This window comes from Somniosus microcephalus, chromosome 2 (genome assembly GCF_052327205.1).
Source record: "Somniosus microcephalus isolate GS21.2 chromosome 2, FLI_Smic_1.0, whole genome shotgun sequence".
Classification (NCBI taxonomy): domain Eukaryota; kingdom Metazoa; phylum Chordata; class Chondrichthyes; order Squaliformes; family Somniosidae; genus Somniosus; species Somniosus microcephalus.
The window spans coordinates 29,513,541-29,739,844 of NC_140988.1; the positions used below are offsets into that span (position 1 = coordinate 29,513,541).

General features: G+C 43.1%; 1 protein-coding gene, 2 long non-coding RNA genes and 1 pseudogene across 11 annotated transcripts; 1 reads left to right on the forward strand and 3 right to left on the reverse strand.

Moving 5' to 3' along the window:
* Positions 1–50,166: 50,166 nt before the first annotated feature.
* On the reverse strand, positions 50,167–60,352 carry LOC147122638 (uncharacterized). Its single transcript, XR_015081048.1, has 2 exons — positions 60,169–60,352; positions 50,167–54,170 (listed from the first exon to the last, which is right to left on the reverse strand). It is a non-coding gene; the product is annotated as an uncharacterized LOC147122638 (long non-coding RNA).
* kiaa0232 (KIAA0232 ortholog) lies at positions 59,661–187,391 on the forward strand. Of its 9 annotated transcripts, XM_086008275.1 has the most exons (11): positions 60,565–60,653; positions 133,022–133,523; positions 135,962–136,099; positions 137,120–137,170; positions 152,658–152,727; positions 157,765–157,849; positions 158,188–161,482; positions 171,449–171,557; positions 181,035–181,129; positions 183,556–183,677; positions 184,904–184,990. In XM_086008275.1, the coding sequence occupies exons 2-10, from the start codon at positions 133,293–133,295 to the stop codon at positions 183,646–183,648; spliced, it is 4,167 nt and encodes a 1,388-aa protein (XP_085864401.1). In that variant the 5' UTR covers positions 60,565–60,653; positions 133,022–133,292; the 3' UTR covers positions 183,649–183,677; positions 184,904–184,990. The 9 variants fall into 9 exon arrangements, with proteins under 9 accessions (XP_085864374.1, XP_085864401.1, XP_085864347.1 ...); XM_086008248.1 differs by lacking the exons at positions 60,565–60,653; positions 183,556–183,677 and adding an exon at positions 59,661–59,683 and having other exon boundaries at positions 184,904–187,391; XM_086008221.1 differs by lacking the exon at positions 183,556–183,677 and having other exon boundaries at positions 184,904–187,391.
* LOC147122640 (actin, cytoplasmic-like) lies at positions 95,922–98,280 on the reverse strand (annotated as a pseudogene).
* Positions 187,392–188,961: 1,570 nt separating the features above from the next.
* Positions 188,962–196,352, reverse strand: LOC147122641 (uncharacterized). Its single transcript, XR_015081050.1, has 2 exons — positions 195,533–196,352; positions 188,962–190,444 (listed from the first exon to the last, which is right to left on the reverse strand). It is a non-coding gene; the product is annotated as an uncharacterized LOC147122641 (long non-coding RNA).
* Positions 196,353–226,304: the final 29,952 nt, after the last annotated feature.

Genomic DNA, 226,304 nt, shown 5'->3' on the forward strand with positions numbered 1-226,304 from the left:
TGATAACATTTTATTTTTCTATTTTATAAAACTCTTACACCTGACAGATCGCAAGTTCCAGGTTTTAGCACATCCCTAAATCCGGAACTTGCGCGGCCCCCACGTGCACGTGCGCACCTCGTACGCACCCGCAGGGGTCGTAAATTATGGCCCAATGAGTTTGCAGCATTAGCATCACAGCAGTTATGCAGATGTCTGCAGCTCAGATTATTCCAGCCACTCAGGATGTAGCAAATTCAATGCAAAGGGGAAAAAAAAATCTTCCAAGCAATCAGGTCTTTATGGGTTCAGAGGCTCTGTCTTCCATGGTGGTCCTTAGAATACATGCATAGTATGCACTTTAATACTTGACCAATTCATTGCTCTTTTTTAATTCCTAAAAATGCTGGCTCTTTCTGGGGTATGATTCTATGGGCACTTGAGTACCTCACCCAAGGAGCCATTCTATATGCGTGAGCCTAGGTCAAAATTGTCACCAAGTTATTCATTTGGGGGGGTACTTTTGAAGTACGGTCACTGTTGTAATGTAGGAAACGCAGCAGCCAATTTGCACACAGCAAGGTCAAACAAACAGCAATTTGATAATGACCAGATAATCTGTTTTAGTGATGTTGATTGAGGGATAAATATTGGCCAGGACAGCAGGGATAACTCCCCTGCTCTTCTTCAAAATAGTGCCATGGGATCTTTTATATCCACCTGAAAGAGCAGACGGGGCCTCAGTTTAATGTCTCATCCGAAAGACGACACCTCCGACAGTGCAGCACTCCCTCAGCACTGCACTGGAGTGTCAGCTTAGATTTTTGTGCTCGAGTCACTGGTGTGGGACTTGAACCCACAACCTCCTGACTCAGAGGCGAGGGCGCTACACCACTGAGCCACAGCTGACATCAGGAGTCATTACCCTCCCTAGACCAGGGGCACTAAGACCATTTCAAACATCAGCAGTGACCAAGGGTCAAATCAGTGTGGCTCAATTCCACGATGGGCAGTAAATTTACCAACTTACGCAACAGAGATTTTAGCCTATTGAACAACTTGGGTCTAATGTCCAATTGAAATGTCAGTTTTCTGTTAGACTATGTCTAGTACTGGGCCCCTGAATCTCTCAATGGCTAGAAATATATGAGTTTCTGTTAGGGTTATCTTTCCATGCATCTTGTGTACGTGATTAATTATTTTATTCGACGTATTGGCGCAGGTTGCAAAAGAATATAGTAACAAAGATAATAAATCAGCATGTCTTGTTCTATTTTAAGGTAATAATAATGACTAGTTCCCAGGTAGCTGAATCAGTGGACAAGCACAGCATGTGCATGCTTCCAATAACAAACGACGAGCTTGCGAAAAGGCAGTAAAAATGCCTCTTGCCCTGGGCAGGATTAGTTCTGCGCTCCACCTGTTATTCTGTTCAGAGGTTAAAGCACTACTTCGCGCATTTTGAGTATATTCAAGGCTGAGATCGATAGATCTTTGGACTCTCGGGGAATCAAGGGATATGGAGATCGGGCAGGGAAGTGGAGTTGAGGTCTAAGATCAGCCATGATCTTATTGAATGGCGGAGCAGGCTCGAGGGGCCATACGGCCTACTCCTATTTCTTATGTTCTTATTTGCCAACATAGTTGAACTGTAGCTACGTAGCTTGCAGATAGAAACCATCAATACTCTCGGGGGATAAACTGAAGCTGCAACATAAAATGATTGTTCCACTGCACACTGCTATTGGGGCAAACTGTTGAAAGACTTGGTTGCATTAAGCTCTGAAACACTCCTGTTGTTGCTCCCCCTTTGCAATGACTTACTCCCACTTTTGTGCCAAGACTTGTACCTCTTTCAAACTTGTCATTGTTTTCCTTCTGAGCAGCAACTCCAACTCATGCTCATTGCCCAGATAGGGTGATTCACCCTGGCAGAATGACTCATACCCACAGTATCATTGTAGTTTTATATGGTTTGCAATTCAGAAATAAACTAAAGCTTCTATCACCTAATTGGCAATGCATAACATTGCATAGATTACAATGTTTAAAATCATGATGTAATGAGTCATGTTTAGGTGGCAAAAACTCATGAAACCCACTTACTGAACGAAATATGTTCCCTTCCAGAATGCTGTACTGTGATCTATAGGGGGATAAATTCAGTTGGTAGCACCTCCCGTTAGCGCCTTAAGAGGGCGCAAACCAACTAGTGCCCGGGCGCTGCACTGCCCACGCCTCCCGCAAAATTCAGCGGGAGGTTAGTGGTGGCACTAACCGGTAGCACCCTGCGGCGCTGGCGATGATGTCATTGTTGTGCGCAGTGCCCCGCTCATGCCCTGGCCACGATCTTCGGGAGCGCCCCCTGATTTACCGCCGGACGCTATGTCCGACGGGGTCAGGAGGGTGTACCTGCGGCCGGGGAGGTGCAATTTAAAGGCGAGGTGCGGGGAGGCCATTTTTGTTGTTGGCCGCCTGCCAGCACCTGCATGCGCTCCCGTCCCCGGCCGCCTGAACCCACCCCCGCGGAGTGCCGGCTGTGCTCCAAGAGCCCGGCACTTCTCTTGGGTGCCGGGCTCTTTTGCTTGCACTCCCGATCCCCGGGGGCCTAGCTGGACCCCAGGTCGCGCTGCACAAGGCCCCTCCCCTTTAAGAAGGGGAGGAAGGCCTGCAATACCACGGCGTGACGTGCCGCAGCGTGTGGCGCTGCGGCACATAACGCCGCAATATTGACTCACAGCGCCCCAAGAGGGATACAGGGCGCTTCCGGTAGTGCCCCACTTCCCTCTTGGGGCGCAACCACTCAATTTCCAGTGCGGGTGCGCTAATTTTTCCAGGGCGCTACTTTTAGCGGCGAAGTTAGCGCCTCAATTGGGGCGCTACTCAATTTTTAGCCCATTGTCTTTTAGTTAGAGATCCTAATATTCAAATTTGTCACCATTTACAACCTGTTGTTGGTGAGGATAATTTACTGGATTTGAACGGATACTTCAATTTGAACTATCAACTTAGATGCGCGGGTTTAACCAACATCGACCTTTAATCCTAAAATAGAACAAAAATGACCAATTTAAGATTTCACACACATTCAGCAGTAGGATTTGAGCGCCCTCTGCTGGCATGGCTACAGAAACAGAATTGATTGACGTTCTGAATGGAGAGGTGCAAATGAGATTATCCGCCTGAAAACAAACACATTTAATCTAACATCTGCAGATGTAACATCGGTACTTGTTCTACCACTCCCCTTTCTTCCAGTCAAGTGAAAACCATTTAATTTAGATTACACATTTTACTATGTTTTTATAGCCCAAATTGCCCAAAAACTTTATTTCAAAAATCGAGTGGATCATAGCACATTAGAATTTAATAATATTTTGAACAGTTTATTTTGGGACGTGCAAGAGATTAGCAACAGAAAATGAGAATGAATGAATTTGAGATTACTGAAAAAAATACGACAGAAATCAGTTTATTCGCTCAGTTATGAACTGATTATAGTTAGACTTGCTGTGCCTTTACATGGTGCTTACTTTGACTTTAAACTTGTTGGGTGCTTTAATGAAAGTGCCAATGGCACCAACATGAGAATTGATCGTTTTTTCGCTTCTCTTATTGCCTTATTTTGCAGAGTATGAAGAATCAAAATGCAGCTGGAGCACTGATGAAGAATTCAATGGCAATGATAACTCACAAATTGATTTCTAAGGCCTTATCATTCTGGTGGCTGCAGTCACCTCCACCTGCCACAATTACTTTATCAAAAATAATTGACTGGAATCTGAATAAACAATACAAATTACAAATGTAATTGTAACAGTTTTTCTACGAAGTAATGTTATTTCAGGTCTATAACAAAATACTGAAGGAAGCAGAAAGCAATTTATCCTTTCCAACTCCGCACAGCCCGCTTCTATTTCCTTCCCAAAATCCACAAACAGGACTGCCCTGGTAGCCCCGTCGTTTCAGCCTGTTCTCGCCCCACGGAACTTATTTTTTCCTGTCTCAACTCTATTTTTTCTTCCCTTGTCCAGTCTCTTCTGACCTACGTCTGCGACTCTTCCGACGCCCTCCGCCACTTCAACAGTTCCCTGGCCCTGACCGCTCCCTCCACGATACCCTGGTCCACACTTCAATCACCCCCCCAACACCAGCTCCCCTTCTCACGACATGTCCCGTGCAAGCGCAGGAGATGCAACACCTGCCCTTTTACCTTCCCCCCCTTTCCAGGGCCCCCATACACTCCTTCCAGGTGAAACAGCGATTTACTTGTACTTCTTGTAATTTAGTATCCTGTATTCGCTGCTCACGATGCGGTCTCCTCCACATTGGGGAGACCAAACGCAGATTGGGTGCTCAGTTTGCGGAACACCTCCGTTCAGTCTGCAAGCGTGACCCCGAGCTTCTGGTCGCTCATCATTTTAATTCTCTGTCCCACTCTGACCTCGGCCTCCTACACTGTTCCAATGAAGCTCAACGGGAGCTCGAGGAACAGCATCTCATCTTTCAGTTAGGCACTTTACAGCCTTCTGGACTAAACACTGAGTTCAACAATTTCAGACCATAACCTCTGCTCTCATTTTTTCGTACAGCCGGTGCGGATAATGATTCTGCTGCTGCCATTACACCTCCTCTAGACCCATCTTTTGTTTCCCCCTTTTTGCCTTGGCCCATCATCCCTTTTGTCATTTATTCACACCTGGCTTCCACCCCACCACAGACCTTTCCTTTTGTTCTTTCCTACGCTCCCACCCCTTCCCTGCACTAGTACTTGCTGGGAAATCTGTTAGATCTACAACATTTTCCAGTTCTGACGAAAGGTCATTGACCTGAAACGTTAACTCTGTTTCTCTCTCCACAGATGCTGCCTGACCTGCTGAGTATTTCCAGCATTTCTTGTTTATATTTCAGATTTCCAGCATCCGCAGTATTTAGCCTTTGTTTTGTGTTCAATGACTTCAGTCACCGCTCCCACTTTCCCGGACAGCGAGTGCTGGTAATGGTTCTGCTGGAACCATTTACACCACCTCTGATTTGAAGCCATCTTTTGTTTCCTTTCTTGCCCCATTACCACCCACTTTTGTCTTGTCCCATCATCCCTTTTGTCATTTAATCACTCCTACCCTCCACCCTTTGTTCTTTCCTGCACAGCCCCCCACACCCCGCCCCCCCTTTTCCCTGGCTCTGTACTTTCGTATAAACTGTTAAATCTTTAACTTCTTCTAGTTCTGATGAAGGGTCATCGACCTGAAACGTTAACTGTGATTTCGCTCTCCGCAGATGCTGCCTGACCTGCTGAGTATTTCCAGCATTTTCTGTTTTTATTTCAGGTTGTTTCAGGCCTCATTAGCATGCGGCCAGAAAGCTGCGAGTGCTGAGCGGGTGCTCCAAGGCAGCTCACTGCTCGGGGAGGGCAGATCATTGACCAGGTCCCGCGTTGGGCCAGCCAAGTGGCAGACTTGGGTGTGGAGGCAATCCCAAAGGAGGCAGGCCGGGACTGGCAGAGAGCCTGAATATTTTTGTGGAGCCGAGGAACACTGCTTTTTAAAAAATTAATTTCCCAGCTTAACTGGGACGGGTGGCCGATGAAAGTCAGCCCCTTGATATTCTCCCAGGCCTCTGCCACTAGGTCTAGGATGACTTGTCTGCTTTTTGTCGCTTCCCTGTAAGTGGGTCAGGGGGAGTGCCTGGGGTTCAGCTTGCCTGGTAGGACAGCTGAAGTCAAAAACTTGCTACTGTTGAAAAGTGTAACAGTCTGCAATCACTGGTGATTATTAGACTTCTAATTGGACGCTTGCATTTATGTTTTTGTATACAAAGGCCCTTTGAAAACCCAAATTGTAAAGCTAAAGATTTCCCTCTCTTGCCAGTACATCGATTATATAAAGGTGTACATGCAAAAAAAACAGTAGTAACTGTAGTGTATGCACTTTGCAGAAGGAACTATATTCTGCAGCCCCTGTATACTGCAGTACCAGTAGTGACCACCCCTGTATATAAGCCTGTGTAGTAACTTTTGCATAGTAGTTCCAGTTTGTCTCCACTCAGTAAAGACCTGTTATAACCAACTCCTGCAGTCCGTGTCTCAATTACACACGGACATAATAGTAACAGCTGGGGAAGGCAATAGTTTAAGAACTTAAGTAGGCAGAAATGAGAAAATGCAGGTTCAGGCCTTTCCACTCACTACCATTTAGGTCCTCATTTGGGACCCACACAGACCATTTTCATCCCTGTTTCATCCCGCCCGAGACTCCGGGCTCGATTTTCCAGGTAGTTAACAGGCAGAAAAAGGGATTAGTGCCATTTTACCTTCACAGGTGAAGGCTTCCCGACCTCGGAGAACCCGCCGCGCTGGAGGAGATCTGCGGTGGTCGGAGGCACCTGGAAGTAAGGTGTAGAGGTGAGTGATGGGTGCAAGTGTGGAGTGGTACGTATGCAAGGTGAGTGATAAGTTTAAAAAAGTGTTCACTTACCTTTTTTTACTTCTGTAGCCTTTAGCCGTGCTGGATCGGGAGAGCGGACATCCACCTCGTCAATTGCAGGTAATGGCTGATGGACCCTCCAATGCATCAGACATCTGAAATTTACTTTTTTTTAACAATGTTTTTTCAGTCCTCACCACAAAAACGAATCAAACTCAAGAGAATGTCAGTGTTTGACAGCTTCACAGAGTTGTCAAACGCTGTCATTTCTTCTTTCAAGAAGTCTTGACAGAAATCACGTCTGACGTTGATCTGTCAGTGACTTCTTGCCTAATTGGCTTGCTGAGCCTGCCGGGCGGGCTTAACAAGCTCAATCAGGGGAAAATCCCTCTGAATGGTCAGGCGAGGATGGAGACGGGACATTGACACGACAAGCAGCAGTCCCGCCTCCATTGACAAAATCCAGCCCTCCATGTTCCTCTACTCCCTGTTCAATCAGAATCATAGAAGAGAACCATAGAATTATACAGCACAGGAGGCCGCCATTTGGCCCATTGAGTTTGCGCTGGCTCTTTCAAAGAGCTTTCCACTTAGTCCCATTCCCTGACTCGTTCCTCAAATCCCTGAAATTCTTTTCTCTTGTCATTTATCTTTTCTAATGCTTCAACTAAGTCTACATTCACCTTGTTAGGTGGCAGGGTGTTCCATAAGTTAGCAGTTGTAAAGGAACCTCACTTCTCCAGTTGACTAAAGGTCAGTATTATTTACAGAGCAGATTTTAACAGGAGACTGGAAACCTTGCTGGATATAGGGGGGTAGATTTTCACCTTTACTGCCTATTACATTAAGCATCATCTGGGTGGAGTGCAGAAAGGAAAACTGGGGGGCGGGGGTTTGGTGGAATGGCATACCTTTTACAGAACCTTTCTTTATTTTAAATGGAAGGAAAATCAGGCGGGTTCTGTTAGGGACATGCAATCCTCCCGGCTAGATTTTCCTCTCCACATGTCACCCAGGGAGTGATTAATGCCTATGCAATTAAGATGAAAATCTACCACTATATGTCCATATACATGCACTTGCCAGCAGGGGGCAGCGGATAGTTTGGAGCAGTGAGATCTGTGAACAATATTCACCTCTTTAACCAAGGGGCACTGAGTTTAATTGTAATATCCATAGGGTGATATCAGCTAACTCAGCACAAACTGGGCATTGCACTTCACTGAACCATGGGAAGTATCCCCATTCTTCAACTTCATCTTCCACCTCCGATGTCCTCCCTCATTTGGAATAGTGTGGTCGATCAAAGCAAGCCGTAGTCTTGTCGATATGTAAATATTTGACCAAAAGGTGAACTTTCCACATAACTTATTGCTTGTCCCTTACATGAGATGCTTTCCCAATATGAGATGTGATACCGAGTAACCCAGTGGAAAAACTCACTTTTTTACAGTGTGGTAGATGTAAAGATGAACTCATTCAGACAACAACAGCCTTATTTGTCAGTTCTAACGTAGCTGGTAACTGTTGGACTGCTTTCTTGTTCCTCATACTTCACAAAACCAGTATGAGCTGTTGAGACATCATACTTACGATTCCAGTATGAGAACTGAGACATCATACTTACGATTCCAGCATGAGAACTGAGACATCATACTTACGATTCCAGTATGAGCTGTCGCACAGTGGTTCACTCACATCTCTTATACCATTCTTTACCTTTGATCACTACATTCCATTTCTGGGTTGACATCCTGCAGGATACTTGCGTCCGTGGGTGTGGGTGCCCCCCCCCCTCGTATAGGTTGTGGGAGCCCGTAAAAAAAACCTCCCGCCATAGGACTAACCACCCTAATGGCTGGTACGAAGATGGTTACGGTCACGGAAGGCGCGTTAATCGCGGCCAGAAATCCTTCCACCACTTCATACAGTTCCCCAAAGGGAACAGTGTGAAGACACGTACGACGACGACTACATTCCATACATACCACCAATAAATCATATTACATCAAAGATGCATATAAATGATAACAGAATAACATAAATCCAACAAACATGCACTTAACTCTTCTCAATCGCTCCAAATTATTTTATTACCATAAACACAAGTGATCTGATCTCTGACCAGATAGGAACAGCAGTTCAGCCCTCTGATCTGTGGAGATACAGTTGCCTTAAACCCCTTTATACAATTTACAACACATGCTCAGCAGAAAACTGTTTTAACTCATCCTGTGCTGATCCCACAAACTGCCCAGAAAGAACATTGAGGTACTCAGGTAGTGTAAACCCTCGTTCCCACAGTAACCACAGCCCTGAAGTAAGTAAAAGTTTACTGTTAAACAATAAAGGTTACCAATTCCTGTGGAGGCCACTTGGAGGGGGATCTGTGTTGAGATGGAGCTTCAGCCTGTCCTTTAGGGCGGGCACCTGCACCATTCACAGCAATGTTGGGGCCCCTGCCTTGGGTGTGGCAGAGGGATTTTGCAGCAGTATAAGCAGGTTCAGGGGACTATGCTGGCAAAGTGAAGAAAGCAGATAGTTTCTCATTCGGCTGGTTTTCATAATTGATCATTCAGCGATCGATTGCATTGCCAAAACTGGCATTATAACATTGAAATCCCTCGAAGCCCACAGCAGTGCTGGATGGCAGGGGTGCAAGGGTGTCCCTTGTACCCAGGGCTGCTAGGATGCAAATGATGGAAAATACACTGTATGATGTATTATGCCTTATTTGTAGGTCATCATAATATGCCCGTCCAGACGTGGGCAGGCGTATTATGTGCCCACCCCCACTTCCAGCAGAACTTTTACGGTCGCTTAACCCTGCCCCAAATCCTACCCTCACCCAAACAAATTACAGCTTTTTTGCACCAGCACACCCCTGGAATTTCAGTGCTCAATACTTTTGCATGTCAGGTTGAAGCAGACCGAATAGTTTGGCAGAGTGCATGATATGATACATGAAGAGCAGGCTTGATGGGGCATTGGCCTTTTCTGGTTTCACACTTTCTTCTGTTATGGCCATGATACTGTAAACATTTTAACCCTTTCAGTTCTGCAGTGGCATTTCTGCACCAAAACAAAAACAATCTAACTAGCCTGGTCCCACTCCGCTGCCGTAACTTCACCGCAACAGTAGTGGAAGCTCCTGTTACGCCCGTAAACAGGGTTTCAGCCACATTTCCGGTGAGGTTATGGCGCCAGAGGGGGGAACCAGTTCTGAGGATATTCCTGGTTCTGAGTATTCTTGATTATTGCATGAATATTGTGTACCGAGAATTCAATTTTGTAATATGCCGCGTTAGAAATTTATATAAATCTATTTTTGCAGAAGCTACTGTATATGGAAGGACTATGAGGTGAGGCACACTGATTGTTATTTTTAGAACTCATTTTTAAAGTTGGCTGATAGAAATGTTAATGCTTACATTTTCTCTAAGTTGTTGAAAAACAAAAACGGTTACTAAATAAACCAAAATGATTATGTGCAAGCCCTCTAATTAAAAATGACACGACTCACTGTAGACACTCTAAGTGATGATGTCACAATTGCTAACTATGTGTTACCAGGAACATTAGAGTTCTCTGTTGTAAGAGGATCAAAGATTAATAACGCAAGATTAGTACCTTGATTTTTATTAATATCTATAAGATGAACCCTATTGTTAGGACTATAAATAAGGTGTTTCAATCCATCCATCACTGAATAAATGTGGAAAAACTCAGACGGAAGTAAAAAGTAAGAAAGCACCCACTATTCCTTTTATAGAAATAAAAAGAAAATTGCGAATGCTGGAAATCCAAAACAGAATGAGAAAATTAGAAAGAGAAAGACAGGTTAAGGCTTTGAGTGGTACCATTCATACAAGTTTTGCTGTCCCTATGTCACTTTTTTGTGTTGTGAGTCACATGGAGTATCCTGGCTCTTTGGATAATGGATGCAAATGGTATGTTGGCCTTCGTAACGAGAGGATTCGAGTACAGGAACAAGGATGTCTTGCTGCAGTTGTACAGGGCCTTGGTGAGACCACACCTTGAGCATTGTGTGCAGTTTTGGTCGCCTTATCTGAGGAAGGATGTTCTTGCCATGGAGGGAGTGCAGCGAAAATTCACTGGACTGATACCTGGGATGGCAGGAATGAGGTATGAGGAGAGTTTGGGTCGATTGGGCTTATACTCGCTGGAGTTTAGAAGAACGAGAGGGGATCTCATTGAAACTTATAAAATTCTAACAGGACTAGGCAGACTAGATGCAGGAAGGATGTTCCCGATGGCGGGGGAGTTCAGAACCAGGGGTCACAGTCTAAAGATTACGGGTAAGCCATTTAGGACAGAGATGAGGAGGAATTTCTTCACCCAGAGAGTGGTGAACCTGTGGAATTCTCTACCACAGAAGGCAGTTGAGGCCAATTCATTAAATATATTCAAGAAGGAGTTAGATATATTTCTTAAGGCTAAAGGGATCAAGAGATATGGGGAGAAAGCAGGGACAGGGTACTGAGTTTGGATGATCAGCCATGATCTCATTAAATGGCAGAGCAGGCTCGAGGGGCCGAATGGCCTACTTCTGCTCCTATCTTCTATGTTTCTATAAATGAATATGATGAGTTGCTTAACCAGTGAGGAAAACTCCAATGACATTATTAATTTAAATCAGATGATTACAGACAATGTCAGGAAGATTATTCATTTCAAAAATAGAAAATTGCCAATTATAATTAATTGTTTTCTTAATGTAAGTTAAGAAAAAAAATCAGCCTTGTCCTTTGAGATCAAGAGATCTTCCATTCCACAGCATAACTTAGTTCTTAATCTCCTAAATTAATTGATGTAAAGAACATTAGACAAGATTGAAGATCGTTTGATAACACCACTTAGATCTTGTTGCAGTAATTCAGTGCTAGGATCAAATTACATCACGCTCATAGTTCACCATTTAAAAATCAGGCTTCAGAAATGGACCATTCCATCAAGTCTCTCAACTGGGACCTGACAGAACTCATCCACAGAAATTAACCATGATGTACGAACATTGGAATTGTGCATTACTCTGCCTTCATAAATATGTCTTCAATTAACTTAGTTTAATAAAATTTAATCTTACAATCATGTTTAAGAGTTCAAGGTCCCAAATTTACTTGGGTCCCAATCTTGGCATAATTGTCTGAATCGTGCCCAATGGTGGCCTCCAACATTAACCCTATCGGAGTTTGCAGGTTTACTGAGAGGTCACACAATCTGCACAGTTCAGGTGGGTGTGAGCACCACTTGTGCTTGCACCCACCTGAAGTACTTGTGTCAGCTGTGGCTCAGTGGGTAGCACACGTCGCCTCTGAGTCAGAAGGTTGTGGGTTCAAGTCCCACTGCCAGGGACTTGAGCACATAAAGCTAGGCTGACACTCCAATGCAGTGCTGAGGGAGTGCTGCACTGTCAGAGGTGCCGTCTTTCGGATGAGATGTTAAACCGAGGCCCTGTCTGCTCTCTCAGGTGGACGTAAAAGATCCCATGGCACTATTTTGAAGAGGAACAGGGGAGTTATCTCTGGTGTCCTGGCCAATATTTATCCCTCAACTAACAAAACAAAAACAGATTATCTGGTCATTATCACATTGTTATTTGTGGGACCATGCTGTGCACAAATTGGCTACTGCGTTTCCCACATTACAACAGTGACTGTACTTCATTGGCTGTAAAGCACTTTGAGATGTCCAGTGGTTGTGAAAGGTGTTGTATAAATGCAAGTCTTTCTCTACTTCAGGCACATCTCTAGTGCCCACCTACCTCATGCTGCCAGATACTCTGGCCTAATTCCACCCTGGCGGGAGGGAGGTTGCTCAGATACCTCCCGGGCTCCGATCAGTCCAAGAAAGAACGCCTAGCCATGAATTATTTTAAAATTTTAAAGTAGGAATACTTAATAAATGTTTCATTTCAGTGTTCACAAAAGAAAAGGATACTGGAGAGGAGGTAAATCCTGAATTGGTTAAAAGCCAGGTGACAGGTTAATTACAAGAAAGGAAATTATTAGAGAAGTTAGTTAAACTAAAGAAGGATAAAGTGTTTTGACCCGACGGGACATAACCAAGAATCCTGAGGGAAATGGAGGAAGAAATAGCGGAGGCCCTAGAGATTATATTATTGACAGTGTATATGTGCTGCAGGACTGGAGAATGAGCAATGTAATATCCATTTTGAAAAAGAGAGGCAGAGCTAACCCAGGTAATTACAGGCCAGTTTGTTTAACATCTGTGGTAGTGAAAATTTTAGAAGCAGCCAACATGTATTTCAGAAGGAAGATCAATCTTGACAAACCGGATAGGGTTCTTTGTGGAGGTGATGATATGATGGATAGGGAAATGCAGTGGATGTGGTGTACTTAAGAAAGCCTTTGGCAAGGTACCACACAGGAGGCTATTGGAGAAGATTAAGGGGTATGGAACTCAGGGAAGAATGGAAATTGGATTAAAAAGTTGTAAATAAAGTAGGAGTAAGGACAATTGTGGTTGGAAGCGGATAGCGGTATCCCACAGAGATCTGTTCTGGGACTGCTTCTGTTCATTGTGTACGTTAATGATTTGGATATAGGGTTAGAGGGAGTGCTGTCTAAATTTGCAGAGGATACTAAAATAGGAGGCATAGTAAATATGTCTGAAAAAACTCAAAGGAAGCTGTAGGGGGATATTGATAATATGAAAGAATGAGTAAAAAAGTAGCAAATGGAATCCAATGACAGCAAGTGTGAGGTGGTACATTTTGGTTAAAAAAAAATATGCAACAATTATACATTGTCTGGTTGGTTGATATGGAAGAGCAGAGGGATTTGAGGGTTATGGTTCACAAGACATTAAAAGCAGCACCTGAAGTGGATAAGACCATAAAAAGCTAATGGAATATTCTGTGTTATGGAAAAGATCTGGAATACAGCAGTCGAGATGTAATAAAAACAGAAAATGCTGGAAATACTGAGCAGGTCAGGCAGCATCTGTGGAGAGAGAAACAGAGTTAACGTTTCAGGCTGATGACCTTTCATCAGAGTTCTGACAAAAGGTCATCGACCTGAAACATTAACTCTTTCTCTCTCCGCAGATGCTGTCGGACCTGCTGAGTGTTTCCAGCGTTTTCTGTTCTTATTTCGGATTTCCAGCATCCGCAGCCTTTTGCTTTTGTTGCAGTCAAGATGTAATGGTGAATCCATTTAAAACCTTAGTAAGACCACCATTTAAATACTGTGTGCAGTTTTGGGAGAAATATTGAGACAATATAAAGGATACAGTGCAGATTCACTAGGATGTTGCTTGGTGTGAGTAAATACAAACACAAGTAAATAAAGAGCGCGGTCAAAGAGGGGCCCAAACTCACTGAGCAGCGGAGGTAGAGCAGACCTAACCGGGGACCGGAGCAGAGAGAAAAAAAATACATCAAGGAGTGACGTCACAGGACAGCAGGTAGGTGCTTGGTTGGTGAGTATTTCAGCGATTTGTTTGTCTCTAAGCTAATGCAGTGTTTTAAACTAAGAGCTGGGGAACAATAACTAATATTTTATTAAATTATTAACTTAACTAGTTAAACTAATTAATTAATATAGCTCTAAATAATCACTTGATTAAAAACTTTAACTAATTTAATTAAGCATAGAAATAAAAAATTCTAGAGATGGAAGGCTATGTATCGGGATTGAAGTATGTGGGAGTTTGTCGACAGTGAGACTGTCCCAGATTCCCACATCTTCATGAAATGTCTCTGCTTTCAGTCACTCCGGCTCAGAGTCATTGAGCTGGAGTGAGAGTTAGAGACAATCTGAAACATAAGGGAGGGGCAGGAATTTCTGGACAGTTTTATCCAGAATACAGTCACACCCCAGAGGAAAGCACAGTTTCAGGAAGGGGAGGGTGTGACTGCTAGGGAGATGGGTAGCGAGGATTTAGAAGAGGTTGAGAAGGAGGTCCCACAGACACTGGTCCTGTCCAACGGGTACGATGTACTCATTACCTGTGAGGGCAAGGAGAAAGACTGCGGGAAGGACAGCCACAATGCAGACCAAGGCACCGTGGCTCAGAAGGCTGTCCAAGGCAGGGCAGAAGAGCAGAATAGAAATGTGATGGTGATAGGGGACTCTATAATTAGGTGGATATATAGCATCGTCTGCAGCCAAGAATGAGAATCCCGAAGGGTGTGTTGCCTAGGTTAAGGGATATCTCAAGGCGACTGGAGAGGAATTTGGAAAGGGAGGGGGTAAATCCAGTTGTGGTCCATGTCGGAACAAACAACATAGGTAAGAACAGGGAAGAGATTCTGCTGAAGGAGTAGCAGAAGTTAGGAGCTAAATTAAAAAGCAGGACCTCAAGGGTAATAATCTCTGGATTATTGACCGAGCCACATGCAAATTGGCATAGAAGCAGTCAGATCAGGAGAATTAACACGTGGCTAAAGGGCTGGTGTGGGAAAGAGGGGTTCCTTTTCATGGGACACTGGCACCAGTACTGGGACAGGAAAGAGCTGTACCGATGGGACGGGCTCCACCTGAACCGGGATGGGACCTTTGTCCCAGCAAAATGGGTAAATAGGGAGGTGGCAAGGGCTTTAAACTAGTAAGATGGGGGGAGGGATCTACAAGAAATGAAACCAGCCTAAATATAAACAAAACAGGAAAGGAGAGCATCGGAAAGAGTAAAGTAAGGGAATAAATGGAGTATTAGAACAGGAGCATAAAAAGATGGTTAACAATAAAGTGAAAGGAACAGTTGTTAAAATTAAGATAAACTGTCTGTACAGCAATGCACACAGTGTCCGTAATAAAACAGTGAAGCTGGAGGCAATCATGCATTGTGAGGAATTAGACATAGTAGGGATTACTGAGACATGGCTACAGAAAAATCAGGACTGGAATTAAACATTGCTGGGTATAACATATTTAGAAAAGATCGAGAGGGGAAAAAGGGGAGGTGGAGTAGCTGTACTTATTAGGGATAACATAATGGCAGAAGAAAAAGTGACGCAGCTATTAGCAAGACAAAAATAGAATCCATATGGATAGAGATAAAAAATAATAAAGGATAAATCACACTAATAGGGGTAGTCCACAGGCCACCTAATAGTGGAAGGGAGGTGGAGGAAGAAATATGCAAACAAATTAGGGAAATGAGTAAAAAAATAGAATAATCATCATGGGGGATTTCAACTACCCCAATATTAATTGGACAGAAGAGGTAGGTAAAGGGGATAAGGGAATGGAGTTCCTACAATGTGTACTGGACTCCATTCTAGCCCAATATGTAACAAGCACCACAAGGGAGGATACACTATTGGATCTAGTAATGGGGAATGAACCAGAGCAGATAAGAGAAGTAAAAGTAGGGGAACATCTAGGCAATAGTGACAATGGGCCATATATTCCGATCCCTATGGGTGTGTACGCACCCGTAGGGATATCGGAAATGCTAGTTTCTGGCATGCCAAGCGCACGAGCTGAAAACCGGCATTTCCGATCTGTCAAGAATGCTCTTGACAAATTGGATGCCTGCCTCTGTGGGCGGATAGTTCCGCTTTCTGGAGAACCTCCGCCCGCAGAAAACCCTTAGAAATCTTACGCCTGGTAAAAGATTTGAAAAAAGGAAAAATAATTTTTTTCCCCCTACTCATTTATCATTTAAAAATACTTTTTTTTAAAAAGTTTATTTTTAGCCCTGTAAAAAACTTCAATTATTTTTTTCAAAAAATTTAATTTGTTTAAAATATTTAATTTATTGTAATTTCAACTCATTTTAAAAATGTGATTTAAAAAAAAAAATGTATTTAATGTTTTAGTGTTTTTGGGGTGATCTCCATTCATATATTTGACTGGTCTGTCTGTCAAGTGTATGAAGGGAGGTTCCCTTCTCCTATTGGCTCCCCATGGCCCACGTGATCCCAGGGACGCTTGCAAACTGCATGCCCCTCTGGGATACGTGGGCCCTGCACATTTCAAGTTGGAGAGGTCCAGGAACGGAAGTATAAGCACCTCGGGAGCCCTCAGGTAAGTCTGTAGATTTTTTCCAGATCGGAGGCCGGAAAATACGGCCAAATAAAATACGCTTTAAAATAATAATTGAGAAGGGCATAAGCATGACGAAGACCAGGGTAATAGATTGGAAAAAAGCTGATTTTGAAGGACTGAGAATAGAACTTGGGAAAATAAAATGGTCAACAATATTGGCAAACAATGACATAGAACAGCAATGGGAAACATTTAAAATGGCATTCAACAGAGTCCAGGAAAAATATATTCCGCTAAAAAACAAGAACAAGCTAAACATTAATGAGACACCATGGATGAATAAAGCCATAAGGGAAAAACTGAGGGCAAGGAAAGCGGCATACATTAAGTACATGGACAGCAGGGGAGAGCATAATAAGGGAAAATACGAAGAGATTAGGAGAGAAGTCAAAAAAACAATTAGGAAGGCAAAGAGGAACTATGAAATTAAATTATCAAGGAACATAAAACAAAATAGTAAAATATTATTAAAAAATGAAGGTCAGGATGGGAACAGGGCCACTAAGAATGGATAGGATAATATCACAGGCAGTGATAGGGAGATGGAAGAAATATTAAATAATTACTTTGCCTCAGTATTTACCAGGAGATAGAACAGGTGGATATGACATTGGATCATGAGATTAGTAATGAAATAACTGCATTTAAAATAAAGAGGAGATATATTAAATAAACTTATCAAACTCAGAGGAAAAAAATTCCTGGTCTGGATGGATTACATCTGTGCATTTTAAAAGAATCTAGGGAAGAGGTAGCAGAGGCATTACTACACATATTTAATAATTCATTAGAAAAAGGTGTAGTGCCAGAGGAGTGGTGGATAGCTAACATAATACCTAGATTTAAGAAGGGAGATAGAACATGTAAAGGGAACTATATACCAGTCAGCTTAATATCGGTGGTAGGAAAAATAATGGAATCCCTACTAAAGGAGAAAATAGAACATCTAGAAGCCAAAAATATAATAATGAATAGTCAGCATGGATTTCAAAAGGGAAAGTCTTGCTTGACCACCCTCATTGAATTTTTTGAAGATGTAACAAAGAGAATAGACAAGGGTAATGCAGTAGATATAATTTATCTAGATTTTCAAAAGGCCTTTGATAAAGTACCCCATAATAGACAAATGAATAAGATCAGTGAATGCAGAGTCAGGGGACAAGTAGCAGAATGGATAGCTAGCTGGCTCCAAGACAGAAAGCAGAGAGTAAAGGGTAAGTATTCGCAGTGGCAGAAGGTGGGTAGTAGTGTTCCACAAGAATCAGTGCTGGGACCACTGTTGTTCACAATTTATATTAACAATTTAGACTTTGGAATCAAAAACCCAATTTCTAAATTTGCGGATGACACCAAATTGGGGGGTTTATTCATACTGAGGAGGACTGCAACAAATTACAGGAAGACATTAATAAACTTGCAAAATGGGCATATAATTGGCAAATTAAATTCAACACAGATAAATGTGAGCTATTATATTTTGGTAGGAAGAATATGGAGGTCACTTATTATTTGGAGGGTGCGAGTCTGAGTGGGGTAGAGGAGCAAAGGGATCTCGGAGTACAAATACACAAATCACTAAAAGAAGCGACAAGTTAACAAGGCCAAAAAAAAGCAAACCAGGCACGAGGGTTTATTTCTAGAGGGATAGAATTGAAAAGTAGTGAAGTTATGCTAAACTTGTATCGAACCTTGGTTAGACCACACTTAAGAGTACTGCGTACAATTCTGGTCGCCATATTATAAAAAGGATATAGAGGCACTGGAGAGAGTGCAGAGAAGATTTACAAGGATGATGCCAGAAATGCGAGAGTATACCTATCAGGAAAGGATGAACAGGCTGGATTTCTTTTCTCTTGAAAAAAGGCTGATGGGTGACCTAACTGAGGTCTTTAAAATTATGAAAGGTTTTGATAGAGTAGATACAGAGAGAATGTTTCCACTTGTGGGGAAGAGCATAACTAGAGGCCATCAATATAAGCTAGTCACTAAGAAATCCAATAGGGAATTCAGAAGAAACTTCTTTGCCCAGAGGGTGGTGAGAATGTGGAACTCGCTCCCACAGGGAGTGGTTGAAGCGAATAGTATCGATGCATTTAAGGGGAGACTAGACAAGCATTTGAGGGAGAAGGGAATAGAGGGTTATGCTGACAGAATTGGATTAGGAAAGACGGGAGGAGGCTCGAGTGGAGCATAAACGCCGGCATGGACTGATTGGACCGAATGGCCTGTTTCTGTGCTGCATATCCTATGTAAAGAAAGACTTGAAATGTTGGTGCTGTTTTCATTAGAACAAAGGTGAATACAAGGTGATTAGATAGAGGTGTTAATTCTTATTGATGTTTTCACAGCGGAATCTGATCTGTGTTTAACCTGAAGAAGAGGTCTGAGCTTAATGGGTACCATTTTTTATCAAAAGATGTTTGGCAAATCTTTTTTTTCTTTGCAAAAAACAATTCATCATAATACTTGCACAAGATCTGATCACGACACAAACAACATAGCTCCTCTGGGTCTTCTACTTCCCCAAACACAGCAACATTACTAGATTTAAATCATGAAGACAGCCCTTTTAAAATCTGTACCAGAACCTGGTGATGGAAGTCATTTTTAATTAATATATACAAATAAAATTATTTCTGGCACTTTCACTCTTGCACCCAGCAGACAGAGGTAATCAATGTAGAATTATCCCTAGTTGAAAGTATTGACATATCCTTCAAATAAAATATAAAGATTTCTTACTACATTATATTTAAATATAAAGTTGATTTTTGTTTGAAAGACGCCAACTTATTATTTGAATACATAAAACATGGAATCACACTAGTTTATTAATGCAAATGTATTGTATATGCATTCTAATTTTCTGAAACTTAAGAAAATCCACTCCCTGAAGTAAAAGCAATCTTCACAGAGGGTGGTAACAAGAAGCCAGTGACAGCTTCTACGGGTTGGCTTTCAGTAGCTAATTATATCTCGTCTGACTGACAGTAGTTGGCAGCATATACTGTAATTAAAATGACATTTTAATTACGCTCGTGTGATGAGAATGCCTTAAATATTTAAACCAGACATTGACAGAATTCCAGAAATAGGACTGGGATTTCTACAAGTAATTATCTGCTTGTAAATAGTGCATTTGTCCTCTGTCGAAAATAGTATAGTATGGGAGGGTCAAAGCTACAGTTGCATCTCGTAATTAAACCACAGTCCTCAAGAAATACTTTGTAAAGAAGGTGCAAATGTTTGTTGCATTAGCAAGCTACAACAGAGTGGTAAAAATGGGTTGTTGCTGGCAATGACATTCCTCTGTCTGTTATTTTAATGGAAACATTAACCTGTTTATTTTAAATGGGTTAATGCTTCCACTATCATTTCTGTGAAATGACAGTGGAGGCAGAGGGTATGGCTGAGGTACTAAGTGAGTACTTTGCATCTGTCTTCACCAAGGAAGAGGATGCTGCCATAGACATAGTAAAGGAGGAGGTAGAGGAGATACTGGATGGGATAAGGATTGATAAAGACGAGGTACGAGAAAGGCTGACTGTGCTTAAAGTAAATAAGTCACCAGGATCGGATGGGATGCATCCTAGGATGCTGAGGGAAGTGAAGGAAGAAATCGTGGAGGTACTGGCCATAATCTTCCAATTCTCCTTAGAAATGGGGTGGTGCCAGAGGACTGGAGAATTGCAAATGTTACACCCTTGTTCAAAAAAGGGTGTAAAGATAAACCCAGCAACTACAGGCCAGACAGTTTAACCTCGGTAGTGGGGAAGCTTTTAGAAACAATAATCAGGGACAAAATTAACAGTCACTTGGACAAGTGTGGATTAATTAAGGAAAGCCAGCATGGATTTGTTAAAGGCAAATCGTATTTAACCAACTTGGTCGAGTTTTTTTGATGAGGTAACAGAGAGGGTTGATGAGGGCAATGCGGTTGACGTAGTGTACATGGATTTCCAAAAGGCGTTCAACAAAGTGCCACATAATAGGCTTGTCAGCAAAGTTGAAGCCCATGGAATAAAGGGGACAGTGGCAGCATGGATACAAAATTGGCTAAGAGACAGGAAGCAGAGCAGTGGTGAATGGTTGTTTTTCGGACTGGAGGAAGGTATACAGTGGTGTTCCCTAGGGGTTGGTACGAGGACCATTGCTTTTCTTGATGTATATTAATGACTTGGATGTGGGTGTACAGGGCACAATTTCAAAATTTGCAGATGACACAAAACTTGGAAGTATAGTGAACAGTTAGGAGGATAGTGATAGACAGGTTGGTGGAATGGGCAGACACATGGCAGATGAAATTTAATGCAGAAAACTGTGAAGCGATACATTTCGGTAGAAAGAATGAGAGGAAATATAAACTAAAGGGTACAATCCTAAAGGGGGTGCATGAACAGAGAGACCTGGGGGTGTATGTGCACAAATCGTTGAAGGTGGCAGGGCAGGTTGAGAAAGCAGTTAAAAAAGCTTACAGGATCCTGGGCTTCATGAATAGAGGTATAGAGTACAAAAGCGTAGAAATTATGATGAACCTGTATAAAACACTGGTTTGTCCTCAACTGGAGTATTGTGTCCAATTCTGGGCGCAGCACTTCAGGAAAGATGTGAAGGTCTTGGAGAGGGTGCAGAAAAGATTTACGAGAATGATTCCAGGGATGAGGGACTTCAGTTACGTGGATAGACTGGAGAAGCTGGGGTTGTTCTCCTTACAGCAGAGAAGATTGAGAGGAGATTTGATAGAGGTGTTCAAAATCATGAGGGGTCTGGACAGAATAGATAGAGAGAAACTGTTCCCATTGGCGGAAGGGTCGAGAACCAGAGAACACAGATTTAAGGTGATTGGCAAAAGAACCAAAGGCAACATGAGGAAAAACCTTTTTTACTCAGCAAGTCATTAGGATCTGGAATGCAATGCCTGAAAGGGTGGTGGAGGCAGACTCAATCACAGCTTTCAAAAGGGAGTTGGATAAGTACCTGAAAGAAAAACATTTGCAGGGCTACAGGGAAAGGGCGGGGGAGTGGGACTAGCTGAGGTGCTCTTGCAGTGAGCTGGCACGGGCTCGATGGGCCGAATGGCCTTCTTCTGTGCTGTAATCATTTTATGATTCTATAACTATTTCACAGGTTAAAATAGTGAATAAAGGAATGTGAAATAAACATGATGCTAATATTGTCAACAGTAATTTTTGGTTTAAGTGAGTTCATAATCTTGCCTGTAATGACAGTGGAGGGTCTTGAGTGGAAGAGGGATTTTTCCGCAGGGAGTGAAGGGAATGATGTGATGTCATCTTAAAATTGCATTGGTGAGGCTTTGAAGCTATTTACTTCAAAGTGGGAATGTTGTTTAAAAAAAGACTTGAGAAGAAGAGGAAATAAAAATAAAAATTGGGCTATCATCATCAACCCAGATTTTGCATTAAGAATAATGGTGAGGCTATCAGCGCTTACCGTTATTATGGAGTAAACTTCTGGCATCTGCATATGCGCAGTTAAATGCAAAAATCAGGAAGTTGCTGTTCGATTTGTCCTGCTCCACCACAAGCTTCGCCATACTGGTATCTTGCCGAGAGACTCGGCATTGAAATCCATATAAGGACATTAATTTGTGGTACCCACTAAACACGCCAGAAAAAGTTAGGGCTGGTGCATTCAAATGTAAGTGAATTTTTAATGGCGTGATAAGTCTTAATCTGCAAACAACCTCTCTGGCACTGAAAATTTAATTTGACAAGTATGGAGACTTATTCCCTCTGAATTTAATTATTGTTGATATAAAAAAAATAATTAATTTTTTCAACTTTTTCTTTTTGTCCGTTTTATATATCTCCCCTTCATTCCCATCTTTCTTTCCCTCTATTTTACTTTCTGTACATGATTTTTATAATTCATACTTCTTGTTTTAGGCTTTGTATGTCTCAGTGAGATTCTTCAATGTGATTGGTTGAAGAGATATGCTGTTGCTTGTCCTGCTCGCACACGCCACAGATCCCCTATAGAGGGTGCCCCGCTGACAATTATCTCCAGGAACCATACGTTGCTGCTCAAAAGCCCGCAAAAAGTCTGTGGGCAGCTGTAAGCGTGAATGGTGAGTGCTGTTCATTCGCCACTGACCGCAAAATCCAGGCCATAATGTCTGCTACATCTAGATGTGTACATGTGTGCACTGGATGACATCACTTCCAACACCACCAAATTATTTCAATTTATCTAAACTGGCTCAGTCTAGATTGAGGAAAGACCTATAACCAGCACAAAATGTTTATGCTAGCTCGGTCACTAACTGTGGTAGAAAGATCCTTACAGGTTTATTGGTAATTGTGGTGATTATTCTTTATGTTTAGTAAGAAGTATTGTAATTGGTTGTTTGTTTCCTGCCTTGAGATATATGCTGTAAACTCATTGGTAGTTGATGTCATGTGATTTGTGGTGGCCATCTTAAATTCGGTTCTCTACAGCCTTGGTTGGGACTGGGTGTTGAAAGATGTGCTACTGGATTTTTAAAGTTAATAAAGCCTAGATTAGAAAGGCAAATCTACTCTTTATTTCAGTAATCATGGCTGGGGGGGTTGGGGGAGGTGGGGTGGCAGGGGGAGAAATTTTAAACTTTGCTGTCTGGGCAGTAACCTGTCAGAGCGAATTGCCTACTCGTTGTAGAACCTGCCTGATTTTCATTCCATTGAAGCCAATTATCCACATGCTTTCTTAACGACAAAGGGTCATCAGCCTGAAACGTTAACTCTGTTTCTCTCTCCGCAGATACTGCCTGACCTGCTGCGTATTTCCAGCATTTTCTGTTTTTATTTTGCTTTCTTAAATCCTAATTTTAGATTTTTTTTTAAATGGAGCTCCCATTTGGAAAGTAGCTGAACAGTTGTCAGTCTATGCATTTCCCTCTGAGATTCTTCACCAAGCTTACAGTGAAGTACTAACATGCAATGCAAGATAGAATTGTAAAATGAATGACATCTGCTGTTCATCATTTAACCACAACCACTCTCAGATGATTCCACTCTATATTCAACTTCCTTCAGAGTTGTACAGCTACCACCTCTTAACTTGACCATGATCAAATCTTCTATTTTTTTTTGGAATAATTGAGAAGCCAAGCTGAAGGAACAAGTCCGATAGTGCAGACCATTATGAAAAGAATAAAGAAGATAAGTTAAAAACTAGTGATTAGGTGATACCAAGTTTGAGTTTTAAAATTTTGAAAACAATAGTAGGAAGCACAGACTGAGGGAGGCAAAGATATCGAGTTTTGAAATCCTGGGAAATAATTATTTGGAGTAATAAGTCTTGATTCTAAAATGGTGATTGCTGATAGCTGAAAGAAAGACTTGCATTTATACAGCGCCTTTCATGACCACCGGATGCCTCAAAGCATTTTACAACCAATGAAGTACTTTTGGAGTGCAATCACTGTTGTGATGTAGGAAACGCAGTAGCCAATTTGCACACAGCAAGCTTCCACAAACAGATAATCTGTTCTTGTTATGCTGATTGAGGGATAAATATTGGCCAGGACACGAGGGATAACTCCCCTGCTCTTCTTCGAAATAATGCCTTGGAATCTTTTATGTCCACCTGAGAGAGAGCAGAGTTTAACGTCTCATCCGAAAGACGGCACCTCCGACAGTGTTAGGAGTGTCAGCCTAGATTTTTGTGCTCAAGTCCCTGGAGTAAGACTTGAACCCACAACCTTCTGACTCAGAGGCGAGAGTGCTACCCACTGAGCCACAGCAGACACTCTAAAGAAGGACTAAAGGTGGAACCAACAAAGTTAAGAGGTGGTAACTGTTAGGTGAACTTGAGCGACATGAAGAAACAACGTCTTTGAGGGAAAAAAAACAAGGTTTACATTGCTGGGTTTAATTGCACGGGGGGGGGGGGGGGGGGGAAGATTAACGAGGTGTTGATTCAGCTATTGCACTACGAGGGGTCTGGAAACTGTGAGCAACGAGAGTGTGCTGTTTGAAGGAAGTTGAATTTAGAATGAAATCGTCAGTGAGAGTGGTTGTGGTTGAATGATGAACAGCAGACTTCATTTATTTGAAGAAGGAACAGACTAGAGCGAGGACAGAACCTTGAAGAACTTCTGACGCAATAGAAAAAGGCCAGAGCCATCAATGACAGCACAGATGGAGCGTGATTTGAAAGGAAACAGGATAACTATGAAAAAAGTTTTGTGGAAGTCACGTGATAAGGTAGTACAGGTTACATACACTACAACTAAGAGGATACCTTAAGGTGAAGGACTACTTTTAACAGCTCCTGTACATTGTAATACCGGTAGTGACCACACCGGTATATAAACCCTGTGGAGTAATATGTATCTCAGTTCCCACTCTGACCCTCAATCACTAAAGACCTGTTTAGTTACTCTCTGTTGTCTGTGTCGTGTTATTCATAATAACTGCACTTGTAAACACAGACTCAACAATAGTAACTTGTTTGGAAATGCACAGTGCCAGACATGGCCAATGACTTGAGAGATATCCAAGGCAGTGACAGATGATTCATCAAAACATTCAAAAGCAGAGTTCCACTGGCAACAACATAGTTAAGTGACGTAGGCATAAAAGATTATTCACAAGTGGAATAATCATGCTGAGAACTACACTGGTGAGTATTGATTTGGCCAGAACCTCAATGTGATGGAGAATGTGAGAGTTAGCTGGAGTTTCTATAATTTTACAACGTACCAATGAAAAGGCAATAGGATGAGAGGGATCAATTTTCTCAACAAAAGAAATTTCCAATGAGAAGGAAAGGTGGTTTGGGAATAAGAGATTAAAGGAGACATTTTAGGACCGGGTTAACAGTGGGGGATGCCATCAGGATCAGAGCTCTGGGGCTGGCTATCCATCCTCATAATGGAAGGTTGGGGGTAATTATCTACACTGGGTGGGCTCTCATTAGGAACCCTGCTACAAAGAGGAAGCCTGCCACTGGTAAAGAGGAAAATGTGGGCAGTGCAACAGCCAGAGAGAGGAGGCACTTAAAAGGCAGGAGCCCTGAAGGTATGTTGAATTAAAACATTTTTAGGTCTCAGACTGAGAGAAGAGAGGGAGAGCTGGCCACGACTGGGCCATCTCCCTCCAAAAGGAGCACCAGTGGCTCTTCTGACAATGCCCCAGGGAATACTGCTACCCCTCTCCTGGGAGTCCTTGGGGTCAGCAAAAGACAGGGAAATCTACTGAGTTGCCAGGCCCCGCTGTCATTTACATACAGCAATGGGGGAGGGAGGGGGGGGGGGGGATGGGCAGCCTTTCTTACTGGAGCAGCGGGAGAAAAATCCAGTTTGGGGTCAGGTTGTAGCGGTAGGCCTCCCCAGCCAAATTCTCTTGATTTTCCTCTGTTACATAGTGGAGGAAAATCCAGCTCCTAATCTCACACATGAGAAATGGGCATTTGGGCAGGATACTAGATAACAACTGGTGCCAATGGAACTGCACCTCAGCATAACTCAGAGGAAGTGAGGACTACAGTAGAACTATGGGTAGTGGGAAGCCAAAGCAGAGTGAGACTAGTGTCTCAGGATGGTCTCTCATTACTTCTGCTAAACTGAATCCAGGCTAAATCCAGCAAATTGTACTGCAGATTCTGCAACTTTCAAGTTAAGTTGATGCAATATGTGCAGTATAACCAGCTTGTAAATATTCTGGCGAGCCTTGATGGTGACATTCCACCTTTAAATACTCAAATACAATGACTTACTATACGTATTTGAGATTCATTATAAGAACCTAAGAAATAGGAGCAGGAGTAGGCCATTTGGCCCCTCGAGCCTGCTCCGCCATTTGATATCATGGCTGATCTTCTACCTCATCTCCACTTTCCTGCACTATCCCCATATCCCTTGATTCCCTTAATATCCAAAAATCTATTGATCTCTGTCTTGAATGTACTCAACGACTGAGCCTCCACAGCCCTCTGGGGTAGAGAATTCCAAAGATTCACCATCCGCTGAGTGAAGAAATTTCTCCTAATCTCAGTCCTAAATGGCCGGCCCCTTATTCGGAGACTGTGACCCCTGGTTCTAGACTCCCCAGGCAGGGGAAACATCCTCCCTGCAACTACCCTGTCAAGCCCTGTAAGAATGTTGTATATTTCAATGAGACCACCTCTCATTCTTCTCATCTCTAGAGAACATAGGCCTAGTCTACTCAATTTTTCCTCATAGGACAATCCCCCCCATCCCAGGAACCAGTCTGGTGAATTTTTGTTGCACTCCCTCTATCAAAAGTATATCCTTCCTTAGGTAAGGAAACCAACACTGTACACAATACTCCAGGTGTGGTCTCACCAGAGCCCTATATAATTGCAGCAAGACGCCTTGACTCTTATACTCAAATCCTCTTGTAATAAAGGCCAGCATATCATTTGCTTTCCTAATTGCTTGCTGTACCTGCATGTTAACTTGCAGTCCCATTCATTTCTCCAGTACTTGTTTTACTAATACTAATTTCTTTCAATTCCTCATTCTCACTAGACCCTTGGTTCTCCACTATTTCCGGCAAGTTTTTTGTGTCTTCTTCCGTGAAGACGCAAAGTATTTGCTTAATTTCTCTGCCATTTCCTTATTCCCCATTATAATTTCTCTCGTTTTAGCCTGTAAGGGACCCACATTTACTTCCGTCAATCTTTTCCTTTTTACATATCTATAGCTTTTACTGTCTGTTTTTATGTCTCTCGCTAGTTTACTATTCTCATATTCTATTTTCTCTTTCTTTGTCAATATCTTGGTCCTCCTTTGCTGAATTCTAAATTCCTCCCTATCCCCAGGCTTACTACTCTTTTTGGCAACATTATAAGCCTCTTCCTTTAATCTAATATCTTTAATTTCTCTTGTTAGCCACGGTTGGACCATTTTTCCCGTGGTTTTTTATTCCTTAAGGGAATGTATGTTCGTTGCGAATTATGAATTATTTCTTTAAATGTTTGCCATTGTTTTTCTACCGTCAAATCTTTCAATCTAGTTTCCCAACCTACCTTAGCCAACTCGCCTCTCATACCTACGTAGTTTGCATTGTTCAGGTTTATGACCCTAGTTTCGGACTTAACTAAATCACACTCAAATGCAACATAAAATTCTCTCATATTATGATCACTGCTTCCCAGAGACTCCTTTACTACCAGGTTATTAATTAACCCTGTCTCATTGCACAGTGCTAGATCTAAAATAACCATTTCCCTCGTAGGTTCCTTGACATACTGATCTAGAAAACTATCGAATGCATTTCATGAACTCTTCCTCTGCACTATTTCTGCAAATTTGGTTTGCCCATTCTATATGAAAGTTAAAGTCCCCATGATTACTGTATTATCCTTGTTACATGCCTCTCTAATTTCCTGACTTATACTCTGCCTGACACTACAACCAATGTTAGGGGCCCAATAGACTACTCCCACTAGTGTTTTCTGCCCCTTGTTGTTTCTTGGCTCCATCCAAACTGATTCTACATTTTGTTTTCCGAGCCAAGATCCTTTCTCGCTGCTATCTTCACCCCTTCCTTTATTATCAGGGCTACTCCTTTTCCATTCTGCCTGTCTCTTCTAAAAGTCAAATATCCTGGAATATTTAGTTCCCAACCTTGGTCACTCTACAACCACATCTCTGTAATGGCTATTAAATCAAACCCATTTCTTTCTATCCGCACTATTTATTTATTTATTTTGTTGTGAATGCTTCATGCATTCAGATATAGCACCTTTAGCTTTAACTTTTTTCTATTTTTCCCCGATGTCACTTAAACCCCTTAAATTATTAATCTTTCTGTCCCTTCCTGACCCACTCTGCTTATCTTTACCCAGATCACTGCTCTGCTCTACAGACTTGACATTTCTCTTACTGCTGTTGAATTTACCCTTTCCTGAATCCTCCCACCCCCCCGCTTCAGTAGTTTAAAGCCCTATCTACCGCCCTAGTTATTCGAGTCATCAGGACACTGGTCCCAGCCTGGTTTAAGTGGAGCCCGTCCCGACGGAACAGCTCCCTCTTTCTCCAGTACTGGTGCCAGTGCCCCATGAATTGAAACCGCTGCCTCCCACACTACTCTGAGCCACGTATTTAACTCTCTAATCTGTCTGTCCCTATGCCAATTTGCGCATGGCTCAGGTAACAATCCAGAGGTTATTACCTGTGAAGTTCTGGGTTTTAATTTCAACCCTAGCTCCTCAAACTCTCTCAGCAGAACCTCATTCCTAGTTCTACCTATGTCGGTGATTCCTACATGGACCACGGCAACTGGATCCTCCCCCTCCCAGTTCTTCTCCAGCTGTGAGGAGACATCCTTTACTCTGGCACCAGGCAGGCAACACAACCTTCAGAACTCCATGTTGCGGCTGCAGAGTGCAGTATCTATCCCTCTGACTATACTGTCACCTACCACCACCACATTCCTTTTCACTCCCCCCACTTGAATGGCCTCCTACACCATGGTCAGTTTGCTCATCCACCCAGCAGTCCTTGTTCTCATCCCCATGAATACCGGTTAGTCAAAGTCAAGGGCCGAGGCTCCTACATCACTACATACTGGGTCCCCATACCTTCCTAACTCGCGGCCACACCCTCCTGTCCCTGGCCATTGACGAACTCTAAAGTACTACTTAATCCAAGGGGTGTGACCGCCTCCTGAAACAAAGTGTCCAGGTAACTCTCCCCCTCCCTGATGCCCTGCAACGTCTGCACCTCAGACTCCAGCTCAACAACTCTGAGCCGAAGTTCCTTGAGCTGCAGACACTTACCGCAGATGTGGTTGCTTGGGATCTCGCTGGTCTCCACAAACTCCCACATGCTGCAGTTATGGCACACCACCTGACCTGCCATGTCTATCTAACCTTATTTATTTTATTAGTTAATTATTATTTTGTCAATCAATTATTTTAGTTTTATTAATTAATTGGTTTATCTAGTTTAAGTTACTAACTTACTAATCTTAATAAAAAATATTTTTCAAAATGTTTTTTCCCTCTATTTTGTAGCGTTTCCCATCTAAACAGTTGTCATCTATTCCTGTGAAATGTTTTTCCTCTAGATTTAATTAAATTGGTGAATAATTCATCCCTGTAAAATCTGTTGTGAAACAAAAGTAAATGTTAATTGATTGTAATGACAGGCAGAGTCTGGAATGACATGTTCATGACAACATTCACTGCATGAGATTATGTACTGTGCTTCTTGTTTCAACTCCACAAATCAACACGAAAGCACAAGATACATTGAGGGCTATTTTAACCGAACCAGCCCGGCGGGATACCGACAGGATTGGGGGGTCGGCCGCTCATTTTACACCCCGCCTGATTTTACTTTCCATTAATCCCAATTTTATTTTCTAATGTGATGTATTTGGCCAAGACCAGTCTTTGCTGTATTTAATATGTGCATATAAATCTGCAATTTTCCCTCATTGATTCAATCGGAAAGAAACTTTCCCCCCGCCACCCCACCACCCTCAATATGTTCAAATAGCATTAGCACTAAGGGGGGCGGGGGGGAAGGTGTCATGGAAACTAATTTGATTTGAAGCAACTCCATCCCCATTTTCTATACATATGGACTTGACTTCATCCCAGTTGTTTATTGCATACTGTTTAGCTGCTTTTTGACCAAAACACTTCTGGGTGATCAATTGAATTTGATGCTCGGTAGTTCACCGCTTATGGTAATCAGCTACTATCCACCTAGAGAAACACCAAAGCGCACTCTCAGATATGGTCCTATCTTTCATGATATACTTAATGCGATGTCGACACTATATAATATAGCATATACATTATACATGTCAAAGTGGATACAAGTACTATATACACTTTGCACAATGTGTCACATTTTTCCATTTCTAGGAACATTTTTATTACTATAGTGAAATTTATAACACAGTCAAGCCACCTCAGTGTAAGTGAGAATGAATTTGTAAACAGTTAAACTCGCTAAACTTTGATACCATACCAAAAATATGATGTATTAACATAGAATAATCTGTTCACATGAAATGTTTACATACATTTAGCAACGTCAAACTTATTAACATCAAGAACAATAGAAAATGTGAACAGGTGTTTCTTCTATCAATATCTAACAAAACTAAACCAATCCAAAAACATTTTATTTTCCTAAGCCTTTTCTTATGGGTTAATAATTAGCTGTTCATCCTAACAATACTTCAACCAACTGTTTTCAGTTAATTACTGTGCATCCAGGAGTGGGTAACATTGAATTTGATTCTCGGGTATAACTACATAAAATTTCTAATTACTGAATTGCTGTTAACTACACTCTAACTCATCATAGCAAGATTAGAGACTAAACTGATGAGTATTGCAACATGGAGCAAGCTTCTGTTTACTATGATAACACAGAACAATGTGCTCATACATCGAGTCAGATGCCACAGCAAATAAAAGGTTTACTCCCATTCATTGCATGATTAGATTTTCACCATCTTGGTAGCAGTAAGCCAGGGTTTATGTGGGAGGAATCGGTCCAGTTAGGAAGGAGCCCTCTTTGTACTGGGCTCCTTGATTCTTCTGCCAAAATGGTGCAAATAAAACCAACCCTGAGCCTTTGTTAATGCAATGCAAAGTACAACAATTGTTGAAGACTGTGGACTCTTGTCCTTGATATGATGAACAGTTTAGGCGGGAAATGTTGTTTAGGCTGGTTTTGCTGTTAACAGCCCTTTGCGGGCCTCTTGATGTCCAATTTTCCTCTACACTCAGCTGACTCCAACCTGCAGAGAATGTTTCTGCACAACATTGAAATTTGAACACAACAATTTTTGTACCTGACCACAACTAGTTTATGATCTTAGTCGTAGCTCCACTGCTTGGAACAGTTATAAAATTGTGCCCTAAATCTTTAGCGAGTTGCTGTATTGGCTGTTTCTTTACAATAGAACTTTTGTTCTCAAAGAATGTTGTTGTCAAAATGAAGCACATAAATGTATAATTTCATTAAAAGAACTGCCACAGCTTTATTGGTTATATAAAAATATCAATAGAAGTAAAATTCAAATTCAAAAAATTAATTTCAGCACATTCGTGCATTAATGTACACTGTCAAAGAACAGCAAGAAATAAAAATAGAAACTGCTGGAAATGCACAGGCGGTTGGTCAACATCTGAAAGCAAACATTTTTTGTGCAACCCTTCATAACATATGGCGGGGGAGGGGGTGGCAGGCATGGATTTTAACTCTACCCGCATGCCAGGAACTAGGCTGGTGGGGAGTTAATATGCCCAGTGTTCCTTGCCCGCCAGAAAGTTGCATGGATCTTGCCTTTTCCGATTTTAACGGATGCTGCTTAGGCAGGCGCCTATGCCGCCACCCGAAGCCAGCGGGGTCCTAATTCACACATGCTAATCATTGTCTGGCAGCAATTTTAACTTCACCATGAGCGGGAAAGCCACCGTGGTTTTCCCACCAGGTGAAGGGGAAATCGGGAAACTGAAGAGGCCTTTCCGGTCCATTTTTTACTTTTCTTTCTAGAGCCAGGAGGAGCAGTAGTGCACCGACATGTGCAGAGGTCAACCATTCATCAGGGGGGGGGGTGGGGGGAATAATGTGCATTTAAAAGGGGAACATGAAGGTAGATTTTAAGCTTCGATCACCCCAAAAATAAATGGAATTGGGATTGAGACGTGACCAGACATTTGTCATACTAGATCTCTGCCCATAATGTGCTTTCAGTTGAGTTTACAGCAGGCGGGAGATTCATTATGATAACATGGTGGAAGTGACGCCTTGTAGATATTGATGCTATTTTCTGGCCTTTATGCCAGAAGTGGCACAAAGAGCTAGCACAGGCACGATGGGCTGGATGGCCTTCATATGTGTTGTATGATTCTATGGAGTACACTCCCTCATAATTTTGCCTGTATAAATTGGGAGGTGAATTTCTGCAGGCGTTCGCTTGTTCATCCGGCATAACTTTGGCAGCAGTCACAGAAACCTTGGAAAAATGGCGTCAACAGTATTCACGCCATTTATCTGGGTTTTCACGACTCTTCTGCCAAAGTTATGGTGAACAAGCAGGATAACCCCTGCAGAAATTCGCACCCTGGATGCCCAGGGTTACCGGGCTTGTGCCCTTGGAAAGTTATCTAAAGTGTAGCATGCGTGCTTTCCAATTGATTTTTCAGCTATTTTTGTGGTGGCACAGGTTTTAGGTCATCCTTTTTTTTGTTTCACACCTACCCTATTGGAATGCCTCTGTACCAACGGCTAGTATTCTGACAGTCGGTATCAAAAAATGGGTCCTGCCCGCCTGTTTCCCATGCATTTTTCAGTGGATGGGGCCAGTGGCAGTAGAAGTGCCCAGCTCAAACAGGTGAGGGTGTGGGGGGCCTTCATTAAAATATTAATTTGTGGGTATGTCAGTCCTGCATGCTGTTTATGTAGTTCTGACATGCAGGACCTTGGATGTAAATAGGTATCTGTGGGTTGCTAGGTGGCGCAGTAAATATCCTGGACATCACGGAAGACAGTAATATAAAATTGAGTGTATTTTAGCAATATTTTTTCTTTTTTTGTGTTTTTAGGATCTCATGACCATTTGTACCAATTTTCCTCTAGCGTCATTGCTGGTACCAGTGAGTTTCTCAAGTGGAATCTCCCTATCTGACTTATTTGGAAGAGGAGGGTGGTGTACAGAAGGAAATCAGGCAGGCCAGGCTGCATGAGAGATGCTTTCTGCCCACTCACCAATATCCACATTTGCAGACAGAGGCAAACATGCCTCACTTTGCAGAAGATTAGTGCTGATGGAGGTTATTCTTCCCAAAAGAAACTAGAACAGCAAACCAATTGGCATCAAGATATGTCAATGCCTGGCTAATTAGTGTTGAGCACCAATGTTCCCTGTAAGCTGCACGGGTGCGCGGCCGCACAGCAATCTGTGAAGGTACCACGCAGGCTGCTCACAAGCTGTCCCGTTGAAGATACCACACTGCAAATTTAAAGGAAACGTGCATTTAAATAAACAGGCCACCCACCCACAGTAATATTTAGAGGGAGCATTGTTGGGCACTTCTTTGAAAGCACCCCAATCACAATATATCATGTTTCCCACATTACAAGGGACTACACTTCCAAAAGTACTTCATTGGCTGTAAAGCGCTTCGAGACGTCCAGTGGTCGTGAAAGGCGCTATATAAATGCAAGTCTTTTTCATCTGCTGCTGAAACTCTCATCCATGCTTTTTCTACCTCTAGACTGGACGATTCCAATGCTCTCCTGGCCGGCCTCCATTCTTCCACCCTCCATAAACAGGAGTTCATCTAAAACTCTACTGCACGTATTGTAACTCGCACCAAGTCCCACTCACCCATCACCACTGTGCTTGCTAACCTAAATTGGCTCCCCGTCCACCGGCGCCTCAATTTTAAAATTCTCATCATGTTCAAATCCCTGCATGGCCTTGCTCTTCCCCAGCTCTGTAACCTCCTCCAGCCCTACAACCCTCCCAAGAACTCTGCATTCCTTCAATTCTGGTCTTTTGGCATTCCTCCACTTCCTTCGTCCCACTAGTGGCGGCCGTGCCTTCAGCCATCTAGGCCCTAAGCTCTGGAATTCCCTCCCCAAACTTAACTGCCTCTCCACCAATGTTCCCTCTAACCTGCGGCCTAAGTGCACAGTCCATTTAAATTTGCTGCACGGTATCTTCCAGCGGCAGGAGCTGGTGAGCGCCCACGCTGGTGAGGGGAACATTGCTCGCTACCTCTCTCTCCTCCTTTAAGACACTGCTTAAAACCTACCTCTTTGACCAAGCGATTGGTCACCTGTCCTAATGTCGTCTTCTTTGCCTCGGTGTTAATTTTTCTCCAATTACACTCCTGTGAAGTAGCTTGAGACGTTTTACTATGTTAAAAGCGCTACATAAATGCAAGTTGTTGTTTTAGTAGTATTGCATGCAAGACGACAAAAACTAGCACTGATAATTGGCTATGCTTGTTATGATGCCAACCGTGCCCTGGAACATCTACCTGGCAATAACTAGGGGAACTCTATCATCTAGGTCAGTAAAGAAGCAGATGCACTACTGTGTCATCTTCTGCATGGGCACCTTCAGCTATCATGCAGCAATCAGCTGTGGTGTGGAACTTGTAGGCATGTTGTAATGTTGGCCTGTGGGGATAGTGCCATGAAGTGGCACAGAGGGCACCCCTCCATTGCAACCACCTAGTGCATTACCCTCCACATCAGCAGCATCAAACAGGAGGTTGGGCTGCTTTGTTACTTGTCTGCAGACTTATGCCTGCACCTTCGGTTTCCTTTCCCTTCATTTTTGTCTGCCTGCTAATCCCTTGACCAACCTGCCTTGGGAAAGGCCATTAATGGATAATGAATTGGGCTGTCTTTTGAGGCTTTCCAAGGTTTTTGACAATTTCTGTTTTGATTTTGCGACACTCCCCTTTAATTATCCCCATCCCTTTAAATTTGACTTCACAGGGTACTAATGCCTCTGCACCACAAACTGTAGGCAGGACTGATCAAGACTGCGTGTGAACACAATGGCCTTTTTCAGCCTTTGAAATGACCAGATCACTTGATTTGTTACAAGTGAACTGTTTATGCGTGAGGTCTCTTGGCAGAGCAGTTATCATGCTATAGTTCAGAATTAATCTCCACTAATAGCTCACGGACCCAAAGAAAGTTTGCACCTGTCTTAGTTTTAGGACAAAGCTATTGCATGATCACCTCTATCTTGGCCTTATCCAGTTACTGCTTCTCTTTCATTGCCCCCAACCCACCTCAAAGCCACCCCTCCCCCCACACCCCCAACAAAAAACGTGATCCAGGTACAGCACCTCATTCCTGCCAATGTGGCATTTTTCACATTTGATGAATAAACCTTTTTCTAAATGGGTTACAGCAATAACATAGAAGTTAGGAGCAGGAGTAGGCCATTCGGCCCCTCGAGCCTGCTCCGCCATTCAATGAGATCATGGCTGATCATCCAAATTCAATACCCTGTCCCTGCCTTCACCCCATATCCCTTTAGCCTTAAGAAATATATCTAACTCTTTCTTGAATATATTTAATGAATTGGCCTCCACTGCCTTCTGTGGTAGGGAATTCCACAGGTTCACCACTCTCTGGGTGAAGAAATTCCTCCTCATATCTGTCCTAAATGGCTTACCCCTTATCCTTAAACTGTGACCCCTGGTTCTGGACTCCCCCGCCATCGGGAACATCCTTCCTGCATCTAGTCTGTCTAGTCCTGTCAGAATTTTATAAGTTTCAATGAGGTCCCCTCATTCTTCTAAACTCCAGCGAGTACAAGCCCAATCGACCCAATCTCTCCTCATACGTCATTCCTGCCATCCCAGGTATCAGCCTGGTGAATCTTCGCTGCACTCCCTCCAAAGCAAGAACATCCTTCCTCAGATAAGGCGACCAAAACTGCACACAATACTCAAGGTGTGGTCTCACCAAGGCCCTGTATAACTGCAGCAAGACATCCTTGTTCCTGTATTTGAACCCTCTCACTACGAAGGCCAACATACCATTTGCCTTCTAAACCGCCTGCTGCACCTGCATGCTTACCTTCAGTGACTGGTGCACAAGGACACCCAGGTCTCGTTGCACTTCCCCTTCTCCCAATCTATTGCCGTTCAGATAATAATCTGCCTTCCTGTGTTTGCCACCAAAGTGGATAACCTCGCATTTATCCACATTATACTGCATCTGCCATACTTCTGCCCAGGCACCCAACCTGTCCAAATCATACTGGAGTTTCTCGGCATCCTCCTCACAGCACACATGCCCACCCAGCTTTGTGTCGTCTGCAAACTTGGAGATATTACATCTAGTTCCCTCGCCTAAATCATTTATATGTATTGTGAATAGCTGGGCTCCTAGGACCGATCCCTGCGGTACCCTACTAGTCACTGCCTGCCACTCGGAAAAAGACCCGTTTATTCCAACTCTTTGCTTCCTGTCTGCCAACCAGTTCTCTATCCAAGTCAGTACCTTGCCCCCAATCCCAGGTGCCTTAACTTTACACACTAATCTCTTAGGCGGGACCTTATCGAAAGCCTTCTGAAAGTCCAAATACACCACATCCACTGGTTCTCCCTTATCTATTCTACCAGTTACATCCTCAAAAAATTCCAGTAGATTAGTCAAGCACGATTTAACTTTTGTAAATCCATGTTGACTTTGTCCGATCCTGTCACTGTTTTCCAAGTGCTCTGCTATTACATCTTTTAGAATGGACTCTAGCATATGGACATAACAACTTGCATTTATATACCACCTTTAACAAAAAAAATGGATGCAAAGCCAAATAAGATATTAGGAGATAAAAACAGAAAATGCTCCGCATGTCAGGCAGCATCTGTGGAGAGAGAAACAGAGTTAACGTTTCAGGTCGATGACCCTTCGTCAGAACTGGAAAAAGCTGGTGATGGAACAGGTTTTTAAGCAAGTGTAGGGGCAGGGAGAGGGGGGAGGGGAGGAAAGAACAAAAGGGAAGGTCTGTGATAGGATGGAAGGCAGGAGAGATTAAGAGACAAAAGGGATGATGGTGCAAGGCAAAAGGAGATGGTAATGGGATAAGTTAAGAAACAAAAGATGGCTCTAGATGAAGTGTAAATGGCGATGGCAGAATGAAAGACAGCTGCCATGTGAGAGAAAGAAAAATGGAAAAAAAGATAGGGGCAGAGGTTATGGTCTGAAATTGTTGAACTCGATGTTGAGTCCAGAAGGCTGTAAAATGCCTAATCAAAAGATGAGGTGCTGTTCCTCAAGCTTACGTTGAGTTTCATTGGAACAGTGCAAGAGGCCAAGGACGGTGAGGTCTGAGTGGGAGTGGAGCGGAGAATTAAAGTGACAGGCGACTGGAAGCTCGGGGTCACGCTTACGGACCGAGCGGACTAAGATATTGGGAGAGGTGGCCAAAAGTTTTATCAAAAGGGGTGAGTTTTCAGGAGGATCTTAAAGGAGGAGAAGGAGGTGGAGGGCTTTAGGGAGGGAATTTCAGAATGCAGGGCCGAGGCAGCTGAAGGCATGGCTGCCAATAGTGGGGCAAAGGGAGGGAGGGATGCATAAGAGGCCAGAGTCAGTGGAATGGAGAGTTTGAGGTTCTGGAAGGGGTTTAAACAGAAGTATGAAAATCTTAAATTTGAGGTATTGGGGAATGAGGAGCCAATGTAAGACAGTGAGGAAAGACTGATCATTCCCAATTCGCGAATCGAATCAGATAGAATCTGCCATCATTTCGAATGTGGCTCACGGCAGGCCCGTAAATTCGGATAGTCCTATAGATATAATAAATATGGAGTCCCTTTGGGCCTTAATGCTTTACAAGACCTGCCTCCATGTGCAGCCCAATATACACATCACCTACTGACAGTGTATTTAGTTTTCATTAGTGTATACAGAATCATGCAATCTTGTCATTTTTGGTATAAAACACCAAGGGCAATGCCCATAGGCTATTCAAAAGATGTATTATATAACATATTTTGCACTTCATCTCATCTGCTGTTGAAACCCTCATCCATGCCTTTGTTACCTCTGGACTTGAATATTCCAATGCACTCCTGGCTGGCCATCCCCGTTCTGCCCTACGTAAACTTGTCATCCAAAACTCGACTGCCTGTGTTCCGTTCATTCTTCACCCCTGTGCTCGCTGACCTACGCTGGCTCCCAGTTAAGCAATGCCTCGATTTTAAAATTCTCATCCTTGTTTTCAAATCCTTCCGAGGCCAGATTCCCTCCCTAGCTTTGTAATCTCCTCCAGCCCCACAACCCCCATTGAGATATCTACGCTCCTCTAATTCTGGTCTCTTGAGTATCCCTGATTTTAAATCGCTCAACCATTAGCGGCCGTGCCTTCAGCTGCACAGGCCCCAAGCTCTGGAATTCCCTCCCTAAACCTCTCCTCCTCTCTTTCCTCCTTTAAGACGTGCTTCTTCAAAGCCTACCTCTTTGACCAAGCCGTTGGTCATTAGCCCTAATTTCTCCTCTGTGGTTGTGTCAAATTTTGTTTTATAACAGGCCCTTGAAGCGCCTTGGGACTTTTTACTACGTTGAAAGCACTATATAAATACAAGTAGTTGTTGTTCTTATTCAATGTATTCCCTAACACTATAGAGTGCTGGATAACTGGATATGGGCATTACTAACTGCAGTGGTGAACCGGTGTTCACTTCTTAGAAAGCTGCTGTGAGTACCCTATTTGCCAGGCAAACAGTGGCTGCAGGTGTTGCAACAACCTGACAGCCTACAATGGCTGCTTCAGGAACTGAGTATCTGCATTAAAACTTGCCTCCCAGAAACTAAGGATTCCCTGAGCTACCTCCTCAAAGTGAGTAAGAGGACTGAGCTTGAGAAGTGATTCTCTAATTCTTGCCTCGGCTTTTCCTCCAAGTAGTCGAAGAGATGAGAGATTGAATTTGCCAGAACATACAAGGATATCCATGTATTAGCAAGCAGCCCATAATAGATGTGATTAAATTAACATGCAGATACATTAAGTGGAAGGATTTGTCAAGGGAAAAAGCATTTAGGGATATGAAGAAAGTGGCACTTACAGGGGAAGTGTGTTGCTGCAAAGTCTACTCTACGGCATAATGGCATTCATAGTACTGTAACATTGTGAGAGTGGAAGGTAACTCGCGGTGCCATACATGTTTATTAGACTACAGTAATATAAGATTCTGATGGGCTATCCTGCCTTGGTAAACTTTTGAGGTCATGAAACATTTTTATGGAACTGCGCTAGGCCCACTGAATGGTGCAGTGAGAATTGATGTTTAATGCCAGGCACCCTGAGCAGCTGGACTTGAGACTCACCATCCACCAGTCTTCTGCAATAAGATATTTGAAGCACCAACCACAAATTGGGGCATTGTGTGGATGCAATAATTTGACAGACATCCTTTTGTTACTATAACTTGATGATTTTTTCTTGCTGCCAGAAACAGCTATGCTTCTTTAATTGGCCTGCAGATTCCAGTCAATTATTGACCAAATTCCCAATGAGCTGTTATTGACAACGGGAGCCTACTCACAAAATGTAAATTAAGTTGACCCTGGAATCCTAGTTAGGGTTAGCACACTAATAATGCACTGCCTAACATCAGCTCAGAAAGAGGCCCCAGCTGCAAAATCAGGTCGATAATAATCTCTTGTTGACTGTGAGTAAATAGACCACGGCATGGTACAGGCGTTCGGGAAGGTCTTCGGTTTAATTCCTAGACAATGCTGAGTTAGCTGATCTTAGACATGGCAGCAATAGAGCGCTACAACAGGCCTCAGTGTTTTACGCCAAAGGAGGAAGAAAAAAAAAGCCAGTGCTCCTACTTCTGATCACTATCCAGTGATCGCTGATGGAAATATACATTGGGACATCAGATGGGGATTAGATTGCACATGATGACCATCATGGTACAACAGCTTGAGGATATTCATTGCTCTGGCTTACACATCATCATCATCTACCTGGGCAAGTGCCATAAAACTGATAATACCAGTAGAAGTGTATTCCATTGTAAGTCACCAGCTTCAGCAGAAAGGGCAGAAGGGTGGTTTGAAAAAAAAGGGGAGAAGAAAATGCACAAGTTTCCAAATGACAGTTACCATCAACAAGAGAACAGAAAAGGTTTAATCTGCCCACTAAAAATTCCATAAGGCATTCACTGGGTGTTGACCCAATTCACGTACAAACCGGGGTCAAGCAAGGCTGTGTCGTTGCACCAACGCTCTTCTCGATCTTCCTTGCTGCAATGCTCCATCTCACCCTCAGCAAGCTCCCCACTGGAGAGGAGCTAATTTACAGAACAAATGGGAAACTGTTCAACCTCCGTCGCCTCCAGTCCAGATCCAAGGTCGTCCCATCCTGTCGTCGAATTACAGTATGCAGACGACGCTTGCGTCTGCGCTCACTCGGAGGTTGAACTCCAAACCATCATCAACACCTTCACCGAAGCGTACGAGAGCATGGGCCTTACACTAAACATCCGTAAGTCAAAGGTCCTCTACCAACCTGCCCCCGCCACACAGTACTGCCCCCCGATTATCAAAATCCACGACAAGGCCTTGGACAACGTGGACCACTTTCCATACCTCGGGAGCCTACTGTCAACAAGGGCAGACGTCGATGACCAAGTCCAACATCGCCTTCAGTGTAGCCTTCGGTCACCTGAGGAAGAGAGTGTTTGAAGACCAGGACCTCAAACCCGGCACTAAGCTCATGGTCTACAGAGCAGCAGTGATATCCGCCCTGCTGTATGCCTCCGAGACATGGACCATGTACAGTAGGCACCTCAAAGCACCAACGCTGCCTCCACAAGATCCTGCAAATCTATTGGCAGGATAGGCGCACCAACGTCAGTGTTCTTGCTCAGGCCAACATCCCCAGCGTCGAAGCTTTGACCACTTTCGATCAGCTCCGATGGGACGGGCCACATTGTCCGCATGCCCGATACGAGACTCCCAAAACAAGCGCTCTACTCGGAGCTCAGACACGGCAAGAGAGCCCCAGGTGGGCAGAGGAAACGCTTCAAGGACACCCTCAAAGCCTCCTTGAAAAAGTGCAACATCCCCACCGACACCTGGGAATCCCTGGCCCAAGACCGCACAAAGTGGAGGAGAAGCATCCGGGAAGGCGCCGAACACCTCGAGTCTCTTCGCCGGGAGCAAGCAGAAGCCAAGCGCAGGCAGCGCAAGGAGCGCACGTCAACCCAAGCACCCCACCCACCCGCCCCTTCAACCACCGTCTGCCCCACCTGTGATAGAGACTGCAGGTCCCGCATTTGACTCATCAGTCACCTGCGAAGTCATTTTTAATGTGGAAGCAAGTCATCCTCGGTTCCGAGGGACTGCCTAAGGAGAAGAGAGAAGATCCAGTGAGGCTAATGAAATTATAATGGCCCGGATTTTGCAATAGGAGTAAGGGCGAGGCTATTATTCATTATGGAATAAATCGGACCTCAACTTCCCGCATCCGCACGTGCAGTTAGACATGGAAATCAGGAAGTTGTTGTCCGATTTGCCTTGCTTCTCAACAAGCTTTGCTACACAGTACCTCACCGAGAGACTCGGCATTGGAATACATGCAAGAGTGTGAAGTTGCGATACTTACCCACTAGTGACCGACCGTTAGGGCTGGTGCATTCAGGTGTAATTGAATTTTTAACTGTGTTAAGCAATGTTTCCCTTTACGCTGTGCGGCCGCACTGCATTCTGCAGCTCCCGCACAGCCAGCTCACCGGCTTTCAAATAGGAAAAACCATGCCTGTGCGGTATTTTGAATGGGTCGCGCAGCCCCTTGAAGGGAACACCGGTGATAAGTCTTAATTACTGCCAACCTCTCTGGCCCATAAAATTTATTGTTACAATTGTTGAATCTCATTCCTTCAGAATTTAATTCTTGTTGGAGATTTAAACATTTTTTTTCCCCCCTTTTATCTCTCTCTTAATCCCATATTTCTTTTCCTCACTTTATTTTTCATTCGGTACAGGATTTTACATTGAATTAAATATTCTAATTTATACTCCCAGATTTAGACTCTGCATGTCTCAGTGAGGATTCTTCAACCTGATTGGTTGAAGAGACACGCTGTTGCTTTCCCTGCTCACACAATCCACAGATCCCCTGTAGCGGGCACCCCTCTGAAAAGGATATCGTAAGTTGCCACGCAAAAAGCCCAGAAAACGTCTGTGGGCAGCTGTAAGCGTGATAAACGGTGAGCGCCGTTCCTTCGCAGCTGACCGCAGAATCCTGGCCATAACTTCCACTTGTGCAGAAAAATACAGCGGGGTCAATTATTGCGTTCTACCAAAGTGCATGGCTATTTTCAACGAACATATGTGGCAGCTATACATGCACAAAGTATACATAGATACATAGAAGATAGGAGCAGGAGTAGGCCATTCGGCCCTTCGTGCCTGCTCCGCCATTCGATGAGATCATGGCTGATCCTTTAATTCAGTATCCCGTCCCCGCCTTCTCTCCGTAACCCTTAACCCCTTTTGCCCGTAGAAATATATCTAATTCCCTCTTAAATATATTTAATGAGCTGGCGTACACTGCCCTCTGTGGCAATGAGTTCCACAGGTTCACCACTCTCTGAGTGAAGAAATTCCCCCTCATCTCTGTCCTAAATGGTTTAGCCCTTATCCTTAAATTATGTCCTCTAGTTCTGTTCTCACCCGCCAAGGGAAACATTCCTTCTGCATCCAGTCTGTCTAGACCTGTCAGAATTTTATACACTTCTATGAGGTCCCCTCTCAATCTTCTAAACTCCAGTGTGTACATCCCTAAACTACATAGTCTCTCCTCATAGGTCATTCCCGCCATTCCTGGTATCAGCCTGGTGAATCGCCGCTGCACCCCCTCCATGGCAAGAACATCCTTCCTCAGATGAGGCGACCAAAACTGTACACAGTACTCGAGGTGTGGTCTCACCAGTGCCCTGTACAGCTGCAGCAAGGTATCCCTGTTCCTGTATTCTAACCCTTTTGCTATGAAGGCCAGCATACCGTTTGCCTTCTTGACCGCCTGTTGCACCTGCATGCTCGCCTTCAGTGACTGGTGTACAAGAACACCCAGGTCTCTCTGTACTTCCCCCTCTCCCAATCTATTGCCATTTAAATAATAATTTGCCCTCCCGTTCCTGCACCCAAGGTGGATAACTTCGCACTTGTCCACATTATAGTGCATCTGCCATTTATCCGCCCAATCGCCCAGTCTGTCCAAATCGCTCTGGAGCTTCCTGGTCTCTTCCTCTGAGCCCACCCCCCCTCCTAGTTTAGTGTCGTCTGCAAATTTGGAAATGCTGCATCCGACTCCCTGATCCAGGTCATTAATGTAAATTGTGAACAGCTGGGGGCCCAGGACAGATCCCTGTGGTACCCCACTTGTTACTGCCTGCCATTCAGAAAATGAGCCGTTTATTCCAACTCTCTGTTTTCTATCTGACAGCCAGTTCCCTATCCACGCCAAAACTTTCCCCTTTATCCCATGAGCCTCAATTTTCCATGCTAATCTTTTATGTGGGACCTTATCGAAGGCCTTTTGGAAGTCCAGGTACACCACATCTACTGGCTCTCCCCCATCTATTCTACCAGTTACTCCCTCAAAAAATTCCAATAGATTAGTCAAGCACGATTTACCCTTTGTAAATCCATGTTGACTCTGTCCTATCCTGTCCCCATTTGCTAAGTGCTCCGCTATTTCATCCTTAATGATGGACTCCAGCATTTTGCCCACAACTGATGTAAGGCTTACAGGTCTGTAATTACCTGCTTTTTCCCTACCCCCCTTTTTGAATAGTGGGGTAACGTTAGCTACCCTCCAATCCAATTCTTAGAATCATACAATTATACAGCACAGGAGGCGGCCATTTGGCCCATCAACTCTTTGCAAGAACCATCCAATTAGTCCCACACCCCTGCTCTTTGCCCATAACCCTAATTTTTCTCTTTTGAAGAATATATCCAATTCCCTTTTGAATGCTTCCAACACCCTTTCAGACGGTGCATTCCATATCATAGCTCACTGCGTAAAAACATTTCTCCTCATTTCCCCCGTGATTCTTTTGCTTTTACTCTATCAAAAGCCTTTATTAAATCTCTCCTTAACCTGCTCTGCTCTAAGCAGAGCAGAGCTTCTCTAGTCTCTCCATGTAACTGGTCCATCATCCCTGTTACCATTCTAGTGAATCTCCACTGTACCCTCTCAAAGGCCTTAACATCCTTCCTAAATTGTGGTGCCCAGAATTGGACACAATACTCCAGCTAAGGCCTAACCAGTGATTTATGAAGGTTCAGCATAACTCCCTTGCTTTTGTACTCTATTCCTCTATTTATAAGCTAGGATGCTATCTGTTTTTTTAAATAATCTTATCAACTTGTCCCGTCACCTTCATTTGTGTATATGAACCCCCAGGCCGCTGTTCCTGCAACCCCTCTAAAATTGTACCATTTTGTTTAGATTGCCTCTCCTCATTCTTCCTTCCAAAATACATCACTTCACACCTCGTCATTAAATTTCAGCTGCCATGTGCCTGCCCATTACACCAGTCTATGTCCTCCTGAAGTTAACATTTCCAAGTTTTGTCTCATCTGCAAACTTTGAAATTATGCCCCCTATACCAAAGTCCAGATCATCAATATATATCAAAAAGAGCAGTGGTTCTAATACCGACCCTGGGGAACACCAATATATACTTCCCTCAAGTCTGAAAACAACCATTCACCACTACGGTCTGCTTTCTGTCTCTTAGCCAATTTTGTATCCACGCTGCCACTTCCCCTTTAATCCCATGGACTTCAATTTTGCTAACAAGTCTATTATGTGGTACTTCATCAAACACCTTTTGAAAGTCCATATACATAACATCAACTGCACTGCCCTCCGTTACTTCATTAAATAACCCAATCAAGTTTGTCAGACATGATTTGCCTTTAACAAATCTATGCTGGTTCCAATTTATTAACAGATTTTTCTACATGACAATTAATTTTGTTCTAGATTATGGTCTCTAGATATTTCACTGACGTTAGGCTGACTGGCCTATAGTTACCATGTTTATCCCTCTCTTTTTTTAAACAGGAGTATAATTCTTAGTGCATACAATTACCTAAGGCTTTGTAACTGATCTCATTTATAGACACACACACACACAAATTGTTCTAAATCAGCTCTATTACAAAGATTATTCTCATAAAAAGGAGCAAGAACATCACATTCGTTCTCATTAAGAATGGCAGGAGAGAGAGATTTGTAGTGCTCATTGTAGCATAATCCCTAATGGATCACCTGCTCACCCTTTTATGTGGTTATTAAATCCCTTGGGTTGATGAACTGTTTGAAGAAAGGGATTAAAAAGGTTACTGTGAATCTGCCATCTGTTAGGTATATTTCCTAATTATCAGTCGCATAATGTGACAAACATTTGCATTTTGAAATATGAATGATTGATGCATCTGGAGTTGTTAAAATCATACAACATTCTATAATAATCTACACTTTTTTGTACAATTATTAATAATGGCACATTTGCAAATAATTTATGCCTCAAATTGGACTCCTGTTAACTTAAAGTTTTCTCCTAGTAACAATTTGGCCGATAATGTCTCCTTATATATGGAATCTTAATCATTGGATTCGGGTAGGTTAGAAAAAATATTAGAAGTAATTTAGAGATAAGCTTATACATGACGTTCAATCAGAAGATGCCAAGCTCTTCATGTAATGTTCACTTGATGACACTAACATCGTCTTCTGAAACAGTGCGACAGGCATCCAATTTGAAACTAGATTTAGAGATGAATAAGCAGAAAAATGACAAATTATGTATTATTATTTAATTCATCGTGATTTTGGGAGGTACGGTAATTAGCACAGTGCCTTGCATTTTGGGATGCTCTTTTGTATCCACGATTCTCTAAATGGTGAATATTGTTATCTCAGCTGTGCCATCAGATGGAAGTGCTGAATGGAGGCCAATTTCTTCCCTACAGGGAGGGGAAATCAGGGAGCCAATTACTTGGGATCACCCTCCCATATATCTAATAGCTGGACATCTTACATCCGGTTACATTGGTGTGCGCAGATTTCCACCCCATTCTCTTGGGCCTAGGCTGTTCAGAAAAGCAGAAAAAATGCTTTATCCCAATTTCTTTTATAATTGTAAATACGCATGTGCTAAGTATTATAATGTAATATACTTAAATTAAAATGAAAATTGCAAGTCATTGAATGTTTCTTTTCAATATTTTCATTATCTATAATAGAAGTTTTCCATATAACAAGCACATTAACTTTACTTCCTGTGTCACAACCTTTCAGCCACACATTTATGTCATGCCTGTCTATGTTTATCAATTGGTCAACGGTCACACATCTTTTATTTATAAATATATAAAAGCTTGCAGGCCTACCAAAACGAGGTGGCGGTACTGCATCTCCCAATCACATCACCTAGATCTGCCACCATTTTGTTTTTCTAACCTGCTCCCACCACCAGACTTTGGGGTTTACCCTGTCTACCACCCAACCCTTCCCCCTGCCTGCCTGCGGCCACTCGATTTAAATTGTGGGCCAGTGCCTACTCGCTCTCTGCCCACTCCGTTTCCTGCCCTCAGTTGTAGTACCCAGGCCTCAAACATAGCACTTTGAGCCTACCTGTCTTTGTAGCCACCTGATTCTGATTTCAGGACTTGGTCGGCCTGCCTGCCCATTTTCTTGTCCTTGGTATTACTGTTTCTCAGTTCAGTGTTGAGAAATAGGCTTTTAGATTTTTTTTTTTTTTTTTTTTTTAAAAAACATTGCTGCAAACGGGTCATACAACAAAGTTCACTATGGTTGAACTGTGGGCATGCTCACGGGGCAAAACAGTGCACCACTAACTCAGTGAGCAACTCCACAGGAGATCTGATAGTAATACATTAAAAGTCTTACCTGCTTCCTGTGTCACATTTACTTCCTGTAACACTGTCCCCATGACACTTTGTTGAGATCACCCCTATTGAAACAGAACAATTTACCCTCCAACTCACCATGACCAATGCCACAGTAGATCTGATGAATCAAAGTTTTGAGAACTGTACACATGGCTGAGTACTCGCGTTACAAAGAATGATACCCAAAAAAGTTGTACTTACGTTAAAACTCTAATGAGTATCAGCTAAAACCAGAATACATATCAATTTCATTTAAATAGTTCTGATTAAATATTATCTAGGACTCTTTTATAATAGAGATGCTAGACACACTCAAAAACATAACAAATTTTCATCATGTAATAAATTTGGAGCTGTAATTACAAAGATTTTGACTTGGAGTTTTGCCTGCCCTGGAGACTCACCTCTGATCTGACATTTTCCAGAGTCAGGGCAATTTAAATATTGTCATGGGCACCTGGCGGGATTTCCGCCTTCATCAGGAGCCTACCTGACAGTCACAAAATGGACGCAGCAGGCCTCGGGCACCTGCAGCAGCGTAGTGTACCCAGTCATCTCCGGAGCTGGCCACGTATTTGCATTTTATTTTTTTTTAATTATTTTTTTTACATTGACATAAATTAATTTCAATCTATGCAAATGGCTGCCCATTGCGTGTGATTAGAGTACATCCACCCATATTAGGGCAGGCATATTTTACATCCTCTCACTTCTGATGAAAAATCAGAGCTCAGAATTTCCAAACCATGCCAGCTGGAGTTATGCCAGAAAGCCAGTGCATCTCATGGAAAATCATGCCCTTTAGGTATATAACACTTGGTTGAAACCTTAAATGTTTTAATGGGATAAATGAGATGAAGCACAGCTGATTTTTCAAAACTGAAAATGGATATGAAGTTTTTTTTTAATTACCTAAAATTGAAATGATAAAACACAACAAAAAACTTTCCTCAAGAAGATTTATACAAAATATTCAATGAAAAATACATACACACATACAAAATCATATGGAAAATGTTGGTATAGAGGCAAGCACCATTATCGATATATCTATTGTGAGGGGCTCAGTTTAAAGAGCAATTGGGGAAACACAGAGCTCGAGTGAATGGAGGTGCCGACTGACACAGCACAGAGGTACCTCCATTCCTAGGGGCAGACACTGACATTCAGCAGCCATTTATCTTCGTTCTTTCTTGTGCTGTGAGACTGCTCATTCAAAAAGCAGTTGGATGACTCTTAATTTCTTCCAACTCAACACGGAGAAGCCATTGTTTTTGGCCCCTGCCACAAGCCCCACTCCCTTGGCACTGATGCCATCCCTCTCCCGAGCCATATTCGCAGGCTGAACCAGGCAGTTTACAACTGCAGTACAGTATCCTGTTCATCCCCAATATTCTCTCCATCACAAAGGGCATTTGCTTCCATTTCCACAACATCAAAAGCCTCCAACTTTACCTCAGTCTTTCAGCCACTGAAACCCTTATACATGCCTTCATCACCTCCAAACTCAACTATGCCAACGCTTTCCTTAGGGGCCTCCAATTATTCATCTTCCACAAATACCAGTTGTCCAAAACTCTGCTCTGTACTAAGTCCTGCTTGGCCATCACTCCAGTCCTTGCTGACCTACATTAGCTTCTTGGCCGGTAGCACCTTAACTTTAAAATCATCATTTTTAAATCCCTCCATGGCCTTACCCATCTCGTCATCATGCCCTCCGCCAGTCTTGCGTCCCTCCTAAACTCTGATCTTCTGACATCTTCCAATCTCTTGTGTCCCATCATTGGTAGCAGAGCCTTCAGCAGCATGGGTCCTACTCTATGGAAATCCTTTCCTAAACATATTAAGTGTCTCCACCTCTCTTTCAAAACTTCCTCAAAACCCATCTTTTTGACCAAACTTTGTCTTTCTTTATAATTTTTCCTTTTATTTCCTTTCCCCGCACCCCCCCCCCTTGAAGAGCCTTGAGACTTTTAAACAAAAAACCATTAATTAATAGCATTATATAAATGGAAGTTGTTGTTATGGATTTTTTAAAGCTGTTCCACTTGCAATATGGGACATCCCCTGATTTGGGTGAAAATTGGATAATTAGTACCCAACTCGTGCACAGGTCCAAGCATCCAAGGCACTTCTGAGTCATGTTATCAAGCTCTGTGCATATTGGGCATTCCGTATCCTCAGCATCCTGTCATGCATAGCATTGTTAGGGACACCAACTTTCCCATTATTGACCCCATAGTATTTTCTATTTAGTCTTTTAATAATGTTATAGATTTTGGCTTGTATTGCCCATTGATGGTGTCACATGAAAGGGAATGCTACACAAGTGTCTACTCTCAGGCTGCCTCTAAAGAATAGTTCTGAAACATGAAACAGCACAACAAGAGTTGACTTGGGAAACACCATTGGGCATTTCCTTTTCTGACATTTACGATTGGGGCAGTTCAATATATTTCTCCTTCAAAGACCCGGTTTCATCCTGCTTGCTGTTGGATGTCTGCGCAATAGGGCTTTTTCTGCAACACTGTTGCAAAAAAAGTAAATGCAAAGGTGATTTTTAAAAAGTGTCAGGATTATCCCCCTTTAACTGCTGCTTTTAAAATTCAAAAAATCTTAACTTATCTAGACATTATTTTATTTTCAGAACATTTCTTTGGTATAGTGCAAACAATTGCCAGATATGCATAGTTTTGTACTATATTCATTTGACCAGTAACAATTTTGGCTGAGATTTCAAAAACTCATTTCATTTTGGCTTCTCACAGTCAACATATGGAGGAGGCTTTCATATTTTAAGGCTGGATGTGAATCCAGGTCCCAAAGATGAAAATAGAAGCATTTTAATCCATGCATCAACCAATTTTCAAGTTGAAGTATGTAGAACTTACAACAGAAATCCATCTCATGCCCCAAGGATTTAGGAAACAATAACAAGCTGATTCTTCAATGATCTTCACTAATACTTTGCCAGAGAAAACACTGATGTTTAATGATGTCATATAAATAGCCCTATTGTCTGGAACAATCAGTAACAATGACATTCAAATGGCATCGCATGCATAAAGACAACTGTGCACATGCACAGGACCTGAGGCAACGATACTGATATTCAGTAACTACATCACAGTGTCAATGTGTCTGCTAGCTGGAGTTAAGCATAGGGCTTTAGTAGTAAATTAATTTTATAAGTGTCACAAGACCACGAACAACTAATAGAGGAATACATCATCACTAACCATGACATGTAATTTATATACTCCGTAACTGAGGCGGTCTACAAATCACAGTATCAGCTACATTCAGGGGGGTTTATTTATTTAATCCCAAATGTAATATTAGCTTTAAAACAATTAGAACAAACATCACAAAATATAACAATTAAGATTATTATTCATCTGTCACCAAGACTGCTTTCTTGTAGTGAATTTGATGAGAGTGGGAATTCACTGGTAAGTCGTGTTAGATGGAGACACTCCAACACTTAAGGGAGGGGGAGGAATGTCTGGATAGTTTTCTCAGTGTACAGTCACACCTCAGAGGAAAGCACAGGTGCAGGAAGGAGAGAGAGAGTGGCTGTCCGTCAGCAGGGTAGGGGAAATCGGGACTAATGACACAGGGAAGGAAAGGGAGGATATTCTGCTGAGGGCATATAAGAAGTTATGAGCTAAATTAAAGAGAAACTCAAAAAGGTGGTATTTTCAGCATTACTACCCAAACCACGTACTAATTGGCATAGGGACAAACAGATCAGGAAGGTGAACACATGGCTGAAGGAGTGGATCCATTTCATGGGGCACTAGTATTGGAACAGGACGGAGCTGTACTGCTGGGCTGCACCTGAAACCCAGCTGGGACCAAGGTCCTAGCAGAAAAGATAAATAGGGTGGTAAAAAGGACTTTAAACTAATAAGTGGGGGGGGGGGGCTTAGGCAGGAACAAGAGTAAAAATGATAGTTTAAAGATAAAAAAGGGATAAGAGCAGAGTTCAGGTCAGAAACAGTGATATAGAAGCTCCAGGTGAAGGGAATACTAAAATAACTAATGTAGTTACAACAGGAGTGACAAATAGGAAATGTTACGTTGAACAGTGCGAGAAAGGCAGCATCAGGGCAGAAGGACAGATTAGGGTCTCTTGCCCAAATAAGAGTTTTATATACAGGTTGAGCATCCCGAAACCGGCAACCTCTGGACCAAGGCCGAACCAGTTTTCGTGTTTTTCCGGACTTCGGAACGTGTTTCTGATGTCTGAAGTCCGGAAACGCCCGAGCCCAGGCTGCGATATTTCCGGACTTCGGACATCAGAAACACGTTCGAAGTTTGGAAATACCTGGGCCCAGGTTGCGATATTGCCGGTTTTTGGTAAGCCTCCCTCCGGGTGTCCAGATTCCGGAACATTTTACGGATTCAAGACGACCCTGCCACCAATCGTCCCGGAGTCCGGAACTCCGGATTTTGGACACTCAACCTGTACTAACAAACGGAGTAAGAGAAACAGAGTGAATTAGAGGCTCAAATACAGCTTAGAGTGTATGAGGGCAAAATAACAATGGTATAAGGGAACCTAAAAATAAGTCAAGGGGAGAAATTTTGTGGATTTAATACAAGTAAGAAAATGGTAATGGAGAAAACAATGAGACTTAAGATAGACAAATCTGCAGGACCTGATGATTTGCACATCAGGTTATTAAAAGAAATAGGGGAAGAAATTGCAGATGAGTCAGTCATAATTTTCCAAAGCTCTCTAGGATTGAAGATGGATTGGAAAATTGCAAATGTCATTCTATTATTTAAGCGGGGGAAGAAAGGAGAAGCCAGATATGTACAGACCTGTCAGTTTAACATCAGTTCTGGGGAAGTTACTGGAATCTATCATCAGGCACTTGGTCAAGTATCAGCTGATCAGAAAGTCAGCAAGGATTTGTGATGGGTAGGTCATGTCTCACTAATTGAATTTTCAATTATGGGGACATAATTGGCATGGTGGATAGGGTAGTGTCTATGGATGTTGTCTATATGGATTTACAGAAGGCTTTCAATAAAGTTTTACACGAGAAATTATCAAAAATGAAAGTACACAGAACTGGAGGTAACTTTGTGACATGGATTGCTAATTGGTTGGTAGGTAGGAGACAGAGGTTAGGGATAAAGGGAACATTCTCTGATTGGCAGGATGTGACAAGTGGTGTTGTCAAGGGATCTGTACATGGGCCTCAACTTTTTACCATATATATTAATGACTTGGATAAAGGACTTAGGAGTTGTATATCCAAGTTTGCTGATGTTACCAAGTTAGGAGGCATAGTAAATTGTGTGGATAGGAGCAGGAAGTTATAAGGGGACATAGACAGGTTACGTGAGTGGGAAAAACTATGGCAGATGGAGTTTAATGCGGGGAAGTAAGAAGTCATCCACTTTGGTTCTAAGAAAGACAAATCATAATACTTTCTTCATGAGGAGAGACTAGGACCTATGGAGAAGCCATGTACACAAATCACAAAGTTAGAGCACAGGTACTAAAAGCAATCAAAAAGGCCAATAGGAGGTTGCCCTTTATCTCAAGGAGGTTGGAATACAAAAGTGAGGAAGTGATGCTTCAGTTGCACGGAGCCTTGGTCAGACCCCATATGGAGTACTGCATTGTGTTGGGCACCGAACCTCAGAAATATATATATTGGTGTTGGAAGAGTGCAGTGCAGGTTCACCAGAATGATACTGGGGCTTAAAGGGTTACAATACTGGAAAGTGTGAGGTTATGCACTTTGGCAGGAAAAATCGTAGAGCAAGTTATTATCTTAACGGCAAGAAACTGGAAAGTACTGAAGTACAAAGGGATCTGGGGGGTCCTGGTGCACGAAACTCAAAAGGTTAGTATGCAGGTGCAGCAAGTGATTAAGAAGGCCAATGGAATGTTGGCTTTCATTGCTAGGGGGATAGAATATAAAAATAGGAAGGTATTGCTTCAGTTGTACAAGGTATAGGCGAGACCGCACCTGGAATACTGCGTACAGTTTTGGTGTCCATACTTAAGAAAGGACATACTTGCTCTCGAGTCAGTACAAAGAAGGTTCACTCGGTTAATCCCGGGGATGAGGGGATGAACATATGAGGAGAGGTTGAGTAGATTGGGACTCTACTCATTGGAGTTCAGAAGAATGAGAGGCGATCTTATTGAAATATAAGATTGTGAAGGGGTTGGATCGGGTGGATGTGGGGAAGATGTTCCCGATGATGGGTGAAACTAGAACTAGGGGGCATAGTCTTAGAATAAGGGGCTGCTCTTTCAAAACTGAGATGAGGAGGAACTACTTCACTCAGAGGGTGGTAGGTCCATGGAATATGCTGCCCCAAAAAGCTGTAGAAGCTACATCATTACATAAATTTAAAACAGAGAGAGTTTCCGAGAAGTAAAGGGAATTAAGGGTTACGGGGAGCGGGCAGGAATTTGGACATGAGTCTAGGTTCGGATCGGTCATGGCCCTGTGGGTAGCAGAGCGGGCCCAGGGGCCGTGTAGCCTGATCCTGCTCCTATTTCGTGTGTCTAATTCTGTTAGATGCAGGAGATGGTTCTGTGATAGTGGATTGGCAGTTAGGATCAGATCAGCCATGATCTTATTGAATGGCGGAGCAGGCTCGAGGGGCCGATTGGCCTACTCCTGCTCCTATTTCTTATGTTCTTATTATGAGGACAGGTTGCATAAGCTTGGTTTGTATTCCCCTGAGTTTAGAAGGTTGAGGGGTGATTTAATCAAGGTGTTTAAAATGATAAAGGGATTTGATAGAGAGAAATTATTTCTGCTGGTGAGGGAAGCCAAAACAAGGGAGCATAATCTTAAAATTAGAGCTAGGCAAGTTAAGAGTGAAATTAGGAAACATTTTTGACAAAGTGTGGTGGAAATCTGGAACTCTATTCCCCAAAACATTGTGGATTCTAGATCAATTGAAATTTTCAAGACTAAGATCACCATAGTTTTGTTAGGTTAGGGTATTATGGGACATGGAGCTAACGGCAGGTAAATGAAGTTGAGGTACAGATAAGCCATGATCTAATACAATGGCAGAGTAAGCTCAAGGGGCTGAATGGACAATTCCTGTTCCGATGTTCGCAAAGCATAAAATTATCCATTGCATAATTGTATAATTTACTTTTTCAGCACTCAGCTTAAAAGAATGCAATCTAAAATCACTAATATTATAAAACATACAAAAAGTAGGACATGATAAAACTGGCTGGTCCATCAAGCCTGTTCAAACAGTCATGATATCACTCTCAGTGCACTCTCCGACTTGTAGTGATGTTATCTCCTGGAAGAGGGAAAAAAAAGATGTTTTTAAAAATCAGGCCAATTCATAGAAAGAAAAGTTTGGGAATTTTTTCCCCCCGACCCTTACAGGCAATCAAAAGCTCCCTTCTTTTTGTACACAATGATATTAGCCACAGTAAAGAACTCTTCCAGCTCATTTTTGAACTGTTACGAATCTGCACTCGCCACATGAGCCTGTAACTTGTTCAAAGTGTCGCTACCCTTTGCATAAAGAAAAAGCTCCTGACATTTAACCTACTCCTATGCTTGCATAGCTTATACACATAACCCCTTGTTTTCCCTAATCTATCTAGTTCAAATAGTCTGTTCTGACAGATAAGAGTCTAGTCCCTAGAACAAAAGTAAAACAGTCTAGGGCCCTTCATCAATTTGAATTCTTCAACTAAATCTCCCAAAGCATACTCTTTTCTAGAGTAAAAAGACCCAGCTCTCTAAGCCGATTATAAAAAGGGCTTTTAGAAAATGGGATAATTCTAGTGGCCCTCCGATGAACATTTTTTCTAAGGCCTCTAATATCACCAAACATGTGAGGGGACAAAAAACGAACACAATATTCCAGATGAGGCCTAACTAAAGTCTTGTACAAGGACACTATAGTTCTTTGAGTTTTATACCGAATTGTCCACACTATACATCCTAGTACTCTATTTGCCTTCACAATAGATTCCTATGGACACTAGTAACTGGTCTGCATGCAGAACACTTCCATAAAAACAATCCTCTGAGAAAGCAACCGATTCCCTATTCAATCTAGTATCTACCTCATCAGACTCTAACTTAATAAAAGTAATCGATTATGCGGCATCTTGTCAAAAGCTTTTTGAAAGTCCAAGTAAATAATGTCGATAAGGCTCCTCAAAAAATTCACCCAGGTTGGTGAAACATTTGGTGACTCTCTTTTCCAGATAATTCCACTATTAACATAAAATACTGACAATATATAAATTAATAGATACTTTCATTATTATTTTTCAAAAAGAATAACAGTTGCTGTGCCCATTTCTGGTTCTCCTGCCAGACCCACCATCTTAAAATAACCATAGCTTAGAAAACAATGAGTGCAAGTTTCTTCCACCTGCAGTCTGACCGAATTGCTTTGGCACAACTGCAGGTCACTACTTTCAACCAAATAACAGCATGGAGAAAATTGAACCAAGTTGAGAGCATAACCAATTGTGAAAAATTTGAAATAAGAGTATCCTGAAGATTAAAAGCCTATTTAAAAACTATTTTTCTTTGCTATTCTACCTTTATTTGCAGCAGCCAATTCAGATTATACTACAAAATTAGAAAAACTATTTAAGTTTTAAAAAATTTTAGAAAAAAAATCCCTTTTAGTCTTTGTTAGGAAAAATAAAGAGAAAAACCAAAGAGGAAAGAGCTACAGTAATTTCAATAAAAGTAATTAATGATTTAGTCTATCTTTTCCTCATAATACTAGATATTAGAGGTTTCTAGAAAATATCAAATAATGCCTATGTACAGTAACTTTCATGCTTTGAATATGAAGATATAAAGAATGCATAATGAGAAACCATGTGACACTATTTAAATTTCACAAACAGGCTGACCCGATGAGTAACTTGCACTCAGACATTAGTCATGGGTAGCATCATGCGCAGATACGGATTATGTTCAATAGTTCATCACATACTCTGTTACTACCACCGCTTAGATAAATAATTAAAATGATACAATGCAAAAGCAATATATTAATTTTAAATACAAATTGTATTGATGCACAAATCACAGAGTGGTTTCGGTAACATCTATGACAGGGCCTTCATGAAATAGTAAAAACATATCTCCCAAAGAAAACTTTATTGTAGTTATGGTACAGTAATTAAAGTTATTAGTAGGATTAGCAACTCAACCTTATGTGCAAATCAATCTTTTCTGCCACTATCAAAGTCTTAAAAAGTACAACAGAAAATGCTGGAAACAGCCAGCAGGGCCAGGCAGCATCCGTGGAGAGAGAAACAGAGTTAACGTTTCAGGTCAAGCCGGTTACAAACACACCGAAAGGCGGCACGGCCACCACCCCCTCTTTCTCTGTACAGGAACAAGGATGTCTTGCGACAGTTGTACAGGGCCTTGGCGAGACCGCAACTTGAGTACTGTGTGCAGTTTTGGTCGCCTTATCTGAGGAAGGAGTGCAGCAAAGCTTCACCAGGCTGATACCTGGGATGGCAGGAATGACGTACGAGGAGAGATTGTGTCGATTGGGCTTATACTCACTGGAGTTTAGAAGATTGAGAGGGGATCTCATCGAAACCTATAAAATTCTGTCAGGCCTGGACAGACTAGATGCTGGAAGGATGTTCCCGATGGTCGGGGAGTCCAGAACCAGGGGTCACAGTCTAACATCTAGTATTATGAAGAAAATTCTAGGGAATGTGGCCGGCCAAGTGGAAAAAGTGCTAGTAGGTGAGCACTTTGGTGACAGTGACCATAATATGGTAAGATTTAAGGTGGTCATGGAAAAGGACAGGGATGGGCCGGAAATAAAGGTTCTAAATTGGGGGAAGGCCGATTTTAATAGGATAAGGCAGGATCTGGCCAAAATGGACTGGGATCAGCTACTTGTAGGAAAATCCGCATCGGAGCAATGGGAGGCTTTCAGAAGGGAGATTGAGATCATACAATGGCAACATGTTCCCGTAAAGGTCAAGAGTGGTTCCAAAAACCACAGGGAACCTTGGATGTCAGGGGATATACGAGAATGGATTAGGAAAAAAAGGAGGGCTTTTGGTAGATACAAAAGGCTAAAGACGGAGGAAGCCCTAGAGGAGTACAAAAAGTGCAGGGGGATACTTAAAAAAGAAATTAGGAGATCAAGGAGGGGCCATGAAATAACACTGGCGAGCAAAATAAAGGAAAATCCTAAGATGTTTTATAAGTATATTAAGGGTAAGAGGATAACTAGGGAAAAAATAGGGCCCATTAGGGACAAAAGTGGCAATCTGTGTGTGGAGCCGGAAGATGTAGGAGGGGTTCTAAATGAATTTTTTGCATCTGTCTTCACTATGGAGAAGGACGATGTAGACATAGAAATAGGGCGGGGGGACTGTGATATGCTCGAACATATTAACATCGAGAGGGAGGAGGTATTGGCGGTTTTAGCTGACCTAAAAATGGATAAATCCCCAGGCCCGGATGAAATGTATCCCAGGCTGCTGTGTGAGGCAAAGGAAGAGATTGCGGGGGCTCTAACACACATATTCAGGACCTCTCTGGCCACAGGGGATGTGCCAGAGGACTGGAGAACCGCTAATGTAGTACCATTATTCAAGAAGGGTAGTAGGGAAAAACCGGGGAACTACAGGCCAGTGAGCCTAACATCAGTGGTAGGAAAATTATTGGAAAAAATTCTGAGGGACAAAATTTGTCTCCACTTGGAGAGGCAAGGATTAATCAGGGATAGTCAACATGGCTTTGTCAAGGGAAGATCATGTCTGACTAATTTGATTGAATTTTTTGAGGGGGTGACTAGGTGTGTGGATGAGGGTAACGCAGTGGATGTGGTATACATGGATTTCAGTAAGGCCTTCGATAAAGTCCCGCACAGGAGACTGGTCAAGGTGGTAAGAGCCCATGGAATCCAGGGTGCCTTGGCACATTGGATACAAAACTGGCTTAGTGGCAGAAGGCAGAGGGTGATGGTCGAAGGTTGTTTTTGTGACTGGAAGCCTGTGGCCAGTGGGGTACCACAGGGATCGGTGCTGGGTCCCTTGCTGTTTGTGGTCTACATTAATGACTTGGATATGAATGTAAAAGGTATGATCAGTAAGTTCGCGGATGATACAAAAATTGGTAGGGTGGTAAATAGCGAGGAGGGTAGCCTCAGTCTGCAGGACGATATAGATGGGTTGGTCAGATGGGCAGAACAGTGGCAAATGGAATTTAACCCGGAAAAGTGCGAGGTGATGCACTTTGGGGGGACTAACAAGGCAAGGGAATACACAATGAATGGAAAGACCCTAGGCAAGACGGAGGGTCAGAGGGATCTGGGTGTGCAAGTACACAGATCCCTGAAGGCGGCGGAACAGGTGGATAAGGTGGTAAAAAAGGCATATGGGATACTTGCCTTCATTAGCCGAGGCATTGAATATAAGAGCAAGGAGGTTATGATGGAGCTGTATAAAACACTGGTTAGGCCACAGCTGGAATACTGTGTGCAGTTCTGGTCGCCACACTACAGGAAGGATGTGATTGCGTTAGAGAGGGTGCAGAGGAGGTTCACCAGGATGTTACCAGGGTTGGAGCGCTTCAGCTATGAAGAGAGACTGGGCAGATTGGGTTTGTTTTCCTTGGAGCAGAGGAGGCTGAGGGGGGACATGATTGAGGTGTACAAAATTATGAGGGGCATAGATAGGATGGATGCCGAGGAGCTTTTTCCCTTAGTAGAGGGGTCAATAACTAGGGGGCATAGATTCAAGGTAAAGGGCGGGAGGTTTAGAGGGGATTTGAGAAAGAACTTTTTCACCCAGAGGGTGGTTGGAGTCTGGAACTCACTGCCTGAAAGGGTTGTGGAGGCAGAAACCCTCACAACATTTAAGAAGCATTTGGATGAGCACTTGAAATGCCATAGCATACAAGGCTACGGACCAAATGCTGGAATATGGGATTAGATTTAACAGGGCTTGATGGCCGGCGCGGACACGATGGGCCTCTATCCGTGCTGTATTACTCTATGACTCTATGATAAGGGGTAGGACATTTAGGACTGAAATGAGGAGGAATTTCTTCACCCAGAGAGTGGTGAACCTGTGGAATTCTCTGCCACAGAGGGCAGTAGAGGCCAGTTCATTAAATATATTCAAGAAAGAGTTGGATATATTTCTTAAGGCTAAAGGGATCAAGGGATATGGGGAGAAGGCAGGGACAGGGTACTGAATTTGAATGATCAGCCATGATCTCAGTGAATGGCGGAGCAGGCTCTAAGGGCCTACTCCTGCTCCTATCTTCTATGTTTCCTCCTCAAACCCTCGTCCCTCACGGCAGCAAGCGTGTCAAAAACCATGAGAGAGAGACACACACACAGGAGAAGAGCTGCTGCCCACCACTCGGGCTGGATACGTTAACTCCGTTTCTCTCTCCACGGATGCTGCCCTGGCCCTGCCGAGCGTTTCCAGCGTTTTCTGTTGTCATTTCGGATTTCCAGCATCCGCAGCCTTTTGCTTTTGCTTTAAAAAGTACAATCTGGTGCAGTTGTTATGTAGAAAAATATAACTATGTATTTAACCCATGTGGTAAACAGCTGTCATCTCGTGTGTGCTGAATTTACTCTCCCCCTAAAGAGATAACAATTTGACAGGAACTCATTTCCCAGAAACCACTAGCAGTTTAAAAAACATCAGAGCCGGTGTCCAGTGGCACTGAGCTCAACAGTTGCAGCCATAGAAACTCACCCAATAACTGCCGATTTTATAGTGCCCACTTAGCACAAGAAAAAAAAGACTGCCATACTGGGACAAAACTCCAGCACTAAAGGTAAGCCCATGTACACACACACCCGCCTGCACCACACGCCGTACGACTCGGGACACTAAATAAACCGTTCTCAAATATAATAGTCACGGGTGTAAGAGACCTGTGCAACTCAAACCAGACTTGCGCCACTTATTAAGACTGGCAATCGCCCGCCTTGGTTTAAAATGCCACTCTTCATAAACACAGCTCCGTGTACTTAAACAGATTTGCTATTTTCCTCGGTCTTTGCGAGGAGTTATTCTTGACGCTTATTTTCGCGCGAGGACTCAATATGCTAATACCGTTTAACAACTACTCTCAACTAACTACTTTATCCTATAGCCACGGCTATATTTCATTTACATCGAAAAAATGTACGCCAGAGCCATCGGAACAAGATAGAAATGATGTGAAAAACCTCCCGCTCGCTCGCGCGTATCTTTTTACTCTCTCTCTGTTTTGAAGAAGATTTATTTTATCCTCTGGGATACAAAAAAGTCACTCACAACGAGTCCTGCACGAACGACTCCCCTGAATACGTCCTCTGGCAACCTTAAACCCAACTCAGCTGAGCTCAGCGGCCCCGCGCGAAGCCTCCAGCTTTTCTGACAACGGCCGCCGCCGGCTCACTGCGCAGCGGCGCGGAAGGATTGGCGCGTGCGACCTACATCGTCCGCGCCCCCCTCGAGTCTAACGCGCTGAATGACGTGATCGGCGGAGTGATCGTCCTTTTTGATCAGAGAGGGGGGGCGGGGTGTGCTGCGGCCTGTCGCCTGACGACGTTCTTCCCTTGGCGACGGGGGCCTGGCGCTGTGTGGCTGCGGGCTCGCGGAGGGAGGGGGAGAAGAGTTAGACGTTAATCGAATCACAGGCGAGCGAGAAAAAAAAGGGAGGTCGATCCCGCTGCTGCTGCTGCTGAGCGCCGGATAGAGCGATCGGGGCCGCGCCTCCTCCTCCTTCTCCTGTTCCTCCTGCTGCGGGGAGGAATCAGGTAAGAAACATTTAGTGTAATAAAATATCATTAACAAATGGACGCGACGGCCGAGCCCGGTGATCTCTGAAGCTGCGTTTCCCTCCCAACCCGAGTGGCGGGCGGCAGCTCTTCTCCGTGTGTGTGTGTCTCTCTCTCTTTGCCGCCGTGAGGGACGAGGGTTTTGAGGAGGAGAAAGAGGGGGCGGCGGCCGTTGCTAGCCGGCCGTGCCACATTTTGGTGTTTGGTAACCGGTTTGTTCCCCCGGTGCCGGGCGAGTGTGTGTGTGTGTGTGTGTGTGTGTTTTTTTTTAAATGTCAGCCGGCGGCCTCGAGCTGCGTCAGAATGGGGAACGGTTTAAAAAATTCAAAAAATAACAATCGTTTTGTTCAGAGTGACAGGTCCATGAGCATTTTGATTTCATCTCTCCCTGTCGTTGGTTACTGGGCACCTATTATGGACGCCGCCTTCCCTATATACGTGTAAATCGTCAGTAAGTAATCTGGTTTTTGAATTAAGGGCAAGTGCGTATGTTTCATTTCTCTCTCTCTCTCTCTCCCTCCCCGCCCGGTGTTTGTCCTTAAACCGATGGGCCTCTGAATTAATGGCTAATTACAACCTGACTTGATACCCTGCCTAACTATTGTGACGTCGGAGGATTGACGGCGGCTTCGGCCAGTGGGAAAGTGGGCCGGGTCCGCCGGCCCTGGACGTCAGCGCGCCGATGGCGAGTTCCGACCAATGGGGGGCCGGGGGGCGATCCTTTGGTTGGTCAGGTTAGGTGGAGTGGTCACAGGGAAGAAGCGGGAGGGGTTGGGGGGAAGAGTGCCAGGTCGATTGCAATCGCTTTAATTCATCCCAAGCACATCCCGATTAGAAGACACCTGCTCTTCCTTCCCCCTATAAATGCAGCGTGTGTGTGTGTGAGCTGTATATTAATAATGCGCCAGGACGGGGTTTTAAATTCTGCGGTTTGTGGAATAAGTTGAGCAAAAGGTCAAGTTCAAAAATGGGTTGAATGATTTTTTTGGGACATTAATTTGTAAGCATTTTTCACGATCTGTTTGGTTTTAAACGGTATTCAACATCCAGTGCGTTTTCCAGCTTGTTAACGTTCATTTTCTATACACAAGGATACTACACCGGTTGGAATGGCCCTTCCTATTCTGTATCTCATTTTGTTTCTGTGCCTCGGGATTATTTATTCATATATTCAGCCCAATTTGAGGCTAAGGATTACCGATAAAACCGAATTTCGTTTTTCCGGTCGATGCTTTAGGGGGTGGGCGAGGTTATTAACGTGAAGTGTCTGTCGGGTCGGATTGAGGCTGTGGTTTTGGGTCCATCTAGTTGCAGGGTCCGCTGATTAGGTTTGTCGCCGTTCTGAAAAGAGCGAGATTTTTGTGTATATTAAATAGTGCGAGTTGTCCGGTGTAGAATTCAGATCCTAGTTTTTTTCACAATTTCTCTATCAGGAACTGGTGACGAGAGTTCGTTATGATTTTTTTTACAATGAAATGTACGTTCTTCCATTTTTCACCTTCACACTGTCATTATTTTGTCACCCCAGCTTTAAAAGTGGTCGTGAACCCCGTGTATACCAGTAAAAAGTGCCTCCTCCTTATCTAGCATTTTCGGGTTTTACATGCACAACCCTGTGATTCAGGTTAAAAAGGCCAGAGCCGTGGTCATGTTATAATTTTTTTAAGCCTCCATAAATCCTATTTAATGCAGATCATGATCCTTGTTTATTTTTACTCTGTAATCCCGGGAGTCCCCAGATTAATTTTATGTTGATATATCAGAATTCTCAAATAGAACGTTTAGGTTTAACTATCCGATCAGTTTGTGTTACTTAGTGTACTTTCGAGTTTCTAAAGTGATTAGATTGTTGCAAACGTCAATATAGCTTCTTTGACTTTTTGTAAATTTAAAATCATGTCGTCATGGTTTGGAGGTTTAGTGGTAACCAACAATCTGAGTCTTATCTAGGTAAATTGTTAATGTTCAGTCAAAAAAATCATCTGTACAATTAGCTCGTTTTATGTGCTTACATGTGTGTGCTAGTCCATATATGAATGTTATATATGGAAGTAAGCCCTACCTTATCAGTCATCATAGCTATAAACATGCTTGGATATGGGGCATGGTTGACAGAATTATAGAAACTATGTAAAACCACTCGCTGCAGAGTGACAGAAGGCTTGTTGCTAAGTTGCAGCTACGTATCGCAAAGCGATGATTGTGACATGTCTTTTCTGTTTCGATGTGATAACACTTCTCCTTTGGCATCAGTACATTTTTATTATAAAATAATCAAGCTCAGTTGTGAGAACCTAAAACATAGATATCGGAGTGCTGACAACACTTGCACTTACTTGGCGAGTATCTGGTGTTTTTAATTCTAAATTCTGTTGAAATAAAATTTGAATATCAGTTTATGGAGTTGGTTGGAAGAATTTTTCTACTTGCTTGCCTTATTTTAAATTTTGAAATAATCCAGTATGTAATAAAATATTATAAATGGTCCTCCAAGGATGATTTTTCATACTGATTTTAGTTATAAATTCTCCTGATTCAGAGAATAATTTTATGATTTTTGCGGAAAACAGTAATGCAGGAAAGAACACAAAAGTAGTGACTGGAATTCATAACTGCTTGAAGTGTTGCATAATTTAGCTTCTGTATTGCAGTATTGGAGCAGAAGTTTAATTGCAGCATAAATTAAAACCTACAGTGTGGAATTGTGTTTAGCGGATGACCTATTGCACGGCATGTTTCTTCGTTTGTAATTTAGAATTTGCTGGTACTGTAATAAATGCTAGGTTTTGATTGCGCTACTTAGTTACCCAAAGTACATTTCTATATACAGCGTCATTTTGGGATCAGCACTTCAGCTGCCGGGAAGTCTGTGCAACTCCGTCAATTATGCTGCAGAGCATGCTCTGGAATCGTTCACTTGTGAATTTTCTGGATAATTTGTTAAAATGACATTACTGGTGATCATTTAGATATACCAGTTCATAAAGTTGTATTGCTGCATATTAAGTGAACATGTTACCCACAGTCTATTTTGCCAGTTGGTTAACTTGGTGACTCCTATGTATAAAAAGCATCTGTTTCCTTTAGAAAAATAACTTAATTGGAGACAAGTATGATATTCTTTGATCACACCTGAAACCTTAGTGTGTTCTTGGACTTGTGATGCAAAATGCAGAAAATATTTCCTCTTGGCCTGTGTTAGTTGACTTTGTTTTGAAGCATTCTTAGGGGGGTATTTATCATTGTAATTTCTGTGAGCAGAAGGGAAATCAATGTTCTTATTTTAGCTGGGGGGAAGGGGTAGACAAGACGATTCCTTTATGGAAACATTTGTCGAGTACCAGTTTATTCCCGACATGTTCACTGTTTGGAAACTATTCAATTTAAAAAAAAAAAAAAACTTACTGCGTATGTTTCTGTCCTGGAATATTTCAGTGTATTGCAATTTATTTGTAATCCTAATTTTATTAGACCTATTAAAACAACATATTTATTTCAAACAAAATGCTAATATGCACAGTTATGATCTGCTTCCTTAATGGTCAGTGGGTTGTGGGTAAAGATTAAACGATTGTAGTTTGAAGTTACAATGCAGGAATGATGTATAGATGGAGCTGATTGTCACAGTGATGTTTGACAAGGCACAATTGATCCCTAATTTGAAAATTTCAGTTTTCAAATTTAGTCTCAAACCCATCAAGGGAAGCTGAAAAGTCCATGCAGCATATTATCCTATAACAGTATATATAGGATATTCCGTCTTATTTTGATTTGAACTTTAGGCTATCTCAGTTTTTCAACATTTTATTGTATATCCAGGTGCTACATTTTATCTTATTACTGAGAGCAATCAAAATGAATGATGATGGCCTACAGTGCAAGTCATGGCCAAAGTTGAAAGGAGTAAAAGAGAGATGAGCTAAATCAGGAAGTAGTGAATATGTGATGCCTGGCTTGATTTTTGAAGCCTGAATGTTGTAAAAGGAAGGAAAAACTCAAGGAGCTAAGTAAATCCACAGTTTTGAGGTTCTGAGAAAGAACAAGTTCAAGTAAGAGACTGTAAAACAGCAAAGAAGGGAAGGAATTTCTATGATATCTAGGATTTCTCTCGTGCCCAATATGTTTTTAGTTCAATGAAGGAGGTGATGCTTTATCTAGTTCTAAGAAATTAAGTGGAGCAAGTAGGCAATGCAAGAGTGGGGAAACATCGAGAAAACAGCTGCTAAAATGTAATTAGGTTTGAAATAAAAATTAAAAAGGAAAAGGAACAGATAAAGATACTTCACTGGGGGGAGCAGATTTCAATCATTATAAGAAAGGAATTAACCTAGATAAATTGCAAAAAAAAAGGCAGATAAGGTGGTGGACAATTAATGTGAAACTTTGAAATGGGAGATGATTAGGGTATAAGCAACACATGTACTCAAGAGAAAGGGGTGCATCAAAAGCTGGAATTCCTTGGATAAATAGAGAAAATTGAAATGAGACTTAGAGGTATATGACATCTAGAGCTAATAAAATAGAGGAAAATCAAGAAGTATATGAAACTATGAAGGAAAGCAAAAAAAAACAAAGGCAAAGTGGGGGGATGAAGAAAGACTAGCAAGGAACTGAAAAGGAAAATGGAAAAGAATTTTATAAACACACAAAGTAAAAGTTGTTAGAGAAAAGGTAGAGCTGGTTAGAAATGTAAAAGGAAACCTCCGAGGTTGAAGGAATGGTGGCGATACTAGGTGAGTACATTGCTTTTTTTTTTACAGACGAGTATGATGCTGGGAATGAAAGGGTACAAGAGGAGGAGATAGAACAATTAGACGGGTTAACTATAAATAAGGAAATAGTGCTGAAAATGTTAGTGGAATTCTAAGTGGAAAAACCACTGAACCTTGATCTGTATCCTCGAAAGTGGAAGGAAGTCAGAGAGGAAATAGCAGAGGCTCTGACCACAGTCTTTAAAGCTTTCTTAGGTATGGATGCCATGCCAAAGGATTGCAGGGTTGCCAGTGTAACACCTCAGCTAGGGAAAGGGATGCATGAGGTCACTATAGACCAGTAGGGTAAGTTTCAAGAGGCCATAATCGAGGATAAAATTAATTCTCACTTAGCAAGGCATGAGTTAATTGAGGACAAACGGCACATATTTATAAAACGCAAATTGTGTCTGACAATTTTAATACAGTTCTTGCAGAAGTAATGGCGTGTGTTAATAAAGAAAATGCAGTGGATATTGTGCAAGTGGATTTTGTAAAGATGTTTGATGAGTTGTTGCTTGGGAAACTTGTAAAAATTAAGGTACATCTCTCTGCATTTCCCTCCAGAATATGAATTCACTTGCATACAAGGGCCTTATTGTGGATGATTGCAATGACGACAGTGTGGATTTGACTGAAACTTGACTCATGGGTAGCGACATCTCTCCCCTTACTGAAACCTCTGCACCTGGCTATACTTTCCACCACTGCATACACACGAACTGCTCGGGTGGCGGCGTGGCCTTTCTCATCAAATCAAACCTTGTTTTTTCCCCCTACTCCCTTTGGCATAGTTTCCTCCTTTGAGCACCTCGCCACCTTCCACGCTCCCGACTCCTTTAAATTCCTCATTTTGTACTACTCCCCCAAGGCCTATCCAAGTTTCTCCCTGAGATATATCCTCCCTCATTTCCTCCATTAGCTTCTGCACTGAATGACTTCTCATCCTCAGTAATTTGAATCTCATCTCGGCTCTCCTTAATTCATTGCCTACTTGTCCTCCCTGAATACGCCTCTTATTCATATCCACTCTCTTGACCTTGCAATCTCCCATGACTCCTCGACACCCATGGTCTTGATCATTGGCAAGGCCATCTCCAACCACTTTCTTGTATTCCTCACCTCCACATTCCTCGACCTCCTTCCATCCCACTTCCTGCTGCATTCGTGCTTGGGAAAAAAATCTTTCTCTGCACTTTCAAACTCTCAACTGCTTAGTCCATTTGCTACGATACTTCTGCAGTTGTCAATTTGCTCAACCACTTCCTCACCCCTACTTTTTGATATCCTTGTCCCCAGCAAAGTGTTTACTCTCCCATCCTGGTCATTCTCCCCTGGTACTTGACTATTCCAACACACTCCTGGTCAGCTTCCCACATTCTACCCTCCGTAAACTTGGAAGTCATCCAAAACTCTGCCCGTGTCCTAACTCACACCAAGTCCCCTTCAATCATCCCTGTGCTTGCTGACCTATGTTGGCTCCTGGTTAAGCAACGCCTCGATTTATATTAAAAAAATTCTCCTCTTTGTTCACAAATCCCTCCATGGCCTCGCCCCTATCTCTCTAATCTCCTTCAGCCCCACAACCCTCCGAGATATCTGCGCTCCTCTAGTTCTGGCCACTTGACCATCCCCGATTTTAATCGTTCCACCATTAGCGGCTGTGCCTTCAGCTGCCAAGGCCCTAAGCTCTGAAATTCCCTCCCTAAACCTCTCTACCTCTCTCTCCTCCTTTAAGACACTCCTTAAAACCCACCCCTTTGACCAAGCTTTTTGTCATCTGCCCTAATATCTCCTTATGTGGCTCGGTGTTAAATTTTGTTTAATAACGCTTCTCTGAAGCGCCTTGGGACATTTTACTATGCAATATAAATGCAAGTTGTTATTGGTACGGCCCCCAACTAAGTTCCCTCAAGTCCAAGTGCCATAGATTTCAGCAGTTCTGGTGCACAACTGGTTTAGCCATTGAGCACCAGATCTGGTTGGATCACATCAAACCTGTAGCTTAACCAAAACTCGGCTGGCCATATTCAATCCCGCACCAAGTCCCACTCACCCAATCATTCCTATCCATTGGCTCCCAGTCTCCCAAAGTCTCAAATTTAAAATTCTGATACTCATATTTAAATCCCTTCATGGCCGTGCTGCTCCCTAACTCCGTAACCTCCTCCAGCCCATGTCGGCCATGAAGAGGGTACAGAAGAGATTTACTACGGTGATGCTGGGAATGAGCAGTGTTAGTTTTGAGGATAAATTAGAGAAACATGGCCTGTTTTTACTAGAACAGCAAAGGAAGATTAATAGGTGATCTGATGGCGGTGTTCAAAGTTGAGGTAAATAGGAAAAGCTGTCCCTACTGGTCAGTGAATTGGTGATAGAAGAGCATAAATTTAACTTCCGCACTAAAAGAATGAAGGGAAAGGTTCAGAGATTTTTTTCTTATGCAGAGGATTGTGAGGACATGGCATGGTCTACCAGAAGTAATAGCATAAGTAGAAGTTTTCGTAGTTTTTTTTAACGAAAGTGGATAAATGTTGGAAAAAGGAAAAAAATTAAAGGGGTATGGGGAAAGGATAAAAGCCTGTGGATAGCTCTTTCGGCATGCCAGTGCTGTGGTGATGGACTGAATGGTCTCCTCCTGTGCCCTAGAATTCTGGGCATTTAGGTTGCAAGAGTTTGTGCTTTAGTGTTCTTATTTGGTGTTTTGAACAACAACAACTTGCATTTATATAGCACCTTTAATGCAGGAAAACATTCTAAGGTCCTTCACAGGAGTATACTCTGACATAAATTGGCACTGAGCAAAAGGAGAAAATATTAGGAGGAGTGACTAAATGCTTTTTGTGGAGGATCTGAAAGGAGGCGAGCGAGGTGGAGAGGCTGAGACATTGAGGGAAGTAATTCCAGAGCTTGGAGCCTAGACGGAGGAAGGAACAGCTGCTAATGGTGAGGCGAAGGGAGTGGGGGGGATGCACAAGAGGCTGGGAGGGATTGAGAAAGTGGTGGGGAGGTAGAACTGGGTGCTGTAAGTGTACATGTGAAACCTGACGTGTTTCCGGATGATGTCGCCGCGAGGCAGCATGTCAATGAGAAACGGGAGGGGACCAAGTGTAGATCCTTGGGGGATTCCAGAGGTAATGGTGTACAGGTGGGGGAAGAAACCAGAAAGGATAGTTCCGAGGAGCATTAATCAAACTAGTGTCAGCTTTGGCTCATAGGCTTAAAGAGCTGGGTCTGTATACTTTAGAGAAGCATAGACTCTGGGGTAATTTAATAGTTTAAAAAATAATGAAGGGACTAGATTGTTTTTACATGGACAAATTATTTAGGTCAGGGAGGATTAGGGGTCATTCTTACAAGTTACTTAAAGACAGAACTAGGTTGGATGTTAGGCGGTTCTTTTCCCAGAGAATAATAGACCAGTGGAACGGGTAGCTGGCTCCTGCAGTGAATGCTGATTTACTGTGTAACTTCAAGAAAGAGTTGGACTGGTTTGTGGCTGCGGCAGAGATCATGACATAATATGTCAGGGTCAATATAATTTCCACTAGTTTTGATTGCTTCAAGGGGTTGGAGAGGAATTTTTCAGATTTTGGCCCCCTAATTGGCTGAGGTTTTTAATCTTGATTTGTCATTCATGGGGGTGTCATGGTTTCGGGTGGGAGTGTCTGTATTGTATCAATGGTATCGGACAGATTAGATAGGTTAGTTTTTTTTTCTGTCAGATATTTTCTTGTCTCTGAGTCAGAAGGTTGTGTATTCAAGCCCCACTCCAGAGACTTGAGCACATAATCTAGCCTGACACTTCAGTGCAGTACTTGAGGGAATGCTTCATTGTCAGAGGTGCCACCTTTCGGATGAAGCATAGAAACATAGAAGATAGGAGCAGGAGTAGGCCAGTCGGCCCCTCGAGCCTGCTCCACCATTCAATGAGATCATGGCTGATCATCCAAATTCAGTACCTTGTCCCTGCCTTCTCCCCATATCCCTTGATCCCTTTAGCTTTAAGAAATATATCCAACTCCTTCTTGAATATATTTAATGAACTGGCCTCCATCGCCCTCTGTGGCAGAGAATTCCACAGGTTCACCACTCTCTGGGTGAAGAAATTCCTCCTCATCTCAGTCCTAAATGGCTTACCCCTTATCCTTAGACTATGACCCCTGGTTCTGGACTCCCCGGCCATCGGAAACATCCTGCATCTAGTCTGTCCAGGCCTGACAGAATTTTATAGGTTTCAATGAGATCCCCTCTCAATCTTCTAAACTCCAGTGAGCATAAGCCCAATCGACACAATCTCTCCTCATACGTCATTCCTGCCATCCCAGGTATCAGCTTGGTGAATCTTCGCTGCACTCCTTCCATGGCAAGAACGTCCTTCCTCAGATAAGGCAACCAAAACTGCACACAATACTCAAAGGTGTGGTCTCACCAAGGCCCTGTACAATTGCAACAAGACATCCTTGTTCCTGTACTCGAACCCTCTTGCTATGAAGGTCAACATACCATTTGCCTTCTTAACCGCCTGCTGCACTGCATGCTTACCTTCAGCGACTGGTGCACAAGAACACCCAGGTCTCTTTGCACTTCCCCATCTCCCAATCTATTGCCATTCAAATAATAAACTGCCTTCCTGTTTTTGCCACCAAAGTGGATAACCTCACATTTATCCACATTATAGTGCATTTGCCATGTTTCTGCCCAATCACCCAACCTGTCCAAATCGTACTGGAGTTTCACGACATCCTCCTCCTCAGCATACCCACCCACCCACCCAGCTTTGTGTCGTCTGCAAATTTGGAGATATTACATCCAATTCCCTCGTCCAGATCATTAATATATATTGTGAACAGCTGGGGTACCCAACTAGTCACTGCCTGCCACTGCATAAACCAAAGCCTTGTCTGCCTTCTCGGCTAGATGTTAAAGATGCAATGGCGCTATTAAAAGAAGAGTAGGAAGTTCTACTGGTGTCCTGGCCAAAATATATCCCTCAACTAATATCACAAAAACAGATTATATGGTTATTTGTCTCATTGTTTTCTGTGGAACCTTGCCCTGCGCAGATTAGCTGCTGCATTTGCCTACATTACAATAGTGCCAACACTTCAAAAGTACATAGTTGGTAGTGAAGTGTTTTGGTTCATATTGAGGACATGAAAGGGGCTATATAAAAGCAAGTTCTTGTCTATGATAAGATGTTCCATCACTCGTGCCTATAGGGCTGAAGACATCAGTAGGGCATGGGAGAATGTCTGCAGGTCAATAAAATAAAATTATGAATGAGAAACTGCTATTTATCCTTTGCACTAAAACTGCACCAATTAAACCATTATTTCTCTTTACAAACACTTGCATTTATTCAGAAGCGATTATAAAGCTACCAATCATCATTTGGCAACTACCACAAAAGCAACAGAATAAATTGCTCATTTTTTTCTCGACCTTTTCTTGACCAGCTACTTTGCTTCTTTGTATACCTAAAATGTTTATACTGTAGGAATTCGTGAATTCCCGACGAAATTACTAAGAGCGAGGCAATCAGCTAATCAAAACGATGTTTAATGCAAACTGGTGGAGGTAACATTCAAAAACACAGGAGAACTCAAACACTGGTCTTTGCTTAAAGCTGGCTCCACGAGGACTGAGGGGAGGCTCCTCAGTCTGACGCCATGACGTTTCCTGCCGTTGGGCACGTCACGTGACCCACGTGATGACATCATCGCGCTTGGTCTTAACCCTTTAGAGACCGCACTGTTAACATACAGCAGACGAATACAGATACCGATTGACTTTGTTACAGGCAATTATGTACAACAATATAAGAACCCCTTGGTGGCTCTGCCACATGCGCCCCCCCAGAATTGTCCTTAACAACAGCAGTCAATCGAAGAGGAGGTCGGACAAGCCTGTTCGAACGCCTCCTATATTCCCGGAATCGCCATCGCGGCCGTGGGGCAAACTTCAGGTTCGGTCTTCCCGTCGCGCGGTTGGTGCTGGTGTTTCTTCATTGCTTTAGGCTTGAACCCGCAGGGAGGACGGCAGCTTCGGGCCGAAACGGGCGTGGTAATAACACCAGCCGGATGGTGGAGGCGTCAGGGCGGGGCCTTTCTGGGAGGGAGGCCTCGAGGCAGCGCAGTATTGTTGCATGACGGCGTAAATTTTGTCAGCCTCGGCCGCGAGCGCCACACAATCCGCAGTTTCCAACCTCACGAGGGCTGCCTGCACCTGCTCGGGCAATTGGCTCAGGAACAATTCCCGAAATAGTAAACACTGCGGTTCTGAACCAAGGAGCGTGAGCATCTGGCTCATTAACTCCGACGGCTTGGAGTCGCCTAACCCGGGCAGCGTGAGTAACCGCCGTGCGCGTTCCGACTTTGTGAGGCCGAATATCTGGATAAGCCGCGCCTTAAGGGTGTCATACTTGCTGTCGGCCGGGGGATTTTCCAGCAGGCTGATGATCCTCGAAGCCGTGGAGCTGTCGAGTGCGGAGACCACGTAGAGGTAATGGGTCTGATCCTGCACTATGTTCCGGAGCTTGAACTGAGCCTCCGCTTGCACAAACCAGGAGGCCGCCTGTTGTTCCCAGAACTGAGGGCGCTTCAAAGCCACTGCGTTGGCCTCCATCATGTCACTGCGTCTCGCTTCCTCCGCGAAGATCGTCCGTGAAGAATCGGGGTCATCACTAGGAATTCGTGATTTCCTGACAAAATGACTAAGAGCGAGGCAATCAGCTAACCAAAACGATGTTTAATGCAAACTGGTGGAGGTAACATTCAAAAACACAGGAGAACTCAAACACTGGTCTTTGCTTAAAGCTGGCTCCATGAGGACTGAGGGGAGGCTCCTCAGTCTGACGTCATGACGTTTCCCGCTGTTGGGAACGTCACGTGACCCACGTGATGACGTCATCGCGCTTGGTCTTAACCCTTTAGAGACCGCACTGTTAACATGCAGCAAACGAATACAGATACCGATTGACTTTGTTACAGGCAATTATGTACAACAATATAAGAACCCCTTGGTGGCTCTGTCACAATACCGTACCATAACAAACATACATCATGTAAATAATTTGCAACAAATATTCTTTCAATTCACTCATTGAATTGCCCATCTTTTAAAAATTGCCCAGTATATTTTATTCACAGGCCTGCTGATTCAGGTTTGATTCTTGAGCTTTGCTTATTTTCTTCAATTTGCTTCTACTCATCTTTCCTTCCGAATATGTTTCAGTATTCAGCAGGTGTGTAAGCTGAGCACCCAGCGATCTCTGTGGGCCATCCAGATTCTAAATAAATGTATTACCTGTGTGTATTTCACTCTTTAAAGTGGTGCTGGGAACCTGTTTGCCAGTTATTTGTCCCATCCAGATGTAGGTGCGTGATGTGTGTAAAAACTGCCTGTTAACCAATTCCACTCAACTGCTTGAGTGTCGACAACAACAGAAGAGGAACCCAGTCCCCGCACACACACTCCAAGCAAACTGATCTGTTCAGCTCTTTAAAAACTTCAACTTTCAGTTCTCTTTAATCTCGGACACCCCAGTCTAGCCTTTTTTTTGTTTGGAGATGCTGTTCAGTGGCAATCCTTTTCAGGAAGATGCAGGATTCAGTCGCATTTGTAAAGTTATGTTTGTCAAGAGTCTATTTGATACACTGTGTCCAGTTTTGGTCCCCTCACATGGTGGGTGATATTAAATCTTTGGAGAGGGTGCAGAGGAGGGCCACGAGACTAATTCCCAGTTTAAAGCATTTTAGTTATCAAGATCGGCTAAAAGATTTGGGACTGTAGACTTTAAATAAGCATAGACTTTGAGGTGATCTGATTGAGGTTTATAAGATAATGAATGGAATAGACTGTGTTCCAGTTGACGGTTTGTTTCAAATAAATAGGTTAGGGAGGACAAGGGGTCACAAATTTAAGTTGTATAAGGCCAGATCTAGGTTCGATGTCAGGAGGTGGTTCTTTTCCCAGAGAATAGTGGCCCTTGGGAACAGGCTGCCGTCTTGTGCGGTGGATGCTGAATTCTTTCAAGTGAGAGCTGGAGTTGTTTCTGACTGGGGCAGAGATCACATCTTACAGAAGGTCGGTACTGCAGGGAATTCAAGGCCAGAGTGGTGATCTGGACTAGTTTCGATCGCCTAAATGGGTCGGAGAGGAATTTCCCAGATTTTTTTCCCCAAATTGGCCTGGGTTTTTAATTTTTTTTGCCTCTTCCAGGAGATCACATGGTTTTGGGCGAGGTGAAGTGTATATATTGTGATACACAATGGAAAGGAGGGGGAGGAATTTCTGAAATGTGTTCAGGAGAATTTCCATGACCAGTATGTTCTTGGCCCAACTAGGAAGGCGGCATTGCTGGATCTGGTGCTGGGGAATGAGGTGGGCCAGGCCTGTGGGAGAACACTTGGGTACGACTGATCATCGTATCATAAGATGTAGATTAGCAATGGAGAGGAGCAAGGAACAATCTAGAGTGGAACTTCTAAACTGGAATAGGGCTAACTTCAATGGGATGCGAAAGGGTCTAGCCAGGGTAAAATGGAACCAAAGACTGACAGGAAAAACTGTAATGAAACAATGGGTGATCTTTAAGGAGATGTTCCAAGTACAGGCGAGGTACATTCCAGCAAGAGGAAAGGGTAAGGGGACCAAAGCAAGGGCTCCTTTGATGACGAGGGAGACAGAGAAGATGATGAAACAAAAAAGAGGGTGTATGATGCATGTCAGGTGAATTCTTCAAGTGAGAACCAGACCAAATACAGTAAGTGATAGGGGAAATGAAGATGAAAATAAGATTGGCAAAGAGAGAATATGAGAGTAGAATGGCGGTTAACATAAAAGGGAACCCAAAAATCTCCTAACGGCATGTAAACAGTAAGCAGGCAGTAAGAGGTGGGGTGGGGCCTATTAGGGACAAAGAAGGTGAAATATGCTTAGAAGGTGCAGGGCAAGGCTAGAATACTCAATGAGTACTTTGTATCGGTGTTTACTAAGGAGGTGGATGCTGACAAAATATCGATAGAAGTGGAAAAGGAAAAGTGGCAATGGAAGGGGTGAAAATTGATAGGATGTACTAGAAAGGCTGGGTATGCTTCGAGTGGATAAGTTGCCTGGTCCAGATGGTTTGCATCCCAGGTTGCTAAGGGAATTGGGGGAGGAGCTAGCGGAAGGGCATGCCACAATTTTCCAATCTTCCCTAGATGCGGCAGAGGTGCCTGAGGATTGGCAAGTGGCAAATGTGACACCTTTGTTCAAGAAAGGGTGTAAGGACAATCCTAGTAACTACAGGCCGGTCAGTTTAACAACAGTGGTGGGTAAAGTTTTAGAAACAATTATCAAGGAAAAAATTAACGGGCACTTGAAAGGTTTAAGCTAATTAAGGAGAGCTAACACGGATTTGTAAAAGGCAGATCATGTTTGACTAATTGAATTGAATTTTTTGATGAAGTAACGGAGGATTGATGAAGGGAATGCAATGGATGTTGTCTACATGGATTTTAGGAAGGCGTTTGACAAATACCACATAGAAGGCTGATTAACAAAATGGAGGCTCATGGAATAGGTGGGTCAGTGGCAGCTTGGATAAGGAATTGGCTTTAGGACAGAAAACAGCGAGTTGTGGTAAATGGCTGTTTTTCAGACTGGAGGATGGTAGACAGTGTTATTCCCCAAGGGTCAGTGCTGGGGCCACTGCTTTTTTTGATTTTATATATATAAATGACCTGAATATTGGAATACAGAGTAGAATTTGCCGATGACACCAAACTTGGGGGTGTGGCATACAGTGAGGATGATATCAATCGACTGCAACAGGACATAGAAAGGCTAGCAGACAAGTGGCAGATGGAATTTAATTTAATAGAGATGTGTGAGGTGATGCATTTTGGCAGAAGGAACAGGGAGAAGCAATATACAGTTAATGGCACAGTTTTAAAGAGTGTGCAGGGACTGAGGGACCTGGGAGTTAATGTGCATAGGTCCCTGAAGGTGGCAGGACATATTGAGAGAGTGGTTAGCAAAGCATATGGGATCTTGGGCTTCATAAATAGAGGTATTGAGTACAAAAGTAGAGAAGTTATGCTGAACCTTTATAAAGCGCTGGTTAGGCCACAACTGGAGTATTGCGTCCAGTTCTGGTCATCACACTTTAGGAAGGATGTGAAATCCTTTGAGAGGCTGCAGAGTGGATTTACCAGAATGGTTCCGGGGATGGGGAATCTTAGCTACAAGGACAAGTTGGAGAAGCTGGATTTGTTTTCATTAGAGCAAAGGAGGTTGAGGGGGTGATTTGATAGAGGTGTACAAGATTATGATGGGTTTTGATAGGCTAGATGGGAAAAGACTGTTCCCACTAGTTGATGGTGCATGGACTAGGGGACACAGATTTAAGGTTTTGGGCAAGAGATAGTGGGGACGTGAGGAAAATTTTTTTCACACAGTGAGTGGTGTAAGGACCTGGAATTCGCTGCCGACGGAAGTGGTGGAAGCGGAGATGCTCAATATTTTCAAGGGGAGACTGGATAGGTACTTGAGGGAAATAAACTTGCAAGGCTACGGGGATAGAGCGGGGGAATGGGACTGACTGGATTGCTCTACAGAGAGCCAGCATGGACTCAATGGGCAAATGATCTCCTTCTGTGCCGTATGACTCTATGACAAGGTATCGCAATTGTATGAGACAGGCTCGATGGACCAGAGGGTCTCTACCTGTCCGCCATTGTTCGTATGTTTGTAGAAAATACCGTACTAATGTGTTGCTCAGGAAAAGATTCATCTTCAGTCTCCAGTCAAAGATTATTCACCCTTTTCAAATCATTTCAATTGTATAGTATGGAATACAGTATGCAACATTCTAGTTAATGAGCGAAGTAAAATTTATGATCAAGACTTGGCTCCACCCCACAAGAAGGTTTCTCTGTCTGAATTTAGAGGCAGCATTCCTGGAATGTCATGAATATCCTTGTCTTTCACACATTATATGATTTTCAAACTCAACTTTCTCTCTCTCGGTCTGATAATGGGGGTATTCTAGTCAAATACATATACCTATTTTTTTTAGTAACCTGAGAGAGCATCTATATTGTAACATAGGTTGTGTGTTACCTGATATAATACTCCTGTCATTATAATAGTGTAGCCTCTGTATCAATGTGTGCAACCTCACAGGAGATCCACTAATAATAAAGACGAGAACGGTTGTGATGGGAAGAGAGAGAAAACTTGGAGGATGTAGCTAAGAGCGGGATTTCCATTTCGATGACCTGTTGGTAGAGTTCCTTCTCCCAATCTATAATATATTATTATAAAGTATGTATGTCATGTGCTCCCTATTTGGACATCCCCATTCTGTGTCACAGCCATGCTGGCAGCTATGCATTTCTACCGCTCGGCAGAGCTTCAGAAGCTGCAGATCCCCATATATATATATAACATTACTAATGCATCTGCGGGAAATGTTCTTGTTCCCACTGGAAAGCTGGACTATGAGAGTAATACTTAGTCTTGAATGGTAGGTAGGCTTTAGAGAGAGTTAAGAAATTTTGGTGGAAAAACAACCGTGTTGAGACAAAATATGAAGCAGAGGTTATTGGAGGCAGGTTTATCAATTGTAAGTTGTTAAGATTTTATATCTTTAAAAAAAAAAGCTGTAATTAAATCTTAGTCCCACCTGGATCTAGACTTGCATGGTGCTGGAATGTAAAATGCCACTTCTGCAGCAGAGACCAGTGCCTGCTTGCCATCTGGCTAGAGCCCCATCTGGGCTCTCGGCAACAATGGAGTGCGAGGATCACTCTTGCTATTCTCTTCCATGAACACTGCAGAGGAAACTCGCTATGTAGAAGAATGTAATTGCTTTGTTGGAGGTGGATTCCAACTAGTAGCTGGAAGTCAATGAGGTGAGGTTGGGGAATAACGAAGGAACCAGGAGAAGTTAATGTCTATGTTTTGTCTGAAGTTAGTGTGACCTGGTGCTGAAAATAGAATAATTCATTGTCTGAGAGGCAACTGTAAATGCAGAATAATTATGTAGCTTTGACTGATTTTGTGGGAGATGTACATAGAGAGTGTGACAGATACAGAGACCAAGTATGGATGACTTGAAGGAGATAGAGAAAAGAGACTTGCATAGAGAGGGATTGATGAAAAGTGAGAGTTAGTGAAACACAATGATGAATGTGTGAGCTATGCAGAGAAAGAGCAAGACAAATAATTAGAAGGGAGATGAGTAGACAGTTTAGAAACCTAATTTTTTTTGTTAATGAGCAACAATATGGGAGTTGAATATATTTTAATAATTGTGTTTTATGTGACCATTGGAATGCATGTAATAGTCCTTCTCGACATGTCTGTAGCCTTTGACACGGTTGACCACTCCATCCTTCTCAACGCCTCTCCACCATCATCCAGCTGGGTGGGACTGCACTCACCTGGTTCCATTCTTATCTATCTAATCGTAGCCAGAGAATCACCTGCAACGGCTTCTCTTCCTGCTCCCGCATCGTTACCTCTGGTGTTCCCCAAGGATCTATCCTTGGCCTCCTCCTATTTCTCATCTACATGTTGCCCCTTGGCAACATCATCCGAAAACACAGCGTCAGTTTCCACATGTACACTGATGACACCCAGCTCTACCTCACTACCACTTCTCTCGACCCCTCCACGGTCTCTAAATTGTCAGACTGCTTGTCCGACATCCAGTTCTGGAGGAGCAGAAATTTTCTTCATTAAATATTGGGAAGACCGAAGTCATTGTTTTCCATCCCCGCCACAAACTCCATTCCCCAGCCACTGACTTCATCCCTCTCGCTAACATCTGTCTGAGGCTGAACCACACCTTGGTGTCATATTTGACCCTGAAATGAGCTTCCGATCACATATCTGCAGCAAAACTAAGACGGCCTATTTCCAGCTCGATAACATCACCCATTTCCTCCCTTGCCTCGGCTTATACGCTGCTGAAACCCTCATTCATGCCTTTGTTACCTCTAGACTTGATTATTCCAATGCACTCCTGGCTGGCCTCTCTCATTCTACCCTACATAAACTTGAGGTGATCCAAAACTCAGCTGCCGGTGTCCTAACTTGCATCAAGTCCCATTCACCCATCACCCCTGTGCTCGCTGACCTACGTTGGCTCCCGGTTAAGCCACGCCTCGATTTAAAAATTCTCATCCTTGTTTTCAAATCCCTCCATGGCCCCGCCCCTCACTATCTCTGTAATCTCCTGCAGCCCCACAACCCCCCGAGATATCTGCACTCCTCAAATACTGCCCTCTTGAGCATCCCTGATTATAATCGCTCAACCTTTGGTGGCCGTGCATTCTGTTGTCTAGGCCCTAAACTCTGGAATTCCCTCCCTAAACCTCTCCGCCTCTCTACATCTCTTTTTCCTCCTTTTAAGATGCTCCTTAAAACCTACCTCTTTGACATAGCGTTTGGTCGCCTGCCCTAATTTCTCCTTGTGCGGCTCGGTGTCAAATTGTTTGTTTTATAATACTCCTGTGAAGCGCCTTGGGATGATTTACTACGTTAAAGGTGCTATATAAATACAAGTTGTTGTTGTTGTAGTCCAGAATGCATTCAATAATCCACCATTGGACCACTCCTGCTATCATTTGAAATTTGTTACATTTTGTAGTTGTAGTCTAGCATCTACTTCTACTGTTGCTTTAAAAAAAAAAAAAAATCAGTTGAACATGATAGTGTATTGTACTTTCTGGGTGTGATTGATTGATTATTTCTCTGTCCAGTGTATTTATTTTATACTAAAGTAATACTTTGTCCACCTGTTTGTAGTGTGTGGAATGTATTGGAAAATTAACTGGCTGAAAACAAAATAGCCTGTGATGATGAGCTCCAGTAACATTTTGTAGGTAATTTGGTATCGACATGCCTCACTTGCATCTGTTGGTCAAACATGTGAAACAGCTATTGTAATTCATTGTTGAATCAAGGCTTAAGAAACTTACTTGTGATTTTTTTTAAAATTCGTTTATGGGATGTGGGCGTCGCTGGCAAAGCCAGCATTTATTGCCCATCCGTAATTGCTCTTGAGAAGGTGGTGGTGAGCCGCCGCCTTGAACTGCCGCAGTCTGTGTGGTGAAGGTACTCCCACAGTGCTGTTACGTAGGGAGTTCCAGGATTTTGACCCAGTGATGATGAAGGATCGGCGATATACTTCTAAGTCAGGATGGTGTGTGACTTGGAGGGGAACTTGGAGGTGGTGGTGTTCCCATGCGCTTGCAGCCCTTGTTCTTCTAGGTGGAAGAGGTCGGTTTGGGAGGTGCTGCCGAAGAAGCCTTGGCGAGTTGCTGCAGTGCATCTTGTAGATGGTACACGCTGCAGCCATGGTACGCAGGTGGTGGATGGGGTGCCAATCAAGCGGGCTGCTTTGTCCTGGATGGTGTCAAGCTTCTTGAGTGTTGTTGGAGCTGCACTCATCCAGGCAAGTGGAGAATATTCCATCATACTTCTTACTTGTGCCTTGTAGATGGTGGAAAGGCTTTGGGGAGTCAGGAGGTGAGACACTCACCGCAGAATACACATCTGACCTGCTCTTGTTGCCACAGTATTTATGTGGCTGGTCCAGTTAAATTTCTGGTCAATAGTGACCCCCAGGAGGTTGATGGTGGGGGATTCGGCGATGGTAATGCCGTTGAATGTCAAGGGGAGGTGGTTAGACTCTCACTTGTTGGAGATAGTCATTGCCTGGCACTTGTGTGGCGTGAATGTTAGCTGCCACTTATCAGCCCAAGCCTGAACGTCGTCCAGGTCTTGTTGCATGCGGGCATGGACTGCTTCATTATCTGAGGAGTTGTGAATGGCACTGAACACTACAGTCATCAGCGAACATCCCCATTTCTGACCTTATGTTGGAGGGAAGGCCATTGCTGAAGATGGTTGGGCCTAGGACACTGCCCTAAGGAACTCCTGCAGCGATGTCCTGGGGCTGTGATGATTGACCTTCAACCACCACAACCATCTTTCTTTGTGCTAGGTATGACTCCAGCCAGTGGAGTGTTTTTCCCCCCGATTCCCATTGACTTCAGTTTTACTAGGACTCCTTGATGCCACACTCGGTCAAATGCTGCCTTGATGTCAAGGGCAGTCACTCTCGCCTCTGGAATTCGGCTCCCTTGTCCATGTTTGGTCCAAGGCTAGGTTATAGTCCAACAGCTTTATTTGAAATCACAAGCTTTCGGAGCGCTGCTCTTTCGTCAGGTGAAGTGAAGAGATGCATATTGGCACAGCATATATAGTCAGAGAACACTGCCAGATGATTACAGGTAATCTTTCTAACTGCCCTTTATCGCACCTCGGCAGAGAGATAATCACAGCAATCCAAGGTGTGGATGGTGTCCAAACAGGTCAGTCAGGAAAACCTTACATCAAAGAACAATGAGGTGGGGTCACAAGGGGTCAAATGTTGCAGATGCTGGGGTCTGTATGAAAAACAAAAAACAATTTATAAAAAAAAAAAAAAAAAAAAAATTGTTTTTGTTTTTCATACAGACCCCAGCATCTGCAACATGTGACCCCACCTCATTGTTCTTTTGATGTAAGGTTTCCCTGACTGACCTGTTTGGACACCATCCACACCTTGGATTGCTGTGATTATCTCTCTGCCGAGGTGCGATAAAGGGCAGTTAGAAAAATTACCTGCAATCATCTGGCAGTGTTCTCTGACTATATATGCAGTGTCTATATGCATCTCTTCACTTCACCTGATGAAGGAGCAGCGCTCCGAAAGCTTGTGATTTCAAATAAAGCTGTTGGACTATAAACTGGTGTTGTGTGACTTCTCACAATTGTCCACCCCAGTCCAACACCGGCATGTCCACATCATTGTCCAAGGCTGTAATGAGGTCGGGAGCTGAATGGTCTTGACGGAACCCAAACTGGGCATCAGTGAGCAGGTTATTGGTGAGTAAGTGCCGCTTGATAGCACTGTCGATGACCTTCCATCACTTTGCTGATGATTGAGAGTCAACTGATGGGGCGGTAATTGGCCGGGTTGGATTTGTCCTGCTTTTTGTGGACAGGACATACCTGGGCAGTTTTTCACATTGTCGGATAGATGCCAGTGTTGTAGCTGTACTGGAACAGCTTGGCTAGAGGTGCGGCTAGTTCTGGAGCACGAGACTTCAGCACGATGTTGTCGGGGCCTATAGCCTTTGCTGTATCCAGTGCGCTCAGCCGTTTCTTGATCTCCCATGGAGTGAATCGAATTGACTGAAGACTGGCTTCTGTGATGGTGGGAACCTCAGGAGTAGGCCGATATGTATCATCCACTCAATACTTCTGGCTGAAGCTGGTTGCAAACGCTTCAGCCTTGTCTTTTGCACTCGCGTGCTGGGCTCCACCATCATTGAGGATGGGGATATTCATGGAGCCTCCTCCTCCCGTTAGTTGTTTAGTGGTCCACCACCATTCATGATTAACTGGTGACACGTGTCCTGGTGAAACCTGCATTGCATAGAATTATCATCTTGATCATCTAAAACTCGCATCAGAGTTGAATTAATATTGTGATTGTTAACAAGAATCCTGTTTTTCATATACTGAGCTCACTGTTACGAATACATGTGTAATTGTCATGGTTCATTCAATAAATTAAGTCAGTTCACTTTAATGCCACCATGTTCTTATAAACACGATACGGCCTAAAAGTTGTGTTAATTCACAAAATAAATGGGAGTCTGGGTGTTGCGGTGTATATAGGCAATTAGCTTTTAACTCTGGGGCCTGGTTCTGTATTTAGCTTGGAAGGAATAAATCTAAGTCTCCACACTGCACCAGTTATAATCTGTGTGAAATTAGTTTGTGCAGTCTCCATCTCAATTCTAGTGGCTGTGGAGCCCAGAGCATAGAACTATACAGGTTCTCAATCTTGATTGAGATACAAGAATGCCTGGTGTGGGAAATGGAAACAGATTCATCCTGGTGCAGTAAGGAGTTTTCTTCAGAACTTGGACTGAGGCACCTTGTTAAGGTAGTGTAAAGAAAATGTTACATCTGGTTCTCCTGTACCCCATGGTTGGTGTCAGTTTCACGTGCCAAAAATGGAAAACTTCCACTTTCCCAACATGGACATTTCTCTCCTTGTTTAGCATTAGTACCACTCAAAACAAGTTATAAATTCACAAAATTGCAACAGAAAAGCAGGTTTCCACTGATATGGTTCTTGCCTTAAATGTTGCTCTTGGACGATACTTTAATTCCTAATTTACATTAGTGACTTAGATTCAGAAACTCTAAGCAGATTGGTCAGATTTGCAGTGGTGAATGGGGCTGCAAGGTTGCTGTAGTGCAGTTAAACTGTGGCAGGACAAGGGGCAAAGTCAGGAATGGTGGGAAATTCTTATAAGCGTGATCCACATTTGGAATGGACTGGAGGTAAAAAGTTTGTAATTATTTGAGACAATTGGATGCTGTGATGGGGTGACTAGGTTTTTTTGGATGGATGAGCAAAAATGGGCTAAATACCTTCCACTCTCTTTATCTTGTGATCTAGAATATTGGTGTGTGGTCTGCTGGCAATGTCTGTTAATGTGTATTTAAACTTGCATTCCTAAAATAGCCTTTGCCACAGTGTGAAAGGAAGTTTTTAATTGCAATATTAGTAGAACAGATTTCAAAATTGTGTATAATGGCTATACTGAATTTTTAGCAAGTTTGAAAGAGAGAATGGTTATCTAAATGTGATGCCACTGAAGGCAACAGTCTTGGTTTAAGAATGTGGATTGTAAATTAGATAGATATTCTGGAGCCTGGCGTCATTTACCTTTTTTGGGAGAGTAACTTTGGAAACGGTCAATGATAGAGTGAATTGTAAATAATTTGTGAAAGGTACAAGCTTGTTGGACAAACAGCCTTTTCTGTTTCCATGTGTTGTGTTACAATGTAAGGTGGCTGTGCCTTGTGGTCAAATTGGGTTTTTATTATTATTCTGCATAAAACATGCTGCAGCATTCACTACAAATTTCATATAACCATAAAGAAATGGCAAATAATTTGACCATTAATATTTAAAAAGCTGTCTATAATTTAAATGTTGGCTGTTCTATTCCTATTTTAAATGGTTTAATCACTCCTGTCCACGTGGTCGTAGTTTACCATACTTAGTACAATTAGGTCTACATTGTCGCAGTGATTGCCACGAGCATCATTGGACAACTGTTTTGAAGATGAGCATATGGTCAAGATAGATATTTGATTGCACTGACCACCGTAAGACTAGACGTACATGCGCTGGGTCTATAGACTACTGATAATTCAAAGTTGTTTCTTTGCACAAAAAATGAATTAAGCAACATAAATAGCACAACAAAGTGGAAATTTAGTACTAAAAACAGCTTTATAATTCAAAGTTGCTTCATTCAAATGATCTTAAGAGGAGGAGGCTACATTGGAAGATTTGGCATCAACAAAGTACATACACAAATTTGCTCATTTTTCTGCATATGGCATCCTAAAGAGACACTAAACCACATTCTTATCTGGAAAAATTACACAAGGGCTGACCTCCCTTTAAAATATTTTATTACATATTTCTCGTCTCTTCCCTCTCGCGTGCCGGTAACTCTGGAGTCCCCCAAGGATCTATCCTTGGCCCCCTTCTATTTCTCATCTACATGCTGCCTCTCGGCGACATCATACGAAAACACAACGTCAGGTTCCATATGTACGTGGATGACACTCTGCTCTGTCTCCTCACCACCTCTGATGACCCCTCCACTGTCTCTTTGTCACACTGCTTATCCGACATTCAGTATTAGACGAGCAGAAATTTCTCCAACTAAATATTGGGAAGACCGAAGCCATTGTCTTTGATCTCCACTGTTCCCTGGCCACCAATTCTATCCATCTCCCCAGCAACTGTCTGACGCTGAGCCAGACCGTTCGCAACCTTGGTGTTGTGTTTTATCCCGAGATGAGCTGCTGACCAAATATCCGCTCCATCACCATGACCGCCTACTTCCACCTCCGTAACGATGCCCAACTCGGACCCTTCCTCAGCCCATCTGCTGCTGAAACCCTCATCTATGCCTTTGTTACCTCTCGACTTGACTATTCCAATGCTTTCTTGGCCAGCTTCCATCTTCCACCCTACATAAACTTGTGCTTGACGACCTACATTGATTCCCAATCCGGCAACTCCTCAATTTTAAAATTCTCATCCTTGTTTTCAAATCCCTCCATGGTCTCGCCCCTCCCTATTTCTGAAATCTCCTCCAGCCCTACAAGCCTTTGAGATCTCTGCGCTTCTTCAATTCTGGCATCTTGTGCATCCCTGATTTTAATTGCTCCACCATTGGCGGCCATACTTTCAGCTACCTTGGCCCTAAGCTCTGGAATTCTCTCCCTAAACACCTCTCCCTTTCTACCTCTCTCTCCTTTTAAGAAGCTCCTGAAAACCACCTTCTTTAACCAAGCTTTTGGTCATCGATCCTGATATCTCCTTCAGTGCCTCGGTGTCAAATTTTGATTGATGGTGCTCCTATGAAGCACCGTGGGAACTTTTACTATGTTAAAGATGCTATATAAATGCAAGTTGTTGTTGTTTTTGTACAACATTTTGTACACAGAGGTTTCATTTTGACCAGCAAGCACAATTGCTCTGCAGTGTGAAAGGTCCTAGAGTGTCAGTTCATTTTTACCAGCTTTGAGTTACTGTTTGCTTGAATGAAAGTACTTCCGAAAGACTCTTCTGGGATCTACCCTTAAAATTTCTTGACTATGCTGGATGTTGGAAAAAATTCTTCTGATTCAAGGTTTCTGCCATTTTGATTTGGTTTGAAAATCTTCTGTTACAACCACTATCTCCATCAGTTTTAAACACTGCAATGTAGTCAAAGTACTGTGCGGGATGGCCACTACCTTAACCGAAGATACTTGTGAAGTATGACGCCACAGCTGCAACAGTTTGGGCATTTCAGCTCACCAGATGGTGCTGGTTCCATAAGCTACAGCACGTAACTCATTAAGAAGTCCCATCCAATGCAACTGACACCAACCAGTTCTGATCTATACCACAGTGAGCCACCTCAATCTACCGCTGATGCTTCTTCACTGACTGACTATTGAATGGTTGAGCCTCAACTGGAGTATTGTGTCCAATTCTGGGCCCCGCACTTTAGGAAGGATGTGAAGGCCTTCGAGAGGGTGCAGAAAAGATTTACGAGAATGATTCCAGGGATGAGGGACTTCAGTTACGTGGATAGACTGGAGAAGCTGGGGTTGTTCTCCTTAGAGCAGAGAAGATTGAGAGGAGATTTGATAGAGGTGTTCAAAATCATGAGGGGTCTGGACAGAGTAGATAGAGAGAAACTGTTCCCATTGGCAGAAGGGTCGAGAACTAGAGGACCCAGATTTAAGGCGATTGGCAAAAGAACCAAAGGCGACAAAAGAAAAAACTTTTTTACTCAGCGAGTGGTTAGGATCTGGAATGCACTGCCTGAAAGGGTGGTGGAGACGGACTCAATCACGGCTTTCAAAAGGGAATTGGATAAGTACCTGAAAGAAAAGAATTTGCAGGGCTCCGGGGAAAGGTCGGGGGAGTGGGACAAGCTGAGGTGCTCTTACAAGGAGCCGGCATGGGCTGAATGGCCTTTCGTGCTGTAACCATTCTATGATTCTAATTGGTGCCCTAGATAAATACAACACCAACTCCAGAGGTACAGGCGGACTCCTTTATAGCATGCATTACCTAGTACTAATTGATCCAGTTGTAGACCCATAAGAGGAATGCTAGTGGTCATCATTCTGGTACCCCAATTCTTCAATTAATGAATATCATAAGAGGTCAAAGACGAGAAAAAGTTTGAAGCTCATCTCTCTCTGGTAATCCAATTAGACCAACATTATCTTAAATGGCTGCAATGTCTTTGAATCTACTACTTTACTTGGTATCACGCTCTTAAGTAAAGAATTATTTACTCATTACCTTAAACTTGTGTCCTTTGGCTCTACTGGCCTCATATGGCTCTACTGGCCTCATATACCTTGAAGTAGTATTCGAGGTTCACAGTATCTATAATGGCCCAGAAATTCGTGTCGGGGGGCTTCCCGCGGGTGCAAGCCCCCGACCTACACTTAACTAGCGCGCCGGCAGTTGAGGCCTGGGCCTGCGTGTATTTCCTCTCTGTGGCCCGGTCCAGCTCCCAGCGCGCTGTGCTTGCGTGATCCAGCGGATTGGGAAAATAGATTAAAGGGTAAGACGATACATGATCAGTGGTGTACATTTAAGGAGTTATTTTACAACTTCCAAAAAAAATATATTCCACTGAGAAGAAAAGGGTGTAAAAGAAAAGACAGCCATCCGTGGCTAAGTAAAGAAATTAAGGATAGTATTCGACTAAAAACAAGGGCATATAAGGTAGCCAAATCTAGTGGGAGGATAGAGGATTGGGAAAACTTTAAAAGACAGCAAAAAATAACAAAAAGATTGATTAAGAAAGGGAAGATAGATTATGAAAGTAAATTAGCAAAAAATATAAAAACAGATAGTAAGAGTTTTTATAGTTATATAAAAAGAAAAAGTGTGGCTAAAGTAAATGTTGGTCCCTTAGAGGATGAGACCGGGAAATTAATGGTGGGAAATATGGAGATGGCAAAAACACTGAATGAATATTTTATATCAGTCTTTACAGTAGAAAACACTAAGAATATCCCAACACTGGACAAACAGGGGACTAAAGGGGGGGAGGAGCTAAACACGATCAAAATCACTAAGGAAGTGGTACTCGGTAAAATAATGGGACTCAAGGCGGATAAATCACCTGGACCTGATGGCTTACATCCTAGGGTCTTGAGGGAAGTGGCGGTAGGAATTGTGGATGCATTGGTAATAATTTTCCAAAACTCCCTGGACTCGGCAAAGGTCCCGGCAGACTGGAAAACTGCTAATGTAACACCCTTATTTAAAAAGGGCAGTAGACAGAAGGCTGGAAACTATAGACCGGTTAGCCTAACATCTGTGGTAGGTAAAATTTTGGAGTCCATTATTAAGGAGACAGTAACAGGACATTTGGATAATCATAATTTAATAGGACAAAGTCAGCATGGTTTTATGAAGGGGAAGTCATGTTTGACAAATTTGCTGGAGTTCTTTGAGGAAGTAACATATAGGGTGGATAAAGGGGAACCAGTGGACGTAGTGTATTTAGACTTCCAAAAGGCATTTGACAAGGTGCCACACAAAAGATTATTGCTTAAGATAAAAAATCACGGGATTGGGGGTAATATTCTGGCATGGATAGAGGATTGGCTATCCAACAGAAGGCAGAGAGTTGGGATAAATGGTTCATTCTCAGACTGGCAATCAGTAACTAGTGGTGTTCCGCAGGGGTCAGTGCTGGGTCCCCAACTCTTTACAATCTATATTAACGATTTGGAGGAGGGGACCGAGTGTAACATATCAAAGTTTGCAGATGATACTAAGATGGGAGGGAAAGTAGTGAGTGAGGAGGACATAAAAAACCTGCAAGGGGACATCGACAGGCTAAGTAAGTGGGCAGAGATTTGGCAGATGGAATACAATACTGGAAAGTGTGAGGTTATGCACTTTGGCAGGAAAAATCATAAAGCAAGTTATTATCTTAATGGCAAGAAACTGGAAAGTACTGAAGTACAAAGGGATCTGGGGGTCCTGGTGCACAAAACTCAAAAGGTTAGTATGCAGGTGCAGCAAGTGATTAAGAAGGCCAATGGAATGTTGGCTTTCATTGCTAGGGGGATAGAATATAAAAATAGGGAGGTATTGCTTCAGTTGTACAAGGTATTGGTGAGACCGCACCTGGAATACTGCGTACAGTTTTGGTGTCCATACTTAAGAAAGGACATACTTGCTCTCGAGTCAGTACAAAGAAGGTACACTCGGTTAATCCCGGGGATGAGGGGATGGACATATGAGGAGAGGTTGAGTAGATTGGGACTCTACTCATTGGAGTTCAGAAGAATGAGAGGCGATCTTATTGAAACATATAAGATTGTGAAGGGGTTGGATCGGGTGGATGCGGGGAAGATGTTCCCGATGATGGGTGAAACTAGAACTAGGGGGCATAGTCTTAGAATAAGGGGCTGCTCTTTCAAAACTGAGATGAGGAGGAACTACTTCACTCAGAGGGTGGTAGGTCCATGGAATATGTTGCCCCAAAAAGCTGTAGAAGCTACATCATTACATAAATTTAAAACAGAAATAGACAGTTTCCTAGAAGTAAAGGGAATTAAGGGTTACGGGGAGCGGGCAGGAATTTGGACATGAGTCTAGGTTCGGATCGGTCATGGCCCTGTGGGTAGCGGAGTGGGCCCAGGGGCCGTGTAGCCTGATCCTGCTCCTATTTCGTGTGTCTAATTCTGTTCGATTCAGGAGATGGTTCTGTGATAGTGGATTGGCGGTTAGGATCAGATCAGCCATGATCTTATTGAATGGCGGAGCAGGCTCGAGGGGCCGATTGGCCTACTCCTATTTCTTATGTACTTAGTGCGATGCGTCGGCTGGGATCACGTGAGCACTGGTTGCCCATATTTTAAACAATAATTTAAATTTTTGAAAAATATAATTTTATAAAAATATCGGGGCTAAAAATACACTTACCTTACTGTAAAGTATTTAAAAATAATAAACCTGTGGAAAAAATGTTCTAATTTTAATTAATTGACCACTTACCTTTTAAAATGAAGTCCTTACGTCTGGTTTTTTAATGTGTAAAATGTAGAGGCCTTCACGCACGGGCAAACCTGTAAAAAAAGAGGAAGTTCAACGCGCACGCGCAGACTCCTGCGCGCACGCGTTCGACCTCTGAACCCCTTGGTTCAGAGGATCGGAAATGCCGGTTTCCCGCGCATGCGTAGTGCATGCAAGAAACCGGCACTTCCATCGGGTCCACGCGTGAGTACTCCGTCCGTACTCACGCATTGGGACCTGAATTTCTGGGCCATTATTTAATTCTTTATAAACCTTGCTATTCTCTTTCCCCCAACCTCACCTTTACCAATAAAAGCTGCAACAGGTGTGTGATCAGTACGACTGCCGTTTTCCTCTTAGCCGGGCACACGTGTGCACAGAACACACAAAGCCTCTGTTTTGAAAAACATTCACTGTAAATTTTACCAAACTTGCAATTCAGATTGTGGCTTTGTTTTTCCCAAATTATTTTGAAAAATAACCAAATAGATTTTGTTAAAGACTGTGAGAGTAGCATTCTCATTTGGCTAGCTGAAATACTACTGATGCAGTCTAGGAAATTATATACACTGCACATGATTTGACTGGAGGATTCCCCTTTTCTTACACTGTCACTGCTCTGGACAAAAGTCCAAATCCCAGGCTTTTGGGAGAGTAAGCGAGCTTCAAATAAAAACTTTAACGATGGCAGTAAAAGGCACAAAATATAATTCAGTGGATAAATGCAACCATGTTATTGTGAAATATGTAATTTTTTGTATTTTTGTTTGAAACCTTATTTTGGACAAATAATTTTCAGTTACTGAGGGGGGAAAAAAACTGGGGAGGGCTAAATTTCAGAAAGCATTTTGAGTGTTTTGATTAATCAAACTGATGGTGAAATATTTCCATAATTAGGTAAAGTTTTGCTGTTACAAATGTTCATTTATGGATTTTCAATGTTAAACGTTGATACAAAAATAGTGACAAAATTGTGACACAGAAAGAAAGGAAGGTTTGCAAACAAAGTGTGCACCACAAGCAAGAATTTTAATGGTCTTTAGGGATAAAACTTGTTGACCTACACCTGAGATCCAGATCCCAAAGCGCTGCACAGGAGTGTTGTAAGACACAAAAATTTGACACCGAGCCACATAAGGAGAAATTAGGGCAGGTGACCAGAAGCTTGGTCAAAGAGGTAGGTTTTTAAGGAGCACCTTAAAGGAGGAAAGAGATGTAGAGGGGCGGTGAGGTTTAGGCAGGGAATTCCAGAGTTTAGGGCCGAGGCAACAGAATGCACGGCCACCAATGGTTGAGCGATTATAATCAGTGATGCTCAAAGAGGACAGAATTAGAGGAGTGCAGATATCTCAGGTGCTGGGGGGAGCTGAAGGAGATTACAGAAATAGGGAGGGGCGAGGCCATGGATTGATTTGAAAACAAGGATGACAATTTTGAAATCGAGGCGTTGTTTAACTGGGAGCCCATGTAGGCCAGTGAGCACAGGGGTGATGGGTGAACGGGACTTGGTGCGAGTTAGGACACGGGCAGCCGAGTTTTGGATCACCAAGTTTGCGAAGGGTAGAATGTGGGAAGACAGCCAGGAGTGTGTTGGAATAGTCAAGTCTCGAAGTAACAAAGGCATGATTGAGGGGCTGAGCAGCAGATGAGCTGAGGCAAGGGCGGAGACGGGCGATGTAACAGAGGTGGAAATAGGTGATCTTTGTTATGCTGCGGATATGTGGTCGGAAGCTCATTTCAGGGTCAAATATGACACTAAGGTTGCAAACAGTGTGGTTCAGCCTCAGACAGATGTTTGGGAGAGGGATGGAGTCAGTGGTGAGAGTCAAACGGAGTTTGTGGCGGGGACCGAAAACAATGGCTTCGGTCTTCCCAATATTTAATTGGAGAAAGTTTCTGCTCATCCAGAACTGAATGTCGTACAAGCAGTCTGACAATTTAGAGACCATGGAGGGGTCGAGAGAAGTGGTTGTGAGGTAGAGCTGGGTGTCATCAACGTACATGTGGAAACTGACAGAGTTTTCGGATGATGTCACCAATGGGGCAGCATGTAAATGAGAAATAGGGGGCCAAGGATAGATCCTTGGGGGACACCAGAGGTAACGATGCGGGAGCAGGAAGAGAAGCCGTTGCAGGTGATTCTCTGGCTACGATTGGATAGATAAGAATGGAACCAGGCAAGTACAGTCCCACCCAGCTGGACGATGGTGGAGAGGCGTTGGAGAAGGATGGAGTGGTCAACCGTGTCAAAGGCTGCAGACAAGTCAAGAAGGACGAGGAGGAAGAGATCCAGCTCTTTGCATCTTTATATGGTTGCCTTTCAAACCTTTCATGATCATTTAGCAGAACATCCTTTGGTGTTGGACAATAAAATTTATCCCCCCTTTCGAATTTCTTTATCCGTGTTCTCAAAGACTGCCCTTTTGCTGCAGTGAGATCCAAGCATAAGTCTAGTCATCAAGCAGCCTGGTCTGATTTGGTATACTGATTAGAACACAGCAGGGTAAACCCACAATGGATGTCATCCATTTTATTTAAGTAAAGAATTTGTGACCTATTCCTTACATTTTTTCTCTCTCTCTCTCTTTCTCCCCCCCCCCCCCCTTTTCTATGTCTCCCAATTAGAAAGGTGACTGCACTTTGTATAAGTCCATAGGGCTCTGGCATGATGTGTAGTTAGACAGTGTTTTGGTACTGTCACTTAAGCTATTTGTTCTATGATAACAAACTAATTTGTAGGGGGCTTGTGGTGCATTTTTTCCAATTAGCTGGAGCATCCACTGTAGCAGCTGAATGGAGTAATCCACACACTTTTTTACCAGACACTACTGTTTGGACTAGGAAACCATGAAAAATATTTTATATGGCAGAACTGTCCTACCATGGAGTCTCTCTTCCCCAATAAAGACCTCTGTCTTCTTCATCCTGAGGCAGGAGTAATGAAAACTAAGTTGTCTGTGTAGCGATTTATACAGAGCATCAGCATCAAAACGGGGGGATTGAAGGTAGTAATTAGAACAAAAATAATTGTGCATTTATTTAACACCTTTTAACATAGTAAAATGTCCCAAGACACTTCACAGGAATGTCCCAAGACACTTCACAGGAATGTCCCAAGACACTTCACAGGAATGTCCCAAGACACTTCACAGGAATGTAATCCGACAAAAAAAAATTGACACTGAGCCAAAGAAGGTGGCATTAGGACAGGTAACGAAATGGTTTTAAGGAGCAAGAGACAGACGTTGAAGGAGGGAATTCTAGATAGCTGAAAGGAGGGTCGCGAATGTAAGTTTGGGGTATTGGTGGACAGGGAGCCAATGTAGGCCAGCGAGCACAGGGGTAATTGGTGAACGGGACTTGGTGCGAGTTAGATACAGGCAGCAGAGTTTTGGATCAGCTCAAGTTTATAGAGGGTGGAGACCAGCTAGGAGAGCATTGGAATTGACGAGTCTGGAGGTAACAAGAATATGGATGATAGTTTTAGCAGCAGATGGGCTGAGGCAGGGACGGAGGCGGTTGATATTAGAGGTGGAAGTAGCAGGTCTTAGTGAAGGAGAGGATATGGGGCCGGAAGCTCCACTCGGTCCAATACGTTGCTAAGATTGCGAACAGTTTGCTTCAGCCTCGGGCAGTGGCCAGGGAGGGGGCTGTAATCGGTGGCTAGGGAATGGAGCCAATGGTCTTCCCAATGTTTAATTGGAAGGCATTTCTGCTCATCCAGTACTGGATGTCTGTGTTGTCAGGCTGCTTATCCGACATTTGAGGGGTCAAGAGAGGTGCTGGTGAAGTAGAGCTGCGTGTCGTCGGCATACATGTGGAAATTGATAATAATAGAAAACGCTGGAAAAACTCAGCAGGCCAGGCAGCATCCGTGGAGAGAGAAACAGAGTTAACGTTTCAGGCCGAAGACCTTTTCGTCAGAACGGGAAAAAAGCAGGAAATGGAACGCAAGTTTAGGGGCTGGGAAAAGGGGGAGGGGATGAAAGAACAAAAGGGAAGGTCAGTGATAGGAGAGATTAAGAGACATTGAGAGATATTCAAGGCAAGAGGAGGTGGTATTGGAACAGGTTAAGGAACAAAGGATGGCTCTAGATGTGGTGTGAATTGCGCTATGTGGAAATTGATGGTGTTTTTGGATTTTGTCGCTGAGGGGCAGCATATAGATGAGAAATAGGAGGAGGCCAAGGATAGATCCTTCTCCAGAAGTAACAGAGCGGGAAGAGAAGCCATTGCAGTAGATTCTCTGGATAGGTAAGAATGGAAACGGGCGAGGGCAGCCCCACTCAGTTGGATAACAGAGGAGAGGCATTGGAGAAGGATGATGTGGTCAACTGTGCCAAAGGCTGCAGACAATGAAAGGTTGAGAAGAGATGGTGCACCATGGTCACTGTCACATAGGATGTCATTTGTGACTTGTGTTTGGGTCGTTTCAGTGCTGTGGCAGGAGTGGAAATCTGATTTGGAGAGGTTCAAACTTGGAGTTGTGGGAAAGATGGGTATTGATTTGGGAGGCAACAACATGTTCAAGGACTTTGGAGAGGAAAATGAGGTTGGAGATGGGGTGTTGGTATGCAAGGACAAGAGTGGTCAACGGTGGTTTTTTGAAATGCTAAAACGGATGTAATAGGGATAACGGAAACGTGGTTAAAGTGTGTGCAGGATTGGCAGTTAAATATTACAGGCTATGCTGTGTTTAAAAAAGATAGAGAAAGAAGAGGTAGTAGTGGGGTAGCTGTGTTAATCAGAAATAACATCATGGCAGTAGCAAGAAAGGACATAATTAGCTAAGAAAAGAGATAGAAACAGAATCCATATGGATTGAGATAAAGGATAGGAAGGGATTGGTCAAACTATTAGGATATACTACAGACCACCAAATGGTGGAAAGGAAGTGGAGGGAGAAATATGTAGGCAAATTGATGAAATAAGTGAACAACACAGAATCATAATCATGGGGGATTTCAACTACCTCAAAATAAACTGGCAGGGAGAAGGAGTGAAAGGGGGAGCATGGGATGGAGTTTTTACAGTGTGTACAAGACTCCTTTCTGACCCAGTGCTCAACAAGGTAGGAAGTACTGCTAGACCTAGTAATGGGAACGGAACAGGATCAGATAAGCGAAGTAAGCATGGGAAACATCTGAGGAGTAGTGATCTCAATATACTAAGTTTGACGATAATGATTGAGAGATATCGATAGTACAGAGACCAAAGTAATAGATTTTGGGGGAAAAAAGCAAACTCTGAGGGAATGAGGGGGGAGGTAAACCGGAGAAAAATATTAAGAGGCGGAACAACAGTATACAATAATTAAAGGAGAGATATATAGAGCTCAGGAGACATTTATTTAATTAAAAATAAGTGTAAACTGACCAAGAATGAGATGCCATGGATAAATAAAGATGATAATATTGAATTTGAAGAAAAAGGCACTGCACAAGTACATAAACAATAAAGGAGAAAAGGGAATATGATGAGCTTCGGAAAGAGGTACAAAAAACAATTAGGAAGATTAAGAGGAAATATAAAATGAAAATATCCAAGAATATAAAAGAAATAGTAAAGTATTCTATCCTTGCTTGTCTAGGCATACAGTAACATAAATAGCTAAAAGTAGCAACGCAAGTTGATAAAGCCATAAAGATTGCAAACAAAGTACAGGAAACTTTGTGATATCCGGCACCGATGGGACCGAGCTGTTGCCGTCCCATCAAAACTGCCGGACAAACCAGCGCTAATGTTAAAACATACGGAGCTTTTGAGCTCCGTATCTAGCAACAAACCCTGTTGCTTAACAGCTTCTAAACAGTCGGCCGTAGCTTGCAAGCGTCTCTGTAGCTAAGCAACAGCTTTAGCTAGACCTTGCAGAGCCTGACTGGTGGGGGGGAAAAAAAGCAACGAAAAGAAAAAAAACTTACTGAACCGACTCCTGAATTTTGCTGGTGGATCGAGCATTCCGGACAGTTAACCTCCGGATAAACCGAAGTTTCCTGTATTGGGGTTCGAGGGCAATAGAATACAAAAGCAGGAAGTTGACGTTAAATTTATATAAAACCAGAAAAGACTTGCAAGGATGTTACCAGAATTGAGAGGATGAAACTATCACAAAAGATTAAGCAGGCTGGGGCTCTTTTCTCATGACAGCATACAAAGGTCTTTAAAATTATGACTGGGTTCGATAGGGTAGATGTGGAGAATATTTCCACATGTGGGTGAGTCTAGAACAAGGGGACATAAATCTAAGATAACCACTAACCGATCAAATGAAGAAATTGGAAGGAATTTCTTCACACATTGGTGAAAATGTGGAACTGGCTGTCACGTGGAGTAATGCAGATAGCATTGGCACATGTATGCATCAAGCCTCCCCTTATATGAGGTAGAAGGGAGTTGCGCGATATGGGGGCTAAGTTGGAAGAGGCTCGTGTGGAGCATAAACACTGGCACAGATCAGTTGGGCCAAATGGCCTGCTTCTGTGCTTTAGATTCTATGTAAGATTTCAGCCACCTAAACCCTACGCTTTGGAATGCCCTCCCTAAACCTGTTTGCCTTTCCACCTCTCTTCTCCTTTAAGACCTGCCTTTCAACCCGTCTTTGCCCATACTTTTTGGTCACCCATCCTAATATCTCCTATGGCTCAATATTGCTTTTTGTCTGATTTAAGCTCCTGCAAAGTATTTTGGGATATTTTTCTTCATTTAAAGGAACTATATAAATGCAAGTTGTTGAGATTCATTTTGTGCCCCTGAAGGAGGACATTATGGACAGTATATCAAGGAAAACAACAAATACTGGGACACATGGTTAGGTTTAATAAAGAAGGTACTGTATTATACAATTCTATTCTGGACATCCAAAGATGGGCCAGACTTTTACTTCAATGTACAGTATTTCGGAGCACCATCTTATTGTTTAGTGATGCCACAAGATTGCAGTGATATGAGGAAATTGTGAAAATTTATAGAACCTACATTCAGCTTGGACTTGGTACCACCAAAAATTATCTGGGGGCTGAAATAACTGACAGAAAGAAAGGCAAACAGCAATGTCTCTTCACCTAACTCTTTCTGACCCAGAAGTTTTCAGAATTTCTTACATTTAACAAGAATGTATTGATTTGGGTCAGAAGTTTTTATACTTTACAAACAATTTAAAAAAAATTATATTTGTTTACCTGTTCTTTCTTAAACAAAGACTGAAAAGTGCGACCTTTAGTTTTATCTAATTCATATTACAACAATAATTTAACTAAATAAATAATCGGTTTAAATTTAAGTCTTCCAGCAGTACTAGTAATTTTAATGCTGGCAATTGTGATCTTGTAGGTTGGCTTATTTAAATGTGTGTTTATACTGCAAGTTTATCATTTAATGCTAAATGATTTCAACTTCACGTTGATGGTAAACTGGCAACATAATCTGGAGTCAAGGGCAGATCTAATTCTAGAGGGATGTGGAGGAAAACTCTCTGGAAAGGGCAATCTTGCACTGATTCGGTTTAACACCACATGGAGTGTAAATCCAGTGCGGCATCAAATCTGGTTTGCAAAGTCCTTTGGGCTGGGGCTGTTGGACCTCCTGGACACTTTGTAAACTACAAGAACAGTCTGATTGTGTTTATAAGTAAACTCAATTCCTTAAGTTTGACCATCAAACAAAATTGGTGTGGGTTTTGGACTATTTTTATTAAAGTATTTGATCTTGTGCAGTCAAAATTTAATCAAACAGTCACATAACGAATTCCTAAAAACACCTTTTGTTAATGATAGCTGGCCCATAGTCTCTGTAATCATTACTAGTGACCCACATATCCTTAAATGCTGCCAAGCTAGTTAAAATTGAAGCACCCATCCCAACAGAATAATTCCTGTTTGGTGGTGCAATGACTTTGACTGGTAATCTACTGGGAACTTGGAACTTAATCTCCTTCAGCAATCTTTCTTCCAGACCTAGGAATAGAGTGGAGCCACCAGATAGTAATATGTTGCAAAATAGAACTTTCCTCAAGCTTCTATCACATTTTAAAATACTGTTGTAGATCAATTTATGAATTCCAGGTTCCTCCAAGCCTTCGTTGGTTGTTGTGAAGAGTAGTTCTGGCGCTTTGTAGAGTTCCTTTTGGATTGTGATCAGCCTCCCATCAGGGAGTGTATACTCCTGTTGAATGTCATCCGTATGAGTTTGTTCTCCAGCTTAGGATCGAGAGCAACATAGCACAATGATTCCTTGATGTTCTCAAAGGTCTCCTTATTGATTGTATTTGGGATATTGTGTCCACTTTCCATTAGGAGTCTCCTGATCTTTTCAGTGATATCATTGCCAGCCAATTTAAGTCTTTTGACGGCATCGGGCAGTTAGTAGCCTTCATAGATGGGTACAGCGTCAGTTAATCCAAAGCCACTGTCTAGGACTATTCCCCTGGTGCATCCTGATGCATAGAGTGCCAAAGTTGCAGGAATAGCCACATACATAGCTGGCACATTAAAACATTCAAACATGATTTCTGCCATCTTTTCTCTGTTCATGAAAGAAGTCAGTGCAGCAGCAGTCGTCAAAACTGGCCTCTCTTTTGAATTGATATGTAGTTCACATGCATAAACGTGCTTCCAGAGCTTCTCCAAATGCTCCCACGAGGTTATTATGCCACGTTCAATAGGGTACTTTAAGGACACTGCCTCTTTTAGCTTGAGCCTTTTTTCCAAAATAAACTTTTGTTTGGGATGCTTCACCCTTGACTTTGAAGGTACCTACAATGGATGGTATTACCGATGTTGGAAAGCTGTCACCAACTAACCCGGATTTGCAGAGCCCAGAACCATTATCTATGATTACACCGGTAATGTCCATCATTTGATGTGCAGCGAATCTTCACTTTGAACAAGAAGTCTTACAGTGGATAACTTGCCTCTTCTGGACAAGCAAGCACACACTGTAATTGCAACTAGAGCCGAGGACCTTTGGCAGTGTAGATCATTGCCATCAGATAACTCGACAATAGGTATCTATGTGACCAGTGAGAAGAGCCACTTCATAATAACTGACCTTTCAGTGACCTATGACTCATTGCTACATATATCAAGACAGATTAGCAGTTTTCATTTGATTATTAGAAAAAGAAAAAAAGTCTTGATTCTTTATGGAGGTGGATGTTGCGGAAGCATCATGACTTTTCAGGTTAAGTTGAAAATCATCAGTCTTTAGCTAGAAACTAGGTAGCTTAGTGGATCAGATCACTGCCCTTCCACTTGGGACTCGGATTTGAATTCAACCCCGGAGGCAAAATGGGCAGTCTAGTTTCAGTTCATAATGCAGCACATTTGCAGCATACAGTATTTATCAGAGAACCTGTAATATAATCGGGGAAATGAAACTGTTACAATGATGTGGTGGACTGAGGTTTTAGATTTTAAGGCTTATTGTATTATAGGTAGTGTAAATGGAGCTTGTAATATGTCAATAAACAAAGAGCTGTAACTGGTTTTATCCTCGAATTTATTTTGAATTTAACTTGTATTACAGTGATCATTCACTCGTAGTACTTCAGAAGTAGTTACTCATAGATTGAAGTATATGCTAGAGTTAGTAAACACAAAGGATGATTTGCAATTAGAACATTATATATGATTCTACAACATGACTTGCTTCCTTTCTCTCCTAGTTTATACATTTTACTGCCTACCTTTTAGGACTTTAAGTAAAATATTAAAAAGAAGCCAAAAACACTATGTATAAACTGCAGCCGATATAGGAAAACTGTTGGTAGTGTTATGAATGTAAAAGTATGAACTGCCTCAATATCTCAGTAGGAAGGAAACTAAGGGATGAACTCTGCTCGTCTTTTGCAATCTCTAAGAAATTGCAAAGGAATCTATTGAAAAGAGACAGCGATACAAAAAAAATTATTCCCTTTTTTTCTTGTAAAAATCTTCCCCTCCTCAGGAAGGCACTAACTCCTTGCTGGAATACAATTCCACTGCTATTGGTCACTTGTCCACGTAGGCTTTATTCATGTGTAATAGTGAGTGATTTGACTTTGGGGCATCAGGCAAGGTTGATGTCCCAATATATATAAATGATCTAGACAAGGGAACTAGATGTAATATCTCCAAGTTTGCAGACGACACAAAGCCAGGTGGGCGTGTGTGCTGTGAGGAGGATGCAGAGAAACCCCAGTACGATTTGGACAGGTTGGGTGATTGGGCAGATGCATAGCAAATGCAATATAATGTGGATAAATGCGAGGTTATCCACTTCAGTGACAAAAACAGGAAGACAGATTATTACCTGAACGGCAATAGATTGGGAAAAGGGGAAGTGCAACAAGACCTGGGTGTCACAGAATCACAGAATCCCCACAGTGCAGATAGAGGCCATTTCGGCCCATCGAGCCTGCACCGACACATATCCCACCCTATCCCCGTAACCCCACGTATTTAATCCCCTAACACTAAGGGTCAATTTATCATAGCCAAATCAACCTAACCCACACATCTTTGGACTGTGGGAGGATACCGGAGCACCCGGAGGAAACCCACGCAGACACAGGGAGAATGTGCAAACTCCACACAGACAGTCGCCCGAGGCTGGATTTGAACCCGGGTCCCTGGCGCTGTGAGGCAACAGTGCTAACCACTCTGAAGGTAAGCATGCAAGTGCAGCAGGCGGTTGAAGAAGGCAAATGGTATGTTGGCCTTCGTAGCGAAAGGGTTTGAGTACAGGAGCAAGGATGTCTTGCTGCAGTTTTACGGAGCCTTGGTGAGACCACACCTTGAGTATTGTGTGCAGTTTTGGTCGCCTTATCTGAGGAAGGATGTTCTTGCCATGGAGAGAGTGCAGCGAAGATTCACCAGACTGATACCTGGGATGGCAGGAATGACGTATGAAGAGAGATTGTGTCGATTAGGCTTATATTCACTAGAGTTTAGAAGAATGAGAGGGGATCTCATTGAAACTTATAAAATTCTAACAGGACTAGACAAACTAGATGCAGGAAGGATGTTCCCGATGGCGGGGGTGTCCAAAACCAGGGGTCACAGTCTAAGGATAAGGGGTAAGCCATTTAGAACAGAGATGAGGAGGAATTTCTTCACCCAGAGAGTGGTGAACCTGTGGAATTCTCTGCCACAGAAGGCAGTTGAGGCCAATTCATTAAATATATTCAAGAAGGAGTTGGATATATTTCTTAAGGCTAAAGGGATCAAGGGATATGGGGAGAAAGCAGGGACAGGGTACTGAATTTGGATGATCAGCCATGATCTCATTAAATGGCGGAGTGGGCTCAAGGGGCCGAATGGCCTACTCCTGCTCCTATCTTCTCTGTTTCTATGTTTGTCCATGTGCACTTCCAGCAGGGGTCAATAGATAGTCATTGGGATCAGAAACCATAGTTGATTTTCCTCCCTTCGTCCAGAGGCCCTAAGGTCATTTATAGTGGGGCCACCTTTGCTCAAATCAGCTAACTTGGCATACACTAAAAATTGAAGTAAGGACCTGTTGATTGATCTATGTTGCTCAGCAACATACTACGAATTGAACCATTATGAGAGCCTCCACTTGTCAACATTAAAGACTGGTATGTATAAATTAGTTAATCTTTAACCCATTGAGCATTGTGGCTGAGTTACTTTTCTAGGTTATTGTCAGGTGTTCGGGAGAGAGCACTGGTTTGAAAAAATTAACCAAGTTGCATATATGATGTGACTAGTCAGTTGTCTGAGGCTGGGGTTTCTATTGCCTGAAAAACTGGCTTTTGAAGCTAGTGTTCACCTTCAAAATGCAAGATGGAAGCATAGGTATCCAGAAGGTTTAAAATTGAATTTTATAAGGGGGTGGTGGAAACATGGTTAAATCAGGTAGACAAAAAGTAAACTGAAAATTTGTTAAACACAAAACCAAGAATAGAAGGGGACAAAAGAGACGTCAAGGTAAATTAAAGTGAAATTAGTAGTTTGGAGTTAATTTGGTAATATATTTATGACGTTTGAGTAGCTTTATTACTTTACTTACATTTTTATCATCATGGTTCATCAGCTGATCAAAACTGGTTTGACGAATGGGAGGTTCCTCCGATCTCTTGGGCTGATACTCGAATAAGCACATTGAATGCATCATTTGTACATTGCCTCTGAATGATGCTGGAACTGTAACACATAACTGCAGAAGGAAAATTCTGTTTTGCTATACTGTTATAAATGATGTCTAGAGTTCTAACACTTTAATTATGCTGGTTTGGTCTTGTTGCTTACGCTAATTTGTTAATACATTGTAATATTCCATAGATAATGTCAAGTTAAATTTGCTTTAGTATGTTGTGCCAAGTATAGGTGAGAATAAAGTGGTGATACTTGCCTGGATTGGCAATATATATTTTTCAAGAACAACTGGTTATGATCGTTCCTCTTGCTTGGATTTTGACACCAAATGTTAAAGTTACAATTCCATAATAAAATATTTCACTCAAGACATCAATCCCAAAATAGTTTAATACAGATTGGGAATTATTTATTTTAAACTTGAGTGGAGTCTTGAACTGTATTACAAACAAAGAAAAGTTGATATTGCACACTTTGTAAACCTGTATTGAAATTATATTTGTGCTTGGATTTAATATGTATAGCAAAAAACAAAACACCTCTCCCCACCCCATTCTGTTCTACGGTTTCTTTTCTGAGGTATAGGTGTCTGCCATATGGAGAATTTCATTATTGGGCTGTAATTTGCGACCCCTACGAGGTGCGCACGTGCCTATAGGGGCTGCGCAAGTTCCGGGTTTAGGCATGCGCATCACATGCGCTGAAACCCGGAACCTGCGATCTGTCAAGAATCTTCTTGACAGTTCATCTGCATCCCCGGGAAAGGGGCCTCCGCGGGCGGAGAGCTGCACTATTTGCCCAACTTCTGCCCAGTGAATGCCCGTGAAATTCTTACGCCTGGTAAAAGCAGGCGTAAGGCCTGCTTTTACCAGCGTAAGAGTTTTATAAAAAAATTATCACTCATTTATACATTAAAAACCCTGTCCAATAAGGTAAATTTATTTTTAGCCCCATTGAAACATTAAAAAAATCAGAATTAAATTTTTGTTCAAAATATTTAAATGCCATTTTAATTAATTTTAAATGTACATTTTCTAAACTTTTTTCATGTGCTCGTGTATTTTTTAAGTGATCCCCATTCATACGTATGGGAGTTATGTACGTACGGAATCCCCATAAGTCTGAATGGGGATCCCCTTCTTTCATTGGTTGGGCTGGCCCACGTGATCCCAGGGGCGCTTGCGAGCCGCATGCGACCCTGGGATACATGGGCCTCTACCCGCGGGTACCCAGAGAGGCCCCGGACCACCGGGTAAATTCGTCGATTTTTTGCAAGTCGGAGGCATCCACCCGCGGGAAGTCTTCGACCACAAATTTTGGGCCATTGTCTTTAAGAGTTTCCAAACCAAGATACTGAGACATAATCACACATAGTGTTTCTGTTTGTCTGATATGAAATGCACACTCTTTCTGCAGGGGGATACAAAGCACAAGTTGGCAGAGTCAAGGTTTAGGATTCCCCATCAAGTGTGTGCAGCTCGGACTATCCTTCCTGGTTGCAGGGTTATTTGGAGGGAGTGGGAAGAATCTCAGTTCATAGAGACTGATCTACCCATCCCGTTAATGAATTAATCAACAGTGCCCTGGAAAACTGTGGACTTGCGTGGCTCAGCTATCACGTTACTGAGCGTACTAAGGGTTGACTTGGTTTCAAACATCTATTGCCAGGCATGTCATTTTGGAGCCACCTTGACCCCAAAGCTAAATGGAACATAGGAACAGAAGTGGGCCATTCCTCCCCCACCACCCCCCCTCGCAATGGCATTTAATTCATTATAGACCAAAAATCAATCTGGAAATTAAATGACTTGGATCTAGTGTGCATTTGTACTTCATGAGAAAATTGTCCATCACACTTGCACCTGATTGGCTGGCTCAAATTTCCATCACCTGTTAATATTGATTTCTCAAATGCTGTGAGGTAATGATCAAATTGCTCACTTTTTTCTCAGCTGCTAATCAGGAACGAGCAACTCACAAAATGAGCCAATAAAATGGCTCAAACTATTTTTTCAGGTTTCTTCTGCAGTTATGGTAGGGTAAAATATAATATTTTATAATGCACATAAAAACATAAATAATTTACAAAAAATATTTAAACATACCCATAAAATTGCCCAAGAACTGTCAGATATCCATTCAATAAGTTTAACGTGTGTGACTTCCTTCCCCTCTTCCTCCAAATTATTTTTGACCCACTGCAGAGGTACAGATTCTTCCCCATATTTCCCAAGAAATGGGGTGGCCAAACTTGAATTGTGCTTACTCCTGTCCAGCACCTCTCGCTCGCTCCCCATGTTTAAAAATGTCTTTAGCTTTTTTATTGTCTTCTTGGTATTTCTACTTGGATCCTGCTGCTTCTTGCCATTCCTTGCTGCTACCCCATGCTGCATCAGTGCTCCTTTCCTGTTCCTAACCATCCCTGATACTCAACCTGTGTTCCTTATTTAGTGGTAAGCAGTACTAGACCTGTATTCGAGACCAGGTATGTGTCTTGGACAGCTTTAAGTTCCACACCCCAGCGTCTTCCAGTCCTCATTTTCCCTTTGCTTCAAGACCTCCCCAGTGCTTCCAGAACCTATCTATGCACCCATGAGCACCCAGCTGCCTTTTCTCCCCACATTGCATAAGACCCCTTCACTGTTCTCACTATCCATTCACCTGCTACTCCTAGTCTTACCCACCCCACCCCCCTCATGTCCAGCTGCATTGCTTTGACACTGCTCTCCTACTTTAGTGACACGCCAGTACTCTTTGCTCCAGGACCCAACCACTTCCCTTTGCCCCTCCCAGACGCCCAGTCTTCTGTCCTCTGTCTCAATCCCCATGGTTCCAGTGCTTACACCTTACCCAGTGAATACTCTCACGCTTTTGACTGCATTCCCTATGGTTTGACATCCCTTCTTCTGTCAGCTTGCGCCATCCTATTTGCCAAGCCCAACTCAACTCCTGCTTTCTCCTGACCTCAACTTCCGGATAGTTCTCTCTTACCTGCACATATTGCAACACTGTCCAGACAGCCTCTTCCCACCCAATCAGAGAGATAGACACTGCAGCGATAGCCATACAGAGAAAGAAAGGCAATAAAACACAGACCTAGAAAAGGGAAGCCTGAGGGGTGACCTAATAGAGGTCTTTAAAGTTATGAACAGGTTTGATAGGGTAGACGTAGAGAAGATGTTTCCATTTGTGGGGGAAACCAAAACTAGGGGCCATAAATATAAGATAGTCACCAATAAATCCAATAAGGAATTCAGGAGAAACTTTTTACAAAGAGAGTGGTTAGAGCATGAAACTTGGAGTAGTTGGGACGAATAGCATAGATGCATTTAAAGGGAAGCTAGATAAGCACTTGAGGGAGAAAGGAATAGAAGGATATGCTGATAGGGTTGGATGAAGAGGCGTGAAAGTAAGTTCATGTGGAGCATAAATGCCAGTATAGACCAGTTGGGCCGAATGGCCTGTTTCTGTACTGTAAATTTTATCTATGTAAATACAATTTTTGTTTATTTTGTGAACAATGCCACAGGAGATTAAATATATTATGCATTGTATAATGCTCCTGTCATCACAAAATGGTATATCGTACAACTGTGAGCAGTGGCATGGTCGGCCTTCGAGTATTTGATTAAAACATTTAATTATTCTTGGGGTGCGTAGAGAGAAGGCGGCAGTAGATCCTCTCTTGGTCTCCAATTGATCCCTTTAATCCGTTTGCTTTCCTGGGTTAACAGGTACTGAAGGTGAGATAAGAGTTTAATATATATGTAGCATTAGTACTTGACAACTGCTTTAGCCTTTATAGTTGGTAAGTATTGGGTGGGAGGCAGTTTAACAAGAATTAAGTCAGGCTTCCCACTCGCACACCTTTGTTGTTTCCATTGCGGAGATTAATTATGTCACAGTCTCCTGTAGTGCCTCAGAAATGCAAATTTTTGAAACATCCATCTGCAAATATTCTTTTGTGTGTACACCCTGAATCAGTATTGTGATGAAAGAAGTAAACATTGGGGCATTGTTCCTTGAAGAGATTGGCACCATTTGAGAGCCATTTTTAGTCTCCGTCCCTGTTGTACATAGAGCCGAACTCTGAAAGTATACTTCAGTTTTTTTCTTTTGTCAGCCGCCAATCGTTCTGCTGTCAGAATTTTAGAAAAAAGTCTTCGCTGTTCTGCCATTCTTTTTCAGTTTATTTTCATGTTAATTGTTTTTTTGGTTAAGTTTGAATCCATACATGTTTTTGTTGCGTTTTAACTTCTGCGAAGCTACTAGTATTAACTTCTAGTCTCAAAATATTCTTTGAATTGTTGATCGAGACTTCCGTTAATTATATTGTTGCATTGGTTGATTTGCTTTTCTGGTCAATTTCTCCTTGATTTTTGGTTGATGCCAGAGCCCAGTTTAAAATTTTTATATATACAATGTCTGGCTTGAAAAAGAACATTTGCATTGTCTTCTGAAACTACCTGATTTCCAGAGGTGTGTAGTCTGTTCCAGATCAAACGGAGCTTGTTCTGAGTAGTTTATTCCCTGGAAGGAAACCTTGACGGGCAGTTGGTGTTCCACACATTTGCTTATCTCCAGGGAATATAACTCGAGTTTACCCAGTCTCTAATAGAAGTGTCAGCCATGCGTCAGTTGGTAGGACTCTCACCTCTGAGTCAGAAGATTGTGGGTTTAAATCCCATTCCAGAGAGAGCACTAAAATCCAGGCTGACGTTCCAGTGCAGTCCTGAGGGGAGGTGCTGTCTTTCAGTTGAGACATTAAACCTGCTCTCAGGTAGACATAAAAGATCCCATGGCATTATCTTGAAGAGGATCGGGAGAGTGTCCTGGTCAATGTTTATTCCTCAATCAATAACAACAACTTGTATTCATATATAAAAATAGATTATCTGGCCATTATCACTGCTGTTTGTGGGAGCTTGCTGTATAAAAATTGGCTGCCGAGTTTCCTACATTAAAACAGTGACTACACTTCAAAAGTACTTCATTGGCTGTAAAGCGCTTTGGTAAGCCCTGAGGTCGTGAAAGGCACTGTATAAATGCAAGTCTTTCTTTTTTTTATAACTTAGTCAATTAATTTCCAGGTATCATCCTGCTGGTTTGTGCCTGGACTTTCTCCAAGTTCAATAAGTTCAATACCCCAAGCTGGGGTATCCAAAACTGTTCGTAGTATTCCAAATGAGGTCTGATCAGTGCTCTGTATAACTGCAGAAACTAGTTTTTATATATCTATATCGCTTATGCTGAAGGCTAGCATCTCATTAACCTGTTTGATGTTATAGAAGTTACAACATGAAAACAGGCCATTTAGCCCAACCAATCCATGTTGGTGTTTATCCTTCACACAAGCAAATAGTTCTAATCACATTTACCCACACTTGTACGATAGCAAAATACTGCGGATGTTGGAAATCCGAAATAACACCAGAAAATGCTGGAAAAACTCATCAGGCCAGGCAACGTCCGTGGAGAGAGAAACAGAGTCAATGTTTCAGGTCAAAACCCTTCGTCAGGACTGAAAAAACACAGGAAATGAAACCGATTAAAAGAGACAAAAGACGGCTCTAGATGAGGTGTGAAATGCGCTGGCAGAATGAGAGATAGCTGCCATGTGGGAGAGAAAAAAAAGGGGATAAAAAAAATATGTAAAAATGTAATAGGGGCCGAGGTTATGATCTGAAATTGTTGAACTCGATATTGAGTCCGGAAGGCTGTAAAGTTTTTCCTGTATCCCTTCAACCATTTTTCCTTCATCCACCTATCCAATCTAATCTTGAATGTGGTTTGCCTCAACCACTAACCCTGGAAGTGATTTCCACCGCCACACAATGCTTTATGTAAAGAAGCTTTTTTCCTTTGTTGAAAATCTCTTGCATTTAGTACTGTAATTTGATGGCTTTTTACACCTTAGCTAGTTTTGAATGACTTGCGTACCTGAATCCTTAAATTCCTTTGTTTATCTATCCCGCCACGTGCTTACCCATTTAGATTGTACTCCCATCTGCCAGGCTTGTGTCCAAAGTGGACTACTTCACACTACATTGTACTAAATTGCATCAGCCATTGTTCTGTCCATTTAGTTAACCTATCTATGTCCTTGTGCAATATTCTGCACTGCTTCACATTTCACTGAATCTCCTAGTAAACTTGCATAACCTCCCCTCTATTCCATAATCTTAAAATGAAAAGCTGGGACCCCAGCACCAGTTCCTGTTATTGTGAATTGATCCAAGGATCCCTGTATTACAATTCTGTGCTTCTACCCATGCTGCAAGATTGGCTCTAGAAACATAGAAAACGTAAAAGATAGGAGCAGGAGTAGGCCATTCGGCCCCTCGAGCCTGCTCCGCCATTCAATGCGGTCATGGCTGATCATCCAAATTCAGTACCCTGTCCCTGCTTTCTCCCCATATCCCTTGATCCCTTTAGCCTTAAGAAATATATCTAACTCCTTTTTGAATATATTTAATGAATTGGCCTCTACTGCCTTCTGAGGTAGAGAATTTCACAGGTTCACCACTCTCTGGGTGAAGAAATTCCTCCTCATCACTGCCCTAAATGGCTTACCCCTAATCCTTAGACTGTGACCCCTGGTTCTGGACTCCCCAACCATCGGGAACATCCTTCCTGCATCCAGTCTGCCCAGTCCTGTCAGAATTTTATAAGTTTCAATGAGATCCCCTCTCATTCTTCTAAACTCCAGCGAGTACAAGCCCACTCGACCCAATCTCTCTTCATACGTCATTCCTGCCATCCCAGATATCAGTGAATCTTCGCTGAACTCCCTCCATGGCAAGAACATCCTTCCTCAGATAAGGCGACCAAAATTGCACACAATACTCGAGATGTGGTCTCACCAAGGCCCTGTACAACTGCAGCAAAACATCCTTGTTCCTGTACTCAAACCCTCTTGCTGCGAAGGCCAACATACCATTAATCTTCTTAATCGCCTGCTGCACCTGCATGTTTACCTTCAGCGACTGGTGCACAAAGACACCCAGGTCTTGTTGCACTTCTTCCCCTTCTCCCAATCTATTGCCATTCAGATAATCTGTCTTCCTGTTTTTGACACCAAAGTGGATAACCTCGCATTTATCCACATTATATTGCTTCTGCCCAATCACCCAACCTGTCCAAATCATCCTGGAGTTTCTCGGCATCCTCCTCACAGCACACACGCCCACCCAGTTTTGTGTCGTCAGCAAACTTGGAGATATTACATCTAGTTCCCTCGTCTAGATCATTAATATATATTGTGACTAGCTGAGGCCCTAGGACCGATCCCTGCGGTACCCCACTAGTCACTGCCTGCCACTCGGAAAAAGACCCGTTTATTCTAATTCTGTGCACCTCTATTGTAGCTGACAGTCTTCTGTTGAACCATATCAAATGACTTTCGAAGATCCATGTTTATGTCATCCCGTGATTCTGACTGTCAGAGTTCTATTAGGTTAGTTAGACATATATTGTGCCCCAAACCACAGTAACTTTCCATTTATTTTCTCAATGCTTTATTGTATCTCTAATTCCCCCCCCCCCCACCACCACTGATGTTAAACTCACTAGTCTGCAGTTACTTAGTTTGCCCCTTCCATCCTTCTTGTATAAGAATGTAACATTTATTACTTTCTAATCTTCTGGCATAATCCCCAAATCCAGAGAGTTTTGGATGGTCATGACTCGGGCTCCAAGGGTTAAATTATGAGGCGAGATTACATGAACTAGGCTTGTATTCCCTGGAATATCGAAGGTAAGGGATGATTGATTGAGGATTAATTTAAGATTTTTGAAAGGAATTGATAGGGTAGATAGTGCGAAGCTTTTTCTGCTGATGAGGGAGTCTAGGACAAGGGGGCATAACCTTAAAAAGAAGTTGGGAAACACTTTTTCACACACAGGGTGGTAGAAGTGTGGAACTCTCTCCCACAAAAAGCAGTAGATGCGAGCTCAATTAATTTTAAATCTGAGATCGATAGATTTTTACTAGCCAAGGGTATTGAGGGAGTGGAGCCAAGACTGGTAAATGGAGTTAGGATACAGATCAGCCATGATCTAATTGAATGGTGGAACAGACTTGAGGTGCTGCTTGGCCTTCTGTTCCTATGTTCGTATGACTAATGCATTCCCAATTTCCTCATCTATTTCTTTTAATACCCTTAGGTAGAAAGTGTTAGTCTTGGCGATTTATCCAGATTTAGTCAGTGGTTTATTACAAATCTGAGATTAATTTCTCAGAACAAATTGTTATGCTGAAATTTTATTTTCAGCTACATGATTCCTTGTTATAAAAGTATAATTTTGTTGATTACAAGCTGGAGTACCTGGCGTTGCCGAGGGAACTGAAGAACCCTCTGACATGTTTATAAAACTATTTATAAAACTGTTGGGATTGAAGAACTCTTGCTAAGCACCCAGGAGGTGGTTGGTTAACTTCGTTTTTTGTTAATGGGGATCGACAGTAGCCAAAAATTCAAGTTTTTACAGTTTTCCTTCTATGTCACTTTGGAGGTAGCAAGCAGAATTATCATTTTGCAATGTTATCATTGACATTAACGTGTCATGATCATATAATTGTGCATTATTGTAAAAAGCAATAAAATTGTTGAAATTTTTAATGAGAGGACCACATTCTGCTTAAAAAAAGACTCAAACAATGATTATGATTTTAAAATGCAATTTTCCATAGCCAACCCAGGAGGAAATTGCATGGCTTCGTTTTTTTAAAGAGTTTCCGAGATTAGGCATTTTTATTGAGAAAAAAATCCTTCGCCAAATGCGCCAACTATTTGCATAATACAGCGCTGATGGACGGGTATTGATGGCGGAGTATATTTTCTTTCTCTACACCCTTCCGATCGTTAATTGGCAGCGTGTAAAATATAGTGGCGTTGACGGAATTTTAATCTGGATAAAAAAAACAAATTTGGTATAATCTGTAGAAAAAAAAATTTTGATTTTGCAAGCGTGTATCATTGCATAATTGAGGTGGATTAATGTTGCGCATTAACATGATAACAGCATTTTCTTTAAGTTTCAGTTTGTGTGTTGGATGGCAGGGGTGCTATATTTTGTTCGGGTTTTACAGTTACCTGTTTTCCTTCCCTAATGATGGCATTATTGGAGAGCCCGTTGATATACAACATTTTCTGTTTTTCCTGAGGGTGTTAAAAGAAACAGATTCCTTGATGCACCAACTCTTGAACATGCTACGTACAACTGGCCATGTGAAAAACAGGGCGTGAGTAAGTTGATGCCAGCAACCTTCAAAGTCTGCCCCTGTGCCTTGTTGATTGACATTGCAAAAGAAATTGTTACAGGAAACTGTCGCCTTTTAAATTGAAATGGCAAGTCATTTGGTATCATTGGAATTCAAGGAATGAGAACATCCTCAACTCTGGCGCAGCCTGATATGATGGTAGCCTCAATGAGATTTGGCATGAGCTTTTTGACTGCCAGTCTGGTTCCATTGCACAACTTTGGTGGATCAATGTTTCTTAAGAGCATGATGGGGGTGCCCTCCTTCAGTACGAGTTTGTGAGGAGGTGTTCCTGAAGGCTACAATGAGTTGAGGAACTCAGTGGGGTAGTGTACCCCATCAGCACTCTCACAAACAGTATCAACACTTTTTTATAAATTCGCTCTTGGCCAGGGAGTTTTTGAAAAAGCAGTATGTTGATGTTGTTGACAGTACCATTCTTGGGTGCAAGTATTGACCGTTCACACAGCCACTTGGGATCTTTGAAGTGATTGAGGAGGCTTGGATACACCTGTGAGGTCAACTCCTCAACTGTTTTGACTTGACTGCCACAGTCTGGAGGAATTGTGATTTGACCACAGCTGTCAATTGGCAACTTTCCATCTCCCAAATTTAGCAACAGTCGGGTAAAGGATCCTGCCATTTTGTCACCATGCATATGAACACGCATGTTTGTGGTCAAATGGACTGTTTGCACAGCTGGCCACAGATGCGATGCATTGAGACATGCATTAAGTTCATCTGCTGGTGTTCCTCTGGGGGCAACTGGCAGGATTTGGCGGAAATCACCTGCCAACAACAGGGTGATGCCACCCATCAGCCTATTGTTTCCTCTCAGATCTTGAAGAGTTCTGTCGAGTGCTTCAAGTGCCCTCTTGTGGGCCATTGTACACTCATCCCACACAATGAGTCTACACTTTTGAAGCAACTCAGCAGCACCAGTTCCTTTGCTAATGTTACACACTGGGTGTTCTTGTCTTGTCAGATCCAGAGGGAGAGCAAAGGTTGAGTGGGCAGTGCGACCTCCTTGGAGAAGAGTTGCAGCGATTCCTGATGAGGCAACAGCCAGTGCAATGCATCCCTTAGAGCGAACCATGGCCAGTAAAAGATTGATCAGGAATGTCTTTCCTGTTCCACCAGGTGCATTGAGGAAGATAATGCCACCAGCATTGTTTTCCACCATATCCACAACCAACCTGTATGTCTGTTTCTGGTCTGGAACCAATTTAGGTTCAGTGACGGTGACAAAGGAGGTCAGTTCCTCAACATTGTAGGTGGTTTCCCTGAGTACCTCTCTGCTGAGACCTGGAGAAGTATTCCTACAGGGAGATGGAAGGTTCAACTCAGTCAGAGACTTGCCAGCCAATGCCAAAGTCTTCTCCTCCAAAAGGATCAATACACACACAGAATCCCCACAGTGCAGATAGAGGCCATTTCGGCCCATCGAGCCTGCACCGACACATATCCCACCCTATCCCCGTAACCCCACGTATTTAATCCCCTAACACTAAGGGTCAATTTATCATAGCCAAATCAACCTAACCCGCACATCTTTGGACTGTGGGAGGAAACCGGAGCACCCGGAGGAAACCCACGCAGACACAGGGAGAATGTGCAAACTCCACACAGACAGTCGCCCGAGGCCAGATTTGAACCCGGGTCCCTGGCGCTGTGAGGCAACAGTGCTAACCACTATGCCACCGTGCCCCCCCCCCCCCCCCGTTCCCTGATTGTACATTGCATCAGTGAAGTTCAACTCCATTGCGGGGTTGGCTCTCCTGAGTTGGTGTAAGATGCCTTCTGTCAGGCTGTCTTTGTGATCTTCCCACAACTGCATCGGGTTGGAAGGGCTGCAGAGGGCAATTATAATGGCAAAGAGATTTTGTAGCCTATTGGGGGATTAAGACAGAGCAGCTTCTGTCATCGTCGCATGCCAATGAATGTCATCCTCAATGAGTCCTCTTCTGCGGCAAGCTTCTTGAAAGGAGGCACAGAGATGGCCATTGAAATTCTTGAGGTCATTAAATGATGTTGGGCCAGCAACCTCATGGAGGAGTAGACGAAGGTTAAAGCACTCTGTTGTTTGGATGGACCGTGAAGACTCTGCCAAGTGCATCAGATGAGTACACCCCTGTATGACCAGGAACTTTCTTCTGACCTGGTCCAGGGTGCCGAGCCCACCATGTGTTGTTTGGCTGCCAGATGTAGTACTTGGGCACCTGATGATACAAAAGTATCTTGGTAAAGTCAATCGTTTGGCACAACTCAAAGAATGCTGTCAGTTTTGTCTTTGGAGGTTCCTCGGCACGTTGCCTGGCATTTACTGGTCGGAAGAAAACCCTTTGTCCATTTTGCAAGTGCACATCCAATTTAGTGACAGTGGGGTAACGCTTGTTGATGTCAAAACCAAAAATTCGCCAGGCTGCCTCATTGCTGCAGAAACAGTAACAGAGCATTTGGATGAACATAATTTAATAGGACAGAGTCAGCATGGTTTTACGAAGGGGAAGTCATGTTTGACAAATTTGCTCGAATTCTTTGAGGATGTAACATACAGGGTGGATAAAGGGGAACCAGTGGATGTCGTGTATTTGGACTTCCAAAAGGCATTTGACAAGGTTCCACGCAAAAGATTACTGATCAAGATAAGAAATCACGGGATTGGGGGTAATATACTGGCATGGGTGGAAGATTGGCTATCTAACAGAAAACAAAGAGTTGGGATAAATGGTTAGTTCTCGGGCTGGCAATCAGTAACTAGTGGTGTTCCGCAGGAATCAGTGCTGGGACCCCAACTCTTTACAATCTATATTAACGATTTGGAGGAAGGGACCGAGTGCAACATATCCAAGTTTGCCGACGATACAAAGATGGGAGGGAAAGCAGTGAGTGAGGAGGACATAAAAAACCTGCAAAAGGACATAGACAGGCTAAGTGAGTGGGCAGAGATTTGGCAGATGCAATATAATGTTGGAAAGTGTGAGGTTATGCACTTTGGCAGAAAAAATCAAAGAGCAAGTTATTATCTAAATGGAGAGAAACTGCAAAGTGCTCCAGTACAAAGGGATCTGGGGGTCCTGGTGCATGAAACACAAAAAGTTAGTATGCAGGTGCAGCAGGTGATCAGGAAGGCCAATGGAATCTTGGCTTTTATTGCAAGGGGGATGGAGTATAAAAACAGGGAAGTCTTGCTGCAGTTATACAGGGTATTGGTGAGGCCACACCTGGAATACTGCGTGCAATTTTGGTTTCCATATTTAAGAAAAGATATACTTGCTCTCGAGGCGGTTCAGAGAAGGTTCATTCGGTTGATTCCAGAGATGAGGGGGTTGACGTATGAGGAAAGGTCGAGTAGGTTGGGACTCTACTCATTGGAGTTCAGAAGAATGAGAGGCGATCTTATCGAAACATATAAGATTGTGAGGGGGCTTGATCGGGTGGATGCAGTGAGGATGTTTCCACTGATGGGTGAGATTAGAACTAGGGGGCATAATCTTAGAATAAGGGGCTGCCCTTTCAAAACTGAGATGAGGAGAAACTTCTTCACTCAGAGGGTAGTAAATCTATGGAATTTGCTACCCCAGAGAGCTGCGGAAGCTGCAACATTAAATAAATTTAAAATGGAGATCGACATTTTCCCAGCAGATAAGGGAATTAGGGGTTACGGGGAGAGGGCAGGGAAGTGGACTTGAGTCTAGATTCAGATCAGCCATGATCCTATTGAATGGCGGAGCAGGCCAGAGGGGCCGTATGGCCTACTCCTGCTCCTATTTCTTATGTTATTTTGATTTTGCTGTCCAACCCGTTGAAGATCAAAGACAGCTTGGTCACTGCCCTTATGGATGTACTTGCACACATATTTGATAGACCTGAACCAGAGCGGGATAAATATCCTTGCGGGGAGGTTTGCTAGCACTGTTCGGGGGGGTTTAAACTAAAATGGCAGGGGGTTGGGAACCTGAACAGGGAGACAGAGGAAAGGAAAACGGGGATAAAAGCAAAAGATAGGAAGGAGAAAAACAAAAGTGGCAGTCAGAGAAATCAACGGTTTAAATCAAACGTGGCCACAGTAAATAATAATTCTAATAGGTCTAAGAGCATTAAAAAAACAAGCCTGAAGGCTTTGTGTCTTAATGCGAGGAGCATTTGTAATAAGGTGGATGAATTGGCTGCGCAAATAGAGGTAAACGAATACGATTTGGTTGGGATTACAGAAACGTGGCTCAAGGATGGCCAAGACTGGGAACTCAACGTCCAGGGGTATTCGATATTCAGAAAAGATAGGCAAAAAGGAAAGGGAGGTGGTGTAGCATTACTGGTTAAAGAAGGGATTAATACAATTGTAATGAAGGATATTAGCTCTGATGATGTGGAATCTGTATGGGTAGAATTGAGAAATACTAAGGGGGAAAAAACATTAGTGGGAGTGGTATATAGACCTCCAAACAGTAAGGTGGAGGTTGGGGATGGCATTAAAAGGGAAATTAAAGAAGCGTGCAATAAGGGCACAGTAGTCATCATGGGTGACTTTAACCTACATATAGATTGGGCCAACCAAATTAGTAACAATACTGTGGAGGAGGAATTCCTGGAGTGTTTACGGGATGGTTTCCTGGACCAATATGTCGAGGAACCAACCAGAGATCAGGCCATCTTAGACTGGGTATTATGTAGCGAGAAAGGATTAATTAGCAATCTTGTTGTACGAGGCCCCTTGGGTCGGAGCGATCATAATATGATCGAATTCTTCATTAAGATGGAGAATGAAGTAGTTGACTCAGAGACAAGGGTCCTCAATTTAAATAAAGGAAACTACGATGGTCTGAGGAGCGAGTTGGGCAGGATTGAGTGGGGAATGGCGCTCAAAGGGTTGACGGTGGATAGGCAATGGCGAACATTCAAAGACCGAATGGATGAGCTACAGAATTTGTTCATCCCAGTTTGGTGCAAAAATAAAACAAAAAAGGTGACTCAACCGTGGCTAACAAGGGAAATTAGGGATAGCATAAGATTCAAGGAGAGGACATATAAATTGGCTAGAAAAAGCAATAATCCTGAGGATTGGGAGCAGTTTAGGAGTCAACAAAGGAGGACAAAGGGATTAATTAAGAAAGGGAAAATAGAATATGAGAGTAAGCTAGCAGGGAACATAAAAACTGACTGTAAAAGCTTTTATAGATATGTGAAGAGAAAAAGATTAGTGAAGTCAAGCGTAGGTCCCTTGCAGTCAGAATCGGGGGAATTTATAATGGGAAACAAGGAAATGGCAGACCAACTAAATGCATACTTTGGTTCTGTCTTCACAAAGGAGGACACAAATAACCTCCCAGAGATGCCGGGGAACATAGGGTCTGATGAAAGCGAGGAACTGAAAGAAATCAGTATTTGTAGGAAAATGGTGTTCGGAAAATTGATGGGACTGAAGGCCGATAAATCCCCAGGGCCTGATTGTCTACATCCCAGGGTACTTAAGGAAGTGGCCCTAGAGATAGTAGATGCACTACTGATCATCTTCCAGAACTCGATAGACTCTGGAACGGTACCCATGGATTGGAGGGTAGCTAATGTTACCCCACTATTCAAAAAAGGTGGTAGAGAAAAAGCGGGGAATTATAGACCGGTAAGCCTGACCTCGGTAGTGGGGAAAATGCTAGAGTCTATTATAAAAGATGTAATAGCAGAGCACTTGGAAAGCAGTGACAGGATCGGACAAAGTCAACATGGATTTACAAAAGGTAAATCATGCTTGACTAATCTACTGGAATTTTTTGAGGATGTAACTGGTAAAATAGATAAGGGAGAACCAGTGGATGTGATGTATTTGGACTTTCAGAAGGCTTTCGATAAGGTCCCACACAAGAGATTAGCGTGCAAAATTAAGGCACATGGGATTGGGGGCAAGGTATTGACTTGGATAGAGAACTGGTTGGCGGACAGAAAGCAAAGAGTTGGAATAAACGGGTCGTTTTCCGAGTGGCAGGCAGTGACTAGTGGGGTACCGCAAGGATCGGTCCTAGGACCCCAGCTGTTCACAATATATATTCATGATCTGGATGAGGGAATTGGATGTAATATCTCCAAATTTGCAGATGACACAAAGCTGGGCGGGAGGGTAAGCTGCGAGGAGGATGTCGGGAAAATCCAGTACGATTTGGACAGGTTGGGTGATTGGGCAGAAACATGGCAAATGCACTATAATGTGGATAAATGTGAGGTTATCCACTTTGGTGGCAAAAACAGGAAGGCAGATTATTATTTGAATGGCAATAGATTGGGAGAAGGGGAAGTGCAAAGAGACCTGGGTGTCCTTGTGCACCAGTCGCTGAAGGTAAGCATGCAGGTGCAGCAGGCGGTTAAGAAGGTAAATGGTATGTTGGCCTTCGTAGCAAGAGGGTTCGAGTACAGGAACAAGGATGTCTTCCTACAGTTGTACAGGGCCTTGGTGAGACTGCACCTTGAGTATTGTGTGCAGTTTTGGTCACCATACCTGAGGAAGGACGTTCTTGCCATGGAGGGAGTGCAGCGAAGATTCACCAGACTGATACCTGGGATGGCAGGAATGACGTACGAGGAGAGATTGTGTCGATTGGGCTTATACTCACTGGAGTTTAGAAGATTGAGAGGGGATCTCATCGAGACCTATAAAATTCTGTCAGGTCTGGACAGACTAGATGCAGGAAGGATGTTTCTGATGGCCGGGGAGTCTAGAACCAGGGGTCATAGTCTAAGGATAAGGGGTAAGCCATTTAGGACTGAAATGAGGAGGAATTTCTTCACCCAGAGAGTGGTGAACCTGTGGAATTCTCTGCCACAGAGGGCGGTGGAGGCCAGTTCATTAAATATATTCAAGAAAGAGTTGGATATGTTTCTTGAGGCTGAAGGGATCAAGGGATATGGGGAAAAGGCGGGGACAGGGTACTGAGTTTGGATGATCAGCCATGATCACATTGAATGGCGGAGCAGGCTCGAAGGGCCGAATGGCCTACTCCTGCTCCTATCTTCTATGTCTATGTTAACTGAGTGGCAGTACTCCAGATTGATGTGACATTTGAAGAGCCTGGATGGGAGTGGACAATAAGGAACAATCCAACGGTTGTCAACTTCCAATGGCTGTCCTTGCTGTCTTGTCTGATTGGACTGACCAGGTTGACCTGACTCACCAGAATGCTGATTTCGCATTCTGTGGTGTATGTGCCTTTAAGAGCCCCAGGTGTGCGTAATGCCGGTAATTGCCACTTGGGCTATATAAGCCTGTGTATTGTGTATATCCTTTAGAAACCCCCCCCAGACTTGCTTAGTAAATACCTATGAACCAACTCCTGTCTTCAGTGTCTTTATCTACACACGGACACTACAGTGGCGACGAAGTGGAAACGGACTTACCTGCAATTCGGCAGCACCTCAAGAACATCGATTCCTCCAGCGTCCAGAAGACTCAAGGAAGTAATAGAAACTGTGGTTTCACCAGCTGGCCAAGCTGGTGGCAGGTACTGCGCTAATCCTTCCTGGGCGTCAGGCTGGGGCTCCAGCGGCGGGCTCTACAGCTGAGACAGGCAGCGAAATCGGAGGCAAGCAATAACGGACTGGGAGGGTGCACTCGGGAGACGGCCGGCGCGGCAAGCAGGTCAGCGTTTAGACCTCCGTCGGGAACGAGTCTCCAACAGTGAATAAACGGAAACCACAGTAAAACAGCGTTGTTATCGGTAGCAGCGGCGGGAAAGCGCAGGAAGCGCCATATCGTTGCTACAGAGAGAGAAAAAAAAGCGCGGGAAGCGCCATATCTTTTTTGAAATGCCTAAGTCTGGCAATATTGATGCTTTTGATAACGAAACAGAGCCTAACTTTGGCAATACTGATGTTTTTGATAACAAGATAGAGGATTGGACCACATATGTAGAAAGAGTGGAGGTGTTTTGCACCGCAAATGGAATAGAAGATGAAAAAAAAGCTTCAGTGCTTCTGGATCTAATGGGCGCAGAAACATACAAGCTGTTACGCAACTTAATCACTCCAGCCGAACCGATGGACAAGAATTTTGAGGAGATTGTTGATACCCTACACTGCCAATTCGAGGCAGGACTGGCAGATTCTCTGCAAGACAAATTCATCTGCGATCCCCTAAGTGTAGAAACACAAAAAAAGGTATCTTCTGGAAAAGATTTAACACTGGACAAGGCTTTCAGTGCAATAGGAGTGACAAAGATACAGCAAAGGCCACAGGACTTCGGCACCCATGAAATGACACGGGGTTTCGAGAGATGTTATCGCTGCGGCAGATCCAACCATGACCAGAGGGATTGCTGGTTCAAAGAAAAAGCATGCAGGCGATGTGGAAAGATGGGACACATTCCAACTGTATGCCGATCTGAAAATAAAAAATCCACTAACGGGAAAAGAATCAATAAGGAAAAGCACAGAAAGGTACAAATGATGACAGACAGTAGCTCCAAAGACCAGAAGAGCGATAGCGACTCCGGGAACAAGAGACTAAGCTCTCTCAAATTACATAATGTAATTGCCAATGAAGATTACCAGACCATTTGGGTTACCCTCATAATAGCAGGGTCCCCAGTTAAAATGGAGCTAGATACAGGATCAGCTCTAACCGTAATAAATCGACGAGATTACGAGAGGCTATTTTCGCATATACCTCTAAAAGACACATCCATTATCTTAAAAACATATACGGGGCAGAAAGTATACCCCAAAGGAAAAATAAAGGTGCCTGTGGTATACAACGGCAAAGAAATACAAAAGTTGTATTTATACATTCTACAAGATGGTGGTCCACCGTTGTTGGGACGTGAATGGATAAGGAAGATACGTTTAGACTGGCACTCCATTCGGGCACTGACGGTGACCAGTAAGGAAAAAAACAATGATGACATCATACCTGAACGATTAAAAGACATCTTGGCCAACGCCAAAGAAGTGTTTCAAGAGAAACTAGGAACCTTGAAAGGCATCACCGCCTCAATAAAAGTGGAAGATGCAGCAATTCCAAAATTTTTTAAGGCAAGACCGGTGCCATACGCAATACGTCCGGCAGTCGAGGCAGAGCTGGAGAATTTGGAAAAGGCAGGCGTATTATCCAAAATAGATTGGGGCGAATGGGCAACACCCATCGTTCCAGTCATGAAAAAAGCATTGAAAAATAACTCTGAGGAACAAAGAAAAATTCGCATCTGTGGGGACTTTAAGGTGACTGTAAACCCGGTCCTTCACACGGTACAGTATCCTCTTCCGAGGATAGAAGATATTTTCGCCTCACTATCCGGAGGGAAACGTTTCACAAAAATTGACTTGGCACAGGCATATCTACAGATGGAGGTTGAGGAGACCTCTAAAAAGTATCTCACAATAAACACACACAAAGGCCTGTACCAGTACAATCGACTGGTTTTTGGAGTAGCATCAGCTCCAGCTATCTGGCAAAGAGCTATGGAGCAAGTCCTGCAAGGGATTCCGGGGACTCAGTGCTACCTAGACGACATCCTTATAACAGGAGAAAACGACAACGAGCACCTTGCCAATTTGGAGCAGGTGCTCACTAGGCTGAAAGAACGGGGCCTACGAGCAAATCGCCCCAAGTGCGAATTTTTCCAAAATCAGATATCATATTGTGGCCACATAATTAATAAGGAAGGGTTGCATAAGTCACCTGAAAAAATTGAAGCAGTTGTAAAAGCCCCAGCACCTGAAAATGTTTCACAATTGAGGTCATTCCTGGGATTAATAAATTACTATCATTAAATTTTTACCGAACTTATCAACTCTTCTACACCCTCTTAAATGATCTTCTACACACAGGAGTGATTTGGAAATGGAACGAAGACTGTAAACGTGCCTTCCATAAATGTAAAGACTTAATCACATCCGAGAAAGTTTTGGCTCATTACAACCCATCACTACCAATCAGACTGGCGTGCGATGCATCCCCTTACGGCATAGGAGCGGTATTGTCCCATAGATTCCCTGATGGCTCGGAACGGCCGATAGCTTTTGCGTCACGCTCATTGAACTCAGCTGAGCGTAACTATTCCCAGATAGACAGGGAAGCACTCAGCCTGGTATGGGGAGTGAAGAAATTCAACCATTACTTACACGGACAAAAATTTACCTTGCTGACTGACCATCAACCCCTCATCTCCATATTCAACCCTAAGAAAGGTGTCCCCATTATGACGGCACAAAGACTACAGAGGTGGTCCCTTTTTCTAGGGGCACACCAATACAACATTGAATACAAAGGGTCAAAACAGCATGGGAATGCTGACGGTTTATCGCGCCTGCCGTTGCCAACGATAGAAGAGGCACCTACAGTAGACCCAGTAGAGATATTCCACTCTACCATAGTGGAATGTCTACCGGTGACAAATTCTGCCATTGAAAGGGAGACAAGAAATGACCCTACTCTCTCACGGGTCTACGATTTAACAGTGAAGGGATGGCCAGCACATGGCGAACCACTGTTGCCAGCATTCTCGCAAAGAAGAGAACAGCTGTCAGTGTGCCGAGGAACCTTGATGTGTGGACCCAGAGTGGTGATTTCCACCCAAACTCCAGGATGAAGTGCTAAAGGAGCTTCACGAGGGGCATCTGGGTGGAGTGAAAATGAAGAACCTAGCTAGGGCGTTTGTATGGTGGCCAGGTATCGATGGAGACATCGAAGACATGACCAAGAGCTGCCCAGGATGCCAGAAGGTCCAAAATGCTCCGCCACAGGCCCCTCTACATCCATGGGAGTGGCCCTCATCTCCCTGGCAAAGGGTGCACATCGACTTTGCTGGTCCATTTATGGACTCAATGTTCTTAATCGCAGTTGATGCACACTCCAAGTGGCCGGAGGTAATAAAGATGTCCTCCACCACCACGGAAAAAACCATCACAGTATTAAGGACCATATTTGCCAGGAATGGGCTGCCGGAACAGATATGTTATGATAATGGACCGCAATTTGTGTCCGAAGAATTCAGAAAGTTCTTAAAGAACAATGGGGTAAAGCACTACACGTCCGCCCCATACCATCCCGCCACCAATGGATTGGCTGAAAGGTTTGTCCAGACCTTCAAGAAGGCCATAAAGGCCATGGGTAATGAAGACATAAAACTTCAGCACAAGGTGGATAACTTCTTATTTGCATATAGGAATGCAACACATATGGTTACAAACCAAACTCCCGCCATGATGTTCTACAATAGAAACCTAAGATGCCGGCTGGATTTGGTCAAGCCCAACATCCGAAGGGACGTGGAGAACCGGCAGTTTCAGGGCATGAATGAAAGGCCAACTAGGGCCTTCCAGATAGGCCAACCGGTTTTGGCCCGGGACTACCGTACCGAGAAATGGCAGCCTGGAACTATCTGCACACGACTAGGACCACTGATGTATACCGTGGACATTGGAGAAAGCATAATAAGGCGCCATGCGGACCAAATCATCAAGTCATCCGAAAAGGGACAACCTACACCACCACGCTATACATCTAACGATGAAGTAGAGATACCCATATCTACCTCCGATCCGGTGATACTGGAACCCGATGAACCCGACACTGGCCTTCAAGCCGAATCAGCCTTGCCAGAAGAACCTACTCCACCACCAGAAACTACTACACCCCCGAGGCGTTATCCGGACCGAGTCAGGAAGCCTCCTGAGAGACTAACTTATAATTAATTAATACAGCAATGTATATTATTTTGCATATAACATGTAATTAATAATTACTTAAAATATGATGTACTAGTTAGCTAGAAGGGGAGGAATTGTGGTGTATGTGCCTTTAAGAGCCCCAGGTGTGCGTAATGCCGGTAATTGCCACTTGGGCTATATAAGCCTGTGTATTGTGTATATCCTTTAGAAACCCACCCCCCCCCCCCCCCCCCCCCCCCCAAGACTTGCTTAGTAAATACCTATAAACCAACTCCTGTCTTCAGTGTCTTTATCTACACACGGACACTACACATTCTTATTTCAGTGCTGAAACCTCCACTCTCTTTGCCCCTTCTCCTGTACAAAGGATAGCCATCATCCCCATGCTGAGTTTGTTCACGGAGTGGCTTTGGGTACCCTTTTGTACATTCATTGTTTTTCATGCAGGGAGAAGAAGGGTTGTGTCTCCCACGAGGACCATGAATCATATTTTTTACAAGAACATCAAAGAGGATTGGATCCTTGTCCTTATCGGGTAGCTCTGCAGAGATGAAGGAATCAACTTGATTGGGGTGAATCTTTGCCTAAAGCCAGAGTAAAAGATGAACATGAGGAAGTCCTCTCTTCTGCCACTCAATGCTGTACATGTAGCAATGGGGTGCACCAAAAATTTTGCCCACAGTCAGGAGTTTTACCAGTTTTTTAACTGAGGTTGAAGACCCGTGCTATGAGGTCATGCCTTTCAGTACCAGCTTTGGGTGGGAACTCCTGCCATTGGGGATTGCAAGTCATAGTGATAAAGAGGTCAGGTCTGCCATAGTTTCTGACATAGGTCATGGCATCCTGTGTGTGCTCATGCATGTACCTAGGACCTCCAACAAAGGTGGATGGTCGGATGACCATTTGACTAATGTCCTCAGTGTTGCCATCATTGGCCACAGCATCTCGCAAGTATATATAGTCTGTGACTCTCAACTGATTTTGGTTATTCCGGAACCAATTCAGTCGCTCTCCTTCCATTTTTGCATACATGTCGGTGAGGAATTGGTGGAGAAGTCCTCCACACTGAAGCAGGTGGTTTGAACCAGTTTGTCGTTCCATCAGCCTATACATGGCAGATACCATCTTTTGTCTTTGGGCTGTAGGTGGCACACCAGTTTTGGGGTCAACATGTAGGATCTTGTTATAGGCATCGTATCCATCTGCCCCATGGCAAAACAAAAGCGGGTATTGCATAGGATCATATGACCTGTGAAGCTCAGAAATTCTTTTGAGTGGACCACCTCTCATATGCAAGACAATGTCCCGTTGTTCAAATTCTTGGCCCACAACGACAATGGCTACTTCATTGGTGGTAGGAGCATTGAAGCGTCGCTCATGTTCACCTGCAGGAGTCTTGTCAGCTTTGATGACAACTTTGAGGTCTTCATTTGTTGTTTTTTCGATGGTTGTTTTGAAACTCTATATATGGGTTTTGCTGATGAAGCATCTCCTGTAACCCAAGCCAAGTTTGAAGCTTGATTTGGTGTTGTTGTGCGGGGTGAACAGCAGCTTCCCTGCGGCGATTGGCTTGCTCCTCGTCATCACCCAAGAAGTAGATTTGGAGAAACTGAGGTCTTTCGTTTGGTAGAGGAAGTGGGGAGCCAGCTGTATGGTGCACCTGTCCATGAACTTTAAAAGTTGGGCAAAATCCTGATTCATGCACTCTGTTTGCACCAAAAGAGGTCATTGCGAAACAGTTGTTGTACTTCCTGATATGAGTGAGTAATTGTCTTAAAGCTGGTGTTCTGCCCAACAGAAGTGAGTGTAGGGGTTCAGGTGGAGCTGGTAGTGGTGGAAGTTTCACCTTTCCTCCATTGCAGCATATCCCATCAATTTCCCTTTCCCACTTCAGGGCGCCACAGTGAGGGCAAATGATGGTCATCCTGCCAATGATGACTGTGGGGTCGGCTTCATAATTGATGGTGGGTTCATAGGAGAAGGCTGCTCTGTGCCAATGATTCCAAATGTCAACTCTGGCAATGGCCATGCGTATAGTGTCGGACTGACGACGTGCCTGAGTCTGGTCAGGAGTCTCTGAGGCTCTGGCTTGGGTATGTCTCGCCTGGTCAACAGCTTGCCATGCCTGAGTCTGGTCAGGAGTCTCTGAGGCTCTGGCAGTTGCCATTCTGGCTGTGTTGGCAGCTTTACGTCCCTCAGATTGTTGAGGAGTCTCAGCTGATCTAGCAGCAGTATTTCTGTCCTGGTTAGCCTGAAGGCGAGCCTGTCTCTGCTCATCAGTTTCAGCAGCTCTCCGAGCCTTATCTCGGCGTGCATCAGAAGTGCTGCGTCCAAGTCTGCAATGTTTTTTTGAGCCCATGTTGTTGAGAAAAAAGTACAAATATATATACAGGAAACTTTGTGCTATCCGGCACCCACGGGACCGAGCTGCTGCTGTTCCCTCAAAACTGCTGTACACTCTAGAGTTATCTGACAACAATCACTGTTGCTTAGCAACAGCTTCTAAACACTCGGGTATGGCTGCAAGCCTCTGTGAAATGAGCAGATTTTGTCCGTTTTTTGTACACTGTCCGAACAATTTTTGTCTGACCAAAAAATAAACACGCCTGTGACACTCCCCTAATCATAAGCTTTCTTTTGATATAACATATGTGTAGGTACGCTCTAACTTTTGAGTTTACCACACGCATACACACAGACAGACAGACTCATTTATTTTTATAGATATAGATAAAGCTTCAACATTTTATGTGAAAGGAGCCAAAGACAATTGGCAAACTAAGCATTTGCTTGTTTCATTTCATAACAAAAAAAATAAAACCAGCACAAAATAGTGTTCAGTTAAAGGACAGTGCGACGTATCTTCCGTTGCTTAAGACATTTGAAAGCACAGTACAGTAGTTCTAATGTAGCCACATCGTGTCCCAATGTACAGTGTTTCCTTTGATACTGTTGGTGAGGCAGCTATGTGGAACAACTTGCATGATTTTGCACAGTATTACTGTCTCAATTTGGCAACTCACACCAGCAAGTGCTTTGGGGTCACACTCAACCCGATGAGTGCTTTTGGGTTACCTCCTGGCTAGATCATAGTGTACTGTATATAATTGCATGTGAGACCAGAAATTTGGATCATCTTACACACAAGCCATTGTGATGGATGATACTGTAGCTCATTCTCTAAGAGTGCACTTGCCTGCTCTTGGTCTGACCCTGTTCTCCTACCTTGGAGTGCCCCGCTTCTCTCTGACTCCTGCTTACTCCTTTCCCTTCTCTCTGGTCTCCCACGCCCATATCAGTGCACAGTGGTAGCAGTGCATGGAACATTAAGTGCCATTTAAGGTATAATCTGCTCTCTGTGCAGCAGCAGTGACTAAGGCATTTTGTCTGTGGACCATTGAAGGACAGCCAGTCTGAATTTGTAAAAAGCAAGTTGTGTATGTCAAATTTTATAGTTATTTGAGGAAATAAAATAATTGATAATGGAATTTTCAAAAGTAATTTTAAAAGGTGCCATATATGAAGCTTGTTGATAAAATTAAGGCAGTGTTGGGACAAGTGGTCTACTTAATGATCTGGACTTGGGTTAAGGGTCACATTATCAATATTTACAGATGACACAAAAATAGGGAGCATAGTTAGCTGTGAAGAGGGCTGTATGTGACTTCAGGAGAATATAGACAGGCCAGCAAACTGGGCAGATAGATGTCATGATAATTAATGCAGAGAAATGCAAGCTGATGCATCTTGGGAGGAAGAATATGGAGAGCAAATATCCAGTGAATGGGGCAGGAAGTAGAAAAGCAAAGAGGCAACGCTAAACCTATAGAAATCATGGGTTAAGCCAAGTCTGGAATATTGTATCTGGTTTGGCACAACCTACTTGAGAACGGATGCCAAGACTATGGAGAGGGAACAAAAGAGATTTACTAAGGATGAGAGGTTTTAGTTATGAAGAGAGACAGTAGAAACTGATGCTCCTCCCATTAGAGCTGAGAAGGTGCTGAGAAGATCTGACGGCTGTGTTCAAAACTAGGAGCGGTTGTGGTAAAGAAAATGGGGGGAAACTATTTTCCTTGATCACTGAGTGCATAACTAGCAGGCATAAATTTAAGATAATCATCAAAAGAAGAGGTTTTAACTGTTGAGAAATGGAATCGTTCACCAGAAACTGTGACGGAAACAACATTTGTAAGAGACATTTAAAAAGGAAGTGGGTAAATATTAGAAAAATAAAAATTTGAAGGGGTAGGGGAATGGAACAAAGTGGATTGCTCTTTACAGAGCTGGCCAGGCATGTGGGCCAAATGGCCTCCTTCTGTACCAATGATTATGTATGAAGGTTAAATTAATAAGGAAGTATGTTAGAATACCTGTTGCCAATACAATTTATTTTTCTTAAAATGTAGTGAAATGCTTCAACCCACCATCTCAGCTGGTGTCCTTGGAGCTTCTTTGTCAGCTCAGTTATTTTACAACTGTCTACTTTCAAAAGAGCTGAGTTATAATTCCAGAAAGAAATGCTCCTCAGTGGAGGTGAGGAAACACCAATATTGCTCCTCTATAAAGTTCAACTCCTGTCGTGGAGTATTGTCGGTGTATTCTATGAAGCTGAAAGTAATTGTTCCTGAATTGCAAGCCAGTTAGCATGCAGCAAGGTCCCTCAAATAGCAATCAGATAAATAATTATTTAATTTTTTTTTCTTCTTGTTGATTGAAGGATAATTGTTGACTAGGACACCAGAAGAACTCCTCTTGTTTGCCAATTATACCATGGGAGCCTTTATCTGAACAGGCAGATTGGGGCCTTGATTTAATAACTCATCCAAAAGGCCGACACTTAATCTAGGCCTACACTTCAGTGTCGTCCTCTGTCGTCGAATTACAGTATGCAGACGACGCTTGCGTCTGCGCTCACTCGGAGGTCGAACTCCAAACCATCGTCAACACCTTCACCAAAGCGTACGAGAGCATGGGCCTTAGACTAAACATCCGTAAGACAAAGGTCCTCTACCAACCTGCCCCCGCCACACAGTACTGCCCCCCGATTATCAAAATCCACGACAAGGCCTTGGACAACGTGGACCCCTTTCCATACCTCAGGAGCCTACTGTCAACAAGGGCAGACGACGAAGTCCAACACCGCCTTCGCCAGTGTCGCCTGAGGAACAGCGTGTTTGAAGACCAGGACCTTAAACCCGGCACTAAGATCATGGTCTACAGAGCAGCAGTGATACCCGCCCTGCTGTATGCCTCAGAGACATGGACCATGTACAGCAGGCACCTCAAAGCACCGGAGAGGTACCACCAATGCTGCCTCCGCAAGATCCTGTAAATCCATTGTCGGGATAGGCGCACCAACGTCAGTGTTCTCGCTCAGGCCAACATCCCCAGCATCGAAGCTTTGACCACGCTCGATCAGCTCCGATGGATGGGTCACATTGTCCGCATGACCGATATGAGACTCCCAAAAGAAGCGCTCTACTCTGAGCTCCAGCACGGCAAGAGAGCCCCAGGTGGGCAGAGGAAACACTTCAAGGACACCCTCAAAGCCTCCTTGAATAAGTGTAACATCCCCACCGACACCTGGGAATCCCTGGCCCAAGACCGTACAAAGTGGAGGAGAAGCATCCGGGAAGGCACCGAACACCTCGAGTCTCTTCGCCAGGAGCAAGCGGAAGCCAAGCGCAAGGAGCGCATGTCAACCCAAGCACCCCACCCACCCACCCCTTCAACCACCGTCTGCCCCCCCTGTGACAGAGACTGTAGGTCCCTCATCGGACTCATCAGTCACCTGAGAACTCATTTTTAATGTGGAAGCAAGTCATCCTCGGTTCCGAGGGACTGCCTAAGAAGGAAGACACTTCAGTCTAGTACTGTGTGCTCAAGTACCTGGAGTGGGGCTTTCTGACTCTGAGGCGAGAGTGCTACCACCAAGATTATTGTTGCTAAGATTTGCTAAGTGTTTGACATTTTCACACTGTTAACTTGAACTGTGGAAACATTTAGCAGTAAAACTATAGATTTTGAGTTGTATAACACTCTGCTTTATTCCTGGTGATTATGGATCAGACTGATGCTGTTGGTGACAGTGGTGGTAGTAGTTTGAGGTGATTAAATCTGTTGTAGAAGGAGCATATTGACCAAAGATTAAAGTGTATTAGCTGAAGTGTGATTTCTCTTAAATAGCATATTGGTACTGTAACTAGCTATAGTGTCAACACTGAAGTTGTATTAATTCGCCATCTCGAATTTTTTTGGGAATCTGGAAATTATTGCAATTCTGAAGATTTGTATTGAAAATGGACAATAGAAGAACAGCTTGAGACATAAAACTGAAATGAAGAAAGTGTGATGTATTTGTCAAGAACAGATTCTGAAGGAAATACAATGAAAAGACATTTCTGAGTGACAATTTATCAGAATTCATTTAGTTGTGCTATGCTGAGGAAATGATGGACCTCTAGCAGTGAGTTTGATATTCTGAAGAAAGCAGTTGGATGTAGAGGAAATGTTTTTGGATGAGATTTACTTAGTATTCCCAGTGACTGGCTTATGAATGATATTGTCGAAACTTGGAGCAAGTTACCTGCTCACCCTTTCAAGAAAAATGGTGTATGGCGCACTTATACTAACATCAATCTTTTGAAAAATGTAATGTTAGACAAAAATGAGACCCAAACTGGGGGCCGTAAATATGTTGGTCACTAATAAAACCGATAGGGAATTCAGGAGAACATTCTTTCACCCAGAAAGTGGTTAGAATGAGGACCTCGCTACCACAAGGAGTATTTCAGGCAAATAGCATAGATGCATTTAAGGGAAAGCTAGATAAACACAAGATGGAGAATCATACACTCATAGAATGGTTACAGCACAGAAGGAGGCCACTTGGACTGTTGAGCCCATGCCGGCTCTCTGCAAGAGCATTTCAGCTAGTCCCACTCCCCCGCTCTTTACCTGTAGCCCTGCAATTTTTTTCCCTTCACGTTCTAGATAAAGTGGATAGAAAGGACCTATTTCCCTTAGCAGAGGGGTCAAAAACCAGGGGGCACAGATTTAAAGTAATTGGTGGAAGGTTTAGAGAGGATTTGAGGGGAAATTTCTTCACCCAGAGGGTTGTGGGGGTCTGGAACTCACTGCCTGAAAGGGTGGTAGAGGCAGGAACCCTAACCACATTTTAAAAAGTACTTGGATGTGCACTTGGGATGCTGTAACCTGCAGGGCTACGGACCAAAGCTGGGAAGTGGGATTAGGCTGGATAGCTCTTTGTTGGCCGGCGCGGACACGATAGGCCGAAATGGCCTCCTTCCGTGCTGTAATATGATTCTTATCCAATTCCATTTTGAAAGCCACGCTTGAATCTGCCTCCACCACCCTTTCAGGCAGTGCATTCCAGATCCTAACCACTCGCTGCTCTTTGTACTCTATGCCTCTATTTATAAAGCCCAGGATCCCTTAGGCTTTTTTAACCGCTTTCTCAACCTGCCCTGCCACCTTCAACGATTTGTGCATATGTTCCCCGTAGTAAAATATTAGTGGGGCTATTTATTAAAGATAATTTCCACACATTGAATTTATAAATGGCAATTATTTTGCTAAAAATGACTGTCGTTGAGAAGAAAAATAATGTGTTTATATAGCACCTTTCACATCCTCCAGATGTCCACAAGTGCTTTACACCTAATTAAGTATTTGGGTTGTAGGTGAACACAACAGTCAATTTATGCACAGCAAGGTGCCACAAACAACAGCTGAGATAAATGAGGAGATAATCTGATTTGGTGATGTTGGTTACTCCAACGTTCGTTGCCCCACCCTTAGTGGCCGTGGCTTCAGCTGCCTAGGCCCCAAGCTCTGCAAATCCCTCCCTAAACCTCTCCACCTCTTTCTCTCTCTCTCTCTCTTCTCCTTCAAGACGCTCCTTAGAACCTACCTCTTTGACCAAGCTTTTAGTTCCCCTCCTAATATGTCTTCCTCTGAATCGGTGTCAGTTTTTCTATTATCATGCTCTTGTGAAGCACCTTTGGGATGTTTTACTGTGTTAAAGGTGCTATATAAATGCAAGTTGTTGTTCATTGAGTGATAAGTGTTGAGTGAGAAAAGAATAGAAGGTTATGCTGATGATGGGGTTAGATGAAGAAGGTTAGGAGGAGGCTCGTGTGGGGCATAAACCGGCATGGACCATTTGGGCCAACTGGCCTGTTTCTGTGCTGCACATTCTATGTAAAAAAAAAACTTGGATTAATTCAAGAAACAGTTGGATGGCATGTTGGGGGCTGTTTTTCCCCCCTGGATGGATGGGCTAAGATGGACCAAATGACCTTGCTCATCTGTATTCATCTTGTGACTTTGAATATGTTTGCAAACATTAGATAAGAAGTTATAAAGCCTCATATTTCACTTTTTTTAAATTGTGGTTATAAAATCACAAGATAATTGACTAGGAGGAAGTTCATTCAGCCCATCTTCGTTCATCCATCCAGAATAACGGTATAGTTCGCCCCCTCCTCACGTCATCCAATCGTTTCTTAAATAATTCCAGGATTTTCACTTTGACAACTCTATCCAGAAGTCCTTTCCATGTATTGTTGATGCTTTGTGTGAAAAAGAATTTCTTTATCAATCCTAAATTTACCTGCCGCTACTTTGAACTTGTGTCCCCTTGTCTGACTCTTGACCCCAAGCTGACCCCACATTTTCCCCATCACACAGACCACCGAACATTATCTGAGTCCACCCATACTTCAGCTCATCTGCAGCTGAAACCCTCACAAGCCTTTGTCACCTCCTGACATGATTACGCAAAGGCTCTTGGCTAGCCTCCCAAGCTCTGCCCTCCATAAGCTTCAGCTCATTCAACAGCATGACCTTCAGCTTACTTTACAAACCAGCCATGGATGATTTTTTTTCAAATTTCAAATAAAAATGAATGCACTGCTCCTATACTAACACTGTCCTGCTCCTGCAAAGTGCGCGTCAGACTAGCAACTGATCAGCTTAAATATTATACTCGAAAAGCAGTAACAAGTCAAAAAACCGGTGCGGAACCTGGTAAGCAAGAATAATACTACCAGCCATAAATTATAGCCAGAAAACAGGCATTAATTAATAAAGAAGGAGAACCAAAAAAAATCACTAATTTATTTTTGAATTTCAGGTGCCAACTTGGCTCGTCAGGAAGCCGAGCACATAAATTACACATGAAAAAATACATAATTTAGAACAAAATCATTGAGTGTACCCACGCAGTTGTGTTTTCTATGTTTGAAATCTCTCCAGTAACATTTTCCTCTGGAGTCATCCCTCTTTCAGTCACCTGGGGCTTAAGTTCAGCTTCTTGCCACTTCTATCATTGTACATGGGGCTTCACCAAAGAGCAAAGTACAACTCCAGAATGCACCAGTGTCACACTGCCTGACAACTGTTGAAATGCAGCTTCAACTCCCCTTACTTCTCAACCTAATGAATATCACTATATTTTGGTTGAGCAAAGTTCACATGCCACATTGTAGGTTGCATTATGTGGTAGATACAGACAAAGTACATCTCATCACCATTAACTACTGTAGGTTGACTAGGTTTATGTTTTTCCTTGATGGATGGGGGGCTTGGGTCAGATAAGGGGGTGATTTTAGATTACTTGATGGGCATTGTGAGCTAGCACAGTTCGGCTAGTGTGTGATCACTTAGTGTGCTGATGTGGGCAGTAGGAGCTGGGGTCTCCCTGATCAACGAATGGTTTCAACAGAAGAAGGGCACTCTGGTTGTTTAAGCAGCACAGTGGTTCATCCTACACGGGTTAAATGTTTTAGTGTCCATTCGTAGAAAGTGGTTCAACATAGAATGTCGTGGCTGCCTTTAGAGAAGGTCTGACTTTTCTCTACAAGAGAAAGTTATCACACTTGTATAGATAAACTGAAACAGTTGCTGTCATTTCAACACCCCAAGAACTCGTCACATTCTTCCCTAAATATGTGGGAAAAACGAATATCATCATTTTTAGAATTAATTGTTATAAATGTGTAATTACTGTTTTTAAAATGGAGGAACGACAGTTCATTGACCAGAGTGATGAAACAGACCACTTCTGTATCTAGTGCACTTGGTACTCTTAAAAATAAATATCTAATGCTATATAGCAAAGCAGTGATGTTGTATTGCTACGAGAACAATGATATAGGAGATGGGTATAAATAGTTTACAAAAGATCAAGTGGCATCAGACATTGTAAATCAGCAGTGTCTGTTGTACCCATGAATTGTATATATGTATAATACTCATTTGTGAGGCCTACCGCCATAAATGAGATATTTTCTATGTACTGTCAGCTACCTAGCTTGTGCTGCATTTTTTTTATACACATGCACTGAGACTTTCTTAACTAACTTTGCAGAGAGTTGTCATACCTAGCAGAGAGAGTTACCATCTGGTAGTCTGAATTCAGATTCCAGTGGTGACAGATTGTGTTTTTTGCCATCCCATCTCCACATTTTAATAAGTCAAGTAGTACCTGGCTGGTCCATGAACATTTGAACCATGCTGCAGTAAATGGGTTAAATTTAAAAAAAACAACTAAGTCGTGCATAGTCTATTTCAACCCCTTCCTACTGAAAGTAGCAAAAATCACCTGAATTCTGCTTGAAAAGATTGGAAATTCTTAAACTTCAAGGTTCCAATCTCTAACATTGCTCAGATCTGGGTACCTATGGTTTTATTTTGTCTGTCACAATAGCATAATCTAAAAGTAGATCAGCTAAAGTTCAGATCAGTTTTGCTGAATTGTGGATAGTGCACTGTCAGATTGTATCACCATTGTTTCTATATTATTAGTAGTCCAGAATTTTGGATTTTTAAGAGTAATGCTTGCAAACCTTTATTTTATTTTTCAGGCTCTACCACAAGTAGTCCTATTTTAACAACACCATGGAAGGCATCTGAAAGTTTGCAAGCACAGGCGAGTGTTTTGCTAGTTGAGATCGTAATTCGCTGTCTGTCATGCCAATAGAGTGAAACTTCCATCTATTGACTACTTGCAACCAGTATAAATGGTAGTCCAAGCAGTTGGTCTTCCATTACACCTGGAGTGAGCACCTCCAGATAATTACTCAATACCAGTCAGAAAAATGCTGCAAGATTTAAGAATGCCGACAACTTAGCTTCATGCATCCAACCTGTGCAGTTGTTGTGGAAGGCCCACCATCTGAGGGATCCCCAAGCTCTTGCCAAGGCCCCACATCTGCTCCTGAAATGGCTCTCTTTCAAGCTTTAGGTCCAGTGCAGACCTGGCTAGGACAAGAGTTGGAGAAATGTGGGATCGATGCCATGATCTACACTCGATATGTCCTCAGTCTTCTGCTTCATGACAGTTATGACTACGACTTGCAGGAACAGGTATGCAGTGTAATTTTACCTAATAAATACAAAATTAATAACTTTTACTTCAGGATTGCGAGCAAGTTGTTTCGAGCTCCCTTGATCGTGAAATTTAAAAAAAAAAAAAGCTTCCACAATTTAACATTCTGTTTTCTATGCTATGATATTGTTACATTTGTTTAATAAAATTGTAGTTTTCTAAACTAAATATTTTTCCTGTAACATCTCTGCAACAAAATTGAAGCAATTTGCTTGTGTTAATTTATTGATTGGTTTCTTTATTGCTGGCAGCAGTACGCACAGGGCGAACGTTGGTTTCTGTTGGCTGTTTCTGCAATGTCTGGAAGCACTTCTTCGCACAAAGGGTAGTGGAAAGCTGAAACACGCTCTCCCAAAAAGCTGTTGAGGCTAGATCAATTGAAAATTTCAAAACTGAGATTGATAGATTTTTGTTCAGCAAGGCTATTAAGGGTTACAGAACCAAGGCGGGTAGATGGAGTTAAGGTACAGATTGTGATGAAATATTCCATTCATCACTCATCAGTATTTCTCTGCCTGTGACTGTGGTTGGTTTCAGTTTCATTTCCATTGTATTGTACTGTGTGTAGGGCTTCGCCCATACCTGGCTCCTATGTAAGCTGGCCCAGCCTGCAGCACATCCAGTACGGCAGACCTCTGGATGGAAGATACATTCTCCTCTGTGTGTTACCTTCTAAGTCAATAAAAGCCTTGTTTTGTTTCGCTAACATCGAGTCTCGGATTTATTGAGGCACATCACAGATCAGCCATGATCCTATTGAATGGTGGGACAGGCTCAGGGGCTGAAATTGTTCCTTAATTCCTAAGGCCTAGGAATATACCTTATAACCTGGCATGCCAAAGGCATTAATGTATGTATGACTTTTGGTTCCTGTTAAACAAATGGAAGTTCATTATGATAATGTTGATTGAATGCAGAGTTATGGGTGGTACTTTTTCAAATAGTATCCTTGACAGTTTTCTGGATAATGTGTTTATTACCAGCCATTGCAGGTAATTCAAAATACTTTGCCATGATCAATGAATCAAGCCATTCCATTCAATTCCAAACATTTTGATCATGGTTTTCATCGGCAGCTCTGGGATGAAGACCAGGATTGGGCAGGGCAAATTATTAATTATCGTCTCTTTGAAGGACAGCTCTGGCCTTGAGCTTCCAAATATGGGCTTTAAGAGTCCATAAGAAAGAAAGATTGGGCTAATTTTGTTTTATGGGTAATATTTTTGCACTTAAAAAATGAGTGACCACGTTTCAAGGTTCAGTTTTATGTTGAAGGAGAACTAATTTTAACATATGAAGGATAGCAAAGTTTATAATTTACTGAAATAAAAACAGAAAATGCTGGAAATACTCAGCAGGTCAGGCAGCATCTGTGGAGAGAGAAACAGAGTTAACGTTTCAGGTCGATGACATTTCATCAGAACTGGAAAAGGCTTGAGATGTAACAACCAAGTACAGAGGCAGGGAAAGGGGGGAGGGGAGGAAACAACAAAAGGGAAAATCTTTGAATGGCAGGAGTGATTACATGACAAAAGGGACGATGGTACAAGGCGAAAGGAGATGGTAATGGAGCAACTAACGAAACAAAAGATGGGTCTAGAGGAGGTGTAAATGAGAATATCAGAATCATCAGCAACAGCTGCCGTCCGAAAAAATGGGGGCAGAGATTATGATCTGAAATTGTTGTACTCAATATTGAGTCCGGAAGGCTGTAAAGTGTCGAATAGAAAGATGAGGTGCTGTTCCTCAAGCTTACATTGGAACAATGTAGGAGGCCAAGGACTGAGGTCAGAGTGGGAGTGATGCAGCGAATTAAAATGACAGGCAGCCGGAAGTTCAGGGTCATGCTTGCAGACTGAACAGAGGTGTTCCACAAAGCAGGCATCCAAAATCTGCCTTTTGCTCTTGTCGAGGAGACCGCATCGTGAGCAGCGAATACAGTATACTAAATTGAAAGTACAAGTAATTTGTTTGGAGCCCTGGACGGTGAAAGGGCAGCTGTTGCAATCTCCTGCGCTTGCACAGGAAGGTGCTGTGGGAAGGGGAGTGGGTGTTGGGGGTGATAGAGGAGTGGACCAGGGTGTCGTGGAGGGAACCGGTCCCTTTGGAATGCTGAAAGGAAAGAGACGGGGGGGGGAAGATATGTTTAGTGTTGGGATCACGCTAGAGGTGGCGGAAATGGCAGAGGAAGATCCTTTGAATGTGGAGGCTGGTGGGTTGAAAGGTAAGGACAAGGGAAACCCTATCGTGGTTCCGGGAAGAAGGGGTGAGAGCAAAAGTGCGGGAAATGGAACGAACACGGTCGAAGGCCCTACATTGTATTTTATTTAATCCAATATTCATTAAGCGGCACTTTGAATTGTGATATGATAGATTTTCTATATACTAATTGTCCCACTCCAATTTTATGAAACAGGAAAATGACATCTTCTTGGGCTGGGAGAAAGGAACCACCAAGAAATGGGGAAAAGGAAAAAGGAAGTGTTCAGATCTGAGTCTTGAGGAAATGAAGAAACAGGCTGCTGTTCAGTGTCTGCGTTCTGCCTCTGATGAAGTAAGTAGCATTGCAAATCTGAATTAAACTTCTGAAAGTTGTGTGTGAGAATCTGCTAATTGGAGTTCGAGCCATTTGTGCTTTTTTCCCACTGCTTGTAAATTTCTAAAAGAGCATAAGTTTATTAAGTTAATGCCAACACAGCTGGAACTATAACCTCGCAATTTGATGGAGGTTTTTTGTCTCTATCTTTTGCTACCTTAACCAGTATATATATTTTTTCTTCTTTGTTCTCTGGTGATGTTGGTGAGGGTCACTTCAATGGGTATCAAGAGTCAACCACAGGAATCTGGTTGGAATACATCAATGATCCAATTAGATCTTTATGACAATCCAGCAGCTAGCCCACAAATGACCAGCTTTATTGAGTTCAGTTTCACAACTTGCCATGATGGGATGCCAGTCCAGTTGTATAATCCCCTGTGTATTTGCTATGCTTTTTACTACTTACTGAACAATCTTGCAAAAGCCTCCACTCTACGAGTATACATTTTACTTCATGACTTTTGCTATCTTTCTGAAATGTGTTTGATGCAGAAATTGTTCATTTTCTACCTTATTAAGCTTTTGATGTGACTGATCGAAAACATGTTAATTAGGTGTAATCTTGTGGAAATTAGTGTAATGCAATACACTTCATAAATGAGATTTCTAGCAATGAGTTTGGTAATACTTTTGCCATGCTTGTTTGAATAACTGCATAGTTGTATTAACTTGGTTCTTGGTTATTTTCTGCTTTTCAGTAATATAATCTGCGATGATACAAACATAAACTGTATTGAAGCTTTATGAAATATTTAAAAAGCAGGGTTCTGATGCATGATTTTGTTTGAAACTTTCTGCCTTTTATTATTGTGCACTCTAGTAATTTTCATTATATCATCTGTGGAAAGGGTAAGCTTAGGTGACAAATGGGAAGTAGCATGAAATTGGGATTTGTGTGGAATGGAAAGGTCATTTGAGCAATGTCCCAATGTTGTGATCCCACCAATGCTGATCTTTTGACTGGTTGCTTAACAGGGGCATGATGTTTTCATAATCGCAGCAGCTCAAGAACCATTACGTTCCAGAGTATGTGATCATCCCCATCTCTACTTGTTATATTGTGGTCGTAATCTGATATACTGCAGAGTCTTTTTTTAAACTGAATTCAGTAACAAAATATTAACTTGGAATTGTGTTACACATATCCACTATTAAGTGGGGAAAACATTTTTTCTTTTGATCTCAAGTCTTGATTTAATCTGATTTTTAATGGTGTTCTTCTGTCCTGTACTTCTATGCCCACAGTTCAAACAAATTAGCCAGTTTGTGTCTGTAGGGCTCATTCGTCTATAATAAAAACCGAAAATGCTGGAAATACTCAGCAGGTCAGGCAGCCTCCATGGAAGGAGAAACAGAGTTAACGTTTCAGGTCGATGACCTTTCGTCAGAACTGAGTTTCCCTGTTTCTCTCTCCACGGATGCGGCCCGACCGGCTGCATATTTCCGACATTTTCTGTTTTTATTTCAGATTTCCAGCATCCGCAGTATTTTGCTTTTGTTTTGTGTTCATTCGTTTGTTGGCCGCTTCCAGCACAGAATGGCGCTCACAAGAAGTGCTGGCTGGGAGATCGTGGGTCGCAGTGCTTGATTTTAAATCCATTAATTAAAGTGAATGGAAAATGTGACACTGCATGTCCACAATTTTCCAGCCAGCCTTCCCTACAGGCACCTAGAATGCCCGACCTTGGAATTACCACTTGTATTGCTTCTAAATATTTTCCTACTTTCTCCAATGAAAACATCATTGTAGGTTTTCTCCAAACCCCTGTTTTTGAATGTTGTAATGCCCAAAATTGCATGCAGTATTTCAAATGTGGCTGTACCGATTTGGTCTGTACAAGGTAGGAACAACTTACCGAATGCCTGCAAAATGCATTCTGGCTCTTAATTAGCGCTGTTGCTAACGGCTTTGTGTTGACTGGATGTTTTCAGCGAACAGCTAGCCAATAATACGTGCATGGATCCTTTCCTTTTGCTGAAAAATACCTCTAGACCTCGGTGTTTCATCTTTCTGTTCCCATCTCACACTTTTCCTCGCACTCCCCTACCTCCCATTCGTGCTCCCTGCTCGTACTCACATATCTCCCCTACTCTCGCACTCCCCTCCCCTCTCTCGCTCTTCCCTCCCCTCTCACGCTCTCACCATCTCCTGTTAATCCTTAAATAATCCGTCTTTCTTAATTCATCCCATGAGCAAAGCTACAACAGGTCTACAAAACACTAATAATTTCTGAATGTCATGCAATAAAAGCAAATTTTGACAATCATGCACTGCGCCTAACACAGCATAAAGCCCCATTTATTATAGAATAGTGTATCCTTCAACTCGCTGTTAGCCATGCTGTGGACAATCTGCTAGTTTTATTATTAAAATGATTGGCCAACCTCTGCTATGTGTTTTTATTACTGCTGGCTGACTTGAGCATGTGAATAATTAAAACTGTCTGCTTCGATCAGTTGAAAATATGTTGCAGTGTACAGATTCACTCAAGTGCTTAAAGTATATGGTTTAGAGAAATCAGAATGGCGTTATCCTTTCAACACCTCAGCTTTGCACAAATAAAAGTACCCTTTTTCTACAGAACATGTCCTGGGCTATGATACAAAAGCACATCCAACAACAGCTTCATGATCTGTTACTGAAATGTGAAGAGTCACATCAAATGACTTATTTTCCTCCTCCTCCTCCTCCCCTTTTAGCAGCTGATATTTTAAAGTGAGTAAAAATAACATACATCTATAAAGAACCTTTCTCATCCTCCGGACATCCCAAAGCACTTCACAGCCAATTAAGTACTTCTGAAATGTAGTTACTGTTGTAATGTAAGGAAATGTGGCAGCCAGTTTGCATACAGCAAGGTCCCACAAACAGCAATGAGGAAAATGACCAGATGATCTGTTTTACTCCTCTGCTCTTCGAATAGTGCCATGGAATCTTTACAACCACCTAATAGAGCAGACGAGACCTCGATTTAAGCGTCTCATCTGAAAGTCAACGCCTCCAACAGTGCATCTCTGCCTCAGTACTCCACTGAAGTGTCAGCCTAGATCAGGTGTTTCCAAACTGTGGAGAGTGTGCGACAAAGATATCGGGGATGCGAGGAGCATAGGCAGGCTGAGAAAGAGAGCTAACGATGTAACTGCACATCTCCAGAAGAGAGGCATCAAAAGTCTGAATTTCGTGAAATTTGAAAGAAACAGAGCAAATTTAAGTTTAAATTCAAAGAAGCAGCTTGAATTTAGAGACTGATTTGCATTTGAAACTCTAATATCAAACCAGGATTCCCCAAATTATGTGCCAGCAAACAGGCTCATCCTACTCACTTAGATAAAGGCAAGTCATCAAGTGTTCTTTTATGTTCAAGTTTATTCAGTTGTATAGTTCTAGTAAGGTGCTATTTATGTTGCTTTCTGTCTTAAGCAATGTTTTATCTTGGCCAAGAAAATAAAATCCTCTTGTTCTGTGCAAAAATACGAGAGGTAGCTTCATCGCTCCTTCTCCTGTGTACACTCGCCAGTGTTTTGTTCCCTCTCCCACCACGTGCAACATTTTGGGCTCTTGCCCTTCCTACTGAGCAAGGCAATAAATCTGTGCACCCTACCTCCCTCACATGCACTGATCAGGAAAATTGTTTCTGGCCTACTGTTAAACCCCCTCCTTCATGGAAAGGAAAAACAACCTTTGTGCACTCTAATACTAGCTTTCCCACTGGTCCATTGCCCCCTACTCCAGAAAGCATTCAAATCGGCCCTGGTAAACTGTTCCCATCTCCAGCACTAATCATCCAAACATTCTCCACCCCCTCCTCGCAAGGATCCTTGTCATCCTCCTGTTCCTTCTCTCTCTCCTCCCTGTCCCCTCTTCGATCTCCCTCATTCTCCACCCTCTCCTGCCCACCACCTCCACCTCAATCAGTGCTGCACTCCCTCAGTGCTGCACTGAAGTGTTAGTCTGGATTATGTGCTTCAGTCTGTGGAGTGGGACTTGAAACCATGACCTTATTACTCAGAGGTGAGAGTGCTACCACTGAACCAAGGCGGACACTTCAAACTGATAGGCGTTAAAAAGAGACTAGAGTTTTTGCAGATGAATGCAGGTTGTTCAACATTTTTGTCATCTTGATTTACACAGGGACATACCAAGGAGCGTGGGTGCCATATATAAAGTTTAATTCCATGTTCCTGTCAAATTGTTGAGACTGATCAATCTTGCTGTCTTGATTTAGGACTCATCTCAATGAGATAACTGCTAAAAAGAATTCCCTTTTCAATTGTCCAGGCTCACAAAATTCTAACAGCATAAACCAGCAAATAGAAAAGCTAAGTGCAAACAATAGAGTTGCCTGGGCTTCACAAAACTATTTTTAGGGCTCAAAGCAAGATTTTAGGCCATCTCACCCGCCTCCCCATAAACAAGATTTCAACCTCTTTTCCCCCACCCCCGCCAGCGAAATTTCCTCTTTCAATGCACGTGCCACAGGATGCCAATTACTTCCACCACTCGGCTGCATGTGTCCCCCTAAGGCTGCTCTTGCTCCACTTACATTTCCCCTTTTACAGTATTTCCCATCCACAGCCACAAATGGCTGTATTTCTCTTCCCGATGGCTGGCTGTTTCATTCCTCCTACCCCTGCTGATCTGAATTCCCTTACCTCAGCGCTCCTTTTCTTTCTCCCCTTCCTTTTCTAGTGTTTTGTATGATAGTAATCTAACTTCCCAAAAATGAAGTGCTGCTCACAGCCCACGATTACCTTTTGTAATAATTTGAATATAATTTCATGATGTCACAGTCGGAAAGAACTATAGAAAATGTCTGATCCTTGAGTTCACAAATCACTTTACAGTTTTTCCTCTAATAACTTTTTCTTTTAACATAAAATTAAATTCAAAAGCATTGCAATGTGGGAATATTTCAGTTTCTAACGTGTCTGCAGAGTTATTGGTGTGTTGAATTTTACTGTAGCTGGATTTGCTATGATCAAATACTCCTACGGTATCCTTGTCATTTCAGTGCTGTTATCTAAGCAGTGTTAATAAGTTTATTCAGAAAAATTGCAGTAAAAATATTGCGAGCTAGGGGCTTCCAGATTCAATGGAAGCAGCAGTCACCGTGAACCATACTGCTTTAAGTTACTTCACGTGGATGGGCAGCTGATCTCAACAACAGCTGTTTAATCCTCTTGACATTCTTCACGCTCGAGAAACTGATCTGTCATGCTGCACGAGTATGATCTCTGACCAAGGGCAACACTGCTTGTAGTGAAGCACAAGTGTAACACACAGCAGTCAGACTTTCCCAACACCCAGAAATTATGCCTGGTTAAAGGAGGTAAGTTTTATTATATCAATAATCTCTTTTATTTAGAAAACTAATAAACTGAAACCTGTAATACCTTGCCTCCTAAAAGAATGTTAATATACAGTGAACACAAAGTTGTCCATTTCAATGATCCATATATAGATGGTAGATCAGTTGATTTCCTTCAGTTCACTTACATACATACACACCAGGTTTACCTAACTTTTATATAAGAACATAAGAAGTAGGAGCAGGAGTAGGCCATACGGCCCCTCGGGCCTGCTCCGCCATTCAATAGGATCATGGCTGATCCGAATCTAGACTCACTAGGTTGCAAATATTTCAATTCTTGCATTCATCTTCAATGGTAACCACTGACTTTGCAAACCCATTCAGTGTCTGATGGATTTTTTTCTGGCTTGGTATTCTACCGTGTTTTGCTGTGTCCTTTTGTTTAAGCTTTACTCCACACTCCAGTGAAGTAGATTGTTATGGCCACTTTGTTTTGGGATCGGTGTTTGCCACGATACAGTACTTGTATTTTATTTTAAATTGCAGCGCAACAGTAGATGATAGTGTTGCAGGCTTTTATTTAGATGGGTGAATGTCATTTCTGTGGGAATTTCACTTCAAAATTTCCAAACAGGGACGGCATGGCTGCTATATGGGGTGTAAATATGTATTCGAACCTGGCACCTATAGTGCAGTTTACTTTAATTTGCCTATTCACTCTGAAAGAGATTCTCTTAGAGGCAGACCTCCCATCCTTTCCCTCATTAGAGGAAACGCCATATCATTCTTCAAATCTCCAAAAGCACCAAACCTCTTGGTCTTGAACTCTTTCTCAAGGGTCAAGTGTCACTCCCTCTATGAGGAAGTTAAGTCATCTGGAGACTCACAAGCTTTACTGTGCTTTCCTTTTCCTTGAGGAGGTAGTTGTCACCTTGTTCAGCATATTTCCCTTACAGCCTACTTCCTGCTGGTTCCCTTTTCTCTGCTTTTCTTTACTTTTCGGACAGCAGCTGTGTAGCAGAATTAAGGCCTCTCAGGAGAACATTACTGTCAACATCAGCATTGAAGAGAATGAAACTAGTAGTTTTGAAGTTACTGAGAGGTGAGAATTCCATGTTGAAACAAGCCTTCCCTTGTAACTGTGACATGGCTGGGAATCATGTCCATTATTTTTCAGCTGTAAGCATAGTCAATGGCAATTACTAATCCAGCAACTTCAACATTCTCATACCTTCACTTCAACAATCCCTATGGAGGATATATTTTCATTCCATGTTTATCCTAGAAGGTCACTGACTCTACTGAAACTGAATATTAAATAGAAAGGGAAATCCTGTGCACTTTTTTGGGATGGTTCCCAATATTTCTATTAAACTGGATTGTATGTGATAGCTCAGGAGGTTTCTACATACAGATGTTGCTATTTTTAAATGTAGTTTGCGCAGGAATGGCAGACCAATTAAATAAATATTTTGGTTCTGTCTTCACAAAGGAGGACACAAATAACCTCCCAGAGATGTCGGGGAACATAGGGTCTGATGAGAGGGAGGAACTGAAAGAAATCAGTATTTGTAGGGAAATGGTGTTAGGGAAATTGACGGGATTGAAGGCGGATAAATCCCCAGGGCCTGATAATCTACATCCTAGGGTACTTAAGGAAGTGGCCCTAGAAATAGTAGATGCATTGCTGATCATCTTCCAACATTCGATGGAATCTGGAACAGTACCCATGGATTGGAGGGTAGCTAATGTTACCCCACTATTCAAAAAAGGTGGTAGAGAGAAAACGGGGAATTACAGACCGGTAAGCCTGACATCGGTAGTGGGGAAAATGCTAGAGTCCTTTATAAAAGATGTAATAGCAGAGCACTTGGAAAACAGTGACAGGATCGGACGAAGTCAACATGGATTTACAAAAGGTAAATCGTGCTTGACTAATCTACTGGAATTTTTTGAGGATGTAACTGGTAAAATAGATAAGGGAGAACCACTGGATGTGATGTATTTGGACTTTCAGAAGGCTTTCGATAAGGTCCCGCATAAGAGATTAGCATGTAAAGTTAAGGCCATTGGGATTGGGAGCAAGGTATTGACTTTGATAGAGAACTGGTTGGCAGACAGAAAGCAAAGAGTTGGAATAAGCGGATCTTTTTCCGAGCGGCAGGCAGTGACTAGTGGGATCGGTCCTTGGACCCCAGCTATTCACAATATATATTAATGATCTGGACAAGGGAACTAGATGTAATATCTCCAAGTTTGCAGACGACACAAAGCTGGGTGAGCGTGTGTGCTGTGAGGAGGATGCCAAGAAACTCCAGTATGATTTGGACAGGTTGGGTGAGTGGGCAGAAGTATGGCAGATGCAATATAATGTGGATAAATGTGAGGTTATCCATTTTGGTGTCAAACAGGAAGGCAGATTATTATCTGAATGGCAATAGATTGGGAGAAGGGGAAGTGCAACGAGACCTGGGTGTCCTTGTGCACCAGTCGCTGAAGGTAAGCATGCAGGTGCAGCAGGTGGTTAAGAAGGCAAATGGTATGTTGGCCTTCGTAGCGAGAGGGTTTGAGTACAGGAACAAGGAGGTCTTGCTGCAGGGCCTTGGTGAGACCACATCTTGAGTATTGTGTGCAGCTTTGGTCACCTTATCTGAGGAAGGATGTTCTTGCCATGGAAGGAGTTCAGCGAAGATTCACCAGGCTGATACCTGGGATGGCAGGAATGACGTATGAGGAGAGATTGGGTCGATTGGGCTTATACTCGCTGGAGTTTAGAAGAATGAGAGGGGATCTCATTGAAACTTACAAAATTCTGACAGGACTGGACAGACTAGATGCTGGAAGGATGTTCCCGATGGTCGGGGAGTCCAGAACCAGGGGTCACAGTCTAAGGATAAGGGGTAAGCCATTTAGGACTGAGATGAGGAGGAATTTCTTCACCCAGAGAGTGGTGAACCTGTGGCATTCTCTACCACAGAAGGCAGTAGAGGCCAATTCATTAAATATATTCAAGAAGGAGTTGGATATATTTCTTAAGGCTAAAGGGATCAAGGGGTATGGGGAGAAAGCAGGGACAGGGTACTGAATTTGGATGATCAGCCATGATCGCATTGAATGGCGGAGCAGGCTTGAGGGGCCGAATGGCCTACTCCTGCTCCTATCTTCTATGTTTCTATGAATATTCCCTTTATACCTACTACAAAGATCTGCCAATGTCCCACACACCGACTATTAGAAAGACTTGCATTTATATAGCGCCTTTTGCGACCACAGGTCTTCCCAAAGCACTTTAAGACAATGAAGTACTTTTTGAAGTGTTGTCACTGTTGCAATACTAGCATTTAGCAGCCTCTGCGTAACGAATAACGTGATTAATATATTGTTCCCCAGACTGGATTTCTATTCTAATAATTCTCAATGACTGGGTATGACTGACAAGCAAAAGGTGTCCTTTAGAAGATACAGCATGGTGGCATAGTGGTTAGCACTGTTGCCTCACAGCGCCAGGGACCCGGGTTCGAATCCAGCCTCGGGTGACTGTCTGTGTGGAGTTTGCACATTCTCCCTGTGTTTGCGTGGGTTTCCTCCGGGTGCTCCGGTTTCCTCCCACAGTCCAAAGATGTGCAGGTTAGGTTGATTGGCTATGATAAATTGACCCTTAGTGTTAGGGGGATTAAATACGTGGGGTTACGGGGATAGGGTGGGATATGTGTTGGTGTGGGGTTTACGGGGATCGGGTGGGATATGTGTCGGTGCAGGCTCGATGGGCCGAAATGGCCTCTATCTGCACTGTGGGGTTTCTGTGATATGGTTATAACTTTTGAGACAAAGTTCGATGGCTAACACTAAAACCTTGGGGGAGAGATTTAGTGTTATGTTCGACCCAGAACTAAGTTTCAAATCCTTCCACGTCCTTGCCTCATCCTATCTCTGCAAACTCCTTCAGCCTTGCATTCCCCCTTCCTGCAACCATCAGCCCTCTGTCTCTGGCCTTCTGTGCGCTTCTCCCTCTTAACCCCAGAATGTCACGTGCCTAGGCTCCACTCTCAGGAATTCGCTCCCGAAATCCCTTTAATCTATCTACTTTTGTCTCCCTCTTTTAAAAGCATTCTGAAAATCCATCTTTTTGATTAGGCTTTTGGTCAACCCTCCCGCTCTCTCACTCCATGGATTACTATCTATTTTCATTTGTGAAGCACCTTACATTAAAGGTGTTAAATAAATGCTCGTTATTAATGACAATGTCATTGATTCATTGCTTCGGGAAATTAATTTTTAGTTGGCCACAAATCATGGGCTGGGACTGCAGGGTTTCCTGATGTGAGCTCTCATCAAGTGCTGGGAATGCCGAAGGCAAACATCTTCTCTTGTGTTTCACAGGTAATTAGATCTTTAACCATAACAGAGTTTACAGACTTAGATGTGTGGTGAAGGTTTTGAAATTGTCACCATGCATTTTGGGTAGCAGGTGATGTGATGTTAACTGGTGCTAGTGGGTTGTATTGCAGAACTTGACTTTGGATTGTTTTCAGATGAACAGCAGCATAATGTTATCAGAATGCAATTTTCTGTTTTACTAAATAGCTTCGATCAGGAATGTAGGTGGAAGCCAGACTCTCTGTGTGGAGGCTTTTCCCCACCACCAGAAATTATGATTCCCATGTACAACCTTTAGATGTAACTACTCATTGGCTATCTCTCAACTGGAATATTACAGTCTCTCAGAAGTTTTGCTGCTCTAATTTCCATGTACTGTTTTTTGCCTCCTCCAACCCCCATATCCCTGATCGTGGATGTCCTCTTAGAGGGTTTGGGGAAACTCATTTAGTGTGCTAAATAGCCAGCAAAATGTGGACCTAAGTTGCCAACCACCTTCCAGCTCCACTTTGCTCCCTTCTTCTCATCAACACGTCTCCATCTCACTACAGCATACCCTTTTGGCCCCTCAACCCACTTACTGCTACTCCTCTGTTGACCTTTTTTTGTCACCAAGGATGGAGTTCCTCCTGGATGGTCCTATGGCTTGTTTCGCTCTGTTCTCTTTGACACCCCCTTCATCATCAACTTGTATTGCTGTAGTCCGTCTATCGGCACAACCGCAGCTCCACCTCCCTCTTTGGGAACTCATCTGTCTAACCTCCTCCATGTTCCTGTCATCTCCAACAGCCCCCCCCCCCCCCCCCAAACTGCTCCAGGTCTCATGCAACACTCGGCAAAAAGCCCTTGCAAATAAGACTTGCATCAACTGCAACCATTCTGAATGAGTGTTAACATCCCGGGTCAAAGTCATGTGAGATTTTGTCAAAAGTCTCCTGAAGGGCCAAAAAAAAGTATATCATAGGGCATTCACTATATCTATCTATCAAATTTGTAATGTCCTCAAGGAAGTCAAGCAGATTCCTAGGGCAGGATTTTCCCCTTCCAAATCAATGCTAATTTGTTACTTAGCTATTAAAATACAGATGCTCCTTTAATTTATTCCTAACAGTAATTTAAATTATTTTATCCAATATTGATGTCTGGTTAGTGGACAATCAATCATACCGCCAGTATTACATTTTCAAAAAAAAAGCTACTGCCCAAATAATTGACTTACTACAGGTGGAAAACGTGCTAAAGCCAGCGTAACCCAAATACAGTGCAAGACGGCAGATTGTTTTTCATTTTTCAGTGCTTTTATTTTTCTAGAGGAGCACAACAAAAATGCAACAAAAATTCATTCAGACAGCTAGTTATTTGCTGGTTAGGTGACGTCTGGTTCAGATCATGTACACTAATTAAAAAAAATACTTTAGACTATATGTATTTCCCATTTCGCTGCTACATAGGTTAGAGGTATTGCATTATTTAATGGCGTTCATGTGGCGAGATGTGGTCTATGAAAAGGTATGCTGTTTGATAGGGGGCTGCTGGTTTTGTGATGATAGGGGGCTGCGGTGGAAGTTGTTTTAGGGAGGAAAACATTTGAGAGGATAAGGGTAGCTGCGATAGAACACAAGTCAGGAAGGGTAGTGAGTAGCTGGGATAGGGAATACTGTAGATAATGAGTAATTGGGGTTGTGAGTATTGGGTTGAATGGTGTGGTTAAGTAAGGAGTTGGTTGGTGGGACTGGGAGTGAGTAAATGTGGAGGAAGTAGTTAGTATTTTGGGGAAGGGTAGTGTGTATGGGTGCAGGGCCAAAATGAGCAGCCAGAGGCAGAGCCAAACAACAAGCCAGAGCTGGGAGAGGAGTGGGGCCAGAAGACTGGGTCGGGTAAACGTTCAAATAAAATTAATGGCAGCGGTACCGGGAGGCAGTCAGGAGAGGAATCTAAGAAACATTTTTTTGATAGCACAAGGCTTTTGAAGGAACGGGACTGTAAGCTGAGCCTAGACGGGGTTGGCGGTGGCAATTTGTGAAAGAGTTGTCGAGTTGGCCCAGAGGCAGAGCTCGGAGCAGACTGGAGGCCAAGCCAGGAGAGAAGTAGAGTCAGACATTTCTTCAAAAATTTCTAGCCAGCAGAGACCAGAGGAACTGAGAGAGGCGCAGGGTCAAAGATTTCTTCAGGAGCGAAGCGAGGAGATGAGCAGGAGCAGGGCCAGGGACTCGCCCAGAACCAGATGAGGAACTGGGCCTGACGTTTCTTTTCAGCAGAGGTTTCCAGTAAGCAGACTGGGGCACCGCAGCGATAGTCATTTTTTTCAGGAGTTGAGTGTGGAGGGAAGTGAAGTTGGAGCTGAACCGTGACTGGAGCAGGGCCGGGGGCTGAAAAGTGGTTTACTGAACATTTAAAAAAATTTGAGGAGCAATCCAGAAAAAGGGAATTTTCTATTTAAAAAGTGGCTTGCGTTTGTTACTAGAGGGTGAATTTCTGTAAGGATTCTCCCAGTCGCCCACCATAACTTTGAAAAAGTCATATAAACCCTGGCAAAACAGCATAAATGTTTTCTTATTTTTCTGGGGTTTGCACGGCTCATCCGATGAAGTTATGGCAGACAATCTGGAGAACGTCCACTGAAATTCACCCCCCAGTGCTTTGGTCAAGCAACTGAGGAGATTCTTTTCCCTTAGGAGAAGCAAAGGATATGGGAAAGGGGTGAAACAGTACAACCTACAGTCTGGAGGCCTTCAAAAACAGTTTTAAAGAAGTGTGTTGGCCAAATCTTGACCTAGGGTCTCCCGATATTAAAATGTTGACATGTGGTTTTCCCATTATAAATGTCGATATAAAATGCCTGACACAAAATGTGACACGAAGTGGGTTAATGTGGATAGGAAAAGCATAGCATATACAGGACTTAATCTATATATATATTAACAGATCTCCTTTGGTGTTGACTGACGATACTCCAATTTCATAATGATGAAGGCAATTTGCCATTTAGGCAATAGTCAAATTTCATTTTTATTAAATGGGATTTTTGCTGGTGCTTAGGGGCTCAAATCCCACAACCTAGTCCATTATTCTGTTAAAACCATAAACAGGTATCCCTTATTTTATAGAGATATTCATTTGCCTCTATATATTTAATATATCCTTTATCAGTTTTATAAATTGAGAATACACAGGAAGATGGTATGCAAGATGTACTGATTGGAGTTAGATATCTGGGGCATTCTACCGTGAGATCTGACTTGGAGCAGGACTCCATCCCTCCTTCAGGTTGTGGCATTGACCCCGCCATAAATTGTGGGGTTAGCTAATTTAAATAGTCAGCGGTTGTGTAAAAACAGCCTGCAATGCCTTGGATATGCTTGGAGGGCATAAAACTGTACTACAGGCAGTAGATAGGCCCAAAAAGAAGGGGGTCAGATAATATCTAGCGGCGAGGCCGAGACTTGGTGCAGCAGGATATAAAAGCTGCAGCTGCTTAAAGGAGCAACAGGTCAAATAAATGAACAGCAAACTTCAGGGAGCTGGACCTGCATGCTCATAGCCGAGATATCGAGCAGAAAGTATGGTCTGTTTGAAGTTTGAGGCCAGTTACCTGCCAATAATGTGGTACATACTTTGTGAAGGGTGGTGGCTGTGGCTGTGAAAACAATAACCAAACCAGTAAGTTATGACTCTGCAAAATGTTTTAATCAACATGGCAACAAATTTACACAGCAGTATATGCAGAGGGTTAGAAGTGTTTTAACTTCTGAATAAGCAGTAAGACTTCACCTACTGTTATCGAGAAGTGGAATAACTGGTCCTTTGAGGCTTGGCATTCTGTACTGTGGTCTATTTTTGACAGAACTGGCTGTACTGGATTGCTGTGACTCAGTATGCTGCTTGTCAGCTGATAGTGTTACTGTGATGTAAGAGGAAATGCAGTGCAAAGAACACCCAAACTTTTACCTGCTAAAGCAGGATGGTAAGGTGTTGGAATTCTCTCTGTTTGTCTCTGTCTCGCTCATTGGTAATAGTCTGTCAGCTTCTCCTTGCTTCATTAGTCTGTTGTAAATGGGTACATAATGCGATCACTTGAAATGATGTTGACAAAGTTCTGGATGGCTTGAAGTCAAAAGGCCTTCAAAGTAAGCACACTACAGATATTCGCAGTAAGGCTGTGAAGAACAGTAGATGTTTTTCAATTAGCTCAGCTGCTTAAAATAGAAACCAGGGCAGTATTTCTTTGGTATTTTTTTTACACGCATGTGTTGAGCGAGTACAAAAGAAATTCTATAGAAGGATATATGCTTACAAAGGGTATTGAAAGTGAATGTTTGGTCTCCCAGTTAAAATTTAATCCTTATACTGCAAATTTTTATGTCTCTTTATTGCTTAGAGTTACTTCATTACATTTAACACGGCACAACATTTTCCCTTTCATTTAGGATTCTAGGGATTTTGGATTGCTAAAAACTTTTGCTATCTGAACAGCTGGACAAGTAAATGGCATGTGTGTAACTGTGTCCTACACAATTACACACAACAGTTAGATGGAGGCTACTTGGTTTCATTAGTTATTTTCCTGCCACTCTGTGAAATACATGTTTAATATTTCTGTATTTATTTTGGGTGATCTCTGATTGCATGTTGCTTTGCACTTGGGTTTTGGCATTCAAACCACATTACGAAATGCTTAAATATTCAGTCAAGTAATTTTTGTAGGAACAATAATTACGGGCTTTGTATATTTGTAAATTCCATACAATTTTTCTTTTAAATGTGTGAAATATGAGGGCACACATATGGGTATCAGTTACAGAAGTCAGGTATGGTTGACACCTGTTACTTTCACTTTGCCAGGCATAAAAATGCTGGCTTCAGCTTTCAAATGTAATGCAGTTCCTCCTCTGAGAAATGAGCAAAATGAATCATTTTGTAATAAAATAACGTGTTCAGCTTTTACGTTGTTTGGTTTATAGAGATTTTGATTCTACTTGTAAAGAACCACCTTGCCACTGATATCAGTGAGATTCCTCAGTCGCGCTTTGGTCTTTCTTTTCTTCAATGACTACAAAGTCATTGTAGATTAAGGTTGTTAAGACATGTGTCCAAGCAGTTTTCTTTCACGGTTCTGAACTCCTTAGCAGGCAATGGTAGGGCTTCCTCCAGACCATGTGCGAAATCCAGGACCAAGCGTGAGGTTGATTTCTGGCAAAAAGGAGAAACAATTGCAGGGTTAAGAGGACTCTGGCATAAACTAAACTGCCACTGAGTACTCTTGATAAGCCTGGGTTTATTGCTTTCCCGGATGATCCTAGAGTGAGGAGTGTGTGGCCCAATAGTGCTTGATGTGGTTCAGCCAGATGTGGTGATGGATGGCTAATCCAATTGTGCACCACTTGGACTTGGAGCAAAGAGATCTCATGGTAACTCCTGTCCTAACTTCCAAAAGACCATGTCCGGTACCCAAAGAGAAATAATATGCTAACAAGTGAACAGATAGAAAAATCCAATCACTCTATGGACTCCATAGCATTCTGGATTCCCAATTTGAACACTTATGCATTTGGTAAAGCCATTACTAAAATGATTAGTGAAGTGTATCTTCTACTGATTCCTGTGGAGCTTGATTCATCCAGGAAAGCTTATATAGTACCTTATCATGACTCAGGAAAACGTCACAGGCAATATTTGAAATGCAGACAGTGTTGATCGTGCAGCCAATTTGCAGGTAGCGAGATTCTTCAAACAACATTGAGATGATTAACCATGTACTGTAATCTGATTTTGGGGATGCTGATTCAGAGAAGAATTTGATCCAGGACACTGGGAGAACTCTCTGCTCAAAGGATGCAATTAAATTTTTTATGTCTACTAGGACAGACATATTGGGCCTTGGTTTCACATCTCATTTCAGGAGTGGCACCTCGGACATTGCAGCAGTCCCATATTACTGTACTGAGTTGGTGTGCTCAAGGCCTGAGGTCAAAGCTGAATGCACAACCTTCTGAATCTCTGAGGAGATTGCTGCCAACTGAGCCAAGCTGATGACTGTACTTGTGCAATAGCCATTTCTTGGGTCAATATTGATGAGGAATTCTGTTGAGAAATGTGCAAAGCCACGGTCAACAGTGATATGCATGCTTTCACCAAGCATTACTTTCTTGGTTTTTCAGCTCAGGGTGACGAGCATGTCTGCTGTCGTGCCCCTAATTGGTTTGATGATCTAGGTCCTCCAGGCTAATTTAACAGTTTTTCTGTGCCATTTTGGTTATGTGCCTTTGTTGCATAATTTGTTTCATTCTTATAAAGAATTCAACTTCCCTTCTGATTTGACATGGCTGCTTTACTGTTGTCTGCATTATGTTTCTTCACTCTTCTGTTGGGAGTTTCTGCTACCTTTTCCAGTCAACCAGCAAAGTTTTGTCCAGAGCAAGTGCCTGACCATATTAGGTGTGAATCCCTTGTAGGGAAAAATGTCCTTGGGTATTTTTTTCAGCCTGTTTATATGTGGAAATTAAAGAATGAGGAATTTTACAATGATGGTAGTTAACCTAACATTCTACAAAATCAGGTTGTATATATTAAATTTGACCACATCTGTATAGACACCAACTTGAATGAAAAAGCGTCTGCTTTGAGCTATATTCCTTTTGCGAACGAACGTTTCAAGCTAAACAGAATTGAAATTTCATTTGACTAAAATCAGCTGTTGTACCACATACATTAAATGCCATCAGTTGTTACCTCAGTACTTATGAGGAAATAACGCTCCATAAATCACCTGAGTAGTTTCAAATGTACAGTAGGGTTTTATCATTGTATTTTTCTTTTTCTCTTAGAGTTCTGGAATTGAGACCTTAGTTGAGGAGCTTTGCTCCAAATTGAAAGAACTGCAGAATAAGCAAAAAGGTATGTTTTGTTTCAAATATAATGTGAACATAAAAGTGTGTTTTTTGAGTACTCACCATTGCAGCTGTTATAAAACTGCAAGAAGGGGCAACAGAGGTCTGAATCCAAAATGTCACATGGCAAACCTACTTTTGGGAGAGTGCCAGAATACTTGTAAAACCATTTGAGTCCACTGTAAAACTAACATCCGAGTCTGTTTCCATGTTAGTTACGTTCAAATGTTCATTTATTCACAAAAGTGGGGGAAAAAAGACATTTGTTGATGTATAATCATCAACCTGTTTGGCTGTCCTTAAAATACTACAGGAAACTTTCGTTTATCCGGAGGTTAAATGTCCGGAAAGCTCTATCCACCGGCAAAATTCAGGAGTCAGTTCAGATAAGGTTTTTTTTCTCTTTGTTGCTTTTTTTCTGCAGTCGTGGCTCTGCAAGGTCTAGCTGAAGCTGTTGCTTAGCTACAGAGACGCTTGCAAGCTACGCCGACTGTTTTGAAGCTGTTGCTAAGCAACAGGGTTTGTTGCTTCACACGGAGCTCAGAAGCTCCGTATGTTTTAACATTAGCGCTGGTTTCTACGGCAGTTTTGATGGGACGGCACCAGCTCGGTCCCGTCAGTGCCGGATACCAGAAAGTTTCCTGTAATTTGAATTTCAAAAAACATTCAAATGCGAACTTTATATATTATGAAACAATTAGACATGTGTTGTTATTGGTTAAAATGGGGTCGTAATGATGATTCTCTGTCGATTTAGTGTTGTAAAATCTAGTTAATCTCTATTTGTGTTGCTCAGAAAAATGCTAGTTTGTAGTGTTTTGACACTATTGCTCTTCAGATTTACAGAAAAGGCATGCACGTGGCCCTATGGAATTATTATTTCCAGTGGTTGATTGGCTGTCAATGGAGCCTAATGAGCTTGTTAGAAGATAGTTCTCTGCCAATTAATTTGCTAGGTCAAAACCGACCGGTCTTTTTTAATTCTATGGATGGATGAGCTGAAAAATGCTGCCTATGGTACAATAAGGATTAAGCGACAGTTCAATGGAATACTCTTCCTCCTTGTCATGTTTCAGGAGTTGTGCCCCATTTCTCCACAAAGGATTTGGAAATGAATTACATTTACAACTTTAAAGCAAAATGTATTTGCACAAATTTTTAAAAAGCACGGAGACAAAAGATGTTTGATGATTAAGAGCTACGCATTGAAATTGTTTCCCCAAAGACTGAAAAAAGTAAACAATTGTTAGCCTACCTCAGTAACTGATAAATACTTTGCATCCATCGTGTTGGGAAGTCTCTGATCCTGAATGATTGGCAGGGGTTGGTTGTAATAGGGCCCGCCCTTTTGGTTGTGAACACAGATAAAATTGGGATAGAAGCAAACACTAACAGTCACGATTTTAGACAACTGCTAAGGGCAGGCTTTGGCTAGACTCAAGATTAGGTGACAAGACAGTAGGTTTTTTTCTAGTTTCAGTCAAGCACGATGACTCACTGATGTGGGAATGCATGGCATGTTCATTATTTTGTATTGTTACAGAAAGATAAGTTATACTGATGGAATTAATTGAGTTTGATGAACTGTTGGTCTATGTTTACTCGCTGTTTGCAAAATAAAACTGCTTAATGATTCATTCTGGCCTCATCTCACTGAAATGTAAACATAAGAAATAGGAGCAGGAATAGGCCATTTGGCCCCTCGAACCTGCTCCGCCATTCAATAAGATCATGGCTGATCTTCTACCTCAACTCCACCTTCCCACCCTACCCCCTTATCCCTTGGTTCCCTTAGTATCTAAAAATCTATCGATCCCTGTGTTGAATATACTCAACGACTGAGCATCCACAGCCCTCTGGGGTAGAGAATTCCAATATGCACAACCCTTTGAGTGAAGAAATTTCTCTTCATCTTAGTCCTGAATGTCCTAAACAATTTGCCTACTGAAAGATTGGAGTACACGCAAAAGACACAATATGTCAAGGGTGCTGCATTTGTTACATCGCCTGCGTTACACTATTGCATAAATAGATATCAGGCAGTGATGAGTCAACTCTGGGACACAAGAAATGTGGGATCTTCTTGTGAGAACAACTGACCCCACTGAACTTGAAAAGGTATCTATAGCAGACCTGAATTTGTAACACTCCTTTAAGAAACTGCAGTTAAATTATAGAAAATACATCTGATGATCCAAAATGTCTCTTTGTGGCATAATAATGCTGTTAAGTGGTGATTTGAGAAGTGCATTGATGCTCATTGAGCTGCATAGTGATGCTGTAAATACACACCATCAAAAGTGGTGGAGCATGGGTTCAATGCACAATCCCACACACTGAGATTTTCTCAATTTTGGGCATATGGAGCATGTCTAGCAGAAGGCAGGATTGAAAAAAATAGCAATACCAGACAACGCTGAAACTTTTTTTCTTGGTGATTGGTGTTTTTCTATTATTTAAAACTTCTTTACCCTAATCTTTAAAACCAGAAAGAAGTCTGAATTGCAAGACTTAAATGGTTGGTTGTTTTAAATGGAAAAACTCACAGAACAATAAAAGCACAGGGAAGTATGAAACAAAATCCGGCCATTTGGCCCATCAAGCCTTTCCCTCCACGAGGCTTGTACAATTAGTCCCACAAACCCACTCAATCCCCTGCTGGCGGAAACTAACCACAGCTAATGCATACTAACAAGTAGATTAAAACCCTGACATTTATCCCCAGAACCAAAACCAAGCAAAGTTTCACCTAACCTTGCTAAGTCTAATCAATTAAATTCCAAATTGTACAGTTATGGTCCCAGCAGTATACCTCCTGGATCTATGTATATTTTTAACCTTGTTAACTGAAAAAACAGGGATTAATCTACAGCTTTAATCAGTCGTGTTTTTCTTGGTAATGTGTTCCATGTAGCTACTATTAAAAAATAAATTATCTCATCACTTGATGCTTATGAATTCTGTACCAACATCCTCTTCTTCTGTGATCTGCTAATCACTGCTTATTTCTATCTGCATCATCCATAATTTTTTTAATTTCAGAATATATTAACCGTGCCCCCTCAGTCTTTTTTACAACAGAAATGAGTTCAGTTCTCTGAGCCTTTTTTTTTCTAAATTAAAAGCTAAGTCCTGAAATCATCACTTGATTCTGATCTTTATTTCTTACCCATACATGCTGTGTAATTAGCACTGCTCTCTTTTCCATGTTTATTAAATTGACCTGGGTATAATCATCCTACTCTCTCACCGACCTTCCCACCCAGTGTACTCACTGCGTGCTAATCTTGCCAACCTCCTTCCCATCCCACGAACCTCTTCCACCGCTGACCTCGTGGACTCTGCAGCGGATAAGGAATTATAGCTCCTCTTGGCATCTCCCTCCAGAACGAACAAGGTTTTTGCCATCCATGAGCTTATTGTGGATGATTACATTGACATCATGGGCCTGATGGAAACAGGTGATGTCACCTCCCCCCTTGCTGCCTACCCAAGCCCCACACCAAGTTTCTCACCAATATATCCTCACTGCTTTCCTCCCTCAGCCTGTGCACCGAGCGACTTCTCATCTCTGGTGATTTCGCTTCCATCTTAACTTACCTTGCTCTCTCCTATGAGTTCACTGCCCTCCAGTCCTCTCTTCACCTCTCCCTGCATATAAACTCATCTAGCCATATTCACTGCCACCCCCTCGACCTTGCCATTTCACGTGGCCTCTCTATTTGTATTATCTAAATCACAGACGGGGCCATCTCTAATCACTTCCTTGTATCCCTCACCATGCGCATCTTCCTTCTCCTCTCCAGCACCACTTCCTTCTGCATCTGGCTCTGGAAAAAAACTCCCCTTCTCCGCCCCCCCCCCCCCCCCCCCCCACATCACTTGTACTTTCAAACTCCCAACTGCCTAGCCTTTGGTTCGCCTTTCACCACGATACTTCTGCAGCTACCAATCTGCTCAATCACACCCTCACCTTCTGATGCCCTTGTCTCCAGTATGGCCCCATCTTTGCTCCTATAAATCCAAGAGATGCAGATTTGATCATTTATGGCCCACAACTGGTTTAGTCATTCATCGCCAGATCTGGCTTGACCATTGGCGCATGCCTAGTATTTAGTGCTGAGACCAATTTTGACATTTTAAAACACAAATTAAATAAAAATGTCAGAAAATCACAGAATTTAGTGTAATTGGATAGAAATTACGAAAAGTAAACTCCAGAATGCTTAAATATAACAGTTTGTTGAGCCCTTTCTCTGTCCCCCCCCCCCCCCCCCCCACCTCAAGGATTTTTTAAAAAGTTTTCCCCAGACATTTTTGATTGTGGCCCACTGTGTGCTGTTTGGGCAGATTTCACTTTACTGTTTTCACTCTTCTAGAATTTGAAGAGCAAAAAAAGGAGAAAATATCCATTGAATTACAATATTATAACCTTTGCATCACAAACACTTAAGAATGCACATGTTACATAAAAGTATACTTAAATAAGTACTGTAGCTTCTGAAACACCGTCTGCTATAAGAGAACATGAAGCAGCTGAATCACTATGCAACTTTGGTATTCCCGTGAGGCACCATGCACTAGTATAAGAAAGTCCACTACTTCATATTTTTCTTCCTTCACAGTTGTCAAAAGTTTGAACAAATTTCCATTAGTCATTTTACCAAAGAAAATGAGCCCTGGTGTAATGATGACATTGAAGCTACTTGTGGACTTGATTAGACATACCATATACTACTTTCATTTGTGTGTTGGGCTTGATCCATTTATTTACAATGCTTGAGTTCAGAATCCATGTGGTATCTATTCTATAAGTTACAGAGTGAATTCACAGGCACTCAAGAAGATGTGATAGCTCTTTTAAAGTTTTGAGTATTAATCAAAATTTGAACATCTCTCCATCTGCTCCCATTTCTTTCTACTGATCCATCCATATATTTCCCCTTAATGCAGGGAAAGTAATGAAGAAAATAGCGATTATCTATATTTATGAAGAGCAACTTTAATGTATTTTTCTGTTCTCTTTCCTCTTCCCAAATTTCAGAAGAGAAGCAAGGTAGTAAGAAAGCAGAAGGATCTCAATCTCCTGAAATTATAGGATCTCCTTCCGCCAAGGATCAGGTAGAAATGTAAGTACTTAATATATTCCGTTTTAGGAAACGGTTGACATTTTGAGGCACATTCTGACTTTCCATTTATTGATAGAAGCACTAAATGCATTAAAAGAAAACTAACTCCTACAATCTTGGTTATTTTGTCAAGTAAATAAATGTGTACATTGTATAGATCTGTTATCATTGATGTATGTATATCAGAAAAAACTACTAGAATGCTAATTTAAAAAAGAAAAGAAATGATTCACATGATAATTGAATAACAAATGTAAAACAAATGACATTTGTCAATAATTCAAATATATGTATATCATCTGGGTTATTAAACTCATTTGTGTGGTTTTTTTTTTTAGGTATTATGAAGCATTTCCACCTCTTTCTGAGAAGCCAATCTGTCTGCAAGAGATCATGACCGTGTGGAATAAGGCCAAAGCTTGTTCATTTTCTGGTTCTTCTTCTTCATCTGCTGCTCCACAAACAAGCACTGATACGTCCTCTCCAAAAGATTGCAACAGTGAAGGTGAAGGTACTAGAGAGCGAACAAATGAGGCCTCCATCACTACAAGCAGTAGTCGTATGTTCAGAAGAAGTAAAAAGGAGAAAGAAAATAGGCACAATAACAGCTTGCCAGAAGAGAAACCCACTACAGGAAAGAAGCAGATCAGACACAGGTCAGAAGGAAAGATCCGCCCTCGTTCATGGTCCTCTGGCTCCAGTGAAGCAGGCTCAAGCTCAAGTGGGAACCAGTATGAGTTAAAAGGTCCCACAAAAGCTGTCAAAATCAGACACAAGATGAGAGAAACTGCTAGGAACAAAAAGGGGCGAAATGGACAAGTTAGGCTATCTTTGAAGTCTGTTGACAAAGATGATCGAAGAAGCACCTGTGGGAGCAGCAGCAGCGGACTTACCAAACAGCTGTGCAAAAAAGGAAAAAGGTTTATGAAAGAAACTAGAAGGAAAATAAATGGCAACAGTGATGCAAAAGATCTTGGCAATGAAAGTGGAAGGGAACAAGAATTCAAAGAAGAACCATTGTGGTACACTGAACCAATCACAGAGTACTGGTTCCCTCCGAGTAGAAAAAGTAAGCTGGAAACTGCATACCGGAATAGTGTAGCTGCTAATGATAGTGAATCTTTGACTTTGGAAGAGCTTTCGGAGACAATGCAGGGTCTTTGTATTAGTAACAGTAATTTCCAAACATACCTCGCAGCAGGTGCTTTCGTCGATGGTCACTTTGTTGAAATGCCTGCATTATTAGATGAGGCGGATGACCTCACTGGGACCTCGAGCTGTTCTAATCCCAAGGACGGTGATATTTTAGATGATATGCATCTGTCAGAATTTACTCACTTCTATGAAGTGGATATTCATCAATCCATATTGGATCCTAGTGCCTCAAATTCATTGCAAGGAGAGAGTCGAATTTTAAGCATGATTCGACGGAAAAGTACAGAGCAAACTGATTTTGAGGCAGACTGTTGTATAGTGTTAGATGGACTACAGTTGACGAGGGAAAGTGCAATATGGACAGATTCACAAGCTTCTCTTGGTGCAGAAGGATTGTTCTTACATGATCTTGCAAATATAGCTCAATTTTGGGAGTGCTCTAGTTCTGATGAAGCAGAGGGGGAAAGCTTTGCTGGGGATTCCCCCATTACTCTTTCTCCTATTGTGGATAATACAGTGTGTGATGCAAGTAGCAGTACTGGCAATCAAGAAGAACTCTTTTCGGAAGCAAATGAAGGGCCTGGTTTAAACTCCACTTGTTTTTCTCTGTTTGAAGTGCAATATGATAACTCTACTTCACCATTCTGTTTTGACGCACTTAGCCTGGGAAATCAGAATAGTGATATTGGAGGCTGGGCAGATTTGCCTGGGAAAACACAGTCTCGTTTGCTTATATGGACCAAAAATAGTGCCTTTGATGAAAATGACCACTGCTCAAATCTTTCAACACGAACCTGCAGCCCATGGTCACATTCTGAAGAAACACGTTCGGATAATGAAACCTCTTTTGGTATTCAGATTGAGGAGTCCACTAAATTTAATGCAGATGAGATTGATTGCATAGTCCCTGGCATTTCGTCCAGCCTTCTTGATGAAGACCTTTTAGATTTGTTGCATGAGGAGACTCATTCGCAAACGGATGGAGCTTTACGAAATATTACAAACATGACTTTCAAACAGAAATCTAAACTGGAGTCAGTGTGTGGAATTCAGTTGGAAGAAGAGGAAAATAAGGAATATGAAACAACTGTGGAAATTTTTGCAGAACAGATGGCTGGTCATGGGGATAGCTATGGCTCGGAAGTTATAAAAGACATTTGGACAGCCATAGCAGAAAACAATGCTGTAACAACACTAGAGGGAGAACGATCAGAAGAGGATTTCTTTCCTGGTGAGGTGAATGGTTGCCATTGTTGTTGTTTGGATATGGCAACTAAACAGGACATCCTGCAAGAGCCTCATGAAAAGGCAGTGCAGAGGTCTGAATATCACTTATGGGAGTGCCAGAAGGAAAACTTGGAGGCCCAAGCCGTTGCAACTGGGGAACTTGCAGAGATAGATGTAGGTGATTACACTGCACCCTCTAAACCTTGGGATATTGGTGCCGACAAAGAAAGTGCTTTCATTCTTGGTGGAGTCTATGGAGAACTGAAAACCTTCGACAGTTGTGGAGACTGGGGAGCAGTTCCACCTGATCCTGCAAAAGGTACTTTATTGCAGTGTGCAGCTTCAGATGTAGTGACCATAGCAGGTACCGATGTCTTCATGACTCCGGGTAGCAACTTTGCTCCTGGCCATAGACCATTGTGGAGATCTTGCGCTTCATTCACACAGTGTGACCAGTCGAGAAAAGGAGAGGACAGGTTAAATACTGAGTTCTCTTTCATCTTCCATGAAGATTTATTAGGGAATTGCAGTAATTATCAGAGTCAAGAGCCTGGTGTTGAGTATTCATTTTCCTCCTTTGACCTGAACAATCCTTTTTCACAAGTTCTTCACGTGGAATGTTCATTTGAACCTGAAAGGCTTGCAACATTCAGTCCAAGCTTTAAGCCCAAATCTATACTGTGTTCAGACTCAGAAAGTGAAACGTTTCATCCTAAAATATATAGTATTGACAAAACACAGTATAGGGCTATTCGAATCTCGCCACGGACTCATTTCCGACCTATATCTGCCTCTGAGCTTTCACCGGGTGGAGGAAGTGAGTCAGAATTTGAGTCAGAAAAAGAGGAAGTTACGATACCTGTCCTCTCCCAGACAGATTTGTTTGAGGATCCACAGGCAGATTTAAAGCCATTGGAAGAAGATGCTGAGCGAGAAGGACATTATTATGGAAAGTCAGAGCTGGAATCCGGAAAATTTCTGCCTAGATTAAAAAAAGCTGGAATGGAAAAGAGTGCTCAGACTTCACTGGATTCTCATGAAGGATCTGGTGGCCTTTTACAGACAGAACAGCAGTGCCCAGAATGTCATTTACAGGCATCAATGGGGTGCACCAGTGTGAATAGTTGTGAAATAGATTTCAAGTTGAAAGTACCATGTGATAAATTGGAAGCGTTCCAGAATCATACAATAAGCAGGAGCTTTTCCGGGTTCACTGAGGGAACTTGTGTTACAGCAGCATCACTACAAGAGGTAAGCACCACTGTCGCTTTGTACACTTACAATTTGTGATTTCCTTTACATTGCAGAGAATAATCTGCCAACACTGTTGCAAGTTGCTTTTTGGTACTTCACCAATTATTACACAGAGGTTATAATGAAAGAATATTCCGAACAGTCATTGTTAACAATAATTATTCCACTGGTCAGGCTAACCAGGCGACGTTTTAAGACTCAATGAATCAAGGTTACACAGTCATTGGGCCGAAATTTGAAGTCGGAGGCGTACCTCCAGCGAACCTTGACATCGCAAGTTCCAGGATTTCGCGCATGCGGAAAACCGGAACTTGCGGGGCCATTCTGAAGGCTTCTGCTTACGCAGTCATCAGCCCAGCAAAATCCGGGCCATTATTTTATACAAGTGGATCTCTTGTTGAATTGGTCACAGCAAGTCAAAGGTTACACTGTTGCAAAGGGGTACTGGGCTATCGGAGTAAGGAGAGGGTGCTTATTACCACTGAGAGGATTTGGAAAGAAGCTTCTAAGAGTTTTGCTTAGATAGTGAAGTAATTTGTTTTGATTAGTTCCTGGAAAATGGCGTTTGCCTTATCTACTGCAGATGAATATAGATAAATAATTTGTTATCCCCACAGTCATGTGAATAAATCTCTGTACATCTCACAAGGGCAACTAACTCTGTGTATGATAGTAAATGGCCAGTCACTCTGTCCTGTTTAATTAGGGTGTTGGTTTTTATAGTGAGGGTCTAGAAATATAAGACTCGTCTCCACTGTTATGAACGAATAAAAAAAAAAAAGACTGGCGATAAATATAGGATAGAGCAGGTTCCCTATCCTGAAGGTCCTGTGTGAATCAGATAGGTTTTAATGACAATCTAGCAGCGTTCATGGTTATTTATTTCTTTTCTCTGGTGTTAGCACGCCAATTCCCAGAATTATTGAATTCATTTTCACAACTTGCCATGGTGGGATTTGAATTCACAACCTTTGCCAGCCCAGTAACATTAGCACAACACTGCCATACCATTATGTAGCTAGAGGAAGTAGACACGGTTGGCTTAGGGTTGAGTTTTTCAGAGTAGATCTCTGCACTGACATCCCAACATGATATCAGCTCCAGAAGCATCAAGAAAAATACCAGATGGCCCACAGACCTCACATCTTGGGGTTCCAAGACTTGTGACTTCAGTTCTGAGCACCATAACTATGTGATTCTGGATAAGTCATCTTCCCACTGCAAACACCCAGTACATTTTTTGTGTTCGTGCAGAATAGATCAGAAGCAAACACCTTTCCTCAGTACAGGTAGACTATCCTTTATCCGAAAACCTCGGGACCAGCCGTGTTTCGGTTTTCGGAAAATTTCGGATTTCAGAAGGTATTTTATAAGACTGGGAAATTTGTGGGGGTCGGCGGGGGTTGGGGTCGGTGCGGGGGTCGGGATCGTGCGCACGACTTACGCTGAACGAAACCTTTCGGTTTTCAGAGGATTTCGGTTTTCGGAAGTGCGGATAAAGGATACACTATCCCTTATCCGAAAGGGTGGGGGGTCGGCAGCGGGGGTCGGGGTCGTGCGCACGACTTACGCTGAACGAAAAAACCTTCGGTTTTTAAAGGGTTTCGGTTTTTGGAAGTTCGGATAAAGGGTAGTCTACCTGTACTGAAGGATGTCAGGCTTGTGTCATCAACTGTGATTGTTGATAGATCATCACAGATTATTATTAGTCGTACAAATTAATTGGTGCTTATGACTATCAAAGTCATCATTTTTGGCATCCCTCATATGACTGGGATCCTATTTTTGAACCTTCATTGTTGTCTTCCTCACTAAATACTTTCCCTGTTTAGAATTCCATATCCTTGGATGTCCATTCTATGGAACTTTCAGTTATTAACTGTGGCTATTTCACCTGCATGAAATTAAACTTCTCCAATGAAGGTGGTTTTTGTCTAGTTTCTTAGCAGTTAAAGAGCTGGCAGGGTTATGAACTACCTTTCTGTAATGTCCCTGGAACCTACGTTCTTTTCTAGGAGCCTGAAACAAAAGTTTTTATTTTCTTGTGTTTTGACACTATCTTGCAAGTTAGACCCCTCCCCTGAGGACTGAGATGAAGAAGAGAATGGTCTTCTGGACCATCCCATGTCTGAATCAGATCTTTCACAGAAGTCAGTTCAAAATAAAGGTAGCCGTGGGCTTGATGGTACTGCCCTTGAGGTCCCTATCAAATAATATCATTCAGTGCTTTGTGCCTTCCAAAAGCCAATGCTGCTACCCGTTTCTGAATCTCCTATATTAACTAATCTGTGGTTTGCAACTCAGGAATAATTTATCCTTCACTAAGTACAGGAAACTTTGGTTTATCCGAAAGTTAACTGTCCGGAATGCTCGATCCACCGGCAAAATTCAGGAGTCGGTTCAGTAAGTTTTTTTTCTTTTCGTTGCTTTTTTTTCACCAGTCAGGCTCTGCAAGGTCTAGCTAAAGCTGTTGCTTAACTACAGAGACGCTTGCAAGCTACGGCCGACTGTTTAGAAGCTGTTGCTAAGCAACAGGGTTTGTTGCTAGAGCTCCGTATGTTTTAACATTAGCGCTGGTTTGTCCGGCAGTTTTGATGGGACGGCAACAGCTCGGTCCCGTCGGTGCCGGATATCACAAAGTTTCCTGTACTCTGCTTCTCAGAGGCAGTTCAAAAACTTGCAGACTAAACCCTTGATTGATTCTTCAGTAGCCTGCTAGTGCATTATTATGTATGAGAAGTCGTCATTCTGAGGTGAGAACTTTGTATGATGGAGACACAGCACTGTCCTGTTACATATTATAAAAGCACTGTATATTTTTTCATGAATATTTAAGAAGGCAAATATATTGTGAGGAATAAACTTAACTATTATCTGCTCTCTGAAGGATTTACATTGCTTTGTGGCCTGGGGGGTCGAGTAAATATACAGTGCTGTTTAGGAGCAGTTGGTCATACTACAGGTATTGTATGTGTGATGGCTCAGCTGACATGCTAACATATTAACTGCATCAGATCAAGATTGGCTAAATGTTTCAGGCTTTTGAAATGCTGTACACCAACTGACTGAGGAGGCAGACAAAGATTGTTATGAATCACTTTTGCTCCAGATACTTTTTCCTTGTGCCCACCAAAGTACATTTCTGTAGGCAGGCTCCCAATGAACCAAAATGTGGCTTTATGCATGAATAATCTGGGATACTGTGCCCCCTACCAAATAATGAATGTTTCCATTGCTGTCATGTAGTAGGTCGGAATTCCACTACATCTTGTGTCCCTTTCAAAAGGCAGATAATGGGCCGGATATTCCGATCCCTACGGGTGGGTACGTGCTGTGTGCACACCCGCAGGGACATCGGAAATGCCGGTTTCAGGCATGCACAGTGTATGCGCTGAAAACCGGCATTTCCGATCTGTCAAGAATGGTCTTGACAGATCCTCCGGCTGCCCTGGAGAAGGGCCTCTGCGGGCAGATAGTTCCGCTTTTTGGAGACCCTCCGCCTACAGAAAACCCTTACAATTCTTACGCCTGGTAAAAGCAGGGGTAAGGCTTGCTTTTACCAGGATAAGAGTAGAAAAAAGTTTTTAAAATAAATTTTAAAATTTTTTCACTGATTTATCATTTAAAAATACTTTTTAAAAAAAAGGTAAGTTTATTTTTAGCCTCGGAAAATACTTTAATTTTTTTCAAAAAATTAAATTTTTGTTTAAAATACTTAATTTATTACAATTTCAAGTCATTTTAAAAATGAGATGGTTTTTTAAAAATTTATTTGAAGTTTTACTATGTTTTCATTGATCTCCATTCATATATTTGACAGGTCTTCCTGTCAAATGTATAAATGGAGATTCCCTTCTGTGATTGGCTCCCCATGGCCCACGTGATCCCAGGGACGCTGCGAACTACCTGCACCTCTGGGATACGTGGGCCCTGCGCACCGGCAGTTTGGTGAGGCCCAGCAGCGGAACTGTGCGCCTCCCGGGAGCCCTCCGGTAAGGGCGCAGATTTTTCCAGATCGCAGGCCTCCGCCTGCGGGAGGCCTGCGATTGGAAAATAGGGGCCAATATTAACCACACAAAACACTTTTCATAAAAGGCAAAACTATTAAATGTTTATTCATGGGTAGAGTTATTTACAGAAGCAGCAGTTTAATACAACAGTCAGCAACCAGTTCACAGGGTTAAACAGACAAACCAGTCAGATCCTTTAAAAATAACAACAGAAAAATGCTGGAAAAACTCAGCAGGCCAGGCAACATCCGTGGAGAGAGAAATAGAGTCAACGTTTCGGGTCGAAACCCTTTGTCAAAACGTTGACTCTATTTCTCTCTCCGCGGATGTTGCCTGGCCTGCTGAGTTTTTCCAGCATTTTCTGTTGTTTCGGATTTCCAGCATCTGCAGTATTTTGCTATCGTACTAGATCCTTTAAAAACTTCCTTTCAGAACTTGGGATAAAATAATTAAACAGAACGATTGCAGTCCAATCCCTTAACAGCCCCATGGAATGCTGTACAGGATTTACATAGGCCCATGCCCATATAGCAATATTCCATTGTTGTGCCTCATAGTCAAATAAAATCAAACTAAGTAATAGCTGGAAGTTGTGTGACATTTATGTCCAGGAATCTTCCTTGATCTAACAGTTTCCTTTATTTACTTCTCAGCAGTCCATCTTGATGAGACTTGCAAGGCAAATACACTATTACACAACAGCCCAACAAGGTAACGAGCTAACAGTCTAGCAGATAACAATCATTCAAATAATAATCAGGAAGTATTCTGGTGCAACTTGACACAAATTTGCAATTAAAATATTAGCCTGTGAGGGATACTTTGTCCTTTCAGAGAGTTACCATAGTAGCCAACAATGCAAGCAGATAGGCTGATTTCCAATGAGGTGTAACTTTCATTTTGAGTGTATTTTTAAAACTGATATAGAACAGTTTTTTTTGAAGTAGTAACCGTGTACAAAACATTCCACTTTAGTTTACACAAAAGATTGTTATCTGAAAAAGTTAGCCTATGAAAGCAACTCTTGAAAGGAAGTCAGTTGCCTCCAATTTAAGCCGTGATATTCAGGCCTAACCCAGTTGTCATCTCTCCAGACAGTGATGGGGGGTCTTAACGCATCTACTCAGAATTTAGAGTCTCAGTGGCATACAAACAGGGGAGAACTGAGGACTAATTGTTCTGTACTTCTAGAACTGATGGATGGACAACAGTAGTCCCATTTCATCAACAAATGTGAAGACGTTCTCACTTCTAACGATGTGTTCTAGATTAGTTACTAGTGCTGGGACTACCTATTACCAGTATTGGCCTGACATTCCCTGACATAGGGAAATGGTGTTAGGAAAGTTGATGAGACTGAAGGCCGATAAATCCCCAGGGCCTGATAATCTACATCCCAGGGTACTTAAGGAAGTGGCCCTAGAAATAGTAGATGCATTGCTGGTCATCTTCCAGAACTCGATAGACTCTGGAACAGTACCCATGGATTGGAGGGTAGCTAATGTTACCCCACTATTCAAAAAAGGTGGCAGAGAAAAAGCGGGGAATTATAGACCGGTAAGCCTGACACCAGTAGTGGGGAAAATGCTAGCGTCTATTATAAAAGATGTAATAGCAGAGCACTTGAAAAGCAGTGACAGGATCGGACAAAGTCAACATGGATTTACAAAAGGTAAATCATGCTTGACTAATCTACTGGAATTTTTTGAGGATGTAACTGGTAAAATAGATAAGGGAGAACCAGTGGATGTGGTGTATTTGGACTTTCAGAAGGCTTTCGATAAGGTCCTGCATAAGAGGTTAGCGTGCAAAATTAAGGCACATGGGATTGGGGGCAAGGTATTGACTTGGATAGAGAACTGGTTGGCGGACAGAAAGCAAAGAGTTGGAATAAACGGGTCGTTTTCCGAGTGGCAGGCAGTGACTAGTGGGGTACCGCAAGGATCGGTCCTAGGACCCCAGCTGTTCACAATATATATTAATGATCTGGACGAGGGAATTGGATGTAATATCTCCAAATTTGCAGACGACACAAAGCTGGGTGGGAGGGTATGCTGTGAGGAGGATGTCATGAAACTCCAGTACGATTTGGACAGGTTGGGTGATTGGGCAGAAACATGGCAAATGCACTATAATGTGGATAAATGTGAGGTTATCCACTTTGGTGGCAAAAACAGGAAGGCAGATTATTATTTGAATGGCAATAGATTGGGAGATGGGGAAGTGCAAAGAGACCTGGGTGTTCTTGTGCACCAGTCGCTGAAGGTAAGCATGCAGGTGCAGCAGGCGGTTAAGAAGGCAAATGGTATGTTGGCCTTCGTAGCAAGAGGGTTCGAGTACAAGAACAAGGATGTCTTGCTGCAGTTGTACAGGGCCTTGGTGAGACCGCACCTTGAGTAGTGTGTGCAGTTTTGGTCACCTTACCTGAGGAAGGACGTTCTTGCCATGGAGGGAGTGCAGCGAAGATTCACCAGACTGATACCTGGGATGGCAGGAATGACGTACGAGGAGAGATTGTGTCGATTGGGCTTATACTCACTGGAGTTTAGAAGATTGAGAGGGGATCTCATCGAAACCTATAAAATTCTGTCAGGTCTGGACAGACTAGATGCAGAAAGGATGTTTCTGATGGCTGGGGAGTCCAGAACCAGGGGTCATAGTCTAAGGATAAGGGGTAAGCCATTTAGGACTGAAATGAGGAGGAATTTCTTCACCCAGAGAGTGGTGAACCTGTGGAATTCTCTGCCACAGAGGGCGGTGGAGGCCAGTTCATTAAATATATTCAAGAAAGAGTTGGATATATTTCTTAAGGCTAAAGGGATCAAGGGATATGGGGAGAAGGCAGGGACAGGGTACTGAATTTGGATGATCAGCCATGATCTCATTGAATGGCGGAGCAGGCTCGAAGGGCCTACTCCTGCTCCTATCTTCTGTGTTTCTATGTTTCTATTTCCATGATCCCAGTGGCTCGGGAATCAGCATGATCCATGGAGGAACTTTATCATCTCAATCTATGATCCTCAATCCTATTCCAGGCCAGATATTTATTCATCTCTTTGTTTAATGTTACTAGAAACACTACTATTTTGTTCTGTGGAAAATGTCCTAGTGTGGCGGAACCACCAGAGGATTACGGACAATTGTATATAATTCCTTTTACAGCAATGTAGTACAGCTGGGGGCTGCACCTTTAATGTATCTGTTAACTGTACTAGGGCTTCTTTCCTGTACTCCGCGTGATGACGTCATGCCGTCCGTCACGTGATCTCTCAACGGCGGGAAGAACGTGATGACGTCAGAGCTCAGAACCTTCTAGCAGTTGAGCTTGGAACCTTCTAGCAGTTTCCAGAGAGGCTTTCAAGCAGACCAGACCTATTTGCATTGTATCCTACAGTTTCCTGTACAGCTTCGTTTGTTCATTAAATTTTATTGTTTTTGATTTTCTGAGTTGATCTCAATTCTTCGGCTAGGAACCCCAGTTCCTACACTAGTCTCTTATCTGCTGGAGGTTTGTAAATTGTGTCCTGATATGCTCTAGTTTACTGTTCATGGTCTAAGTTAAGTAATTTACTTAACGTTGTATATGCCTCTAAGCATTTTAAAGGCCTGGAACATATCTGTATGAATTTTCTTCGAAGAACAAATTAGTTCTGAGAGTCTCTCATCTTCCCCACACTTTCATATGTTCTCCCACCTCTGCTGCAATTGGTACTACCGGTGCATACTGTTATACAGTTCTGTGAGCACTGGTAACATGCGAGTACCTTCTCCTTGGGATGCTGAGATTAATTATGGCGCGACAACTAAGAGCATCTAGTCCAGGATGGCAGGAATGACGTATGAGGAGAGATTGGGTCGATTAGGCTTATATTCGCTAGAGTTTAGAAGAATGAGAGGGGATCTCATTGAAACTTATAAAATTCTAACAGGACTAGACAGACTAGATGCGGGAAGGATGTTCCCGATGGCGGGGGAGTCCAGAACCAGGGGCCACAGTCTAAGGATAAGGGGTAAGTCATTTAGGACTGAGATGAGGAGGAATTTCTTCACCCAGAGAGTGGTGAACCTGTGGAATTCTCTACCACACAAGGCAGTTGAGGCCAATTCATTCAAGAAGGAGTTAGATATATTTCTTAAGGCTAAAGGGATATGGGGAGAAAGCAGGGACGGTACTGAATTTGGATGATCAGCCATGATCTCATTAAATGGCAGAGCAGGCTCGAGGGGCCGAGTGGCCTACTCCTGCTCCTATCTTCTATGTTAAGTCCAGCATAGATTGCGATCAAACATGGGAGTGTCTTGGCCAGTTACTCACTGACTCATTGGAGAAGTTGCCTCCAGTTTCTGGAGGGATCGTAGAAGAGTAATACCAACAAGATGACCCATTAATAATAATCATATGGGAAATAACAACAGGAAATGCTGGCAACACTCAGCAGGTCAGGCAGCATCCATATGGGACCTGAATTTTTGCCCTTCACAAGCTCTGCAGCAGCCTTTTGACCAGTTTCATTTCTAACATTTAAATGTTCATTGCCTCTACCCCAAGTATCCAGCAATAACGCTATTCTTCCATTTCCAATCATTCATAGCTCAATAGAGGACTTATTATAACAGATACATGGATCCGCGAGACAATGGAACACTTCCAATTGGACTATACCACTTTTTCAACGTTTGGAAAATCCCAAACTCGGGGATTCTTCTGACCAAGTAACAAGGCATCAAAATAAGAGGATTGTATTCCCATTATTTCATAAACACCAAGAGGGCATGGACATGGCCAATGCTGGAATTGCAATTTGTACTATCTGCTCATAGTTCAAGCTGGTCACTTTGCTTCACTTATATTTAGGCAATTTTTCAGAGATTGGTAGCTTGCAATCCGTGTTCAAGGAAAGAACTGTCAATACAATGGGCCGGAATCTGCTGTCAAAATAATGGTGAGGCTAATGGCACTTGCCATTATTTATTTATATGTAAATGATGCAGCAACTTCAGGAAAGAGGCAGATACATGGTTAAATGCTGTCCGAGTTGCACTGCTCTGCCATTAGCGTTGTGAAAATAGCATTTTGCTGACTGCTTCACCATTGATATGCATTGAATACTATGAAGTTGCTGTATTTGCATGATAGATACAAACTAAACCTGCCGCAGATATTTTGGGCTAGTGATTAGCAGAAGTACTCTTTTGATGACGTGACAATCAACCTCTCTGACACTGAAAATGAACTATTACAAGTGTGGAGTCTCATTCCTTCAGGTTTTGAATTTTTCGGGAGATTTTTTTCTCTCTCAATCCCTCTGTTCTCTTTCTGGAGCGGATTAAACATTGAATTGACCCCTTTAATTGTTTTATTTCAGAATTCTCAAATCGCATTGGTTAAGGAGATACCCTGTAAGATGCAATAATTGATGACTATAAAAGGAAGTTAGTGGTTAAGCCTGACATTAAAATGAGTGTTGTCTGGAAATAATGCCCAAAGTATGTCAAAAAGATGATCATTGCTTCTCTGAATTGCTAACTGCTGTCACCAAGCTTTAGTGTCATTGACCTAATTGGCAAATTGATGTTTGCACCATAACAAGGGTCCAGGGGCTGTAGAATCAACTTGTGTTTGACATAAGTACATGAAGCAGGAAATGGCTTGTGTTGATTAAATGCCCAAGGTGGAAGTAGTCATAAGTTAATACTGATAATGCAATATTTTGGTAGAAATTAGTAAGAGAAATGAACCTATACAGTAACTTATGAAGCTTTATTCTCATTTTTCTCTCTACCATTTTCATGACATTAATAACTTCTCAAAAAGATTGTACACTATGAACAATGATTTGTAAAGAATAATCAAAATTATGAAGTATGTTAAATCCCTTCTGAACTCCCAATATAGGTAAAAAATAATGATATTTCAAAACATTGTACTGATTGATTTATTTTATAATGACAGGTTCCCTCTTCAGACTTGAACCAACAAGGGAAGAGTGACTGCAAGGAGGAACCAGGCTGGTGGCGAGAAACACTGTACCCACCAACATTTTCTGGGATCGAGTGTGCAGGCAAGTCAATAATAAAATGCAGTTATAAAGTAAGATTTAAAAACTGGAGAGGAGTAAACAGCATTGTAGGAACCAAAGGAAAAAAGATGGATTCTTTCACCCAATACACCATTCCCTTGTAGAAAGGACAGGCAGTTGAACTGTTTCCAGACCTGTAACAACCTTATGTCTTGAGTGGCAATTCAGAGGCCTGAGATCATTGCCTGGCTGCCCTGTCTTAGAGATGGTCTGTGGTTCAGAGGAACTTAAAATGAGAAGGAACAAAATTAATGCAAAATTAATTTAACAGATCTCTTCCAGTCCACCCCATTTCATGCAAAATTACTTAATTCCTTCTTAATAGTGTTCAGAATAATTTTTATAGTGTTCCTTTAACACGAAATAACCATGATCCCTATGTTGCAGAGATCATGGCCCCGACATTGACGGGGACGGTTTTAACCCCCACAGCGTGCCTCTTTTGTCCTTGACCGATTGCCCCACTGGAGGTCCGCCTGATTGACAAGATTGGCTTCCTGTCTGGCGGGGAGGACTCCGGAGCAGGCCGCAGAAGCAGGTGTGCTATTGGGAGCGTGGAATGGGGGTCCGATCCCCGACCCTGGGGGCATCTGATCCTGGACCTGGGTGGGGGGGTCCAATCCCTGACTCCTAGGCCTAGAAATTCAGTTGTTTGCGCCAGCCGCTAGCGCCTTAGGAGGAGAAGTGGGGCGCTAAGCGGCTAGCGCCCGGGCGCGGCGCGATCTGCGCCTCTCGCGAAATTCAGTTAAGATTTAGCGGCGGCGCAAAACCTTTGCGCGCGCAGATCCTGACGTCATTTCATGGTGCAACGCCCTTTGTGCGCCCCGAACCGGAAATTCAGTGGCGCCGGCCTATTGTGCGACAGGCGCCCCCCGCGACTGGTAGCGGGGAACAGTTCCCAGTCGCGGGGGGGGCGCTAATTAAAGGGGACTCCTCCTGCAGTATAAATGGCAGCCATTTTGCTCCACTCCTTCTTTGTGAGAGACGGACATTTGGAGAGAGACAAAAAGGTAGAGAGCTTTTTGGTTTGGCTCAACACTCGCACAGGTACTTGTGGCTTCAGGCCAGAGCTTTGCACTTGTCTTTAACTTCAGTGTCATAGCATTGATTGGAAACATATAATGGGGGCTGCAATGGCTGGAAACGTTGGGCTTCTCCATTGCATTCAAAGGGCTCAGAGACGCCGTGAGAGTGCCAGTCATGGCCAGACGGACAAGGGCCAACAGGCGTCGGCAAAGGAGGCCTTACCCACCCAGGCTATACCGCCAGCAGTTCTCATATCTGAACATGTCTGAGGAGCAGTGTGTTCGGAGGCTGCGATTCAGAAGGGCCGTGGTCACTGAGATCTGCCACCTGCTTCGCGGAGATCTGCAGCCACAGCTGAGGAGCAGGACGTCTCTGTCGGTGGCAGTGAAGGTGATGGTGGCTCTCAACATCTCTGCCACAGGCTCCTTCCAATCCGCTACTGGGGACATTTCCAACATCTCCCACTTCGCGGTACATTGCTGCATTCGCCAGGTGACCAATGCCCTTTTCAGAAGGGGACGTCAGTTCATCTCCTTCCCCATGACCGTGGACAAGCAGCAAGAGCGTGCAATGGGCTTTGCAGTATTAGCGGGCTTCCCCATGGTGCAGGGCGCCATTGACTGCACGCATGTGGCTTTGCGGGCACCTCTAGAGAATGCTGAGGATTACCGCAACCGGAAGGGCTACCATTCGCTCAACGTGCAGTTGGTGTGTGACCACAGGCAGCTCATCCGAGCTGTCAATGCCCGCTTTCCAGGCAGCAGCCACGATGCCTTCATCCTGCGCCAGTCTTCTGTGGCAGACATGTTCGAGGCCCAGCCTCACCCATGAGGATGGCTTCTCGGGGACAAAGGCTATCCTTTGTGCACCTGGATGATGACCCCGCTCCGTGCGCCCAGCACCCCTGCTGAAGAGCGATACAATGACAGCCATCAAGCAACCAGGAACATCATTGAGCAAACAATCGGCGTGCTGAAGCAACGGTTCCGCTGTCTGGATCGTTCCGGGGGAGCCCTACAGTACTCGCCTGAGCGAGTCTCCCATTTCGTTGTCGTGTGCTGCATGCTGCACAACCTGGCTATCCACAGGACTCAGCCACTGCCAGCAGACATTGGAGGACCACCAGAGGAGGAGGAGGAGGACCAGCACGGGCGGGAGGCAGAAAGTGCAAGGGCCGCCCGCCGGCGGCTTACTGCAAATCGGTTCTAGGCCCCCCTCTCGGAATGGCTTGTGCCAATGGCAGAAGATGAATGTAGCCGCTCCACAAGCCCTCAGCCGAGCAGGGCAACCAGGACTTCCAAAAGAAAACATGGACAGTGCGATTTAAGAACATTTTTTACTGTGATACCTCGGTGCCCTTCCCACATGACAAACTAATGGAGAGAAACCCCCCCCCCAAAAAACACAAATACACCAGTCTTGGCCTTTATGTATAAAAGAAATACACCAGTCTCGGCCTTTAAATATAAAACAAATACAGCAGTCTCAGCCTTTGTAAATAAAACAAAACATTTGGCCACACCACCTACTTTTTCCCCTGTGAGGGTGATCCGTCTCGCTTCCGTGACTTGCCCCTACCCGCCCTGCAGCTGCTCCTCAATGGGACCCCAGTGGCTGCAGCAAGGCTGGGGGAAGGCTGCTGAGGGTCAGATGGTGAGACGGCAGATGCCCTTGGGGGTCGGCCTGGACCAGCTCTGGGCCTGGAGGGGCCGGCTGCTGACTGATCCAACTCTGCTTGGGCGGCATCAGTCTGTCCAACAGCTGGTGGCAGCTGCAATGGAGGAGTGACAGTGTTGGCTGCAGGAATGCTGCCAACCTGACAGATCACAGGCACTCCCTGGTCAGCTGATACATTGGCACTCGCACGGGCCAGCACTGCAGCATGCGCAGCAATCTGCTGAAGCACACTGCTGGGCTGCTGCGGCGCGGCGAGTGCCCCGGCGATGCCTGGCCGATCCAGCAAGGGTGGCAGTAGTTAGTGCCCGTGTGGCCCTGGTCTGTGTCTGCATGACACCAGCCAGTGAATGCACGGCACGACTGAGCACTTGGCTAGAAGCCGCCTGTGATGCAGCGAAGTCCTGCTGACTCCTAGCCTGTGCTGCCATGAAGTCCTGCAGACTCCTGGCCTGTGCTGCACTGAATTGTTGCAGACTCCTGGCCTGTGCTGCCCCGAATTCCTGCACACTCCTTGCCAGTGACTCTATGGAGTCAGGCATCCTTGCCACTGCAGCCATGAGCTCAGTGTGCCTGCGCTCAGCCTGGGCGCCCATTTCCGCTATCAGCCGCACCTCCTCTGCGCTCACCGTAGCAGGACTGGAGGCCGCACTCCCCCTCCGGGGAGAAGGCCGCCGAGCTTCCCCACCCCTCCCGCGTTGCTGCAGCCCGCTGGTCCCCGGAGCTTCCCCCCCCCGCTCCCCTCCAGGGAAGACGTGTCACCATCATGGCCATGGGCTGCCTCGGCTGAGGGTGTCCCTGATGGGCCGGCTTCCTCTTCCTCCTCCTCTATGTCTGACTCGGACACAGTGCCAGCTTCACAGTGCCAGCTTGAGGGGCCGCCTCCTCACCTGGCGAGTCACCATCTGAAAGCAGGGAGGCACAAGAGTTGCTTTAGAGTGAGGACAGGGCATGAGTGCTGCTGTGCACTGCATTGGTTCGATAGTGGCAAAGGATGCTGGTGTGAGGCGCAAGTGGAAAGAGAGAGGTCAAAAAGGTCATGACCTTACCATTGGTGCCCAGAACAGGGTCAGCATCTCCAGTGGTGACGGGGCCACTCAGCCGGCCTGCCATGATCCACTCCACTCGCTGCTCGAGGTCGCTCAGCTGTTTCAGGTCAGGACGGCCTCCCCCGGTCTGTCGCTGCAGTCTTCTGTTATGCGCCAGCTTGCCCTGCAAGAGAAAGGACGGCCTCCAAGTACAGTGCCAAGCCCTGATCTTGACCGCACTGCCTCCCATGGTTGAATAGCCCTGACAGTGTCAAGCCCTGATCTCGCCTGCACTGCCCCCCATGGTCGAATAGCCCTGACAGTGTGAAGCCCTGATCTCGTCTGCACTGCCTCCCATGGTCGAATAGCCCTGACATTGTCTAAATTCCTGAATGTGCAAGTGCTTTTCATGACAGTCCCATAGCTGCTGGATGAGGGCTGGCCATTAGGGCTTTCAGGCCCCTTTGGCCATAAAGTGAGGTGCACATGCAGGGATGAGGAGGATACTGGAAAGGGTACTCACCCTGACAACCCGAGTGAAGTCGTTGAATTTTTTCCGGCATTGGGTTGGTGTCCTGCCAACCACGCTGTTGGACGTGACCCTGTTTGCCACCTCCCTCCATGCTTTCTGATATTCGGCGGGCAGCGGCCTCCTGCCACCCTCTGGGAAGAGGATATGGCGCCTGCGGTCCACTGCGCCAACCAGCCGCCTCAGGTCACCCTCGCCGAAGCGCTGCGCTCTCTCCCTGGCCTTCTCCATTCTCCTGGGCGTGGAGCAGTTCCAGAAGCAGTGTTCAGGCCTTGCCTTAGGGCTGCAGTGTGCAGGGCATGGCAGCCAAACAATTCCACCCTCCCCCTTTTTAAGTGCTGACCGGCGCCTGACTGCCCTCAATGAGCAACTCGCCGCACCTGCGCTGCGCCCGCCTTCGGTGTTTGCGCCCCGGATCGCCGGCTTAGCGCCTAATGATAGTCGTGCATCGCCTGCTTTAGCGCAGCAGCAACCTCTTGGGGCGATGCAACTGAATATCAGCGAAGGTGGCACGAAGTTGCGCCGGGCGCAAAAGTTAGCGAACGCCATGCTGTAGAGCCCCAAACGTGGCTATACTGAATTTCTAGGCCCTAGTGTCTTTATGAGGGGGGTGGGGGGAGGAGGAGAAGAGTCTGAGGGTGTAGCTTGGGCTGGGAGGAAGTACTCCTGCTCCTCCTAGCCCATAAGCAGTGCAACAAAGGCACTTCCCTTCCTCTTGAAGCTGTACTCGCCTCCCATCAGCTGCCAGGTTTCCAGAGGCCCGGGAAAACTGGCCGGCCAGGGTTAAACCTGCAAAGCAGGTTAAATCAGAGGCTGCCAGCCTCATTAAAATATTTAAATTACCAACCCGCCTCCTGAGAGCGGGTTGGTTGCCTGCCCCTTGTTCCACCTCCGTTAAACCCGGAAGTGGGCGGGTTGGGGTTGGGTTTGAGATTTTTTAAATCTTAACATCTCACCTGACCCCCCCCAACCCACCCATGTTTGGGGGTTAAAATTCACCCCATGTCTATTTGAATGAAATAAATCAAATACATAAATCTTCCACTGACTGCGAACTTACTATCAAAGAAGGTTAAGATACTTGATTTTTTGCCCTCGCACTCCTCATGTACTGCAGGAATTGATCCCTAGTTGGAACCAGAAAATAAATCATAAACAACAACATTCTATTAAGATGTTTTAATCTCTATCTCATTCATGTGACCGTTCCCTTGCTGTGCTGTATAAAGATGCCTTCCTTGGGCAGAATCTACATTAATGACGTGGATGAAGGGGCCGAGTGTAATGTAGCCAAGTTTGCGGATGATACAAAGAGGGCTGGGAAAGCAAGTTGTGCAGAGGACTCAAAGAACCTGCAAAGGGATATAGACAGGCTAAGTGAGTGGGCAAACATTTGGCAGATGGAGTATAATGTGGGAAAGTGCGAGGTTATACACTTTGGAAGGAAAAATTAAAAAGCAAATTATTATTTAAATGGAGAGAGATTACAAAATGCTACAGTTCAGAGGGACCTGGGGGTCATTGTGCATGAAACACAAAAAGTTAGCATGCAGGTACAGCAAGTAATCAAAAAGGCAAATGGAATGTTGGCCTTTATTTCTAAGGGGTTGGAGTATAAAAGCAGGGAAGGTCCTGCTACAACTGTACAGGGTATTGGTGAGACCACACCTTGAGTACTGCGTACAGTTTTGGTCTCCTTATTTAAGGAAGGATATACTTGCATTGGAGGCAATTCAGAGACGATTCACTCGGTTAATTCCAGAGATGAGGGGGTTGACTTATGAAGAATGGTTGAGCAGGCTGGGCCTATCCTCATTGGAATTTAGAAGAATGAGGTGTGATCTTATTGAAACATATAAGATACTGAGGGGGCTCAACAGGGTAGATACAGAGAGGCTGTTTCCCCTCGTGGGGAAATCTAGAACGCGGGGGCACAGTTTTAGAATAAAGAGTCGCCCTTTTAGAACGGAGATGAGGAGGAATTTCTTCTCTGAGGGTCGTAAATCTGTGGAATTCTCTGCCCCAGAGAGCTGTGGAGGCTGAGTCATTAAATACATTTAAGGCGGAGATCGACAAATTTTTACAAGATAAGGGAGTGAAGTGTTATGGGGAGCGAGCGGGGAAGTGGCTTTGAGCCCAAGATCAACCATAATCTTATTGAATGGCGGAGCAGGCTTGAGGGGCCAAGTGGCCTATTCCTGCTCCTGTTTCTTATGTTCTCTTATGTTCTTATGAATGTTGAGATTGATTTCCTGCTGAAATTAAGAAATGCTGTCATTCTGATGTCAAAAATATGTTTGCTCCATTGTATTTCCTCTGTTCATGTCTGTAACTGTCCTTGCTGTGGGAACTTCTTGGAGGCAGTGGTGACTGTGGGGCTAAGTCTTGGGTCTGGAATCCCGGTCTCTCTATTTACACACTCTGCGGTGACATTGGTACCAGTCTTGGGGGTACGGTAACATAGTGGTTATGTGACTAGTAAACCAGAGACACGAGTTCAAATCCCACCGTGGCAGTTTGAATTTGAATTCAGTTAATTCAATAAATCTGGAATAAAAAGCTGGTATCAGTAATGGTGACCATGAAGCTATCGGATTGTCGTAAAAACCCATCCCAACTTTCCTTTAGGGAAGGAAACTTGCCGTCCTTACCCGCTCTGGTCCGCAGCAATGTCGGAAACTCTTAACTGCCCTCTGAAATGGCCCACTCAGTTGCTATAAAAAAGCATAATAAGAATAAAACCGGATGGACCACCCGCATCAACCTAGGCAGCAGATTCTTATTCGTTATTCATCGTTGCCGGGTCATAATCCTGGAACTCCCTACCGAACAGCACTGTGGTAGGAGCTTCACCACATGGCCTGCAGTGGTTCAAGAAGGCGGCTCACCACCAATTGGGGATGGGCAATAAATTTTGGCCTTGCCAGCGACACAAAAAAAAGTTTGATTCAGGTGAGGTCTGTCCCATCTGTACAGCTTTCTCCTGCCCAGTGTCTTAGGAATCTGAACCTTTTTCAAGTGTTCGCCCGCCCCCCCCCATTATGTCCTACTGCTTCAAATCTGCTGCTTAAAGAGTCAAATGGGTGTGGTTAACCTTCTCATTCTATTTTCTCAAAATTCCACCCCAAACCTGACCAAAATGAGTACTGCCACTATAAAAAATATTTGTTATGAGCAGCAGACGGTATCCTTGAGAGGAATATCACATTGAGGAGGTTATCACTCTTCGAAAGAGCCAGAGCAGACTCGATAGGCTGAAAGGCCTCCTTCTGTGCTGTACTATTCTATGATTTTGTTTGCTGGGGTTGAAGGTTTGTCTTATTTTGCTTGCGTATCAATTTCAGCTGTTTGGTGCTTTGGAGGTTCTGTAAATACTTTTAGTATCTTGTTTAGTCATCTGTGCAGAAAGTACAGTTGTGGACTGGGGACATGGATTTACCAATGGCAATCCCTCTATTACTGTATTTTGAGGAGGAGGAGGAGAACGAAATGGAGGACAGTAGACTAGAGGCTCTTCGAGCAAGAAGATGTTTGTTTCCTACATGTAAATTACCATCATCCGAGTTTATAATCCAAGAAGACTTGACTTGGATTTCTCAGCACATCACTGCATCCGAAGTCTGTGCTCCCTCCCACCCCCCAGCCTCTTGGGGAGATATGTCAACTGTCAGCTGAAGACCTGCAGCCCACTTCCACCAGGAGAATAACATTGTCTGTACAAGCTATGCTGATTCAGAGCCATGTTTCAGGATGGTTGATTGGTAATCAGGTCTATCCACTGCAGTCATGTTTATGACTCCAATAAAGCTTCCACAGGCCCTGAAATACAGCCCAGCAAGAATGTATTGTAAGGCTGCTGCTTCTGGAATCTGAAGTGGATGATATAGGGGTGGGACCTCTATCCCCACAACATAAGGAAGGTGCACAAGGAGGAGAGGATGTGGAATGTGATAGCCAGCAGCCTGAGAAAGGAGGACACAACGTTTAGTCAAGCGCTTTAAATAAATATAAGTTGACGCACCAAATAAAGTCACAACACCTGCCTGTTCTCCCACCCCTACACACACTCGTAAATTCCTTTTGCCTTCATGGGACAGAAATTTACATTTTCCCTCCCATCATCCAACTGTGAAAGTTGCAAGCTTTCACAGAAATTAACTGAGAACTATGTGGTCAAGCAATATTTACTTTTTCAGAACAAAATTCACTCAAACGTACCAAAAATCCGTTCGCTCTATCTATAACTAAGTAAACTGAGTGAGAATGTCATGCTGAAGCTGCATAGTGGTCTGGTCAGGTACACCTTAAGTGCTGTATTCAATTTGTATTACCGAGGCAAAAGGGAAATATTGAAACCCTGGAAGCAGTGCAGAAAAGGAGTGCTGAGACTGGGTTATAAAGAAAGGTAAGGAAAATTCAGACTTTCAAAAGAAGGCAATTGGGAGGGGACCATACAGAGACACATAAGGTAGAGAACATGCACTTCAAAGTTAAACCACAACACTAGGACAAGGTACAAACTCAAAAGGCAATTTCAAGACTGATGTCAAGAAGTACCATATCACACCGAGTGATTAATGCATGGATTGGCCTTAAAGGTAGATTAATGGAGGCAGAAATTCGGGAATCATTCAAGAGGCAGTTGGGTGTAATGGGGGAAATTGTAGGGTTCTATGGAAGCAAGAACTGGATGGGCAGATTGGCTTCCCTGATCTGTACTTATTTTTGTAATCTAAGCCTCTTTACACACCTGAGAGATGATTCAGCTGTCATTCATCTACTGTAAGGAATAGCGCTTTAAGGCTTTCGTAGGCGAGTTAGATCTATTTGTGTTTCTGCTGCAATAGCTGAAATTTTGTAACACTTTGTATGTAACAACGAAGGCAGATTTTAATCTGATAATAGATGGGAGGAATTATGATTGCATGACAGCAAGTGTAGCACTGTCTATCCAGACAAAAACAAAATTCTGCGCCAGCAATTAAAAGGTCATTCTTAAAGCACTTCAGTTCATATGCAATCTGTTTTAAAGACTTAATTCTACAAGTTAGTTTACCCATTTATGCATGATTTCTGTCCATCACCACGTACAAATGAAAATATATGGTTCAGTTTTCTAACTTCATTTTATTTTAAATCTAAGACAAGTGTGTTTGTTAAGTAAAAGTAACTTTAACATGTTTGTGTTCTTATTTTTTTTAGAATGCTACACTGATGCCAGGGAAAAGGATGGAACTGAGTGTCCAATTTTAAGAGGACATTCACACAATGGAGATTGTCTTCTCCAGTTAGACCTGGTAAGTTAACCAAGTATTAAAGATCTGTTTCCAAAGATAACATGTTTCAATTTTATACTGAATCAGAAATCCCTTATCATTAAATGATAGTTACAGTGTTTGCTTTAAGCTGTTTTTCTTGAGAACTGAATGTTCAGTATCCGGTAGAGTTAACTTAGAAGAGAAGTACAAGACCTATTGCATTACTAAAGTTTTGCACAGATAAAGTCTGAGTATAACTTACATCTATGGTTGTGCATTGCTGAAATTACTTCCCTTTCTTAATCTAGACTTGCATCTGCTAAAAGCATACCACTTTTTCTGTTTTTAAGCCCTATATAGCACTGTTGCCTCACCGCGCCAGGGACCCGGGTTCAAATCTGGCCTCGGGTGACTGTCTGTGTGGAGTTTGCACATTCTCCCTGTGTTTGCGTGGGTTTCCTCCAGGTGCTCCGGTTTCCTCCCACAGTCCAAAGATGTGCAGGTTAGGTTGATTTGGCTATGATAAATTGACCCTTAGTGTTAGGGGATTAAATACGTGGGGTTACGGGGATAGGGTGGGATATGTGTCGGTGCAGGCTCGATGGGCCGAAATGGCCTCTATCTGCACTGTAGATTCTGTGATCAGTGCTCACTCTTATTTTGTATTTCTTGTTTATGTTGTGCTGCTTAGCTATAATTTTAAGAGAGCCGTGCATGCTCTCCCTACTTTCGTTATCCCAAGCACATTAGGTCTAAAACCTTTGCACAAAATTTACTAGGACCCTTCATGCTTCCTCACATCCAATGGCCCAGAATTTGCGGTCCGGGGCGAAGCAGCAGCACCTAATTCTGAGGTTGGTGTACATTGCTAGAGTAGAGAAGGGGGAACATTATTCTGTGCCTGACCCACACTAAATGGCAGTGTTTGACATAGCTATTGAGTGCCAGAAGAGAAAACATGTTCTAGTCCTGCCCCCCCCCACCCCCCACCCCAAGTACTACACCTTAAGAAGTACAAATAAAATTAAATATAGAACTTAGAACATAAAAAAAACATAGAAGATAGGAGCAAGAGTAGGCCATTCGGCCCCTCGAGCCTGCTCCGCCAGTCAATGAGATCATGGCTGATCATCCAAATTCAGTACCCTGTCCCTGCCTTCTCCCCAGATCCCTTTAGCCTTAAGAAATATATCTAACTCCTTCTTGAATATATTTAATGAATTGGCCTCCACTGCCTTCTGTGGTAGAGAATTCCACAGGTTCACCACTCGCTGGGTGAAGAAATTCCTCCTCATCCCTGTCCTAAATGGCTTACCCCTTATCCTTAGACTGTGACCCCTGGTTCTGGACTCCCCGGCCATCGGGAACATCCTTCCTGCATCCAATTTGTCCAGTCCTGTTAGAATTTTATAAGTTTCAATGAGATCCCCTCTCATTCTTCTAAACTCCAGCGAGTATAAGTCCAATCGACCCAATCTCTCCTCATACGTCATTCCTGCCATCCCAGGTATCAGTCTGGTGAATCTTTGCTGCACTCTCTCCATGGCAAGAACATCCTTCCTCAGATAAGGCAACCAAAACTGCACACAATACTCAAGGTGTGGTCTCACCAAGGCCCTGTACAACTGCAGCAAGACATCCTTGTTCTTGTACGCGAATCCTCTTGCTACGAAGGCCAACATACTATTTGCCTTCTTAACCGCCTGCTGCACCTGCATGCTTACCTTCAGTGACTGGTGCACAAGGACACCCAGGTCTCGTTGCACTTCCCCTTCTCTAATCTATTGCCGTTCAGATAATAATCTGCCTTCCTGTTTTTGCCACCAAAGTGGATAACCTCACATTTATCCACATTGGGCAGAAGCATGGCAGATGCAGCATAATCACCCAACCTGTCCAAATCATACTGGAGTTTCTCGGCATCCTCCTCACAGCACACACGCCCACCCAGCTTTGTGTCGTCTGCAAACTTGGAGATATTACATCTAGATTATTTATGTATATATTGTGAATAGCTGGGGTCCTAGGACCGATCCCTGCGGTACCCCACTAGTCACTGCCTGCCACTCGGAAAAAGACCCGTTTATTCCAACTCTTTGCTTCCTGTCTGCCAACCAGTTCTTTATCCAAGTCAGTACCTTGCCCCCAATCCCATGTGCCTTAACTTTACACGCTAATCTCTTAGGCGGGACCTTATCGAAAGCCTTCTGAAAGTCCAAATACACCACATCCACTGGTTCTCCCTTATCTATTCTACCAGTTACATCCTCAAAAAATTCCAGTAGATTAGTCAAGCACGATTTACCTTTTGTAAATCCATGTTGACTTTGTCCGATCCTGTCACTGTTTTCCAAGTGCTCTGCTATTACATCTTTTATAATGGATTCTAGCATTTTCCCCACTACCGATGTCAGGCTTACCGGTCTATAATTCCCCGTTTTCTCTCTACCACCTTTTTTGAATAGTGGGGTAACATTAGCTATCCTCCAATCCATGGGAACTGTTCCAGAGTCTATCGAATTTTGGAAGATGACCAGCAATGCAACTACTATTTCTAGGGCCACTTCCTTAAGTAACTTACAACCAGGTAACTTGTTAGTATTATTATTTTAACCTGTCTGAGTGTAATGTACTGCAGTAAGTATTAACTAGAAGTCTGACTAAAGAGAACTTTAACTACATAATTTTCTCTGTACAATCAATGAATGATTTGACCTATTTACTTTGTACTCTTTCATGACAGTACTTTGTTCTGTGTATTTAAATAACTTTAGCAGATTTTAAAATTACAATGATGTTATTTCTCACTAAATGAACATGTGTATATATAAACCGCGCTCAAACTTAATGGAACATTTGTATGTAGACTCTTTGGCCGGAATTTTGCCGGTCTTCAGAGTGCGGGATTGGAGACAGAACCGCTGTCAAAATCGCAAAGATTGACCGGGTAGGAAACCCGCTGTCAACCTGCCTCCAATCAATCTTCCCAAGTGCCCAATTTGCGCATGGACCCGATACCTAGCGGCGGGAAGAGAATTATAGCCACTTACCTGGCTAATAGATACTTGATAACAGCACCTCAATGCTGTCAAACACTGAGAAATGAGCTGTCAAAGAAAAATTGTGCGTGGTCCCTTTTAAGAAAACTGGCAGATAATGCGTCATCAAATGACGTCATCTGACCGGCTTCCTCTTAATTGGCCGGCAAGCCCTCCGGGTGGGCTTCACAAGGCCAATCGACGTAAAATCACGTCCGTTGGCCAGATGCAGTTGGGGGCAGGACCGGAACCCAGAAACCAGCTGACCCGCTCCCAAGCCGCATCCATTTGCAAAATCGCGGCCTTTGTTACTGCAAACCAAATATTTTTTTAATTGTAGTACGGTAAGCCATTGGTGCTTTAATATATGGTGCCTGTGTGTAAAATTGTTAACTCATAAAGTTGTTTTAAAGCTCTGAAATCCTGCAATTTATATTCTTTTAGGTCTGTTGATGACCAATTTCTGAAAAAGGTGCTTTAAAACATGTAGTTTAAAAAACCAAATTGTCTGCCTTTTGTTTAGGGCTTCAACGATCATATAATTGCAACAATCAAGAAACCTTAAGTGTACTGGGTACCTGCATAAATATAGCTGACAAAATTTACATTTTATATTTGACTCAGAAACCATGGTTCGATGCAAACTCCTATTAGTTTATTAATTCAAACATTAAATATTTTCATTTTAGTAAATAATTCAGTGGAGAGTAAAAATATTAATTGTGTAGCTCTACATTGTGGAAATTTAAAGAGTTGTAACATTTTTCTATCTCAGCAGACTACAGCAGCCTGTGAGGTGAACTGCAGAGTAGAGCATGACACTAGAGGGAGGTCAGCTGTCATCCGCAGGAAGCTTTTCTCCAGTGACTGTTCAAGCTCAGATGAAACTGCTTCAGAAGGCGGAAGTGACTGGGATGACCCTCCAGATGAAGAGCTTTTTTCTCGCACACATCTTTAATTCTGCTCAGCTGTTTCCAGCTAGAAAGCAACTACCCTTTTAATAAGTTCACAACTCTCTTGTTGAGAACTTATTGCTCTTTAAAAAAACTTTAGTTTTCTTTTCATTTAACTGCTTTAGATAGGTATTTATCTTTCTCTTCTTGTAGGTTTCACTGTTAGGCATTGAATGCAATCCCATGACAGAAAAACTAATTAACGATGATAGTTTATCGAAACCTTGGCTTTTTCAACTAGTATAGGTTGTGTTTGTCAAAGAATGATTGTGCATGTGCCTATCTTACTAGCATCAATGCTTATTTTGCTGATTAATTACTACCGCTTTCATTACTACTGTAGGACTACCATTGTCACTAGGACTACTATGTCTACTACAACTTCTGCTATTCAGAGGCTCTTAGCATATGGCACAGTATAATGCTTTGTTGTAAAAGAATTGGGAGATAAATACTACAAGCTATACTTTTCACATAACTAGATCAGTGCCTTTCTGAATGCAGGAGAACAGCATGGATGAATAGACTTCAATCATCTAATTGAAACCTGTTATCTTACTTCAAAGTAGGAATGACAAGGTTGTGCTTTAGAGCCAGAATAAGTATAAATACCTTTTTTCCTGAATGATTCTAAATGCGTTTTCAAAAAATTGAGAAGTTTAGTGAGTATGGCTTGTGAAATGCTAACTGTGAAAGCCCAGGATTTTACCAAGTAGTGGGAAAGGTTTCAGTGTGAAGGTTTGGGTTGATCAAACAGAGTGAGACTAAATTTACACAGAGCTTAGGCATCAGTATTAAACAGGAGGGTGGTAAAATCGTGTATTCTAGTTGTGTGAGAAATCCTGAGCCAGTTGCAGTTAGTCCATGTTGTGGCTGTGATTTTGTAGTTCTTAGCAGAATTCATTTTGTGTTTTGGAGGGGTGTGAGGAACCATTCTGGCATTTTACTTGTGCTGACTACAAGAACCAAGTGTAGACTTAAAACTTAAGAATCTCATTTACATGTGTGACTGCAGTAGTGATTGTTGCTTCATGTGGCTTGCTTTGAGGTTTTTTTTCCCTTATTTTGTAACACTGGTGTCATAAACATCACTTTGACATCATAATGTAATTGTTGAATATCTGTCACACCCTTGTGCTTTGAATCTGCAAAATGAAAAGCCAAGGGGAAACAATATTCTGGTCACCAGGTGCAACTAGTCATGAGTGCTTTCAACTTCATGGCTGGCTATCTGGATCCCATGACAGTAATCGCTGGTTACGACAGAGATTAAAAATTCAAGTCAAGTTTTCCTGAACTTGAATTTATATTAGGAACAGAGTAACCACAGAACTTATCATGGTGATAATTGATATAATAAGAAAGTAGAAGGATTGAGTTGAATTAGCTTTGGGATAAATTCAGCATCCAGAACTGTGTTAAGCTACAGCATTTGTTTTGTTGGCGTGTATAAGCCAGGCGTAAAATATGGAATAATAGTTTGCACATCAGTTTGTCAGAGATGGCTATTAAGCTCTGTGCAGTAAAATAGTCAGCAGTTTTAAGCATAAAAATTTTAAACTTTACAAAAGATTTATCAGGGCTTTTTCTGTAGACTAATTTTTGATTGGGGTTATTTTATTTGAAACGCAGCTTATGTAAACTAGCAAAAACAAATGCTGCAGCTTTAAGAAATTCATAACCATTATTTTAAGTAGGGTTATAGAATTTTTTTTAATGGCTATGGATGTTAACAAGAACAGAGGATTGAAAGCCTTCTCTAAATCATATTTGCTTAAGTTATGATTTCTTTTTAGAGCTGCTTATACAGACGAGGAAGGACTTCACGTCAGGTGATGCATGAACCTGGCAAAAAGAGTAATATAATGTTGTATCATCTTGGGAAAGAAGAAAAGGCTTGAGAGGTGGGTTAGGGAATAATGAAACGTTTACACATGTCACCTGTACTAGTTTCCATATTTACATGATTCAAAAAACTTAAAAGCAGCATTCAATTGGGATAGTTTGAGAAATGTGATTTCAAGTTTCTTATGGTCAGGTTTTCAACTGAGTGGTTTATTGAGGAATTGCAGGGGAGGGGAGTTGTCATCTATTACAAGCAGGTTGAAAAGAGAACGTAGAACACACTGTAGAATAGTGTATACCATAGCACTGAAACCTGAGTTCCCCATTTCTCAGTTGTTAGCCTTTTTCTAATTTTTGCTTAAAGTGGTTGTATTGTTCTCTGATTTCATGTACACCAGAGTAACTGATTTTGTTTCATTGTGGAATTACTTTACACCTAAATAAAGACTCGAAAGTAAAATCCAATTGAGCAGTATTTTGGTTTATTTATCCTGATCTCTTTTTTTAATGGTATTTAAGTGAATATTATGCAGTGCTGTAATGTCAGAGGCACTTACTAACACACTTACTTGTTGAGACATAATCCTGAGGGGTGACTTACTCGAGGGACATAAAGCAAATCCGCCTCCTTAATATTAAAAAAAATCTCTCATAATCCAATATTAGCAGGCTCTGAATTCAAACATATGCAGCAGCTGGTTTCTGAGGGTTAAAGTCAAACCACGAATGGTCCCAGATGTATTGTGAGTACCACTATTATTTTTTTCCCCCAATTTCACTCTCTTCCTCTTTCCCCCCCCCTCCCCCCCATACCCTAAAAATGCTGACCCATGTTGAGTTACCATTCCATGGGTGTCTGCACTCGGCGAGTATTTCACAAAAGTAGTCATTGTTTGTGAGCGTGTCAGCAGAGTGACTCCTGTCGTGTGGGGCATCAGAGCCAACATTGATCCTGTTCCTCATCCAATAGGTGTAATTTCCAGCACTGCACACAAAATGACCACTATCTGTGTCGGCAGATTAGGTTTTTTTCATTGTTAACTGCCTTCACTATCTGCTGAGAAACCTAAAACTAGGATCTATTTTCTAAATTAAAATGAGCTTTTTTTAGAAAATGTATGTTTAGAATGGTTTTTATTAGTAGACTTCACTTTAAATCCTCTGAAAACTAGACATATTATGGCATCTTCCCAATGAATTAAACTGTATAGTCATTCTTCCCTGAGAGTGCTTTTTTTAATCCTACATATATGATATGTAGAACACTCCTCTGATATATAGTCAGCAGCATCAATTGCTTAGTCTATACCATTAAAAACAGTTTACCGGGTAACGAATGTTAACTATTGAAAAGATTTTGGCCCCGATTATTGGCAGGAAGGGTGCAAGAGAGACTGGTAAAGGGCGAAAAATCCAGCAAAGCCACGGACATGAAGGCCCTGCCAAAAGATTGGGGCTGGGGAGGCGGAAGGCTTCTTTGTGAGGCCTGGGGGTGAGCACTCCTGCTCTTCCTGGCCCACAAGGGGTGCTATAAGGAGCTGATCTTCAGCACCTCCCAAACCCGCAACCTCTACCACCTAGGACAAGGGCAGCTGGCATGTGGGAACGCCTCCACCTGCCAGTTCCCCACCAAGTCACACACCATCCTGACGTTCCTTCATCGTCACTGGGTCGAAATCCTGGAACTCGCTCCCTAACAGCACTTTTGGGAGTACCTTCACTTCACGGACTGCAGTGGTTCAAGGCGGCAGCTCACCACCTCCTTTTCAGGGGCAATTAGGGATGAACAATAAATGCTGGCATTTCCAGTGACCCCCACATCCCATGAATTAAGTTTTTTTTAAATGACCTTAGTCGGTGCCTCCCACCTTTGATCTGCTGTTGGTCAGCTGACAGCGCAGGCGTTCCTCTGACAAAGTTAAGTTTAAATCGAGGTGCCAATTATGTTATCGGATCCTAACGCGTGAATGTTAATTTGCCCCCTGCCTGCCTTTTGCAAGAGCCTCGTCGATGGCCTGATTTAGATCTGTAAAAATTTAAATGGCCAGGAAGTCAGCAGGTTGGAGTCGCAAGGTAGAATTTTAAAATTTTATACCCTCTCGCCCACCATTCCTAATACATGTATCGTTTAATATCGGGGTTTTTGTGTCTCATCACTAGATATGGTCCTTCATACTACAGGCTGAAATGTGTTGGAAATTAGAAAATGAAAGTTTACATTTGCTCTTGTTAAAATGTTGAACATCCTGTATTCTGTTGAAATAAAAACTCCCAGATTTATTTATATATAATTAATTACAATTTTGTCTATAAAGAGTTGAAGTTCTATGTGGTGCAGTAGGTCAAGACACTGTACCTTCACTCCTGGGACCTGGGTTTAAATCAAGTGTAAACTAGGGAGATGAAGGTTTCTCTCAGCTGATTGCAAAAATCCTTTGTGAAGTGAACTAGATGCCGTTCCATGAAAATTATAAGGTGGTTCTGGAATGATTAGATCAAATGGGCTGAAGAGCCTTCATTCTCGTGATTATTTACGAGATTCTGAGAGTTGAACCAAAATGGACAAGTCTCTGCTGAAGCACTCTCGGAACTTTTGTTTTAAAAGACAGATGCTGCAGTGGAGCTAGTTTTCAATCCTTTCACGAAGGCCCCAAAGGACATTGCGAAGTAATCAGTTGAGCAGGTGGATCGGTAGAAATTGAATCTCCTCATTAAGCATTATAAAGGGCTTTAAGGTTTTTTAAAATTGAAGTCTTTTTGATGATTACCAACAGAAAAACCTGCATGATAGGATATCAACTATCAGAAACCCATGATTTAATAAATACGGAAGATTTTATTTTCCTGTCACCAAATGGCTCTGGTTGAGCTACTTAAAAAAAAAAAAAAAAAAAAAAAAAAAAAAATTGTGCTAGTAAAATGTTTATATTTTCTTTAGAATCACTTGACTTATTGGTAAAGGAAGCAGTGTGGAAGATCTTAGTACCATGGCAGTGAGAAAGTATTTGCAACATGTAAACCGAGTTGTGTTTTCAGATCCTTGGAAGAGAGTAACTCTCCACTAGGGTGAAGAGTTCTGTATCTGCAAGAACACTCAACTGTTGAGAGACCATGAAGGAAAATGAATTCCTTGGGTGCTGTTGAGATTCACCAAGATGTTGCCATTGCCTGGCCAAATCACTGACTGTGGATATGTTCCTCTGTAGGACCTAATCAAGAAACCACATTGAGAGCGTGCACAATGCCTTATAATTTGATGTTCCTTGTTTGTTGAAGTCGAATATGGTTGTACTTGCTGAGGAACAGATATTGCTGATACTTTCCCATCATTCTAACTACAGTAGTGTTGGCAAATGTAGTCCACCAAAATGCAATGGGCTAGATACGCTATATACTTTGCCAGTGGTGTGTTGTCCCAAAGTCTGGTAGCTCCAGATCAGCTCCTCGTCTGGTCAGTCGTTCTGACTCCTGTTAAAATGAATGCAGCTCCTCCCTGTTAGGAAGGTCACTTGAATAGCCTGGGCGGGGAAAGAAAATCCAAAATTGGTATTGAGGAAAGACGTTTATTAAAATCAAAGACTATTTTCTGAATATGTATTTTTAGATAGATGTTCAGGGAGTATTTGCAGCAAAATTTCCTTTCCTCTAGCATTTCTTCAGACTCTTTGGTAATAATGCTCTTGAGCCAATCCAAACATTGAGAAAAATTGCACTCTGCTCCCAAGGTGTGAGATATAGCAGCTGATTTTGTGAATTGTTAAGCCAAGTGAAAATAGCTCATTTTGAAAGGATTTTCCTTTGAGTGTAAATCAGAGGAATTGTCTCACTTTTCTTCATCATAGAAATCTATGGACAGTAATTGACCTACTTCCACGCCTTGATTATACCAAAATGGATTGTCTTGAATTTGTCCTTGCAGACAGGCTTGTTGCAATGTCGCTCTCAAAAAAAAAAAAAAAGGCCCCTCCCCTGACCCAGAAAACTTAATTATCAGAAAATAGAGAACGGCTTTACTCGCTCATTTTGGTGTTTAAAATAATTCACATATTTAATAAATGATCTGGATAAAATTTAATGGAGCTTCTCCATTTTAAATTCTCAACAATGCAGGATCATTCTCAGGAAGGTACTGTAACTATGCCATATAGTTTCTAGAACCCAGGAAACTGAAGTGATGGCTGCTATTAAATATGTTGAGCATTCTTACCTGTAAAGCTTGTAGTGTCAAACTAGTGGGGGCAACTGTCTAATGAAAGACCGTGTGGAATTTAAATGCCCAGGTTTAACAAGCAAATACTGTGGCCTATGGAATGATGAGGTAAAAGGGTTGGAGTTTCAAAGATAATGGGGGCAATTTTTGCTGAATATTTTAAGCGCTATAGAGGTAAAGAGGTGGCCAAGATGGGATTTTAAGCTAAAACGCCGGTTTAAAAACCTAAGAAATAAGAGCAGGAGTAGGCCATACAGCCCCTCGAGCCTGCTCCGCCATTCAATATCATGGCTGATCATCGACCTCAACTCCACTTTCCCACCTGATCTCCATATCCCTTGATTCCCCTAGAGTCCAAAAATCTATCTCCGCCTTGAATATACTCAAAGACTCAGCATTCACAGTCCTCTGGGGCAGAGAATTCCAAAGGTTCACAATCCTCTGAGTGAAGAAATTCCTCCTCATCTCAGTCTTAAATGGCCTACCCCTTTTCCTGAGACTATGCCCCCTAGTTCGAGACACTCCAACCAGGGGAAACAACCTCTCGGCATCTACCCTGTCAATCCCCCACAGAATCTTGTATGTTTCAATGAGATCACCTCTCATTCTTCTAAACTCCAGAGAGTATCGGCTCATTCTACACAATCTCTCATCATAGGACAGCCCTCCCATCCCAGGAATCAATCTAGTGAACCTTCGTTGCACCGCCTCCAAGGCAAGTATACCCTTCCTTAGATAAGGAGACCAAAACTGTGCACAGTACTCCAGGTGTGCTCTCACCAAGGCCGTGTACAATTGCAGCAAGACTTCCTTACTCTGATACTCCAACCCCCTTGCAATAAAGGCCAACATGCCATTTGCCTTCCTTATTGCTTGCTGTACCTGCATGCTAGCTTTCTGTGTTTCTTGCACGAAGACACCCAAATCTCTCTCAACACCAACATTTCAAAGTTTCTCACCATTTAAAAAATATTCTGTTTTTCTATTCTTCCTACCAAAGTGAATAACCTCACATTTCCCTACATTATACTCCATCTGCTACCTCACTGCCCATTCACTTAGTCTATCGATATCCCTTTGCAGACTCTTTGTGTTCACCTCACAGCTTACTGTCCCACCGAGCTTTGTATCATCAGCAAACTTGGATGCATTACACTCGGTCCCTTCATCTAGGTCATTAATGTAGATTGTAAATAGCTGAGGCCCCAACACTGATCCTTGCGGCACCCCACTAGTTACAGCCTGCCAACCTGAAAAAGATCTGTTTTATCCCTACTCTGTTTTCTGTCCATTAACCAATCCTCCATCCATGCTACTATATTACCCCCAACCCCATGAGCCCTAATCTTGTGTAATAACCTTTTATGTGGCACCTTTTGGAAATCCAAATATACTACATCCACTGATTCCCCTTTATCTACCCTGCTCCAGCCTCAAAAAACTTTAATAAATTTGTCAAACACTATTTCCCTTTCATAAAACCATGTTGACTCTGCCTAATCATGTTATGATTTTCTAAGTGACTTGATACCACTTCCTTAACAATGGATTCCAGCATTTTCCTGATGACTGATGTCAGGCTAACTGGCCTGTAGTTCCCTGTTTATTCTCTCCCTCCTTTCTTGAATAGCGGTGTTACATTTGCGACCTTTCAATCCATTGGGACCATTCCAGAATCTAGGGAATTTGGGAAGATCAAAACCAATGCATCCACTATCTCTTCAACCACCTTTTTTAGAACCCTAGGATGTAGACTGTCCGGTCCAGGGGATTTGTCAGCTTTTAGTCCCACTAGTTTATCTAGTACTTTTTCTCTACTTATATTAATTATGTTAAGTTCCTCACCCTCATTAGACCCTTGGTTCCCCACCATTTTTGGTATGCTTTTTGTGTCTTCTACTGTGAAGACAGATACAAAATATTGTTTTAATGTTTCTGCCATTTACTTATTCCCCATAATAATATCTCCTGTCTCAGCCTCTAAGGGATCAATGTTTACTTTAGCTACTCTTTTCCTTTTTACATACTTGTAGAAACTCTTACAATCTGCTTTTATATTTCTTGCTAGTTTTCTCTCATTCTATTTTTTCATTTTTTATCAATTTTTTGGTCAACTTTTGCTGGTTTCTGAAATTCTTCCAATCCTCAGGCTGACTATTATTCTTTGCAACATGAGAAGCTTCTTCTTTCAATCTAATGCTATCCTTAACTTTTTTAGTTAGCCACGGTTGGATCACTTTTCCCGTGGAGTTTTTGTTTCTCAATGGAATGTATTTCTGTTGAGAATTATGAAATATTTCTTTAATGCTAGCCACTGCTTATCTACCGCCATACCTTTTAATCTATTTTTCCAATCTACCTTAGCCAACAACCCCTCATACCTATGTAATTGGCTTTATTTAAGTTTAAGACTCTAGTTTCGGACTTAGGCAAGTCACTCTCAAAATTAATGTGAAATTCTATCATACTATGATCACTCTGCCCCAGAGGATCCTTGACGATGAGATTGCTAATTAACCCTGTCTCATTACACAATACAAGATCTAAAATAGCCTGTTCCATGACATATTGTTCTTGGAAACTGTCCCGAATGCATTCCATGAACTCGTCCTCCAGACTACCTTTGCCAATTTGATTTGTCCAGTCTATATGAAGATTAAAGTCCCCCAAGATTATTGCATTACCTTTGTTGCAAACTCCTCCTATTTCTTGATTAATATTCTGTCCAACGGTATAGCTACTGTTAGGGGGCCTATTATTACTCCTACCAGTGTTTTCTGCCCCTTATTATTCATTATTTCCACCCATACTGATTCTACTTCCGAGCTGAGATCCTTTCCCGTTACTGTCCTTATGTCATCCTTTATTATCAGGGCTACTCCCCCCTCCTTTTCCATTCTGCCTGTCTTTTCGAAATGTCAAGTAGCCTGGAACATTTAGTTCCCAACCTTGGCCATCTTGCAACCATGTCTCTGTAATGGCAATTAGATGAAACCCATTTATCTCTATTTGTGCCACTAGTTCATCTATGAATGCTTCGTGCATTCAGATAAAGAGCCTTTAACTTTTTTACCATTATACCCTGCTTTGACCTTATTCTCTGCTGCACTGCTACCATTAAACTCTGTTCCTTCCTGTCACACTCTGCTTATTTTTACCCAACTCGCTACACTGCCCCATTGCTTTGACCTGTCCCTTTAGATTTCTAAATTTCCCCCCCCCCCCAACCTTTTTTAGTTTAAAGCCCTATCTACAGCCCTAGTTATTCGATTCGCCAGGACGCTGGTCCCAGCTCGGTTTAAGTGGAGCCCGCCCTGACGGAACAGCTCCCTCTTTCCCCAGTACTGGTGCCAGCGCCCCATGAATTGAAACCCCTTTTTCCCCACACCACTCTTTGAGCCACGCATTTAACTCTCTGATCTGCTTCACCCTATACCAATTTGCTCGTGGCTCAGGTAGTAATCCAGAGATTATTACCCTTGTGGTTCTGCTTATTAATTTAGACCCTAGCTCCTCAAACTCCCTCAGCAGAACCTCATTCTTAGTTCTACCTATGTCGTTGGTTCCTACATGGACCATGATAACTGGGTCCTCCCCCTCCCACTCCAAGTTCTTCTCCAGCCGTGAGGAGATATCCTTAACCCTGGCACCGGGCAGGCAACACAGCCTTCGGGACTCTCTTTTGCAGCTGCAGAGAACAGTATCTATCCCCCTGACTATAATGTTTCCTACTACTACCAAATCCTTTCTTCTCCCCCCCCCACTTGGATGGCCCCCTGTAGCACAGTGCCAAGGTCAGTTTGCCCATGCTCCCTGCAGTCCTTTTCCACATCCATACAGGTAGCAAGTACCTTGTACCTGTTGGACAAGGTCCAGGGATGAGGCTCCTCCATCACTACATCCTGGGTCCCCGCACCTTCCTGACTCGCAGTCACACCCTCCTGTCCCTGACCACTGACAAACTCTAAAGTATTACTTAACCTAAAGGGTGTGACTGCCTCCTGGAACAAAGTGTCCAGGTAACTCTCCCCCAACGTGATGCATCGCAATGTCTGCAGCTCGTATTGCAGCTCAACAATTCTGAGACAAAGTTCCTCGAGTTGCAGACACTTACTGCAGATGTGGTTGCTCGGGATCGCGATGCTCTCCACAGATTCCCACATGCTGCAGTTACGACACACCACCTGCCCTGCCATCTCTAACTTTGTTTCATTTATTAATTAATTCGTTAACGATTTTATTCAATTGATATTTTAGGTTTATTGTTTGATGATTTTATTTAGTTTGTTAATTTAGTAAGTACTAGCAAGTTACAGTTTCTCAGCTCTTAATTTAACCCCCTTCCCTAACTTAGAGAGCAAAAAAGAGCTGTAACACTCACCAACCAATCACCTACCTGCTCTCCTGTGGCGTCAATCTTTGATGTTTTTGAATCGGCGCCTTGCGCTGCCGCTGCTTTAATTCAGGTCCGCTCCCGGGCCGCTCTTTATCCTCGCACTACTGCCGCTGCTTTAATTCAGGGCCGCTCCCGGGCCGCTCTTTATCCTCGCACTACTGCCGCTGCTTTAATTCAGGGCCGCTCCCAGGCCGCTCTTTATCCTCTCGCCGCTGCCGCTGCTTTAATTCAGGTCCGCTCCCGGGCCGCTCTTTATCCTCGCACTACTGCCGCTGCTTTAATTCAGGGCCGCTCCCGGGCCGCTCTTTATCCTCTCGCCGCTGCCACTGCTTTAATTCAGGGCCGCTCCCGGGCCGCTCTTTATCCTCTCGCCACTGCTGCTGCTTTAATTCAGGGCCGCTCTTTATCCTCTCGCCGCTGCTGCTGCTTTAATTCGGGTCTGCTCCCGGGCCGCTCTTTATCCTCTCGCCGCTGCCACTGCTTTAATTCAAGTTCGCTCCCGGGCCACTCTTTATCCTCTCGCCACTGCCGCTGCTTTAATTCGGCTCCGCTCTCGGGCCGCCCTTTATCCTCTCGCCACTGCTGCTGCTTTAATCCAGGGCCACTCTTGGGCCGCTCTTTATCCTCTTTATCCTGAATTAAACATACCAGGTTATTTAACGATCAGGAAGGACAGGCAGGAAGGAAGGGGAGGTGGGGTGGCTATGTTAATAAAGGATGGAATCACTAATACAGAGAAATGATATTGGGTCAAAAGATCAGGATAATGAAACAGTTTGGGTGGAAGTAAGGAATAATAAGGGGAAAAAAACACTAGTGGGCATAGTCTATAGGCCTCCGAACAGTGGCAACTCTGTTGGACGGAGTATCAATCAGGAAATAGCTGAGGCTTGTAATAAGGGAACATCTATAATTATGGGGGATTTTAACGATCATATTAATTGGACAAATCAAATTGGGCAGGGCTGCCTTGAGGATGAGTTCATTGAGTGTATTAGGGATGGGTTTCTTGAGCAGTATGTAACTGAACCGACCAGGGGGCAAGCAACGTTAGATCTGGTCCTGTGTAATGAGACAGGATTAATTAAAAATGTCCTAGTAAAAGATCCCCTTGGAATGAGTGACCATAACATGGTTGAATTCCATATTCAATTAGAGGGTGAGAAGGTTGGATCTCAAACAAGCGTGCTGAGCTTGAATAAAGGAGACTATGAAGGTATGAGAGCGGATTTGAGTAGAGTGGATTGGGAAAATAGATTAAAGGGTAAGACGATACATGATCAGTGGTGTACATTTAAGGAGTTATTTTACAACTTCCAAAAAATATATATTCCACTGAGAAGAAAAGGGTGTAAAAGAAAAGACAGCCGTCCGTGGCTAAGTAAAGAAATTAAGGATAGTATTCGACTAAAAACAAGGGCATATAAGGTAGCCAAATCTAGTGGGAGGATAGAGGATTGGGGAAACTTTAAAAGACAGCAAAAAATAACAAAAAGATTGATTAAGAAAGGGAAGATAGATTATGAAAGTAAATTAGCAAAAAATATAAAAACAGATAGTAAGAGTTTTTATAGTTATATAAAAAGAAAAAGGGTGGCTAAAGTAAATGTTGGTCCCTTAGAGGATGAGACTGGGAAATTAATGGTGGGAAATATGGAGATGGCAAAAACACTGAATGAATATTTTACATCAGTCTTTACAGTAGAAGACACTAAGAATATCCCAACACTGGACAAACAGGGGGCTAAAGTGGGGGAGGAGCTAAACACGATCAAAATCACTAAGGAAGTGGTACTTGGTAAAATAATGGGACTCAAGGCGGATAAATCACCTGGACCTGATGGCTTACATCCTAGGGTCTTGAGGGAAGTGGCGGTAGGGATTGTGGATGCATTGGTAATAATTTTCCAAAACTCCCTGGACTCGGCAAAGGTCCCGGCAGACTGGAAAACTGCTAATGTAACACCCTTATTTAAAAAGGGCAGTAGACAGAAGGCTGGAAACTATAGACCGGTTAGCCTAACATCTGTGGTAGGTAAAATTTTGGAGTCCATTATTAAGGAGACAGTAACAGGACATTTGGATAATCATAATTTAATAGGACAAAGTCAGCATGGTTTTATGAAGGGGAAGTCATGTTTGACAAATTTGCTGGAGTTCTTTGAGGAAGTAACGTATAGGGTGGATAAAGGGGAACCAGTGGACGTAGTGTATTTAGACTTCCAAAAGGCATTTGACAAGGTGCCACACAAAAGATTATTGCTTAAGATAAAAAATCACGGGATTGGGGGTAATATTCTGGCATGGATAGAGGATTGGCTATCTAACAGAAGGCAGAGAGTTGGGATAAATGGTTCATTCTCAGACTGGCAATCAGTAACTAGTGGTGTTCCGCAGGGGTCAGTGCTGGGTCCCCAACTCTTTACAATCTATATTAATGATTTGGAGGAGGGGACCGAGTGTAACATATCAAAGTTTGCAGATGATACTAAGATGGGAGGGAAAGTAGTGAGTGAGGAGGACATAAAAAACCTGCAAGGGGACATCGACAGGCTAAGTAAGTGGGCAGAGATTTGGCAGATGGAATACAATACTGGAAAGTGTGAGGTTATGCACTTTGGCAGGAAAAATCGTAGAGCAAGTTATTATCTTAATGGCAAGAAACTGGAAAGTACTGAAGTACAAAGGGATCTGGGGGTCCTGGTGCACGAAACTCAAAAGGTTAGTATGCAGGTGCAGCAAGTGATTAAGAAGGCCAATGGAATGTTGGCTTTCATTGCTAGGGGGATAGAATATAAAAATAGGGAGGTATTGCTTCAGTTGTACAAGGTATTGGTGAGACCGCACCTGGAATACTGCGTACAGTTTTGGTGTCCATACTTAAGAAAGGACATAGTTGCTCTCGAGTCAGTACAAAGAAGGTTCACTCGGTTAATCCCGGGGATGAGGGGGTGGACATATGAGGAGAGGTTGAGTAGATTGGGACTCTACTCATTGGAGTTCAGAAGAATGAGAAGCGATCTTATTGAAACGTATAAGATTGTGAAGGGGTTGGATTGGGTGGATGCGGGGAAGATGTTCCCGATGATGGGTGAAACTAGAACTAGGGGGCATAGTCTTAGAATAAGGGGCTGCTCTTTCAAAACTGAGATGAGGAGGAACTACTTCACTCAGAGGGTGGTAGGTCCATGGAATATGCTGCCCCAAAAAGCTGTAGAAGATACATCATTACATAAATTTAAAACAGAAATAGACAGTTTCCTAGAAGTAAAGGGAATTAAGGGTAACGGGGAGCAGGCAGGAATTTGGACATGAGTCTAGGTTCGGATCGGTCATGGCCCTGTGGGTAGCGGAGCGGGCCCAGGGGCCGTGTAGCCTGATCCTGCTCCTATTTCGTGTGTCTAATTCTGTTAGATTCAGGAGATGGTTCTGTGATAGCGGATTGGCGGTTAGGATCAGATCAGCCATGATCTTATTGAATGGCGGAGCAGGCTCGAGGGGCCGATTGGCCTACTCCTGCTCCTATTTCTTATGTTCTCTCGCCGCTGCTTTAATCCAGGGCCACTCTTGGGCCGCCCTTTATCCTCTCGCCACTGCCGCTGCTTTAATTCAGCTCCGCTCTCGGGCCGCTCTTTCTCCTCCTGCCGCTGCTTAAGTTCAGCTCCGCTCTCGGGCCGCTCTTTATCCTCTCGCCATTGCCGCTGCTTTAATTCAGCTCCGCTTTCGGGCTGCTCTTTATCCTCTCGCCGCTGCCACTGTTTAGCCCACATTTAGCACAAGACACCACCTTCATAAAGGAGTTGAAGCCTTAAGGCTTGTTAAACAGCTGAGCCTGCTCGCACTCATGAAAGAGGCTGCACGGCATTTTGATGGCTGGCACTTCAACCGATACCCTCTCCTAACAGCGACCAGCTGTTTGGGAGTAAACACGGCGTCGATGTCGATTTCAAGCGCTACTTAAAGGGATACTCACCATTTAAAGGGATACTCACCGTTTCATGGCCATTGCTGTTGGAGCTGTGAAGAGGACCTCAAACACATTCTGGGACACTTTGTTAAGACTTCACCAACACCAGAATATTTATTCTGGAATTCTCTGAAGTCTTCACCTAAAAAAAAGCTATTGCTGCCCTACTCCACCTTATTGGACACCTTATGGGAGTCACCAAGAGAAAGGGAGTGCTTGGTCATCGGCATCGTGCTAGGGGTCCCCCTTGGTCAGGAAGAGGAATGGGAGGAGGATATGAGGACAGGCAGAGCAGCAGCAGCTGCTGCATGAGAGAGGGGCAGAAGGGTGAGGTGGCATCCTTCCCCCTGCCCTCTTGTGGGTACAGGACATCCCTTGTCCTTTGGACCTCCTCCGCACCCAAGAACCTGTGCGCCCTCTCCCTGCAACGTGCCGTTGTGTGCCAACCAGAGCATCTTCAGTGGATGTGAGGAGCCCACCTTTCCTGCGCCACGAAAATTGTGTCTAAACAGCACTTGAGTGCTAAACCTACAGGTGTCTGTCCAGGCAAATTCAAATTATGGTAATCAGCAATTAGGACCAAAATTGTGTGCTAAATCCAGACTATCAAACGTCTTATCAGTACTGCACCCATTTAGTGCCTGTTGTCACCATTTCGCCAAAATAACCCCCTTAATGTCTTAAAAACAACAAAAATAACACTAACAACTGGAAAAAAACAACTTGTATTTATATAGTGCCATTAACGTAGTAAAACGTCCCAAGGTGCTGCACAGCAGTATTTTAAGACAAAAAATTTGACACCGAGCCACATAAGGATAAATTAGGGCAGGTGACCAAAAGCTTGGTCAAAGAGGTAGATTTTACAGAGCGTCTTAAAGGAAGAAAGAGAGGTAGCGAGGCGGACAGGTTTAGGCAGGGAATTCCAGACCTTAGGTCCTAGGTAACAGAAGGCACGGCCACCAAAGGTTGAGCGATTATCATCAGGGATGCTCCAGAGGGCAGAATTAGAGGAGCACAGATATCTCTGGGGGCTGTGGGGCTGAAAGAGATTACAGAGATAGGAAGGGGCAAGGCCATGGAGGGATTTGAAAACAAGGATGAGAATTTTGAAATCGAGGCGTCGTTTAACTGGGAGCCAGTGTGGGTCAACGAGCACAGAGGTGATGGGTGAACAGGACTTGGTGCGAGTTAGGACACGGGCAGCCGAGTTTTGGATGACCTCAAGTTTACGGCGGGTGGAATGTGGGAGGCCAGCCAGGAGTGTGTTGGAATAGTCAAGTCTAAAGGTAACGAGGCATGGATGAGGGTTTCAGCAGCGGATGAGCTGAGGCAAGGGCGGAGACGGGCAATGTTACGGAGGTGGAAGTAGGCGGTCTTTGTTATGCTTCGGATATGGGGTCGGAAGCTCATTTCAGGGTCAAATATGACACCAAAGTTGCAAACAGTGTGGTTCAGCCTCAGACAGATGTTAGGGAGAGGGATGGAGTCAGTGGCTAGGGAACGGAGTTTGTGGTGGTGACCGAAAACAACGGCTTCGGTCTTCCCAATATTTAATTGGAGAAAATTTTTGCTCATCCAGAACTGTATGTCGGACAAGCAGTCTGACAATTTAGACACTGTGGAGGGGCCGAGAGAAGTGGTAGTGAGGTAGAGCTGGGTGTCATCAGCGTACATATGGAAACCGACGCTGTGTTTTTGGATGATGTCGCCAAGGGGCAACATGTAGATGAGAAATAGGAGGCGGCCAAGGATAGATCCTTGGGGGACACCAGAGGTAACAATGCGGGAGTGGGAAACTAAGCCGTTGCAGGTGATTCTCTGGCTACGATTAGATAGATAAGAATGGAATCAGGCGAGTGCAGTCCCACCCAGCTGGACTACGGTGGAGGCATTTGAGAAGGATGGAGTGGTCAACGTGTCAAAGGCTGCAGACAAGTCAAGAAGGACGAGGAGGGATAGTTTACCTTTGTCACAGTCACATAGGATGTCATTTGTAACTTTGATGAGAGCTGTTCCAGACTGTGGCAAGGGTGGAAAACCGATTTTAGGGATTCAAACATGGAATTGCAGGAAAGATGGGCACGAATTTGGGAGGCGACAACACTTCAAGGACTTTGGAGAGGAAAGGGAGGTTGGAGATGGGGCAGTAGTTTGCAAGGACGGAGGCATCGAGGTTTGTTTTTTTGAGGAGAGGGGTGATGACGGCAGATTTGAGGGAGAGGGGGACAGTACCTGAGGAGAGAGAACTGTTAACAATATCAGCTAACATGGGAGCCAGAAAAGGAAGTTGGGTGGTCAGCAGTTTGGTGGGAATAGGGTCGAGGGAGCAGGAGGTGGGTCTCATGGACAAGATGAGCACGGAGAGGTCATGAGGGGAGATCGGAGAGAAACTGGAGAAAGATGTGAGTTCAGGACTAGGGCAGCGGGGAACCTTAGAGGAAGTTTGACCCGGTGGGCGAGGGGAAGGAAGGGAAGTGGCAGAGGCAGCTGAACGGATGGTCTCAATCTTAGAGACAAAGTCGTCCATGAGCTCCTCACACTTGTTATCGGAGGTAGGGAAAGGGTTTTAAGAAGACAGTTAGCAGTAGAGAATAGGAGCTGGGGTTTATCTTTGCATTCCAGAAAGATTCTGGTATAGTGAGCAATTTTGGCAGACGAGAGCAGGGCCCGATAGTGCTTTATGTGGTCCAGCCTCATTCCTTCAAAAAACCTTGACCTCTTCATTTATCATGGGCGTAATTCTAAACCCCCAAAATGGGTGGGTTGGGGTCACTAGTTACAGCTTGCCAACCCGAAAATGACCCGTTTATGTCTACTCTCTGTTTTCTGTCCGTTAACCAATCCTCAATCCATGCTAGTATATTACCCCCAATCCCATGAGCCCTAATTTTGTTTAATAACCTCTTGCTTTGTTTAATAACCTCTTGTGGGCTACATTGTAGACAAACAACAGTGAAGGATGTGAAAAGCACCAGTGAGCCTGGATGCTACTTAGCAGTATTCTCTCGTACTATAAAGTGGCACTGGTGGTAGCTGCCTATCCGAAGTGAAAGGGCAATAATCTGCACCAATGATGTGCTTTTTTACTGAAAAAGAACATTTGAAAGGTATGAAATGGCTACATGAATGCATGTTGTACGTGTCTTTGCGGGGGCGCGGGTGGGGGGTGGCAGGAGGAAGAGCTGTTGTGGTACTGACTTGAGCCTCACTTGCTGACTCTAGTGCTTCCTCTGGTCTGGATTATATTTTCTGTAAATTTGGTTTGGGAATAGAGGATCCGATGTCTTGCAAAATTGTCAGTACTAAATATTTGTATTGTGTCACCACTGCCAGTTTGTGTTAGCCTCCATTTCTTAACCCTGCTATTTCAAGTCATTACATACTGATCCCTCCCTCAGCAGAACAGCATGCATTCAGACACTGGGTAACAAGTGTCCACACCTTAGAAGGAACTCTATCTTTTGGCCTTTATTTACCAGTATTAAAAAGTTTCTCCTTCTCATAATGCCAAAATCTCAGCCTGCTCATTGTGGAAATAGGCCTCCCTTCTACAATAAGGCTTACTTGTATTGAGCTGTTTCCACAATCATTTTTCGTAAGTCATAATTTACAGGTCCCATGGTCAAGGCTGATCCTTTATAACGCTACGTGTCTAAGGATGTTTGAATCTATTTTGTCTCCATTTAAATAGCTCTGACATAATTGACTGATAAACGTGAGCTTCAACATAATGTGACCCAGGTAGTAGAATAGCAAAAGTGCACCATGACACACAATTGCAAAATGCACTACACATTAACACATCGAAAGAGAATAGGAATATTATCCTGTGCGGAAGCTGTAGTTTACTGTGCTACTAGTCAGGTGATTCCATACACCTTGTGTACTTGGACCACAACATCACTGCATTTTCCATGTTTGTTATGTCATTCGTTTTCAAATGAATCACAGCTGGGAACTGCAGCAGTAGAATGAATTGGATGTAGGTCCGCCATGCCACCTTCGCTCCAAAATGTGGTTGTGGTGTTATGAGGACTACAGAAATTAGGATCATCTCCATGAGAGAGATGGAAAGTTGTTCACAAGCCAAAAGGTGGTGTTGGAGCACGAGGTGGATGCTGCAACTCGGAGGGTAGGATATGAGTCTTCACTGCATTCCCCACATGGTTATTTGCAGATGTCAGCTAGGCACGTGAAAGGCAGAAAATTACCGTGTACAGCCTGAGGTCCTAGGAGCAAGTGAAAGCACAGTATTGACTGGGAGCAGGTCTCCAGTCTGTCCTCTAGGGCAAGTATATTGTCTAAAATAGAAAGATTTCATGGGGTTGGGGAGGCAATAGCATTAAAAAAAAAAATGACACCTGTAATTAGCACCAAGACAAGTAAAACAATAAAGTGCTGTCTATTTTGCTAACGTCAAGTCTCTGAAGGAATTTCCTTTGCTAAATATGCAGCTATCGAGATCTCATTCCACCGCCTGCAGCAAGAGTTAACCATATTTTGTGTGTTAGCAACATCAAGTGGTAAAAGATTGTCACTGCAACATTTTCCTTTTCTAAATTGGTTTACAGCTTCAGATTTTTTTCTTGGAAGTTAAATTTTAAGCAACCTTCATTTCAAGATGATATAAATGTACCGTAAATGATTTACCAATGGGTACTTTAGAACTTCACCCATAGTCACAAATGACATCCTTTGTGACTGTGATAAAGGTAAACTACCCCTCCTCGTCCTTCTCGACCTGTCTTTAGATTTGACACAATTGACCACTTCATCCTTCTCCAATGCCTCTCCACCGTCGTCCAGCTGGGTGGGACTGCACTCGCCTGGTTCCATTGTTATCTATCTAATCGTAGCCAGAGAATCACCTGCAGCGGCTTCTCTTCCCACTCCCACATCGTTACCTCTGGTGTCCCCAGGATTGATCCTTGGCCCTCTCCTGTTTCTCATCTACATGTTGCCCCTCGGCGACATCATCCGAAAACACAGTGTCAGTTTCCACATGTACGCTGACGACACCCAGCTCTACCTCACAACCACTTCCCTTGCCCCCCTCCACTATCTCTAAATTGTCAGACTCTTTGTCCGACATCCAGTACTGGATAAGCAGAACTTTCCTCCAACTAAATATTGGGAAGACCGAAGCCATTGTGTTCGGTCCCCGCCACAAACTCCGTTCCCAGCCACCGACTCCATCCCTCTCCCCGGCAACTGTCTGAAGCTGATCCAGACTCTTTGCAGCCTTGGTGTCGTATTTGACCCTGAAATGAGCTTCCGACCACATATCCGCATCATAACTAAGACTGCCTATTGCTACCTCTGTAACATCGCCCGTCTCTGCCCTTGTCTCAGCTCATCCGCTGCTGAAACCCTCATCCATGCCTTTGTTACCTCTGAACTTGACTATTGCAACACACTCCTGGCTGGCCTCCCACGTTCTACCCTATGTAAACTTGAGGTGATCCAAAACTCGGCTGCCCGTGTCCTAACTCGCACCAAGTCCCGTTCACCCATCATCCCTTGTACTCGCTGACCTACATTGGCTCCTGGTTAAGCAATGCCTCGATTTCAAAATTCTCATCCTTGTTTTCAAATCACTCCATGGCCTCGCCCCTCCCCATCTCTGTAACCTCCTCCAGCCCCACACACCCCTGAGATATCTGCCCTCCTCTAATTCTGGCCTCTTGAGCATCCCTGATCTTCTTTGCTCCAGGCCCCAAGTTCTGGAATTCCCTCCCTAAATCTCTCCGCCTCTCTACCTCTCTTTCCTCCTTTAAGATGCTCCTTAAAACCTTCCTCTTTGACCAAGCTTTTGTTCATCTGCCTTAATTTCTCCTTATGTGGCTCGGTGTCAAATTTTGTTTTATAATACTCCTGTGAAGCGCCTTGGGATGTTTTATTACATTAAAGGCGCTATATAAATACAAGTTGTTGTAGGTACACAGAAAACCAATTGGATTATTTTAAGCATATAGAAAAGCTTATAAAAAGATTGGAAATGAGGCACTTTGCAAATTTGCTGTTTAGTCACAAGCACCAAATAGGTTACAGCCTATCCTCGCAAAATCACATGTATATTGAACGGTGAATTCAAGACATGATGCTCTAAATGATTGTCCTAACTAACAGCTGAGACTGAGAAGAGCTCAGTAAACGTTAAGTGGAGACAGGAAATCACTAGAATGTTATGTAATGAAGATGTAAAGATTGATTTGCAGGTTCCACAGAAGTCTGTTTGCAGACCTTCATACTTTAGAGAACAATTAATCTTGGGATTCACTCAGAAAGAAACGCCACTAGGGACTATGACACCACCTCAAGAAAATTTTGTGCACCCTAGGTACAAAACTTTAGAGTCGCTTAGTCGGTCTGTGTTGCTGCTTCTACTGCGCCTCTCATTTGTACAACCCAATCGAAACTGCTCTGCTGGTGACAATGGAGGTGGAGAGTGCTACTTCTACAGTTAACATAACAGCAGCAATCTTCAATACAAGTAGCTCGGCATGTTGACAGTTACGACCTTTTTTTAAAGACGGGTGAGTCAGGCAGTGCACTTGAGGGTTCAGGAACTGACGGTTTAAGGATCACAGTAAGTTGCAAATACAGCACCTTCAACACAACCCACAACACACCCATCTAACTGAACAACGAATGGAATTCCCTCCCTAATCCTCTCCGCCTCTCTACCTCTCTTTCCATCTTAAAATCTACCTCTTTGACTAAGCTTTTGGTCATCTGTCCTAATGTGGCTCGGTGTCAAATTTTTTGTCTTATAATACTCCTGTGAAGCGCCTTGGGACGTTTTACTACGTTAAAGGCGCTATATAAATACAAGTTGTTGTTGAACACATTTATATGCACAAACTGTGTATTTGCATAACATTGTCCTTCAGATTGATCTCTACCCTTTTCTGCTCTTCTAATACTTCATTTGCTTTGGAGTTTGCAGTGAAATATTCATTCATAATTGTTTTGTGCAATTTCTAACTTTCTTTTAATTATAATGGAGGATTGCCCAACGTGTAGTCTTTTCTGCTATTACTAATGCATCAAGCAGTCCCGTCCTGGCTTTTTTCTGAACTACTTCTCAGACAGGATTCCAGAATGTGCTTTTTCCAGGATAAAAATGAAATCAAATTAAGTGATAATTGAGGTTCTGTTATTTGTTGCTGCGGTCTTTTGTGCTGTTATTTTACAGTCCTTTGGAAATAGTGAACCAAGTACTGGAAGTTAAATGGATGCTACTCACTCACTCTTTGGGAAAGCATCACAGCTGAGCTGAATCTGCCCTCGTTCAATGCCCAAACAGGCAAACTTTAACATACAAAAAGGGTAACAAAAGACTCGGTTCCCCCTTCAAGCTCACCTCACAGCATCAAGCCAGCTCCCACTAAAGGCCCATAGCACACAGCTGCCTCTATTTTGGCTCTCGTGGTTACAAAAACAGGCACTCAAAAAAATAAGGTGCTGAAGATCTATTTGGGAGTACTTGATGCTGAAACCTGGTACATGAAATGAGAATGTTTCATTTCCCAGGATTAGCATTGCTTACCCTAATGAACACCAAAACAACAAAAAAGTCTCTTGGTGTCCAAACCAAGACTCGGACAGTCAGATTACTGTCTGTATAAAAAAAAAAGCAGTAAACCTCGGATTCATTCAGATTCAGGAACTTTCATTATTTTGCTATTGTGAAGTTAAGAGAATAACCAAGAGAAAATGGGAAGAAGTTATTTTCCTCATTCAAATAAAAAAAATGGAAGAAATAATGAACACAATGTATTATGCTGAAACACTTCCTGGTGTTTTGAAATATTTTTTTTTCATTCATTTTTACCCAGGCATTTTTGGCCTGTGAATATTAGTACTGGAAAGTAATCTACAAGGGCAAAGGTTTCTCCTCCATATTATTCTATTGACTGCTTGTTGTGTAAAATAATTTTGAAAGACAGATCCTGCCATAGAGATAAATCCATGACAGATTACACAATGACATTTTCTTTAAAATTGTTTTTTATTCTACTTAGAATTCAGTCATTTTTTTAAACAAAACTGTTTAAAAATCCTATTCATAAAGCAATATTGGACACTTAAACTGTAATTTGAAATGTTGTTGAACCAGTAACTTCTCTTAAGCAGGCAGACATTTTACTACAATTACCTATATTATTTTATGAACAAAATAAAATGTCTATAACATAATGTGGCCACTGCTCCCTGCTGGCATCTGGAGCTAAAAATTAACACATAATAAATACAGAAGATTGAATTGTCTGATATAAATTCGTGGTAAGAGACAAGCAAAAAGGTCAGATGTAATTAAATAGGCCCAGTAATTCCGGTCCCAACGCATGAGTACGGACGGGGTACTCACGCTGGGCCCGTTGGAAGTGCCGGATTTCAGCATGCACAGCGCATGCGCGGGAAACCGGCATTTCCTCCAAGGGGTTCAGAGGTCCAACGCGTGCGCGCAGGACTCTGCGCGCACGCGTTGAACTTCCTTTTTTTTGACAGGTTTGCCCGTGTGTGAGGGCCTCAACTTTTTAGAAATGTAAAAAGGAGACTTAAGGACTTGATTCTTTAAGGTAAGTGGTCTATTATTTCAAATTGTAACATGTTTTCCACAGCTTTATTGTTTTTAAGGACTTTACAGTAAGGTAAGTGTATTTTTAGACCCGATTTCTTAAAAAATTATTTTTTTCAAAAATTTGATTAATTGTTTAAAATAGTTTTTTAAAGTTATTTATAGTTCATTTAATTAGTGGGATGTTTTTTTAAATTTTATTTAAAGTTTAAGTAGTGTTTTGGGCGCCCGTAGTTTTCATGAGTTTGACAGTTCTTACTATCAAACTCATGAATGAAGTTTTCCCTCCTCTGATTGGCTGCCCAGTGCTCACCTGATCCCAGCCGGCACATCGCACTAACTACGCCGCTGGATCAGGCAAGCACAGCGCGCCAACATCTGAACCGGGCCAGTGACAGGAATTCCAAGCAGGCCCAGGCTTCAGCTGTCGGCGCGCCGAGTGAGTGCACATCGGGGGCTTGCACGTGCGGCAAGCCCCTGAACCTAATTTCTGGGCCATTGTCTGTTTCTACTTCATTACAAGTCAATGTATAAATCTGTGCTCACAAGAGCTTCTTATTTGGAACTTCATTTTAAGCAATGGTTACAGTTTGCAACTAAACGGTTTCAACATTAATAACTCTATCATTGGACCAGATTTTTCTGTAGCAGGGCATTTAACGCCGTCAGCCATTAACTAGACTTGCTCCTTCAACGACTGATCTACAAGTGAGCCTAACTCAATGTTTTAGTTTAAGCCGAGTCCAATTGCTGTGGAAGCTACCCTGTTTACATTGTGGAACAGATTCTAATGCAGTTAGAAGTATACACAGTTGTTTATAAATTATAATTTACAACTGTTTCTGGACATTGCGTCATTCTCAATAGCGGAGAGGATTCCCATCCTGCCAACAGCCAATGCTGACTATGTTCAATCAGCCATTTCATGAATCAGTAGTTTGATATTACAGTACACAGTCGATGGGGTTTGTGGATAGACAGTCTTACTGATGGGATTTTCCCAGACATAACCCCAGTTTGGAGGACAACATTTAGAATTGTACTGCCGAGTGCTTCACAGTCCAAGTGGACAATGTAGAAAAGTTTTACATGCTGAATGTTACACTTTGCTAAAATCCTCATGAGAATGCGGCTCAATGGTACTGTTTGCCACATATATGCCACATTTCACAAAGGGCAGGCAACACACTCTGAAGTGGGAAAAAATGGTCTGTTTTTAAAGAGATTGTTCAAAAGTGGGCAGCCACAAATCTCAGGTCTTGCTTTGGCCTCCAGCAAAGATTTCTTGTAGCTAATATTGGAACCTAACTCTAAAGTGAAAGACAAAGGCCACTGCAAACTTGACTCTCAACAGGTTTTCTAATTGTCTAAAGCCAGAGAGATGTCAGCACTGCAACTATAGATGGGTTGCAATGAAACAAGGATCAGTCTGGGAGCAGATGTGAGGCTGAAGGAAAGAATATTGGGCCAGATTTTGCTGTAGCAGGGCATCTAATGGCATCTGCCGTTAGTTAAACTTGCCCCTGCACCCGTCAGCTCAAAAAAAAATTGTCCACTAAGTTGCTGAAAATGTGAGGTGTAACAGCGCACTGAGGGAAACAGGGCCCCAGGGAGCTGAGTGAACAGGGCAACCAACATCTCCTTAACCAATGAGATTTAAGAATTGGGAAATAAACAGCAGAAGGACTGAGAAGGAGTTTGAATTAAAAGGGGTGAATTTAATCTCAAATCATGTACAGAAAGAGAAATAAAGAGAGGAAAGAAAGAGACAGAAAGGATAAGTAAGAATTTTTTTGGGGACATTTTAAAAATCTAAAACAATTCACAACCTGAAGGAATGAGACTCCAAACTTATAATAGTTAATTTTCAGTGCCAGAAAGGTTGATTGGCAGTCATTAACCCTTATCATGTCAAAAGGGTACTTACGTTGTAATTACTAGCCCTAAATATCTGAGCCAGATGAAATTCGTAGCTACCACGCAAATACAGCAACTTCACAAGATTCAATGTACTGTATGTCTATGGTGAGGCAAACAGCGAAATGCCATTTTCGCGATGCTAACGGCAGAGTGGCGCAACTCGGACAGCAACTTTTGGGTATTGACATTTAACCGTGCATCTGCCCCTTGCCTGAAGTTGCTGTACCATTTGCGCATAAATAATGGCAAGAGCCATTAGCCTCACCATTATTTTGACAGCAAAATCTGGTCCTATGTTTCTGCAATGAAAAGTCATTAAGCATTGTGGCACAAAAATAAAACACTTTAGAACAAAAAAAATTATACCTCTAAATTATTGCAATTATTATTGGTATAAATCTGAGCAAAATGCAAGAAACAAATCTGATTTAATATCAACTCAAACTGTAACTGCTGAATAATTTGTGGAAGGGGAATTAATAAACTTTCCTTGAATGCCTTTAGATTGGATTTCAGGACAAATCCAACCTCCTTTTACCACTGTGAATGTTGTATGTAAGTGACGTGAAAAAGTTTGGACTCGGTTTAAACTTCAGTTTCAAATAACACAGTATAAGATCTCTGAAGAACTAAATATTATTCTTATTTTGTGCAGCAGAGTAATGCCTAATGTTGAAGTTGTATATTTGCATTGGCAAATATAAAATAGTAACATGAACATTACAACATGCCACCCTGAATATCCACATAAAGCACCATAAACAGTGTTGATAATGATGTGGTATCGCAACAAGTAAGGTACTATTAAAACAAACAATGCCCATTTGATTGCCAAATATTCTAAAGTCTAAATAGTGTACTTCTTTTGGAAAAATTCTAGCATAAACAACAATAAATTACTAGTATAAACAACTGGGTACTCACTGCTATTTCTAATTTAATTGTTTCCAGTATAAATTGATGCTCACAATTAAGGTTTAAAGGAACAAAATTGTTGCACAATGTATCCTTTAGATTTTTAGATGCAATTACACAACGCAAAGGTCCAAAGCACCTTACATCCATTTAATATTATTAATTAATCTCTGTGGAGAAAGATTTCCTCTGTGTGCTTGATGTGGCAAAATCATAAACATGTTTATGAAGACACAATCATGATTTTGGTACACCTAATACACAGAGGAAATCTTCCTCCTGAACGGAACTGCCATTGTTGCAAAGTGGGGACTGAACCTCCGATAATACTTTTCGAGGACTTCGAAAAATTGCACTTGCTTCATAGCTATGGAGCACAGATTTTTTTTAAATTCCCTTTTATTTGTATTTGAAGCTGCACGAGGCTAAAGGGGTTACATTATGAGGACAGGTTGCACAGACTAGGCTTGTATTCCTTTGAATATAGAAAATTAAGGGGTGATCTAATTTAACATAAAAGGGAACTCAAAAATCTTCTACCTGCATGTAAACAGTAAGTGGGTTGTAAGAGGCAGGGTGGGGCCTATTAGGGACAAAGAAGGTGATATATGCTTAGAGGTGCAGGGCAAGACTAGAATACTTAATGAGTACTTTGTATCAGTGTTTACTAAGGAAGAGGATGCTGACAAAATATCAGTAGAAGCAGTGATAGTAGAGGTAATGGATGGGGTGAAAATTGACAGGCAGGATGTGCTGGAAAGGCTGGATATGTTTAGAGTGGATAAGTCTCCTGGTCCGGATGGCTTGCATCCAGGTTGCTAAGGCAAATGGGGATGGAGATAGCGGAAGGGCTTGCCATAATCTTCCAATCTTCCCTAGATAAGGGGGAGGAGCCAGAGGATTGGAAAGTGGCAAATGTGATACCATTGTTCAAGAAAGGGTGTAAGGACAATCCTAGTAACAACTACAGGCCGGTCAGTTTAACATCAATGGTGGGTAAGGTTTTAGAATCAATAATCAGGGAAAAAATTAATGGGCACTTGGGAGAGGTTTAAGTTAATTAAGGAGAGCCAGCATGGATTTGTAAAAGGCAGATCGTGTTTGACTAATCTAATTGAATTTTTTGATGAAGTAACAGAGAAGGTTGATGAAGGGAATGCAGTGGATGTTGTCTATATGGATTTTAAGAAAGTGTTTGACAAAGTACCACATAAAAGGCTGGCTAACAAAATTGAGGCTCATGGAATAGGAGGATCAGTGTCAGCTTGGATAAGAAATTGGCTTAAGGACAGAAAACAGCGAGTCATGGTAAATGGTTGTTTTTCAGACTGGAGGATGGTAGACAGTGGTGTTCCCCAAGGGTCAGTGCTAGGACCACTGCTTTTTTTGATATATATATATATATATAAATGACTTGGATATTGGAATACAGAGTAAAATTTCAAAATTTGCCTATGATACTAAACTGGGAGGTATGGCAAACAGTGAGGAGGATACCAATCGACTGCAACAGGACATAGATAGGCTAGCAGAATGGGCAGACAAGTGGCAGATGGAATTTAATACAGAGAAGTGTGAGGTGATGCATTTTGGCAGAAAGGATAGGAAGAGGCAATATAGACTTAATGGCACAGTTCTAAAGAGTGTGCAGGGAGAGAGGGACCTGGGGGTTCATGTGCATAGGTCTTTGAAGGTGGCAGGACATATTGAGAGAGTGGTTAGCAAAACATATGGGATCTTGGGCTTCATAAATAGAGGTATTGAGTATAAAAGCAGGGAAGTTATGCTGAACCTTTAAAAAGCTTTGGTTAAGCCAGAACTAGAGTATTGCGTCCAGTTCTAGTCACCACACTTTGAATGGATGTGAAGGCCCTTGAGAGGGTGCAGAGGAGATGTCCCAGAATGGTTCCAGGGATGAGGGATTTTAGCTACAAGGTTAGGTTGGAGAAGCTAGGGTTGTTCTCCTTGGAGCAAAGGAGGGTGAGGGGAGATTTGATAGAGGTGTACAAGATTATGATGGGTTTGGATAAGATAGACAGAGAAAGGCTGCTCCCGTTAACTGATGGTACAAGGATTAGGGGACACAGATTTAAAGTTTTGGGCAAGAGATACAGGGCGGCTGTAAGGAAAAACTTTTTTACACAGCGAGTGGTGAGGACCTGATACTCGCTGCCGACAAGGGTGGTGGAAGCGGAGACGATCAATGATTTCAAAAGGAAATTGGATAGGCACTTGAGGGAAATAAACGTGCAGGGCTACAGGGATAGAGCGGGGGAATGGGACTGACTGGATTGCTCTACAGAGAGCCGGCATGGACGCGATGGACCGAATGGCCTCCTTCTGTGCCATAATGATTCTGGAACGATTTTCTCATCGGTGTCAGGATAGGGTGAGTCAGCTGGTTTCCAGGTTCCAGTCCTGCACCCAGCTGCCTCCACTCTACAGATGTGATTTTCCCTTGATTGGCCTTGTTAGGCCCGCCCTACCGGCCAATTAACAGGAAGTGGGTCTGATGACATCATTTGATGATGTCATCTGCCGGTTTCCTTAAAGGGACCATGCACAATTTTATTTTGACAGTTGATTTTTCAGTGTTTGACAGCATTGAGGTGCTGAAAACACTGACAATCACTGCATAAAGGTGAACTCTTGCACCCAGGCTCTCCAATGACTCCCTCCATATGCTTATGGAGGGAGTCACAATATGCAGGGAGGTTCTCTTCCCTTCCAAGGGTGGAAGAAACCTCCCCAGGACACCAACTTACCTTGCACCTCCACCCAACCCCCTCTATCTAATTTATCACTTCCCCATCTCACTAGCCACCCCTCACACTCACCCTCATTCTACTGCAAACATACCAACTAACAACACACAAGGGTGGGCACCTGAGAGGTTTAGCCAATGTCCATGTGAAATTTCTGGTAACGTGTTGTCATACAGTGAAATCTCTTTTTCAAAAAGTGCCCCTTATTGGACAGGTCTGACTGCACATTGAGAAGTGACTTACTGAGTTCCAGTGATTGTTCAGTCATAACTCTGCTCCCCCCCCCCCCCCGCCCCGCTATAGTGATGAGTGTGCATGGAATGGTGTCGCCATTAAAGAGATGCTTCAAGATGCTGGTGTGGGATGGTGTCAACCAGGCGCATCATGTGGCAGCCAGGGTTTACAGCATCAAGTGAAGAAAGTCTGGCCATGGTGATGCCATCGCTGGCCTCCCGGCCAGCAATTTTGTCAGGGGCTGATGCCCTGTGTCCAGTGCAGCATCAGGTGATGGCGGCGAAGGTTGGTGTTGTTGTTATTGGGGCTGATTGTGGAAGGATTCGGAGGACTAAGGTCTGATTGTTTCATTGGCTCCGATTTTGCTGGAATAGATGGCAGCTGCAGAAGCGATCTGTCACTGGTGAGAGAGGTTTGCCCAATGAGGTGGCACTGGACATACAGTTGGATTTAAAAACTTGTGAGCTAAAGAAATCTGTAAATGTTTTAAAAATGCAGTAACCAACATTTTCTTTGCTCTGAAACTCACCATGTGCAACATTGCATCCTTGACACCACTTCTGCAGCTGTCATCTTTTCACAAACATCAGACCAGACTCACAACACGCACACTTATCTGGCATGTTGTCCGGACGTCGTAAAACCCGACCCAGAAGCTGGAAAATTGAAAAAGACCCTGAAAACTGCTCACAAGTACCTGTTAATAGGCAGTTAATTGCCTTTAATCCGTTTCCCGCCGCTAGGTGTCAGGTCCATTTGCAAATCGGGGACCCAACACTTGGGAAGGTTGTGTGGAGGCGGGATGATGGCAGGTGCAGAACCCGCCATCAATCAAAACGACTTTAACCTCTGACCCGCCTCCAAACCCGCCAGCAAAATCGCGGCCTATGACTCTATGAGGTGTTTCAGATGATTAAAGGATTTGATAGGGTAGATAAAGAGAAACGAATTCCTCTGGTGAGAGAGTCCAGAACGAGGGGGACATAACCTTAAAATTAGAGCCAGGCCATTCAGCAGTGATGTCAGACAGCACTTCTTCACACAAAGGGTGGTGGAAATCTGGAACTCTCTCCACCAAAAAGCTGTTGAGGCTAGGTCAATTGAAAATGTCAAAACGGAGATTGATAAGAGTTTTGTTAGGCAGTGGTATTAAGGGTTACGGAACCAAGGCAGGTAGATGGAGTCAAGATGCAGATCAGCCATGATCTAAATGAATGGCGAAACAGGCTCAAGGGGCTGAATGGCCTATTCCTGTTCCTATGATCCCACTACCGAGGACGCAACTTTGATATCTAGTTTGCTTCTTATCTAAATTTATTCTGATTAATAGTCAAACCTTCTTGTAATTTTTAGGCCATTAAACATGGACGGTGTCATAAATCGCAACTTCTACAAGAAGTAACTCAGGAAGTACTACTAAACGGCCAGCTGAGGGCGCCGTCCGAGGAGTATAAATACTCGGGTGTGGGCCCAACTTGGCCAGAGACAATCTGGAAACAGGAAGCTAGTGACTACTAACTAGACCTCCATGTTTTGTTACAAGTTGATTAAAGCCTTGCTTTATGTACAACCAAGTGCGTAGTGAGTCTTTATTACGTCAATTTAATCGACTTGTTATCATCTCCACGCCTTGGGTGATTCAGAACAACCAGCTGCAACTCGAACCGCAGAAAGGGACTTGGGCAAGAAACTGATCCATCATGGAAAAACTCCTTAGACCCGCTCGTCTCGACCTGGACCCGAATGCACCTGCGGCAGCGAAGGTATGGAAGCATTGGTTTCGTACCTTTAGCAACTTTCTTGAAGAATGTGGGGCGGGTGCCCCATATAAGTTACGAATGCTTATTAACTACGTATCCCCTCATGTGTATGATTATATTGAGGACTGTATAGACTACGACGCTGCTATCCAGATTTTACAGCAGCTATATGTCAAGACCCCGAATGAAATCTTTGCTCGACACCTGCTGGCCACAACTCGGCAGCAGTCTGGGGAATCACTCAATGAATTCCTCCAGAAACTTCGCAGACTCAGCAAATATTGTAACCTTAAAGTGGTTACAGCTGAACAGTATCAAGAGGAACTAATCCGCGATTCCTTTATCAATGGGATTGCGTCCCCTTTTATACGTCAGCGCCTGCTGGAAAATAAAACCCTCAATTTACGGGCTGCTTATGACCAGGCGTGTTCCCTGGACTTGGCCAAGAAGAATGCAGACACTTATCTCCCACCACGTGCACGGGCGGCGGCTATCACCTTTAATAAGTCTTTCGATAGGTCTCGGGTGGATGCCCCCGCTGATGATGACTCTAACAGACGACGACCCTACTCTAGAGGCCTTTGCTGATGACGACCCCGCCCTAGCAGCATCCTGGCAATCAGGAAGAAAGTGTTTCTTTTGTGGAGGTACGTTCCATTACAGAAAATTTTGCCCGGCTTGTAATGCGACCTGCAATCATTGCAGCAAGAAAGGACACTTTTCCAAGGTATGCCAGTCACGGGCCTCTGCTAACAAGAAAGGCCGCTCCTCTAAAGTATACCGGTCGAGAGCTCCTGTTAGCTTCACAGCTGCTATCTATGGAGCTGCTCCTCCCCCAAGAACCACTGCTAAGGCTACAGCTGCCGAAGGAAAAATTACCCCTCCTCCCATCACAGCTGTTTTTCCCCAAAGTTTGTCCCATGCAGCCACGAAGGTTTCAGTAAATGGGCACACTCTAAGCGCGCTAATCAGCGGGCTGTCAGCAGGTTAAAACTGTGCATTTATCCCTCGGACAGGGAGATTGCAATGGCTCTGACGACCCTGACCACCAATTCTTCTGGCTTCTGTCTTGTCAACCTCATCCTCAATGGTCGCACGTATCCCTCCACCCGGCTCGGAGTACTCGAAAACTTATGTAACGATGTGCTTCTGGGACAGGACTTCCAGAAGCAGCACAAAAGACTCACTTTTGAGTTTGGAGGGTCGAAGCCGGAGCTTACCATTTCTAAGGTGCTGTTTTGTGCGCTCTCGGTGGCCTTACTCGGTGAGCCCTCCCTGTTTGCCAATCTCTCCCCCCCGCTGTAAACCCATAGCCACCAAATTGCGGTGCTTTAGCCAAGACGACCGAGCATTTATCGAGGCAGAAATCTCTCGCCTTTTAGCTGATGGTATTATCGAGCCGTGTTCATCTCCCTGGCGGGCTCAAGTCGTCGTTGTGAAAAACCCTTTAAAACAACATAAGAAACGTCTGTGTATTGATTATTCACAGACTATTAATCAATATACCGATCTGGATGCCTACCCGCTACCACGCATAGATGACATGGTCAACAACCTTGCCAAATACAAGGTATTTTCAACCTTCGATTTAAAGAGCGCGTACCATGAAAGACTCTGACAAAAATTATACGGCCTTTGAGGCCAATGGTCGGCTTTATCAGTTTCTTCGCCTTCCATTTGGGGTCACCAATGGGGTGGCCGTCTTCCAACAGGCAATGGATGGCCTAGTCCGGCAAGAGAACTTGACGGATACCTTTCCGTATTTAGACAATATCACTATTGCCGGCCATGATCAAAAGGAGCATGACGCCAATCTTCAGAGATTTTTTGACGTTCTCCGTCGTCGCCACTTAACGTTAAACAAATCCAAATCGGTGTCATCAGTGAACATTCTCGGCTACTGGGTGGGCAACGGTGTTATTAAACTGGACCCAGAGCGACTTCGTCCACTTCAGGAGCTCCCTCCCCCTCCAAATCTCGGCTCTCTTCGTCACTTGGCATGTTTGCTTATTACGCAAAGTGGATACCTCACTTCTCCGATAAAATACAGCCCCTGCTTCATGCGAAGTCTTTTCCAATAGAAGCAATGGCCATTTCTGCCTTCAACCTCCTCAAACGACAGCTGGAGAAAGCCACGCTTCGCTCCATTGACGAAAACCTTCCTTTTGTGGTCGAATACGATGCATTGGAGGTGGCGATCTCGGCTACCTTGAATCAAGGTGGTCGACCCGTGGCATTCCTATCCAGAACCTTACAGGGTAGCGAGCTCCATTACCCCCCCGTCAAGAAGGAGGCTACAGCCATCATCGAGGCTGTACGCCAATGGAGTCATTTTCTTGCTCGGCGTCATTTCACGCTCATAACTGACCAGCGCTCCGTGGCCTTCATGTTGGATAACCGGAAGTGCACGAAAATCAAAAATAATAAAATTCAACTCTGGAGGATGGAGCTGGCCGCCTTTGGATATACTATCTGTTACCGACCCGGCAAACGGAATGTGGCCCCAGATACCTTCGCACGGGCATTTTGCTCTTCAATGTCAACGTCGACTCTGGCGGATCTGCATATGGACTTATGCCATCCTGGTGTTACCCGTATGTTGCACTTTGTGTGCTCCAAAAATCTACCATTCTCAACGGAGGACGTAAAGAAAACATGCTCCTCCTGTAGGATTTGTGCAGAATTGAAACCACAATTCTTCCGCCCATCAGATGACTTACTCATACATGCAATGCAGCCTATGCAGAGGCTCAGCATAGACTTTAAAGGGCCATTGCCTTCATCGACGCGGAACACCTACCTACTTACGATGGTAGATGAGTATTCACGCTTTCCCTTTGCCTTCCCCTGTCCTAATATGCTTACCTCTATGGTAATTAAATGCCTTGATCAGGTCTTTTCCCTTTGCGGGATGGCCAATTTTATCCACACGGATCGGGGTCCCTCCTTTATGTCGAGTGAACTTAAAAGTTATCTCTCCCAACGAGGAATTGCCTCGAGTAAGACGACACCATGTCACCCAATCGGCAATGGACAGGTTGAACGATGCAATGCCATCATCTGGAACGCTGTCCATCTGGCACTGAGGTCATGCAACCTACCAGACCAGCAGTGGGAAACTGTGCTCCCCGACGTGTTACACTCTATCAGGTCTCTTCTCTCCACATCCACTAATGTCACACCTCATGAGCGATTCTTCAAGTTCCGGCGTCGCTCTACACATGGGACATCTCTACCGTCATGGTTGGTGGCTCCAGGCCCTGTGCTACTCCGGAGGTTCGTCCGGTCGGCCAAGAATGACCCTCTCGTTGACGAGGTGGAGTTAACGGAGGTAAACCTCACGTATGCGCATGTGCGGTACCCCGATGGCCGGGAGTCCACCGTCTCGCTCAGAGATCTGGCTCCCTGCCCAACTGGTCACACGGGCCCGAATGATGTAGGATCCCACAACGATGATGTCAACACTCCGCACCCCTATGAAGATGACGCCCTACCTGGGACATCGAGGGATCTGCCGGCAGTACTGCCGGATCAACTCAGGGAGCCGAATGCTCCCCGTAAGATGGCCACCCGAAATCAGGACGCTGGACAATCTCCGGCTACGACCCAGGATGAGGCCAGCTCTGCGCCTGTGGAGTCCCGCACCCGGAGTCATGATATTCCCAGGCCTCCACAGGACGATCAAGACGACGTGGACTCGACCGACTTACCGGTACGGGCCAAGCGACCCAGGGACCAGGGCACGGTCCGGGGAGGCGTGCCTTCCGGTCACAAGCAGAAAGCTAAACAACTACGGCTATTTTTGGTCCGCCTAGTCGGTTAAAAGAAGACTGGACTTCCAAACCTTTTAGGGAGGAAGAATGTCGTAAATCGCAACTTCTACAAGAAGTAACTCAGGAAGTACTACTAAACGGCCAGCTGAGGGCGCCGTCCGAGGAGTATAAATACTCGGGCGTGGGCCCAACTTGGCCAGAGACAATCTGGAAACAGGAAGCTAGTGACTACTAACTAGACATCCATGTTTTGTTACAAGTCGATTAAAGCCTTGCTTTATGTACAACCAAGTGCGTAGTGAGTCTTTATTACGTCAGACGGTTCTGGTGTACCTTCTAAGATGTGAATAATAAGTCAGTGGCACAAAAGATTTCATATCCCCCTAATACTCAGTTCATTAGGTTCTGATATGTGGCTGGGAACCCATGGAGATCAACTGCATTACTGTAAAGTAACAAAGACTCCAAGATGCAGAAAAGCCAATATAATTCACAGTTCTTTGGTACAGGAATCTGCTAGTAACCCTGCCACAAGTCCAAATTATCACCATTGTGTGCTTTATCCACCTAATGCACAAATTTATCAATTCTACGTAATGAGCAAGAATTGCAATTAGATGCCTGCTTTAGCTAACAGAAACTAATATTAAATATGTAGTTCTGTCCTTCTTTGGTAGTAACACCACAGGAGAAAACACTCACTACAAGAGTGCTCATAGTCCTTAGACACAGCATTTCCTTTTCCACTTTGTAGGGCCGCCATCTCACTGGAGTTGTTTCTTTCAAAATTGTTGGAAGTTGCATACCAAATGTGTAGCTTCACTCTGGGATTGGTTTGTGCCACACGTGAGCAGGTGGGAAATGTTGATCCAGCGCAAACTGTCGCAAGATCAGGAATTCCCACCAGTCACATGCAGCATCCAAAGTGAAGCAGCTGCCTCAGGTGGAAGCCAGGACTGGCAAGGGGATCAGGGAGCAGAACCGAGGAGGCCATTGGGTCCTAAGACCAGCAACAAGGAAACATCAGGGAGTCAAGTCTGTCAGCAAGGAGGCTTCAGGAAGCTGGGATCAGTCGAGAGCAGCAGTGGTGGCAACCCCACCAATCCAGCAAGTGCTTGAGACTTCTAGGGTGAACACCACTGTTGGGTCAATAAGAACCTTCTCACAATTCTTTCAATGGTCTTTTGTTTCCTGATATTAACTTATAATCAGATATAATGAGCCAATGTCATCCCTGTCTCTCACAGGTTCTTCAACTATAACAGTTTCACATCTTCTAAGACTTCTGAATCAATCCATAGACAAGATTTTATTGTGCATCTCTAATTTTTATTAGCACCAAACATTTTGGGTTTTACTGTAACACCGTATTACATGAAACTTGGGAGTAGTCTAGGGCTAAATTAGCATCATCACGCTGTACCAGTGCAATGTAAGCAGGAGCCATGGATAGCATACAAGACAAAAATTAAAGTTATTCCAAGAAACCCATTGGATAGAAATGAGGTTAAGGTACAGACTGAAACCAGTTCTGTATTATAAGAGAAAAAACTGACTGTGCAATCAGGCCTTTATCTGTATGTGTGATGGGTTTGCTCTGACTCAGGGCTAAGGAACCCTCTCTCCTTCTATAGATTTTTATGTTATGTTGTCAGAACTGCATGTGAAAGACATCCCAATTAGTAGACCAAGTAAAAGCCAACCTGAACGAAAAAGGTTGCTATCAAAATAGAATAACAGTGTACGGTAGTTTATCAGGAAAGAGAGAATTCCAGGAACGAAGGTCCAAAATAGCTGAAGCATGGAAGTCCAATGTAATTTCCATAATAACATTATTGATCTTTGAAACTGTTCAAAATTGTCATCACAAAAAATAAAGCATAACTTATTGGAATTGTCATTACCATTACCTCCACGAACCTATCCTGTACTGCATTAACAGACATTCTTCATAACTTACCTTTAAAATTAATCTTACCAGCATTGCGTATATAGCTACTAACCCAGCTTTGAATACAAATAAATAACTTGCATTTATATAGTACCTTTCATGTCTCAGGATGTCCCAAAGTGCTTTACAGCTAATAAAGTACTTTTGAAGTCACACTGTACCGTAATAAATGTGGCAGCCAATTTGTGCACAGCAAGGTCCCTCAAACTGCAATGAAAAAGTGACCAGGTAATTTGTTCCAGGTATAACAACAGAAAAAGCTGGAAAAACTCAGCAGGCCAGGCAACATCCGTGGAGAGAGAAACAGAGTTAACTTTTCAGGTCAAAATCCTTCTTCAGACCTGAAACGTTAACTCTGTTTCTCTCTCCACGGATGTTGCCTGGCCTGCTGAGTTTTTCCAGCTTTTTCTGTTGTTATTTCAGATTTCCAGCATCCGCAGTATTTTGCTATCGTAATTTGTTTCAGGTGTTGGTTGAAAGATAAATATTGGCCAGGACACCAGGAAAACACCCCTGCTCTTCTTCGAATAGTGCCGTGGGTTCTGTTCGTCCACCTGAGAGGGCAGACGGGGCCTCAGTTTAAAATCTCATCCAAAAGAGGCGCCTCCGACAGTGCAGCACTCCCTCAGTACTGCACTGAAGTACCCGTCTAGATTACGTGCTCAGGTCTCTGAGTGGGGCCTGAACTCCACAACCGTCTGACTCAGAGATGAGAGTGTTACCACTGAGCCAAGGCTTGACACCTTGAAAAATGAAAATGAAACAATAAAAAATAAACATATAATACTGGGGATTTATTCAGACTATCTTCATTCCTCTGCTGATTTAGTGCATGTTCAAACCCTGTACTCCCTGTTGAATTGGGAAATTGTCCATTTTCTATTTCATGTCCTTCAACATTTGAATAAATATGTAATCCATAACTTAACAGCTGTAAGTGTGAAGAACTATACATTTAAATTGTTAGGTATGTATAGCAATTAACTGTTTTGCAAGACTGAAGACATGGCTGATGAAACATCTCTCTGTCAGTAAAGACTTGCTATCAAAGATAGAGAAATAAGAATATTAAATGTTTTTTATACATCCAGTCACCAAACTGGATATAATACTGGAACTGTCATCTCACATTATAGATTGCCAATTTTACCTTGTGGGCTTTTAGATCCTAATGTTTTATTCACCTTCGGAAACACTCAATATTTGATCAACTATTGCACAAAAGTCTTACTCCCGTAGTACCTTATTTAGTGAAGTCATTTTCATTGTGTCTATTGAAGCTGGGATGAGGGGAGAGATGTTCAAGCAACATATGTTCTAGAGTGGTTTGTACAAGTGGTTTTACTTTGCTTATTTGCAGTTGGTGCCACCTGTGTATTTCTCCTACCATCAACAGTACCCAACAATATAAAGGAAGTAAACTGCATACTTCAGATGACATTCAGGATCTGAATTTTCAGGTGGCCTGAAAGTTCATCACAGGCAATTGAAAGTGCAGGCATCCATGCTATTGGACCCCAAACAGGCCCAATAGGGACCAGTGGTATCTTCTAAAGTGGGTAAAGTAATGCTACGGTTCCCAGTGTTAGGGTCTTTTTTTAAAATTCATTGATGGGATGTGGGCGTCGCTGGCTGGCTAGGCCTGCATTTAGTGCCCATCCCTAATTGCCCTTGAGAAGATGGTGGTGAGCCGCCTTCTTGAACCGCTGCAGTCCATATGGTGTAGGTACACCCACAATGCTGTTAGGAAGGGAGTTCCAGGATTTTGGCCCAGCGACAGTGAAGGAACGGCGATACAGGTCCAAGTCAGGATGGTGTGTGGCTTGGAGGGGAACTTGTAGGTGGTGATGTTCCCATGCGTCTGCTGCCCTTGTCCTTCTAAGTGGTAGAGGTCGCGGGTTTGGAAGGTCTTGGAAATCTTTCATCAACATAAAATGAGTTAAATCCTTTAAATTCTGGTTTCCAGACCTCCCCAATGGCTAGGTGAGTAAATGTATCTTGTAGTGTGGTGAAACAACAACAGCAACTTTGCATTTATATAGCGCCTTTAACGTAGTAAGACGTCCCAAGGCTCTTCAATCATACAGAAATCGAAACCGAGCCAAAGAAAGAGACATTAGGACAGGTGACCAAAAGCTTGGTCAAAGAGGTAGGTTTTAAGGAGCAGTAAGGTCCCAAATGCGATCTCTGATCTGGGCTGAGCTAGTTGAGTTTAGCTGAGCAGCTGTTCAGATACCTACAATTGGCCTCAGCACCTTCAGGAGAGGGTGAGGGGGGAAGGGGGTCAGGGAAATTGGAAAAATAGTTTGCACTGAATATGGAAATTTAAATTTTAAAACTGAGATCGTTGGACAGTTTCCAAAGTGTATGTTGTTTCAAATGGGTTTATTTAATTATTCTTCTCAAAAGTGTCTAAAAATATTTTCACTGTGTAAAGAATTGGAATGTTTTAACACAGTAGTGATTCATGTGAAGTGCTTTGGGAGATTTCTGAGCCCCACGATACAAGGTTAAGCTATGCAGACCTTTCTTTAGTCGGACGTTTTGCTTGCTTTGCACACACACACAACACATACACACTGACATAACGTTCTACCCTTGAAGTGCAACAAGTTCAGGGGAACTCCAATCTCCCTGGGCTGAGCGGTACTGTTTCTTTCTGTTGTATTGTGCACGAGCTAAAAATGAACACTAATAAGTAATAAATCTACTCAAAAATCAACAATAGCTTTATTACTATAATAATATTAACCGTAAACAATGAATTAGAAGCCGAAACACAACTTTATATAAAAACGTTAAACCTGTGCTAACCGCATCATTCATATTTTCCTTCTATTCCTCTATGTCCTTTTTTAAATTGTTATTTTACTTTATCTATTCCAATCTCTCTGTGCTATTTATTTTAAAACCTTAAAACTAGCCGGTCTCCTGAAGTGTTGTTCACGTATCGTCTGGGGTCTGGAGCATGTTTAGCTGCTAACCCTGTCCATTTAACTCCTGCTCAGGTACCTCCTTTTGGGAAAATAGGCACATCCTGAGACTGGTTACCTCTGCTGTTGGAAAAGGAAATTCTTAGGAACATAGGCACAGGAGTAGGCCATTCAGCGCTTCCAAGCCTTTTCCGCCATTCAGTTATATCACGGCTGACCTGTACCTTAACTCCATCTATCCGCCTTGATTCCGTATCCCTTAATACTCTTGCCTAACAAAACTCTAATCAATCTCAGTTTTGACACTTTCAATTGATCTAGCCTCAACCGCTTTTTGGGGGAAGACAGTTCCAGATTTTCACTACGCTTTGTGTCAAGAAGTGCTTCCTGACGTCACACTGAACGGCCTAGCTCTGATTTTAAGTTTATACCCCTTGCTCGGGACTCATCTACCAGAGGAAATCGTTTCTGTCTATCTACCCCTTCAACTCCTTCAATCATCTTAAACACCTCGACTAGATCACCCCTTAATCTTCTATACTCAACGGAATACAAGCATAATCTGTACAAACTGTTCTCATAATTTAACCCTTTTAGCCCCGGTATCATTCTGGTGAATCTGTGCTACACCCCCTCCAAGGCCAATATATCCTTCCTGAGGGGCGGTGCCCAGAACTGAACACAGTACTCCAGATGGGGTCCAACCAGAGCTTTGTACAGCTGTAACATAACTTCCACCTCTTTGTATTTCAGCCCCTTTGAGATAAGAGCCAACATTCCATTTGCTTTTTAAATTATTTTTTGTACTTGTCCACCAGCTTTGAATGATTTCTGTACTTGCTCCCCTAAATCTCTCTGCTCCTCCACAGTTCCCAGCTTCACCATTTAGAAAATGCTCTGATCTATCTTTCTTAAGTCCAAAGTGGATAACCTCACACTATTTCACATTGAATTCCATCTGTCACAGTTTTGCTCACTCACTTCATCTATCAATGACCCTTTGAAACTTTCTGCTCCCATCTACATTATTTACTGTGCCACCCAACCTGGTGTTGTCAGCAGCCTTGGATCTATGCCTCTTTATTCCTTCATCCAGAACAAGGGGGCATAAATATGATAGCCACTAACAAATCAAATAAAGGATTTAGGCGGAATTTCTTTACGCAGTGATGAGAATGTGGAACTCGCTGCCACATGAAGTGGTTGAAGCAAATAGTGTTGACACACTTCAGGGAGGACTGATACATAAAGAAAGACTTGCATTTATATAGAGCCTTTCACAACCACCGGATGTCTCAAAACACTTTGCAGCCAATTAAGTACTTTTTGAAGTGTTGTCACCTTTGCAATGTAGGAAACGTGGCAGCCAATTTGCGCACAACAAGCTCCCACAAAAAGCAATGAGATATTGATCAGATAATCTGTTTTTTGTTATGTCGATTGAGGGATAAATATTGGCCAGAAGACAGGGGATAACTCCTCTGCTCTTCTTCGAAATAATGCCATGGGATCTTTTACGTCCACCTGAAAGGGCAGGCGGGGGCCTCGGTTTAACGTCTCATCTGAAAGACGGCACCTCCAACAGCGGAGCACTCAAGCACGTCCTCAGTACTGCACTGGAGTGCATGAGGGGGAAGGGAATAAAGGGATATTGGGGGCTGAGCGAGAATAAGTAATTAGAGTGGGACAAAAGCAAAATACTGCGGATGCTGGAAATCTGAAATAACAACAGAAAATGCTGGAAATACTCAGCAGATCAGGCAGCATCTGTGGAGAGAGAAACAGAGTTAATGTTTCAGGTCGATGACCCTTCATTCTGACCATCGAGCAGGGGTGTTTTCCTGGTGTCCTGGCCAATATTTATCTTTCAACCCACACCTGAAACAAATTACAATAGCAAAATACTGCGGATGCTGGAAATCTGAAATAACAACAGAAAAAGCTGGAAAAACTCAGCAGGCCAGGCA

Bases quoted from the DNA above. Each gene is read 5' to 3' on its own strand.
- kiaa0232 (XM_086008248.1), top strand. From the start codon at position 133,293: ATGCATCCAACCTGTGCAGTTGTTGTGGAAGGCCCACCATCTGAGGGA. The intron at 161,483-171,448 runs GTAAGCACCACT...TTATAATGACAG, and splicing joins CAGCAGCATCACTACAAGAG to GTTCCCTCTTCAGACTTGAA. The intron at 171,558-181,034 runs GCAAGTCAATAA...TATTTTTTTTAG, and splicing joins TTCTGGGATCGAGTGTGCAG to AATGCTACACTGATGCCAGG.